This window comes from Taudactylus pleione, unplaced genomic scaffold (assembly GCF_031769625.1).
Source record: "Taudactylus pleione unplaced genomic scaffold, aTauple2 ptg001518l, whole genome shotgun sequence".
Classification (NCBI taxonomy): Eukaryota; Metazoa; Chordata; class Amphibia; order Anura; family Myobatrachidae; genus Taudactylus; species Taudactylus pleione.
Genome location: NW_028285916.1, coordinates 1 through 288,358, shown reverse-complemented (window position 1 = coordinate 288,358; position 288,358 = coordinate 1). Strand labels below are relative to the sequence as shown.

Sequence of the window (288,358 nt, the reverse complement as noted above, 5' to 3'; positions counted from 1 at the left end):
TGACACAAGTAACTATATATAAGTGACAAGTAACTATATAACTGACACAAGTAACTATAAGTAACACAATTAACTATATGTGACACAAGTAACTAAGTGACACAAGTAACTATATATAAGTGACAATTAATTATAAGTGACACAAGTAACTCTATATAAGTGACACAAGTAACTATATATAAGTGACAATTAATTATAAGTGACACAAGTAACTATATATAAGTGACAATTAATTATAAGTGACACAAGTAACTCTATATAAGTGACACAAGTAACTGTATATAAGTGACAATTAATTAAAAGTGACACAATTAACTCTATATAAGTGACACAATTAACTATACGTGACAAGTAACTATATATAAGTGGCACAAGTAACTATAAGTGAAACAAGAAACTATATATAAGTGACAAGTAACTATATAACTGACACAAGTAACTATAAGTGACACAAGTAACTATATATAAGTGACAAGTAACTATATAACTGACACAATTAACTATAAGTGACACAAGTAACTATAAGTGACACAAGTAACTATATATGTGACACAAGTAACTATATATGTGACACAAGTAACAAAGTGACACAAGTAACTATATATAAGTGACAATTAATTATAAGTGACACAAGTAACTCTATATAAGTGACACAAGTAACTATATATAAGTGACAATTAATTATAAGTGACACAAGTAACTATATATAAGTGACACAAGTAACTATATATAAGTGACAATTAATTATAAGTGACACAAGTAACTCTATATAAGTGACACAAGTAACTGTATATAAGTGACAATTAATTATAAGTGACACAAGTAACTATATATAAGTGACACAATTAACTATACGTGACAAGTAACTATATATAAGTGGCACAAGTAACTATAAGTGACACAAGTAACTATATATAAGTGACAAGTAACTATATAACTGACACAAGTAACTATAAGTGACACAATTAACTATAAGTGACACAAGTAACTATATATAAGTGACAATTAATTATAAGTGACACAAGTAACTCTATATAAGTGACAAGTAACTATATATACGTGACAATTAATTATAAGTGACACAAGTAACTATATATAAGTGACACAAGTAACTATATATAAGTGAGAATTAATTATAAGTGACACAAGTAACTCTATATAAGTGACACAAGTAACTCTATATAAGTGACACAAGTAACTGTATATAAGTGACAATTATATATAGTTACTTGTGTCACTTTTAATTAATTGTCACTTATATATAGTTACTTGTGTCACTTTTAATTAAGTGACACAATTAACTATACGTGACAAGTAACTATATATAAGTGGCACAAGTAACTATATATAAGTGACACAATTAACTATAAGTGACAGAAGTAACTATATATAAGGGACACAAGTAACTATATATAAGTGACACAATTAACTATAAGTGACAGAAGTAACTATATATAAGTGACACAATTATATATAAGTGACACAAGTAACTATATATAAGTGACACAAGTAACTATATATAAGTGACACAATTAACTATAAGTGACAGAAGTAACTATATATGAGTGACACAAGTAACTCTATATAAGTGACACAAGTAACTCTATATAAGTGACACAATTAACTATAAGTGACAGAAGTAACTATATATAAGTGACACAAGTAACTCTATATAAGTGACACAAGTAACTCTATATAAGTGACACAATTAACTATAAGTGACAGAAGTAACTCTATATAAGTGACACAATTAACTATAAGTGACACAAGTAACTCTAAATAAGTGACACAAGTAACTATATATAAGTGACACAAGTAACTCTATATAACTGACACAAGTAACTATATATAAGTGACAATTAACTTTAAGTGACACATGTAACTATATATAAGTGACAGAAGTAACTATAAGTGACACAAGTAACTATATATAAGTGACACAAGTAACTAAGTGACAAGTAACTATATGACACAAGTAACTATATATAAGTGGCACAAGTAACTATATATAACTGACACAAGTAACTATATATAAGTGACAATTAACTATAAGTGACACAAGTAACTATATAGAAGTGACACAAGTAACTATATATAAGTGACACAATTAACTATAAGTGACAGAAGTAACTATATATAAGGGACACAAGTAACTATATATAAGTGACACAATTAACTATAAGTGACAGAAGTAACTATATATAAGTGACACAATTATATATAAGTGACACAAGTAACTATATATAAGTGACACAAGTAACTATATATAAGTGACACAATTAACTATAAGTGACAGAAGTAACTATATATGAGTGACACAAGTAACTCTATATAAGTGACACAAGTAACTCTATATAAGTGACACAATTAACTATAAGTGACAGAAGTAACTATATATAAGTGACACAAGTAACTCTATATAAGTGACACAAGTAACTCTATATAAGTGACACAATTAACTATAAGTGACAGAAGTAACTCTATATAAGTGACACAATTAACTATAAGTGACACAAGTAACTCTAAATAAGTGACACAAGTAACTATATATAAGTGACACAAGTAACTCTATATAACTGACACAAGTAACTATATATAAGTGACAATTAACTTTAAGTGACACATGTAACTATATATAAGTGACAGAAGTAACTATAAGTGACACAAGTAACTATATATAAGTGACACAAGTAACTAAGTGACAAGTAACTATATGACACAAGTAACTATATATAAGTGGCACAAGTAACTATATATAACTGACACAAGTAACTATATATAAGTGACAATTAACTATAAGTGACACAAGTAACTATATAGAAGTGACACAAGTAACTATATATAAGTGACAATTAACTATAAGTGACACAAGTAACTCTATATAAGTGACACAAGTAACTATATATAAGTGACAATTAACTATAAGTGACACAAGTAACTATATATAAGTGACACAAGTAACTAACTGACACAAGTAACTAAGTGACACAAGTAACTATATATAAGTGACAGAAGTAAATATATATAAGTGACACAATTAACTATAAGTGACACAAGTAACTATATAAGTGACACAAGTAACTATATATAAGTGACACAAGTAACTATATATAAGTGACAATTAATTATAAGTGACACAAGTAACTATATATAAGTGACAATTAACTATAAGTGACACAAGTAACTCTATATAAGTGACACAAGTAACTATATATAAGTGACACAAGTAACTATATATAAGTGACACAAGTAACTAACTGACACAAGTAACTAAGTGACACAAGTAACTATATATAAGTGACACAAGTAACTATATATAAGTGACACAATTAACTATAAGTGACACAAGTAACTATATAAGTGACACAAGTAACTATATATAAGTGACACAAGAAATTCTATATAAGTGACAATTAACTATAAGTGACACAAGTAACTATATATAAGTGACACAAGTAACTATATATAAGTGACAATTAATTATAAGTGACACAAGTAACTATATATAAGTGACACAAGTAACTATATATAAGTGACACAATTAACAATAAGTGACACAAGTAACTATATATAAGTGACAAGTAACTATATAACTGACACAAGTAACTATAAGTGACACAAGTAACTCTATATAAGTGACACAAGTAACTATACGTGACAAGTAACTATAAGTGACACAAGTAACTATATATAAGTGACAAGTAACTATATAAGTGACACAATTAGCTATAAGTGACACAAGTAACTATAAGTGACACAAGTAACTATATATATGTGACAAAAGTAACTAAGTGACACAAGTAACTATATATAAGTGACAATTAATTATAAGTGACACAAGTAACTCTATATAAGTGACACAAGTAACTATATATAAGTGACACAATTAACTCTATATAAGTGACACAATTAACTATACGTGACAAGTAACTATATAACTGACACAATTAACTATAAGTGACACAAGTAACTATATATAAGTGACAATTAATTATAAGTGACACAAGTAACTCCATATAAGTGACACAAGTAACTATATATAAGTGACACAAGTAACTATATATAAGTGACACAAGTAACTATATATAAGTGACAATTAATTATAAGTGACACAAGTAACTCTATAAGTGAAACAAGTAACTATATATAAGTGACAATTAATTATAAGTGACACAAGTAACTATATATAAGTGACACAAGTAACTATATATAAGTGACACAAGTAACTATATATAAGTGACAAGTAACTATATAACTGACACAAGTAACTATAAGTGACACAAGTAACTAAGTGACACAAGTAACTATATATAAGTGACAATTAATTATAAGTGACACAAGTAACTATATATAAGTGACAATTAATTATAAGTGACACAAGTAACTCTATATAAGTGACACAAGTAACTCTATATAAGTGACAATTAATTATAAGTGACACAAGTAACTATATATAAGTGACAAATAATTATAAGTGACACAAGTAACTTTATATAAGTGACAATTAATTATAAGTGACACAAGTAACTCTATATAAGTGACAATTAATTATAAGTGACACAAGTAACTCTATATAAGTGACACAAGTAACTATATATAAGTTACACAAGTAACTCTATATAAGTGACACAAGTAACTCTATATAAGTGACAATTAATTATAAGTGACACAAGTAACTATATATAAGTGACAATTAATTATAAGTGACACAAGTAACTATATATAAGTGACAAATAACTATATATAACTGACAATTAATAAGTGACACAAGCAACTCTATATAAGTGACACAAGTAACTCTATATAAGTGACAATTAATTATAAGTGACACAAGTAACTCTATATAAGTGACACAAGTAACTGTATATAAGTGACAATTAATTATTAGTGACACAATTAACTATATATAAGTGACACAATTAACTATACGTGACAAGTAACTATATATAAGTGACACAAGTAACTATAAGTGACACAAGTAACTATATATAAGTGACAAGTAACTATATAACTGACACAAGTAACTATAAGTGACACAAGTAACTCTATATAAGTGACACAAGTAACTCTATATAAGTGACAATTAATTATAAGTGACACAAGTAACTCTATATAAGTGACACAAGTAACTGTATATAAGTGACAATTAATTATAAGTGACACAATTAACTCTATATAAGTGACACAATTAACTATACGTGACAAGTAACTATATATAAGTGGCACAAGTAACTATAAGTGAAACAAGAAACTATATATAAGTGACAAGTAACTATATAACTGACACAAGTAACTATAAGTGACACAAGTAACTATATATAAGTGACAAGTAACTATATAACTGACACAATTAACTATAAGTGACACAAGTAACAAAGTGACACAAGTAACTTTATATAAGTGACAATTAATTATAAGTGACACAAGTAACTCTAAATAAGTGACACAAGTAACTCTAAATAAGTGACACAAGTAACTATATATAAGTGACACAAGTAACTCTATATAACTGACACAAGTAACTATATATAAGTGACAATTAACTTTAAGTGACACATGTAACTATATATAAGTGACAGAAGTAACTATAAGTGACACAAGTAACTATATATAAGTGACACAAGTAACTAAGTGACAAGTAACTATATGACACAAGTAACTATATATAAGTGGCACAAGTAACTATATATAACTGACACAAGTAACTATATATAAGTGACAATTAACTATAAGTGACACAAGTAACTATATAGAAGTGACACAAGTAACTATATATAAGTGACAATTAACTATAAGTGACACAAGTAACTCTATATAAGTGACACAAGTAACTCTATATAAGTGACACAAGTAACTCTATATAAGTGACAATTAATTATAAGTGACACAAGTAACTATATATAAGTGACACAATTAACTATACGTGACACAAGTAACTATATATAAGTGACAAGTAACTATATAACTGACACAAGTAACTATAAGTGACACAATTAACTATAAGTGACACAAGTAACTATAAGTGACACAAGTAACTATAAGTAACACAATTAACTATATGTGACACAAGTAACTAAGTGACACAAGTAACTCTATATAAGTGACAATTAATTATAAGTGACACAAGTAACTCTATATAAGTGACACAAGTAACTATATATAAGTGACACAAGTTACTCTATATAAGTGACACAAGTAACTATATATAAGTGACAATTAATTATAAGTGACACAAGTAACTATATATAAGTGACAAGTAACTATATATAAGTGACAATTAATTATAAGTGACACAAGCAACTCTATATAAGTGACACAAGTAACTCTATATAAGTGACAATTAATTATAAGTGACACAAGTAACTCTATATAAGTGACACAAGTAACTGTATATAAGTGACAATTAATTATAAGTGACACAATTAACTATATATAAGTGACACAATTAACTATACGTGACAAGTAACTATATATAAGTGGCACAAGTAACTATAAGTGACACAAGTAACTATATATAAGTGACAATTAATTATAAGTGACACAAGTAACTCTATATAAGTGACACAAGTAACTCTATATAAGTGACAATTAATTATAAGTGACACAAGTAACTCTATATAAGTGACACAAGTAACTGTATATAAGTGACAATTAATTATAAGTGACACAATTAACTATATATAAGTGACACAATTAACTATACGTGACAAGTAACTATATATAAGTGGCACAAGTAACTATAAGTGACACAAGTAACTATATATAAGTGACAATTAATTATAAGTGACACAAGTAACTCTATATAAGTGACACAAGTAACTATATATAAGTGACAATTAATTATAAGTGACACAAGTAACTATATATAAGTGACACAAGTAACTATATATAAGTGACAATTAATTATAAGTGACACAAGTAACTCTATATAAGTGACACAAGTAACTATATATAAGTGACAACTAATTATAAGTGACAAGTAACTATATATAAGTGACAATTAATTATAAGTGACACAAGTAACTATATATAAGTGACAATTAATTATAAGTGACACAAGTAACTCTATATAAGTGACACAAGTAACTGTATATAAGTGACAATTAATTATAAGTGACACAAGTAACTATATATAAGTGACACAATTAACTATACGTGACAAGTAACTATATATAAGTGGCACAAGTAACTATAAGTGACACAAGTAACTATATATAAGTGACAAGTAACTATATAACTGACACAAGTAACTATAAGTGACACAATTAACTATAAGTGACACAAGTAACTATATATAAGTGACAATTAATTATAAGTGACACAAGTAACTCTATATAAGTGACAAGTAACTATATATACACGTGACAATTAATTATAAGTGACACAAGTAACTATATATAAGTGACACAATTAACTATACGTGACAAGTAACTATATATAAGTGGCACAAGTAACTATAAGTGACACAAGTAACTATATATAAGTGACAAGTAACTATATAACTGACACAAGTAACTATAAGTGACACAATTAACTATAAGTGACACAAGTAACTATATATAAGTGACAATTAATTATAAGTGACACAAGTAACTCTATATAAGTGACAAGTAACTATATATACACGTGACAATTAATTATAAGTGACACAAGTAACTATATATAAGTGACACAAGTAACTATATATAAGTGACAATTAATTATAAGTGACACAAGTAACTCTATATAAGTGACACAAGTAACTGTATATAAGTGACACAAGTAACTGTATATAAGTGACAATTAATTATAAGTGACACAATTAACTATATATAAGTGACACAATTAACTATACGTGACAAGTAACTATATATAAGTGGCACAAGTAACTATAAGTGAAACAAGAAACTATATATAAGTGACAATTAATTATAAGTGACACAAGCAACTCTATATAAGTGACACAAGTAACTCTATATAAGTGACAATTAATTATAAGTGACACAAGTAACTCTATATAAGTGACACAAGTAACTGTATATAAGTGACAATTAATTATAAGTGACACAATTAACTCTATATAAGTGACACAATTAACTATACGTGACAAGTAACTATATATAAGTGGCACAAGTAACTATAAGTGAAACAAGAAACTATATATAAGTGACAAGTAACTATATAACTGACACAAGTAACTATAAGTGACACAAGTAACTATAAGTGACACAAGTAACTATATATGTGACACAAGTAACTATAAGTAACAATTAACTATATGTGACACAAGTAACTAAGTGACACAAGTAACTATATATAAGGGACAATTAATTATAAGTGACACAAGTAACTCTATATAAGTGACACAAGTAACTCTATATAAGTGACAATTAATTATAAGTGACACAAGTAACTATATATAAGTGACACAAGTAACTCTATAAGTGACACAAGTAACTATATATAAGTGACACAAGTAACTATAAGTGACACAAGTAACTCTAAATAAGTGACACAAGTAACTCTATATAAGTGACACAAGTAACTGTATATAAGTGACAATTAATTATAAGTAACACAATTAACTATATGTGACACAAGTAACTAAGTGACACAAGTAACTATATATAAGTGACACAAGTAACTCTATATAAGTGACACAAGTAACTGTATATAAGTGACAATTAATTATAAGTGACACAATTAACTCTATATAAGTGACACAATTAACTATACGTGACAAGTAACTATATATAAGTGGCACAAGTAACTATAAGTGAAACAAGAAACTATATATAAGTGACAAGTAACTATATAACTGACACAAGTAACTATAAGTGACACAAGTAACTATATATAAGTGACAAGTAACTATATAACTGACACAATTAACTATAAGTGACACAAGTAACTATAAGTGACACAAGTAACTATATATGTGACACAAGTAACTATATATGTGACACAAGTAACAAAGTGACACAAGTAACTATATATAAGTGACAATTAATTATAAGTGACACAAGTAACTCTATATAAGTGACACAAGTAACTATATATAAGTGACAATTAATTATAAGTGACACAAGTAACTATATATAAGTGACACAAGTAACTATATATAAGTGACAATTAATTATAAGTGACACAAGTAACTCTATATAAGTGACACAAGTAACTGTATATAAGTGACAATTAATTATAAGTGACACAAGTAACTATATATAAGTGACACAATTAACTATACGTGACAAGTAACTATATATAAGTGGCACAAGTAACTATAAGTGACACAAGTAACTATATATAAGTGACAAGTAACTATATAACTGACACAAGTAACTATAAGTGACACAAGTAACTATATATAAGTGACAATTAATTATAAGTGACACAAGTAACTCTATATAAGTGACAAGTAACTATATATACGTGACAATTAATTATAAGTGACACAAGTAACTATATATAAGTGACACAAGTAACTCTATAAGTGACACAAGTAACTATATATAAGTGACACAAGTAACTATAAGTGACACAAGTAACTCTAAATAAGTGACACAAGTAACTATATATAACTGACACAAGTAACTATATATAAGTGACAATTAACTTTAAGTGACACATGTAACTATATATAAGTGACAGAAGTAACTATAAGTGACACAAGTAACTATATATAAGTGACACAAGTAACTAAGTGACAAGTAACTATATGACACAAGTAACTATATATAAGTGACACAAGTAACTATATATAAGTGACACAAGTAACTATATATAAGTGACACAATTAACTATAAGTGACAGAAGTAACTCTATATAAGTGACACAAGTAACTCTATATAAGTGACACAAGTAACTCTATATAAGTGACACAATTAACTATAAGTGAGAGAAGTAACTATATATAAGTGACACAAGTAACTCTATATAAGTGACACAAGTAACTCTATATAAGTGACACAATTAACTATAAGTGACAGAAGTAACTATATATATGTGACACAAGTAACTAAGTGACACAAGTAACTCTATAAGTGACACAAGTAACTATATATAAGTGACACAATTAACTATAAGTGACACAAGTAACTCTAAATAAGTGACACAAGTAACTATATATAAGTGACACAAGTAACTCTATATAACTGACACAAGTAACTATATATAAGTGACAATTAACTATAAGTGACACATGTAACTATATATAAGTGACAGAAGTAACTATAAGTGACACAAGTAACTATATATAAGTGACACAAGTAACTAAGTGACAAGTAACTATATGACACAAGTAACTATATATAAGTGGCACAAGTAACTATATATAACTGACACAAGTAACTATATATAAGTGACAATTAACTATAAGTGACACAAGTAACTATATAGAAGTGACACAAGTAACTATATATAAGTGACAATTAACTATAAGTGACACAAGTAACTCTATATAAGTGACACAAGTAACTATATATAAGTGACACAAGTAACTATATATAAGTGACAATTAACTATAAGTGACACAAGTAACTCTATATAAGTGACACAAGTAACTATAAGTGACAAGTAACTATATATGTGACACAAGTAACTATATATAACTGACACAAGTAACTATATATAAGTGACAATTAACTATAAGTGACACAAGTAACTCTATATAAGTGACAACTATAAGTGACACAAGTAACTCTATATAAGTGACACAAGTAACTAACTGACACAAGTAACTAAGTGACACAAGTAACTATATATAAGTGACACAAGTAACTATATATAAGTGACAAGTAACTATATAACTGACACAAGTAACTATAAGTGACACAAGTAACTAAGTGACACAAGTAACTATATATAAGTGACACATGTAACTATATATAAGTGACACAATTAACTATACGTGACAAGTAACTATAAGTGACACAAGTAACTATATATTTGTGACAAAAGTAACTAAGTGACACAAGTAACTATATATAAGTGACACAATTAACTATACGTGACAAGTAACTATATATAAGTGGCACAAGTAACTAAGTGACACAAGTAACTATATATAAGTGACAAGTTACTATATAACTGACACAAGTAACTATAAGTGACACAAGTAACTATAAGTGACACACTTAACTATAAGTGACACAAGTAACTATAAGTGACACAAGTAACTATATATAAGTGACAATTAATTATAAGTGACACAAGTAACTCTATATAAGTGACAAGTAACTATATATACGTGACAATTAATTATAAGTGACACAAGTAACTATATATAAGTGACACAAGTAACTATATATAAGTGACAATTAATTATAAGTGACACAAGTAACTCTATATAAGTGACACAAGTAACTGTATATAAGTGACAATTAATTAAAAGTGACACAAGTAACTATATATAAGTGACACAATTAACTATACGTGACAAGTAACTATATATAAGTGGCACAAGTAACTATAAGTGACACAAGTAACTATATATAAGTGACAAGTAACTATATAACTGACACAAGTAACTATAAGTGACACAAGTAACTATATATAAGTGACAAGTAACTATATAACTGACACAAGTAACTATAAGTAACACAATTAACTATATGTGACACAAGTAACTAAGTGACACAAGTAACTATATATAAGTGACAATTAATTATAAGTGACACAAGTAACTCTATATAAGTGACACAAGTAACTATATATAAGTGACAATTAATTATAAGTGACACAAGTAACTATATATAAGTGACAATTAATTATAAGTGACACAAGTAACTATATATAAGTGACAAGTAACTATATATAAGTGACAATTAATTATAAGTGACACAAGCAACTCTATATAAGTGACACAAGTAACTGTATATAAGTGACAATTAATTATAAGTGACACAATTAACTATATATAAGTGACACAATTAACTATACGTGACAAGTAACTATATATAAGTGGCACAAGTAACTATAAGTGACACAAGTAACTATATATAAGTGACAAGTAACTATATATAAGTGACACAAGTAACTATAAGTGACACAAGTAACTATATATAAGTGACAAGTAACTATATAACTGACACAAGTAACTATAAGTGACACAAGTAACTCTATATAAGTGACACAAGTAACTCTATATAAGTGACAATTAATTATAAGTGACACAAGTAACTCTATATAAGTGACACAAGTAACTGTATATAAGTGACAATTAATTATAAGTGACACAATTAACTCTATATAAGTGACACAATTAACTATACGTGACAAGTAACTATATATAAGTGGCACAAGTAACTATAAGTGAAACAAGAAACTATATATAAGTGACAAGTAACTATATAACTGACACAAGTAACTATAAGTGACACAAGTAACTATATATAAGTGACAAGTAACTATATAACTGACACAATTAACTATAAGTGACACAAGTAACTATAAGTGACACAAGTAACTATATATGTGACACAAGTAACTATATATGTGACACAAGTAACAAAGTGACACAAGTAACTATATATAAGTGACAATTAATTATAAGTGACACAAGTAACTCTATATAAGTGACACAAGTAACTATATATAAGTGACAATTAATTATAAGTGACACAAGTAACTCTATATAAGTGACACAAGTAACTATATATAAGTGACAATTAATTATAAGTGACACAAGTAACTATATATAAGTGACACAAGTAACTATATATAAGTGACAATTAATTATAAGTGACACAAGTAACTCTATATAAGTGACACAAGTAACTGTATATAAGTGACAATTAATTATAAGTGACACAAGTAACTATATATAAGTGACACAATTAACTATACGTGACAAGTAACTATATATAAGTGACACAATTAACTATAAGTGACACAAGTAACTATATATAAGTGACAATTAATTATAAGTGACACAAGTAACTCTATATAAGTGACAAGTAACTATATATACGTGACAATTAATTATAAGTGACACAAGTAACTATATATAAGTGACACAAGTAACTATATATAAGTGAGAATTAATTATAAGTGACACAAGTAACTCTATATAAGTGACACAAGTAACTCTATATAAGTGACACAAGTAACTGTATATAAGTGACAATTAATTAAAAGTGACACAAGTAACTATATATAAGTGACACAATTAACTATACGTGACAAGTAACTATATATAAGTGGCACAAGTAACTATAAGTGACACAAGTAACTATATATAAGTGACAAGTAACTATATAACTGACACAAGTAACTATAAGTGACACAAGTAACTATATATGTGACACAAGTAACTATAAGTAACACAATTAACTATATGTGACACAAGTAACTAAGTGACACAAGTAACTATATATAAGGGACAATTAATTATAAGTGACACAAGTAACTCTATATAAGTGACACAAGTAACTATATATAAGTGACAATTAATTATAAGTGACACAAGTAACTATATATAAGTGACAATTAATTATAAGTGACACAAGTAACTCTATATAAGTGACAATTAATTATAAGTGACACAAGTAACTCTATATAAGTGACACAAGTAACTCTATATAAGTGACAATTAATTATAAGTGACACAAGTAACTCTATATAAGTGACACAAGTAACTCTATATAAGTGACAATTAATTATAAGTGACACAAGTAACTATATATAAGTGGCAAAATTAATTATAAGTGACACAAGTAACTATATATAAGTGACACAAGTAACTATATATAAGTGACAATTAATTATAAGTGACACAAGTAACGATATATAAGTGACACAAGTAACTCTATAAGTGACACAAGTAACTATATATAAGTGACACAAGTAACTATATATAAGTGACACAATTAACTATAAGTGACAGAAGTAACTATATATAAGGGACACAAGTAACTATATATAAGTGACACAATTAACTATAAGTGACAGAAGTAACTATATATAAGTGACACAATTATATATAAGTGACACAAGTAACTATATATAAGTGACACAAGTAACTATATATAAGTGACACAATTAACTATAAGTGACAGAAGTAACTATATATGAGTGACACAAGTAACTCTATATAAGTGACACAAGTAACTCTATATAAGTGACACAATTAACTATAAGTGACAGAAGTAACTATATATAAGTGACACAAGTAACTCTATATAAGTGACACAAGTAACTCTATATAAGTGACACAATTAACTATAAGTGACAGAAGTAACTCTATATAAGTGACACAATTAACTATAAGTGACACAAGTAACTCTAAATAAGTGACACAAGTAACTATATATAAGTGACAATTAATTATAAGTGACACAAGTAACTATATATAAGTGACACAAGTAACTCTATATAAGTGACACAATTAACTATAAGTGACACAAGTAACTCTAAATAAGTGACACAAGTAACTATATATAAGTGACAATTAATTATAAGTGACACAAGTAACTATATATAAGTGACACAAGTAACTATATATAAGTGACACAATTAACAATAAGTGACACAAGTAACTATATATAAGTGACAAGTAACTATATAACTGACACAAGTAACTATAAGTGACACAAGTAACTATAAGTGACACAAGTAACTATATATAAGTGACACAATTAACTATACGTGACAAGTAACTATAAGTGACACAAGTAACTATATATAAGTGACAAGTAACTATATAAGTGACACAATTAGCTATAAGTGACACAAGTAACTATAAGTGACACAAGTAACTATATATATGTGACAAAAGTAACTAAGTGACACAAGTAACTATATATAAGTGACAATTAATTATAAGTGACACAAGTAACTATATATGTGACACAATTAACTCTATATAAGTGACACAATTAACTATACGTGACAAGTAACTATATAACTGACACAATTAACTATAAGTGACACAAGTAACTATATATAAGTGACAATTAACTATAAGTGACACAAGTAACTATATAAGTGACACAAGTAACTGTATATAAGTGACAATTAATTATAAGTGACACAAGTAACTCTATATAAGTGACACAAGTAACTCTATATAAGTGACACAAGTAACTCTATATAAGTGACACAAGTAACTCTATATAAGTGACAATTAATTATAAGTGACACAAGTAACTCTATATAAGTGACACAAGTAACTATATATGTGACACAATTAACTCTATATAAGTGACACAATTAACTATACGTGACAAGTAACTATATAACTGACACAATTAACTATAAGTGACAAGTAACTATATATAAGTGACAATTAACTATAAGTGACACAAGTAACTATATATAAGTGAAACAAGTAACTATATATAAGTGACAATTAACTATAAGTGACACAAGTAACTATATATAAGTGACACAAGTAACTATATATAAGTGACAATTAATTATAAGTGACACAAGTAACTATATATAACTGACACAAGTAACTATATATAAGTGACACAAGTAACTATATATAAGTGACAACTAATTATAAGTGACACAAGTAACTATATATAAGTGACACAAGTAACTCTATATAAGTGACAATTAATTATAAGTGACACAAGTAACTCCATATAAGTGACACAAGTAACTATATATAAGTGACAATTAATTATAAGTGACACAAGTAACTATATATAAGTGACAATTAATTATAAGTGACACAAGTAACTATATATAAGTGACACAAGTAACTATATATAAGTGACACAAGTAACTATATATAAGTGACAATTAATTATAAGTGACACAAGTAACTCTATAAGTGAAACAAGTAACTATATATAAGTGACAATTAATTATAAGTGACACAAGTAACTATATATAAGTGACACAAGTAACTATATATAAGTGACACAAGTAACTATATATAAGTGACAAGTAACTATATAACTGACACAAGTAACTATAAGTGACACAAGTAACTAAGTGACACAAGTAACTAAGTGACACAAGTAACTATATATAAGTGACACAAGTAACTATATATAATTGACAATTAACTATAAATGTCACAAGTAACTATATATAAGTGACACAAGTAACTCTATATAAGTGACACAAGTAACTCTATATAAGTGACACAAGTAACTCTATATAAGTGACAATTAATTATAAGTGACACAAGTAACTATATATAAGTGACAATTAATTATAAGTGACACAAGTAACTCTATATAAGTGACACAAGTAACTATATATGTGACACAATTAACTCTATATAAGTGACACAATTAACTATACGTGACAAGTAACTATATAACTGACACAATTAACTATAAGTGACAAGTAACTATATATAAGTGACAATTAACTATAAGTGACACAAGTAACTATATATAAGTGACACAAGTAACTATATATAAGTGACAATTAATTATAAGTGACACAAGTAACTATATATAAGTGACACAAGTAACTATATATAAGTGACAACTAATTATAAGTGACACAAGTAACTATATATAAGTGACACAAGTAACTCTATATAAGTGACAATTAATTATAAGTGACACAAGTAACTCCATATAAGTGACACAAGTAACTCCATATAAGTGACACAAGTAACTATATATAAGTGACAATTAATTATAAGTGACACAAGTAACTATATAAGTGACAATTAATTATAAGTGACACAAGTAACTATATAAGTGACAATTAATTATAAGTGACACAAGTAACTATATATAAGTGACAATTAATTATAAGTGACACAAGTAACTATATATAAGTGACACAAGTAACTATATATAAGTGACACAAGTAACTATATATAAGTGACAATTAATTAAGTGACACAAGTAACTATATATAAGTGACACAAGTAACTATATATAAGTGACAATTAATTATAAGTGACACAAGTAACTCTATAAGTGAAACAAGTAACTATATATAAGTGACAATTAATTATAAGTGACACAACTATATATAAGTGACAATTAATTATAAGTGACACAAATAACTCCATATAAGTGACACAAGTAACTCCATATAAGTGACACAAGTAAGTATATATAAGTGACACAAGTAAGTATATATAAGTGACAATTAACTATAAGTGACACAAGTAACTATATATAATTGACAATTAACTATAAATGTCACAAGTAACTATATATAAGTGACACAAGTAACTCTATATAAGTGACACAAGTAACTCTATATAAGTGACACAAGTAATTATATATAAGTGACAATTAACTATAAGTGACACAAGTAACTATATATAAGTGACACAAGAAACTCTATATAAGTGACAATTAACTATAAGTGACACAAGTAACTATATATAAGTGACAAGAAACTCTATATAAGTGACAATTAACTATAAGTGACACAAGTAACTCTATATAAGTGACACAAGTAACTATATATAAGTGACACAAGTAACTATATATAAGTGACAACTAATTATAAGTGACAAGTAACTATATATAAGTGACAATTAATTATAAGTGACACAAGTAACTATATATAAGTGACAATTAATTATAAGTGACACAAGTAACTATATATAAGTGACAACTAATTATAAGTGACACAAGTAACTCTATATAAGTGACACAAGTAACTATATATAAGTGACACAAGTAACTATAAGTGACACAAGTAACTATATATAAGTGAAACAAGTAACTATATATAAGTGACAATTAATTATAAGTGACACAAGTAACTATATATAAGTGACACAAGAAACTATATAAGTGACAATTAACTATAAGTGACACAAGTAACTATATATAAGTGGCACAATTAACTATAAGTGACACAAGTAACTATATATAAGTGAAACAAGTAACTATATATAAGTGACAATTAATTATAAGTGACACAAGTAACTCTATATAAGTGACACAAGTAACTCTATATAAGTGACACAAGTAACTCTATATAAGTGACAATTAATTATAAGTGACACAAGTAACTCTATATAAGTGACACAAGTAACTCTATATAAGTGACAATTAATTATAAGTGACACAAGTAACTATATATAAGTGACAATTAATTATAAGTGACACAAGTAACTATATATAAGTGACACAAGTAACTATATATAAGTGACAATTAATTATAAGTGACACAAGTAACTATATATAAGTGACACAAGTAACTATAAGTGACACAAGTAACTATATATAAGTGACAAGTAACTATCTATAAGTGACACAAGTAACTATAAGTGACACAAGTAACTATATATAAGTGACAAGTAACTATATAAATGACACAAGTAACTATAAGTGACACAAGTAACTATAAGTGACACAATTAACTATAAGTGACACAAGTAACTATATATGTGACACAAGTAACTATAAGTGACACAAGTAACTATATATAAGTGACAATTAATTATAAGTGACACAAGTAACTATATATAAGTGACACAAGTAACTATATATAAGTGACAATTAATTATAAGTGACACAAGTAACTCTATATAAGTGACACAAGTAACTCTATATAAGTGACAATTAATTATAAGTGACACAAGTAACTATATATAAGTGACACAATTAACTATACGTGACACAAGTAACTATATATAAGTGACAAGTAACTATATAACTGACACAAGTAACTATAAGTGACACAATTAACTATAAGTGACACAAGTAACTATAAGTGACACAAGTAACTATAAGTAACACAATTAACTAAGTGACACAAGTAACTATATATAAGTGACAATTAATTATAAGTGACACAAGTAACTCTATATAAGTGACAAGTAACTATATATAAGTGACAATTAATTATAAGTGACACAAGTAACTCTATATAAGTGACAATTAATTATAAGTGACACAAGTAACTCTATATAAGTGACACAAGTAACTATATATAAGTGACACAAGTAACTCTATATAAGTGACAATTAATTATAAGTGACACAAGTAACTATATATAAGTGACACAAGTAACTATATATAAGTGACACAAGTAACTATATATAAGTGACAATTAATTAAGTGACACAAGTAACTATATATAAGTGACACAAGTAACTATATATAAGTGACAATTAATTATAAGTGACACAAGTAACTCTATAAGTGAAACAAGTAACTATATATAAGTGACAATTAATTATAAGTGACACAAGTAACTATATATAAGTGACAATTAATTATAAGTGACACAAATAACTCCATATAAGTGACACAAGTAACTCCATATAAGTGACACAAGTAAGTATATATAAGTGACACAAGTAACTATATAAGTGACAATTAATTATAAGTGACACAAGTAACTCTATATAAGTGACACAAGTAACTATATATAAGTGACACAAGTAACTCTATATAAGTGACAATTAACTATAAGTGACACAAGTAACTCTATATAAGTGACACAAGTAACTATATATAAGTGACAATTAATTATAAGTGACACAAGTAACTATATATAAGTGACAATTAATTATAAGTGACACAAGCAACTCTATATAAGTGACACAAGTAACTCTATATAAGTGACAATTAATTATAAGTGACACAAGTAACTCTATATAAGTGACACAAGTAACTGTATATAAGTGACAATTGATTATAAGTGACACAATTAACTATATATAAGTGACACAATTAACTATACGTGACAAGTAACTATATATAAGTGGCACAAGTAACTATATATAAGTGACAAGTAACTATATATAAGTGACACAAGTAACTATATATAAGTGACAAGTAACTATATAACTGACACAAGTAACTATAAGTGACACAAGTAACTATATATAAGTGACAAGTAACTATATAACTGACACAATTAACTATAAGTGACACAAGTAACTATAAGTGACACAATTAACTATATATGTGACACAAGTAACAAAGTGACACAAGTAACTATATATAAGTGACAATTAATTATAAGTGACACAAGTAACTCTATATAAGTGACACAAGTAACTATATATAAGTGACAATTAATTATAAGTGACACAAGTAACTATATATAAGTGACACAAGTAACTATATATAAGTGACAATTAATTATAAGTGACACAAGTAACTCTATATAAGTGACACAAGTAACTCTATATAAGTGACACAAGTAACTGTATATAAGTGACAATTAATTAAAAGTGACACAAGTAACTATATATATAAGTGACACAATTAACTATACGTGACAAGTAACTATATATAAGTGGCACAAGTAACTATAAGTGACACAAGTAACTATATATAAGTGACAAGTAACTATATAACTGACACAAGTAACTATAAGTGACACAATTAACTATAAGTGACACAAGTAACTATAAGTGACACAAGTAACTATAAGTGACACAAGTAACTATAAGTAACACAATTAACTATATGTGACACAAGTAACTAAGTGACACAAGTAACTATATATAAGTGACAATTAATTATAAGTGACACAAGTAACTCTATATAAGTGACACAAGTAACTCTATATAAGTGACAATTAATTATAAGTGACACAAGTAACTATATATAAGTGACAAATAATTATAAGTGACACAAGTAACTTTATATAAGTAACAATTAATTATAAGTGACACAAGTAACTCTATATAAGTGACAATTAATTATAAGTGACACAAGTAACTCTATATAAGTGACACAAGTAACTATATATAAGTTACACAAGTAACTCTATATAAGTGACACAAGTAACTCTATATAAGTGACAATTAATTATAAGTGACACAAGTAACTCTATATAAGTGACACAAGTAACTATATATAAGTGACACAAGTAACTATAAGTGACACAAGTAACTATATATAAGTGACAAGTAACTATATAACTGACACAAGTAACTATAAGTGACACAAGTAACTCTATATAAGTGACACAAGTAACTCTATATAAGTGACAATTAATTATAAGTGACACAAGTAACTCTATATAAGTGACACAAGTAACTCTATATAAGTGACAATTAATTATAAGTGACACAATTAACTCTATATAAGTGACACAATTAACTATACGTGACAAGTAACTATATATAAGTGGCACAAGTAACTATAAGTGAAACAAGAAACTATATATAAGTGACAAGTAACTATATAACTGACACAAGTAACTATAAGTGACACAAGTAACTCTATATAAGTGACAATTAATTATAAGTGACACAAGTAACTCTATACAAGTGACACAAGTAACTGTATATAAGTGACACAAGTAACTGTATATAAGTGACAATTAATTAAAAGTGACACAAGTAACTATATATAAGTGACACAAGTAACTATATATAAGTGACAATTAATTATAAGTGACACAAGTAACTCTATACAAGTGACACAAGTAACTGTATATAAGTGACACAAGTAACTGTATATAAGTGACAATTAATTAAAAGTGACACAAGTAACTATATATAAGTGACACAATTAACTATACGTGACAAGTAACTATATATAAGTGGCACAAGTAACTATAAGTGACACAAGTAACTATATATAAGTGACAAGTAACTATATAACTGACACAAGTAACTATAAGTGACACAAGTAACTCTATATAAGTGACAAGTAACTATATATACGTGACAATTAATTATAAGTGACACAAGTAACTCTATATAAGTGACACAAGTAACTATATATAAGTGACAATTAATTATAAGTGACACAAGTAACTCTATATAAGTGACACAAGTAACTGTATATAAGTGACACAAGTAACTCTATATAAGTGACAATTAATTATAAGTGACACAAGTAACTCTATATAAGTGACACAAGTAACTCTATATAAGTGACAATTAATTATAAGTGACACAAGTAACTCTATATAAGTGACACAAGTAACTCTATATAAGTGACAACTATAAGTGACACAAGTAACTCTATATAAGTGACACAAGTAACTAAGTGACACAAGTAACTATATATAACTGACACAAGTAACTATATATAAGTGACAATTAACTATAAGTGACACAAGTAACTATATAAGTGACAACTATAAGTGACACAAGTAACTCTATATAAGTGACACAAGTAACTAACTGACACAAGTAACTAAGTGACACAAGTAACTATATATAAGTGACACAAGTAACTATATATAAGTGACACAATTAACTATAAGTGACACAAGTAACTATATAAGTGACACAAGTAACTATAAGTGACAAGTAACTATATATGTGACACAAGTAACTATATATAACTGACACAAGTAACTATATATAAGTGACAATTAACTATAAGTGACACAAGTAACTCTATATAAGTGACAACTATAAGTGACACAAGTAACTCTATATAAGTGACACAAGTAACTAACTGACACAAGTAACTAAGTGACACAAGTAACTATATATAAGTGACACAAGTAACTATATATAAGTGACACAATTAACTATAAGTGACACAAGTAACTATATATAACTGACACAAGTAACTATATAAGTGACAACTATAAGTGACACAAGTAACTCTATATAAGTGACACAAGTAACTAACTGACACAAGTAACTAAGTGACACAAGTAACTATATATAAGTGACACAAGTAACTATATATAAGTGACACAATTAACTATAAGTGACACAAGTAACTATATAAGTGACACAAGTAACTATAAGTGACAAGTAACTATATATGTGACACAAGTAACTATATATAACTGACACAAGTAACTATATATAAGTGACAATTAACTATAAGTGACACAAGTAACTCTATATAAGTGACAACTATAAGTGACACAAGTAACTCTATATAAGTGACACAAGTAACTAACTGACACAAGTAACTAAGTGACACAAGTAACTATATATAAGTGACACAAGTAACTATATATAAGTGACACAATTAACTATAAGTGACACAAGTAACTATATATAACTGACACAAGTAACTATATATAAGTGACAATTAACTATAAGTGACACAAGTAACTATATAGAAGTGACACAAGTAACTATATATAAGTGACAATTAACTATAAGTGACACAAGTAACTCTATATAAGTGACACAAGTAACTATATATAAGTGACACAAGTAACTATATATAAGTGACACAAGTAACTATATATAAGTGACACAAGAAACTCTATATAAGTGACAATTAACTATAAGTGACACAAGTAACTATATATAAGTGACACAAGTAACTATATATAAGTGACAATTAATTATAAGTGACACAAGTAACTATATATAAGTGACACAAGTAACTATATATAAGTGACACAATTAACTATAAGTGACAGAAGTAACTATATATAAGTGACACAAGTAACTCTATATAAGTGACACAAGTAACTCTATATAAGTGACACAATTAACTATAAGTGACAGAAGTAACTATATATATGTGACACAAGTAACGAAGTGACACAAGTAACTCTATAAGTGACACAAGTAACTCTATATAAGTGACACAAGTAACTATATATAAGTGACACAAGTAACTGTATATAAGTGACAATTAATTATAAGTGACACAAGTAACTCTATATAACTGACACAAGTAACTCTATATAAGTGACAATTAATTATAAGTGACACAAGTAACTATATATAACTGACACAAGTAACTATATATAAGTGACACAAGTAACTATATATAAGTGACAACTAATTATAAGTGACACAAGTAACTATATATAAGTGACACAAGTAACTCTATATAAGTGACAATTAATTATAAGTGACACAAGTAACTCCATATAAGTGACACAAGTAACTCCATATAAGTGACACAAGTAACTATATATAAGTGACAATTAATTATAAGTGACACAAGTAACTATATAAGTGACAATTAATTATAAGTGACACAAGTAACTATGTATAAGTGACACAAGTAACTATATATAAGTGACACAAGTAACTATATATAAGTGACAATTAATTAAGTGACACAAGTAACTATATATAAGTGACACAAGTAACTATATATAAGTGACAATTAATTATAAGTGACACAAGTAACTCTATAAGTGAAACAAGTAACTATATATAAGTGACAATTAATTATAAGTGACACAAATAACTCCATATAAGTGACACAAGTAACTCCATATAAGTGACACAAGTAAGTATATATAAGTGACAATTAACTATAAGTGACACAAGTAACTATATATAAGTGACACAAGTAACTATATATAATTGACAATTAACTATAAATGTCACAAGTAACTATATATAAGTGACACAAGTAACTATATATAATTGACACAAGTAACTATATATAAGTGACACAAGAAACTCTATATAAGTGACAATTAACTATAAGTGACACAAGTAACTATATATAAGTGACAAGAAACTCTATATAAGTGACAATTAACTATAAGTGACACAAGTAACTCTATATAAGTGACACAAGTAACTATATATAAGTGACACAAGTAACTATATATAAGTGACAATTAATTATAAGTGACACAAGTAACTATATATAAGTGACAATTAATTATAAGTGACACAAGTAACTATATATAAGTGACAATTAATTATAAGTGACACAAGTAACTCTATATAAGTGACACAAGTAACTATATATAAGTGACACAAGTAACTATAAGTGACAGAAGTAACTCTATATAAGTGACACAAGTAACTCTATATAAGTGACAATTAATTATAAGTGACACAAGTAACTCTATATAAGTGACACAAGTAACTGTATATAAGTGACAATTAATTATAAGTGACACAATTAACTCTATATAAGTGACACAATTAACTATACGTGACAAGTAACTATATATAAGTGGCACAAGTAACTATAAGTGAAACAAGAAACTATATATAAGTGACAAGTAACTATATAACTGACACAAGTAACTATAAGTGACACAAGTAACTATATATAAGTGACAAGTAACTATATAACTGACACAATTAACTATAAGTGACACAAGTAACTATAAGTGACACAAGTAACTATATATGTGACACAAGTAACTATATATGTGACACAAGTAACAAAGTGACACAAGTAACTATATATAAGTGACAATTAATTATAAGTGACACAAGTAACTCTATATAAGTGACACAAGTAACTATATATAAGTGACAATTAATTATAAGTGACACAAGTAACTATATATAAGTGACACAAGTAACTATATATAAGTGACAATTAATTATAAGTGACACAAGTAACTCTATATAAGTGACACAAGTAACTGTATATAAGTGACAATTAATTATAAGTGACACAAGTAACTATATATAAGTGACACAATTAACTATACGTGACAAGTAACTATATATAAGTGGCACAAGTAACTATAAGTGACACAAGTAACTATATATAAGTGACAAGTAACTATATAACTGACACAAGTAACTATAAGTGACACAATTAACTATAAGTGACACAAGTAACTATATATAAGTGACAATTAATTATAAGTGACACAAGTAACTCTATATAAGTGACAAGTAACTATATATACGTGACAATTAATTATAAGTGACACAAGTAACTATATATAAGTGACACAAGTAACTATATGTAAGTGACAATTAATTATAAGTGACACAAGTAACTCTATATAAGTGACACAAGTAACTCTATATAAGTGACACAAGTAACTGTATATAAGTGACAATTAATTAAAAGTGACACACGTAACTATATATAAGTGACACAATTAACTATACGTGACAAGTAACTATATATAAGTGGCACAAGTAACTATAAGTGACACAAGTAACTATATATAAGTGACAAGTAACTATATAACTGACACAAGTAACTATAAGTGACACAAGTAACTATATATGTGACACAAGTAACTATAAGTAACAATTAACTATATGTGACACAAGTAACTAAGTGACACAAGTAACTATATATAAGGGACAATTAATTATAAGTGACACAAGTAACTCTATATAAGTGACACAAGTAACTATATATAAGTGACAATTAATTATAAGTGACACAAGTAACTATATATAAGTGACAATTAATTATAAGTGACACAAGTAACTCTATATAAGTGACAATTAATTATAAGTGACACAAGTAACTCTATATAAGTGACACAAGTAACTCTATATAAGTGACAATTAATTATAAGTGACACAAGTAACTCTATATAAGTGACACAAGTAACTCTATATAAGTGGCAAAATTAATTATAAGTGACACAAGTAACTATATATAAGTGACACAAGTAACTCTATAAGTGACACAAGTAACTATATATAAGTGACACAAGTAACTATATATAAGTGACACAATTAACTATAAGTGACAGAAGTAACTATATATAAGGGACACAAGTAACTATATATAAGTGACACAAGTAACTATATATAAGTGACACAATTAACTATAAGTGACAGAAGTAACTATATATAAGTGACACAATTATATATAAGTGACACAAGTAACTATATATAAGTGACACAAGTAACTATATATAAGTGACACAATTAACTATAAGTGACAGAAGTAACTATATATGAGTGACACAAGTAACTCTATATAAGTGACACAAGTAACTCTATATAAGTGACACAATTAACTATAAGTGACACAAGTAACTATATATGTGACACAAGTAACTATAAGTAACAATTAACTATATGTGACACAAGTAACTAAGTGACACAAGTAACTATATATAAGGGACAATTAATTATAAGTGACACAAGTAACTCTATATAAGTGACACAAGTAACTATATATAAGTGACAATTAATTATAAGTGACACAAGTAACTATATATAAGTGACAATTAATTATAAGTGACACAAGTAACTCTATATAAGTGACAATTAATTATAAGTGACACAAGTAACTCTATATAAGTGACACAAGTAACTCTATATAAGTGACAATTAATTATAAGTGACACAAGTAACTCTATATAAGTGACACAAGTAACTCTATATAAGTGACAATTAATTATAAGTGACACAAGTAACGATATATAAGTGACACAAGTAACTCTATAAGTGACACAAGTAACTATATATAAGTGACACAAGTAACTATATATAAGTGACACAATTAACTATAAGTGACAGAAGTAACTATATATAAGGGACACAAGTAACTATATATAAGTGACACAAGTAACTATATATAAGTGACACAATTAACTATAAGTGACAGAAGTAACTATATATAAGTGACACAATTATATATAAGTGACACAAGTAACTATATATAAGTGACACAAGTAACTATATATAAGTGACACAATTAACTATAAGTGACAGAAGTAACTATATATGAGTGACACAAGTAACTCTATATAAGTGACACAAGTAACTCTATATAAGTGACACAATTAACTATAAGTGACAGAAGTAACTATATATAAGTGACACAAGTAACTCTATATAAGTGACACAAGTAACTCTATATAAGTGACACAATTAACTATAAGTGACAGAAGTAACTCTATATAAGTGACACAATTAACTATAAGTGACACAAGTAACTCTAAATAAGTGACACAAGTAACTATATATAAGTGACACAAGTAACTCTATATAACTGACACAAGTAACTATATATAAGTGACAATTAACTTTAAGTGACACATGTAACTATATATAAGTGACAGAAGTAACTATAAGTGACACAAGTAACTATATATAAGTGACACAAGTAACTAAGTGACAAGTAACTATATGACACAAGTAACTATATATAAGTGGCACAAGTAACTATATATAACTGACACAAGTAACTATATATAAGTGACAATTAACTATAAGTGACACAAGTAACTATATAGAAGTGACACAAGTAACTATATATAAGTGACAATTAACTATAAGTGACACAAGTAACTCTATATAAGTGACACAAGTAACTATATATAAGTGACACAAGTAACTAACTGACACAAGTAACTAAGTGACACAAGTAACTATATATAAGTGACAGAAGTAAATATATATAAGTGACACAATTAACTATAAGTGACACAAGTAACTATATAAGTGACACAAGTAACTATATATAAGTGACACAAGTAACTATATATAAGTGACAATTAATTATAAGTGACACAAGTAACTATATATAAGTGACAATTAACTATAAGTGACACAAGTAACTCTATATAAGTGACACAAGTAACTATATATAAGTGACACAAGTAACTATATATAAGTGACACAAGTAACTATATATAAGTGACACAATTAACTATAAGTGACACAAGTAACTATATAAGTGACACAAGTAACTATATATAAGTGACACAAGAAACTCTATATAAGTGACAATTAACTATAAGTGACACAAGTAACTATATATAAGTGACACAAGTAACTATATATAAGTGACAATTAATTATAAGTGACACAAGTAACTATATATAAGTGACACAAGTAACTATATATAAGTGACACAATTAACAATAAGTGACACAAGTAACTATATATAAGTGACAAGTAACTATATAACTGACACAAGTAACTATAAGTGACACAAGTAACTATAAGTGACACAAGTAACTATATATAAGTGACACAATTAACTATACGTGACAAGTAACTATAAGTGACACAAGTAACTATATATAAGTGACAAGTAACTATATAAGTGACACAATTAGCTATAAGTGACACAAGTAACTATAAGTGACACAAGTAACTATATATATGTGACAAAAGTAACTAAGTGACACAAGTAACTATATATAAGTGACAATTAATTATAAGTGACACAAGTAACTATATATAAGTGACACAAGTAACTATATATAAGTGACAATTAATTATAAGTGACACAAGTAACTATATATGTGACACAATTAACTCTATATAAGTGACACAATTAACTATACGTGACAAGTAACTATATAACTGACACAATTAACTATAAGTGACACAAGTAACTATATATAAGTGACAATTAACTATAAGTGACACAAGTAACTCTATATAAGTGACACAAGTAACTGTATATAAGTGACAATTAATTATAAGTGACACAAGTAACTCTATATAAGTGACACAAGTAACTCTATATAAGTGACACAAGTAACTCTATATAAGTGACAATTAATTATAAGTGACACAAGTAACTATATATAAGTGACACAAGTAACTATATATAAGTGACAATTAATTATAAGTGACACAAGTAACTCTATATAAGTGACACAAGTAACTCTATATAAGTGACACAAGTAACTCTATATAAGTGACAATTAATTATAAGTGACACAAGTAACTATATATAAGTGACACAAGTAACTATATATAAGTGACAATTAATTATAAGTGACACAAGTAACTCTATATAAGTGACACAAGTAACTATATATGTGACACAATTAACTCTATATAAGTGACACAATTAACTATACGTGACAAGTAACTATATAACTGACACAATTAACTATAAGTGACAAGTAACTATATATAAGTGACAATTAACTATAAGTGACACAAGTAACTATATATAAGTGAAACAAGTAACTATATATAAGTGACAATTAACTATAAGTGACACAAGTAACTATATATAAGTGACACAAGTAACTATATATAAGTGACAACTAATTATAAGTGACACAAGTAACTATATATAAGTGACACAAGTAACTCTATATAAGTGACAATTAATTATAAGTGACACAAGTAACTCCATATAAGTGACACAAGTAACTATATATAAGTGACAATTAATTATAAGTGACACAAGTAACTATATATAAGTGACAATTAATTATAAGTGACACAAGTAACTATATATAAGTGACACAAGTAACTATATATAAGTGACACAAGTAACTATATATAAGTGACAATTAATTATAAGTGACACAAGTAACTCTATAAGTGAAACAAGTAACTATATATAAGTGACAATTAATTATAAGTGACACAAGTAACTATATATAAGTGACACAAGTAACTATATATAAGTGACACAAGTAACTATATATAAGTGACAAGTAACTATATAACTGACACAAGTAACTATAAGTGACACAAGTAACTAAGTGACACAAGTAACTAAGTGACACAAGTAACTATATATAAGTGACACAAGTAACTATATATAATTGACAATTAACTATAAATGTCACAAGTAACTATATATAAGTGACACAAGTAACTATATATAAGTGACACAAGTAACTCTATATAAGTGACACAAGTAACTATATATAAGTGACACAAGTAACTGTATATAAGTGACAATTAATTATAAGTGACACAAGTAACTCTATATAAGTGACACAAGTAACTCTATATAAGTGACACAAGTAACTCTATATAAGTGACAATTAATTATAAGTGACACAAGTAACTATATATAAGTGACACAAGTAACTATATATAAGTGACAATTAATTATAAGTGACACAAGTAACTCTATATAAGTGACACAAGTAACTATATATGTGACACAATTAACTCTATATAAGTGACACAATTAACTATACGTGACAAGTAACTATATAACTGACACAATTAACTATAAGTGACAAGTAACTATATATAAGTGACAATTAACTATAAGTGACACAAGTAACTATATATAAGTGAAACAAGTAACTATATATAAGTGACAATTAACTATAAGTGACACAAGTAACTATATATAAGTGACAATTAATTATAAGTGACACAAGTAACTATATATAACTGACACAAGTAACTATATATAAGTGACACAAGTAACTATATATAAGTGACAACTAATTATAAGTGACACAAGTAACTATATATAAGTGACACAAGTAACTCTATATAAGTGACAATTAATTATAAGTGACACAAGTAACTCCATATAAGTGACACAAGTAACTCCATATAAGTGACACAAGTAACTATATATAAGTGACAATTAATTATAAGTGACACAAGTAACTATATAAGTGACAATTAATTATAAGTGACACAAGTAACTATATATAAGTGACAATTAATTATAAGTGACACAAGTAACTATATATAAGTGACACAAGTAACTATATATAAGTGACACAAGTAACTATATATAAGTGACAATTAATTAAGTGACACAAGTAACTATATATAAGTGACACAAGTAACTATATATAAGTGACAATTAATTATAAGTGACACAAGTAACTCTATAAGTGAAACAAGTAACTATATATAAGTGACAATTAATTATAAGTGACACAAGTAACTATATATAAGTGACAATTAACTATAAGTGACACAAGTAACTCTATATAAGTGACAACTATAAGTGACACAAGTAACTCTATATAAGTGACACAAGTAACTAACTGACACAAGTAACTATATATAAGTGACAATTAATTATAAGTGACACAAGTAACTATATATAAGTGACACAAGTAACTATATATAAGTGACAATTAATTATAAGTGACACAAGTAACTATATATAAGTGACAATTAATTATAAGTGACACAAATAACTCCATATAAGTGACACAAGTAACTCCATATAAGTGACACAAGTAAGTATATATAAGTGACACAAGTAAGTATATATAAGTGACAATTAACTATAAGTGACACAAGTAACTATATATAATTGACAATTAACTATAAATGTCACAAGTAACTATATATAAGTGACACAAGTAACTCTATATAAGTGACACAAGTAACTATATATAAGTGACACAAGTAAGTATATATAAGTGACAATTAACTATAAGTGACACAAGTAACTATATATAAGTGACACAAGAAACTCTATATAAGTGACAATTAACTATAAGTGACACAAGTAACTATATATAAGTGACAAGAAACTCTATATAAGTGACAATTAACTATAAGTGACACAAGTAACTCTATATAAGTGACACAAGTAACTATATATAAGTGACACAAGTAACTATATATAAGTGACAACTAATTATAAGTGACAAGTAACTATATATAAGTGACAATTAATTATAAGTGACACAAGTAACTATATATAAGTGACAATTAATTATAAGTGACACAAGTAACTATATATAAGTGACAATTAATTATAAGTGACACAAGTAACTCTATATAAGTGACACAAGTAACTATATATAAGTGACACAAGTAACTATAAGTGACACAAGTAACTATATATAAGTGACAATTAATTATAAGTGACACAAGTAACTATATATAAGTGACACAAGAAACTATATAAGTGACAATTAACTATAAGTGACACAAGTAACTATATATAAGTGGCACAATTAACTATAAGTGACACAAGTAACTATATATAAGTGACACAAGTAACTATAAGTGACACAAGTAACTATATATAAGTGACAATTAATTATAAGTGACACAAGTAACTATATATAAGTGACACAAGTAACTATATTTAAGTGACACAAGTAACTCTATATAAGTGACACAAGTAACTATATATAAGTGACACAAGTAACTATATATAAGTGACACAATTAACTATAAGTGACAGAAGTAACTATATATAAGGGACACAAGTAACTATATATAAGTGACACAAGTAACTATATAAGTGACACAAGTAACTATATATAAGTGACACAATTAACTATAAGTGACACAAGTAACTATATATAAGTGACACAAGAAACTCTATATAAGTGACAATTAACTATAAGTGACACAAGTAACTATATATAAGTGACAAGAAACTCTATATAAGTGACAATTAACTATAAGTGACACAAGTAACTATATATAATTGACACAAGTAACTATATATAAGTGACAATTAACTATAAGTGACACAAGTAACTATATATAAGTGGCAAAATTAATTATAAGTGACACAAGTAACTCTATATAAGTGACACAAGTAACTATATATAAGTGACACAAGTAACTATATATAAGTGACACAATTAACTATAAGTGACAGAAGTAACTATATATAAGGGACACAAGTAACTATATATAAGTGACACAAGTAACTATATAAGTGACACAATTAACTATAAGTGACAGAAGTAACTATATATAAGTGACACAATTATATATAAGTGACACAAGTAACTATATATAAGTGACACAAGTAACTATATAAAAGTGACACAATTAACTATAAGTGACAGAAGTAACTATATATAAGTGACACAAGTAACTCTATATAAGTGACACAAGTAACTCTATATAAGTGACACAATTAACTATAAGTGACAGAAGTAACTATATATATGTGACACAAGTAACTAAGTGACACAAGTAACTCTATAAGTGACACAAGTAACTATATATAAGTGACACAATTAACTATAAGTGACACAAGTAACTATATAAGTGACACAAGTAACTCTAAATAAGTGACACAAGCAACTATATATAAGTGACACAAGTAACTATATAACTGACACAAGTAACTATATATAAGTGACAATTAACTTTAAGTGACACATGTAACTATATATAAGTGACAGAAGTAACTATAAGTGACACAAGTAACTATATATAAGTGACACAAGTAACTAAGTGACAAGTAACTATATGACACAAGTAACTATATATAAGTGGCACAAGTAACTATATATAACTGACACAAGTAACTATATATAAGTGACAATTAACTATAAGTGACACAAGTAACTATATATAAGTGACACAAGTAACTATATATAAGTGACAATTAACTATAAGTGACACAAGTAACTCTATATAAGTGACACAAGTAACTATAAGTGACAAGTAACTATATATGTGACACAAGTAACTATATATAACTGACACAAGTAACTATATAAAAGTGACAATTAACTATAAGTGACACAAGTAACTCTATATAAGTGACAACTATAAGTGACACAAGTAACTCTATATAAGTGACAAGTAACTATAAGTGACACAACTATAAGTGACAAGTAACTATATATGTGACAAGTAACTATATATAAGTGACAATTAACTATAAGTGACACAAGTAACTCTATATAAGTGACACAAGTAACTAACTGACACAAGTAACTAAGTGACACAAGTAACTATATATAAGTGACACAAGTAACTATATATAAGTGACACAAGTAACTATATATAAGTGACACAATTAACTATAAGTGACACAAGTAACTATATAAGTGACACAAGTAACTATATATAAGTGACACAAGTAACTATATATAAGTGACACAAGAAACTCTATATAAGTGACAATTAACTATAAGTGACACAAGTAACTATATATAAGTGACACAAGTAACTATATATAAGTGACAATTAATTATAAGTGACACAAGTAACTATATATAAGTGACACAAGAAACTCTATATAAGTGACACAATTAACTATAAGTGACAGAAGTAACTATATATAAGTGACAGAAGTAACTATATATGTGACACAAGTAACTCTATAAGTGACAAGTAACTATATGACAGAAGTAACTATATATAAGTGACACAATTAACTATAAGTGACACAAGTAACTCTAAATAAGTGACACAAGTAACTATATATAAGTGACACAAGTAACTATATATAAGTGACACAAGTAACAATAAGTGGCACAAGAAACTATAAGTGAAACAATTAACTATAAATGACAGAAGTAACTATAAGTGACAGAAGTAACTATATAAGTGACACAAGTAACTATGTTGCACAAGTAACTAAGTGACACAAGTAATTATATATGTGACACAATTAACTATATAAGTGACACAAGTAACTATATATGTGACAAGTAACTAAGTGACAAGTAACTATATAAGTGACACAAGAAACTATATATAAGTGACACAAGTAACTATAAGTGACACAATTAACTATAAGTGACACAAGTAACTATATATAAGTGACACAAGTAACTAAGTGACAAAAGTAACTATATGACACAAGTAACTATATATAAGTGACAATTAACTATAAGTGACACAAGTAACTATATATAAGTGACAATTAACTATAAGTGACACAAGTAACTATATATAAGTGACAATTAACTATAAGTGACACAAGTAACTATAAGTGGCACAAGTAACTATATATAAGTGACACAATTAACTATAACTGACATAAGTAACTATATCTAAGTGACATATAGTTACTTGTGTCACTTATAGTTAATTGTCACTTAGATATAGTTACTTATGTCAGTTATAGTTAATTGTGTCACTTATATATAGTTACTTGTGCCACTTATAGTTACTTGTGTCACTTATAGTTAATTGTCACTTATATATAGTTACTTGTGTCACTTATAGTTACTTGTCACTTATATAGTTACTTGTGTCACTTATAGTTAATTAAGTGACACAAGTAACTCTATATAAGTGACACAAGTAACTATATATAAGTGACAATTAACTATAAGTGACACAAGTAACTCTATATAAGTGACACAATTAACTATAAGTGACACAAGTAACTCTATAAGTGGCACAAGTAACTATATATAACTGACACAAGTAACTATATATAAGTGACAATTAACTATAAGTGACACAAATAACTCTATATAAGTGACACAATTAACTATAAGTGACACAAGTAACTATATATAACTGACACAAGTAACTATATATAAGTGACAATTAACTATAAGTGACACAAGTAACTCTATATAAGTGACACAATTAACTATACGTGACAGAAGTAACTATATATAAGGGACACAAGTAACTCTATATAAGTGACACAAGTAACTAAGTGACACATGTAACTTTATAAGTGACACAAGTAACTATATATAAGTGACAAGTAACTATATGACACAAGTAACTATATATAAGTGACACAAGTAACTATACGTGACAGAAGTAACTATATATAAGTGGCACAAGTAACTATATATGTGACACATGTAACTAAGTGACACAATTAACTATAAGTGACACAAGTAACTATAAGTGACACAAGTAACTATATATGTGACACATGTAACTAAGTGACACAATTAACTATAAGTGACACAAGTAACTATAAGTGACACAATTAACTATAAGTGACACAAGTAACTATAAGTGACACAATTAACTATAAGTGACACAAGTAACTAAGTGACAAGGAACTATATATGTGACACAAGTAACTATAAGTGACAAGTAACTATGTGTATGTGACACAATTAACTATAAGTGACACAAGTAACTCTATATAAGTGACAACTATAAGTGACACAAGTAACTCTATATAAGTGACAAGTAACTATAAGTGACACAAGTAACTCTATATAAGTGACAAGTAACTCTATATAAGTGACACAAGTAACTAACTGACACAAGTAACTAAGTGACACAAGTAACTATATATAAGTGACTAAAGTAACTATATATAAGTGACACAAGAAACTCTATATAAGTGACAATTAACTATAAGTGACACAAGTAACTATATATAAGTGAAAATTAATTATAAGTGACACAAGTAACTATATATAAGTGACACAAGTAACTATATATAAAGTGACACAATTAACTATAAGTGACAGAATTAACTATATATAAGTGACACAAGTAACTATATATGTGACACAAGTAACTCTATAAGTGACAAGTAACTATATGACACAAGTAACTATATATAAGTGACACAATTAACTATAAGTGACACAAGTAACTCTAAATAAGTGACACAAGTAACTATATATAACTGACACAAGTAACTATATATAACTGACTCAAGTAACTATATAGAAGTGACAATTAACTTTAAGTGACACAAGTAACTATATATAAGTGGCACAAGTAACTATAAGTGACAAGTAACTATATGAATTACACAAGTAACTATATATGTGACACAAGTAACTAAGTGACAAATAACTATATATATGACAAGTAACTAAGTGACACAAGTAACTAAGTGACAAGTAACTCTATGACACAAGTAACTATATATAACTGACACAAGTAACTATATATAAGTGACACAAGTAACTCTATATAAGTGACAATTAACTATAAGTGACACAAGTAACTATATATAAGTGACAATTAACTATAAGTGACACAAGTAACTCTATATAAGTGACACAAGTAACTATAAGTGACACAAGTAACTATATATAAGTGACAAGTAACTATATAAGTGACACAAGTAACTATAAGTGACACAAGTAACATATATAGTTACTTGTGTCAGTTATATATAAAGTGACACAAGTAACTCTATATAACTGACACAAGTAACTATATATAAGTGACACAAGTAACTATATATAAGTGACAATTAACTATAAGTGACACAAGTAACTATAAGTGACACAAGTAACTCTATATAAGTGACACAAGTAACTATAAGTGACACAAGTAACTATATATAACTGACACAAGTAACTATATAGAAGTGACAATTAACTTTAAGTGACACAAGTAACTATATATGTGACACAAGTAACTATATATAACTGACACAAGTAACTATATATAAGTGACAATTAACTATAAGTGACACAATTAACTAATTGACAGAAGTAACTATATATAAGTGACAGAAGTAACTATAAGTGACAGAAGTAACTATATATATGTGACACAAGTAACTCTTTAAGTGACAACTATATATAAGTGACACAAGTAACTATATAAGTGGCACAAGTAACTATATATAAGTGGCACAAGTAACTATATATAAGTGACACAAGTAACTATATATAAGTGACAATTAACTATAATTGACACAAGTAACTATATATAAGTGACACAAGTAACTATATATAAGTGACAATTAACTATAAGGGACACAAGTAACTATATATAAGTGACACAAGTAACTCTATATAAGTGACACAAGTAACTATATATAAGTGACAATTAACTATAAGTGACACAAGTAACTATATATAAGTGACACAAGTAACTATATATAAGTGACAATTAACTATAAGTGACACAAGTACCTATATATAAGTGGCACAAGTAACTATAAGTAACACAATTAACTAAGTGACAGAAGTAACTATAAGTGACAGAAGTAACTATATATAAGTGACACAAGTAACTATATATAAGTGACACAAGTAACTCTATATAAGTGACACAAGTAACTCTATATAAGTGACACAAGTAACTATATATAAGTGACAATTAACTATAAGTGACACAAGTAACTATATATAAGTGGCACAAGTAACTATAAGTAACACAATTAACTATAAGTGACAGAAGTAACTATAAGTGACCGAAGTAACTATATATAAGTGGCACAAGTAACTATAAGTAACACAATTAACTATAAGTGACAGAAGTAACTATAAGTGACAGAAGTAACTATATATATGTGACACAAGTAACTCTATAAGTGGCACAAGTAACTATATATAAGTGGCACAAGTAACTATAAGTGACAGAAGTAACTATATATAAGTGACACAAGTAACTATATATAACTGACACAAGTAACTATAATTGCACAAGTAACGATATATAAGTGACACAAGTAACATATATAGTTACTTGTGTCAGTTATATATAGTTACTTGTGTCAGTTATATATAAAGTGACAATTAACTATAAGTGACAATTAACTATAAGTGACACAAGTAACTCTATATAAGTGACACAAGTAACTATAAGTGACAGAAGTAACTATATATAAGTGACACAAGTAACTATATATAACTGACACAAGTAACTATAATTGCACAAGTAACGATATATAAGTGACACAAGTAACATATATAGTTACTTGTGTCAGTTATATATAGTTACTTGTGTCAGTTATATATAAAGTGACAATTAACTATAAGTGACACAAGTAACTCTATATAAGTGACACAAGTAACTATAAGTGACACAAGTAACTATATATAAGTGACACAATTAACTATAAGTGACAGAAGTAACTATATATAAGTGACAATTAACTATAAGTGACACAAGTAACTATAAGTGACACAAGTAACTCTATATAAGTGACACAAGTAACTCTACATAAGTGACAAGTAACTCTATATAAGTGACACAATTAACTAAGTGACACAAGTAACTATATATAAGTTGCACAAGTAACTATAAGTGACAATTAACTATAAGTGACACAAGTAACTATATATAAGTGACACAATTAACTAAGTGACAGAAGTAACTATATATAAGTGGCACAATTAACTATAAGTGACACAAGTAACTATATAACTGACAGAAGTAACTATATATAAGTGACACAATTAACTAAGTGACAGAAGTAACTCTATATAAGTGACACAAGTAACTATATATAAGTGACACAAGTAACTATAAGTGGCACAAGTAACTATATATAAGTGACAATTAACTGTAAGTGACACAAGTAACTATATATTAGTGGCACAATTAACTATAATTGACACAAGTAACTATATATAAGTGACACAAGTAACTATATATAAGTGACAATTAACTATAAGGGACACAAGTAACTATATATAAGTGACACAAGTAACTCTATATAAGTGACACAAGTAACTATATATAAGTGACACAAGTAACTATAAGTGGCACAAGTAACTATATATAAGTGACAATTAACTGTAAGTGACACAAGTAACTATATATTAGTGGCACAATTAACTATAATTGACACAAGTAACTATATATAAGTGACACAAGTAACTATATATAAGTGACAATTAACTATAAGGGACACAAGTAACTATATATAAGTGACACAAGTAACTCTATATAAGTGACACAAGTAACTATATATAAGTGACAATTAACTATAACTGACACAAGTAACTATACATAAGTGACAATTAACTATAAGTGACACAATTAACTAATTGACAGAAGTAACTATATATAAGTGACAGAAGTAACTATAAGTGACAGAAGTAACTATATATATGTGACACAAGTAACTCTTTAAGTGACAACTATATATAAGTGACACAAGTAACTATATAAGTGGCACAAGTAACTATATATAAGTGGCACAAGTAACTATATATAAGTGACACAAGTAACTATATATAAGTGACAATTAACTATAAGTGACACAAGTAACTATATATAAGTGACACAAGTAACTATAAGTAACACAATTAACTATAAGTGACAGAAGTAACTATAAGTGACACAAGTAACTATATATATGTGACACAAGTAACTCTATAAGTGGCACAAGTAACTATATATAAGTGGCACAAGTAACTATAAGTGACAAAAGTAACTAAGTGACAAGTAACTATATGAATGACACAAGTAACTATATATGTGACACAAGTAACTAAGTGACAAGTAACTATATATATGACACAAGTAACTATAATTGCACAAGTAACTATATATAAGTGACACAAGTAACTATATATAAGTGACAATTAACTATAAGTGACACAAGTAACTATATATAAGTGACACAATTAACTATAAGTGACACAAGTAACTCTATATAAGTGACACAAGTAACTCTATATAAATGGCACAAATAACTCTATATAAGTGATAATTAACTATAAGTGACACAAGTAACTATATATAAGTGATAATTAACTATAAGTGACACAAGTAACTATAAGTGACACAAGTAACTATATATAAGTTGCACAAGTAACTAAGTGACACAAGTAACTATATATAAGTGGCACAAGTAACACAATTAACTATAAGTGACAAGTAACTATATAAGTGACACAAGTAACTATATATAAGTGGCACAAGTAACACAATTAACTATAATTGACACAAGTAACTATATATAAGTGACACAAGTAACTATATATAAGTGGCACAAGTAACACAATTAACTATAAGTGACAAGTAACTATATAAGTGACACAATTAACTATATATAAGTGGCACAAGTAACACAATTAACTATAAGTGACAAGTAACTATAAAAGTGACACAAGTAACTATATATGTGACACTTAACTATAAGTGGTACAAGTAACTATATATAAGTGACACAAGTAACTATAAGTAACACAATTAACTATAAGTGACAGAAGTAACTATATATAAGTGACACAAGTAACTATATATATGACACAAGTAACTAAGTGACAAGTTACTCTATAAGTGACAAGTAACTATAAGTGACACAAGTAACTATATAGAAGTGACACAATTAACTATAAGTGACACAAGTAACTATAAGTGACACAAGTAACTATATATAACTGACACAAGTAACTCTATATAAGTGAAACAAGTAACTATAATTGACAGAAATAACTATATATAAGTGACAATTAACTATAAGTGACACAAGTAACTCTATATAAGTGACAAAATTAACTATAAGTGACAAAAGTAACTAAGTGACACAATTAACTATATATAAGTGACACAAGTAACTATAAGTAACACAATTAACTATAAGTGACAGAAGTAACTATATATGTGACACAAGTAAGTGACAAGTAACTAAGTGACACAATTAACTATATATAAGTGGCACAAGTAACTATAAGTGACAGAAGTAACTATATATGTGACACAAGTAAGTAAGTGACAAGTAACTATATATGTGACACAAGTAAGTAAGTGACAAGTAACAATAAGTGACAGAAGTAATTATATAAATGGCACAAATAACTCTATATAAGTGATAATTAACTATAAGTGACACAATTAACTATAAGTGACACAAGTAACTATATATAAGTGATAATTAACTATAAGTGACACAATTAACTATAAGTGACACAAGTAACTATATATAAGTGATAATTAACTATAAGTGACACAAGTAACTATATATAAGTGACACAAGTAACTATAAGTGGCACAAGTAACTAAGTGACACAAGTAACTATATATAAGTGGCACAATTAACTATAAGTGACACAAGTAACTATATATAAGTGGCACAAGTAACACAATTAACTATAAGTGACAAGTAACTATATAAGTGACACAAGTAACTCTATAAGTGACAAGTAACTATATATAAGTGACACAAGTAACTATATATGTGACACTTAACTATAAGTGGTACAAGTAACTATATATAAGTGACAATTAACTATAAGTGACACAAGTAACTCTATATAAGTGACACAAGTAACTATATATAAGTGACACAAGTAACTATAAGTGACACAAGTAACTATATAAGTGACACAAGTAACTCTATATAAGTGACACAAGTAACTAAGTGACACAAGTAACTATATATAAGTGACACAAGTAACTATATATAAGTGACACAAGTAACTATATATAAGTGACACAAGTAACTCTATATAAGTGACACAAGTAACTCTATATAAGTGACACAAGTAACTCTATATAAGTGACACAAGTAACTCTATATAAGTGACACAAGTAACTCTATATAAGTGACACAAGTAACTATAAGTGACACAAGTAACTATATAAGTGACACAAGTAACTCTATATAAGTGACACAAGTAACTAAATGACACAAGTAACTATATATAAGTGACACAATTAACTATATATAAGTGACACAAGTAACTATATATAAGTGACACAAGTAACTCTATATAAGTGACACAAGTAACTCTATATAAGTGACACAAGTAACTCTATATAAGTGACACAAGTAACTCTATATAAGTGACACAAGTAACTCTATATAAGTGACACAAGTAACTCTATATAAGTGACACAAGTAACTCTATATAAGTGACACAAGTAACTATATATAAGTGACACAAGTAACTCTATATAAGTGACACAAGTAACTCTATATAAGTGACACAAGTAACTCTATATAAGTGACACAAGTAACTCTATATAAGTGAGACAAGTAACTCTATATAAGTGAGACAAGTAACTCTATATAAGTGACACAAGTAACTCTATATAAGTGACACAAGTAACTATATATAAGTGACACAAGTAACTATAAGTGACAATTAACTATAAGTGACACAAGTAACTCTATATAAGTGACAACTAACTCTATATAAGTGACAAGTAACTCTATATAAGTGACACAAGTAACTCTATATAAGTGACACAAGTAACTATATATAAGTGACAATTAACTATAAGTGACACAAGTAACTCTATATAAGTGACAAGTAACTCTATATAAGTGACACAAGTAACTCTATATAAGTGACACAAGTAACTATATATAAGTGACAATTAACTATAAGTGACACAAGTAACTCTATATAAGTGACACAAGTAACTATATATAAGTGACAATTAACTATAAGTGACACAAGTAACTATATATAAGTGACAATTAACTATAAGTGACACAAGTAACTCTATATAAGTGACAAGTAACTATATAAGTGACAAGTAACTCTATATAAGTGACACAAGTAACTATATATAAGTGACAATTAACTATAAGTGACACAAGTAACTCTAAATAAGTGACAAGTAACTATATATAAGTGACAATTAACTATAAGTGACACAACTATAAGTGACAAGTAACTATATATAAGTGACAATTAACTATAAGTGACACAAGTAACTCTATATAAGTGATAATTAACTATAAGTGACACAATTAACTATAACTGACATAAGTAACTATATCTAAGTGACAATTAACTATAAGTGACACAAGTAACTATATAAGTGACACAAGTAACTATAAGTGGCACAAGTAACTAAGTGACACAAGTAACTATATATAAGTGGCACAATTAACTATAAGTGACACAAGTAACTATATATAAGTGGCACAAGTAACTATATATAAGTGACACAAGTAACTATAAGTGACACAAGTAACTATATAAGTGACACAAGTAACTCTATATAAGTGACACAAGTAACTAAGTGACACAAGTAACTATATATAAGTGACACAAGTAACTATATATAAGTGACACAAGTAACTATATATAAGTGACACAAGTAACTCTATATAAGTGACACAAGTAACTCTATATAAGTGACACAAGTAACTCTATATAAGTGACACAAGTAACTCTATATAAGTGACACAAGTAACTCTATATAAGTGACACAAGTAACTATAAGTGACACAAGTAACTATATAAGTGACACAAGTAACTCTATATAAGTGACACAAGTAACTAAATGACACAAGTAACTATATATAAGTGACACAATTAACTATATATAAGTGACACAAGTAACTATATATAAGTGACACAAGTAACTCTATATAAGTGACACAAGTAACTCTATATAAGTGACACAAGTAACTCTATATAAGTGACACAAGTAACTCTATATAAGTGACACAAGTAACTCTATATAAGTGACACAAGTAACTCTATATAAGTGACACAAGTAACTCTATATAAGTGACACAAGTAACTATATATAAGTGACACAAGTAACTCTATATAAGTGACACAAGTAACTCTATATAAGTGACACAAGTAACTCTATATAAGTGACACAAGTAACTCTATATAAGTGAGACAAGTAACTCTATATAAGTGAGACAAGTAACTCTATATAAGTGACACAAGTAACTCTATATAAGTGACACAAGTAACTATATATAAGTGACACAAGTAACTATAAGTGACAATTAACTATAAGTGACACAAGTAACTCTATATAAGTGACAACTAACTCTATATAAGTGACAAGTAACTCTATATAAGTGACACAAGTAACTCTATATAAGTGACACAAGTAACTATATATAAGTGACAATTAACTATAAGTGACACAAGTAACTCTATATAAGTGACAAGTAACTCTATATAAGTGACACAAGTAACTCTATATAAGTGACACAAGTAACTATATATAAGTGACAATTAACTATAAGTGACACAAGTAACTCTATATAAGTGACACAAGTAACTATATATAAGTGACAATTAACTATAAGTGACACAAGTAACTATATATAAGTGACAATTAACTATAAGTGACACAAGTAACTCTATATAAGTGACAAGTAACTATATAAGTGACAAGTAACTCTATATAAGTGACACAAGTAACTATATATAAGTGACAATTAACTATAAGTGACACAAGTAACTCTAAATAAGTGACAAGTAACTATATATAAGTGACAATTAACTATAAGTGACACAACTATAAGTGACAAGTAACTATATATAAGTGACAATTAACTATAAGTGACACAAGTAACTCTATATAAGTGATAATTAACTATAAGTGACACAATTAACTATAACTGACATAAGTAACTATATCTAAGTGACAATTAACTATAAGTGACACAAGTAACTATATAAGTGACACAAGTAACTATAAGTGGCACAAGTAACTAAGTGACACAAGTAACTATATATAAGTGGCACAATTAACTATAAGTGACACAAGTAACTATATATAAGTGGCACAAGTAACTATATATAAGTGACACAAGTAACTATAAGTGACACAAGTAACTATATAAGTGACACAAGTAACTCTATAAGTGACAAGTAACTATATATAAGTGACACAAGTAACTATATATAAGTGACAATTAACTATAAGTGACACAAGTAACTCTATATAAGTGACACAAGTAACTATATATAAGTGACACAAGTAACTATAAGTGACACAAGTAACTATAAGTGACACAAGTAACTATATAAGTGACACAAGTAACTCTATATAAGTGACACAAGTAACTAAGTGACACAAGTAACTATATATAAGTGACACAAGTAACTATATATAAGTGACACAAGTAACTCTATATAAGTGACACAAGTAACTCTATATAAGTGACACAAGTAACTCTATATAAGTGACACAAGTAACTCTATATAAGTGACACAAGTAACTCTATATAAGTGACACAAGTAACTCTATATAAGTGACACAAGTAACTCTATATAAGTGACACAAGTAAGTCTATATAAGTGACACAAGTAAGTCTATATAAGTGACACAAGTAAGTCTATATAAGTGACACAAGTAACTATATATAAGTGACACAAGTAACTATAAGTGACACAAGTAACTATAAGTGACACAAGTAACTATATATAAGTGACAATTAATTATAAGTGACACAAGTAACTCTATATAAGTGACACAAGTAACTATATATAAGTGACAATTAATTATAAGTGACACTAGTAACTATATATAAGTGACAATTAATTATAAGTGACACAAGTAACTCTATATAAGTGACAATTAATTATAAGTGACACAAGTAACTCTATATAAGTGACACAAGTAACTATATATAAGTTACACAAGTAACTCTATATAAGTGACACAAGTAACTCTATATAAGTGACAATTAATTATAAGTGACACAAGTAACTATATATAAGTGACAATTAATTATAAGTGACACAAGTAACTATATATAAGTGACAAGTAACTATATATAAGTGACAATTAATTATAAGTGACACAAGCAACTCTATATAAGTGACACAAGTAACTATATATAAGTGACAATTAATTATAAGTGACACAAGTAACTCTATATAAGTGACACAAGTAACTGTATATAAGTGACAATTAATTAAAAGTGACACAAGTAACTATATATAAGTGACACAATTAACTATACATGACAAGTAACTATATATAAGTGGCACAAGTAACTATAAGTGACACAAGTAACTATATATAAGTGACAAGTAACTATATAACTGACACAAGTAACTATAAGTGACACAAGTAACTATAAGTGACACAAGTAACTATATATGTGACACAAGTAACTATAAGTGACACAAGTAACTATATATAAGTGGCACAAGTAACTATAAGTGACACAAGTAACTATATATAAGTGACAAGTAACTATATATAAGTGACACAAGTAACTATAAGTGACACAAGTAACTATATATAAGTGACAAGTAACTATATAAATGACACAAGTAACTATAAGTGACACAAGTAACTATAAGTGACACAATTAACTATAAGTGACACAAGTAACTATATATAAGTGACAAGTAACTATATAAATGACACAAGTAACTATAAGTGACACAAGTAACTATAAGTGACACAATTAACTATAAGTGACACAAGTAACTATAAGTGACACAAGTAACTATATATGTGACACAAGTAACTATAAGTAACACAATTAACTATATGTGACACAAGTAACTAAGTGACACAAGTAACTATATATAAGTGACAATTAATTATAAGTGACACAAGTAACTCTATATAAGTGACACAAGTAACTATATATAAGTGACAATAAATTATAAGTGACACAAGTAACTATATATAAGTGACAATTAATTATAAGTGACACAAGTAACTATATAAGTGACACAAGTAACTCTATATAAGTGACAATTATAAGTGACACAAGTAACTATATAAGTGACACAAGTAACTATATATAAGTTACACAAGTAACTCTATATAAGTGACACAAGTAACTCTATATAAGTGACACAAGTAACTCTATATAAGTGACAATTAATTATAAGTGACACAAGTAACTATATATAAAGTGACAATTAATTATAAGTGACACAAGTAACTCTATATAAGTGACACAAGTAACTCTATATAAGTGACAATTAATTATAAGTGACACAAGTAACTCTATATAAGTGACACAAGTAACTATACGTGACAAGTAACTATAAGTGACACAAGTAACTATATATAAGTGACACAAGTAACTATAAGTGACACAAGTAACTATATATAAGTGACAAGTAACTATATAACTGACACAAGTAACTATAAGTGACACAAGTAACTATAAGTGACAAAAGTAACTATATATGTGACACAAGTAACTCTATAAGTGACAACTATATATAAGTGACACAAGTAACTATAAGTAACACAATTAACTATATGTGACACAAGTAACTATATATAAGTGACACAAGTAACTATATATAAGTGACAATTAACTATATGTGACACAAGTAACTATATATAAGTGACACAAGTAACTATATATAAGTGACAATTAATTATAAGTGACACAAGTAACTGTATATAAGTGACAATTAATTATAAGTGACACAAGTAACTCTATATAAGTTACACAAGTAACTCTATATAAGTGACACAAGTAACTCTATATAAGTGACAATTAATTATAAGTGACACAAGTAACTATATATAAGTGACACAAGTAACTATATATAAGTGACAATTAATTATAAGTGACACAAGTAACTCTATATAAGTGACACACGTAACTATATATGTGACACAATTAACTCTATATAAGTGACACAATTAAATATACGTGACAAGTAACTATATAACTGACACAATTAACTATAAGTGACAAGTAACTATATATAAGTGACAATTAACTATAAGTGACACAAGTAACTATATATAAGTGAAACAAGTAACTATATATAAGTGACAATTAACTATAAGTGACACAAGTAACTATATATAAGTGACACAAGTAACTATATATAAGTGACAATTAATTATAAGTGACACAAGTAACTATATATAACTGACACAAGTAACTATATATAAGTGACACAAGTAACTATATATAAGTGACAACTAATTATAAGTGACACAAGTAACTATATATAAGTGACACAAGTAACTCTATATAAGTGACAATTAATTATAAGTGACACAAGTAACTCCATATAAGTGACACAAGTAACTCCATATAAGTGACACAAGTAACTCTATATAAGTGACAATTAATTATAAGTGACACAAGTAACTATATATAAGTGACACAAGTAACTATATATAAGTGACAATTAATTATAAGTGACACAAGTAACTATATATAAGTGACACAAGTAACTATATATAAGTGACAATTAATTATAAGTGACACAAGTAACTCTATAAGTGAAACAAGTAACTATATATAAGTGACAATTAATTATAAGTGACACAAGTAACTATATATAAGTGACAATTAATTATAAGTGACACAAGTAACTCCATATAAGTGACACAAGTAACTCCATATAAGTGACACAAGTAAGTATATAAGTGACAATTAACTATAAGTGACACAAGTAACTATATATAAGTGACACAAGAAACTCTATATAAGTGACAATTAACTATAAGTGACACAAGTAACTATATATAAGTGACACAAGAAACTCTATATAAGTGACAATTAACTATAAGTGACACAAGTAACTCTATATAAGTGACACAAGTAACTATATATAAGTGACACAAGTAACTATATATAAGTGACAACTAATTATAAGTGACAAGTAACTATATATAAGTGACAATTAATTATAAGTGACACAAGTAACTATATATAAGTGACAATTAATTATAAGTGACACAAGTAACTCTATATAAGTGACACAAGTAACTATATATAAGTGACACAAGTAACTATAAGTGACAGAAGTAACTCTATATAAGTGACAATTAATTATAAGTGACACAAGTAACTCTGTATAAGTGACACAAGTAACTATATATAAGTGACACAAGTAACTATAAGTGACACAAGTAACTATATATAAGTGACAATTAATTATAAGTGACACAAGTAACTATATATAAGTGACACAAGTAACTATATATAAGTGACAATTAATTATAAGTGACACAAGTAACTCTATAAGTGAAACAAGTAACTATATATAAGTGACAATTAATTATAAGTGACACAAGTAACTCTATATAAGTGACACAAGTAACTCTATATAAGTGACACAAGTAACTGTATATAAGTGACAATTAATTCTAAGTGACACAAGTAACTATATATAAGTGACACAATTAACTATAAGTAACACAAGTAACTATATATAAGTGACAAGTAACTATATATAACTGACACAAGTAACTATAAGTGACACAAGTAACTATAAGTGACACAAGTAACTATATATAACTGACACAAGTAACTATAAGTAACACAATTAATTATAAGTGACACAAGTAACTCTATATAAGTGACAATTAATTATAAGTGACACAAGTAACTCTATATAAGTGACACAAGTAACTCTATATAAGTGACAATTAATTATAAGTGACACAAGTAACTATATATAAGTGACAATTAATTATAAGTGACACAAGTAACTATATATAAGTGACACAAGTAACTATATATAAGTGACAATTAATTATAAGTGACACAAGTAACTATATATAAGTGACACAAGTAACTATAAGTGACACAAGTAACTATATATAAGTGACAAGTAACTATCTATAAGTGACACAAGTAACTATAAGTGACACAAGTAACTATATATAAGTGACAAGTAACTATATAAATGACACAAGTAACTATAAGTGACACAAGTAACTATAAGTGACACAATTAACTATAAGTGACACAAGTAACTATATATGTGACACAAGTAACTATAAGTGACACAAGTAACTATATATAAGTGACAATTAATTATAAGTGACACAAGTAACTATATATAAGTGACACAAGTAACTATATATAAGTGACAATTAATTATAAGTGACACAAGTAACTCTATATAAGTGACACAAGTAACTCTATATAAGTGACACAAGTAACTCTATATAAGTGACAATTAATTATAAGTGACACAAGTAACTATATATAAGTGACACAATTAACTATACGTGACACAAGTAACTATATATAAGTGACAAGTAACTATATAACTGACACAAGTAACTATAAGTGACACAATTAACTATAAGTGACACAAGTAACTATAAGTGACACAAGTAACTATAAGTGACACAAGTAACTATAAGTAACACAATTAACTAAGTGACACAAGTAACTATATATAAGTGACAATTAATTATAAGTGACACAAGTAACTCTATATAAGTGACACAAGTAACTATATATAAGTGACAATTAATTATAAGTGACACAAGTAACTCTATATAAGTGACACAAGTAACTCTATATAAGTGACACAAGTAACTATATATAAGTGACACAAGTAACTCTATATAAGTGACAATTAACTATAAGTGACACAAGTAACTCTATATAAGTGACACAAGTAACTATATATAAGTGACAATTAATTATAAGTGACACAAGTAACTATATATAAGTGACAATTAATTATAAGTGACACAAGCAACTCTATATAAGTGACACAAGTAACTCTATATAAGTGACAATTAATTATAAGTGACACAAGTAACTCTATATAAGTGACACAAGTAACTGTATATAAGTGACAGTTAATTATAAGTGACACAATTAACTATATATAAGTGACACAATTAACTATACGTGACAAGTAACTATATATAAGTGGCACAAGTAACTATATATAAGTGACAAGTAACTATATATAAGTGACACAAGTAACTATATATAAGTGACAAGTAACTATATAACTGACACAAGTAACTATAAGTGACACAAGTAACTCTATATAAGTGACACAAGTAACTCTATATAAGTGACAATTAATTATAAGTGACACAAGTAACTCTATATAAGTGACACAAGTAACTCTATATAAGTGACAACTATAAGTGACACAAGTAACTCTATATAAGTGACACAAGTAACTAACTGACACAAGTAACTAAGTGACACAAGTAACTATATATAACTGACACAAGTAACTATATATAAGTGACAATTAACTATAAGTGACACAAGTAACTATATAAGTGACAACTATAAGTGACACAAGTAACTCTATATAAGTGACACAAGTAACTAACTGACACAAGTAACTAAGTGACACAAGTAACTATATATAAGTGACACAAGTAACTATATATAAGTGACACAATTAACTATAAGTGACAAGTAACTATATATGTGACACAAGTAACTATATATAACTGACACAAGTAACTATATATAAGTGACAATTAACTATAAGTGACACAAGTAACTCTATATAAGTGACAACTATAAGTGACACAAGTAACTCTATATAAGTGACACAAGTAACTAACTGACACAAGTAACTAAGTGACACAAGTAACTATATATAAGTGACACAAGTAACTATATATAAGTGACACAATTAACTATAAGTGACACAAGTAACTATATATAACTGACACAAGTAACTATATATAAGTGACAATTAACTATAAGTGACACAAGTAACTATATAGAAGTGACACAAGTAACTATATATAAGTGACAATTAACTATAAGTGACACAAGTAACTCTATATAAGTGACACAAGTAACTATATATAAGTGACACAAGTAACTATATATAAGTGACACAAGTAACTATATATAAGTGACAATTAACTATAAGTGACACAAGTAACTCTATATAAGTGACACAAGTAACTATAAGTGACAAGTAACTATATATGTGACACAAGTAACTATATATAACTGACACAAGTAACTATATATAAGTGACAATTAACTATAAGTGACACAAGTAACTCTATATAAGTGACAACTATAAGTGACATAAGTAACTCTATATAAGTGACACAAGTAACTAACTGACACAAGTAACTAAGTGACACAAGTAACTATATATAAGTGACACAATTAACTATAAGTGACACAAGTAACTATATAAGTGACACAAGTAACTATATATAAGTGACACAAGTAACTATATATAAGTGACACAAGAAACTCTATATAAGTGACAATTAACTATAAGTGACACAAGTAACTATATATAAGTGACACAAGTAACTATATATAAGTGACAATTAATTATAAGTGACACAAGTAACTATATATAAGTGACACAAGTAACTATATATAAGTGACACAATTAACAATAAGTGACACAAGTAACTATATATAAGTGACACAAGTAACTATATAACTGACACAAGTAACTATAAGTGACACAAGTAACTAAGTGACACAATTAACTATATATAAGTGACACATGTAACTATATATAAGTGACACAATTAACTATACGTGACAAGTAACTATAAGTGACACAAGTAACTATAAGTGACACAAGTAACTATATATATGTGACACAAGTAACTCTATATAAGTGACACAATTAACTATAAGTGACAGAAGTAACTATATATATGTGACACAAGTAACTAAGTGACACAAGTAACTCTATAAGTGACACAAGTAACTATAGATAAGTGACACAATTAACTATAAGTGACACAAGTAACTCTAAATAAGTGACACAAGTAACTATATATAAGTGACACAAGTAACTCTATATAAGTGACACAAGTAACTATATATAAGTGACAATTAACTTTAAGTGACACATGTAACTATATATAAGTGACAGAAGTAACTATAAGTGACACAAGTAACTATATATAAGTGACACAAGTAACTAAGTGACAAGTAACTATATGACACAAGTAACTATATATAAGTGGCACAAGTAACTATATATAACTGACACAAGTAACTATATATAAGTGACAATTAACTATAAGTGACACAAGTAACTATATAGAAGTGACACAAGTAACTATATATAAGTGACAATTAACTATAAGTGACACAAGTAACTATATAAGTGACACAAGTAACTATATATAAGTGACACAAGTAACTATATATAAGTGACACAAGTAACTATATATAAGTGACAATTAACTATAAGTGACACAAGTAACTCTATATAAGTGACACAAGTAACTATAAGTGACAAGTAACTATATATGTGACACAAGTAACTATATATAACTGACACAAGTAACTATATATAAGTGACAATTAACTATAAGTGACACAAGTAACTCTATATAAGTGACAACTATAAGTGACACAAGTAACTCTATATAAGTGACACAAGTAACTAACTGACACAAGTAACTAAGTGACACAAGTAACTATATATAAGTGACACAAGTAACTCTATATAAGTGACAATTAACTATAAGTGACACAAGCAACTCTATATAAGTGACACAAGTAACTATATATAAGTGACAATTAATTATAAGTGACACAAGTAACTATATATAAGTGACACAAGTAACTATATATAAGTGACACAATTAACAATAAGTGACACAAGTAACTATATATAAGTGACAAGTAACTATATAACTGACACAAGTAACTATAAGTGACACAAGTAACTAAGTGACACAAGTAACTATATATAAGTGACACATGTAACTATATATAAGTGACACAATTAACTATACGTGACAAGTAACTATAAGTGACACAAGTAACTATATATAAGTGACAAGTAACTATATAAGTGACACAATTAACTATAAGTGACACAAGTAACTATAAGTGACACAAGTAACTATATATATGTGACAAAAGTAACTAAGTGACACAAGTAACTATATATAAGTGACACAATTAACTATACGTGACAAGTAACTATATATAAGTGGCACAAGTAACTATAAGTGGCACAAGTAACTATATTTAAGTGACAAGTAACTATATAACTGACACAAGTAACTATAAGTGACACAAGTAACTATAAGTGACACACTTAACTATAAGTGACACAAGTAACTATAAGGGACACAAGTAACTATATATAAGTGACAATTAATTATAAGTGACACAAGTAACTCTATATAAGTGACAAGTAACTATATATACGTGACAATTAATTATAAGTGACACAAGTAACTATATATAAGTGACACAAGTAACTATATATAAGTGACAATTAATTATAAGTGACACAAGTAACTCTATATAAGTGACACAAGTAACTGTATATAAGTGACAATTAATTAAAAGTGACACAAGTAACTATATATAAGTGACACAATTAACTATACGTGACAAGTAACTATATATAAGTGGCACAAGTAACTATAAGTGACACAAGTAACTATATATAAGTGACATAGTTACTTGTGTCAGTTATATAGTTACTTGTCACTTATATATAGTTACTTGTGTCACTTATAGTTACTTGTGTCACTTATATATAGTTACTTGTCACTTATATATAGTTACTTGTGTCACTTATAGTTACTTGTGCCACTTATATATATAGTTACTTGTCACGTATAGTTAATTGTGTCACTTATATATAGTTAATTGTGTCACTTATAATTAATTGTCACTTATATACAGTTACTTGTGTCACTTATATAGAGTTACTTGTGTCACTTATAATTAATTGTCACTTATATAGAGTTACTTGTGTCACTTATATAGAGTTGCTTGTGTCACTTATAATTAATTGTCACTTATATATAGTTACTTGTCACTTATATATAGTTACTTGTGTCACTTATAATTAATTGTCACTTATATATAGTTACTTGTGTCACTTATATAGAGTTACTTGTGTCACTTATAATTAATTGTCACTTATATATAGTTACTTGTGTCACTTAGTTACTTGTGTCACTTATAGTTAATTGTGTTACTTATAGTTACTTGTGTCACTTATAGTTAATTGTGTCACTTATAGTTACTTGTGTCAGTTATATAGTTACTTGTCACTTATATATAGTTACTTGTGTCACTTATAGTTACTTGTGTCAGTTATATAGTTACTTAAGTGACACAAGTAACTATATATAAGTGACAAGTAACTATATAACTGACACAAGTAACTATAAGTGACACAATTAACTATAAGTGACACAAGTAACTATAAGTAACACAATTAACTATATGTGACACAAGTAACTAAGTGACACAAGTAACTATATATAAGTGACAATTAATTATAAGTGACACAAGTAACTATATATAAGTGACAAGTAACTATATATAAGTGACAATTAATTATAAGTGACACAAGTAACTCTATATAAGTGACAATTAATTATAAGTGACACAAGTAACTCTATATAAGTGACACAATTAACTATACGTGACAAGTAACTATATATAAGTGACACAAGTAACTATAAGTGACACAAGTAACTATATATAAGTGACAAGTAACTATATAACTGACACAAGTAACTATAAGTGACACAAGTAACTCTATATAAGTGACACAAGTAACTCTATATAAGTGACAATTAATTATAAGTGACACAAGTAACTATATATAAGTGACACAAGTAACTATATATAAGTGACAATTAATTATAAGTGACACAAGTAACTCTATATAAGTGACACAAGTAACTGTATATAAGTGACAATTAATTATAAGTGACACAAGTAACTATATATAAGTGACACAATTAACTATACGTGACAAGTAACTATATATAAGTGGCACAAGTAACTATAAGTGACACAAGTAACTATATATAAGTGACAAGTAACTATATAACTGACACAAGTAACTATAAGTGACACAAGTAACTATAAGTGACACAATTAACTATAAGTGACACAAGTAACTATAAGTGACACAAGTAACTCTATATAAGTGACAAGTAACTATATATACGTGACAATTAATTATAAGTGACACAAGTAACTCTATATAAGTGACACAAGTAACTGTATATAAGTGACAATTAATTAAAAGTGACACAAGTAACTATATATAAGTGACACAATTAACTATACGTGACAAGTAACTATATATAAGTGGCACAAGTAACTATAAGTGACACAAGTAACTATATATAAGTGACAAGTAACTATATAACTGACACAAGTAACTATAAGTGACACAAGTAACTATATATAAGTGACAAGTAACTATATAACTGACACAAGTAACTATAAGTGACACAAGTAACTATAAGTGACACAAGTAACTATAAGTGACACAAGTAACTATAAGTAACACAATTAACTATATGTGACACAAGTAACTAAGTGACACAAGTAACTATATATAAGTGACAATTAATTATAAGTGACACAAGTAACTCTATATAAGTGACAAGTAACTATATATACACGTGACAATTAATTATAAGTGACACAAGTAACTATATATAAGTGACACAAGTAACTATATATAAGTGACAATTAATTATAAGTGACACAAGTAACTCTATATAAGTGACACAAGTAACTGTATATAAGTGACACAAGTAACTGTATATAAGTGACAATTAATTATAAGTGACACAATTAACTATACGTGACAAGTAACTATATATAAGTGGCACAAGTAACTATAAGTGACACAAGTAACTATATATAAGTGACAAGTAACTATATATAAGTGACACAAGTAACTATAAGTGACACAAGTAACTCTATATAAGTGACACAAGTAACTCTATATAAGTGACAATTAATTATAAGTGACACAAGTAACTCTATATAAGTGACACAAGTAACTGTATATAAGTGACAATTAATTATAAGTGACACAATTAACTATATATAAGTGACACAATTAACTATACGTGACAAGTAACTATATATAAGTGGCACAAGTAACTATAAGTGACACAAGTAACTATATATAAGTGACAAGTAACTATATATAAGTGACACAAGTAACTATAAGTGACACAAGTAACTATATATAAGTGACAAGTAACTATATAACTGACACAAGTAACTATAAGTGACACAAGTAACTCTATATAAGTGACACAAGTAACTCTATATAAGTGACAATTAATTATAAGTGACACAAGTAACTCTATATAAGTGACACAAGTAACTGTATATAAGTGACAATTAATTATAAGTGACACAATTAACTCTATATAAGTGACACAATTAACTATACGTGACAAGTAACTATATATAAGTGGCACAAGTAACTATAAGTGAAACAAGAAACTATATATAAGTGACAAGTAACTATATAACTGACACAAGTAACTATAAGTGACACAAGTAACTATATATAAGTGACAAGTAACTATATAACTGACACAATTAACTATAAGTGACACAAGTAACTATAAGTGACACAAGTAACTATATATGTGACACAAGTAACTATATATGTGACACAAGTAACAAAGTGACACAAGTAACTATATATAAGTGACAATTAATTATAAGTGACACAAGTAACTCTATATAAGTGACACAAGTAACTATATATAAGTGACAATTAATTATAAGTGACACAAGTAACTATATATAAGTGACACAAGTAACTATATATAAGTGACAATTAATTATAAGTGACACAAGTAACTCTATATAAGTGACACAAGTAACTGTATATAAGTGACAATTAATTATAAGTGACACAAGTAACTATATATAAGTGACACAATTAACTATACGTGACAAGTAACTATATATAAGTGGCACAAGTAACTATAAGTGACACAAGTAACTATATATAAGTGACAAGTAACTATATAACTGACACAAGTAACTATAAGTGACACAATTAACTATAAGTGACACAAGTAACTATATATAAGTGACAATTAATTATAAGTGACACAAGTAACTCTATATAAGTGACAAGTAACTATATATACGTGACAATTAATTATAAGTGACACAAGTAACTATATATAAGTGACACAAGTAACTATATATAAGTGAGAATTAATTATAAGTGACACAAGTAACTCTATATAAGTGACACAAGTAACTCTATATAAGTGACACAAGTAACTGTATATAAGTGACAATTATATATAGTTACTTGTGTCACTTTTAATTAATTGTCACTTATATATAGTTACTTGTGTCACTTTTAATTAAGTGACACAATTAACTATACGTGACAAGTAACTATATATAAGTGGCACAAGTAACTATAAGTGACACAAGTAACTATATATAAGTGACAAGTAACTATATAACTGACACAAGTAACTATAAGTGACACAAGTAACTATATATGTGACACAAGTAACTATAAGTAACACAATTAACTATATGTGACACAAGTAACTAAGTGACACAAGTAACTATATATAAGGGACAATTAATTATAAGTGACACAAGTAACTCTATATAAGTGACACAAGTAACTATATATAAGTGACAATTAATTATAAGTGACACAAGTAACTATATATAAGTGACAATTAATTATAAGTGACACAAGTAACTCTATATAAGTGACAATTAATTATAAGTGACACAAGTAACTCTATATAAGTGACACAAGTAACTCTATATAAGTGACAATTAATTATAAGTGACACAAGTAACTCTATATAAGTGACACAAGTAACTCTATATAAGTGACAATTAATTATAAGTGACACAAGTAACTATATATAAGTGGCAAAATTAATTATAAGTGACACAAGTAACGATATATAAGTGACACAAGTAACTCTATAAGTGACACAAGTAACTATATATAAGTGACACAAGTAACTATATATAAGTGACACAATTAACTATAAGTGACAGAAGTAACTATATATAAGGGACACAAGTAACTATATATAAGTGACACAATTAACTATAAGTGACAGAAGTAACTATATATAAGTGACACAATTATATATAAGTGACACAAGTAACTATATATAAGTGACACAAGTAACTATATATAAGTGACACAATTAACTATAAGTGACAGAAGTAACTATATATGAGTGACACAAGTAACTCTATATAAGTGACACAAGTAACTCTATATAAGTGACACAATTAACTATAAGTGACAGAAGTAACTATATATAAGTGACACAAGTAACTCTATATAAGTGACACAAGTAACTCTATATAAGTGACACAATTAACTATAAGTGACAGAAGTAACTCTATATAAGTGACACAATTAACTATAAGTGACACAAGTAACTCTAAATAAGTGACACAAGTAACTATATATAAGTGACACAAGTAACTCTATATAACTGACACAAGTAACTATATATAAGTGACAATTAACTTTAAGTGACACATGTAACTATATATAAGTGACAGAAGTAACTATAAGTGACACAAGTAACTATATATAAGTGACACAAGTAACTAAGTGACAAGTAACTATATGACACAAGTAACTATATATAAGTGGCACAAGTAACTATATATAACTGACACAAGTAACTATATATAAGTGACAATTAACTATAAGTGACACAAGTAACTATATAGAAGTGACACAAGTAACTATATATAAGTGACAATTAACTATAAGTGACACAAGTAACTCTATATAAGTGACACAAGTAACTATATATAAGTGACAATTAACTATAAGTGACACAAGTAACTATATATAAGTGACACAAGTAACTAACTGACACAAGTAACTAAGTGACACAAGTAACTATATATAAGTGACAGAAGTAAATATATATAAGTGACACAATTAACTATAAGTGACACAAGTAACTATATAAGTGACACAAGTAACTATATATAAGTGACACAAGTAACTATATATAAGTGACAATTAATTATAAGTGACACAAGTAACTATATATAAGTGACAATTAACTATAAGTGACACAAGTAACTCTATATAAGTGACACAAGTAACTATATATAAGTGACACAAGTAACTATATATAAGTGACACAAGTAACTAACTGACACAAGTAACTAAGTGACACAAGTAACTATATATAAGTGACACAAGTAACTATATATAAGTGACACAATTAACTATAAGTGACACAAGTAACTATATAAGTGACACAAGTAACTATATATAAGTGACACAAGAAATTCTATATAAGTGACAATTAACTATAAGTGACACAAGTAACTATATATAAGTGACACAAGTAACTATATATAAGTGACACAATTAACAATAAGTGACACAAGTAACTATATATAAGTGACAAGTAACTATATAACTGACACAAGTAACTATAAGTGACACAAGTAACTCTATATAAGTGACACAAGTAACTATACGTGACAAGTAACTATAAGTGACACAAGTAACTATATATAAGTGACAAGTAACTATATAAGTGACACAATTAGCTATAAGTGACACAAGTAACTATAAGTGACACAAGTAACTATATATATGTGACAAAAGTAACTAAGTGACACAAGTAACTATATATAAGTGACAATTAATTATAAGTGACACAAGTAACTCTATATAAGTGACACAAGTAACTATATATAAGTGACACAATTAACTCTATATAAGTGACACAATTAACTATACGTGACAAGTAACTATATAACTGACACAATTAACTATAAGTGACACAAGTAACTATATATAAGTGACAATTAATTATAAGTGACACAAGTAACTCCATATAAGTGACACAAGTAACTATATATAAGTGACACAAGTAACTATATATAAGTGACACAAGTAACTATATATAAGTGACAATTAATTATAAGTGACACAAGTAACTCTATAAGTGAAACAAGTAACTATATATAAGTGACAATTAATTATAAGTGACACAAGTAACTATATATAAGTGACACAAGTAACTATATATAAGTGACACAAGTAACTATATATAAGTGACAAGTAACTATATAACTGACACAAGTAACTATAAGTGACACAAGTAACTAAGTGACACAAGTAACTATATATAAGTGACACAAGTAACTATATATAATTGACAATTAACTATAAATGTCACAAGTAACTATATATAAGTGACACAAGTAACTCTATATAAGTGACACAAGTAACTATATATAAGTGACACAAGTAACTGTATATAAGTGACAATTAATTATAAGTGACACAAGTAACTCTATATAAGTGACACAAGTAACTCTATATAAGTGACACAAGTAACTCTATATAAGTGACAATTAATTATAAGTGACACAAGTAACTATATATAAGTGACACAAGTAACTATATATAAGTGACAATTAATTATAAGTGACACAAGTAACTCTATATAAGTGACACAAGTAACTATATATGTGACACAATTAACTCTATATAAGTGACACAATTAACTATACGTGACAAGTAACTATATAACTGACACAATTAACTATAAGTGACAAGTAACTATATATAAGTGACAATTAACTATAAGTGACACAAGTAACTATATATAAGTGAAACAAGTAACTATATATAAGTGACAATTAACTATAAGTGACACAAGTAACTATATATAAGTGACAATTAATTATAAGTGACACAAGTAACTATATATAACTGACACAAGTAACTATATATAAGTGACACAAGTAACTATATATAAGTGACAACTAATTATAAGTGACACAAGTAACTATATATAAGTGACACAAGTAACTCTATATAAGTGACAATTAATTATAAGTGACACAAGTAACTCCATATAAGTGACACAAGTAACTCCATATAAGTGACACAAGTAACTATATATAAGTGACAATTAATTATAAGTGACACAAGTAACTCTATATAAGTGACACAAGTAACTATATATGTGACACAATTAACTCTATATAAGTGACACAATTAACTATACGTGACAAGTAACTATATAACTGACACAATTAACTATAAGTGACAAGTAACTATATATAAGTGACAATTAACTATAAGTGACACAAGTAACTATATATAAGTGACAATTAATTATAAGTGACACAAGTAACTATATATAAGTGACACAAGTAACTATATATAAGTGACACAAGTAACTATATATAAGTGACAATTAATTAAGTGACACAAGTAACTATATATAAGTGACACAAGTAACTATATATAAGTGACAATTAATTATAAGTGACACAAGTAACTCTATAAGTGAAACAAGTAACTATATATAAGTGACAATTAATTATAAGTGACACAAGTAACTATATATAAGTGACAATTAATTATAAGTGACACAAATAACTCCATATAAGTGACACAAGTAACTCCATATAAGTGACACAAGTAAGTATATATAAGTGACACAAGTAAGTATATATAAGTGACAATTAACTATAAGTGACACAAGTAACTATATATAATTGACAATTAACTATAAATGTCACAAGTAACTATATATAAGTGACACAAGTAACTCTATATAAGTGACACAAGTAACTCTATATAAGTGACACAAGTAAGTATATATAAGTGACAATTAACTATAAGTGACACAAGTAACTATATATAAGTGACACAAGAAACTCTATATAAGTGACAATTAACTATAAGTGACACAAGTAACTCTATATAAGTGACACAAGTAACTATATATAAGTGACACAAGTAACTATATATAAGTGACAACTAATTATAAGTGACAAGTAACTATATATAAGTGACAATTAATTATAAGTGACACAAGTAACTATATATAAGTGACAATTAATTATAAGTGACACAAGTAACTATATATAAGTGACAATTAATTATAAGTGACACAAGTAACTCTGTATAAGTGACACAAGTATCTATATATAAGTGACACAAGTAACTATAAGTGACACAAGTAACTATATATAAGTGACAATTAATTATAAGTGACACAAGTAACTATATATAAGTGACACAAGAAACTATATAAGTGACAATTAATTATAAGTGACACAAGTAACTCTATATAAGTGACACAAGTAACTCTATATAAGTGACACAAGTAACTGTATATAAGTGACAATTAATTCTAAGTGACACAAGTAACTATATATAAGTGACAATTAATTATAAGTGACACAAGTAACTATATATAAGTGACACAAGTAACTATATATAAGTGACACAAGTAACTATATATAAGTGACAAGTAACTATATATAACTGACACAAGTAACTATAAGTGACACAAGTAACTATAAGTGACACAAGTAACTATATATAACTGACACAAGTAACTATAAGTAACACAATTAATTATAAGTGACACAAGTAACTCTATATAAGTGACAATTAATTATAAGTGACACAAGTAACTCTATATAAGTGACACAAGTAACTCTATATAAGTGACAATTAATTATAAGTGACACAAGTAACTATATATAAGTGACAATTAATTATAAGTGACACAAGTAACTATATATAAGTGACACAAGTAACTATATATAAGTGACAATTAACTATAAGTGACACAAGTAACTATCTATAAGTGACAAGTAACTATCTATAAGTGACACAAGTAACTATAAGTGACACAAGTAACTATATATAAGTGACAAGTAACTATATAAATGACACAAGTAACTATAAGTGACACAAGTAACTATAAGTGACACAATTAACTATAAGTGACACAAGTAACTATATATGTGACACAAGTAACTATAAGTGACACAAGTAACTATATATAAGTGACAATTAATTATAAGTGACACAAGTAACTATATATAAGTGACACAAGTAACTATATATAAGTGACAATTAATTATAAGTGACACAAGTAACTCTATATAAGTGACACAAGTAACTCTATATAAGTGACACAAGTAACTCTATATAAGTGACAATTAATTATAAGTGACACAAGTAACTATATATAAGTGACACAATTAACTATACGTGACACAAGTAACTATATATAAGTGACAAGTAACTATATAACTGACACAAGTAACTATAAGTGACACAATTAACTATAAGTGACACAAGTAACTATAAGTGACACAAGTAACTATAAGTGACACAAGTAACTATAAGTAACACAATTAACTAAGTGACACAAGTAACTATATATAAGTGACAATTAATTATAAGTGACACAAGTAACTCTATATAAGTGACACAAGTAACTATATATAAGTGACAATTAATTATAAGTGACACAAGTAACTCTATATAAGTGACACAAGTAACTATATATAAGTGACACAAGTAACTCTATATAAGTGACAATTAACTATAAGTGACACAAGTAACTCTATATAAGTGACACAAGTAACTATATATAAGTGACAATTAATTATAAGTGACACAAGTAACTATATATAAGTGACAATTAATTATAAGTGACACAAGCAACTCTATATAAGTGACACAAGTAACTCTATATAAGTGACAATTAATTATAAGTGACACAAGTAACTCTATATAAGTGACACAAGTAACTGTATATAAGTGACAATTAATTATAAGTGACACAATTAACTATATATAAGTGACACAATTAACTATACGTGACAAGTAACTATATATAAGTGGCACAAGTAACTATATATAAGTGACAAGTAACTATATATAAGTGACACAAGTAACTATATATAAGTGACAAGTAACTATATAACTGACACAAGTAACTATAAGTGACACAAGTAACTCTATATAAGTGACACAAGTAACTCTATATAAGTGACAATTAATTATAAGTGACACAAGTAACTCTATATAAGTGACACAAGTAACTGTATATAAGTGACAATTAATTATAAGTGACACAATTAACTCTATATAAGTGACACAATTAACTATACGTGACAAGTAACTATATATAAGTGGCACAAGTAACTATAAGTGAAACAAGAAACTATATATAAGTGACAAGTAACTATATAACTGACACAAGTAACTATAAGTGACACAAGTAACTATATATAAGTGACAAGTAACTATATAACTGACACAATTAACTATAAGTGACACAAGTAACTATAAGTGACACAAGTAACTATAAGTGACACAATTAACTATATATGTGACACAAGTAACAAAGTGACACAAGTAACTATATATAAGTGACAATTAATTATAAGTGACACAAGTAACTCTATATAAGTGACACAAGTAACTATATATAAGTGACAATTAATTATAAGTGACACAAGTAACTATATATAAGTGACACAAGTAACTATATATAAGTGACAATTAATTATAAGTGACACAAGTAACTCTATATAAGTGACACAAGTAACTCTATATAAGTGACACAAGTAACTGTATATAAGTGACAATTAATTAAAAGTGACACAAGTAACTATATATATAAGTGACACAATTAACTATACGTGACAAGTAACTATATATAAGTGGCACAAGTAACTATAAGTGACACAAGTAACTATATATAAGTGACAAGTAACTATATAACTGACACAAGTAACTATAAGTGACACAATTAACTATAAGTGACACAAGTAACTATAAGTGACACAAGTAACTATAAGTGACACAAGTAACTATAAGTAACACAATTAACTATATGTGACACAAGTAACTAAGTGACACAAGTAACTATATATAAGTGACAATTAATTATAAGTGACACAAGTAACTCTATATAAGTGACACAAGTAACTCTATATAAGTGACAATTAATTATAAGTGACACAAGTAACTATATATAAGTGACAAATAATTATAAGTGACACAAGTAACTTTATATAAGTGACAATTAATTATAAGTGACACAAGTAACTCTATATAAGTGACAATTAATTATAAGTGACACAAGTAACTCTATATAAGTGACACAAGTAACTATATATAAGTTACACAAGTAACTCTATATAAGTGACACAAGTAACTCTATATAAGTGACAATTAATTATAAGTGACACAAGTAACTATATATAAGTGACAATTAATTATAAGTGACACAAGTAACTATATATAAGTGACAAATAACTATATATAACTGACAATTAATAAGTGACACAAGCAACTCTATATAAGTGACACAAGTAACTCTATATAAGTGACAATTAATTATAAGTGACACAAGTAACTCTATATAAGTGACACAAGTAACTGTATATAAGTGACAATTAATTATTAGTGACACAATTAACTATATATAAGTGACACAATTAACTATACGTGACAAGTAACTATATATAAGTGACACAAGTAACTATAAGTGACACAAGTAACTATATATAAGTGACAAGTAACTATATAACTGACACAAGTAACTATAAGTGACACAAGTAACTCTATATAAGTGACACAAGTAACTCTATATAAGTGACAATTAATTATAAGTGACACAAGTAACTCTATATAAGTGACACAAGTAACTGTATATAAGTGACAATTAATTATAAGTGACACAATTAACTCTATATAAGTGACACAATTAACTATACGTGACAAGTAACTATATATAAGTGGCACAAGTAACTATAAGTGAAACAAGAAACTATATATAAGTGACAAGTAACTATATAACTGACACAAGTAACTATAAGTGACACAAGTAACTATATATAAGTGACAAGTAACTATATAACTGACACAATTAACTATAAGTGACACAAGTAACAAAGTGACACAAGTAACTTTATATAAGTGACAATTAATTATAAGTGACACAAGTAACTCTAAATAAGTGACACAAGTAACTCTAAATAAGTGACACAAGTAACTATATATAAGTGACACAAGTAACTCTATATAACTGACACAAGTAACTATATATAAGTGACAATTAACTTTAAGTGACACATGTAACTATATATAAGTGACAGAAGTAACTATAAGTGACACAAGTAACTATATATAAGTGACACAAGTAACTAAGTGACAAGTAACTATATGACACAAGTAACTATATATAAGTGGCACAAGTAACTATATATAACTGACACAAGTAACTATATATAAGTGACAATTAACTATAAGTGACACAAGTAACTATATAGAAGTGACACAAGTAACTATATATAAGTGACAATTAACTATAAGTGACACAAGTAACTCTATATAAGTGACACAAGTAACTCTATATAAGTGACACAAGTAACTCTATATAAGTGACAATTAATTATAAGTGACACAAGTAACTATATATAAGTGACACAATTAACTATACGTGACACAAGTAACTATATATAAGTGACAAGTAACTATATAACTGACACAAGTAACTATAAGTGACACAATTAACTATAAGTGACACAAGTAACTATAAGTGACACAAGTAACTATAAGTAACACAATTAACTATATGTGACACAAGTAACTAAGTGACACAAGTAACTCTATATAAGTGACAATTAATTATAAGTGACACAAGTAACTCTATATAAGTGACACAAGTAACTATATATAAGTGACACAAGTAACTCTATATAAGTGACACAAGTAACTATATATAAGTGACAATTAATTATAAGTGACACAAGTAACTATATATAAGTGACAAGTAACTATATATAAGTGACAATTAATTATAAGTGACACAAGCAACTCTATATAAGTGACACAAGTAACTCTATATAAGTGACAATTAATTATAAGTGACACAAGTAACTCTATATAAGTGACACAAGTAACTGTATATAAGTGACAATTAATTATAAGTGACACAATTAACTATATATAAGTGACACAATTAACTATACGTGACAAGTAACTATATATAAGTGGCACAAGTAACTATAAGTGACACAAGTAACTATATATAAGTGACAATTAATTATAAGTGACACAAGTAACTCTATATAAGTGACACAAGTAACTCTATATAAGTGACAATTAATTATAAGTGACACAAGTAACTCTATATAAGTGACACAAGTAACTGTATATAAGTGACAATTAATTATAAGTGACACAATTAACTATATATAAGTGACACAATTAACTATACGTGACAAGTAACTATATATAAGTGGCACAAGTAACTATAAGTGACACAAGTAACTATATATAAGTGACAATTAATTATAAGTGACACAAGTAACTCTATATAAGTGACACAAGTAACTATATATAAGTGACAATTAATTATAAGTGACACAAGTAACTATATATAAGTGACACAAGTAACTATATATAAGTGACAATTAATTATAAGTGACACAAGTAACTCTATATAAGTGACACAAGTAACTATATATAAGTGACAACTAATTATAAGTGACAAGTAACTATATATAAGTGACAATTAATTATAAGTGACACAAGTAACTATATATAAGTGACAATTAATTATAAGTGACACAAGTAACTCTATATAAGTGACACAAGTAACTGTATATAAGTGACAATTAATTATAAGTGACACAAGTAACTATATATAAGTGACACAATTAACTATACGTGACAAGTAACTATATATAAGTGGCACAAGTAACTATAAGTGACACAAGTAACTATATATAAGTGACAAGTAACTATATAACTGACACAAGTAACTATAAGTGACACAATTAACTATAAGTGACACAAGTAACTATATATAAGTGACAATTAATTATAAGTGACACAAGTAACTCTATATAAGTGACAAGTAACTATATATACGTGACAATTAATTATAAGTGACACAAGTAACTATATATAAGTGACACAAGTAACTATATATAAGTGACAATTAATTATAAGTGACACAAGTAACTCTATATAAGTGACACAAGTAACTGTATATAAGTGACAATTAATTAAAAGTGACACAAGTAACTATATATAAGTGACACAATTAACTATACGTGACAAGTAACTATATATAAGTGGCACAAGTAACTATAAGTGACACAAGTAACTATATATAAGTGACAAGTAACTATATAACTGACACAAGTAACTATAAGTGACACAAGTAACTATATATAAGTGACAAGTAACTATATAACTGACACAAGTAACTATAAGTAACACAATTAACTATATGTGACACAAGTAACTAAGTGACACAAGTAACTATATATAAGTGACAATTAATTATAAGTGACACAAGTAACTCTATATAAGTGACACAAGTAACTATATATAAGTGACAATTAATTATAAGTGACACAAGTAACTATATATAAGTGACAATTAATTATAAGTGACACAAGTAACTATATATAAGTGACAAGTAACTATATATAAGTGACACAAGTAACTATAAGTGACACAAGTAACTATATATAAGTGACAAGTAACTATATAACTGACACAAGTAACTATAAGTGACACAAGTAACTCTATATAAGTGACACAAGTAACTCTATATAAGTGACAATTAATTATAAGTGACACAAGTAACTCTATATAAGTGACACAAGTAACTGTATATAAGTGACAATTAATTATAAGTGACACAATTAACTCTATATAAGTGACACAATTAACTATACGTGACAAGTAACTATATATAAGTGGCACAAGTAACTATAAGTGAAACAAGAAACTATATATAAGTGACAAGTAACTATATAACTGACACAAGTAACTATAAGTGACACAAGTAACTATATATAAGTGACAAGTAACTATATAACTGACACAATTAACTATAAGTGACACAAGTAACTATAAGTGACACAAGTAACTATATATGTGACACAAGTAACTATATATGTGACACAAGTAACAAAGTGACACAAGTAACTATATATAAGTGACAATTAATTATAAGTGACACAAGTAACTCTATATAAGTGACACAAGTAACTATATATAAGTGACAATTAATTATAAGTGACACAAGTAACTATATATAAGTGACACAAGTAACTATATATAAGTGACAATTAATTATAAGTGACACAAGTAACTCTATATAAGTGACACAAGTAACTGTATATAAGTGACAATTAATTATAAGTGACACAAGTAACTATATATAAGTGACACAATTAACTATACGTGACAAGTAACTATATATAAGTGGCACAAGTAACTATAAGTGACACAAGTAACTATATATAAGTGACAAGTAACTATATAACTGACACAAGTAACTATAAGTGACACAAGTAACTATATATAAGTGACAATTAATTATAAGTGACACAAGTAACTCTATATAAGTGACAAGTAACTATATATACGTGACAATTAATTATAAGTGACACAAGTAACTATATATAAGTGACACAAGTAACTCTATAAGTGACACAAGTAACTATATATAAGTGACACAAGTAACTATAAGTGACACAAGTAACTCTAAATAAGTGACACAAGTAACTATATATAACTGACACAAGTAACTATATATAAGTGACAATTAACTTTAAGTGACACATGTAACTATATATAAGTGACAGAAGTAACTATAAGTGACACAAGTAACTATATATAAGTGACACAAGTAACTAAGTGACAAGTAACTATATGACACAAGTAACTATATATAAGTGACACAAGTAACTATATATAAGTGACACAAGTAACTATATATAAGTGACACAATTAACTATAAGTGACAGAAGTAACTCTATATAAGTGACACAAGTAACTCTATATAAGTGACACAAGTAACTCTATATAAGTGACACAATTAACTATAAGTGAGAGAAGTAACTATATATAAGTGACACAAGTAACTCTATATAAGTGACACAAGTAACTCTATATAAGTGACACAATTAACTATAAGTGACAGAAGTAACTATATATATGTGACACAAGTAACTAAGTGACACAAGTAACTCTATAAGTGACACAAGTAACTATATATAAGTGACACAATTAACTATAAGTGACACAAGTAACTCTAAATAAGTGACACAAGTAACTATATATAAGTGACACAAGTAACTCTATATAACTGACACAAGTAACTATATATAAGTGACAATTAACTATAAGTGACACATGTAACTCTATATAAGTGACACAAGTAACTATATATAAGTGACAATTAATTATAAGTGACACAAGTAACTCTATATAACTGACACATGTAACTATATATAAGTGACAGAAGTAACTATAAGTGACACAAGTAACTATATATAAGTGACACAAGTAACTAAGTGACAAGTAACTATATGACACAAGTAACTATATATAAGTGGCACAAGTAACTATATATAACTGACACAAGTAACTATATATAAGTGACAATTAACTATAAGTGACACAAGTAACTATATAGAAGTGACACAAGTAACTATATATAAGTGACAATTAACTATAAGTGACACAAGTAACTCTATATAAGTGACACAAGTAACTATATATAAGTGACACAAGTAACTATATATAAGTGACAATTAACTATAAGTGACACAAGTAACTCTATATAAGTGACACAAGTAACTATAAGTGACAAGTAACTATATATGTGACACAAGTAACTATATATAACTGACACAAGTAACTATATATAAGTGACAATTAACTATAAGTGACACAAGTAACTCTATATAAGTGACAACTATAAGTGACACAAGTAACTCTATATAAGTGACACAAGTAACTAACTGACACAAGTAACTAAGTGACACAAGTAACTATATATAAGTGACACAAGTAACTATATATAAGTGACAAGTAACTATATAACTGACACAAGTAACTATAAGTGACACAAGTAACTAAGTGACACAAGTAACTATATATAAGTGACACATGTAACTATATATAAGTGACACAATTAACTATACGTGACAAGTAACTATAAGTGACACAAGTAACTATATATTTGTGACAAAAGTAACTAAGTGACACAAGTAACTATATATAAGTGACACAATTAACTATACGTGACAAGTAACTATATATAAGTGGCACAAGTAACTAAGTGACACAAGTAACTATATATAAGTGACAAGTTACTATATAACTGACACAAGTAACTATAAGTGACACAAGTAACTATAAGTGACACACTTAACTATAAGTGACACAAGTAACTATAAGTGACACAAGTAACTATATATAAGTGACAATTAATTATAAGTGACACAAGTAACTCTATATAAGTGACAAGTAACTATATATACGTGACAATTAATTATAAGTGACACAAGTAACTATATATAAGTGACACAAGTAACTATATATAAGTGACAATTAATTATAAGTGACACAAGTAACTCTATATAAGTGACACAAGTAACTGTATATAAGTGACAATTAATTAAAAGTGACACAAGTAACTATATATAAGTGACACAATTAACTATACGTGACAAGTAACTATATATAAGTGGCACAAGTAACTATAAGTGACACAAGTAACTATATATAAGTGACAAGTAACTATATAACTGACACAAGTAACTATAAGTGACACAAGTAACTATATATAAGTGACAAGTAACTATATAACTGACACAAGTAACTATAAGTAACACAATTAACTATATGTGACACAAGTAACTAAGTGACACAAGTAACTATATATAAGTGACAATTAATTATAAGTGACACAAGTAACTCTATATAAGTGACACAAGTAACTATATATAAGTGACAATTAATTATAAGTGACACAAGTAACTATATATAAGTGACAATTAATTATAAGTGACACAAGTAACTATATATAAGTGACAAGTAACTATATATAAGTGACAATTAATTATAAGTGACACAAGCAACTCTATATAAGTGACACAAGTAACTGTATATAAGTGACAATTAATTATAAGTGACACAATTAACTATATATAAGTGACACAATTAACTATACGTGACAAGTAACTATATATAAGTGGCACAAGTAACTATAAGTGACACAAGTAACTATATATAAGTGACAAGTAACTATATATAAGTGACACAAGTAACTATAAGTGACACAAGTAACTATATATAAGTGACAAGTAACTATATAACTGACACAAGTAACTATAAGTGACACAAGTAACTCTATATAAGTGACACAAGTAACTCTATATAAGTGACAATTAATTATAAGTGACACAAGTAACTCTATATAAGTGACACAAGTAACTGTATATAAGTGACAATTAATTATAAGTGACACAATTAACTCTATATAAGTGACACAATTAACTATACGTGACAAGTAACTATATATAAGTGGCACAAGTAACTATAAGTGAAACAAGAAACTATATATAAGTGACAAGTAACTATATAACTGACACAAGTAACTATAAGTGACACAAGTAACTATATATAAGTGACAAGTAACTATATAACTGACACAATTAACTATAAGTGACACAAGTAACTATAAGTGACACAAGTAACTATATATGTGACACAAGTAACTATATATGTGACACAAGTAACAAAGTGACACAAGTAACTATATATAAGTGACAATTAATTATAAGTGACACAAGTAACTCTATATAAGTGACACAAGTAACTATATATAAGTGACAATTAATTATAAGTGACACAAGTAACTCTATATAAGTGACACAAGTAACTATATATAAGTGACAATTAATTATAAGTGACACAAGTAACTATATATAAGTGACACAAGTAACTATATATAAGTGACAATTAATTATAAGTGACACAAGTAACTCTATATAAGTGACACAAGTAACTGTATATAAGTGACAATTAATTATAAGTGACACAAGTAACTATATATAAGTGACACAATTAACTATACGTGACAAGTAACTATATATAAGTGACACAATTAACTATAAGTGACACAAGTAACTATATATAAGTGACAATTAATTATAAGTGACACAAGTAACTCTATATAAGTGACAAGTAACTATATATACGTGACAATTAATTATAAGTGACACAAGTAACTATATATAAGTGACACAAGTAACTATATATAAGTGAGAATTAATTATAAGTGACACAAGTAACTCTATATAAGTGACACAAGTAACTCTATATAAGTGACACAAGTAACTGTATATAAGTGACAATTAATTAAAAGTGACACAAGTAACTATATATAAGTGACACAATTAACTATACGTGACAAGTAACTATATATAAGTGGCACAAGTAACTATAAGTGACACAAGTAACTATATATAAGTGACAAGTAACTATATAACTGACACAAGTAACTATAAGTGACACAAGTAACTATATATGTGACACAAGTAACTATAAGTAACACAATTAACTATATGTGACACAAGTAACTAAGTGACACAAGTAACTATATATAAGGGACAATTAATTATAAGTGACACAAGTAACTCTATATAAGTGACACAAGTAACTATATATAAGTGACAATTAATTATAAGTGACACAAGTAACTATATATAAGTGACAATTAATTATAAGTGACACAAGTAACTCTATATAAGTGACAATTAATTATAAGTGACACAAGTAACTCTATATAAGTGACACAAGTAACTCTATATAAGTGACAATTAATTATAAGTGACACAAGTAACTCTATATAAGTGACACAAGTAACTCTATATAAGTGACAATTAATTATAAGTGACACAAGTAACTATATATAAGTGGCAAAATTAATTATAAGTGACACAAGTAACTATATATAAGTGACACAAGTAACTATATATAAGTGACAATTAATTATAAGTGACACAAGTAACGATATATAAGTGACACAAGTAACTCTATAAGTGACACAAGTAACTATATATAAGTGACACAAGTAACTATATATAAGTGACACAATTAACTATAAGTGACAGAAGTAACTATATATAAGGGACACAAGTAACTATATATAAGTGACACAATTAACTATAAGTGACAGAAGTAACTATATATAAGTGACACAATTATATATAAGTGACACAAGTAACTATATATAAGTGACACAAGTAACTATATATAAGTGACACAATTAACTATAAGTGACAGAAGTAACTATATATGAGTGACACAAGTAACTCTATATAAGTGACACAAGTAACTCTATATAAGTGACACAATTAACTATAAGTGACAGAAGTAACTATATATAAGTGACACAAGTAACTCTATATAAGTGACACAAGTAACTCTATATAAGTGACACAATTAACTATAAGTGACAGAAGTAACTCTATATAAGTGACACAATTAACTATAAGTGACACAAGTAACTCTAAATAAGTGACACAAGTAACTATATATAAGTGACAATTAATTATAAGTGACACAAGTAACTATATATAAGTGACACAAGTAACTCTATATAAGTGACACAATTAACTATAAGTGACACAAGTAACTCTAAATAAGTGACACAAGTAACTATATATAAGTGACAATTAATTATAAGTGACACAAGTAACTATATATAAGTGACACAAGTAACTATATATAAGTGACACAATTAACAATAAGTGACACAAGTAACTATATATAAGTGACAAGTAACTATATAACTGACACAAGTAACTATAAGTGACACAAGTAACTATAAGTGACACAAGTAACTATATATAAGTGACACAATTAACTATACGTGACAAGTAACTATAAGTGACACAAGTAACTATATATAAGTGACAAGTAACTATATAAGTGACACAATTAGCTATAAGTGACACAAGTAACTATAAGTGACACAAGTAACTATATATATGTGACAAAAGTAACTAAGTGACACAAGTAACTATATATAAGTGACAATTAATTATAAGTGACACAAGTAACTATATATGTGACACAATTAACTCTATATAAGTGACACAATTAACTATACGTGACAAGTAACTATATAACTGACACAATTAACTATAAGTGACACAAGTAACTATATATAAGTGACAATTAACTATAAGTGACACAAGTAACTATATAAGTGACACAAGTAACTGTATATAAGTGACAATTAATTATAAGTGACACAAGTAACTCTATATAAGTGACACAAGTAACTCTATATAAGTGACACAAGTAACTATATATAAGTGACACAAGTAACTATATATAAGTGACAATTAATTATAAGTGACACAAGTAACTCTATATAAGTGACACAAGTAACTATATATGTGACACAATTAACTCTATATAAGTGACACAATTAACTATACGTGACAAGTAACTATATAACTGACACAATTAACTATAAGTGACAAGTAACTATATATAAGTGACAATTAACTATAAGTGACACAAGTAACTATATATAAGTGAAACAAGTAACTATATATAAGTGACAATTAACTATAAGTGACACAAGTAACTATATATAAGTGACACAAGTAACTATATATAAGTGACAATTAATTATAAGTGACACAAGTAACTATATATAACTGACACAAGTAACTATATATAAGTGACACAAGTAACTATATATAAGTGACAACTAATTATAAGTGACACAAGTAACTATATATAAGTGACACAAGTAACTCTATATAAGTGACAATTAATTATAAGTGACACAAGTAACTCCATATAAGTGACACAAGTAACTATATATAAGTGACAATTAATTATAAGTGACACAAGTAACTATATATAAGTGACAATTAATTATAAGTGACACAAGTAACTATATATAAGTGACACAAGTAACTATATATAAGTGACACAAGTAACTATATATAAGTGACAATTAATTATAAGTGACACAAGTAACTCTATAAGTGAAACAAGTAACTATATATAAGTGACAATTAATTATAAGTGACACAAGTAACTATATATAAGTGACACAAGTAACTATATATAAGTGACACAAGTAACTATATATAAGTGACAAGTAACTATATAACTGACACAAGTAACTATAAGTGACACAAGTAACTAAGTGACACAAGTAACTAAGTGACACAAGTAACTATATATAAGTGACACAAGTAACTATATATAATTGACAATTAACTATAAATGTCACAAGTAACTATATATAAGTGACACAAGTAACTATATATAAGTGACACAAGTAACTCTATATAAGTGACACAAGTAACTATATATAAGTGACACAAGTAACTGTATATAAGTGACAATTAATTATAAGTGACACAAGTAACTCTATATAAGTGACACAAGTAACTATATAGAAGTGACACAAGTAACTGTATATAAGTGACAATTAATTATAAGTGACACAAGTAACTCTATATAAGTGACACAAGTAACTCTATATAAGTGACACAAGTAACTCTATATAAGTGACAATTAATTATAAGTGACACAAGTAACTATATATAAGTGACACAAGTAACTATATATAAGTGACAATTAATTATAAGTGACACAAGTAACTCTATATAAGTGACACAAGTAACTATATATGTGACACAATTAACTCTATATAAGTGACACAATTAACTATACGTGACAAGTAACTATATAACTGACACAATTAACTATAAGTGACAAGTAACTATATATAAGTGACAATTAACTATAAGTGACACAAGTAACTATATATAAGTGAAACAAGTAACTATATATAAGTGACAATTAACTATAAGTGACACAAGTAACTATATATAAGTGACAATTAATTATAAGTGACACAAGTAACTATATATAACTGACACAAGTAACTATATATAAGTGACACAAGTAACTCTATATAAGTGACAATTAATTATAAGTGACACAAGTAACTCCATATAAGTGACACAAGTAACTCCATATAAGTGACACAAGTAACTATATATAAGTGACAATTAATTATAAGTGACACAAGTAACTATATAAGTGACAATTAATTATAAGTGACACAAGTAACTATATAAGTGACAATTAATTATAAGTGACACAAGTAACTATATATAAGTGACAATTAATTATAAGTGACACAAGTAACTATATATAAGTGACACAAGTAACTATATATAAGTGACACAAGTAACTATATATAAGTGACAATTAATTAAGTGACACAAGTAACTATATATAAGTGACACAAGTAACTATATATAAGTGACAATTAATTATAAGTGACACAAGTAACTATATATAAGTGACAATTAATTATAAGTGACACAAATAACTCCATATAAGTGACACAAGTAACTCCATATAAGTGACACAAGTAAGTATATATAAGTGACACAAGTAAGTATATATAAGTGACAATTAACTATAAGTGACACAAGTAACTATATATAATTGACAATTAACTATAAATGTCACAAGTAACTATATATAAGTGACACAAGTAACTCTATATAAGTGACACAAGTAACTCTATATAAGTGACACAAGTAAGTATATATAAGTGACAATTAACTATAAGTGACACAAGTAACTATATATAAGTGACACAAGAAACTCTATATAAGTGACAATTAACTATAAGTGACACAAGTAACTATATATAAGTGACAAGAAACTCTATATAAGTGACAATTAACTATAAGTGACACAAGTAACTCTATATAAGTGACACAAGTAACTATATATAAGTGACACAAGTAACTATATATAAGTGACAACTAATTATAAGTGACAAGTAACTATATATAAGTGACAATTAATTATAAGTGACACAAGTAACTATATATAAGTGACAATTAATTATAAGTGACACAAGTAACTATATATAAGTGACAACTAATTATAAGTGACACAAGTAACTCTGTATAAGTGACACAAGTAACTATATATAAGTGACACAAGTAACTATAAGTGACACAAGTAACTATATATAAGTGAAACAAGTAACTATATATAAGTGACAATTAATTATAAGTGACACAAGTAACTATATATAAGTGACACAAGAAACTATATAAGTGACAATTAACTATAAGTGACACAAGTAACTATATATAAGTGGCACAATTAACTATAAGTGACACAAGTAACTATATATAAGTGAAACAAGTAACTATATATAAGTGACAATTAATTATAAGTGACACAAGTAACTCTATATAAGTGACACAAGTAACTCTATATAAGTGACACAAGTAACTCTATATAAGTGACAATTAATTATAAGTGACACAAGTAACTCTATATAAGTGACACAAGTAACTCTATATAAGTGACAATTAATTATAAGTGACACAAGTAACTATATATAAGTGACAATTAATTATAAGTGACACAAGTAACTATATATAAGTGACACAAGTAACTATATATAAGTGACAATTAATTATAAGTGACACAAGTAACTATATATAAGTGACACAAGTAACTATAAGTGACACAAGTAACTATATATAAGTGACAAGTAACTATCTATAAGTGACACAAGTAACTATAAGTGACACAAGTAACTATATATAAGTGACAAGTAACTATATAAATGACACAAGTAACTATAAGTGACACAAGTAACTATAAGTGACACAATTAACTATAAGTGACACAAGTAACTATATATGTGACACAAGTAACTATAAGTGACACAAGTAACTATATATAAGTGACAATTAATTATAAGTGACACAAGTAAGTATATATAAGTGACACAAGTAACTATATATAAGTGACAATTAATTATAAGTGACACAAGTAACTCTATATAAGTGACACAAGTAACTCTATATAAGTGACAATTAATTATAAGTGACACAAGTAACTATATATAAGTGACACAATTAACTATACGTGACACAAGTAACTATATATAAGTGACAAGTAACTATATAACTGACACAAGTAACTATAAGTGACACAATTAACTATAAGTGACACAAGTAACTATAAGTGACACAAGTAACTATAAGTAACACAATTAACTAAGTGACACAAGTAACTATATATAAGTGACAATTAATTATAAGTGACACAAGTAACTCTATATAAGTGACACAAGTAACTATATATAAGTGACAATTAATTATAAGTGACACAAGTAACTCTATATAAGTGACAATTAATTATAAGTGACACAAGTAACTCTATATAAGTGACACAAGTAACTATATATAAGTGACACAAGTAACTCTATATAAGTGACAATTAATTATAAGTGACACAAGTAACTATATATAAGTGACACAAGTAACTATATATAAGTGACACAAGTAACTATATATAAGTGACAATTAATTAAGTGACACAAGTAACTATATATAAGTGACACAAGTAACTATATATAAGTGACAATTAATTATAAGTGACACAAGTAACTCTATAAGTGAAACAAGTAACTATATATAAGTGACAATTAATTATAAGTGACACAAGTAACTATATATAAGTGACAATTAATTATAAGTGACACAAATAACTCCATATAAGTGACACAAGTAACTCCATATAAGTGACACAAGTAAGTATATATAAGTGACACAAGTAACTATATAAGTGACAATTAATTATAAGTGACACAAGTAACTCTATATAAGTGACACAAGTAACTATATATAAGTGACACAAGTAACTCTATATAAGTGACAATTAACTATAAGTGACACAAGTAACTCTATATAAGTGACACAAGTAACTATATATAAGTGACAATTAATTATAAGTGACACAAGTAACTATATATAAGTGACAATTAATTATAAGTGACACAAGCAACTCTATATAAGTGACACAAGTAACTCTATATAAGTGACAATTAATTATAAGTGACACAAGTAACTCTATATAAGTGACACAAGTAACTGTATATAAGTGACAATTAATTATAAGTGACACAATTAACTATATATAAGTGACACAATTAACTATACGTGACAAGTAACTATATATAAGTGGCACAAGTAACTATATATAAGTGACAAGTAACTATATATAAGTGACACAAGTAACTATATATAAGTGACAAGTAACTATATAACTGACACAAGTAACTATAAGTGACACAAGTAACTCTATATAAGTGACACAAGTAACTCTATATAAGTGACAATTAATTATAAGTGACACAAGTAACTCTATATAAGTGACACAAGTAACTGTATATAAGTGACAATTAATTATAAGTGACACAATTAACTCTATATAAGTGACACAATTAACTATACGTGACAAGTAACTATATATAAGTGGCACAAGTAACTATAAGTGAAACAAGAAACTATATATAAGTGACAAGTAACTATATAACTGACACAAGTAACTATAAGTGACACAAGTAACTATATATAAGTGACAAGTAACTATATAACTGACACAATTAACTATAAGTGACACAAGTAACTATAAGTGACACAATTAACTATATATGTGACACAAGTAACAAAGTGACACAAGTAACTATATATAAGTGACAATTAATTATAAGTGACACAAGTAACTCTATATAAGTGACACAAGTAACTATATATAAGTGACAATTAATTATAAGTGACACAAGTAACTATATATAAGTGACACAAGTAACTATATATAAGTGACAATTAATTATAAGTGACACAAGTAACTCTATATAAGTGACACAAGTAACTCTATATAAGTGACACAAGTAACTGTATATAAGTGACAATTAATTAAAAGTGACACAAGTAACTATATATATAAGTGACACAATTAACTATACGTGACAAGTAACTATATATAAGTGGCACAAGTAACTATAAGTGACACAAGTAACTATATATAAGTGACAAGTAACTATATAACTGACACAAGTAACTATAAGTGACACAATTAACTATAAGTGACACAAGTAACTATAAGTGACACAAGTAACTATAAGTGACACAAGTAACTATAAGTGACACAAGTAACTATAAGTAACACAATTAACTATATGTGACACAAGTAACTAAGTGACACAAGTAACTATATATAAGTGACAATTAATTATAAGTGACACAAGTAACTCTATATAAGTGACACAAGTAACTCTATATAAGTGACAATTAATTATAAGTGACACAAGTAACTATATATAAGTGACAAATAATTATAAGTGACACAAGTAACTTTATATAAGTAACAATTAATTATAAGTGACACAAGTAACTCTATATAAGTGACAATTAATTATAAGTGACACAAGTAACTATATATAAGTGACAAATAATTATAAGTGACACAAGTAACTTTATATAAGTAACAATTAATTATAAGTGACACAAGTAACTCTATATAAGTGACAATTAATTATAAGTGACACAAGTAACTCTATATAAGTGACACAAGTAACTATATATAAGTTACACAAGTAACTCTATATAAGTGACACAAGTAACTCTATATAAGTGACAATTAATTATAAGTGACACAAGTAACTATATATAAGTGACAATTAATTATAAGTGACACAAGTAACTATATATAAGTGACAAGTAACTATATATAACTGACAATTAATTATAAGTGACACAAGCAACTCTATATAAGTGACACAAGTAACTGTATATAAGTGACAATTAATTATTAGTGACACAATTAACTATATATAAGTGACACAATTAACTATACGTGACAAGTAACTATATATAAGTGACACAAGTAACTATAAGTGACACAAGTAACTATATATAAGTGACAAGTAACTATATAACTGACACAAGTAACTATAAGTGACACAAGTAACTCTATATAAGTGACACAAGTAACTCTATATAAGTGACAATTAATTATAAGTGACACAAGTAACTCTATATAAGTGACACAAGTAACTCTATATAAGTGACAATTAATTATAAGTGACACAATTAACTCTATATAAGTGACACAATTAACTATACGTGACAAGTAACTATATATAAGTGGCACAAGTAACTATAAGTGAAACAAGAAACTATATATAAGTGACAAGTAACTATATAACTGACACAAGTAACTATAAGTGACACAAGTAACTCTATATAAGTGACAATTAATTATAAGTGACACAAGTAACTCTATACAAGTGACACAAGTAACTGTATATAAGTGACACAAGTAACTGTATATAAGTGACAATTAATTAAAAGTGACACAAGTAACTATATATAAGTGACACAAGTAACTATATATAAGTGACAATTAATTATAAGTGACACAAGTAACTCTATACAAGTGACACAAGTAACTGTATATAAGTGACACAAGTAACTGTATATAAGTGACAATTAATTAAAAGTGACACAAGTAACTATATATAAGTGACACAATTAACTATACGTGACAAGTAACTATATATAAGTGGCACAAGTAACTATAAGTGACACAAGTAACTATATATAAGTGACAAGTAACTATATAACTGACACAAGTAACTATAAGTGACACAAGTAACTCTATATAAGTGACAAGTAACTATATATACGTGACAATTAATTATAAGTGACACAAGTAACTCTATATAAGTGACACAAGTAACTATATATAAGTGACAATTAATTATAAGTGACACAAGTAACTCTATATAAGTGACACAAGTAACTGTATATAAGTGACACAAGTAACTCTATATAAGTGACAATTAATTATAAGTGACACAAGTAACTCTATATAAGTGACACAAGTAACTCTATATAAGTGACAATTAATTATAAGTGACACAAGTAACTCTATATAAGTGACACAAGTAACTCTATATAAGTGACAACTATAAGTGACACAAGTAACTCTATATAAGTGACACAAGTAACTAAGTGACACAAGTAACTATATATAACTGACACAAGTAACTATATATAAGTGACAATTAACTATAAGTGACACAAGTAACTATATAAGTGACAACTATAAGTGACACAAGTAACTCTATATAAGTGACACAAGTAACTAACTGACACAAGTAACTAAGTGACACAAGTAACTATATATAAGTGACACAAGTAACTATATATAAGTGACACAATTAACTATAAGTGACACAAGTAACTATATAAGTGACACAAGTAACTATAAGTGACAAGTAACTATATATGTGACACAAGTAACTATATATAACTGACACAAGTAACTATATATAAGTGACAATTAACTATAAGTGACACAAGTAACTCTATATAAGTGACAACTATAAGTGACACAAGTAACTCTATATAAGTGACACAAGTAACTAACTGACACAAGTAACTAAGTGACACAAGTAACTATATATAAGTGACACAAGTAACTATATATAAGTGACACAATTAACTATAAGTGACACAAGTAACTATATATAACTGACACAAGTAACTATATAAGTGACAACTATAAGTGACACAAGTAACTCTATATAAGTGACACAAGTAACTAACTGACACAAGTAACTAAGTGACACAAGTAACTATATATAAGTGACACAAGTAACTATATATAAGTGACACAATTAACTATAAGTGACACAAGTAACTATATAAGTGACACAAGTAACTATAAGTGACAAGTAACTATATATGTGACACAAGTAACTATATATAACTGACACAAGTAACTATATATAAGTGACAATTAACTATAAGTGACACAAGTAACTCTATATAAGTGACAACTATAAGTGACACAAGTAACTCTATATAAGTGACACAAGTAACTATATATAAGTGACAATTAACTATAAGTGACACAAGTAACTCTATAGAAGTGACACAAGTAACTATATATAACTGACACAAGTAACTATATATAAGTGACAATTAACTATAAGTGACACAAGTAACTCTATATAAGTGACAACTATAAGTGACACAAGTAACTATATATAAGTGACACAATTAACTATACGTGACAAGTAACTATAAGTGACACAAGTAACTATATATAAGTGACAAGTAACTATATAAGTGACACAATTAACTATAAGTGACACAAGTAACTATAAGTGACACAAGTAACTATATATTTGTGACAAAAGTAACTAAGTGACACAAGTAACTATATATAAGTGACAAGTTACTATATAAGTGACACAATTAACTATAAGTGACACAAGTAACTATAAGTGACACAAGTAACTATATATTTGTGACAAAAGTAACTAAGTGACACAAGTAACTATATATAAGTGACAAGTTACTATATAACTGACACAAGTAACTATAAGTGACACAAGTAACTATAAGTGACACACTTAACTATAAGTGACACAAGTAACTATAAGTGACACAAGTAACTATATATAAGTGACAATTAATTATAAGTGACACAAGTAACTCTATATAAGTGACAAGTAACTATATATACGTGACAATTAATTATAAGTGACACAAGTAACTATATATAAGTGACACAATTAACTGTATATAAGTGACAATTAATTAAAAGTGACACAAGTAACTATATATAAGTGACACAATTAACTATACGTGACAAGTAACTATATATAAGTGGCACAAGTAACTATAAGTGACACAAGTAACTATACGTGACAAGTAACTATATATAAGTGGCACAAGTAACTATAAGTGACACAAGTAACTATATATAAGTGACAAGTAACTATATAACTGACACAAGTAACTATAAGTAACACAATTAACTATATGTGACACAAGTAACTAAGTGACACAAGTAACTATATATAAGTGACAATTAATTATAAGTGACACAAGTAACTCTATATAAGTGACACAAGTAACTATATATAAGTGACAATTAATTATAAGTGACACAAGTAACTATATATAAGTGACAATTAATTATAAGTGACACAAGTAACTATATATAAGTGACAAGTAACTATATATAAGTGACAATTAATTATAAGTGACACAAGCAACTCTATATAAGTGACACAAGTAACTGTATATAAGTGACAATTAATTATAAGTGACACAATTAACTATATATAAGTGACACAATTAACTATACGTGACAAGTAACTATATATAAGTGGCACAAGTAACTATAAGTGACACAAGTAACTATATATAAGTGACAAGTAACTATATATAAGTGACACAAGTAACTATAAGTGACACAAGTAACTATATATAAGTGACAAGTAACTATATAACTGACACAAGTAACTAAGTGACACAAGTAACTCTATATAAGTGACACAAGTAACTCTATATAAGTGACAATTAATTATAAGTGACACAAGTAACTCTATATAAGTGACACAAGTAACTGTATATAAGTGACAATTAATTATAAGTGACACAATTAACTCTATATAAGTGACACAATTAACTATACGTGACAAGTAACTATATATAAGTGACAAGTAACTATATAACTGACACAATTAACTATAAGTGACACAAGTAACTATAAGTGACACAAGTAACTATATATGTGACACAAGTAACTATATATGTGACACAAGTAACAAAGTGACACAAGTAACTATATATAAGTGACAATTAATTATAAGTGACACAAGTAACTCTATATAAGTGACACAAGTAACTATATATAAGTGACAATTAATTATAAGTGACACAAGTAACTATATATAAGTGACATAATTAATTGTCACTTATATATAGTTACTTGTGTCACTTATATATAGTTACTTGTGTCACTTATAATTAATTGTCACTTATATATAGTTACTTGTGTCACTTATATAGAGTTACTTGTGTCACTTATAATTAATTGTCACTTATATATAGTTACTTGTGTCACTTTGTTACTTGTGTCACATATATAGTTACTTGTGTCACTTATAGTTACTTGTGTCACTTATAGTTAATTGTGTCAGTTATATAGTTACTTGTCACTTATATATAGTTACTTGTCACGTATAGTTAATTGTGTCACTTATATAGAGTTAATTGTGTCACTTATAATTAATTGTCACTTATATACAGTTACTTGTGTCACTTATATAGAGTTACTTGTGTCACTTATAATTAATTGTCACTTATATAGAGTTACTTGTGTCACTTATATAGAGTTACTTGTGTCACTTATAGTTACTTGTGTCAGTTATATAGTTACTTGTCACTTATATATAGTTACTTGTGTCACTTATAGTTACTTGTGTCACTTATATATAGTTACTTGTCACTTATATATAGTTACTTGTGTCACTTATAGTTACTTGTGCCACTTATATATAGTTACTTGTCACGTATAGTTAATTGTGTCACTTATATATAGTTAATTGTGTCACTTATAATTAATTGTCACTTATATACAGTTACTTGTGTCACTTATATAGAGTTGCTTGTGTCACTTATAATTAATTGTCACTTATATATAGTTACTTGTCACTTATATATAGTTACTTGTGTCACTTATAATTAATTGTCACTTATATATAGTTACTTGTGTCACTTATAATTAATTGTCACTTATATATAGTTACTTGTGTCACTTATATAGAGTTACTTGTGTCACTTATAATTAATTGTCACTTATATATAGTTACTTGTGTCACTTAGTTACTTGTGTCACATATAGTTAATTGTGTTACTTATAGTTACTTGTGTCAGTTATATAGTTACTTGTCACTTATATATAGTTACTTGTGTCACTTATAGTTACTTGTGCCACTTATATATAGTTACTTGTCACGTATAGTTACTTGTGTCACTTATAGTTACTTGTGCCACTTATATATAGTTACTTGTCACGTATAGTTAATTGTGTCACTTATATATAGTTACTTGTGTCACTTTTAATTAATTGTCACTTATATACAGTTAATTGTGTCACTTATATATAGTTACTTGTGTCACTTATAATTAATTGTCACGTATATATAGTTACTTGTCACTTATATAGAGTTACTTGTGTCACTTATAATTAATTGTCACTTATATATAGTTACTTGTAAGTGACACAAGTAACTCTATATAAGTGACACAAGTAACTGTATATAAGTGACAATTAATTATAAGTGACACAAGTAACTATATATAAGTGACACAATTAACTATACGTGACAAGTAACTATATATAAGTGGCACAAGTAACTATAAGTGACACAAGTAACTATATATAAGTGACAAGTAACTAAATAACTGACACAAGTAACTATAAGTGACACAATTAACTATAAGTGACACAAGTAACTATATATAAGTGACAATTAATTATAAGTGACACAAGTAACTCTATATAAGTGACAAGTAACTATATATACGTGACAATTAATTATAAGTGACACAAGTAACTATATATAAGTGACACAAGTAACTATATATAAGTGAGAATTAATTATAAGTGACACAAGTAACTCTATATAAGTGACACAAGTAACTCTATATAAGTGACACAAGTAACTGTATATAAGTGACAATTAATTAAAAGTGACACAAGTAACTATATATAAGTGACACAATTAACTATACGTGACAAGTAACTATATATAAGTGGCACAAGTAACTATAAGTGACACAAGTAACTATATATAAGTGACAAGTAACTATATAACTGACACAAGTAACTATAAGTGACACAAGTAACTATATATGTGACACAAGTAACTATAAGTAACACAATTAACTATATGTGACACAAGTAACTAAGTGACACAAGTAACTATATATAAGGGACAATTAATTATAAGTGACACAAGTAACTCTATATAAGTGACACAAGTAACTATATATAAGTGACAATTAATTATAAGTGACACAAGTAACTATATATAAGTGACAATTAATTATAAGTGACACAAGTAACTCTATATAAGTGACAATTAATTATAAGTGACACAAGTAACTCTATATAAGTGACACAAGTAACTCTATATAAGTGACAATTAATTATAAGTGACACAAGTAACTCTATATAAGTGACACAAGTAACTCTATATAAGTGACAATTAATTATAAGTGACACAAGTAACTATATATAAGTGGCAAAATTAATTATAAGTGACACAAGTAACTATATATAAGTGACACAAGTAACTATATATAAGTGACAATTAATTATAAGTGACACAAGTAACGATATATAAGTGACACAAGTAACTCTATAAGTGACACAAGTAACTATATATAAGTGACACAAGTAACTATATATAAGTGACACAATTAACTATAAGTGACAGAAGTAACTATATATAAGGGACACAAGTAACTATATATAAGTGACACAATTAACTATAAGTGACAGAAGTAACTATATATAAGTGACACAATTAACTATACGTGACAAGTAACTATATATAAGTGGCACAAGTAACTATATATAAGTGACAATTAATTATAAGTGACACAAGTAACTATATATAAGTGACACAAGTAACTATATATAAGTGACAATTAATTATAAGTGACACAAGTAACTATATATAAGTGACACAAGTAACTATATATAAGTGACAATTAATTATAAGTGACACAAGTAACTATATATGTGACACAATTAACTCTATATAAGTGACACAATTAACTATACGTGACAAGTAACTATATAACTGACACAATTAACTATAAGTGACACAAGTAACTATATATAAGTGACAATTAACTATAAGTGACACAAGTAACTCTATATAAGTGACACAAGTAACTGTATATAAGTGACAATTAATTATAAGTGACACAAGTAACTCTATATAAGTGACACAAGTAACTCTATATAAGTGACACAAGTAACTCTATATAAGTGACACAAGTAACTCTATATAAGTGACAATTAATTATAAGTGACACAAGTAACTATATATAAGTGACACAAGTAACTATATATAAGTGACAATTAATTATAAGTGACACAAGTAACTCTATATAAGTGACACAAGTAACTATATATGTGACACAATTAACTCTATATAAGTGACACAATTAACTATACGTGACAAGTAACTATATAACTGACACAATTAACTATAAGTGACAAGTAACTATATATAAGTGACAATTAACTATAAGTGACACAAGTAACTATATATAAGTGAAACAAGTAACTATATATAAGTGACAATTAACTATAAGTGACACAAGTAACTATATATAAGTGACACAAGTAACTATATATAAGTGACAATTAATTATAAGTGACACAAGTAACTATATATAACTGACACAAGTAACTATATATAAGTGACACAAGTAACTATATATAAGTGACAACTAATTATAAGTGACACAAGTAACTATATATAAGTGACACAAGTAACTCTATATAAGTGACAATTAATTATAAGTGACACAAGTAACTCCATATAAGTGACACAAGTAACTATATATAAGTGACAATTAATTATAAGTGACACAAGTAACTATATATAAGTGACAATTAATTATAAGTGACACAAGTAACTATATATAAGTGACACAAGTAACTATATATAAGTGACACAAGTAACTATATATAAGTGACACAATTAACTATAAGTGACAGAAGTAACTATATATGAGTGACACAAGTAACTCTATATAAGTGACACAAGTAACTCTATATAAGTGACACAATTAACTATAAGTGACAGAAGTAACTCTATATAAGTGACACAATTAACTATAAGTGACACAAGTAACTCTAAATAAGTGACACAAGTAACTATATATAAGTGACACAAGTAACTCTATATAACTGACACAAGTAACTATATATAAGTGACAATTAACTTTAAGTGACACATGTAACTATATATAAGTGACAGAAGTAACTATAAGTGACACAAGTAACTATATATAAGTGACACAAGTAACTAAGTGACAAGTAACTATATGACACAAGTAACTATATATAAGTGGCACAAGTAACTATATATAACTGACACAAGTAACTATATATAAGTGACAATTAACTATAAGTGACACAAGTAACTATATAGAAGTGACACAAGTAACTATATAGAAGTGACAATTAACTATAAGTGACACAAGTAACTCTATATAAGTGACACAAGTAACTATATATAAGTGACACAAGTAACTAACTGACACAAGTAACTAAGTGACACAAGTAACTATATATAAGTGACAGAAGTAAATATATATAAGTGACACAATTAACTATAAGTGACACAAGTAACTATATAAGTGACACAAGTAACTATATATAAGTGACACAAGTAACTATATATAAGTGACAATTAATTATAAGTGACACAAGTAACTATATATAAGTGACAATTAACTATAAGTGACACAAGTAACTATATATAAGTGACAATTAATTATAAGTGACACAAGTAACTATATATAAGTGACACAAGAAACTATATATAAGTGACAAGTAACTATATAACTGACACAAGTAACTATAAGTGACACAAGTAACTATAAGTGACACAAGTAACTATATATAAGTGACACAATTAACTATACGTGACAAGTAACTATAAGTGACACAAGTAACTATATATAAGTGACAAGTAACTATATAAGTGACACAATTAGCTATAAGTGACACAAGTAACTATAAGTGACACAAGTAACTATATATATGTGACAAAAGTAACTAAGTGACACAAGTAACTATATATAAGTGACAATTAATTATAAGTGACACAAGTAACTATATATAAGTGACACAAGTAACTATATATAAGTGACAATTAATTATAAGTGACACAAGTAACTATATATGTGACACAATTAACTCTATATAAGTGACACAATTAACTATACGTGACAAGTAACTATATAACTGACACAATTAACTATAAGTGACACAAGTAACTATATATAAGTGACAATTAACTATAAGTGACACAAGTAACTCTATATAAGTGACACAAGTAACTGTATATAAGTGACAATTAATTATAAGTGACACAAGTAACTCTATATAAGTGACACAAGTAACTCTATATAAGTGACACAAGTAACTCTATATAAGTGACACAAGTAACTCTATATAAGTGACAATTAATTATAAGTGACACAAGTAACTATATATAAGTGACACAAGTAACTATATATAAGTGACAATTAATTATAAGTGACAAAAGTAACTCTATATAAGTGACACAAGTAACTATATATGTGACACAATTAACTCTATATAAGTGACACAATTAACTATACGTGACAAGTAACTATATAACTGACACAATTAACTACAAGTGACAAGTAACTATATATAAGTGACAATTAACTATAAGTGACACAAGTAACTATATATAAGTGAAACAAGTAACTATATATAAGTGACAATTAACTATAAGTGACACAAGTAACTATATATAAGTGACACAAGTAACTATATATAAGTGACAATTAATTATAAGTGACACAAGTAACTATATATAACTGACACAAGTAACTATATATAAGTGACACAAGTAACTATATATAAGTGACAACTAATTATAAGTGACACAAGTAACTATATATAAGTGACACAAGTAACTCTATATAAGTGACAATTAATTATAAGTGACACAAGTAACTCCATATAAGTGACACAAGTAACTATATATAAGTGACAATTAATTATAAGTGACACAAGTAACTATATATAAGTGACAATTAATTATAAGTGACACAAGTAACTATATATAAGTGACACAAGTAACTATATATAAGTGACACAAGTAACTATATATAAGTGACAATTAATTATAAGTGACACAAGTAACTCTATAAGTGAAACAAGTAACTGTATATAAGTGACAATTAATTATAAGTGACACAAGTAACTCTATATAAGTGACACAAGTAACTCTATATAAGTGACACAAGTAACTCTATATAAGTGACACAAGTAACTCTATATAAGTGACAATTAATTATAAGTGACACAAGTAACTATATATAAGTGACACAAGTAACTATATATAAGTGACAATTAATTATAAGTGACACAAGTAACTCTATATAAGTGACACAAGTAACTATATATGTGACACAATTAACTCTATATAAGTGACACAATTAACTATACGTGACAAGTAACTATATAACTGACACAATTAACTATAAGTGACAAGTAACTATATATAAGTGACAATTAACTATAAGTGACACAAGTAACTATATATAAGTGAAACAAGTAACTATATATAAGTGACAATTAACTATAAGTGACACAAGTAACTATATATAAGTGACACAAGTAACTATATATAAGTGACAATTAATTATAAGTGACACAAGTAACTATATATAACTGACACAAGTAACTATATATAAGTGACACAAGTAACTATATATAAGTGACAACTAATTATAAGTGACACAAGTAACTATATATAAGTGACACAAGTAACTCTATATAAGTGACAATTAATTATAAGTGACACAAGTAACTCCATATAAGTGACACAAGTAACTATATATAAGTGACAATTAATTATAAGTGACACAAGTAACTATATATAAGTGACAATTAATTATAAGTGACACAAGTAACTATATATAAGTGACACAAGTAACTATATATAAGTGACACAAGTAACTATATATAAGTGACAATTAATTATAAGTGACACAAGTAACTCTATAAGTGAAACAAGTAACTATATATAAGTGACAATTAATTATAAGTGACACAAGTAACTATATATAAGTGACACAAGTAACTATATATAAGTGACACAAGTAACTATATATAAGTGACAAGTAACTATATAACTGACACAAGTAACTATAAGTGACACAAGTAACTAAGTGACACAAGTAACTAAGTGACACAAGTAACTATATATAAGTGACACAAGTAACTATATATAATTGACAATTAACTATAAATGTCACAAGTAACTATATATAAGTGACACAAGTAACTATATATAAGTGACACAAGTAACTCTATATAAGTGACACAAGTAACTATATATAAGTGACACAAGTAACTGTATATAAGTGACAATTAATTATAAGTGACACAAGTAACTCTATATAAGTGACACAAGTAACTATATATAAGTGACACAAGTAACTGTATATAAGTGACAATTAATTATAAGTGACACAAGTAACTCTATATAAGTGACACAAGTAACTCTATATAAGTGACACAAGTAACTCTATATAAGTGACAATTAATTATAAGTGACACAAGTAACTATATATAAGTGACACAAGTAACTATATATAAGTGACAATTAATTATAAGTGACACAAGTAACTCTATATAAGTGACACAAGTAACTATATATGTGACACAATTAACTCTATATAAGTGACACAATTAACTATACGTGACAAGTAACTATATAACTGACACAATTAACTATAAGTGACAAGTAACTATATATAAGTGACAATTAACTATAAGTGACACAAGTAACTATATATAAGTGAAACAAGTAACTATATATAAGTGACAATTAACTATAAGTGACACAAGTAACTATATATAAGTGACAATTAATTATAAGTGACACAAGTAACTATATATAACTGACACAAGTAACTATATATAAGTGACACAAGTAACTCTATATAAGTGACAATTAATTATAAGTGACACAAGTAACTCCATATAAGTGACACAAGTAACTCCATATAAGTGACACAAGTAACTATATATAAGTGACAATTAATTATAAGTGACACAAGTAACTATATAAGTGACAATTAATTATAAGTGACACAAGTAACTATATAAGTGACAATTAATTATAAGTGACACAAGTAACTATATATAAGTGACAATTAATTATAAGTGACACAAGTAACTATATATAAGTGACACAAGTAACTATATATAAGTGACACAAGTAACTATATATAAGTGACAATTAATTAAGTGACACAAGTAACTATATATAAGTGACACAAGTAACTATATATAAGTGACAATTAATTATAAGTGACACAAGTAACTATATATAAGTGACAATTAATTATAAGTGACACAAATAACTCCATATAAGTGACACAAGTAACTCCATATAAGTGACACAAGTAAGTATATATAAGTGACACAAGTAAGTATATATAAGTGACAATTAACTATAAGTGACACAAGTAACTATATATAATTGACAATTAACTATAAATGTCACAAGTAACTATATATAAGTGACACAAGTAACTCTATATAAGTGACACAAGTAACTCTATATAAGTGACACAAGTAAGTATATATAAGTGACAATTAACTATAAGTGACACAAGTAACTATATATAAGTGACACAAGAAACTCTATATAAGTGACAATTAACTATAAGTGACACAAGTAACTATATATAAGTGACAAGAAACTCTATATAAGTGACAATTAACTATAAGTGACACAAGTAACTCTATATAAGTGACACAAGTAACTATATATAAGTGACACAAGTAACTATATATAAGTGACAACTAATTATAAGTGACAAGTAACTATATATAAGTGACAATTAATTATAAGTGACACAAGTAACTATATATAAGTGACAACTAATTATAAGTGACACAAGTAACTCTGTATAAGTGACACAAGTAACTATATATAAGTGACACAAGTAACTATAAGTGACACAAGTAACTATATATAAGTGAAACAAGTAACTATATATAAGTGACAATTAATTATAAGTGACACAAGTAACTATATATAAGTGACACAAGAAACTATATAAGTGACAATTAACTATAAGTGACACAAGTAACTATATATAAGTGGCACAATTAACTATAAGTGACACAAGTAACTATATATAAGTGAAACAAGTAACTATATATAAGTGACAATTAATTATAAGTGACACAAGTAACTCTATATAAGTGACACAAGTAACTCTATATAAGTGACACAAGTAACTCTATATAAGTGACAATTAATTATAAGTGACACAAGTAACTCTATATAAGTGACACAAGTAACTCTATATAAGTGACAATTAATTATAAGTGACACAAGTAACTATATATAAGTGACAATTAATTATAAGTGACACAAGTAACTATATATAAGTGACACAAGTAACTATATATAAGTGACAATTAATTATAAGTGACACAAGTAACTATATATAAGTGACACAAGTAACTATAAGTGACACAAGTAACTATATATAAGTGACAAGTAACTATCTATAAGTGACACAAGTAACTATAAGTGACACAAGTAACTATATATAAGTGACAAGTAACTATATAAATGACACAAGTAACTATAAGTGACACAAGTAACTATAAGTGACACAATTAACTATAAGTGACACAAGTAACTATATATGTGACACAAGTAACTATAAGTGACACAAGTAACTATATATAAGTGACAATTAATTATAAGTGACACAAGTAACTATATATAAGTGACACAAGTAACTATATATAAGTGACAATTAATTATAAGTGACACAAGTAACTCTATATAAGTGACACAAGTAACTCTATATAAGTGACAATTAATTATAAGTGACACAAGTAACTATATATAAGTGACACAATTAACTATACGTGACACAAGTAACTATATATAAGTGACAAGTAACTATATAACTGACACAAGTAACTATAAGTGACACAATTAACTATAAGTGACACAAGTAACTATAAGTGACACAAGTAACTATAAGTAACACAATTAACTAAGTGACACAAGTAACTATATATAAGTGACAATTAATTATAAGTGACACAAGTAACTCTATATAAGTGACACAAGTAACTATATATAAGTGACAATTAATTATAAGTGACACAAGTAACTCTATATAAGTGACAATTAATTATAAGTGACACAAGTAACTCTATATAAGTGACACAAGTAACTATATATAAGTGACACAAGTAACTCTATATAAGTGACAATTAATTATAAGTGACACAAGTAACTATATATAAGTGACACAAGTAACTATATATAAGTGACACAAGTAACTATATATAAGTGACAATTAATTAAGTGACACAAGTAACTATATATAAGTGACACAAGTAACTATATATAAGTGACAATTAATTATAAGTGACACAAGTAACTCTATAAGTGAAACAAGTAACTATATATAAGTGACAATTAATTATAAGTGACACAAGTAACTATATATAAGTGACAATTAATTATAAGTGACACAAATAACTCCATATAAGTGACACAAGTAACTCCATATAAGTGACACAAGTAAGTATATATAAGTGACACAAGTAACTATATAAGTGACAATTAATTATAAGTGACACAAGTAACTCTATATAAGTGACACAAGTAACTATATATAAGTGACACAAGTAACTCTATATAAGTGACAATTAACTATAAGTGACACAAGTAACTCTATATAAGTGACACAAGTAACTATATATAAGTGACAATTAATTATAAGTGACACAAGTAACTATATATAAGTGACAATTAATTATAAGTGACACAAGCAACTCTATATAAGTGACACAAGTAACTCTATATAAGTGACAATTAATTATAAGTGACACAAGTAACTCTATATAAGTGACACAAGTAACTGTATATAAGTGACAATTAATTATAAGTGACACAATTAACTATATATAAGTGACACAATTAACTATACGTGACAAGTAACTATATATAAGTGGCACAAGTAACTATATATAAGTGACAAGTAACTATATATAAGTGACACAAGTAACTATATATAAGTGACAAGTAACTATATAACTGACACAAGTAACTATAAGTGACACAAGTAACTCTATATAAGTGACACAAGTAACTCTATATAAGTGACAATTAATTATAAGTGACACAAGTAACTCTATATAAGTGACACAAGTAACTCTATATAAGTGACAATTAATTATAAGTGACACAATTAACTCTATATAAGTGACACAATTAACTATACGTGACAAGTAACTATATATAAGTGGCACAAGTAACTATAAGTGAAACAAGAAACTATATATAAGTGACAAGTAACTATATAACTGACACAAGTAACTATAAGTGACACAAGTAACTATATATAAGTGACAAGTAACTATATAACTGACACAATTAACTATAAGTGACACAAGTAACTATAAGTGACACAATTAACTATATATGTGACACAAGTAACAAAGTGACACAAGTAACTATATATAAGTGACAATTAATTATAAGTGACACAAGTAACTCTATATAAGTGACACAAGTAACTATATATAAGTGACAATTAATTATAAGTGACACAAGTAACTATATATAAGTGACACAAGTAACTATATATAAGTGACAATTAATTATAAGTGACACAAGTAACTCTATATAAGTGACACAAGTAACTCTATATAAGTGACACAAGTAACTGTATATAAGTGACAATTAATTAAAAGTGACACAAGTAACTATATATATAAGTGACACAATTAACTATACGTGACAAGTAACTATATATAAGTGGCACAAGTAACTATAAGTGACACAAGTAACTATATATAAGTGACAAGTAACTATATAACTGACACAAGTAACTATAAGTGACACAATTAACTATAAGTGACACAAGTAACTATAAGTGACACAAGTAACTATAAGTGACACAAGTAACTATAAGTGACACAAGTAACTATAAGTAACACAATTAACTATATGTGACACAAGTAACTAAGTGACACAAGTAACTATATATAAGTGACAATTAATTATAAGTGACACAAGTAACTCTATATAAGTGACACAAGTAACTCTATATAAGTGACAATTAATTATAAGTGACACAAGTAACTATATATAAGTGACAAATAATTATAAGTGACACAAGTAACTTTATATAAGTAACAATTAATTATAAGTGACACAAGTAACTCTATATAAGTGACAATTAATTATAAGTGACACAAGTAACTCTATATAAGTGACACAAGTAACTATATATAAGTTACACAAGTAACTCTATATAAGTGACACAAGTAACTCTATATAAGTGACAATTAATTATAAGTGACACAAGTAACTATATATAAGTGACAATTAATTATAAGTGACACAAGTAACTATATATAAGTGACAAGTAACTATATATAACTGACAATTAATTATAAGTGACACAAGCAACTCTATATAAGTGACACAAGTAACTGTATATAAGTGACAATTAATTATTAGTGACACAATTAACTATATATAAGTGACACAATTAACTATACGTGACAAGTAACTATATATAAGTGACACAAGTAACTATAAGTGACACAAGTAACTATATATAAGTGACAAGTAACTATATAACTGACACAAGTAACTATAAGTGACACAAGTAACTCTATATAAGTGACACAAGTAACTCTATATAAGTGACAATTAATTATAAGTGACACAAGTAACTCTATATAAGTGACACAAGTAACTCTATATAAGTGACAATTAATTATAAGTGACACAATTAACTCTATATAAGTGACACAATTAACTATACGTGACAAGTAACTATATATAAGTGGCACAAGTAACTATAAGTGAAACAAGAAACTATATATAAGTGACAAGTAACTATATAACCGACACAAGTAACTATAAGTGACACAAGTAACTCTATATAAGTGACAATTAATTATAAGTGACACAAGTAACTCTATACAAGTGACACAAGTAACTGTATATAAGTGACACAAGTAACTGTATATAAGTGACAATTAATTAAAAGTGACACAAGTAACTATATATAAGTGACACAAGTAACTATATATAAGTGACAATTAATTATAAGTGACACAAGTAACTCTATACAAGTGACACAAGTAACTGTATATAAGTGACACAAGTAACTGTATATAAGTGACAATTAATTAAAAGTGACACAAGTAACTATATATAAGTGACACAATTAACTATACGTGACAAGTAACTATATATAAGTGGCACAAGTAACTATAAGTGACACAAGTAACTATATATAAGTGACAAGTAACTATATAACTGACACAAGTAACTATAAGTGACACAAGTAACTCTATATAAGTGACAAGTAACTATATATACGTGACAATTAATTATAAGTGACACAAGTAACTCTATATAAGTGACACAAGTAACTATATATAAGTGACAATTAATTATAAGTGACACAAGTAACTCTATATAAGTGACACAAGTAACTGTATATAAGTGACACAAGTAACTCTATATAAGTGACAATTAATTATAAGTGACACAAGTAACTCTATATAAGTGACACAAGTAACTCTATATAAGTGACAATTAATTATAAGTGACACAAGTAACTCTATATAAGTGACACAAGTAACTCTATATAAGTGACAACTATAAGTGACACAAGTAACTCTATATAAGTGACACAAGTAACTAAGTGACACAAGTAACTATATATAACTGACACAAGTAACTATATATAAGTGACAATTAACTATAAGTGACACAAGTAACTATATAAGTGACAACTATAAGTGACACAAGTAACTCTATATAAGTGACACAAGTAACTAACTGACACAAGTAACTAAGTGACACAAGTAACTATATATAAGTGACACAAGTAACTATATATAAGTGACACAATTAACTATAAGTGACACAAGTAACTATATAAGTGACACAAGTAACTATAAGTGACAAGTAACTATATATGTGACACAAGTAACTATATATAACTGACACAAGTAACTATATATAAGTGACAATTAACTATAAGTGACACAAGTAACTCTATATAAGTGACAACTATAAGTGACACAAGTAACTCTATATAAGTGACACAAGTAACTAACTGACACAAGTAACTAAGTGACACAAGTAACTATATATAAGTGACACAAGTAACTATATATAAGTGACACAATTAACTATAAGTGACACAAGTAACTATATATAACTGACACAAGTAACTATATAAGTGACAACTATAAGTGACACAAGTAACTCTATATAAGTGACACAAGTAACTAACTGACACAAGTAACTAAGTGACACAAGTAACTATATATAAGTGACACAAGTAACTATATATAAGTGACACAATTAACTATAAGTGACACAAGTAACTATATAAGTGACACAAGTAACTATAAGTGACAAGTAACTATATATGTGACACAAGTAACTATATATAACTGACACAAGTAACTATATATAAGTGACAATTAACTATAAGTGACACAAGTAACTCTATATAAGTGACAACTATAAGTGACACAAGTAACTCTATATAAGTGACACAAGTAACTAACTGACACAAGTAACTAAGTGACACAAGTAACTATATATAAGTGACACAAGTAACTATATATAAGTGACACAATTAACTATAAGTGACACAAGTAACTATATATAACTGACACAAGTAACTATATATAAGTGACAATTAACTATAAGTGACACAAGTAACTATATAGAAGTGACACAAGTAACTATATATAAGTGACAATTAACTATAAGTGACACAAGTAACTCTATATAAGTGACACAAGTAACTATATATAAGTGACACAAGTAACTATATATATGTGACACAAGTAACTCTATATAAGTGACAACTATAAGTGACATAAGTAACTCTATATAAGTGACACAAGTAACTAACTGACACAAGTAACTAAGTGACACAAGTAACTATATATAAGTGACACAATTAACTATAAGTGACACAAGTAACTATATAAGTGACACAAGTAACTATATATAAGTGACACAAGTAACTATATATAAGTGACACAAGTAACTATATATAAGTGACACAAGAAACTCTATATAAGTGACAATTAACTATAAGTGACACAAGTAACTATATATAAGTGACACAAGTAACTATATATAAGTGACAATTAATTATAAGTGACACAAGTAACTATATATAAGTGACACAAGTAACTATATATAAGTGACACAATTAACTATAAGTGACAGAAGTAACTATATATAAGTGACACAAGTAACTCTATATAAGTGACACAAGTAACTATATATAAGTGACAATTAATTATAAGTGACACAAGTAACTATATAAGTGACAATTAATTATAAGTGACACAAGTAACTATGTATAAGTGACACAAGTAACTATATATAAGTGACACAAGTAACTATATATAAGTGACAATTAATTAAGTGACACAAGTAACTATATATAAGTGACACAAGTAACTATATATAAGTGACAATTAATTATAAGTGACACAAATAACTCCATATAAGTGACACAAGTAACTCCATATAAGTGACACAAGTAACTATATATAAGTGACAATTAATTATAAGTGACACAAGTAACTATATATAAGTGACAATTAATTATAAGTGACACAAGTAACTCTATATAAGTGACACAAGTAACTATATATAACTGACACAAGTAACTATATATAAGTGACAATTAATTAAGTGACACAAGTAACTATATAAGTGACAATTAATTATAAGTGACACAAGTAACTATATATAAGTGACACAAGTAACTATATATAAGTGACAGAAGTAACTATATATATGTGACACAAGTAACGAAGTGACACAAGTAACTCTATAAGTGACACAAGTAACTCTATATAAGTGACACAAGTAACTATATATAAGTGACACAAGTAACTGTATATAAGTGACAATTAATTATAAGTGACACAAGTAACTCTATATAACTGACACAAGTAACTCTATATAAGTGACAATTAATTATAAGTGACACAAGTAACTATATATAACTGACACAAGTAACTATATATAAGTGACACAAGTAACTATATATAAGTGACAACTAATTATAAGTGACACAAGTAACTATATATAAGTGACACAAGTAACTCTATATAAGTGACAATTAATTATAAGTGACACAAGTAACTCCATATAAGTGACACAAGTAACTCCATATAAGTGACACAAGTAACTATATATAAGTGACAATTAATTATAAGTGACACAAGTAACTATATAAGTGACAATTAATTATAAGTGACACAAGTAACTATGTATAAGTGACACAAGTAACTATATATAAGTGACACAAGTAACTATATATAAGTGACAATTAATTAAGTGACACAAGTAACTATATATAAGTGACACAAGTAACTATATATAAGTGACAATTAATTATAAGTGACACAAGTAACTCTATAAGTGAAACAAGTAACTATATATAAGTGACAATTAATTATAAGTGACACAAATAACTCCATATAAGTGACACAAGTAACTCCATATAAGTGACACAAGTAAGTATATATAAGTGACAATTAACTATAAGTGACACAAGTAACTATATATAAGTGACACAAGTAACTATATATAATTGACAATTAACTATAAATGTCACAAGTAACTATATATAAGTGACACAAGTAACTATATATAAGTGACACAAGTAACTATATATAAGTGACACAAGAAACTCTATATAAGTGACAATTAACTATAAGTGACACAAGTAACTATATATAAGTGACAAGAAACTCTATATAAGTGACAATTAACTATAAGTGACACAAGTAACTCTATATAAGTGACACAAGTAACTATATATAAGTGACACAAGTAACTATATATAAGTGACAATTAATTATAAGTGACACAAGTAACTATATATAAGTGACAATTAATTATAAGTGACACAAGTAACTATATATAAGTGACAATTAATTATAAGTGACACAAGTAACTCTATATAAGTGACACAAGTAACTATATATAACTGACACAAGTAACTATATATAAGTGACAATTAATTAAGTGACACAAGTAACTATATAAGTGACAATTAATTATAAGTGACACAAGTAACTATATATAAGTGACACAAGTAACTATATATAAGTGACACAAGTAACTATAAGTGACACAATTAACTATAAGTGACACAAGTAACTATATATAAGTGACAATTAACTATAAGTGACACAAGTAACTCTATATAAGTGACACAAGTAACTATAAGTGACACAAGTAACTATATATAACTGACACAAGTAACTATATATAAGTGACAATTAACTATAAGTGACACAAGTAACTCTATATAAGTGACACAAGTAACTAAGTGACACATGTAACTTTATAAGTGACACAAGTAACTATATATAAGTGACAAGTAACTATATGACACAAGTAACTATATATAAGTGACAATTAACTATAAGTGACACAAGTAACTATATATAACTGACACAAGTAACTATACGTGACAGAAGTAACTATATATAAGTGGCACAAGTAACTATATATGTGACACATGTAACTAAGTGACACAATTAACTATAAGTGACACAAGTAACTATAAGTGACACAAGTAACTATATATGTGACACATGTAACTAAGTGACACAATTAACTATAAGTGACACAAGTAACTATAAGTGACACAATTAACTATAAGTGACACAAGTAACTCTATATAAGTGACACAAGTAACTATATATAAGTGACAATTAACTATAAGTGACACAAGTAACTCTATATAAGTGACACAAGTAACTATAAGTGACAAGTAACTATATATGTGACACAAGTAACTCTATATAAGTGACAACTATAAGTGACATAAGTAACTCTATATAAGTGACACAAGTAACTAACTGACACAAGTAACTAAGTGACACAAGTAACTATATATAAGTGACACAATTAACTATAAGTGACACAAGTAACTATATAAGTGACACAAGTAACTATATATAAGTGACACAAGTAACTATATATAAGTGACACAAGAAACTCTATATAAGTGACAATTAACTATAAGTGACACAAGTAACTATATATAAGTGACACAAGTAACTATATATAAGTGACAATTAATTATAAGTGACACAAGTAACTATATATAAGTGACACAAGTAACTATATATAAGTGACACAATTAACAATAAGTGACACAAGTAACTATATATAAGTGACACAAGTAACTATATAACTGACACAAGTAACTATAAGTGACACAAGTAACTAAGTGACACAATTAACTATATATAAGTGACACATGTAACTATATATAAGTGACACAATTAACTATACGTGACAAGTAACTATAAGTGACACAAGTAACTATATATAAGTGACAAGTAACTATATATAAGTGACAAGTAACTATATAAGTGACACAATTAACTATAAGTGACACAAGTAACTATAAGTGACACAAGTAACTATATATATGTGACAAGTAACTATATATAAGTGACAATTAATTATAAGTGGCACAAGTAACTATAAGTGACACAAGTAACTATATATAAGTGACAATTAACTATAAATGTCACAAGTAACTATATATAAGTGACACAAGTAACTATATATAAGTGACACAAGTAACTCTATATAAGTGACACAAGTAACTATATATAAGTGACACAAGTAACTGTATATAAGTGACAATTAATTATAAGTGACACAAGTAACTCTATATAAGTGACACAAGTAACTCTATATAAGTGACACAAGTAACTCTATATAAGTGACACAAGTAACTCTATATAAGTGACAATTAATTATAAGTGACACAAGTAACTATATATAAGTGACACAAGTAACTATATATAAGTGACAATTAATTATAAGTGACACAAGTAACTCTATATAAGTGACACAAGTAACTATATATGTGACACAATTAACTCTATATAAGTGACACAATTAACTATACGTGACAAGTAACTATATAACTGACACAATTAACTATAAGTGACAAGTAACTATATATAAGTGACAATTAACTATAAGTGACACAAGTAACTATATATAAGTGACACAAGTAACTATAAGTGACACAAGTAACTATATATAAGTGACAATTAATTATAAGTGACACAAGTAACTCTATATAAGTGACACAAGAAACTCTATATAAGTGACAATTAACTATAAGTGACACAAGTAACTATATATAAGTGACACAAGTAACTATATATAAGTGACACAATTAACTATAAGTGACAGAAGTAACTATATATAAGTGACACAAGTAACTCTATATAAGTGACACAAGTAACTCTATATAAGTGACACAATTAACTATAAGTGACAGAAGTAACTATATATATGTGACACAAGTAACGAAGTGACACAAGTAACTCTATAAGTGACACAAGTAACTCTATATAAGTGACACAAGTAACTATATATAAGTGACACAAGTAACTGTATATAAGTGACAATTAATTATAAGTGACACAAGTAACTCTATATAACTGACACAAGTAACTCTATATAAGTGACAATTAATTATAAGTGACACAAGTAACTATATATAACTGACACAAGTAACTATATATAAGTGACACAAGTAACTATATATAAGTGACAACTAATTATAAGTGACACAAGTAACTATATAAGTGACAATTAATTATAAGTGACACAAGTAACTATGTATAAGTGACACAAGTAACTATATATAAGTGACACAAGTAACTATATATAAGTGACAATTAATTAAGTGACACAAGTAACTATATATAAGTGACACAAGTAACTATATATAAGTGACAATTAATTATAAGTGACACAAGTAACTCTATAAGTGAAACAAGTAACTATATATAAGTGACAATTAATTATAAGTGACACAAGTAACTATATATAAGTGACAATTAATTATAAGTGACACAAATAACTCCATATAAGTGACACAAGTAACTCCATATAAGTGACACAAGTAAGTATATATAAGTGACAATTAACTATAAGTGACACAAGTAACTATATATAAGTGACACAAGTAACTATATAAGTGACACAAGTAACTATATATAAGTGACACAAGTAACTATATATAAGTGACACAAGTAACTCTATATAAGTGACACAAGTAAGTATATATAAGTGACAATTAACTATAAGTGACACAAGTAACTATATATAAGTGACACAAGAAACTCTATATAAGTGACAATTAACTATAAGTGACACAAGTAACTATATATAAGTGACAAGAAACTCTATATAAGTGACAATTAACTATAAGTGACACAAGTAACTCTATATAAGTGACACAAGTAACTATATATAAGTGACACAAGTAACTATATATAAGTGACAACTAATTATAAGTGACAAGTAACTATATATAAGTGACAATTAATTATAAGTGACACAAGTAACTATATATAAGTGACAATTAATTATAAGTGACACAAGTAACTATATATAAGTGACAATTAATTATAAGTGACACAAGTAACTCTATATAAGTGACACAAGTAACTATATATAAGTGACACAAGTAACTATAAGTGACAGAAGTAACTCTATATAAGTGACAATTAATTATAAGTGACAAGTAACTATATATAAGTGACAACTAATTATAAGTGACACAAGTAACTCTATATAAGTGACACAAGTAACTATATATAAGTGACACAAGTAACTATATATAAGTGACAATTAATTATAAGTGACACAAGTAACTATATATAACTGACACAAGTAACTATATATAAGTGACAATTAATTATAAGTGACACAAGTAACTATATATAAGTGACACAAGAAACTATATAAGTGACAATTAACTATAAGTGACACAAGTAACTATATATAAGTGGCACAATTAACTATAAGTGACACAAGTAACTATATATAAGTGACACAAGTAACTATAAGTGACACAAGTAACTATATTTAAGTGACAATTAATTATAAGTGACACAAGTAACTATATATAAGTGACACAAGTAACTATATATAAGTGACACAAGTAACTCTATATAAGTGACACAAGTAACTATATATAAGTGACACAAGTATATATAAGTGACAATTAATTATAAGTGACACAAGTAACTATATATAAGTGACACAAGAAACTATATAAGTGACAATTAACTATAAGTGACACAAGTAACTATATATAAGTGGCACAATTAACTATAAGTGACACAAGTAACTATATATAAGTGACACAAGTAACTATAAGTGACACAAGTAACTATATTTAAGTGACAATTAATTATAAGTGACACAAGTAACTATATATAAGTGACACAAGTAACTATATATAAGTGACACAAGTAACTCTATATAAGTGACACAAGTAACTATATATAAGTGACACAAGTATATATAAGTGACAATTAACTATAAGTGACACAAGTAACTATATATAAGTGACACAAGAAACTCTATATAAGTGACAATTAACTATAAGTGACACAAGTAACTATATATAAGTGACAAGAAACTCTATATAAGTGACAATTAACTATAAGTGACACAAGTAACTATATATAACTGACACAAGTAACTATATATAAGTGACAATTAACTATAAGTGACACAAGTAACTATATAGAAGTGACACAAGTAACTATATATAAGTGACAATTAACTATAAGTGACACAAGTAACTCTATATAAGTGACACAAGTAACTATATATAAGTGACACAATTAACTATAAGTGACACAAGTAACTATATAAGTGACACAAGTAACTATATATAAGTGACACAAGTAACTATATATAAGTGACAATTAATTATAAGTGACACAAGTAACTATATATAAGTGACACAAGTAACTATATATAAGTGACAATTAATTATAAGTGACACAAGTAACTCTATATAAGTGACACAAGTAACTATATATAAGTGACACAAGTAACTATATATAAGTGACAATTAATTAAGTGACACAAGTAACTATATAAGTGACAATTAATTATAAGTGACACAAGTAACTATATATAAGTGACACAAGTAACTATATATAAGTGACAATTAACTATAAGTGACACAAGTAACTATATATAAGTGATAATTAACTATAAGTGACACAATTAACTATAACTGACATAAGTAACTATATCTAAGTGACAATTAACTATAAGTGACACAAGTAACTATATAAGTGACACAAGTAACTATAAGTGGCACAAGTAACTAAGTGACACAAGTAACTATATATAAGTGACAATTAATTATAAGTGACACAAGTAACTCTATATAAGTGACACAAGTAACTATATATAAGTGACACAAGTAACTATATATAAGTGACAATTAATTAAGTGACACAAGTAACTATATAAGTGACAATTAACTATAAGTGACACAATTAACTATAACTGACATAAGTAACTATATCTAAGTGACAATTAACTATAAGTGACACAAGTAACTATATAAGTGACACAAGTAACTATAAGTGGCACAAGTAACTAAGTGACACAAGTAACTATATATAAGTGGCACAATTAACTATAAGTGACAAGTAACTATATAAGTGGTACAAGTAACTATATATAAGTGACAATTAACTATAAGTGACACAAGTAACTCTATATAAGTGACACAAGTAACTATATATAAGTGACACAAGTAACTATAAGTGACACAAGTAACTATATAAGTGACACAAGTAACTCTATATAAGTGACACAATTAACTATAAGTGACACAAGTAACTATATATAAGTGACACAAGTAACTCTATATAAGTGACACAAGTAACTCTATATAAGTGACACAAGTAACTCTATATAAGTGACACAAGTAACTCTATATAAGTGACACAAGTAACTATATATAAGTGACAATTAACTATAAGTGACACAAGTAACTCTATATAAGTGACAAGTAACTCTATATAAGTGACACAAGTAACTCTATATAAGTGACACAAGTAACTCTATATAAGTGACACAAGTAACTATATATAAGTGACAATTAACTATAAGTGACACAAGTAACTATAAGTGACACAAGTAACTCTATATAAGTGACACAAGTAACTATATATAAGTGACAATTAACTATAAGTGACACAAGTAACTATATATAAGTGACAAGTAACTCTATATAAGTCACACAAGTAACTATATATAAGTGACAATTAACTATAAGTGACACAAGTAACTCTATATAAGTGACAAGTAACTCTATATAAGTGACACAAGTAACTCTATATATGTGACACAAGTAACTATATATAAGTGACACAATTAACTATAAGTGACACAAGTAACTCTATAATTGAAAAAAGTAACTACAGTGCCTTGCAAAAGTTTTCACCCCCCTTGTTGGCTTTTTACCTTTTTTGTTACAGTAGAACCTGTCCTTTTTTTATCTGAATGTTATGTGATGAATCTGCACAAAATAGTCTAATTTGGTGAAGTGAAATGAGAAAAATATATATAAAAAAGAATCTTTATAAATAAAATTCTGAAAATTGGCATGTGCATATGTAATCACCCCCTTTGCTATGAAGCCCCTCAAAAGTTCTGGTGCAACCAACTACCTTCAGAAGTCACATAATTAGTGAGATGAAGCCCCCCTGTGTGACATCTAAGTGTCACATGATCTGTCAGTATAAACTCACCTTTTCTGATAGGCCCAGAGGCTGCAACACCACTAAGCAAGAGGCATCACACCATGAGGACCAAGGAGCTCTCCAAACACGTCAGGGACAAAGTTGTTGAGAAGTACAATTCTGGGGTTATAAAAAAAAATCCAAATCTTGGATGATCCCCCGGAGCACCATCAAATCCATCATCCTCAAATGGAAAGAACATGGTACCACAACAAACCTGCCTATAGAGGGCCACCCACCAAAACTCACAGACCGGGCAAGGAGGGCATTAATCAGAGAGGCAGCACAGAGACCAAAGGTAACCCCGAAGGAGCTGCATAGTTCCACAGCAGAGACTGGTGTATCTGTGCCTGTGACCACAATAAGCCGTACACTCCATAGAGCTGGGCTTAATGGAAGAGTGGCCAGAAAAAAGCCATTACTTAGTGATAAGTAATAAGAAGACATGATTTGAGTTTGCCAAAAGGCATGTGTGTGACTCCCCAAATGTATGGAGGAAGGTGCTCTGGTCAGGTGAGACTAAAAGTGAACTTTTCGGCCACCAAGGAAAATGCTATGTCTGGTGCAAACCCAACACATTCAATCACCCCAAGAACACCGTCCCCACAGTGACACATGGTGGTGGCAGCATAATGCTGGGGGGATGTATTCAGCAGCAGGGACTGGGAAACTGATTCGAGTCGAGGGAAAGATGGATGGTGCTAAATACAGAGATATTCTTCAGCAAAACCTGTGTCAGTCTGCCTGTGATTTGAGACTGGGACGGAGATTCACCTTCCAGCAGGACAGTGACCCGAAGCATACTGCTAAAGCAACACTCCAGTGGTGTAAGGGGAAACATTTAATGTGTTGAAATGGCCGAGTCACAGCCCAGATCTCAGTGCAATTGAGAATCTGTGGTCAGACTTGAAGATTGAAGTTCACAAGTGGAAACCATCCAACATGAGGGAGCTGGAGCAGTTTTGCCTTCAGGAATGGGCAAAAATCCCAGGGGCAAGATGTGGCAAGCTCATAGAGACTTATCCAAAGCGACTTGCAGCTGTAATTGCCGCAAAAGATGGCTCCACAAAGTACTGACTTTAGGGGGGTGAATAGTTACACACGCTGAAGTTTTCTGTTATGTTGTCCTAAATGTTGTTTGATTCACAATATAAAAAAAACCAGAACGTCACAGTTGTCGGCATGTTCTGTGAATGAAATGATGCACACCTTCACACAATCCATTGTAATTCCACGTTGTGAGGCGACAAAACATGAAAAGTGCAAAAGGGGGGCAAATACTTTTGCAAGGCACTGTATATGTGACACAAGTAACTCTATAAGTGGACAGTTGCATCTCGGATGTGCCAACCAACCAGGGGTTTCTCCATCACAGGAAAAGAACCTGAGCAACCTCATTAATATCACTGTTATCAGCCCCTTATTTATGCTTCTTGTGTGCTCCTAACATCCCGGCTTGTGGGATCCCCAGTGTGTATAAAGCAGGAGAGTGAAGGGACTTTGGGCCGGATGCAGGTGTGGGCGCGGTACAAACGCAGCAGATGGTGTCAGTAGGACACAGAGGCCTCCTGCTGCCATCTGTGATCCAAGAGCAGCGTCCGTAGACCGATGGCCGCACAGGAGAAATACCAGGAACGTTCCTGATCCTGCCATCGGTTCCACCATCTTGACGTGCTCCCAACAATGTGCTTACCGTCAAAATGGCTGCAAACATGGCGGCATAACGAAATCCTCCTCCTGGTCATTCCAGCAGAGGTTGTTAATCTCCTGGTGCCTGCAGCTTGGAGAACGTCAGGAAGGAGGATCTTGGTGATTATGTTTTTGCTATTCGATGGCGGTAATCTCTACCCATCACCATCTATGGCCGGGTATTAGCACATACACCCCCTCCCCAACGCTCATTACATGGATTTACCACCACAATGAATGGGATGAACCGGCTTATACTGTAAGGAGCATCTCTTAGTTCTCCATTACTAACCATTGGCTGACTGCCCTCATACATCACTGGGACCAGTAGAGCATCCACTGCCTACATTGGGTTTATTATATTGAGTCCTGATTTATACAGATCTGCGAGTTCTGGTCTTGTATTTATCACTTTGACGATTACTAGTAAATGGGGGCGGCGTATGGTCACCTGACTCCAGCACCACTTTGCCCCCTCCCCACTATACTTACACCCTGCTGTTGGCGCTCTGTCCCATCACTGCAGTGGGAGTGTGGGGGTTGGTGCGCCCCTGCGGCGCGCACCCCAGCTTCCACTCTGCATGTCGGAGTCGGGACACAGCACCTTCTGTTATTATATGGATTATTATTAATGTATATAGTTAGGTTCCTCCAGAAAAGTCAGTATATTCCTTTCATCCACACGTGCCCAGGAGAAGCCGACTTTAGCGAGAGACTTCTGTGATCCATCTTCAGAATCTAGTGCTGGGGAGCAGACAATTTTCTTTCATACACTGCGATTATGGTGTCAGCACGCCCTCTAGTGGTCAGTATACCGTGTTCACCTCTCAAGAATACACATGGTGTCAGCACGGCCTCTAGTGGTCAGTATACCGTGTTCACCTCTCAAGAATATACATGGTGTCAGGGCACTCTCTAGTGGTCAGTATACCATGTTCACACCTCAGGAACATACATGGAATCCGTACGCCCTCTTCTGGTTAGTATACCATGTTCACATCTCAGGAATATACACTGAACTGCCAAAAGTCATGGGATAGCAGTATCTAAAGGTAATGGTACTGTGACGTCTTGGAAATGCCCAGACCTGCATCAGTTGCAATCTGACATCTCATGAGCCAGTTTGAACGCCGGCTAGGCTGCTCGTGGCAAGGTGACGTAAATTATCGGAGTTCGAATGGGACATTCCATTTATGAAGTTGTGCAGACATTCAACATTCCTTGATTTACTGTGTCACATGTGTACCGGGAATACCTCATGGAAGGCATTACCACCCACTGTGGACAGGGCAGTGGTTGACCATGGGTGCTTAATGATCGTGACCAGCAGCATCTGGCCAGAATTGTCTGTGGTAACAGACAAGCGACACTTGCTTTATACACATCTGGTACCTCTGAGCCAGTCAGTGCAGCATTCTTTATCTTCCATGGGATATGGGAGCACAAGACCCACCAGAGTACCAGTTAACACGACACTAGACACAGTGCCTCATGGCGTTGCTAATTGAACCATGGAGGACTGGGGTAGTCCGATGAGTCACAGACCCAGTTTCAGGTTGATGGCAATGTTTGGTGCAGACCCCATGGACCTCAGTTGTCAACTATGTACCATACAGGCTGCTGGTAGTTTCAGAATGGTGAGTGTGTTCACGGGTTGGGTCTGCTGGTCCACCTGAACACGTCATTGAGCGGTAACCGCTATGTTGCATTGTTTGATGACTATCTGCAGCCCTTCATGGACTTCATGTAACCCCACGATGGACTATTCCGGCAGTATAATGCACCATGTCATCGGTCCCTAGTTGTTCAGAATTAGTTTGAGGAGCATTCTGGAGAGTTCTGACGAATGGTGTGGCCACATTTGCACAATATGAGCCCAATTGAGAATTTATGGGACACGGTGGAGTGGTCATTCCCATCCAAAATCCTGCACTTACAACTATCAGGAAGCTGTGGGAAGCTATCCAGACGGCATGGGTCAACATCTCTCCTGAGGACTTCCATCCACTTGTGGAATCAATGCCACTCTGAGCACTTCGCTGGGCTAGAGGGGGTCCTACACAATACTAGGCATCTATCCCATGACTTTTGGCACTTCAGTGTACACTGCTCACTACAGCTCAATGTGTAAAGTGGAAATGGAGGATGATGCAAGGGCTTTTTAATTTTCATTATAATTGTGCTGTGCAACACAGCACCGCCATATTGCACAGCTCTGTTTAAAGACTATTTAATCATCAATGTTCCTGACCAATGGGAGCTCACAGTCTACATTCACTATCACAAACAGAAAGAGAGTAGGGGGAAATTGACTAAGAATCTGTCAGAGTTCAGCCGGGGATCGGCCGTCCCTTACCGTCCCGCCGGCTTCCTCTGACTTCCCGGGCAGTCGGGCGGCTGGCGCGGTAACGTGGGAGGAGCTGAGCATTCCCCCTGTAGCTCTGGTGTCAGGCTACCCGGTGAGTGGGGATCCCAGTTTCCGTCATGGGCGCCGCCATGACACTTTCCCTATGTCAGTACTTCATTCCCTGAGTGGCCCGGCTGGTCAGCTGACGCTGTGGGCCTATCAGCAGGCTTCCAGGGGTATATATCCGGCTCCTGTGCTCCAGGTAGTTGCCTGAACAATCATTGTCGCCGCTAGTGTAACTAGAGGAGTCTCGTTCCAGGTTCCCGTGCTTCCAGTGTGTTTCTTCCAGAGCTTCTGAGCTATCTCATCACAGTGCCTCTACTATCAGCAGCCTGTGTGAAAGCTAACCTCCATCTCTCCACAGTGCCTTTACTAAGCAACAGCCTGTGTGCAAGTTAACCTCCATCTCTCCACAGTTCCTTTACTAATCACCAGCCTGTGTGCACGTTTAACCTCCATGTCTCCACAGTGCCTTTACTAATCAACAGCCTGTGTGCAAGTTAACCCTTCATCTCACCACAGTGCTTTCACCATCACAGCCTGTGTGCAAGTTAACCCTTCATCTCATCACAGTGCTTTTACCATCACAGCCTGTGTGCAAGTTAACCCTCCATCTTACCACAGTGCCTTTACTATCAACAGCCTGTGTGCAAGTTTAACCTCCATCTCTCCACAGTGCCTTTACTAATCAACAGCCTGTGTGCAAGTTTAACCTCCATCTCACCACAGTGCCTTTACTAATCAACAGCCTGTGTGCAAGTTTAACCTCCATCTCTCCACAGTGCTTTTACCATCACAGCCTGTGTGCAAGTTAACCCCTCATCTCACCACAGTGCTTTTACCATCACAGCCTGTGTGCAAGTTAACCCTTCATCTCACCGCAGTGCTTTTACCATCACAGCCTGTGTGCAAGTTAACCCCTCATCTCACCACAGTGCTTTTACCATCACAGCCTGTGTGCAAGTTAACCCTTCATCTCATCGCAGAGCTTTTACCATCACAGCCTGTTTGCAAGTTAACCCTTCGTCTCATTGCACCCTAGTGCATGATCTCCGGCCGGCAATCCGGTATATACTCCGTGGGATATCCAGCTGTTACCTCAGCCTACCAATAAATCTCTACACCTCTCTAGCCAGCACCTCAAGTGCCTTTCTCCAGCCAGGAGTTCTATCCCACTCCCCACGTGCCTATTCCAGGCATTACCCTTGGGACACGGGTGTTTTGACTCTCTTTTCCCTGCAGGCCTTGGTCACCAAGTCAAAGGACCGCGACCTGCTTACAGGGAGCCGCACAAGCCCATATCCCGCTTGGAGGGGTCACTGGCGAACACCTCCTTGTGAGTTAGACTCCGCACCATTGACTAGGTCTAGCCAACGACCAAGACTTGTGGATGCGGAGATCATATGTCCAGGCCCCTCGCCTTCATCTCCTCCCACAGCCTCAGACCTCGGCTTTCAAAAACCCGCCTCCCAGCGTGACAGTTTGTTCAGGCCAAATGGAAGCCGCAGGTGCCCAAGGTACTGGGACTCTTCAAGTGTTAACAAGCCGTATGGATAACCAAGAGGTGGCACAGCGACATGTGGCTCAGTACCTGCAAGAATTGTCCGGACAGTTAATGACCATACAAAATACACTGGCATCTATGTCCACGGCCTCGCCACCTGTCATTCCTGCTGGTTCTCCAGGGTTACCTCAAGGGGCTACGCCACAGAAGTCTCGTCTCCACTTGGCCACCCCTGAAAGGTTTGACGGTACTCCACAACATTGTCGTGGTTTCATAAACCAATGTGAAATCCAGTTTGAGTGCCTCCCCCAGAATTTCCCCACCTCCCGGTCTAAGGTCGCCTATGTAATTTCATTACTGACTGGGGCTGCATTGGACTGGGTTTCCCCTCTTTGGGAACGGGCTGATCCGTTAGTTTCTAGATACGAAGACTTTGTGACAGCCTTTAAACGGATTTTTGATGAGCCCGGCAGATCGGTTTCTGCTTCCTCCGACTTACTCCGTGTCCACCAAGGTACTCGCTCGGTGGGACAGTATGTGGTGCAGTTTCAGGCCCTTGCATCGGAACTTAGATGGAACGTAGAAGCACTCAAAGCAGCCTTCCTCCATGGGTTGTCCGAAAGGATGAAAGACGAATTAGCATCCAGGGATTTACCTACGTCTTTTTCTGAGACTATTTCCCTCTGCATAAGGATTGATTTACGCCATAGGGAACGGTGGGGTAATAGAGGTCATGGGGATCGCCCTCCAGATCGTCCGGCCTCAGGAAGTCAATCCTATTCCCCCACCTCCAGGGGTGAGGAATCTATGCAGATCAACAGAACCAGGCTAACCACGGCCGAACGCAATCGGCGCTTTCAAAATAAATTGTGTCTTTATTGCGCTGCCCCTGAGCACATCTTAAAGAATTGTCCCCTGCTGGCGGGAAATGCGAGACCCTAGTTGATGTCGGGAGCATTCAATTAGGGGTCATTTCTAAGCACTCCCAATTAACTGACAGTTTATTGCCTGTATCTCTTTCCCACCAGTTCAGGGCAAGGGATGTTAAAGCCCTTATAGATTCCGGTGCTGCGGGAAATGTTATTTCCAAATCTTTAATCCAGTCCCTTGGTATTTCGGTGGTACCTTTACCTGACAAATTACTGCTCTCCGGTGTAGATGGTAAAACCGTGCTAGGTGAATTCATATCCTTGAAATCCCAGCCCGTGACCCTCAGGGTTGGTTGCCTGCACCAAGAAACCATTGAATTCCTCATACTTCCTAACTCTGCTTACGAGCTGGTTCTGGGTTTACCGTGGTTAAGGAAGCATAGTCCTACTTTTGATTGGTCCAATATGCAAATTGTATCATGGGGACCAAATTGTTTCCATTGGTGCCTAACCCAAGTACTTCCTCTACGTACCCACTCTGTGCACCCCAGTACAGGTGCAAAGTTCCCCCCGACCGACAAGCCAAAAGATCCCTCTGTCTCCAATCTACCACAAGCATATCAAGATTTTGCCGATGTCTTCTGCGAGCAGGCTGCTGATCAACTCCCTCCTCATCAGTCATGGGATTGTGGAACAGAACGTCTCCCGGGGAAGATTCCCCCTCGGGGCCGGACCTATCCTTTGTCAGTTCCAGAAACAGCCGCCATGGCAACTTACATTAAGGAAAATCTAGCCAAAGGGTTCATACGGCCTTCCACCTCCCCTGCAGGGGCAGGGTTCTTTTTTGTGAGCAAAAAGGATGGAGGCCTCCGGCCCTGTATAGACTACCGTGGCCTCAACCAAATTACTGCAAAAAATTGGTATCCATTACCTTTCATTCCTGAGCTTTTCGACAAGGTTCGTGGAGCTAAATTGTTCTCTAAACTAGATCGTCGTGGGGCATACAATTTTATACGAATCAAAGCTGGGGATGAGTGGAAGACCGCCTTCAATACCAGAGATGGTCATTTCGAATATCTGGTAATGCCTTTTGGACTCTGCAATGCACCGGCTATATTCCAAGGCTATGTAAATGAAATCTTTCAGGACATTCTCTACAGCTTTGTCATCGTCTATTTAGATGATATTCTAATCTTTTCTAAGGATCTCCAAACTCATCGCCAACATGTTCAAGAAGTTCTAGCTCGCCTTGGATAACTTTCCATAAAGGTGGTGTTTTCGAAGTGTCTCTTTGAACAAACCACAGTTCCTTTCCTAGGACATATAATTTCTGGGGAAACCATTCAGATGGATCCAGAGAAACTGAAAGCGATCTCTGAATGGCCATTACCAAAATCTTTAAAAGCTACCCAACGTTTTTTGGGATTTTCAAACTATTATAGGCAGTTCATTCCGAATTTTTCCACGCTGGTGTCTCCCATTACTAGTCTCACACGGAAGGGCGCTAACCCAGCCCAGTGGCCGGACTCAGCCATACAGGCCTTCCAGAGATTGAAAGAGGCATTCTCTACTGCCCCTATCCTTTGCCAACCCCAACTGGATAAACCATTTTTTGTGGAAGTGGATGCCTCTTCGGTGGGTGTAGGGGCGATATTATCCCAAATTTCCAGTGACAGGAAGAATCATCCATGTGGATACTTCTCTCATAAATTTTCCTCTGCAGAGAAAAACTATGCGATTGGAGATCAAGAACTCCTAGCTATGCGTCTGGCGTTAATGGAGTGGCGTCATCTTTTGGAGGGGGCCAAGTTTCCAGTTACCATTATTACGGACCATAAAAACTTAATTTACCTTCAGACGGCTCATCGCTTAAACGCCAGGCAGGCCCGTTGGTCCTTGTTTTTCTCAAGGTTTAACATTAAGCTTCAATTTCGCCCCGGTAATTTGAACAAAAAAGCGGATGCTCTCTCCCGGTCTTTTCTGCTCGACACACAGGAAGAAGATCATCTGAGATCTCGCCCAATCCTGGATCCTATGGTCTTCGCTTCAACTCAAATATTGACTTTGCCTCCGGGGAAAATTTTTGTGACTCCCGAATTCCGGAAAAAGTTGTTAACCTGGGCTCATAGTTCTCTATTTGCTGGGCATTCTGGTATTTTCAAAACATACAAGTTTCTTCAGCGTTCTTATTGGTGGCCCTCGATGAGAAAAGATGTTCAAGAATTTATTTTGTCATGTGTAAAATGCTCACAGCATAAAGTTTCTCACAAAAAAAGTGCAGGTCTTCTACGCCCGTTACCCGTTGCTACTATTCCTTGGACCCATATATCCATGGATTTTATCTCTGAGCTTCCACGCTCCAAAGGACATAACACCATATGGATAGTGGTGGATCGTTTTTCAAAAATGGCGCATTTTATACCATTAGTAGGTCTGCCATCTGCTCCCCATTTGGAAAAAATTTTTGTTAAAGAGATTTTTAGATCACATGGTCTTCCAAGAGAGATTGTTTCCGACCGTGGAGTCCAATTCATAGCCAAGTTTTGGAGAGCCTTATGCAGCGCTTGTGGAACCAAATTAATATTTTCATCAGCTTACCACCCACAAACTAACAGGCAAACCGAGAGGGTTAATCAGGAACTGGAGACCTTTATAAGACTTTTTGTGTCCACTTCACAGGATGATTGGGTGGACTTACTACCTTGGGCTGAGTTTTCACATAACTTCAAGTACCACACTTCCTCCAATTCCACACCTTTTTATACTGTTTTTGGTAAACATCCCCGGATTCCAGATTTCCAACATTTACCTTCGGTGGAGGTTCCTGCAGTTACTGACGTTGTAGAATCTTTTTCAACCATTTGGAAGAAGATCCATGCCTCATTGAAACAATCATCCAAGAATTATAAAAGATTCGCTGACAGACGACGGGTCGCGTTTCCTCTGCTGAGAGTTGGAGATAAAGTCTGGGTATCTACTAGGAACATCCGACTGAAAGTTCCCAGTATGAAGCTGGCCCCACACTTCATTGGTCCGTACTGCATTCACAAAGTGATCAACCCTGTTGCGTTTAAATTGGAACTCCCACTTCAATTGAAGATATCTAATACCTTTCATATTTCTCTATTGCGACCTTTGGTGTTAAATCGGTTCCAAACCACCTCTCCTAAATTACCTCAAGTACAAACTTCTCAAGGTACAGAATTCGAAGTTAGGAAGATTCTGGATTCTCGGTTTAGATCCAACATTCTCCAATACCTCATTGATTGGAAGGGTTATGGTCCTGAGGAGAGGGCCTGGATCAGAGCCACAGATACAGATGTTCATGCACCTCAATTAATTCGAGACTTCCACATCAAATTTCCTGGCAAGCCTGGTGGGTGTCCGGTGTCCACCCTGAAAGGGGGGGGTACTGTCAGAGTTCAGCCGGGGATCAGCCATCCCTTACCGTCCTGCCGGCTTCCTCTGACTTGCTGGGCAGTAGGGCAGCTGGCGGGGTGACGTGGGAGGAGCTGAGCATTCACCCTGTAGCTGTGGTGTCAGGCGAACCGGTGAGTGGGGATTGCAGTTTCCGTCATGGGCGCCGCCATGACACTTTCCCTATGTCAGTACTTCCTTCCCTGAGTGGCCCAGCTGGTCAGCTGACGCTGTGGGCCTATCAGCAGGCTTCCAGTGGTATATATCCGGCTCCTGTGCTGCAGGTAGTTGCCTGAACAATCATTGTCGCCGCTAGTGTAACTAGAAGAGTCTCGTTCCAGGTTCCCGTGCTTCCAGGGTGTTTATCCAGAGCTTCTGAGCTATCTCACCACAGTGCTATACCATCACAGCCTGTGTGCAAGTTAACCCTTCATCTCATTGCAGCTTTTACCATCACAGCCTGTTTGCAAGTTAACCCTTCATCTCATCTCTCCTCAGTGCTTTTACCATCACAGCCTGTGTGCAAGTTAACCCTTCATCTCATCGCAGAGCTTTTACCATCACAGCCTATTTGCAAGTTAACCCTTCATCTCATCGCAGTGCTTTCACCATCACAGCCTGTGTGCAGGTTAACCCTTCATCTCCTTGCACCCTAGTGCATGATCTCCGGCCGGCAATCCGGTATATACTTCGTGGGATATCCAGCTGTTACCTCAGCCTACCAATAAATCTCCACACCTCTCTAGCCAGCACCTCAAGTGCCTTTCTCCAGCCAGGAGTTCTATCCCACTCCCCATGTGCCTATTCCAGGCATTACCCTTGGGACACGGGTGTTTTGACTCTCTTTCCCCTGCAGGCCTTGGTCACCAAGTCAAAGGACCGTGACCTGCTTACAGGGAGCCGCACAAGCCCATATCCCGCTTGGAGGGGTCACTGGCGAACACCTCCTTGTGAGTTAGACTCCGCACCATTGACTAGGTCTAGCCAACGACCAAGACTTGTGGATGCGGAGATCATATGTCCAGGCCCCTCGCCTTCATCTCCTCCCACAGCCTCAGACCTCGGCTTTCAAAAACTCGCCTCCCAGCGTGACAGAATCGTGTTGGTGTAATTTGATTTTTCAGTGATAAAGCCATGAGTTTGCAAATGGTGATTTTATAACACGTATGGTTATCCCACGTGAGACATGACTTTGCACTCCAAATCACAGAACACCACCATCGGACCAATCATAGTATGATTAACATTGTCATAAATGAAAATCAAAAACTTACTAAGAATCGGGTTGGACCACACGGCCGATCTCGCACCAAAATTATGCAATGCACAAAATGAATAGACTATCAGTGGCATGTTTACATATGCAAACCATTTCAATTAAGAGAGTCTTAAACATGATACTTATAAAAGGCGCCCAACTCACCTGTAGAACTGTCTGTGATCCAAACATGACTCAGGAAGGCTTTCTATCATGTGGGCACAAGCACTATCTTCATGTGGATTGCACAACCTGACTCAAAGGGCACAGGAGCAAGAAGCAACAACAGAGGAACCAACACGTAGAGATGCCTACTTAGGCCTAGGTTCTTCAGTGGGCAGTTAAATCTCAATGCAGTGTCTGATGACAATGTCATATGCACCTGTATGACCTTGTTAAAATTCACCTTGAGCCGGACACTGCACGGTCACGAGCCAAATCAGGTCTACACAAATTGCTGGCTGTTCTGCACCTTTTTTTTTTTTTTTTTTTGCTATTGGGGGTCAGTGACAGAGAGGGTGGTTGGAATTTCACAAACTACCTTCTCCTGCTACCTAGGCAAGTACTAGTTCTACTCAAGAACCTACCTAGCAAGAAATCAAACAACATGTTGTTAGCTTTTTATGCCAAATGTCCTCGGTGCTATGGACTGCACACACATAGGGATGAGACCACATATGGCCCATATTTATCTCAACAGACACCATGGGCATTCTATCAATGTGCAGGTGAATTTTAAAACGAATTGAGTGTTGTGGTGGGCTATCCTGGCTCGCCATAATGCATTTATCCTCAGTCATCTCTCTATGCAAAGTTTGAGGTGGGACAGATACCGGAAGGTTGGTTGGTGGGTAAGAACATGGCTATGGTTACATTGTTACTATATACCTATAAATTCTGTCATATTAGCCTTCATCTGTAGTTTTATATTTCCTTACAGGGGATTCAGACTATGGCTGTTTCTCCTGGCTACTGACTCCGTTGTTGCTTCCTAATAGTCGTGCTGAGTGAGAGTATAATGAAGACCATTAGATCTGTGATAGGACGTACATTTGGGCTATTAAAATCTCGGTTCCACTGTCTTGAAAAATCTGGTAAGACTTTGTTGTATTCCTTTGATAACATATCTGACATTTTGTTCATCTGCTGTATATTGCATAATCTGTGGTTGCAACAACCTCTCCCACCAGATTACACAATAGACAGTGAGCAGTCAGGGCTATTGGTTACATCTGGTGAATCTGTGACCACAAAGTGAGAGGCAGGTTAGGGATTCAGTGATTGCTATCTATTTCACCTATAGGTTTATTACATAAACCATAGTACTTCAACCTTGACTAAAAATGTGGTTTGTAATAGTTTAAGTGTTACACAGCAAAACAAACATGACTCATTCCAGTATGGACTAAATGATCAGTTTCCTAACTTAACTGTTAACTAATGTATCACCTCACCTGGTGTGAACTACTCAACCAAGGTGTTTCACCACATGTCATGTCCTGGGAAGATAGAGCATTTGCCCCTCCTGGAATGTCTCCTGTTGGGAGGTGTGAAAAAGTTTTTCAAAATAGATTCATTTATACTCCTGAACACCAGACATTTCTCAAGTAACATCAATTTCCCTTTCTCTCAGTTAAACCCATCAGCCTCGAATGTTTGGATCTAAAACTCCCTGACATTCAGGTCGCCTCTCTTTGTGCTGCATATTATGTATTGCATGTAAACAGGTTGATAAATTTTAAGCATGAGTTAAAAAATTTTCACAACACCATAAGCCGGGTACACACTAGATGATATGTTGTCTGATCCCACGGATGAGCCGACATATCGGCCACAAAGTCTAGTGTGTACCCACTATGCACGCGCTTGCTGCCCAACATCGGGGTTGTTCCATCATCCTTGCATGCATGGGCGAAAGAGCGTCCGGGCTGCCGACGCAACAAGTTCAATGGTGCCGGTGAAAGACATAATCGGACGGGCTGATATGTCGTTTTCCTGCATCTTTTGGCGTCGCATCGGGGGGGTCACCTAATGTGTACCCATCTTAAGAATGTTTGGGGAGGAACAATTGTGCTCATCCAATCATCAAGAAATGCCTTCAATAGGCCATGAACAATAATACAAGTAGTAATGTGTGAACAGAATATGGATATATGCTCCACTGTAGCAGTTAGTGCTAGAATCCACTGCGAGATCCCAGGCAGTAGGCCTAGATCACTTAAGGTGTAGTAAGTAAAGAGGCTGGTGCCCTACGTAGTCTGGGTGCTAGGCCCAGGTTATGTAAAGCGTGTTCTCAGATAGGCGGCCTCTGCCCATATACGGAGGTATGACATAGCCATGTGTCACCCACCCTCCATGTACTTCCCTTGTGTGGAGCAGAGGTCCAGTTTTCCACACTTATATATAACCATTACTTACATGGAGGGCTGTCGGGCTCCCACTTAAATAGCTGTTTTCCGCAAGTCGTTGCCATAACATCTAGGATTAGACATGGGATGGCCAGATCAATGTAGGTAGGAAGGGATTCACCGAACAGCTCTATATAGGCTGGTGAATATCATTTAAATAGACTGTTTTACTCTTGTATTGTATAATTACCGATTGTCATTGTGGTTGTTGTTCCGTTCAGGGTAAATTTGTTAGAACTGTTTGTATATTAAACGTTGTGCCGTACTACATACATCGTTAGATTGAGGACAATGCTGTGGTAGGAAGCGTAATGGTGTGACAACACTTAAGTTAGGTTTAGGCCCTTCACGGCTGTGGTGGTCTCCTCCTTACAATGATCTTTAGGTGAGTGAGCGGACAAAGACACAGATGGTTCTCACCGTGAATACTCTTATTCTGGCTCTTCCTTTATTATCCTTCTGAGCAGACAGTGGACCTTGCACTCAGGTGAAAGGTCGAGTCTTTACTTGGTGTGCAAGTACCCATAGGTGAAACTCGGGATCTGAGGCCGAATGTGCCAGTGATGATCTTCACTTAAACCCAAATTCCTTTTTGTTGGGAGCAGTTTTTGGTTCTGTAGGGCATGACTGTTGGCTTGAGGAAGCTTAGCTCTCACCTCCGTTCCTCCTACACATCCTGTCGTGTCCAAGTCCATGCCACATTCCAGGACTTCTACCCAACGTTCTAAAGGTGAGAGGCTGCAACACAAGGTAAGCCACAGGACAACAGCTACACAGCAGCAGGCAACAGCATGCACACCACGTCCCTTTTACATTTGGCGTAGACAGCAAGATTGCGGACAAGATGTGAAACATCTCCAAAAGGACCCCCCTATAGACTGCTTCGGAGCAGATCCATCCTTGGGTATGTGAGAACAAGAGCGTCTGTATCACAGCATCTGGAGAAGACATCACGAAGGTGATGCAGTGGACGGTACAGCATAGCAAAGGGCCGGAAGGAGGGGCACAAGAAAACCACTGTGTCCCCCTGCAGGACGTGTCAGCAACTGGGACATTATGCCAGCGAATGGATGAGGCTGGGGTGATGGAAGACTGAGAACCAAAGACATGTTCAGAGGAACCAGGCAAAGAGATGACCCTAGTGTATGCTCTTTGGAACCTATGGCAATGAGTATAATAGCTATCCACATGATGATAGGGGAGCCAGGGTGAGAGAGCGCTCTGGTGTAGAGGCTGTGGAGACCTTGAGCGCAAGTTCCCGAATTGTCCCTGGCTTGAGACCAGGAGAAAGTACAGGTTTGCTGCAACAGGTGGAGCATCGCCGGAAACTCTGGAACAATATGGCCAAAAAGCCTGTGTGTGATCTCCGTCAAGTGAGGGGGCATGTACTTCAGGTTTGTCTGTGGGACTAAGGGCCTGATTCAGATTTGGGAATAGAGTAAGGCTGGGTACACACGTAAAGATTTTCTGTCCAACCATCCGACTAGTTGGAATGAAAATCTGGTAACGTATGGGAGTAACTGATGATCAGCAATTTGTTCCTAAATGCCAGAAAACAGATGGAAATGGTCGGTCAGACAAGTTTGTTAAATGTTTGAGCTAAACAATTTGTTCAAACAACAGTTTTTGTCCATTTTCCGGCATTTGGGAGCAAATTGCTGATTGTCATTTGCTTTCATCCCTTACCAGATTTTCATTCCAACCAATAAACTAGTTGGATGGTTGAACAGAAAATCTTTACGTGTGTATGCAGCTTTAGATATAGCAAGTAACTGTGCATCTTGGTAAACCCATGCCGTACTACAGATGAGGCAGATGTAAAATGAGCAGCGATTTGGGAGGGAGGTGTCCAAACCAACATCTAAATTGCAGTGTAAGAATAAAACTGTCCAGCATTTGTGGGCTACAGTATTTACCCCAAATGCCAAAAAAAAAATGTATGTATTTGCACCCTTTGCATTGCGACATGGTTTGTCCAGGTTCAGTTACTGTACTTGCTATATCTTACTCTATTCCCAAAGCTGAATGATTGCAGATGGTCAAGCCCAGAGCTGGAAGGAAGAAACCCGGAAAATGGAGCGGAATGGTCTGCTGGAAGTTAGGAGCACAGGTGTCCATGTTGTCTAGGCAGGTGGCTTATCCTCTGAAAAAAAATTACCTGCTGGTAAAGAAACGCGTTAGTGAACCTGCCCTCAGTCATATGGACTGTTATTACAAGCAGTGACGCAGAAGCTATTCAAGACCGCTAAACCAGCATGAAGTCAATCTGCCGCTATTCTGGATATAATGCTCTCCTGTCTAATATAAGCCTATTCAACACCTGCAGCCCACTGCATGGGAGAGACGGCGGTCTCACCGGACTAACAGTGTGAGTCCGGCGTTACATCCGGAATTTATCCGGGTAAGCAGTCCATACAGCTCTAGCAGCCAGGCACGTCTGGAGACCGCGCCGGAATGATTGTGCAGCTTTGTGGGTAAGAAATAATATGTCCCATTGCTTGTTATTGCGGTCACCAGCGATATACACTTTGTATTATTGCTTCAGACTGTGCTGGATCAGAACAGTACCCTTTTGCTCCCTTAATCCTATGGAGACTTGGACATATAATATTTCTCATTGAGTTCTTATTGTTTATTGTGTTCAAGATGTGACACTTTTACTTGCTGGTTTGCAAGTTTGTATCTAATAGATGTTTTCATAAATTACATTGTTTTCCTATTACACCTGGAGTTTATATTGAATACACTTGGGACACTGGTTGACCGATATAGCGTAGTTCTTACGTTGTTTTCCTCACAGAAGAGACCCGTGTGCAGAAGGCAGCAGGGACTCCTGGCCTACAAGTATCCCTGGGAAGATGCTGCAGAGCTGTTATGCCATAAAGGAGAGGTTCTTGTGACGAAGGACCCTTACCCGCCCGCAGAAGATGGACATGGACTTTGCTCCCCACTCGCATCAATGAGTCTTGGGCACTCATGACACAGGTTGTCCTTCCGTGGACCACTTTTGGTAGGTACTAACCACCGTATACTAGGAACACCCGTCAAGACCTGACATTTTGGAGATGCTCTGACCGGGTCATCTTGCCATCACAATATGGCCCTTGCCCAGTCGCTGAGATCCTTACACTGCCCATTGTTCCTGCATCCAACACATCAACTACAGGAACTGAGTGTTCACTTGCTGCCTAAAATTCCCCACCCCTTGGCAGGTGCTACTGTAATGAGATAACCTATGATAATGGCTTCACCTGTCAGTGCTTTTAATGTTCTGTCTGTCTGGCGTTATGCCTGTTATCTGAGCCTTTTATTTCTATGTGACTTTTCTTTTTGTACTTCCCCCTATACTGTTATTGGTTGGAACTTACATTGACATCCATCACAACCCGTTCTTTGCTCACCGGTGTATTGTCAGCTTGATTCTTTCAAAAAAACACATTACAAAAAAACAGCACAACCTTAAAAACCTTGTACAGAGTAAATAGGAGATGAATAAGAACTTTTCTTGGCCAACTCAACTAACATAGCTCAATACAATGCAGGAGATCGGCGTCAGACATTGTCACACTGCCCAGCCAGCCGGTGGTAGTCTACGTAACCATAATAAAGTAGAGGATGCTAATGGACTATGAGATGCTTGAATACCGGCTCCAGGATGACCAGTACATATCCTCCTTGGTCTCTGATGAGACCAGACAATCGTTTCCTAATTGATCTTCCCCACCAGGATACCACGCGACATAAATTTACCATACTGGGGATGTACCAATTCCACAACCTACAGCACACAGAACCTAAAATGTCCAGAGCTGCTCACTGTAATGATCAACCAACTACTGTCGGGGTCCTGAGGGAACAATGAGCACTGGTGGCCAAGCCACTTACACTGGGCCTGATTCGGAGTTGGGGGGCAGCATGGCTGCTGGTCAGCTTTATTTTACCCTTCAATTCAGACCTGAGCTTGGACACTCCCCTCCCAAATCTAAATCTCTCTGCATTTTGACCCTCTAACCCAACCTACAGTGCAGCATGATGTTACCAGGGTGCAGATACTTGCTCTTTTTTTGCTTTACTCTCAGAATCAGGCCCACGATCTCTATCTGCTTCCATCAGTCATGATCATTGCCCAGGACATTTGTTGGAACACCATCTATAACGGTTATGCCTGAGACCTCCTTGGCCAGCTTCCCATTAAACCATAAATCGCTCGTCACTTTTCCATCTGGCCCTGTGGCTTTTGCAATGTAACCCTGCAATGCAGCAGCACAATAAACAAGGAAGGGGGAGGGTCACCCGAGTGATTAAGGCCACAGTGTTTCAGGGTCTCTCTGCAGCTGTCCAACAGGGACATCCTGCAGATCCTTCCAAATAGTGGTGGCCTCTTCTTGCCGTAAAAGAGACTCTCAAGTCAATTACATTCACATCATAGTCAACTGTGCTGACTGGACTGGGAACAGCCTGGTCACAACTCACGGGTGAATAGTGGATGCTAGCCTGTACTGCGGGACTGGTGCAGAGTCAGGGACCCCAGCAAGGAGGTTTGGACAGCTGCATCCAACACACAGGGCAGGGTCCTCAGCCTTGGTTCCGTAGTACAGGTGCTGGTGTACTCTGGCTTGGCGTATGATGAAGGTGTATAACATATTCGACAAGCCGGGTCCGAACCAGACGGACGAGAAGGTACCAGGGGCAGATGTAAACAGGCCACGGAGGATAGTCAAAACCGGAATACAAAGCACAGTGCCAGGGAGGAGACGGAATTAGGTCACAATCAAAGCCAAGGTCAGGAACGAGCAGTAGGGATCACTGGGAACGCAGGAGTATGGTTGGGAGCCTATTGCTCTGGCTCCTGCTTATTGCCCAGAGACTCCTTTATAGGGCGTTCAATTCACCCTTTAAATCTTCCTAAATCTGTCAGCACACCAGCAGCAGGCACCAGGGACTCCCCCGTACGCTGCCCTACGCGGCCTGTTACCCCAGTACTGCCAGAGCCGGTAAATGGGCGCCATGCTCGGCCACGCTGCAACAGTCTGTGCAGTTCAGGCAACGAGCCATGCTCCAACACTCGGGATTGGGGTCTGGCCTGATTGACCTGTGAGACAGTTCAAGTTTACGTGACCACTTTTTATACACCCATAACACACACTGACGTCAGTGCTCCAGTGGCCTTCCAGGGATCGGGTGAAACTGTATGTGGGGTAGTGATCCGAAGGGGGGGGGGGGGGGGTGTTCACTATTTTGGATATGGTGGTGGATCCATCCACACACTTCACCAATTAGTGCTCCCGCGGTGGTAAATTACTCGTGGTTATTGAAGCTGCCCTCATCAAAATAAAAACATTTCTGTCCGTAGGCAATAGTGTAACATTTTAGGTGGCATTTTATACTACATCATAGTCCACATTGTCCCCTGGTGCCAGTCCACGCCAGGCTTCCACACTTCCAGTCCATGCAGCCACTCTATCATGGGCAATTTAGTTTACAATTATAGGTTACCGGCCAGCTTGAAGTTTGTAAAGTTCTTGGATCCTAGTCTTGATGCAGCAGCTAGTCATTGGCGATGCAGAGTATCGCGCCCCACATGTGAGTAACAGGCATCCTCTACTCGGGCAATGCCTGGTCCTCTAAGGCCCTTAGCAAAGCAGCCACCCCATTGTTAGGGATTTGGAGACAGTTCAGAAGGACTAGCGCTTCCATGGAGAGACCGTCTTCTTCCTCAGAAAGCTGTCAGTCCGTGAGAGCGCTTGCTAGAGAGGAAAGCGAATTTACTATTAACGTGTCCGTTTTTGTCAAGAATATTTAAATTATATATTTGCCTTTTCTATATATTTTTGTGATATCAGTAATATTTTTAACAAATTGCTTGCATAGGTCTAAAAGCCTCTTTATATGTGCTCGCCTGCTGGTGATGAACTTTATATCTCAGAAGTAGCTGCTCTGCAATACACAGCAATACTGAATTTATGCTTCTATTTACAAATAGAATAAAGATGCTTTATTGGAAAATGTCCGGTTTAGCTGGTATGCACCAACCATCCAGCGACATGTAGCCTATGACGGGCGGGTATTGGGCATTTCAAATATTCAACGCTTCAAAATCTCCACTGAAGGGTGAGTGGAACTATATCAGCATTAATCCCTATTCTATCCGTCCTTCTTCCCAGCTGGCCATGGCCAGAGGACCAGGAAAGCGGAGGACAACCATCAGATACTCAGCAACCCAGAGGGGACACCGGTGAAATACCCTCCAATGCGCCTTTTTTTTCCTGAAAACATGTCCTATTTGCTGGGTCAGTAGTTACCCCTCCTGCTTCCACAGACAGAAATCCACAAGACATGACCTGTTAGTGGCACGTTAGGATAGTGGGCGAGAACCCCTGGTCTTTACTATGATGTTTCTTTTTGTTTTCATCCACCCTGTGACACGTACCGAATAATATAACTCCGATGGAAAGGATTCCTTACACAACACACTAGAAGCGAGCGCCAAAGACCACGCCCTTATGTCTCGCAGACATTTTCCTTGAACACAGGCTCACGAGAGCGACCTCGGCCATTCCGCTTTATAGGAGACACCCTGTGCCGTACGAGCCATGTAGGCATAGAATATGACCTGTTGTAAATTTCTAGTATTGTTACAAAGTAACTTTAAAAAAAAAAAAAGAGAGATATGGTAAGAACTTACCTTTGTTATCTCTGTTTCTACGAAGTCCACAGGGTTGACCTTGGGGTATAGGTTGGGAACCAAATCCGGGCACTACGCAGTTAAAGCTTTCAGCTCCCAGGATGCACTGGGACCACTCTCCATATAACCCCACCCCCAAGCCAGAGGCACCTCAGTTTGTAAGTAGCCAAAGGCCGCAGGAGGAAAGAGAGAGAAGACTGGAACACTCAAGAACCATACTCACAGAGGAGACGGGTAACCGGTGACCAGTAACACAGCCCATATGAAGCCAGGTGCATCAGGGCGGGCGCCCTGTGGACCCTATGGACTTCGTAGAAACAGAGATAACAAAGGTAAGTTCTTACCATCTCTCTTGTTTTCTACTTTAGGGTCCATAGAGGGTTCCCAGGGTTGACCTTGGGGATGTCCCAAAGCAGTCCTTATAAGGGTGGGGACGCTCCTGTGCTGAGAGGAGAATCCGTCGCCCAAAGGAAGCATCCTGAGAGGCAAAGGAAACCAATGCATAGAACCTTAAAAAGGTGTGGACAGAAGACCACATGGCCACCTTGCAAGGCAGAACAGCCAAGGCGCCACAGCGAGCCACCCACAGTTCGAGTAGAATAAGCATCAACAGAAAGGCCTATCCTATGTGTAGGCCTCTGAGATAGTCATACGAAGTCATCTAGCCAATGACAGTCTATTGGCCAGCCAACCTTTCCTGTGAAATCCAAAGACCACAAATAAAGGAGTCTGATTTCCTGAAGGAACTTGAACGGATGACATAAATCCAGAGAAGCCGGACTTCCAGAGAGAATTCCAGAATAATATGGAACTTAAAAACCACTTTAGGAAAAGACACAGGGCGAGTGCAACTCACAACCCTGACATGGTGGACTAACCAGAAGAGGGAGCCACATGAGAACACTCCCAATTCAGACACTCTCCTGGCAGATGCAAACGCCATAAAAGAGAGAGAGAGACTAAGCTATAGACCATGTAAAAGCAATCAAAGCTAGTGGTTCAAATGAAGGTCCCCGGAGGGCACGAAGAACCACTACCAAATCCCAAGGAGCCCCTAGGGGAGGCAAAGGGAGGCATAATCCAGAAAACACCCTGAAGGATGGATTGGATACCAGAGAGTGAAGCAATTCCACAGCCAAACCCCACTGACAGTGCAGAGAGCCGCACTCTCAGAAAGGCCAGGCAGTAGGCGAGACCCAAGTCAGCTGGAAGGAATGCCAGAATTTCTTGAAATCCTAAACACCAGAGGATCATAGCAACAGGTACGATACCATAAGAATTATGTATGCCACAGTCTGTGGTAGAACCAGCATAAGCTGGCCTATGTGCTCTAAACATTTCAATGATGACAGAGCCAGGGAAGTCTTAGGACCACAGTAGGGATGGAGTCAAAGACAAACGATCCACGTCCAGGGAAAAACAAGGACCCTGAGACAACAGGTCCGGATAGTGAAGCAGCAGGAACAGAGCATCAATGGGAAAATCTAAGTACCAGTGACGTCCGGGACTATCTGGAGCCACCAGAAGGGAAGCCTCTCCGTCTCCAATGAAAACTTCCGAAGACCTCGTGGAAGAAGGGAGACCGGAGGACACAGGTACACAAAGTGGAAGGACCACTTCACTGACAAAGTACCCTTAGTGCTGGACTGTAACACCGGTAGTGTGTGATAGAGTCAGAAGGCTATGAGGATCACCTCAGGGAGGCCCCCTCTGCTCACCAGGAGTTGAAACCTCTCTTGTAGAAGAGACTAGTCCCCGGGATAAACGTTGTGACGGCTGAGGAAGCCTGCTTCCCAATGGAGAGCTCCTGGAATGAACACTGCAGAGATAGCCGGGAGGAGACCCTCGGACTATGTCAGAATGTGTGAATTCCTGTCATTGCCACCCAACGACCAGTGTTGCCTAGATGGAAGCCACTGTTGTGACACTGTCGGACTGAACCTTTTCAGGTTTACCGTGAAATATGTGTTAGGCCAAAGTGAAGGCCCAAGACAGGCTAAAGTTCCAACAAGTTAATTGGCAGGGCGGAATCGACAGACTTCCAACTGCCCCCAAACGAATGCGGACCAGACACTGTCCATAGCAAAGAATACCCTGGACGAGATGACCATAGCCACCCAGAGAACGACTCACCTCCGAAGAGAGCATCATCGATTGAACAGTGACCCGTTCCATCTGGAGAGAAGCCAATTATGGAAAGGCCTGGAATGGAACCAAGCATATTCCACCCTTCCAAAGGTAGACACTCTGGATTTTTGACCGCACATCACAGAGTGTAATGAGATATGTCGACTGCGTAGACATCCGCACACTCCTAGTTGAAGAGTAGAGATCTCGCTTACGCCAGAAAATTTTTCAGATTCTAAAAATCCAGCAGGGCTCCCAGATGAAGAATACCATGTGAGGGATGCAGGGAGGACTTTTTCCCCGTTGATTAAACATCTGTGCCGAGAAGAAGCCATGTTATCCTGACCTGACTGTAAAGTACCTTGGTGATCCTGCTAAGAGCCGGAGGCCGTCCCGATACTGGTGCAGTCGGATACACTGAACAGGCGAACTGTAAGAAAATCCATAAAGCTGGTAAACCCCGGTGGGGCTGAGGACAGTCCCAAAAGGCAGAGCCCGTAAAATGGCACAGCAAACCTGAGCCCATGCTGATGAGAGGGCTCTATATGTACCCGTGGGTATGTCCTGAATATTCCGAGATACTATAAAGTCCCCAGGTTCCAAATATCGGATGATGGAGCATGGTGGACTCCTCCTGAGTCCAGGTACCCTTAGAATCTGATTCAGGGATTTGAGACAGAGGATAGGCAAATGAGGACCAGTCAGCCACTGCCCCAGAAAGAAAGTAGAACAACCAGTCCCTCGCTGAGATAGTGAGGCTGGCCTAAATAGCTCTGCTTACCGCAAAGACTGTATAGCTTTCTGGATTTGTAAGGCCCTGATCGGGTCTGAAGAAGGGCCCGTGTAACAACAACTGTGAGGAGGCCACCTGAGCAATGAGAGGCTGTACCCATGAGATTACAACTCCTACCCCCAAGCATCCGTGGTGACTTGACACCAGCACTGGGTGAACTGAGAAAGTCGGTATCTCACTCTGGAATCCCCCAGATGTAGACCTGTCCCGTCCGGCTGAAGGTTTATCCTTAGCCTTAGAAGCAGGGTCGTCTGGAAGTCCAGGTCTGCTCGTACTGGATATGGTGGTCCTCGTGGAGGCCGACAGCCTAGGAAAAGACAGGCCTTAAGGCTGACCATGAGGACCAAAAGACTTAACAGATTTAGTCCGATTGTAGTGGGAGTAGCTAAAGACGGTATCTTCCCATTAGTGATACTGCCAATTATGCAACAATCTTGTCAAGGTCAGGACCAAACAAGATCTTCCCCATAGATGGTGTCTGCACCTCTGCTTTCCCAGAGCGCAGCCATAGTGTATCATGACAGATATAGTCGCAGCCGAAACCCAGAAGGTTAGAAGACCGCATCCAATGTAGGTAATCCCACATATGACAACTGCATATTTTATGTGAGCGGCAAAAGACCTTTGAACTCCAGACGTGTTGGAGGGGAAAAACGTTACAAATGCATCAGCCCAGTATGCAATAGCATTAACCAACCATGCGATGGCCATGGTAGGACGGGCAACAGCCCCTGAAAGCGAGTATATTCATTTCAGGCAAAGTTACCACCTACAGATCCGTAAAATCCGTCCAGGCCGGAATGGGAGGCGTATTAATGCCTGTAACCCGACGATTAACATACAAATCCACCCCAGGAGGTGATTTCTATTACTTGTGATGAACCTCGGGGAATGGGAAACAGGAGGCCTTTGTGACTCCTCGTATCTGGTGACAGCCAGACTCCCGCTATGAGATCCACCCGCTGGACACAAATGGGGACTGTATGATACAGGTGCAGGATCGACATTCTCTATAACCAGAATGGACCTGGCTACCAGCCCCAAAGCAGGGATAATAATATTTGAAATCGGCTCCCCCCATGTGAGAGGGAAAGAGCCCAATACATCATCCAGTTCACGGCAGAGCCAACTGGGAAGTAACCACAGGGCGTATACCACGCCATTTTGTATTTCGTAGAAAATTACATCCACCAGGGGGGCTGTTGTGGTAATCCCTGCAAGGGGAATGACAGACTGTTGTGGTACCGGAGGTAATTCATGTACTGTGAAAAACCCTGGCAGGGAGCGACAGTCTGTGACACAGGGGTAAAGTGCAAGAAACTGCGAGATACCCTGAGATGAAAAGGGCAGTATGGTGAAGTAACCCCCAGATGAGGTACAACAATAGGGCCCGCCCGGCGATCCGCAATGGAGAGGATCCCGAGAAACAAACCGCCCAAGGGGCCGTGTAAGGGGCCCTGCACCAGATGGCGCCGCATACATAACCTTTTCTGAGTCAAATCCTCCGCACTAATACCTGCAGTCCATGACTTGCAGGATAGCAAAAATGGGTGCAGTATCGCGCTCTCTCTCTTGGTCAGACATATCTAACTAACCATCTTGGCGGAAATATTAAGCAGCGCTATACCGGTCCTGACTGACGCTAAGATTAGCTGCAGGGACCCATTATCAGCATATGCACCACACAGTTCCACCTAAAATATGGCAACATGCAGCACGCAACAGTATGTGACAAACCCCACAAATATTGACAAGTATATATATGTGAGGTCTCAGAACCACCCTAGGTACAGCTGTATTAGGGCAGATTGTAAAGAAAAGGGATAGATATATACTGACAGGTGAGAGAATAAAGTACAGACAGTCAGCGCTAGCATAAGTCACATACAATGCAGACATATATATATATACACACACACATATGAACATGACATATAATATACTGCGAATGTCGCTACATTCAGCTGCCCAGAGTCAGTGTCTGGGAAGGCTATAGCGCTGTGTACACTGACCTGATGGTGAGGTACGCAGGGGGACTGGGCTAACTGCCATCTCCGGAAATTTCTGCAGCTGCACCACAGAGAAAATGGCCGCCTGGAGACCCCAGAAGAAGCGTGGCCCGCGGAGGAAGCAGCTCAGCGACGCCAGACTATAGACACTGAAAGGCGCGCTGAGCTGAGGGGGATGAGCCGCTACAAAAGGGAAGGCTTCCTCCCCTGGCCGGCTATTAACTCCCGGGACGCCGGCTCCCAGCACCGATCGTTAAGTCCCTGGTGGTCTAGTGGACACGCGGGGTATGGGGGGGCCTGCCGGCGCCTCCGGTCTGTCCCCAGAGACCGGAGGCATCACTGCATTTGGAAATGCTGACGATCCGGCAGCAGTCCTGGGCGCCCGCAGAGTCCTGCTGAGATCCCCAGATTTGTACTGGCGTCTCAGCGCCGGCGGGGTGACGGAGCGGCATCTTGGACGTCCTATGGACAGTCCGACGCTGTGCTTAGAAGAGTCCAAAAGTAAAATAAAAAACCTAAGAACTCATACAATAAAAGAAGCTATGGGGCTGCTAATCAGCCCCCCTGCTCCGGCCGGGCACCAACTTAAACTGAAGTGCCTCTGGCTTGGGGGTGGGGTTATAGGGAGAGTGGACCCAGTGCATCCTGGGAGCTAAAAGCTTTAACTGCGTGGTGCCCGGATTTGGTTCCCAACCTATACCCCAAGGTCAACCCTGTGGACCCCCTATGGACCCTGAAGTAGAAAAACCTGTTACCAATCACTTAGGGGCTGTGATGTCACACGCAGAAATATCTCTATAGAATATACTTTATATGGGGCCTTGCTGCCCTTATTATACACTTTATTTACAGTGGTGTCAGGGTAGTGGAGAGAGGGGCGTCAGCATAAATGTGTTGGAGGAGGGGGCTCAATGTCACCAATTTAACACAGAGGCCATATGCATCCAATCGGACTTAACTATAGCTATAATTTATATGATTGATTTAATTTTGGTTTATAACATGATTTCCTTATTTTATTCTATATTACTTGTTGCTCAGGAATACTGAATATGGAATGTTTTTTTTTTTTTGTTAAATATGTGTATGTTTTATGTTCAAAATTGGAAAATTTTTAATAAAGAATACTTTATAAAAAAAAAATATATATAAATAAATTTAACAGAGGCCAATCTCGCTAAAGCCAGTAAGATCCTGGATAGACACAGAAGCTCCACTCATACGCAACATTACTGCTGGTATTGTAGCAGGGTTACACACAACAAAACAGCACACAACACGCACACACGCTACCAACAAGAAACAAAGCACCCAACAAGCGATTCACTCCTCCGTTTTAGGTTTTTATATTTTTGATTTTTTTCTTTTTTTAAATTTCATTTCCAGACTAAACCTACAATATTTTTTTTTTTTTTATTTAATGCAAAGTACAGATACCAGTTAACTGTTTTTTCCGGAAATTGTGTCACACAGAACAAAATGTATTTACAAAGAGGAAAGGGGGATGTAGGGAAGAGAGGCGGCTTTAGGACACTAGGCAATATACTTTCAGACATAATAAAATAATAAAAAAAAATGTGACCTCTTGGCTGTCGGGGGTTTTCAGAGACGGCGCAGGTCTAAATAAAATACAAATTTTCAGTCACAAAGGCATTCAAGTAGTAATCATGTTATACACATTGTTTCTTGTACGTGAATGCAGTATTTCGTAGGTAACCAGTTCAAGGAGTGTATTTTTTTGCTCTGGTTTTTTTTTTTTTATACACATATTCTGATGGAGAGCTCCTGTTCATTCGCAAAGTCGTCCATCAGTAACACACGTTGAAGCGATATTACAGGCAAAGCAAAAAAAAAATAAAAATTAAAAATAAAATAAAACATAAAATAAAAATATATATATATATATATATATGTATATATAATTCTATAAAGAAGAAAATCACAGCTGTAGGCTACATTCTGAAGCACATTGCCGTTCACGTCCCTTTTCCAACCCACGTCATGTAAGACTTTAAAAAAAAAAAAAAAATGTAAATCAACTAAAAACCATTATTGCAGTTTTTTTTTGCACAAAAAAATAAAATAAAAAATGACAGCGGACAAAACTGTGAACCTGCCCCTTCTGGCCCTAATTCATCACTACAAATTCTCCCCCCGCGCTCCGCCTGATGGTAACTTAGATCCAGGCATCCAGGAGAATTGTGCAGGTTCCGTAATCTGCAAATTCATGTAGCGCATGCAACTGTGCTTTATCGGGGGCAGCAGGTCAGCAGCTGGGATGTGTGATATGTCTATACTCTCTGTACAACCAGCTTATTCTATAGCGGGAAACATGGCAGGTGACCGAACAAAAAAAAATTAGCATTTTACAACAATTTGGGAAAACCTGTGAAATTTCATTCCCGCGTTACTCACCCGTGGCCTCTTAACCCTTTCACAACAGACACAGAAAAAAAACAAAAAACTACTGAACGATGTATTTGTAGGGAGCGATGATCATACACAGGTACAGGCTCCTCTTCCTGCGGATTCCAATTATCATTTTAGTGTACTCTCTGCCAGAACCCACAGAAACCTGGGTGGCACCGTCAGGCTGGGAATACGCAGGTGCAGCGGACATCGTGTGACGTTACAACACAGCGAAACAACTTACTGCTTGATGACAGAACACGGGAGATGACGGATAGATTGTGGCCATATGAACAGACGCTGCCGCAGAGTACTCTGGAATACCGTCCTTATATTGTCCTGGGGAACACACACAGGACAAGTACGGTACTAATGCACTTTCATTATCAGAAAGGAAGGGCATAGGCAAAGAAGCCAGTGAGGGAGGGGGGTGTGACATTAATACTTCATCCCCCACGTGCCAGCCAGCGAACACCCAGAACTCCACAAAAAAATACTAGACTGTGCTCTGAAAAATACCTGCATTACCTTTACTTGGGGTGATACATTGTTTCAAGTTGAGCTGTAAACACAAGTTGGTGTGTGGCTGGATCCTTCGGCCTGACCCACGTATGTGTACCGTAAACATACAGAGCATTCCCTATAGCAGGGACTGTAGCAATCTGTCTGTACCGTAGAGATAACACCCAGTACAAGTGCACAAACGGCAACTGCCTATTCCACGCAGTCTAATCTACTGCCGGCAATGAAGGCGGCCGACTTAGGGGAGGAATCAAAATCCATGAAAATGCAGCAAATTAATACAATAGAGCCACTACATGCCTCATGCCTCACTGACTAGCTCTAAGAGAATGGACAGGCTGCTTGGTCATAAAAATCTGCTAAAAACCACTTAATGTCTGCCGCCGCACTGTGAGGCGCCAGGTACTATAGTCATATAGTAAGTGTATGGTGGGTACCAGTTACTGCATTGCTGCAGCATTCTACAGACTGTGGAACTCGTTCTATACACAGCAAGTATGTATGACCGCTCTGAGGACACAACAGACAAGCAGGTCACGCATTCTACCAAACAGTACAACTCAGCTGCAAAAGTCCTACAGCCATGAAGAGCCAGGCGATTTGCTGACCAGCATCACCCCAGGCATGAGCCCGCAGAGCCACCTTCACGCCGTAGTCCTACAGTGCGGTGCCAGCAATGGAAGACGAGGCTTAGACAGCATAGGACGTGAGATCTGAGCGTAGTGCAAAAGTTTGGCACAAATAGCTGCAGGTATATACGGATCACACGGCTCTATACATTGTCCCATAGGTGCGTGCAAGTATATCCTATGCAGGGGGCGACCTTGGCTGCAGTGAAAGGGTTAATGGCCGGGCGGCGGGTGCACGGGATCATTTTGCTATATATATGGCTGTAACATGCTGGCACAGATGCAATATACAACACATAGCTTTTGGGGGGGAGGGGGGCTAAGCTAGACCAGCAAACAGACCTCAAATACATGTATACCCCAGCCGAGGGCGAGATAATGGTCTGTTCCACGGCAAAACGTCTTTACTTACATAATGTAACCACCCCCCCTCCGTCACTCTGAACCGTCCAGTGTGCTCCTCCCATACTGTCATCATCATCATGTAACTCCTCCCCCAAAGGAAAGCAACATTACAGATATACATAAAATCTGAGGGCATTACATGAGGTGGTGTAGTACAGAACTGCCTGCCTGCACGGGTCACATACAATAAGGCACTCCGAGATTCAATCCGGCGTGATGATGGGAAACCAGCCCCCGACTCTCACTGGCCCCGGTGACTACGGCGCCATCCCTAGCAAACGGCAGGCTGGGGTCTGAGAGGGCAACGTGTGACAGCGGCTCCCCCTGCTGGCAAGATGGAGGTAACCAGCGCGCCCCCCCCCCCACCCCCCGGGAAACAGGAAAGACGCGGCTCTCTCCCCTCTCACCCAGGAAACTCTTGTGGAGTGAGATTTAGAAATAAAATAAAAAATAAAACAAAACCTGTATTTATAGATATTTTACAAGGTTAAATAATAATAATAATAATTATAATAATAATAAAAAACTGAACCACTAAAATCAACAGAGGATGACGTTTCCTTTACTATATATATATATATATATATATATATATATATATATATATATATATATATATATATATATAATTTCATTCCTTGATAAATGCGGCCAGTGTTTTGTGGAAGAGTCCAGGGTCAGGATGTGTGCTACCCCCTCTCTCATTCCCCACCCTCTTGCTACTTTGCCCGTTTCCGTGTCGCTCGTGCGAGGAACATGCGTCTAGGTTGGTTCAGGAGGAGTTGGAGGCCGATGCTGAGGCTGCGTTGTTGGTCGGCCCGCGGTCCCCCGAGTTGGAATCTGTAAAAATGAAAACGACATGTTAGGAGGACAGGAAATTCACACACACAAGACGGCTACATGCTGGCTATATATGGTGCAGATGAGCGCAGGCCCGGTAGGCTGTACCTCGCTGCTGAAGGTAGAGTGGGTATTAAGGATGGGGTAACGAATTGTGGTATTCTGCGGCAGCCGGTGCCAACATGGGGAGCGAGCACTCCATGCGGACTATTGCAAATACTCAATACAGTTCCAGGCTCTCAGCCCACTAATGCACTGCTGTCCCTGCTAAACGTCCTCTGAGGTCCTACACACACTGCTGTCCCTGCCAAACGTCCTCTGAGGTCCTGCACACATTGCTGTCCCTGCCAAACGTCCTCTGAGGTCCTGCACACACTGCTGTCCCTGCCAAACGTCCTCTGAGGTCCTGCACACATTGCTGTCCCTGCCAAACATCCTCTGTGGTCCTACACTCACTGCTGTCCCTGCCAAACGTCCTCTGAGGTCCTGCACACATTGCTGTCCCTGCCTCTGAGGTCCTGCACACACTGCGGTCCCTGCCAAACGTCCTCTGAGGTCCTGCACACACTGCTGTCCTTGCACACACTGCTGTCCCTGCCAAACGTCCTCTGAGGTCCTGCACACACTGCTGTCCCTGCCTCTGAGGTCCTGCACACACTGCTGTCCTTGCACACACTGCTGCCCCTGCCAAACGTCCTCTGAGGTCCTGCACACACTGCTGTCCCTGCCTCTGAGGTCCTGCACACACTGCTGTCCCTGCCTCTGAGGTCCTGCACACACTGCTGTCCCTGCCAAACGTCCTCTGAGGTCCTGCACACACTGCTGTTCCTGCCAAACGTCCTCTGAGGTCCTGCACACACTGCTGTCCCTGCCAAACGTCCTCTGAGGTCCTGCGCATCCCGGAAAGGAAGCAACTACTATATACTCTTCTTTCATTTATACTAACAGGGAAAAATTACTTCCCCAGTTCCATTAAGCGTGACGTGCAGAATTGGGGACTACTGAACATGTAGAGGACCGGGCAGTATAAAGAACATTGCCATATTAGAAGTATTGGTACACAGTGACACAGCCCATGTCAGGGGGAAATACACAGTCCCCAGCTCGCAGCAAAGCACAACATGTGCGTTACACCCATGGCAGGACACATACAGCTGGCACGCTAGGTTCCTCACCTGATGTGGCTGGGGCGTTCGTGGGCGTAGACACAGAGGCTTGGTTCCGAGCGTGGGCTGGGATAAGAATAGACGATAAGGAGGGGTTGCTTGACAGTTCTGTGGATAAAGAACAGCAATGGCGGGTCAGAGAGTTACAATAAGACACTAGACACTGATCCACCAGTACATGCATGATTGCAACAACCCACATGCGGCAGTAGATTATAGACTTCCATCTAGGCGCACAGGAAATTGCAGACTCGTCACAGAGATCAGCGATTTGATCTGATAAATCCAAGGGGAATGCTGTACTTTGTGACGGCCTCTCCCCTCCAATATAAAGTGCTATATACGATGGGATATCAGGGCAGAGCAGGATACACTTCCAAGGATGCAGACGCCACATTGGAATCCATAACCTCGTGAAACTCACCACTATAAGTACATACGGCGATTCAATTATTTAGTGTTGTGCGATTCCCATGCAATAGAAAGAAGTTAAAGGTCCTCACCATACAAATACAGACCATCACTAATACATATAAAATGATTACCCCTGCAAAACACGTTCCATGGTGTACTCCACAAAACACAGTCGCACAACGCTAACTAGCGTCTTTTCCCAATTCCCCAATACTTACACACTGTACACTTACACAAAAGGTTCCCTAGCATTAGAGTAATATTTAAGGTTTATGCAGTAATTATTAATGTTGTGTAATAAAGGTTATTTAATATCTAAGGTTTAGTACATGGTAAGCAGACAGTGTCTGGTGTTGTACTGATCCACTGTGTTTCCACAGATTTCCGGTACCATCGGTGAGAAGATCGCAACATGCGTCTGCAAACTATGGACTATAGAGAGTCCAAACATTAAAATGTACTCTGTAATGTTAGCAGCTTAGATTAGCATGCAGCAGGAAAAAGGATACAAAGGGTTGTTAAGAGGTGGTTTTTGTCCATTCAAATTGACCTATGAACTATCCTGTAACAGAAGCACCTTTAAGAAGAACCAATGGAATCATGTCAAACTTGTCTATTGTATTGCCTATCCCTGTAAGAGTATATATGTGCGCTCTCTGACCCCAGTCTTGAGTTTTCTTGCTGATGCTGTTGACGGAGGTTTCTAATGCTGATGCCGGTATCTGGGCCCAGAGCGCGTGCGTATGTAGCAACTGTACCTTGGGTCTGTATGATTTATTTGCGCTAATTGTCTTTAAATTACAGCGTGTAACCATCTGTTTTTATATTGAATAATAACTTTTTGTGCTTTGTAACCACATTCAAAGTCTGAAAGCATTTATTTACTGTGCGACCCATTACGCTAAATAGCGACAATTTTAGAAGGTACAGGCAGGATTTTAGAAGGTATAGACAGGATTGCATAGAGGTTTTGATAAGGTATCCATAGTTGGGGGCTCGCAGTGTGAAATCACGCTAACGGTCACTAGGTAACACTCGGTAGCGATCTCTCAGCAAAAGGGTGGAGGCGCTAGCAGGAGAACGCCTTGTGCCTTCGAAATCCGCTATCATTTTGTTGCTGAGAGTCCGCTACCTGTTATTGTGGCTTTAGGCGCGCGGATGTGAATCCAGGGACGAGGGAGGAAAAAGTAGGAAGTCGCATTATTGTGTATGCGGCCAGTCGCACTATAGCATAAAAATCAGAACCGACAGCAAATTCATACCTTCTTGGGAATGTGTGGATACTGCAGAATGTGGATCCCAGGTTTTTCTATTTTGGCCTTGCCAATACAGGACTTAGGAGCTTAGACCCGGTCATTAGCTCTACGAGCTCGCAACTGGGTCGATGTTGCTCCAGTGCGCATGTGCACGATGGAGCCGGCTCCATCGTGCGCAAGCGTGAGACCCGGCTAACGACGGGTGATCCATCGTTAGGGGTCTCGTAGCAGACAGGCCAAGCTGTAGATGTTGAGTGACAGCTTGCTCCGTTTGCTGGGTGGGCTGGGGGCGCGCCCGGCCAAACTGAGGCGTTCCTGTCGGAACGCTTGCCGTTTGGGGGCGGACCCATTGACATCATCAGTGAAGTCAGTGGGGAGCTTCCTGCTCAAACAGAGCAGGAAGCTCCCTGGGGCTTAAGGTTGACGAGACCCTACCTTAGGGTCTTGTCGTAAGCCAAGATGGTCTTGACCATCGCGACCATCACCCTTAGCGGTCGTTAGAGCTGTGGGTGTTAACCCACAGCCTAATGACCAACGTGGAGGCGGACGTTCAGGATGCAAGCGGCCGCCCTGTTTCAGAACGACCGCTTGCATCCTACGACCGCCTCTGAATGAGGCCCTTAGTCTCTTCCTCAAAGCCCGATCGTGTCAGACACATAGAGGAATCAGAGCAGGATTTCCTTAATCTTAAGGGTAGTCTGACAACAGCACCTGCATTGAGAATATCTGATTATGAAAAAACCTTTTGATTTGTATTGTACGGAGCAGATGGTTGTGCAGCAGGTGTCCTCACACAAAAACATGGTGATGCCAGTAGCATACTACAGTGCACAATTGGACACTGTGGCAAGATCACTCCCAACGTGTTTAAGAAGTGTAGCAGCAACTGCTCTATTGGTCAGTAAGAGTGAGGATGTGGTACTAGGCCATGATATGATTGTCTCTACTCCCCATGCTGTATCTGCTTTGCTAAACTCTGCCCAAACCAGATATGTCTCCTCAGCTAAGTTCACAAAATGGGAACTGGCCTTAATAGCACCTGCAAACATCACCATAGAAAGGTGCAGTACGTTAAATCCAGCTACGTATTTACCATATGTGCAACATGATGCACAAAGGGTGGAGAGAGGTGAGCCGCTGGCAACAGGTGAGTTCTGCAGTTATATTGATGCACATGATTATATGGAATATCTGAATCAAATCTTTACTGCAAGACCTGAGATAAGGGGTACACGTTTAGAAAATGTAGATGTGACATTTTACACGGATGGGAGTTGTCATAGACAAACTGACACTGGAGAGTTATGTACAGGTTATGCTGTGGTAAATGACGAGGACATTATAGAAGCCGAACCTTTAGGCCCACCACATTCGGCCCAAGTGGTGGAACTGGTGGCACTAAAGAGGGCGTGTGAATTAGCGGAAGGTAAATCTGCTAATATCTACACTGAATCTAGGTACACGGTAGTACGCGAATTTGGTGCCTTATGGCGTCTGAGAAAATTTATGACAGCAGCAGGCACACCAATTGCACATTCCAAACATATAAAAGGACTACTAACAGCAATCCAATTGCCAAAGGCAGTGGCAGTAATTAAGTGTAAAGCCCATACATGTGAAGATGATCCGGTGTCACTGGGCAACAATAGGGCAGACGAAGCTGCAAAATGGGCAGCAGGGTTAAAAATGAATGTACTAACTGAACAAATCATGACTTTTCAAACAATTGATATGCTGAAATTAATTGAGATGCAAAATTTGTGTTCTATCCAGGAAAAGTCATTCTGAAGGTCCAAGGGATGTTGACAAGAGTCCTTTGGACTCTGGATAGATGGACAAGGTAAGCCAGTGGCTCCCAAGGCATGCTACCCAAGCCTGGCTGAGGCAGCGCACGGTCTGACTAATCTGGGAAAGCAAGGTATGTGTAAATTGGTGAGAGCATACTGGTGCGCACCAGGTTATTCTTCTCAAGCGGAAAAGAGAGCAATGTCCTGTCTGACCTGCTTGAGGAAACACATTGGGAAAACGATCCCTACCAAACCATCCCACGTTCCTCCAACTGACGGACTTTTCCAGGTAATACAAATTGATTTCATCCAATTACCACCCTGCAGGAATCTCAAGTATATATTAGTGTGCACTGATGTGTTTTCCAATTGGGTGGAGGCATACCCAGCTGCCACTAAAACTGCTGCGTTCACTGCCAAGAAAATTGTTCAGGAGTTTGTGTGCAGATACGGTATCCCTAAAATTATCGAGAGTGATAGGGGTACTCATTTCACAGGTGATGTTTTTCAAAATATGTGTAAACTGATGGGTATTAATAGTCGACTTCATACCCCCTACCGACACCAAGCCAGTGCCAAGGTGGAGAGGATGAACGGTACCATTAACAATAAATTAAGTAAGATCATGGCAGAAACTGGACTAGGATGGCCAGAAGCATTACCGTTGGTCCTACATAGCATAAGGACCACTCCTAGACCCCCTCTAAATCTGTCCACCTTCAAAATACTGTTTGGTAGACAACCTCATTTGATTAGAAGTCCGCATGAAGATTTGAAAGGTAACAATGAGGTAACTGTAAGGTATCTTATAACAATGAGTAAACAGTTAAAACAGCAACAGCAGAAACTGAAATTGTTGTCCCATGATATGCCTGAAACAAACTGTCATGATGTTGAACTTGGAGAATATGTTATGATCAGAAATTTCTTGCGTTCAGGTTGTTTGACTGATCGATGGGAAGGTCCGTATCCGGTGTTGCTGACGAGTACCACATCTTTGAAGGTGGCCGAGAGAGATACCTGGGTCCATTCCACTCACTGCAAGAAGGTCAACCAACCGATGGAGAAACAAGGCGGAGACGAGGCAGATAACTTGGACCTGTCGATCGCGAGCTTGTTCCGGGAGAGTTAAAAGGTTGCAGTGAGATATCTGAACTAAAGAAATCTGAAGCTCCTTGCTACTGCAATGGACTGGTCTGCTGTGCTCATTTTTGTATTCTCTTCCAGAGTTTCCATCATCCTGGTTTGTTTGGGGATTTCTGGTTTCTGTGACGGGGGGACCGATAGAGGAGATGGGAGCTGACGGTAGTATTGATGGGGTGGAATCGAAAGGAGGAGTACTATGCCAATGAGGGGAGTGTCTGACCAATCTTAGTACAGTAATTGTTAAGAAATCTACTATTTTGGATACTCGGAGACAGTGTGAAGATCTATCGTCTGAGGATTATTGTATGTGTGAGTTCTGTGGGTCCGTACTTGATGAGAATTGTATCCAAAAGGTGTCAACCTAAGTATAATCAGTATTGGGGTGGGTATACTTTAGAGGAATATCACACCATGGTATGCAAAATTTTAAACCAAACCGATTGTTGGGTGTGTTCTCACGTACCCCAAGGACAGCATAATATAGGATTAGTGCCATTCCCATTAAATGTCTCTGAAATTTTATAATCACAGAGAGGGCATACACTAGATGGAAAATTTCTTAATATCAAACCACCCAATTTTAAACTCCACCAGTACCAAGTAGATAAATCACTTTTATGTTTAAACATCACCAACTCCAATGAACCAGGAAGTTGGGAGGTGACTTCTAAAAACCAGACGATGACCTTCTCACTAAGAACTGACTGTGAGCCTATGAATTATGAACTGTTAAGCACAATTAGGTCGAGTGGAAGACACTTCCGGTATAAATATACACTGAGTTCCACCAAAGAAATGATTGGTAGGGTACCAGAAGGGTATTGTGCCAAGCTATTACAACGAGAAACTTGTATGAGACAAATGGGAGAATCTGAAGTAGGATCACTTGCCAGGGAGATGTGTACGACGATAATGATGTTTACTATTCCTTATTTTCTCCCCGATGATGTATATTTTATATGTGGAAGGAAAGCGTATATGTGGCTCTCTCCGAGTTCCGAAGGTTTGTGTTATTTGGGAAGAATAATTCCAGAAGTTATGACCCTTACACATGGTGAAATGCTTGGTATTCATAAAGACACAACATCACTATAACTTCACACAGAGGCAAAAGAAATATGATACCTGGTGATGTGCATAAAGCCACACAGTTAATTAATGAGACAACTGGCTTTCAAGTTTTGGTAGCACTGGATCCCACCAGGATTGCTCGGGGTACACTAAATTTTAGATATATCCAAGATCTCGCTAAATTGATAGATAATATCACGAGATGTATGATGACACCTTCAGGTACACAGGTAAGGAGTTACAAGCATACAAGAAATAAATATTGCAACACAGATTAGTATTAAATTACTGTAAAAGCTGTCACTGGAGGGTATTGCGTAACTTTGGCCACCCAATTTGGAGTAAAGTGTGGCACTTACATTACAAACGATACAAGCAATCACAAGGAGGTAATAGACCGGAAGATGGATGAAATTCTACAGTTAAAATGGGAATTTCGGAAGAACCATAATGCTTCAGTGGTTGAAGTAGAGGATAAGGTAGAGGAATGGGTTTCATGGTTGAACCCAGTGAAATGGTTCTCTGGTCTAGGAGAGTGGGTCCAGGAAATGATAGGTAAACTCCTGATCCTCATACTGGTTGTCATCATAGTAATTGGCTCATGTGTCAGGTGTGTTCCTACTGTGTTGAAATGTGGAAAATGTAAAGAAAAAGTAAATCAAAGGAATGAAATCATGATGGCGGTCAGTAGTAACAATATGAATTCTGAGGTAAATGTAGAACTGCATACAACCCTGAACTAGAAGGTACCATCATATAATGTATAATATTTAGGCATGCATAAAAAGTGTTATTAAAATGTTATTTTGAATAATGTAAAAGTCCCTATCCCCTTCAAGACTTCCTTTATAGGATTGGTGCATCCCCACGTTTTTCCCAAGATCCGAGGTGTGCGTATAGGGGTAGTTTTATGTCCCCTCCTAGTGACACATTATTGATGGATATAGAACCACCTTGTGCCATCCCATAATATCACATAAAATAATATTTCATAATGTAAGACTAAATTAATTTTAAAAATCAGAGTTTGATAGCATGTTGTTTGCTATCAAAGGGTGGATTGTCGAAGCCAGATAATTGGTTGAGACAGGATCGGTGTAAAATAAGATCGGGGTGACACCATTTTGCGAATGGCAATGAGACGCCATTTTGCGACTGGCCGCCCAGCGCCATTTTTAGTGAAACTCGCCTTTATAAGTACATACGGCGATACTATTATTTAGTGTTGTGCGATTCCCACGCAATAGAAAGAAGTTAAAGGTCCTCACCATACAAATACAGACAGTCTTTAAAACATATAAAATGATTATCCCTGCAAAACACGTACCATGGTGTACTCCACAAAACACAGTCACACAACGCTAACTAGCGTCTTTTCCCAATTCCCCAATACTTACACACTGTACACTTACATAAAAGGTTCCCTAGCATTAAAGTGTAATATCCAAGGTTTATGCAGTAATTATTAATGTTGTGTAATAAAGGTTATTTGATATCTAAGGTTTAGTACATGGTAAGCAGACCGTGTTTGGTGTTGTACTGATCTACTGTGTCTCCACAGATTTCTGGTATCATCGGTGAGAAGATCGCAACATGCATCTGCAAACTATGGACTATAGAGTTAAAACATTAAAATGTACTCTGTAATGTTAGCAGCTTAGTTTAGCATGCAGCAGGAAAAAGGACACAAAGGGTTGTTAGAGGCTGTTTGTGTCCATTCGAATTGACCTATGAACTATCCTGTAACAGAAGCACCTTTAAGAAGAACCAATGGAATCATGTCAAACTTGTCTATTGTATTGCCTATCCCTGTAAGATTATATATGTGCGCTCTCTGACCCCAGTCTTGAGTCTTCTTGCTGTGCTGTTGACGGAGGTTTCTAATGCTGATGCCGGTATCTGGGCCCAGAGCGCGTGCCTTGAGTCTGGATGATTTATTTGCGCTAATTGTCTTTAGATTACAGCGTGTAACCATCTGTTTTTATATTGAATAATAACGTTTTGTGCTTTGGAACCACATTCAAAGTCTAAAAGCATTTATTTACTGTGCGACTCATTACGCTAAATAGCGAAAATTTTAGAAGGTACAGGCAGGATAGCATAGAGGTTTTGATAAGGTATCCATAGTAACCAAAAAAGAGGACTGGTTTCGAAGTTCAACATAAATAGTATATCCTAAAAACAAATTAAATTCCATATACCTGTGAAGCAGAACCTTCCCCTGCTGGCACTGCAGATCCAATCATGGCATGGCGTCCCCTGCCGTAAGGGTGGCTGTCAGAGGCTCGGCCGTAAGGGTGGCTGTCAGAGGCTCGGCCGTAAGGGTGGCTGTCAGAGGCTCGGCCGTAAGGGTGGCTGTCAGAGGCTCGGCCGTAAGGGTGGCTGTCAGAGGCTCGGCCGTAAGGGTGGCTGTCAGAGGCTCGGCCGTAAGGGTGGCTGTCAGAGGCTCGGCCGTAAGGGTGGCTGTCAGAGGCTCGGCCGTAAGGGTGGCTGTCAAGAGGCTCGGCCGTAAGGGTGGCTGTCAAGAGGCTCGGCCGTAAGGGTGGCTGTCAAGAGGCTCGGCCGTAAAGGTGGCTGTCAAGAGGCTCGGCCGTAAAGGTGGCTGTCAAGAGGCTCGGCCGTAAGGGTGGCTGTCAGAGGCTCGGCCGTAAGGGTGGCTGTCAGAGGCTCGGCCGTAAGGGTGGCTGTCAGAGGCTCGGCCGTAAAGGTGGCTGTCAGAGGCTCGGCCGTAAAGGTGGCTGTCAGAGGCTCGGCCGTAAAGGTGGCTGTCAGAGGCTCGGCCGTAAAGGTGGCTGTCAGAGGCTCGGCCGTAAAGGTGGCTGTCAGAGGCTCGGCCGTAAAGGTGGCTGTCAGAGGCTCGGCCGTAAAGGTGGCTGTCAGAGGCTCGGCCGTAAAGGTGGCTGTCAGAGGCTCGGCCGTAAAGGTGGCTGTCAGAGGCTCGGCCGTAAAGGTGGCTGTCAGAGGCTCGGCCGTAAAGGTGGCTGTCAGAGGCTCGGCCGTAAAGGTGGCTGTCAGAGGCTCGGCCGTAAAGGTGGCTGTCAGAGGCTCGGCCGTAAAGGTGGCTGTCAGAGGCTCGGCCGTAAAGGTGGCTGTCAGAGGCTCGGCCGTAAAGGTGGCTGTCAGAGGCTCGGCCGTAAAGGTGGCTGTCAGAGGCTCGGCCGTAAAGGTGGCTGTCAGAGGCTCGGCCGTAAAGGTGGCTGTCAGAGGCTCGGCCGTAAAGGTGGCTGTCAGAGGCTCGGCCGTAAAGGTGGCTGTCAGAGGCTCGGCCGTAAAGGTGGCTGTCAGAGGCTCGGCCGTAAAGGTGGCTGTCAGAGGCTCGGCCGTAAAGGTGGCTGTCAGAGGCTCGGCCGTAAAGGTGGCTGTCAGAGGCTCGGCCGTAAAGGTGGCTGTCAGAGGCTCGGCCGTAAAGGTGGCTGTCAGAGGCTCGGCCGTAAAGGTGGCTGTCAGAGGCTCGGCCGTAAAGGTGGCTGTCAGAGGCTCGGCCGTAAAGGTGGCTGTCAGAGGCTCGGCCGTAAAGGTGGCTGTCAGAGGCTCGGCCGTAAAGGTGGCTGTCAGAGGCTCGGCCGTAAAGGTGGCTGTCAGAGGCTCGGCCGTAAAGGTGGCTGTCAGAGGCTCGGCCGTAAAGGTGGCTGTCAGAGGCTCGGCCGTAAAGGTGGCTGTCAGAGGCTCGGCTGTAAAGGTGGCTGTCAGAGACTCGGCCGTAAGGGTGGCTGTCAGAGACTCGGCCGTAAAGGTGGCTGTCAGAGACTCGGCTGTAAAGGTGGCTGTCAGAGACTCGGCCGTAAGGGTGGCTGTCAGAGACTCGGCTGTAAGGGTGGCTGTCAGAGGCTCGGCCGTAGAGGTATGAACAGCAGACTCTGGGAATGTGTCATGTGTGTGAATGGAAAGTGCCCGGGGAGGTACAGACACAACACGGATGGAGTGATTGAATACAGGGCAGATACGTTACATAGAGAGCTGCTGCATACACTAGTGTCTCACATGATGTGGGGAGTTGTCCCTACATTGCAGACAATCCTGTACAACCTGGAGGAAGTAACCTTTATACATGACAATCTGTAGGATTACAGCAGACGGGTACAGGATACTATCTGGTATCTGGCAGTGAGACGGAGTAACAAGACACCTCACAAAGAGCCACAATCTTCCCGACAAGGTAGCAGACATACTAATTGCATCACCCAACATGCATTACCGATCCCCACCCCAGGAGTACGGGGCCACGCCAGCCCACAGGTAAGTACCTTGAGTGGTAAAGTTAAACAGTGCAGGAAATTCACGGCCATTGGGAAGCTTGGGATTGGGGTCTCGCAGTTCATCGAAGAAGGAGTGGGCACACGCATCCAGGGGGGTGAGGCGGGCAGTGGGCGTGTACTCCAGTAGCCGGCTGCACAGTGCAATGGCCTCTGGGGGTGTCCGAGCTCTGAAAACCTGCAAAAAGACATAACCCTTTAAAGAAAAAAAAAAATAGATCTGGCTGAGTGTGCGGCTCATTACGCCTCGGCAAGGAGTGGGTGAGATGGATGAGCCGGTGATCAATGCATGCCACCCTCCCTAATTATCCTGCCCCATGCTGGGGTACTGCTCTTACACTGAGGCACTGTGCTGTATTATATATATATTACAGGGACTAATGGATATAAACACAATACAGGATGATGTCTGGAGGGGATGGGAGACAGGTACATGGCATTATGGCACATTACCACATCTCCTACAGCTGCACACACCCCATATACACATACAGGGGAAGGGGAGTCACACCCCATATACACGGGAAGGGGAGTCACACCCCATATACACATACAGGGGAAGGGGAGTCACACCCCATATACATATACAGGGGAAGGGGAGTCACACCCCATATACACACATACAGGGGAAGGGGAGTCACACCCCATATACACATACAGGGGAAGGGGAGTCACACACATACAGGGGAGTCACACCCCATATACACACATACAGGGGAAGGGGAGTCACACCCCATATACAGGGGAAGGGGAGTCACACCCCATATACACACCCCATATACAGGGGAAGGGGAGTCACACCCCATATACAGGGGAAGGGGAGTCACACCCCATACACACACACACACACACACACAGGGAAAGGGGAGTCACACCCCATATACACATACAGGGGAAGGGGAGTCACACCCCATATACAGGGGAAGGGGAGTCACACCCCATATACACATACATATACAGGGGAAGGGGAGTCACACCCCATATACACATACATATACAGGGGAAGGGGAGTCACACCCCATATACACATACATATACAGGGAAGGGGAGTCACACCCCATATACACATACATATACAGGGAAGGGGAGTCACACCCCATATACACACATGTAAAGGGGAAGGGGAGTCACACCCCATATACATATACAGGGGAGGGGAGTCACACCCCATATACACACATGTACAGGGGAAGCGGAGTCACACCCCATATACATATACAGGGGAGGGGAGTCACACCCCATATACACATACAGGGGAAGGGGAGTCACACCCCATATACACATACAGGGGAAGGGGAGTCACACCCCATATACACATACAGGGGAAGGGGAGTCACACCCCATATACACATACAGGGGAGGGGAGTCACACCCCATATACACACATGTACAGGGGAAGCGGAGTCACACCCCATATACATATACAGGGGAAGGGGAGTCACACCCAATATACACATACAGGGGAAGGGGAGTCACACCCCATATACACATACAGGGGAAGGGGAGTCACACCCCATATACACATACAGGGGAAGGGGAGTCACACCCCATATACACATACAGGAGAGGGGAGTCACACCCCATATACACACATGTACAGGGGAAGCGGAGTCACACCCCATATACATATACAGGGGAGGGGAGTCACACCCCATATACACATACAGGGGAAGGGGAGTCACAACCCATATACACATACAGGGGAATGGGAGTCACACCCCATATACACATACAGGGGAAGGGGAGTCACACCCCATATACACAAACAGGGGAAGGGGAGTCACACCCCATATACACATACAGGAGAAGGGGAGTCACACCCCATATACACATACAGGGGAAGGGGGGTCACACCCCATATACACACACACACACACATATACAGGGGAAGGGTAGTCACACCCCATATACACATACAGGGGAAGGGGAGTCACACCCCATATACACATACAGGGGAAGGGGGGTCACACCCCATATACACACACACACACATATATATATATACACAGGGGAAGGGGAGTCACATCCCATATACATATACAGGGGAAGGGAAGTCACACCCCATATACACATACAGGGGAGGGGAGTCACACCCCATATACACATACAGGGGAAGGGGAGTCACACCCCATATAAACATACAGGGGAAGGGGAGTCACACCCCATATACACACATACAGGGGAAGGGTAGTCACACCCCATATACACATACAGGGGAAGGGTAGTCACACCCCATATACACATACAGGGGAAGGGGGGGGTCACACCCCATATACACACATACAGGGGAAGAGGAGTCACACCCCATATACATATACAGGGGAAGGGGAGTCACACCCCACACACACACACATACACACATATACAGGGGAAGGGGAGTCACACCCCATATACACACACACACACATATACAGGGGAAGGGGAGTCACACCCAATATAATAAGAGATATGGTAAGAACTTACCCTTGTTATCTCTATTTCTACGAAGTCCATAGGGTTCCACAGGATACCTTTGTATAGGTGATGACGTCAGTCTTCAGGCACCACAGAGTTAAAGTTTTCAGCCTCCCAGGATGCATCCGGTTCCCTCTCCTAAACCCCGCCCCCGGGCCAAGGCATCTCAGTTACGTCACAAGCCATAGGCCGGAGGAGGAGAAGAAAGAGAGAAGAAAAATCTGGACACTCACAAGAATCACATTCTCACCATAGGGAGACGGAAAAACCGGTGACCAGAATAAAGCCCATCTGCAGTACAGGTGCGACAGGGCGGGAGTCCTGTGGAACCCTATGGACTTCGTAGAACTAGAGATAACAAGGGTAAGTTCTTACCATATCTCTTATTTTCTACTGCAGGGTCCATAGGGTATCCACAGGATACCTTGGGGATGTCCCAAAGCAGTATCCTTTAAGGGTGGGGACGTTCCTGTGCTGAGAGAAGAATCCTCCGCCCGAAGGAAGCATCCTGAGAGGCAAAGGTGTCAAAAGCGTAATACCTCACGAAGGTATGGACAGAAGACCACGTAGCAGCCTTGCAGATCTGAACTGCAGAGGCACCACGTCTAGCTGCTCACGAAGGACCCACAGACCTAGTGGAATGAGCCCTCACCGAGGAGGGAACTGGGAGACCTTCATGAAGATAAGCTTCTGAAATTGCCATACGAATCCAGCCTGCCAAAGTCTGCTTTGAAGCAGGCCAACCCTTTTTACGGAAGCCATAGAGGACAAACAAGGCGTCCGACTTCCTAAAAGAAGAAGTGCGGTCAACATAAATTCTCAATGCCCGCACAACATCCAAAGTGGCTTCACCCACTGAAAGTCCAGGTGAATTGAAAGCCGGCACAACAATTTCTTCATTGATGTGAAAACTGGATACCACTTTGGGAAGGAATGCCGGACGAGTGCGAAGCACCGCCCTATTCCTATGAAAAATCCGAAAAGGGGGTCTACAAGAGAGAGCCCCTAAATCAGAGACATGTCTGACCGAGGCAATGGCCAGAAGGAATATGGTTTTAGCTGTAAGCCATTTAAGGTCCACTGAGCCCAGTGGTTCAAATGGCGGTCCCTGGAGAACTCTCAGGACCACAGCCAAATCCCAGGCACCACCGGTGGAACAAAAGGTGGCTGAATGCGAAGAACACCTAGCATAAAGGTGCACACATCAGAGAGCGCAGCAATCCTACGATGAAACCAGACTGACAGGGCAGACACCTGCACTTTCAGAGAAGCCAGGTGAAGCCCATGATCCAGGCCAGCCTGTAGAAATGCCACCACCCTAGACAGGCGGAAATCCCTAGGAGAATACCCTCTAGGTCGACACCACCGGAAGAAAGTATGCCACACACGATGGTAGATTCTTGCAGAGGATGGTTTCCGAGTTCTTAGCATGTTTTGCACCACAGAGCCGGAAAACCCTCTGGACCTTAACATGGCTGTCTCAACAGCCACGCCGTCAAAGACAGCCGAGTCAGGTCCGGGTGAAGACAAGGACCCTGTGACAGCAGATCCGGTCGTAGTGGTAACCTCAGAGGAACGTCTGCTGACAGATCTGAAGGTCGGAGAACCAGTGCCGTCTGGGCCACTCGCGAGCTATCAACAGTAGCGTACCTCCTTCTTGTTTGAATTTCCGGATTACCCGCGGAAGAAGGGAAAAACGGAGGGAAGAGGTAGGCGAAATGGAACGTCCACTGGACGGACAGAGCATCTACCAGAGACGCCTTTTCGTCTCTTGTTAGATACCAGTACACCGGCAACTTGTTGTTGTGTCGGGACGCCATGAGGTCTATCTCTGGGAGACCCCACCTGTCCACCAGAAGCTGAAAGACCTCCTGGTGCAAAGACCACTCTCCCGGATGCACGTCCTGCCTGCTGAGAAAATCCGCTTCCCAGTTGAGGACTCCCGGGATGAACACTGCTGATATTGCTGGGAGATTGCGCTCCGCCCAGACCAGAATGCGGGACACTTCTGCGAGTGCTGCCCAACTTCGGGTTCCTCCTTGCCAGTTTAAATAGGCCACTGTGGTGGCGTTGTCCGATTGGAACTGCACAGGTTGACCCTGAAGAACCGGCTGTGCCAGCTGGAGAGCTCTGAACACCGCACGGCGTTCCAAGATGTTTATTGGAAGCTCCGCTTCTGCCCGAGTCCACCTGCCCTGAAACAAGTGTGGACCCGTGACCGCTCCCCAGCCCCGGAGACTGGCGTCCCAGTTCGCCACCCAGAACGGGCGACCCTTGTTGAGGTGGGTCGTCTGCAACCACCAGGTTAGAGACAGGCGAACCTCCGGAGTAAGCACCAACGTCTGGGACCTGAGACACTGAGGCAGTCCATTCCATCTGGACAGAATCAATAGCTGCAGAAGTCTGGAGTGAAATTAGGCGTACTCCACCATGTCGAATACCGACACCATTGAGCCCAACAACTTCATTGCCGAGTGTATCGAGACTCGACGACACTGCAGACAACTGCGTACCCTCAACTGTAGAGCAAGGATTTTTTCCCTCCGTCACAAAGATCCTCTGCTGTCTGGAGTCCAATAAGGCACCGAGGTGCAGGATCCTCTGAGACGGGATGAGAGTGGACGTCTGCCAGTTTATCAACCAGCCGTGACGTTGCAGTACCGCAATCGTCAGATCCAGATGGTGTAAAAGTAGTTCTGGAGACCTCGCTATTAACAGGAGGTCGTCCAGATAAGGCAACAATCGGACTCCCTGCGTCCGCAGGTGAGCCGCCATGACCTTGGTGAATACACATGGAAGTGTCGCCAGGCCAAAAGGCAGCACCCGAAACTGGAAATGTTCGTTGTAGATTGCAAATCTGAGGAACTGTTGATGGCGCAAAAGAATAGGGACATGCAGGTAAACCTCCTGGATGTCCCATGACACCATGTAGTCCCCAGGTTCCAGTGCCAGAATAATGGACCGTAGGGGCTCCATCCAAAACTGAGGCACCCTCAAGGATTTGTTGAGGGCCTTGAGGTTGAGTATTGGACGGTAAGACCCATTGGGTTTCTGCACCAAAAATAGATTGGAACAGAAACCCTGGCCCCTCTGGGAGAATGGAACATGCACTGTAACTCCACCCTGGAGCATAGTGTGCAAAACCTTCCGCAGTTCCGAGGCTTTGTTCTGGTCTAATGGAAGACCTGTGGTAAAGAACCGGGATGGAGGCCGGATGGAGAGGGCATACCCGTGAGAGATCACCTCCTGAACCCAAGTGTCCGTCGTAGTTCTTGACCAGCACTGGGCGAACTGAAGCAGGCGGCCCCCCCACTATGGGATCCCCCAAAGGGAGGCCCGGACCGTCAGGCCGCAGGTTTGTCATCTGACCTAGGGGCCGGACGTCTGGTACTCCAGGCCTGTTTCCTGGGCTTGGACGATTTCTTGGTCCCAGCCTGTCGTGGAAAGGACTGCTTTAGGCCTACCTTGGACCCTGTGAAAACGAAAGGACGACATACCAGCACTTGAATGCATCGTAGCAGACGGGAGACATGCAGATTTTCCTGCTGCCAACGTAGCTACTATTTTGTCCAGATCTGGACCAAATAGGACCTCTCCATTGAAAGGCAGACCTTCTAATCCCTTTTTGGAATCAGCACTCGCCTTCCAAGAACGCAACCATAAGGTGCGACAAGCAGCCACAGCTGCAGAGGAGATCCTAGAGGTGAGCATACAAATATCTAAGGTCGCTTCATTAATGTGAGTGGCCGAGTCTCGGAGAATGCCCACCAACTCGGCCTGTTCAGCCGAACAGTCAGAGTCCAAAGACGCCTCCAAACTATCCGCCCAGCGCTCCATAGCTCTGGCTACCTAACACACGGCCATAGCCGGTCTGGATGCTCCCCCTGCCAGGGAATAAACAGATTTGAGGCAGATCTCCACCCTGCGGTCTGTGACATCCTTCAAGGAGGACATGGAAGGCATAGGCAACGAAGGACTTCTGACTAGGCATGTGACATGTGAATCCACCTGCGGAGGGGATTCCCACTTAGAAAAATAATTGTCCGCAAACTGATAAGCCACGGCTAAGCGCCTCTGGGGCTGATACCGTTTTCCTGGATTTTTCCACGCCTCCTCTAAATGATCCACTAATTGATCAGAAAGAGGGAACACCGTAGCCTTACCCTTAATATCCTTAAAAAAGGCATATTTGGATTTGACCACCGGAGGATCCTCATCCTCAATAACTAAAGCCGTGCGGACTGCCCGAATACGACCAGGGATATACACCTTGGACTTAGCGTCCGGCTCTTTGGTACGGAGAGGTTCTTGGTCAGATAGATCCAGAATCTCCCCATCATCTGACGTCTCATCGTCATCCTCATAAGGAACAGATAGAGACGCCACAGGCCGCTTATGAGACCGCAACACAGACTCCCTCTGTAAAACATCGGACAAATGCTGAACCGATGTAGTCAGAGAATTAACCCACGCAGGCTCCTGAGGAACCTGGTGAGGGGAATTGGGGAGACTGTGGGGTACCATCAGTTTTCTCGGGAAACCCTGCATGGGTGATGACACCACTGACTGCTGGGACAGACCCGTCTGGGTAAACACAGATGGCGGAGCTAGCTGGCCCACAAGGGTTGTAAGCGCCTTAGCGAAACAAGCCCATGGAGGTTCCTGTACCGGAGCCGGAAACAAAATTGGCCGTGACAGTGCCAGGCACTGGCGACATAGCCCCTCCGCGTTACCCTCCCCCTCCGCTATCGGTACATAACATTTAGTACACATGAGCCGGAGAGGAAAGTCAGTCTCAGACATGATGGTAAGTATGTGACACTCACACCTATACGTATTGGTATAGTGTGAAAAACGCCCTGCACTCCGCGCACCGCAAGGGCTTTGAGCATAGCAAGATCAGGGACAGTAATATGGCTGACAGTAGAAAGTGAAAGTACAGACAGCAGGGCTAGCAGTTCAGTCACATACAATGCAGAAGAAACAAATCCCTGCACTATCAGCGCTGATCTTCACCTACTCAGACCCTTAGGCTGGTAGGACTCAGCGCTGCATACACTGACCTGTAACAAACAGAGGAGAGGTATGCTGGGGGACCCAGACCGCAATGCCACCGCTCACAGGCTTCCAGCAGTGTTCACCATGCTGTAAAGATGGCAACCGAGGAGTAGAGAGGAAGGAGGCCGGCCTGGGGGAGGAGCGCTGACACACTATGGCAAATCAGACAGAGCAGAAAGGCTGTGTGCAGCAGGGGAGGCGCCGGCTGTGAGACAGGGAAAGCGCGCTCCCCTGGCATGCATTTAACCCCTGGGACGCCGCAGCGCATGCCGCTCAGCAGCTGCCCGCTGTCCCAGGGGGTAGTGGAAGCGCAGGTTGGTCGCCTGGCTCCACACTGCAGCCAGTCCCCAGGGAGCCCCTTGCCTGGGGACTCAGGACCATGTGACCAGCGGGGAACCACTGCGGGACCCCGCTGCTTACCTGCATCCCCTTGGATCCGGCCATGGTCCAAAACATCTGGGGGCACCGCTAGCCGTGACCCCAGATGTTTACCAGCATCCCCGGATCAGTACCGGCGTTCTGGTACCGGCGGGGTGTAGGGGAGACGGCATGGACGTCAGTACTGACTGTCCATGCTGTACTCCCAGATGTGCAGCCAGCGCTGCCTTTAAAAGAAACTTCAGGGGCTCTTCACAGCCCCCCTCTGCACAGTGCCTCCGACTCCGGCCAGGCACCGACGAAACTGGGATGCCTTGGCCGGGGGCGGGGTATAGGAGAGGGACCCAGATGCATCCTGGGAGGCTGAAAACTTTAACTCTGTGGTGCCTGAAGACTGACGTCATCACCTATACCAAGGTTTCCTGTGGATACCCTATGGACCCTGCAGTAGAAATACACACACATATACAGGGGAAGGGAAGTCACACCCCATATACACACATACATAAAAAGGGGAGTCACACCCCATATACACACACATACATATACAGGGGAAGGGGAGTCACACCCCAAATACACATATATATACAGGGGAAGGGGAGTCACACCCCATATACACACATACATACAGGGGAAGGGGAGTCACACCCCATATACACACACACATATACAGGGGAAGGGGAGTCACACCTCATATACACACACATACATATACAGGGGAAGGGGAGTCACCCCATATACACACATACATATACAGGGGAAGGGGAGTCACACCCCATATACACATACATATACAGGGGAAGGGGAGTCACACCCCATATACAGGGGAAGGGGATTCACACCCCATATACACACATACATATACAGGGGAAGGGGAGTCACACCCCATATACAGGGGAAGGGGATTCACACCCCATATACACACATACATATACAAGGGAAGGGGAGTCACACCCCATATACAGGCGATGGGGAGTCACACCCCATATACACACACATACAGGGGAAGGGGATTCACACCCCATATACACACACATACAGGGGAAGGGGATTCACACCCCATATACACACAAACATATACAGTGGAAGGGGAGTCAACACCCATATACACATATACAGTGGAAGGGGAGTCACACCCCATATACACATACATATACAGGGGAAGGGGAGTCACACACCATATACAGGGGAAGGGGATTCACACCCCATATACACACATACATATACAGTGGAAGGGGATTCACACCCCATATACACACATATACAGGGGAAGGGGAGTCACACCCCATATACACACATACATATACAGTGGAAGGGGAGTCACACCCCATATACACATACATATACAGGGGAAGGGGAGTCACACACCATATACAGGGGAAGGGGATTCACACCCCATATAATATACAGTGGAAGGGGAGTCACACCCCATATACACATACATATACAGGGGAAGGGGAGTCACACCCCATATACAGGGGAAGGGGATTCACACCCCATATACACACTACATATACAGGGGAAGGGGAGTCACACCCCATATACAGGGGAAGGGGATTCACACCCCATATACACACACATACAGGGGAAGGGGATTCACACCCCATATACACACAAACATATACAGTGGAAGGGGAGTCACAACCCATATACACATATCTATACAGTGGAAGGGGAGTCTCACCCCATATACACATACATATACAGGGGAAGGGGAGTCACACCCCATATACAGGGGAAGGGGATTCACACCCCATATACACACATACATATACAGTGGAAGGGGATTCACACCCCATATACACACATATACAGGGGAAGGGGAGTCACACCCCATATACACACATACATATACAGTGGAAGGGGAGTCACACCCCATATACACATACATATACAGGGGAAGGGGAGTCACACACCATATACAGGGGAAGGGGATTCACACCCCATATACACACATACATATACAGGGGAAGGGGAGTCACACCACATATACACACATACATATACAGGGGAAGGGGAGTCACACCCCATATACACACATACATAGAGGGGAAAGGGAGTCACACCCCATATACACAAACATATATAGGGGAATGGGAGTCACACCCCATATCCACATATACATACAGGGGAAGGGGAGTCACACCCCATATACACACACATACATATACAGGGGAAGGGGAGTCACACCCCATACACACACACATATACAGGGGAAGGGGAGTAACACCCCATATACACACATACATAAAAAGGGGAAGGGGAGTCACACCCCATATACACATATATATACAGGGGAAGGGGAGTCACACCCCATATACACACATACATACAGGGGAAGGGGAGTCACACCCCATATACACACACATACACAGGGGAAGGGGAGTCACATCCCATATACACACACATATACAGGGGAAGGGGAGTCACACCCCATATACACACACACATACATATACAGGGGAAGGGGAGTCACACCCCATATACACACACATATTTACAGGGGAAGGGGAGTCACACCCCATATACACATATACAGGGGAAGGGGAGTCACACCCCATATACACACACATATTTACAGGGGAAGGGGAGTCACACCCCATATACACATACAGGGGAAGGGGAGTCACACCCCATATACACATACATATACAGGGGAAGGGGAGTCACATCCCATATACAAGGGAAGGGGAGTCACACTCCATATACACACACACATATACAGGGGAAGGCGAGAAACACCCCATATACAGATACATATACAGGGGAAGGGGAGTCACACCCCATATACAGGGGAAGGGGAGTCACACCCTATATACAGGGGAAGGGGAGTCAAACCCCATATACACATACATATACAGGGGAAGGGGAGTCACACCCTATATACAGGGGAAGGCGAGTCACACCCTATATAAACACACACACATATACAGGGGAAGGGGAGTCACACCCCATATACACATACATATACAGGGGAAGGGGAGTCACACCCCATATACACACACAATAATACCGGGGAAGGCGAGTCACACCCCATATACACATACATATACAGGGGAAGGGGAGTCACACCCCATATACACACACACACATATAGGGGAAGGGGAGTCACACCCCATATACACACACATACATATAGGGGAAGGGGAGTCACACCCCATATACACACACACATATACAAGGGAAGGGGAGTCACACCACTTATACGCATATACAGGGGAAGGGAAGTCACACCCCATATACACATACAGGGGAAGGCGAGTCACACCCCATATACACACACACATATACAGGGGAAGGGGAGTCACACCCCATATACACACACACATATACAGGGGAAGGGGAGTCACACCCCATATACACACATACATATACAGGGGAAGGGGAGTCACATCCCATATACACACACACACATGGGAAAGGGAGTCACACCCCATATACACAAACATATATAGGGGAATGGGAGTCACACCCCATATCCACATATACATACAGGGGAAGGGGAGTCACACCCCATATACACACACATACATATACAGGGGAAGGGGAGTCACACCCCATATACACACACATACACAGGGGAAGGGGAGTCACAACCCATATACACACATACATAAACAGGGGAAGGGGAGTCACACCCCATATACAGGGGAAGGGGATTCACACTACATATACACACATACACACACATACATATACAGGGGAAGTGGAGTCACACCCCATATACGCATATACAGGGGAAGAGGAGTCACACCCCATATACACATACAGGGGAAGGGGAGTCACACCCCATATACACACACACATATACAGGGGAGTCACACCCCATGTACACACACATATACAGGGGAAGTGGAGTCACACCCCATATACACACATACATATACAGGGGAAGGGGAGTCACACCCCATATACACATATATATACAGGGGAAGGGGAGTCACACCCCATATACAGGGGAAGGGGAGTCACACCCCATATACACACACACAATTATACCGGGGAAGGCGAGTCACACCCCATATACAGGGGAAGGGGATTCACACCCCATATACACACATACATATACAGTGGAAGGGGAGTCACACCCCATATACACATACATATACAGGGGAAGGGGAGTCACACCCAATATACAGGGGAAGGGGATTCACACCCCATATACAGGGGAAGGGGATTCACACCCCATATACAGGGGAAGGGGATTCACACCCCATATACACACATACATATACAGGGGAAGGGGAGTCACACCCCATATACAGGCGATGGGGAGTCACACCCCATATACACACACATACAGGGGAAGGGGATTCACACCCCATATACACACATACATATACAGTGGAAGGGGATTCACACCCCATATACACACATATACAGGGGAAGGGGAGTCACACCCCACATACACACACATACATATACAGTGGAAGGGGAGTCACACCCCATATACACACACATATACAGGGGAAGGGGAGTCACACCCCATATACAGGGGAAGGGGATTCACACCCCATATGCACACATACATATACAGTGGAAGGGGATTCACACCCCATATACACACATATACAGGGGAAGGGGAGTCACACCCCATATACACACATACATATACAGTGGAAGGGGAGTCACACCCCATATACACATACATATACAGGGGAAGGGGAGTCACACACCATATATAGGGGAAGGGGATTCACACCCCATATACACACATACATATACAGTGGAAGGGGATTCACACCCCATACACACACACATATACAGGGGAAGGGGAGTCACACCACATATACACACACACATATACAGGGGAAGGGGAGTCACACCCCATATACACATACACATACAGGGGAAGGGGAGTCACACCCCATATACACATACATATACAGGGGAAGGGGAGTCACACCCCATATACACAAACATATATAGGGGAATGGGAGTCACACCCCATATCCACATATACATACAGGGGAAGGGGAGTCACACCCCATATACACACACACATACATATACAGGGGAAGGGGAGTCACACCCCATAAACACACACATATACAGGGGAAGGGGAGTAACACCCCATATACACACATACATAAAAAGGGGAAGGGGAGTCACACCCCATATACACATATATATACAGGGGAAGGGGAGTCACACCCCATATACACACATACATACAGGGGAAGGGGAGTCACACCCCATATACACACACATATACAGGGGAAGGGGAGTCACACCTCATATACACACACATACACAGGGGAAGGGGAGTCACATCCCATATACACACACATATACAGGGGAAGGGGAGTCACACCCCATATACACACACATACATATACAGGGGAAGGGGAGTCACACCTCATATACACACACATACACAGGGGAAGGGGAGTCACATCCCATATACACACACATATACAGGGGAAGGGGAGTCACATCCCATATACACACACATATACAGGGGAAGGGGAGTCACACCCCATATACACACACATATATTCAGGGGAAGTGGAGTCGCACACCATATACACATACATATACAGGGGAAGGGGAGTCACACCCCATATACACACACACATATTTACAGGGGAAGGGGAGTCACACCCCATATACACATATACAGGGGAGTCACACCTCATATACACACACATACAGGGGAAGGGGTCACACCCCATATACACATACATATACAGGGGCAGGGGAGTCACACCTCATATACACATACAGGGGAAGGGGAGTCACACTCCTTTACACATACATATACAGGGGAAGGGGAGTCACACCCCATATACACACATACATATACAGGGGAAGGGGAGTCACACCCTATATACACACACACATATATATAGGGGAAGGGGAGTCACACCCCATATACACATACAGGGGAAGGGGAGTCACACCCCATATACACATACATATACAGGGGAAGGGGAGTCACACCCCATATACACAGGTGAAGGGGAGTCACACCCCATATACACACATACACATATACAGGGGAAGGGGAGTCACATCCCATATACAGGGGAAGGGGAGTCACACCCCATATACACACACACATATACAGGGGAAGGCGAGAAACACCCCATATACACATACATATACAGGGGAAGGGGAGTCACACCCCATATACAGGGGAAGGGGAGTCAAACCCCATATACACATACATATACAGGGGAAGGGGAGTCACACCCTATATACAGGGGAAGGCGAGTCACACCCTATATAAACACACACATATACAGGGGAAGGGGAGTCACACCCCATATACACATACATATACAGGGGAAGGGGAGTCACACCCCATATACAGGGGAAGGGGAGTCACACCCCATATACACACACAATTATACCGGGGAAGGCGAGTCACACCCCATATACACATACATATACAGGGGAAGGGGAGTCACACCCCATATACACACACACACATATAGGGGAAGGGGAGTCACACCCCATATACACACACATACATATAGGGGAAGGGGAGTCACACCCCATATACACACACACATATACAGGGGAAGGGGAGTCACACCACATATACACACATACATATACAGGGGAAGGGGAGTCACATCCCATATACACACACACACATATACAGGGGAAGGGGAGTCACACCCCATATACACAAACATATATAGGGGAATGGGAGTCACACCCCATATCCACATATACATACAGGGGAAGGGGAGTCACACCCCATATACACATACATATACAGGGGAAGGGGAGTCACACCCCATATACACACACATATACAGGGGAAGGGGAGTCACACCCCATATACACACACATACACAGGGGAAGGGGAGTCACAACCCATATACACATACATAAACAGGGGAAGGGGAGTCACACCCCATATACAGGGGAAGGGGATTCACACTACATATACACACATACACACACATACATATACAGGGGAAGGGGAGTCACACCCCATATACAGGGGAAGGGGATTCACACTACATATACACACATACACACACATACATATACAGGGGAAGGGGAGTCACACCCCATATACGCATATACAGGGGAAGGGGAGTCACACCCCATATACACATACAGGGGAAGGGGAGTCACACCCCATATACACACACACATATACAGGGGAGTCACACCCCATGTACACACACACATACAGGGGAAGGGGAGTCACACCCCATATACACACATACATATACAGGGGAAGGGGAGTCACACCCCATATACACATACATATACAGGGGAAGGGGAGTCACACCCCATATACAGGGGAAGGGGATTCACACCCCATATACACACATACATATACAGGGGAAGGGGAGTCACACCCCATATACAGGCGATGGGGAGTCACACCCCATATACACACATACATATACAGGGGAAGGGGATTCACACCCCATATACACACAAACATATACAGTGGAAGGGGAGTCACAACCCATATACACACATACATATACAGTGGAAGGGGAGTCACAACCCATATACACACATACATATACAGTGGAAGGGGAGTCACACCCCATATACACATACATATACAGGGGAAGGGGAGTCACACCCCATATACAGGGGAAGGGGATCCACACCCCATATACACACATACATATACAGTGGAAGGGGATTCACACCCCATATACACACATATACAGGGGAAGGGGAGTCACACCCCATATACACACATACATATACAGTGGAAGGGGAGTCACACCCCATATACACATACATATACAGGGGAAGGGGAGTCACACACCATATACAGGGGAAGGGGATTCACACCCCATATACACACATACATATACAGTGGAAGGGGATTCACACCCCATACACACACACATATATACAGAGGAAGGGGAGTCACACCACATATACACACATACATATACAGGGGAAGGGGAGTCACACCCAATATATACACACACATACATATACAGGGGAAGGGGAGTCACACCCAATATATACACACACATATACAGGGGAAGGGGAGTCACACCCCATATACACATACATATACAGGGGAAGGGGAGTCACACCCCATATACACACATACATATACAGGGGAAGGGGAGTCACACCCCATATACAGGGGAAGGGGATTCACACCCCATATACACACACATATACAGGGGAAGGGGAGTCACACCCCATATACACACATACAGGGGAAGGAGAGTCACACCCCATATACACACATACATATACAGGGGAAGGGGAGTCACACCCCATATACACACATACATACACAGGGGAAGGGGAGTCACACCCAATATATACACACACATACATATACAGGGGAAGGGGAGTCACAACCCATTTACACATACATATACAGGGGAAGGGGAGTCACACCCCATATACACACACATGCCGGGGAAGGGGAGTTACACCCCATATACACACACACATATGCAGGGGAGTCACACCCCATACACACACACACATATACAGGGGAAAGGGAGTCACACCCAATATATACACACACATACATATACAGGGGAAGGGGAGTCACACCCCATATACACATACATATACAGGGGAAGGGGAGTCACACCCCATATACACACACATTTACAGGGGAAGGGGAGTCACACCCAATATATACACACACATACATATACAGTGGAAGGGGAGTCACACCCCAAATACACATACATATACAGGGGAGTCACACCCCATATACACACATACAGGGGAAGGGGAGTCACACCCCATATACACACATACATAGACAGGGGAAGGGGAGTCACACCCATATACACACACACACACACATATATATATATATATATATATATATATATATATTTATATAGGAAGGGGAGTCGCACCCCATATACACACATACAGGGGAAGGAGAGTCACACCCCATATACACACATACATATACAGGGGAAGGGGAGTCACACCCATATACACACACACACATATATATATATATATATTTATATAGGAAGGGGAGTCGCACCCCATATACACACATACAGGGGAAGGGGAGTCGCACCCCATATACACACATACAGGGGAAGGGGAGTCACACCCCATATACACACACATACAGGGGAAGGGGAGACATACCCCATATACACACACAGGGAAGGGGAGTCACACCCATACATACAGGGAAGGGGAGTCACACCCATACACACAGGGAAGGGGAGTCACACCTATATACACACACAGGGAAGGGGAGTCACACCCATAGATACAGGGAAGGGGAGTCACACCCATATACACACACAGGGAAGGGGAGTCACACCTATACATACAGGGAAGGGGAGTCACACCCATACATACAGGGAAGGGGAGTCACACCCATACATACAGGGAAGGGGAGTCACACCCATACATACAGGGAAGGGGAGTCACACCCATACATACAGGGAAGGGGAGTCACACCCATACATACAGGGAAGGGGAGTCACACCCATACTTACAGGGAAGGGGAGTCACACCCATACATACAGGGAAGGGGAGTCACACCCATACACACAGGGAAGGGGAGTCACACCCATATACACACACAGGGAAGGGGAGTCACACCTATATACACACACACAGGGAAGGGGAGTCACACCCATTCATACAGGGAAGGGGACTCACACCCATATACACACACAGGGAAGGGGAGTCACACCCATACATACAGGAAAGGGGAGTCACACCCATATACACACAGGGAAGGGGAGTCACACCCATACATACAGGGAAGGGGAGTCACACCTATACATACAGGGAAGGGGAGTCACACTGATACATACAGGGAAGGGGAGTCAGACCCATATACACACACAGGGAAGGGGAGTCACACCCATACATACAGGGAAGGGGAGTCAGACCCATTTACACACACAGGGAAGGGGAGTCAGACCCATATACACACACAGGGAAGGGGAGTCAGACCCATATACACACACAGGGAAGGGGAGTCACACCCATACATACAGGGAAGGGGAGTCACACCTATACATACAGGGAAGGGGAGTCACACCGATACATACAGGGAAGGGGAGTCAGACCCATATACACACACAGGGAAGGGGAGTCAGACCCATATACACACACAGGGAAGGGGAGTCACACCCATACATACAGGGAAGGGGAGTCAGACCCATATACACACACAGGGAAGGGGATTCAGACCCATATACACACACAGGGAAGGGGAGTCACACCCATACATACAGGGAAGGGGAGTCACACCCATACATACAGGGAAGGGGTCACACCTATACATACAGGGAAGGGGAATCAGATCCATATACACACATAGGGGAAGGGTAATCAGGTGGGACATGTGCAGGGGAGGCAGAACACATGTGAGCTTACCTTAGTCCAGGGGTGCGCCTTTATCTGGGGGAACTTGAACTCTGTGTAGTTGGGGTTCATTTCTCTAATCTGCTCCCGTGTGGGTGTGCCCAGGACCTGTAACAGGCAGAACCAGGTTACTTTCCCGGCCGGGTACCAATCTGCGGCCATCTGCGTACAATTAATGTAATCATCCAATAACAGCTGGAGAACACGTCACTGTAACGCCAGACAGGAGGATCAACAGGTGTCTGCAACATGATCTCTACATTATCCAGCTTCAGCATAGAGGCAGCCTACAGGAACACATCCCACCTATAGGACTCAGCGGAACCAGCTGGACAATGCATATTCCGAGTCATGGTTACCTGTACTGGAACGCCGCTCTGATGACACGTACAGGTAGGAGGTCACATCGTCACACCTGGGTATGTCTAGCAGAAATATGGGACATGCCCTCTCCCAGCCCTATATCTGCCCCAATGCAACAGGATTCAGAGTAGGCGCGAAACTGCCCCTCTTAGCTGCCATCACTATCGGCAAAGCAGGCCCAGACCGTCAGTGATTAGAGAAGTCAGGCCAATCAGTCCGTCATAGTCTTCATTCTGGTAACCTGCACCCATCACTGCCCGTGCAGGTCCGCTTTCCTGCCTGGGGTGTCGCTCTCTGTTCAGGGGCTTCTAGCACTCAGCTGATGTAGCAAACTGCTGAGATACGATGAAAAGTGTGCTAGAAGCACCAGAGCAGAGAGTGACAAGCTATTCCGCTGACAACTCTGTAGAGGCGCTATAACCCGCACCAATAAGCATGTGCTTTCATTAACCAAACTGTACTAAAAAGCGAACTCCACTGGTTGCTATGGGAAACACCCCATATTCGGCATGATTACCTGTTACACTGTGCAGATAGCACTAAGGTAGTAACTGTGTATACTGAATGTATAGATATCAGTGTATAACATATATAACATGTCCTCTGAGGCGTCTCAGGACTCCGGCTGATGCAGATACTGGGAGAAGGAGGATTTCTACCATCCCGAATTTGTTGCACCATTGACAGGCGGGTTCCAGCATCCAGGAGATGAGAACCAGGCTGGCGAGAACTAATAGAGACCAGGGACTCACTATTCCCATTTATATGAAATTAGAAGGTGCCAGAATAAGTGCAGTGATTCCGGCCTTGTTCCCTTTTCCTTGGTGGAGCAAGCGGTGTAAGATTTGTTCTAAATTTATTTATTGTATGACGATGTAGCCCAGTCCCAGAACCAGCCAGAGACAGGCTCACATCCAGGGTAAGCACTGATCTGTTAGAGACACGGAGAGCCTCTACCTCCGTCTGCTATATTCACCATATAATAATCTCACTATTACCCAACAACATAAGCAAAGGTCACACATCCAGGGTAAAAGCCTCTACCTCCGTCTGCTATATTCACCATATAATAATCTAACTATACACCTAATAACATAAGCAAAGGCCACACATCCAGGGTAAGAGCCTCCATCTCCGTCTACTATATTCACCATATAATAATCTCACTATTCACCTAATAACATAAGCAAAGGCCACACATCCAGGATAAGAGCCTCTACCTCCATCTGCTATATTCACCATATAATAATCTCACTATTCCCCAAATAACATAAGCAAAGGTCACACATCCAGGGTAAGAGCCTCTACCTCCTCTGCTATATTCACCTTATAATAATCTCTCTATTCACCGAATAACATAAGCAAAGGCCACACATCCAGGGTAAGAGCCTCCATCTCCGTCTGCTATATTCACCATATAATAATCTCACTATTCACCTAACAGCATAAGCAAAGGCCACACATCCGGGGTAAGAGCCTCCATCTCCGTCTACTATATTCACCATATAATAATCTCACTATTCACCTAATAACATAAGCATAGGCCACACATCCTGGGTAAGAGCCTCTACCTCCGTCTGCTATATTCACCTTATAATAATCTCACTATTCACTCAATAACATAAGCAAAGGCCACACATCCAGGGTAAGAGCCTCTACCGCCATCTGCTATATTCACCATATAATAATCTCACTATTCACCTAATAACATAAGCATAGGCCACACATCCTGGGTAAGAGCCTCTACCTCCGTCTGCTATATTCACCATATAATAATCTCACTATTCACCTAACAGCATAAGCAAAGGCCACACATCCGGGGTAAGAGCCTCTACCTCCGTCTGCTATATTCACCATATAATAATCTCACTATTCACCTAATAACATAAGCAAAGGCCACATATCCAGGGTAAGAGCCTCTACCTCCGTCTGCTATATTCACCATATAATAATCTCACTATTCACCTAATAACATAAACATAGGCCACACATCCAGGGTAAGAGCCTCTACCTCCGTCTGCTATATTCGCCATATAATAATTTCACTATTCACCTAATAACATAAGCAAAGGCCACACATCCAGGGTAAGAGCCTCCATCTCCGTCTGCTATATTCACCATATAATAATCTCACTATTCACCTAATAACATAAGCAAAGGTCACACATCCAGGGTAAGAGCCTCCATCTCCGTCTGCTATATTCACCATATAATAATCTCACTATTCACCTAATAACATAAGCATAGGCCACACATCCAGGGTAAGAGCCTCTACCTCCATCTGCTATATTCACCATATAATAATCTCACTATTCCCCAAATAACATAAGCAAAGGCCACACATCCAGGGTAAGAGCCACCATCTCCGTCTGCTATATTCACCTTATAATAATCTCACTATTCACCTAATAACATAAGCATAGGCCACACATCCTGGGTAAGAGCCTCTACCTCCGTCTGCTATATTCACCATATAATAATCTCACTATTCACCTAACAGCATAAGCAAAGGCCACACATCCGGGGTAAGAGCCTCTACCTCCGTCTGCTATATTCACCATATAATAATCTCACTATTCACCTAATAACATAAGCAAAGGCCACATATCCAGGGTAAGAGCCTCTACCTCCGTCTGCTATATTCACCATATAATAATCTCACTATTCACCTAACAGCATAAACATAGGCCACACATCCGGGGTAAGAGCCTCTACCTCCGTCTGCTATATTCGCCATATAATAATTTCACTATTCACCTAATAACATAAGCAAAGGCCACACATCCAGGGTAAGAGCCTCCATCTCCGTCTGCTATATTCACCATATAATAATCTCACTATTCACCTAATAACATAAGCAAAGGTCACACATCCAGGGTAAGAGCCTCCATCTCCGTCTGCTATATTCACCATATAATAATCTCACTATTCACCTAATAACATAAGCATAGGCCACACATCCAGGGTAAGAGCCTCTACCTCCATCTGCTATATTCACCATATAATAATCTCACTATTCCCCAAATAACATAAGCAAAGGCCACACATCCAGGGTAAGAGCCACCATCTCCGTCTGCTATATTCACCTTATAATAATCTCACTATTCACCTAATAACATAAGCATAGGCCACACATCCTGGGTAAGAGCCTCTACCTCCGTCTGCTATATTCACCATATAATAATCTCACTATTCACCTAACAGCATAAGCAAAGGCCACACATCCGGGGTAAGAGCCTCTACCTCCGTCTGCTATATTCACCATATAATAATCTCACTATTCACCTAATAACATAAGCAAAGGTCACACATCCAGGGTAAGAGCCTCTACCTCCGTCTGCTATATTCACCATATAATAATCTCACTATTCACCTAACAGCATAAACATAGGCCACACATCCGGGGTAAGAGCCTCTACCTCCGTCTGCTATATTCACCATATAATAATCTCACTATTCACCTAACAGCATAAGCAAAGGCCACACATCCGGGGTAAGAGCCTCTACCTCCGTCTGCTATATTCACCATATAATAATCTCACTATTCACCTAATAACATAAGCAAAGGCCACATATCCAGGGTAAGAGCCTCTACCTCCGTCTGCTATATTCACCATATAATAATCTCACTATTCACCTAATAACATAAACATAGGCCACACATCCAGGGTAAGAGCCTCTACCTCCGTCTGCTATATTCGCCATATAATAATTTCACTATTCACCTAATAACATAAGCAAAGGCCACACATCCAGGGTAAGAGCCTCCATCTCCGTCTGCTATATTCACCATATAATAATCTCACTATTCACCTAATAACATAAGCAAAGGTCACACATCCAGGGTAAGAGCCTCCATCTCCGTCTGCTATATTCACCATATAATAATCTCACTATTCACCTAATAACATAAGCATAGGCCACACATCCAGGGTAAGAGCCTCTACCTCCATCTGCTATATTCACCATATAATAATCTCACTATTCCCCAAATAACATAAGCAAAGGCCACACATCCAGGGTAAGAGCCACCATCTCCGTCTGCTATATTCACCTTATAATAATCTCACTATTCACCTAATAACATAAGCATAGGCCACACATCCTGGGTAAGAGCCTCTACCTCCGTCTGCTATATTCACCATATAATAATCTCACTATTCACCTAATAACAAACATAGGCCACACATCCAGGAGCAGCACCCGCCAATAATGCCATCTCCTTATAAACCCCAAAACAGCAAAGTCATCAGCGACTGTGTGCGATCTTCTATGAGGACACTAGAGGGCAGCAAAAAGATAGTAAATTTAGCCCCTCGTCTTATAATAGGAGAACTATGTGGTGCTATTCAAAGAGGAAATGCTGGATTTATAGGGCATTCAGAAAGTGCTGTATAGTAAATTTAGCCCAATGTCTGTTACTCATAATAGCTTAAAAGGGACATTAACAGTAAACTATAAAACATACTCCTAGAAACGAGTTTCATTAAAATTCACTGAAATGATATAAATAAACTGTTCTGTAAAGAGGTCAGTATGGTCTTTTACAAAAACCTTGTGATTGTGGGGGAAAGATTTTCAGCATGGCAAGCAGACTACCTGTTTCAATCAGATACAGTTTTTACAAGTCAATTCCTTTGGGACTATTGCATGAAACAAGGTTCCCATTGGATCAATACAGCTGTAAAAACGCCGGATGGGGAGATATTTGCAGGTTATATATATTTTATATGGAAAATCCACCTTCTTCCATTCATTAGAAACACTGTACAGACACCACGTTCTCCTGTTTATATGATACTTTCTTATATTACATTGCGTAGTACAAGAAGGGTAATATGACTTCGCTATAGCCGCCCCGTGGAGATGTGGCTTATGTACAGGAGTATAATACCCAGATGTGCCCGTTAGGAGGCGTGTCCTTTCTATCTACCCGGGGTGAAAACGCAGAATGAAGATGAGGCTCCTCCTAACTATGATACTCCCAAAAAGGAGTAAAGCTCGCCAGAACTGGTGCCTGTGCTATTACTGGAGGATTCCCCTTACCCCCGGGCTATGCCAGGCTGGGCACCCGCAGTGTACCATCCCCTGGTCATACTGCTGGCTAATCCTCATGCTTACAGCTGTCGCACCTGAAACGCTTTAAGTAGCATTGTCAACTCAATTGGGCTGGGGTCCAAATACCACATCGCCCCTTCCCACTCACTGTAAGTTCACGTTCATGATTAAGGTTTTTTTTTTACTCTCCTAAAAGGTTACGTCAGTATGGAAGACAAGAAGATTTATATCAATTTCAGGTATTAATAAAGTGGAGAGCGTTTGGTGTTTTTTTTTTTTTTTTTGTTATTATTAGGTAGATTTGAGGAACTACATGTTCCAGCAGGACTTAGCCGCCAGGGCACACTGGTGCAGTTCCACAGGCTGCAGCTTGTTCAGGCACCAGTACGCTGTAAGCCTATGGATAGAGAAAACCGAATGCACTTTGCTATAGTCCCAGAAAAGTCTCCATGTTCAGGACTGTCAGCTCTTGTGGGTCACTAATAACCCAAATATGCAACTTCTTCATATTTCCTAAACTAACATGGGGCCTGTGCATCTGGGAGTCACAGTACAGGGAGTGGGGTCACTACACAGACTGTACCTTATTGGTAATATGGGGAGGACAGGCTTACATCCTCATCACCCCCAGCTACTAACATGGGGCCTGTGCATCAGGGGAGTCACAATACAGGGAGTGGGGTCACTACACAGACTGTACCTTATTGGTAATATGGGGAGCACAGGCTTACATCCTCATCACCCCCAGCTACTAACATGGGGCCTGTGCATCGGGGGAGTCACAGTACAGGGAGTGGGGTCACTACACAGACTGTACCTTATTGGTAATATGGGGAGCACAGGCTTACATCCTCATCACCCCCAGCTACTAACATGGGGCCTGTGCATCGGGGAGTCACAATACAGGGAGTGGGGTCACTACACAGACTGTACCTTATTGGTAATATGGGGAGGACAGGCTTACATCCTCATCACCCCCAGCTACTAACATAGGGCCTGTGCATCGGGGAGTCACAATACAGGGAGTGGGGTCACTATACAGATGCGCGGGTTACTGGGCGAGGACGCTGCCTGCGGACTGATTTCCTGTATATAAAACATAGGCTGCACAATCCTATAATTATAACCCGACAAAATCTCACTATGTAATCAATATATTATTTTATTGCAGCAATAATATGATAAACAAAATATAAATTGGAATCTATAACAGCATATACTGTGAAACACATTCATAAAATAGACAAAGTTCATGTAAAAGACATTTAGCATGACTGATGCACAAGAACTATATCAGAATGGAAGAGATGTATACAGGCTGCGGTGCTGTGTGTGTACGACGCAGCTGCACTCACCTTTATGATCTCTACCAGCTGATCCACTCCGCTGTCCCCGGGAAATATGGGCTGGCCCAGGAGGAGCTCCGCCAGCACGCAGCCCGCTGACCACACATCTAAAGAAACAAAGGGGGAAAGTCCGTAATCAGTAACACAGGCCAAGCGCCGGCACAGCCGGTTAACTATATAGGTGGCATGTTATTATTCCATTACTTCCCATGTGCCCCAATACAGGGCCTCCTATCTGCATGCAATGGCGCAGGCAGCAGGCTAGGGGCTCGAGTTATACAGCGCTGATAACACAGCTGGTAAAGGAAGTGCAGGTTCAGGTTATGCAGCAGAAACAGAATCCAGTTCTCTCCCTCTATCACCCGCCCTGTAATGTGTTGGTGGTGATGTTCCTATGACTCCTCTTACAGGTCCTCCCTGTTTGCAGTACCAGGTAAGGGTGGAGAAACGGACAGGGCGCAGATGGACCCCCCTCCTCTCCCATAAATGCTGACGGAAGTGATTGACTATTAGCAATTCAGCAGATGTCTGAGTGAAATACAGCGTCCGGAGTCAGCAGTACTCCCAGCCTGCGCTCATCACATGGAGGGTAATGGATAGTCATTTGGGTTATAAGGGCCAGATGTTCTGTCACAATTAAAGTGCAGCACTATAGATATAAAGGTAAGGCCATTAGCACATATACACAGCCACGCGCTCACACACTACTGCTGACTGCTGCATTTATCTCCAAGTGTGTCATCACTCTCTGACAAGATGGGGGCTGGGCGGCGCTCGGCATGGCCGCTGCTCCCTGGGCCCCACAGATAACGGTCCCATTACTACATACCGTTCCTTCTCCTATTACAGGGCACAGTTTTATGCCGGGTACACAATAAGCGATATGTCACCTGATCCGGCACATCGGCCAGCGCGTACCCACTATGTCGCCGACGATGTGCGCTCCTGGGCGTCGTCAGCAACAATCGCCCATCGGACCTCACCGCTGAAGGCCGGCCATCACTGGGCCTAGTGCCCCCTACACACGCAGAGATTCTTCTTGGTGCTAAAAACAGATTTCTGTCCAAAAATTAATGTACACTAATGTGACCTCTCCAAACACTCAGTGCACAGGGATTATACACTCACACAGCGCTAGCTGGCTCCCCCGGCACAGACTGATAATCTGATCACACAGCACAGTGATTATACACTCACACAGCACTAGCTGGCTCCCCCGCCACAGATTGATAATCTGATGATCACACAGCACAGTGATTATACACTCACACAGCGCTAGCTGGCTCCCCCGGCACAGACTGATAATCTGATTATCACACAGCACAGGGATTGTACACTCACACAGTGCTAGCTAGCTCCCCCGGCACAGACTGATAATCTGATCACACAGCACAGGGATTATACACTCATACAGCGCTAGCTGGCTCCCCCGGCACAGACTGATAATCTGATTATCACACAGCACAGTGAGAACACACACTTACCTATGCTGGAAGTGTAATCAGTGGCCCCAAAGATCAACTCTGGAGCCCTATAGTACCGAGAGCAGATGTAGGAGACATTGGGTTCCCCGCGTACAAGCTGTTTCGCACTGTAAGACAAGCAGGAGATGGGCGATAAGTAACGGTGATTGTATAGAGCATGGCGACCATTAACATATATAGAAGCTATATCGGAGGACACAGAGTGCCCATACTTAACCCTCGGCTTTATATAGAAGCAATGTAATATAGTAAAGGACAGAAGTGGATCTATTGTAGCTAAACAAAGATGGCGGACAAGGCGTCAAATGTAAGTGCTCCAATCGCACACCCAGCTACAGAGCACTTTACCGGACGTGAATGTGGGCCCGGTCCCCAGATATTGTTCTGTTCTCGCCGCTCATTACCGCATACTATTTCCCCAGCATTCCGGTCATGTCACATACAGGTGCCTCAGCCAGGGTGTTAGTATGATAACATGTGGCATCTGTCATGTTTATAGCCATGTAATAACTATAAACTGCGGGGGTCTTTGAGAAGCTGGTGTGTTATAAGGGAGAATACTATAACCCCCTACTCTAAATGACTGCTCGCTCCTGTCCTATGCTGTTATATGGTCTCCGGAGTACCCGATAACTTCTAATATCCATATAATGTACAGTACCGTTATCCTACAACTACATTCTGCTGTACACTGGAGGATGGACAGGCCAACGTCAGCTCTTACAGGCACAAGATTTCTAGAGTCACCCTAATCATGGCCTAGCGCGGATTAGCGGATACGGGCACACCGTAATACAGAGCCGGGCATAATGAGCCGCCATGGAGGAGGGGGACACTTACCTGCCGAAGTCGCAGAGCTTTAGCACGGCTGTGTCGGGGTCCAGCAGCAGGTTCTGTGGTTTGATATCCCGGTGGCAGATCCCAAAGGAATGGATATAGGCTAAACTGCGGAATAGCTGGTACATGTACAACTGTAACAAACAGAGAGAGAACGTCAGTGACGCTGGAATGCTGCGCTGACCCCCGGTATAACCTGCAGCGCCTAGCCCTGAGACATACAGACTCACAATTATGTAACCATATCAGTGCAGTACTTCCATATGCTCCGGTCTCATCTAGTTCCCACATATCTATCTCCTATGCACAGGAACACTGACAATCTGCTGCCCCTACAGTAACATACACGTCGCCTTTTAGTGACGTACGGTTTTCCTGTCCTATCCCATCACACTGAACCAGAATGTGATTATGTATTAGAGATCACAGACTTATTATTATTGATTATTGTAGTCAACAGCATTGATAAGGCTGGTCCATCAGCCTCTATATATTGACAGAACGTAGACCATGCATGAAAGAGGAGGAGGCCCTCAAGTAGCCTTCGGGCCCTTTGCTGTAAGACGTCACCTGTTACACGACTAACGAAAGACAGGAAACTGCGTCAGAAAATGTGAAATGCGTGGTGGAGAGAAGGAAGACCTGGGAGCAGACCAGACTGTGAGAGGGGAGACAGCTCTGTCTAGTAGGTAACCTTCGGGCCCTTTGCTGTAAGAAGTCACCTGTTACACGAATAAGGAAAGCCAGGAAACTGCAGCAGGAAATGTGAAATGCGTGGTGGAGAGAAGGAAGATCTGAGAGCGGACCAAACTGTGAGAGGGGAGACAGGCAGCTCTGTCCAGTACAGTAACCTTCTGGCCCTTTGCTGTAAGACGTCACCTGTTACACGAATAAGGAAAGCCAGGAAACTGCAGCAGGAAATGTGAAATGCGTGGTGGTGAGGAGGAAGACCTGGGAGCAGACCAGACTGTGAGAGGGGAGACAGGCAGCTCTGTCCAGTAAGTAACCTTTGGGCCCTTTGCTGTAAGACGTCCCTGTTACACGAATAACGAAAGCCAGGAAACTGCAGCAGGAAATGTGAAATGCATGGTGGAGAGGAGGAAGACCTGGGAGCAGACCAGACTGTGAGAGGGGAGACAGGCAGCTCTGTCCAGTACAGTAACCTTCGGGCCCTTTACTGTAAGACGTCACCTGTTACACGAATAACGAAAGCCAGGAAACTGCAGCAGGAAATGTGAAATGCGTGGTGGTGAGGAGGAAGACCTGGGAGCGGACCAGACTGAGAGGGGAGACAGGCAGCTCTGTCCAGAGCAGTGAGGGAAGACATTGGATGAGGGCTAAAAGAAGTTAGACAATCAGAGAGGAGACCAAGACTTCTAGATAGTAAAACTGCAATTTACCTGCACAACACAATAGGGAGGTGAAAACCATGAACCAGTGAGGGAACCTCAGTCCCAGACAGGGAACCAGGCCAACTATGGTGAGGTAACATGGCTGTGTGCTGGTGGGCATAGGGCTCTTCTAAAGTACAAAAGCCCTAATCTATTAATGAGGGGAAAGTAATAACATGACACGGTCTGTGCTAAAATATTCCTACAAGCAGGAAGTCTATTGTGCATTGGAGAACTAACCACTCCCCAACCTCCAGATTACAGATATAACCTGAATTAGTAAATATTTCATATAAATCAAATTTTATGTTAATTTTTTTTTCGTTTTTAAAAGCATACATGACATTGCTAACACACAGTGGTGCAGAAAGTAATGCAGTACTCAGCGACATCTAGGGGCCAGGACACAGTGCCTCCTGACAGCCAGGCTCTTACAGTAATGTCTTATGTTCAGTGGATACCAGGCTTCTGGAGAGCGAGTTCTGTATCCCCAGCAGTGGGGGTACCCTCCTTACAGGGAGCATGTGCCCTGCGCGGTGTGGGGACGGTACACTTCATTATAGAATGTAAGGAAACAAATCCGCTTGTACCTGGGACGGAGCGTCCTCTACCGCAGATCAAACCACATCACTGTAATAGCCAAGCTTCGTTTGCTGTCAGACCATAACCTCAGCTACATAAGTAAATGAGCCCCCCCCCCAATGAAACACAGGGACCACAAACGAGTTATTGTCAGGAGATCCTACAATCGCAACTACCTTAACGTAGATCATGGGTAGAGCTTGCTTTGCCCGGCTGTAATGTCTCGCAACTCTGTACACGGTTTCCGGAACGTAGTCCAGCACCAGGTTTAGGTAGACCTCGTCTTTCTGTAAGTTAAAAGACACTGCTCAGTGACTAAGACATACGGTCAGTAAGATAAATACATGGCTCAGTGAATAAGACATACGGTCAGTAAGATAAATACATGGCTCAGTGAGTAAGATACGATCAGTAAGAAACACATGGCTCAGTGAGTAAGAAACGATCAGTAAGAAATACATGGCTTAATGACTAAGACATACGATCAGTAATTGGAATACATGGCTCAGTGAGCAAGACATAAGGTCAGTAAGAGAAATACATGGCTCAGTGAGTAAGATGCGATCAGTAAGAAATACATGGCATAATGACTAATGGTGCGTACACACTGGGCGATTAAAGTGGACGACTGAACGATAACGATATCGTTATCGTTCAGTCGTCCACTTTATCGTCCATTTTTAACACAAAAAAGATGAACGATGACGACGACGCGCGTTCCCGCGGGTCGTTCGTCATCCTCGTTCATCGGGCTGACATGCAGGCCAACCTGACGACCTCGTCAGGTTGCTGCATGTCAGGGAATGGGTGAGAGAGCCCGGCGCTGAACGATATCGCTAATGATATCGTTCAGCGGCTGTGCTCAATGTCATGAACGACATTGAGCACAGCCTGCCGGGGACACACTAGACGATATCGCTCAGGGAGCATATCGTCTAGTGTGTATGCACCTTAAGACATATGGTCAGTAAGAGAAATACATGGCTTAGTGAGTAAGAGTTACAGTCAGAGAAATACATGGCTCAGTGCTTAAGAGATGGTCAGTAAGATACAGGCGTGGTTCAGTGAGTAAGAGATACAGACCGGCAAATGCATTATGCAGAGCGAGACAGACACCTGTAACATTATCGGATATAATACTACACATTTCTCAGTGTTAAGACTTTGTTAGTATGTGATAAGCCCCTGTGATGTATTTCACATGTTACTGAACGATCGCACGGACTCTTACACAGGGCAGCGCAGACTTCTATAATGTCAAATACAAAGAATCCTCCTTTTCCTTTATCTCCTAAGCGTCCAATAAATGGATTACACGCGTTTTCACCCCTGTAAAATAACAGCTCTGAGTGCAATCTGGGCCTCTGCCAGCCTCGTACCCTGGGGCGCTGCCACTTTCTCCCGGGCTCCTCTGTAATATTTCTGACAATTCCACAGGTTTCCGATGAGAATGAGGCCAGTGTTGCACTCGGCATCTACAGATCAGTGGCCTTGTACATAAACCTCTATACTGTACACTGCGTGTGACTGTCCTGCCGGGATAGGAACTCTACACTGGTCCTATAACGTGCGCCATCAGACGTCCCTCCCCCTCTGTGCGACACCTTCTCCAGTCACGAAGCAGAGGAGGTTCCCCTATATCAATGTATCTATAGTGCGCACCCAGCACTGAGGCCAGGAAGTACCCATCAGACCATAGAGCCTCCTCCGCTTGCCAATAGAATCCCCCCCGTGTTCTATGGAAAACTCCAGGTGAGCTTTCCAGTGACGCGCCCGGGATACAGCGTGGGCCGTTTCTCCCATCCCTGCTATGAAAGACCAGGGGGCTGCGGGGATTGATGCCAGTCTTCCCGTATTCTGAAAGCGGCAATCATTTTAAAAGACAAAATCAGCTTTAAAAGATACGGGAAGACTGGCAGGAATCCCGGCAGCGGCTGTAGCTCGCCACCTGTTACATAAGCCCCCCGAGCCTGTCAGAGCTGTCACAGGACTCGGGTGGGCTCCCTAATAATTGCCCGGAAGGCCGCATAATAAGATTTCCTGACACATTTCTTCAAGGATGGATTTGACAGTTCTCTGGGTTTTCTCTTTAGCAATTTCCCCAACTCCCTCAGCGAGCGATTACACAGCCTCATAAATGGCGGCACTGAGGGATACACGACGCTAATCGATAGGGATATGCCACCGCCAAGCTGAACGATGAAGAGCGCCAGAGACTATCTTTCATCAGGCATACGTCCATGCAGGGTCCTCATAGTGAGCTGATGTGGGATTGCAGTGAGGCCGGGAATAGTATCCTCTCTATTAGGGCAGAGTGCAATGCGCCCCCAGGGACCATTCACAATCATCCGCCTCTAACACGCTTATATACAGTAATGGACAAAGTGCAGGATAACATAAAAAGGACAAGAGTCAGTGGTTTATCCAGCACTGGATCCTAAGAGGTTAATATTGCGCGTAACCTCCGGCAACACAGAACATACTGTAAGTGCAAAATGTGTTACAAACAGATGAGACGCATGTAAAGGGCCAGTTACTCCCCCCCCCCCCCCCCTCCCCACAGCACCTGTGTGTAGGAGGCCGTGGCGGGTGGATCATTCCTAGAAGTTCACACATCTCCCTGCAGTAAAATCCGCTCCGACTACTCGCAGGATATTATTAGCTGCTCAGTGACTTGGAAAATAATAAACTGACAGAGAAATAATAGAACTGTCGGCACGAGGAAGACTCCAGCTAAGTCTCGGTCTGCTTTCTAGGTCCTCTTAGTAACATGAAAGGACCCAAAGGGCTGATAATCCAGGTTCCCGGAGAAGAGGGGGTTAAGGTCTGAGGATGGATCAAATTGGAGTCATGTGAGATGGCTTCAAAGGGGCCCAGAACCAGCCCACTCGGCAGGCGGAGCTCAGACAACCTCGTGCTCTGCAAATCTGCTACAGAATCAGGTAGGCGATACTATGTATCACATGTTGTCTATCCAACTATAATCCGCCTTTATTTATATGACACCACGTCTTCTGTAGCCCTTACAAAGTACATCAGTAAGTGAACAAGAAACCAGTGACTTACAGTACAAGGTTTATAATTGCTGCATTAGCAATCATAACAATCAAGTGAGTAGATGAATGTATACGTAAGGAGAAGCACACGAGGGCTCTTCTCATTACAGCTTACATTCTAATGGGGAGAGGCAGACAGGGGTGACGCAGGTGGGGTAGACAGGGAGGAAATAGCATGAAGTGGGTTAGGATTAGAGCTGGAAGGCTGTGATGAAGTAGCGGGTCTTGAGAGCCCGTTTGAAGGTTTGTATAGGAGGTGGAGAGACTGATGGGGAGAGGGAGAGAGTTCCAGAGGTCAGGAGCAGCACGGGCAAAATTTTGGAGGCGGGAGTCGGAGGAAGTAATCAGTTGGCAGGAGAGTCGGCATTTGTTGAGCAAAGAGGGCGGACGGGAGAGTGAAGGGAGATAAGGTCAGAGATGTAAACGGGAGAGGAATGGGTGAGAGCTTTGTAAGCGACTAAGAACCTTGAATTGGGCTCTGAAGGGGAAGGGGAGCCAGAGTAGGGTTTGTAGGAGAGGGGAAGCAGATGTAGAACATTTGGAGAGAAAGATGAGCCGAGCAGCATTGAGGACAGATTGGAGTGGAGGGAGAGAGATGGGAGTCAGGGAGGCCAAATAGGAGGTTACAGTAGCCCAATCTGGAGATGACCAGTGAGTGGATGAGGGTCAGTAGCATCCTGGGTGATAAAAGGTTTGATCCAGGAAATATTTTTGAGACGGAAACGGCAGGACTGCGAGAGGTGCTGAATGGGTGGTTTATGGAGAATACGTGGCCTATGGAGAATACGTTGCCTATGGAGAAAAGCAGTCACTCTGCTCTTTGGTACCATCGTGTGCACCGCACTGAACATGGACCAGAGAATCCAAAAGGAGAACGTGGTCTGAGGAGATCAGAAAGAAGATATTAGACAATCATGTTAAAGGTAAAGGCTAGAACATCATCTTCAAGCAGTTTGATGCTCCTGTAACTACAGTTACAAATATTCTTAAGAATTTAAATGTCCAATGGACTGTATCGAACCCCCCAGGATGTGGCCACAAGAGGAAAACTGCAACCATATTAAACAGAAGGATAGCGAGAATGGTAGAGAGAGAGTCAAGGAAAACTTTCAAAGTGATACAAACAGAACTCCAATGTACGTCAGTGTCTGATTGCACCATCCGACCATCAAGTCTATGTCCACAGACAAAATACATGAAGTTTTCAAAGAGAAGAGAACCATACGTGACACATTGGGTAGGCTCGGTTATGGTTTGCGGCTGCTTTGCTGCATCTGGTGCGGGGTTCCCTGAATCTGTGCAGGGCACAAGGATATCTGAAGACCATCTAAGCATTCTGGAGTGAAACACATTGACCAGCAACAGAAAGCTCTGTCTCAGTCACAGGTCATTCATCCTCCTACAGGATAGATGACACAAAACACACAGCTAAAAGCACCCAAGAAAGGACGAGACCATAACATTGGACTATCTGAGTCCTGATCAGAATCCTATGGAACATCTATGAAAAAAGCTGAAAAATACAGCCAGGAGAAGGCACCATCACACCTGAGACAGCTGGAACACACAGCCAGGAGAAGGCACCATCACACCTGAGACAGCTGGAGCACACAGCCAGGAGAAGGCACCATCACACCCGAGACAGCTGGAGCACACAGCCAGGAGAAGGCACCATCACACCCGAGACAGCTGGAAAACACAGCCAGGAGAAGGCACCATCACACCTGAGACAGCTGGAAAACACAGCCAGGAGAAGGCACCATCACACCTGAGACAGCTGGAGCACACAGCCAGGAGAAGGCACCATCACACCTGAGACAGCTGGAGCACACAGCCAGGAGAAGGCACCATCACACCTGAGACAGCTGGAAAACACAGCCAGGAGAAGGCACCATCACACCTGAGACAGCTGGAAAACACAGCCAGGAGAAGGCACCATCACACCTGAGACAGCTGGAGCACACAGCCAGGAGAAGGCACCATCACACCTGAGACAGCTGGAAAACACAGCCAGGAGAAGGCACCATCACACCTGAGACAGCTGGAAAACACAGCCAGGAGAAGGCACCATCACACCTGAGACAGCTGGAGCACACAGCCAGGAGAAGGCACCATCACACCTGAGACAGCTGGAGCACACAGCCAGGAGAAGGCACCATCACACCTGAGACAGCTGGAAAACACAGCCAGGAGAAGGCACCATCACACCTGAGACAGCTGGAGCACACAGCCAGGAGAAGGCACCATCACACCTGAGACAGCTGGAGCACACAGCCAGGAGAAGGCACCATCACACCTGAGACAGCTGGAGCACACAGCCAGGAGAAGGCACCATCACACCTGAGACAGCTGGAGCACACAGCCAGGAGAAGGCACCATCACACCTGAGACAGCTGGAGCACACAGCCAGGAGAAGGCACCATCACACCTGAGACAGCTGGAGCACACAGCCAGGAGAAGGCACCATCACACCTGAGACAGCTGGAGCACACAGCCAGGAGAAGGCACCATCACACCTGAGACAGCTGGAGCACACAGCCAGGAGAAGGCACCATCACACCTGAGACAGCTGGAGCACACAGCCAGGAGAAGGCACCATCACACCTGAGACAGCTGGAGCACACAGCCAGGAGAAGGCACCATCACACCTGAGACAGCTGGAGCACACAGCCAGGAGAAGGCACCATCACACCTGAGACAGCTGGAGCACACAGCCAGGAGAAGGCACCATCACACCTGAGACAGCTGGAGCACACAGCCAGGAGAAGGCACCATCACACCTGAGACAGCTGGAGCACACAGCCAGGAGAAGGCACCATCACACCTGAGACAGCTGGAGCACACAGCCAGGAGAAGGCACCATCACATCTGAGACAGCTGGAGCACACAGCCAGGAGAAGGCACCATCACACCTGAGACAGCTGGAGCACACAGCCAGGAGAAGGCACCACCACACCTGAGACAGCTGGAGCACACAGCCAGGAGAAGGCACCATCACACCTGAGACAGCTGGAGCACACAGCCAGGAGAAGGCACCATCACACCTGAGACAGCTGGAGCACACAGCCAGGAGAAGGCACCATCACACCTGAGACAGCTGGAGCACACAGCCAGGAGAAGGCACCATCACACCTGAGACAGCTGGAGCATACAGCCAGGAGAAGGCACCATCACACCTGAGACAGCTGGAGCATACAGCCAGGAGAAGGCACCATCACACCTGAGACAGCTGGAGCAGTTTGCTCAATGGGGGCGAACCACCTGCTGACAGCTGCAGAAGTCTCACAAGTGTTCACTCTAGCACCCTGCACCTGTCACAACCCGTGTACCTCCTCTTTCCTTCATGGGGTATCGCTCTCTGCTCTGGTGTTTCTAGCAGACACTCGTCTGTATATCAGAAGTTTGTTAGATCAGAAGAGTGTGCTAGAAACACCAGAGCAGAGAGCGACACCACAGGCAGGAAAGAGGAACTGCACGGGCTGTGACAGGTGCAGGGTGCTAGAATGAAGACTGACTCACTGAGAGCTACAGAAATCACCTCTAAAAGGGGTGCAGCACAGTACCAGGTTAGGGGGTACCATCAATTTTGGCCATGCCATTTTCATTTGTTTTATTATTTGAAAATGTTCTGTTGAATCACGAGTCAAATACAGAGTCTGATTTCTATTAAATCTGGAATAAACAGATGCTGGGACCTGATGACCTCGCTCCGCCAGGGGAGCACATAGATATCAGTCCATTGTTAGAACAGAGGGTGGTCAATCGTTCTTCATACTTCACCACTCCTAGGGATTCCCCTTCACGGTTAGTAACTGCCTATTGCTGACTCCTCCCACTGGCACCGCTTACTTCTGGGTATGTGTGGGCACTACTGCAACACTTCCTGAGTAGTGTTGACCAATTCCCACTGGTCCCTCACCATAGACCAGTCTCTGCAGGGTAGCTGGCTAAGGACACTGGGCTAAATCCAGAACAGCCGGAGAACGGAACAGTGTTTCTCGCTATGCTGGAGGTCACAGGATACGGCTAGATGCAGCGCCTTCAGGCAAGATGTGTATTGCTCAATGTCACAGAAGATGGCAATTCCTTATCTGTACACTTAGACATGCAATTCTACTATCACACATAGTGCATTCAATATAACATGTTAAAACACATAAATTTAAAGTACATGGCGCTTAGCCTGATAATTCATATGAAGACTGCGCAGCATAACAGTTGTTTAACCCCCTTAGTGCCATGACCGCCATCTTGACCACGTGGGCCATTCTCCGACCATAGATGCCATTAACTTTTGTCAGTCTCAAGTGACAGATATGGGTTCTTCTTTTTACGTGGAAAGGTAACAATTTGTCCACGTCTGTTTGTATGTGGTAGGTAGACCGTGAACACCTGAACTATCGCCACTTAGAGATATAGTTATAGTCGTGGCTATAGAGTTGTGCCCCATCATACCAGACCATGAAGTTGGGAACTATTATAGGTCACGGTGGAGCAGATGGGTACAGATGGGCATATTTTGATACAGGGCTGAAAGGGACATTGCCTGGCTAGATGAGGTTTACAAGGGGTATACAAAAATACAATACAATAGAATACTTGTTCTTATGATAATATTCTGTTCCCTCCACAGAACAGAGAATAATACAATGTAACGCTAGAACCCAAATCCTAATGATACAGGGAGGTGCAACATGTTTCTTCTGCAGCATAAGTTGTACCAGTAGATAAACAGATCGTACGAATTGTGTCTATATACAACATTCTTCTATTTTAAAGAAACATTTGTGTTATACAAAAAAAGTGTACAGACTAATCATAGGTTACAGTATACAGAGCAGGCAGTACAGCAGACAAGGTTACAGTATACAGAGCAGGCAGTACAGCAGACAAGGTTACAGTATACAGAGCAGGCAGTACAGCAGATAAGGTTACAGTATACAGAGCAAGCAGTACAGCAGACAAGGTTACAGTATACAGAGCAGGCAGTACAGCAGATAAGGTTACAGTATACAGAGCAGGCAGTACAGCAGATAAGGTTACAGTATACAGAGCAGGCAGTACAGCAGATAAGGTTACAGTATACAGAGCAGGCAGTACAGCAGACAGGGTTACAGTATACAGAGCAGGCAGTACAGCAGACAGGGTTACAGTATACAGAGCAGGCAGTACAGCAGACAGGGTTACAGTATACAGAGCAGGCAGTACAGCAGACAAGGTTACAGTACACAGTGCAGCAGACAAGGTTACAGTATACAGAGCAGGCAGTACAGCAGATAATGTTACAGTACACAGAGCAGGCAGTACAGCAGACAAGGTTACAGTATACAGAGCAGGCAGTACAGCAGACAAGGTTACACAATATACAGAGCAGGCAGTACAGCAGACAAGGTTACAGTATACAGAGCAGGCAGTACAGCAGACAAGGTTACAGTATACAGAGCAGCAGACAAGGTTACAGTATACAGAGCAGGCAGTACAGCAGACAAGGTTACAGTATACAAAGCAGCAGACAAGGTTACAGTATACAGAGCAGGCAGTACAGCAGACAAGGTTACAGTATACAGAGTAGGCAGTACAGCAGACAAGGTTACACAATATACAGAGCAGGCAGTGCTGCAGACAAGGTTACAGTACACAGAGCAGGCAGTACAGCAGACAGGGTTACAGTATACAGAGCAGGCAGTACAGCTGATAATGTTACAGTATACAGAGCAGGCAGTACAGCAGACAAGGTTACAGTATACAGAGCAGGCAGTACAGCAGACAAGGTTACAGTATACAAAGCAGCAGACAAGGTTACAGTATACAGAGCAGGCAGTACAGCAGACAAGGTTACAGTATACAGAGCAGGCAGTACAGCAGACAAGGTTACACAATATACAGAGCAGGCAGTGCAGCAGACAAGGTTACAGTATACAGAGCAGGCAGTACAGCAGACAAGGTTACAGTATACAAAGCAGCAGACAAGGTTACAGTATACAGAGCAGGCAGTACAGCAGATAATGTTACAGTACACAGAGCAGGCAGTACAGCAGACAAGGTTACAGTATACAGAGCAGGCAGTACAGCAGACAAGGTTACACAATATACAGAGCAGGCAGTGCTGCAGACAAGGTTACAGTACATAGAGCAGGCAGTACAGCAGACAGGGTTATAGTATACAGAGCAGGCAGTACAGCTGATAAGGTTACAGTATACAGAGCAGACAGTACAGCAGACAAGGTTACAGTACACAGAGCAGACAGTACAGCAGATAAGGTTACAGTACACAGAGCAGGCAGTACAGCAGACAAGGTTACAGTATACAGAGCAGGCAGTACAGCAGACAAGGTTACAGTATACAGAGCAGGCAGTACAGCAGACAAGGTTACAGTATACAGAGCAGGCAGTACAGCAGACAAGGTTACACAATATACAGAGCAGGCAGTACAGCAGACAAGGTTACACAATATACAGAGCAGGCAGTGCAGCAGACAAGGTTACAGTATACAGAGCAGGCAGTACAGCAGACAGGGTTACAGTACACAGAGCAGACAGTACAGCTGATAATGTTACAGTATACAGAGCAGGCAGTACAGCTGATAATGTTACAGTATACAGAGCAGGCAGTACAGCAGACAAGGTTACAGTATACAGAGCAGGCAGTACAGCAGACAAGGTTACAGTATACAGAGCAGGCAGTACAGCTGATGTTACAGTACACAGAGCAGGCAGTACAGGAGACAAGGTTACAGTATACAGAGCAGGCAGTACAGCTGATGTTACAGTATACAGAGCAGGCAGTACATCAGATAATATTGCAGTGTACTGTACAGACCACTCACCTTCTCTCCGCTGGAATAGAAGAAATAGCGCAGTCGTACAATATTGCAGTGATCCAGCTTTCTCATTATTTGCAGCTCTCGGTTCTGAAAAGAAAATACACACTGTAAGGAACCAGCATTATTTCTCTTTGTATTAGTACACATGTAAACCCTCCGTGTTACATGGCAAAGTGGGATCACGGTACACATATGACACGTACATATTACACAGTAAGGAGGGATCTCTGCATCATGTGACTCCTCTATATAACACAGTAAGGAGGGATCTCTGAATCATGTGACACCTCTATATAACACAGTAAGGAGGGATCTCTGCATTATGTGACTCCTCTATATAACACAGTAAGGAGAGATCTCTGCATGTGACTCCTCTGTATAACACAGTAGGGAGGGATCTCTGCATCATGTGACTCCTCTATATAACACAGTAAGGAGGGATCTCTGCATCATGTGACACCTCTATATAACACAGTAAGGAGGGATCTCTGCATCATGCGACACCTCTATATAACACAGCAAGGAGTGATCTCTGCACCATGTGACTCCTCTATACAACAGTGTGGTCGGAGGCCGACCACACGTGATTTAATGGCTGCCAAGGCATTGAGGGGATTAACCCTCATGCCATTGCGCCATTTTTAAAAGGACAGTGTAAAAGCACACCGCACATGGTTTATAATAAACTGTATTAAAGTATATATGTATTGCTGTAATGCACTGCAGCCGATCTGCAATGCATTAGTGCATGAAGCAACGTATATTTAATAGGCTATGCACTATATGGTTTAAATGTATATTTTGTAGAGAAAATGCACTTCTTGAATATATGCCTGTATAACACATGACCAGCCTCTGTGTCTGCAGAAACTAGCAGGAGGTCTGATGAATAGGAAGACCTGTTGTGGTCAGTGAACTCTGGCTGGAAGGTTACTGTGTGAAGGTGTGAATGGTGTCATATAGCCAAACACTTCAGATACAGAACTTACTTTTGAAAGGACAATTTGTTTTTAAGAACCTTTTGGATGCCACTTCTAAAAGCTGAATGTGTTAAGGTTGGAAAATATGAGATATGGTAAGAACTTACCCTTGTTATCTCTATTTCTACGAAGTCCATAGGGTTCCACAGGATACCTTGGGGTATAGGTGTGACGTCAGTCGCAGGGCACCAAAGAGTTAAGCTTTCAGCCTCCCAGGATGCACTAGGTCCCCCTCCTATACCCCGCCCCCGGGCCAAGGCACCTCAGTTAGTTACCAAGCCATAGGCCGGAGGAGGAGAAGGAAGAGAGAGAACAAAGATCTGGACACATACAAGAATCACATTCTCACCAGAGGGAGACGGAAAACCGGTGACCAGAGCAAAGCCCATCTGCAGCACAGGTGCGACAGGGCGGGAGTCCTGTGGAACCCTATGGACTTCGTAGAAATAGAGATAACAAGGGTAAGTTCTTACCATATCTCATATTTTCTACTTCAGGGTCCATAGGGTATCCACAGGATACCTTGGGGATGTCCCAAAGCAGTATCCTTTAAGGGTGGGGACGCTCCTGTGCAGAAAGGAGAATCCGCCGCCCGAAGGAAGCATCCTGAGAGGCGAAGGTGTCAAACCTGTAATACCTCACGAAGGTATGGACAGAAGACCACGTAGCAGCCTTGCAGATCTGAACTGCCGAGGCACCACGTCGAGCTGCCCACGAAGGACCCACAGACCTAGTGGAATGAGCCTTCAGAGAAGGAGGGACCGGTAGGCCTTCATGAAGATAAGCTTCAGAAATAGCCATACGGATCCAGGCTGCCAAAGTTTGCTTTGAAGCAGGCCAACCCTTTTTACGGAAGCCATAGAGGACAAACAAAGCGTCCGACTTCCTAAACGAAGAAGTGCGGTCAACATAAGTCCTTAAGGCCCGCACAACATCCAAAGAGGCCTCACCCACGGAAAGACCCGGTGAGTTAAAGGCCGGAACAACTATTTCCTCGTTAATATGAAACTGGGAAACAACTTTGGGAAGAAACTCGGGCCGAGTGCGGAGCACTGCCCTGTTCCCATAAAAAACCAAGAAAGGGGGACTACAAGAAAGAGCCCCTAACTCAGAAACACGTCTGGCCGAAGCAATGGCCAGAAGGAAAACAGTCTTAGCTGTTAGCCATTTAAGATCCACTGAGCCCAGTGGTTCAAACGGCGGTCCTTGGAGAGCCCTCAGGACCACAGCCAAATCCCAAGGCGCCACAGGTGGAACAAAGGGCGGCTGAATGCGGAGAACACCCTGCATAAAGGTGCGCACATCCGGGATTGTAGCAATCCTACGGTGAAACCAGACAGATAGGGCCGAAACCTGTACCTTCAAAGAAGCAAGGCGAAGCCCATGATCTAGTCCCGCTTGCAGGAAGGCGAGAATCCGAGACAGACGAAACTCCCGCGGTGCATAACCTCTCGGTCGACACCACTGGAAGAACGTATGCCACACGCGATGGTATATCCTCGCGGAAGACGGTTTCCGAGCTCGTAACATGGTATGCACCACAGAGCTGGAAAACCCCCGGGACCTCAGCATGGCCGTCTCAACAGCCACGCCGTCAAAGACAGCCGAGTCAGGTCCGGGTGAAGGCAAGGACCCTGAGACAGAAGGTCCGGTCGTAGCGGCAACCGCAGAGGAATGTCCACGGACAGACCCTGAAGGTATGAGAACCAGTGCCGTCTGGGCCACGCGGGAGCTATCAACAGGAGCGTCCCTCCTTCCTGTTTGAATTTCCGGATTACCCGTGGAAGAAGGGAGACCGGAGGGAACAGGTATGCGAACCGGAACGTCCACCGGACGGACAGAGCATCCACCAGAGACGCCCCTTCGTCTCTTGTGCGAGACCCGTACACCGGCAACTTGTTGTTGTGCCGGGACGCCATGAGGTCGATTTCTGGAAGACCCCACCTGTCCACCAGTAGTTGAAAAACGTCCGGGTGCAGGGACCATTCCCCCGGATGAACGTCCTGGCGACTTAGAAAGTCCGCCTCCCAATTGAGCACTCCCGGGATGAAGACCGCTGATATGGCCGGAAGATTGCGCTCCGCCCAAACCAGGATCCGAGAGACCTCTACGAGAGCCGCCCGACTGCGAGTTCCTCCTTGCCTGTTTATGTAGGCCACGGTGGTAGCGTTGTCCGACTGGACCTGCACCGGGCGACCCTGGAGAAACCGCTGTGCCTGCTGGAGAGCATTGAAGACCGCACGGAGTTCCAAGATATTTATTGGAAGCTCCGCTTCTGTCGGCGTCCACCTGCCCTGGAACAAGTGTGGACCCGAAACTGCTCCCCAGCCCCGAAGACTGGCGTCCGTTGTCAACAGGACCCAATTTGGAACCCAGAACGGACGTCCCTTGTTGAGGTGGGTCGTCTGTAACCACCACGTAAGGGACAGGCGAACCTCCTGGGTGAGCACAATCGTCTGGGACTTCAGAGACTGAGTCAGCCCGTTCCACTTGGACAGGATCAGGTGCTGCAGAGGTCTGGAGTGAAACTGGGCGTATTCCACCATGTCGAACACCGACACCATGGAGCCCAGTAACCTCATCGCCGAGTGTAAGGACACCCGGCGGCTGTGCAGACAACTGCGCACCCTTGACTGTAAAGCAGAGATCTTGTCCTCCGTCACGAAGATCCTTTGCTGTCCCGAGTCCAATAAGGCTCCAAGATGCAGAATCCTCCGAGACGGGATTAGAGTGGACTTCTGCCAGTTGATTAGCCAGCCGTGCCGTTGCAGCAGTGCAATGGTCAGGTCCAAGTGGCGTAACAGGAGCTCTGGAGATCCTGCCACCAATAACAGGTCGTCCAAATACGGCAACATGCGGACTCCCTGCAGCCGCAGAGAAGCCGCCATGACCGCCATCACCTTGGTGAAAACACGTGGTGCTGTTGCCAGGCCAAAAGGTAACGCCCGAAACTGGAAGTGGTCGCTGCGGATTGCAAACCTGAGGAACTGTTGATGGCGCCAAAGAATAGGGACATGCAGGTAAGCGTCCTGTATGTCCAATGACACCAAGTAGTCCCCAGGTTCCAGCGCCAGAATGATGGACCGTAGGGTCTCCATCCGAAACTTCGGGACCCGCAAAGACTTGTTGAGTGCTTTGAGGTTGAGAATCGGACGATATGACCCATTGGGTTTCTGTACCAAAAATAGATTTGAATAGAAACCCTGGCCCCTCTGGGAGAATGGAACCGCCACTATAACCCCAGCCTGGAGCATAGTGTGCAATACCTTCCGCAGCTCCGTAGCCTTGTTCCGGTCTGATGGGAGACCCGTGGTGAAGAAGCGAGCCGGGGGTCTGTGCCGGAAGGAGAGGGCGTATCCGTGGGAAACCACCTCCAGAACCCAAGTGTCTGTCGTAGTGGTCGACCAACACTGGGCGAATTGTAGCAGGCGGCCTCCCACCCTGGGATCCCCCAAAGGGAGGCCCGGACCGTCAGGCCGCAGGCTTGTCATCTGGCTTGGGGGCCGGACGTCTGGTACTCCATGCCTGCTTCCGGGGCTTGACCGATTTCTTAGGGCCAGCCTGTCGAGGAAACGACTGTGGTTTGGGCCTGCCCTGGGCCCTAGATGACCGAAAGGACGATGGTCCCGAACCAGAAGGAGCAGCGGCCGACGGGAGACAAGCAGATTTGGCTGCCGCCAGCGTGGCCACAATCTTATCCAGATCCGGACCGAAGAGAACTTCTCCGGTAAACGGCAACGCTTCCAGACCTTTCTTGGAATCTGCGTCCGCCTTCCAGGATCGCAGCCACAAGGTGCGACGAGCAGCTACCGCTGCTGAAGAAATTCTAGACACCAGAGTACTAATGTCTAGAGCCGCCTCATTGATGTAGGTGGCCGAATCACGGAGATTGCCAATCAACTCCGCCTGTTCGGCCGGACAGTCGGATTCAAAAGAAGCCTCTAATGAATCCGCCCAGCGCTCCATCGCTCTGGCAACCCAGCAAATGGCCATAGCCGGCCGTGCTGCCCCCCCTGCAAGGGAATAAGCGGACTTCAGGCAGATTTCTACCTTGCGGTCCGTAGCATCCTTAAGGGAGGACATGGATGGCATCGGCAATGTGGCACTACGGACAAGACGGGTCACGTGAGAATCCACCTGTGGAGGGGATTCCCACTTAGCAAAATAATTATCCGCGAACGGATAAGCCACCGCCAGGCGTCTCTGCGGCTGGTATCTTTTGCCAGGTTGTTTCCACGCCTCCTCTAAATGGTCCACCAACTGACCCGAAAGAGGAAAGACTGTGGCATCGCCCTTCACATCTTTGAAAAAGGCATACTTAGATTTAGCCGCTGGGGGAACTTCGTCCTCAATCACCAAGGCTGTGCGGACCGCCCGAATAAGTCCAGGAATATATACTTTGGACTTAGCATCAGCGTCCTTAGTATGGAGAGGTTCCTGATCGTAAGGATCAAGAATCTCCCCATCATCAGACGTCCCTTCGTCATCCTCATAAGGAGCGGACAGAGACGCCACCGGCCTTTTATGAGGCCGCATCACAGACTCCCCTTGCAACACATCCGACAAGTGCTGTACAGAACTCGTCAGGGAGTTAACCCACGCTGGCTCCTGAGAACCCGGGAGCGGGGAAATAGGGAGACTGTGGGGTACCACCAATTGTCGTGGGAACCCCTGCATGGGTGACGACACCACAGACTGCTGGGACAAACCCCTCGGAGTAAACGCGGGCTGCGGAGCTAACTGGCCCACTAAAGCTGTTAACGCCTGAGCGAAACAAGCCCAGGGCGGCTCCTGTACCGGTGCTGTAACCATAATAGGCCGCGCCATGGACAAACACTGCCGGCAAAGGCCCTCCGCGCTACCCTCCCCGTCCGCTAACGGTACTTTGCACGTGGTACACTGTAGCCGGAGGGGAAAATCACTTTCAGACATGATGGCACCACGTATGTGACCTCTCTCACCAATTAAGTATTTAAATAGGCGAGAGACCACCCTGCAGCACCGCACCGCAAGGGCTTTAGCAGAAGAACAGGGACAGTAATAAAGCTGACAGTTTAGAGAAGAAAAGTTACAGGCAGCAGCGCTGGCACAGTCACATACAATGCAGAGAAATAACAATTCCTGCACTAACAGCGCTGATCACTCAACTACACAGACACAGGGCCTGGTAGGACACAGCGCTGCATACACAGACCTGACCACAGCGGAGGAGAGGTATGCGGGGGGACCCAGACCACGATGCTTCCGTCCAGCGCTTCCAGCAGCGTTCACCATGCGTTCTGGAGAAGATGGCCGCCGAGGAGCAGAGAGGAGGCTGGCCTGGGGGAGGAGCGCTGCCACAGGACCAGTCGGCAGCATGCAGAGAGGGCTGTGTGCAGCGGGGGAGGCGCCGGCTGTGAGACAGGGAAGGCGCGCTCCCCTGGCATGCATTTAACCCCTGGGACGCCGCAGCGCTAACGCTCTGCTGCGGTCCGCTGTCCCAGGGGGTAGTGGAAGCGCAGGTTGGACGCCTGGCTCCACGCTGCAGCCAGTCCCCAGGGAGCCCCCTGCCTGGGGACTAAGGACCATGTGATCAGCGGGGACCCACCGCGGGACCCCGCTGCTTACCTCTGTCCCCCTTGAATCCGGCCATGGTCCGGAGCATCTGGGGTCACCGCTAGCTGTGACCCCAGACGCCCACCAGCATCCCCGGATCAGTACCGGCGTTCTGGTACCGGCGGGGTGTAGGGAAGACAGCATGGACGTCAGGACTGACTGTCCATGCTGTTCATCCAGATGTGCAGCCACAGCTGCATGAAGAATAAGCTTCAGGGGCTCTTCTAGCCCCCACTCCAACAGGTGCACCCGACTCCGGCCGGGCACCAAACTAAACTGGGGTGCCTTGGCCCGGGGGCGGGGTATAGGAGGGGGACCTAGTGCATCCTGGGAGGCTGAAAGCTTAACTCTTTGGTGCCCTGCGACTGACGTCACACCTATACCCCAAGGTATCCTGTGGATACCCTATGGACCCTGAAGTAGAAAATGCCAAACTGATTGATAAGGATGAATGTAATTTACCATTTCCTGTGACATGTTATATCAACATTTTAGGAGACAGTATAATGTATGATAACTCAGTCTGTGCTGAGGAAACCAAATGTTTTTGGGTGGTATCAAGGAAATTGATTTAATTTCTGTGAAATGTAAGACGTATTTATTTATGTTTTCTGAGCTAGAATGATTGGCTAGAAGGAACACAGGGTGGATTTGCCCCCCTGTGATGTTGTGTGTAAGAATGACATAAAAAGAGGGACTGTGAGCCCTGTATGTGTACAACCCTGTAACTTCTATGAGGAGAAGAGCTGCTGATAAGATTCCTGTATGTGGTACATCTTTGAAAATCCTGTGTGGAGAATTGCTGTTTGATTTCTGTGTGATATTCCCCTTCAGGCGGAAGGGAAGGTCTTCTTTAAGACTTTGAGCAATAAACATCTTGCCTGAATTCAATTGTATCTCAATCCTGCGACCAACAGAATTGCGCAAAACGCTATTCCGTTCTCCTGCTGTTCTGGGTAAGAGCTCCGGGTCTCCAAGTTCAAGCCCTCTGCCAAGCTACCGTGCAGACCTGGTCCATTGCGAGGGATCAGGTGGGAACAGCCGACACCAAACAGGAGGTGTGTCCGCAGTTAGTCAAACGCATACGCAGCAGAAGCGGTTCCAGGTGCCTAGGCAGGAGCCTGATTGTACGTAAAAAGCGGTTCCAAATGCCGATGGTAGAGTTTGGTGGTGGCAGCATCGTTACATGCCCACGGCGCAGTGGGCGGAGTCAGTGACAGGAGGTCACTGACGGTGAGTGGGAGTCCAAAAGCGCTAACCCGTGACCAGGGCCGGCCTAGACGAAAGGCGTCCGGTCACACACAGTAGGGAGGGATCTCTGCATCATGTGACTCCTCTATATAACACAGTAAGGAGGGATCTCTGCATCATGTGACACCTCTATATAACACAGTAAGGAGGGATCTCTGCATCATGTGACACCTCTATATAACACAGTAAGGAGAGATATCTGTACACGTGAGACCTCTGTATAACACAGTAAGGAGAGATATCTGTACACGTGACACCTCTGTATAACACAGTAAGGAGGGATCTCTGCATCATGTGACACCTCTATATAAACACAGTAAGGAGGGATCTCTGCATCATGTGACACCTCTATATAACACAGTAGGGAGGGATCTCTGCATCATGTGACTCCTCTATATAACACAGTAAGGAGGGATCTCTGCATCATGTGACTCCTCTATATAACACAGTAAGGAGGGATCTCTGCATCATGTGACACCTCTATATAACACAGTAAGGAGGGATCTCTGCATCATGTGACACCTCTATATAAACACAGTAAGGAGGGATCTCTGCATCATGTGACACCTCTATATAACACAGTAAGGAGGGATCTCTGCATCATGTGACACCTCTATATAACACAGTAAGGAGGGATCTCTGCATCATGTGACTCCTCTATGTAACACAGTAAGGAGGCATCTCTGCATCATGTAAAACCTCTATATAACACAGTAAGGAGAGATCCCTGTACACATGACTCCTCCGTATTACACAGTGAGGAGGGAATCTCTGTACACGTAACCACTCCGTATTACAGTGAGTAGGGATCTCTGCATCATGTGACTCCTGTGTATAACACAGTAAGGAGAGATATATAGAGGAGTCACATGATGCAGATATCCCTCCTTACTGTGTTATATAGAGTCACATGATGCAGAGATCCCTCTTTACTGTGTTATATAGAGGAGTCACATGATGCAGATAACACAGTAAAGAGGGATCTCTGCATCATGTGACTCCTCTATATAACACAGTAAGGAGGGATCTCTGTACACACGACTCCCGTATTACACTGTAAGGAGGGATCTCTGTACACACGACTCCCGTATTACACTGTAAGGAGGGATCTCTGTACACACGACTCCCGTATTACACTGTAAGGAGGGATCTCTGCATCATGTGAAACCTCTATATAAACACAGTAAGGAGAGATCTCTGCACGTGACATCTCTATATAACAGTGAGGAGAGATCCCTGTACACGTGACCCCTTCGTATTACACAGTGAGGAGAGATCCCTGTAGGGGTCAGGGGTAAGATATGAGGCGTGTGAGATCCCTGTAGGGGGCAGGGGTAAGATATGAGGCGTGTGAGATCCCTGTAGGGGGTAGGGGTAAGATATGAGATGTGTGAGATCCCTGTAGGGGGCAGGGGTAAGATATGAGGTGTGTGAGATCCCTGTAGGGGGCAGGGGTAAGATATTAGGTGTGTGAGATCCCTGTAGGGGTAAGATATGAGATGTGTGAGATCCCTGTAGGGGGCAGGGGTAAGATATGAGGTGTGTGAGATCCCTGTAGGGGGCAGGGGTAAGATATGAGGCGTGTGAGATCCCTGTAGGGGGTAGGGGTAAGATATGAGGTGTGTGAGATCTGTGTAGGGGGCAGGGGTAAGATATGAGATGTGTGAGATCCCTGTAGGGGGCAGGGGTAAGATATGAGATGTGTGAGATCCCTGTAGGGGGCAGGGGTAAGATATGAGGTGTGTGAGATCCCTGTAGGGGGCAGGGGTAAGATATGAGGCGTGTGAGATCCCTGTAGGGGTAAGATATGAGATGTGTGAGATCCCTGTAGGGGGCAGGGGTAAGATATGAGGTGTGTGAGATCCCTGTAGGGGGCAGGGGTAAGATATGAGGCGTGTGAGATCCCTGTAGGGGGTAGGGGTAAGATATGAGGTGTGTGAGATCTGTGTAGGGGGCAGTGGTAAGATATGAGATGTGTGAGATCCCTGTAGGGGGCAGGGGTAAGATATGAGGTGTGTGAGATCCCTGTAGGGGGCAGGGGTAAGATATGAGATGTGTGAGATCCCTGTAGGGGGTAGGGGTAAGATATGAGATGTGTGAGATCCCTGTAGGGGGTAGGGGTAAGATATGAGGTGTGTGAGATCTGTGTTGGGGTAAGATATGAGATGTGTGAGATCCCTGTAGGGGGCAGGGGTAAGATATGAGGTGTGTGAGATCCCTGTAGGGGGTAGGGGTAAGATATTAGGTGTGTGAGATCCCTGTAGGGGTAAGATATGAGGTGTGTGAGATCCCTGTAGGGGGCAGGGGTAAGATATTAGGTGTGCTCAGGCAGCTGGGCAGTGTCCTCAGATGACCTCCTCTCTCAGTCAGTGTAATCCATCACATGCACAGGAGCCAGGTAACCTGAGTGTAGGCCGCGGGGCTGGGCACCAGCGTTGCGCTGTATGCAGGCTGCTACATCACGCACTGGCTGCTCTGTGCACTGATGGATAAAATAGGCAATGTAACCAGCCAGGACATTACCCGGCACAAATCCCAGCCTAATAAAACCATCTTACGTTAAAGATGCATTATGGGCGATTGGGAGCAGAGCCCAATACAAGGTATAGATAATGTTATTTACCGGAGGCACAGCAGATCATCTCACGCATAGAGCTCCCTACGGGGAGAGGTCAGGACCAAGGGGTCGCTCTCAGGCCACACATCGTACACAAAGTGATGGGGAAGCCCCAGCAAGGATTGTACACCCACCCCCAGCAGGAGAGGGATGGGCTCTGGAGCACTTACTGGGTAACAAGGTATAGTATTATATATTTATGTAGCGGGCATATTTTCCAGGATGCGGTCATAATTCCGACCGCGGGGGTTCCAGTGTCCAGAAAGCAGACACCGGGATCCAAAAGTAAGTAGGGGAGTTAGGGGAAGGGTTAGGCAGTAGGGGGAGGGTTAGGGTGTGGGGAGGGAAAGATTTGGTTTAGGCACCAGGGAGGGAGGGTTAGGGGCAGGGAGAGGTAGGATTATCCACCAATAGGTGTCGATATCCTAACCCTGCTGGGATGTCGGCGTCGGGATTCTGTCTGACAGGAACTTGAGTGCTGGCATTCACATCAGTCCCTGCCCGGAGGAGCTTACACTCTACATTGAGGTGCCAAAAAAGTCATGGGATAGATGCCCAGTATCGTGCAGGTCCCATTATCCTGCTGGAAGTACATCAAAGGCCAGTAAGCAATGCAAAGTACAGGTTACTGGTCAGTGATGTGTTCAGGCGGAGCAGCGGACACTCAACCCATGCCACGCAAACACACCCAACCCATGCCACGCAAACACACCCAACCCATGCCACGCAAACACACCCAACCCATGCCACACAAACGCACCCAATCCATGCCACGCAAACGCACCCAATCCATGCCACGCAAACGCACCCAATCCATGCCACGCAAACACACCCAATCCATGCCACGCGAGCACCCCACACCATTATGGAGCCACCTCCAGCCTGCACAGTGCCTTGCTGACAACTGGGGTACATGGCATCATGGGGTCTGGAGCACACCTGAACCCTATCAGCCCCATGGAAGCTAAAGAACGCTGCACAGACTGGCTGGATACGCGTCTGGTGCCTCCTGCAGTGAATGTGGATGTGTCGCCTATCTGTTACCACGGACAATTTTGGGCAGACACCGCTGGTCACCATCATTAAGCACCCGTGGTGGCCACTGTGCTGTCTACGGTGGGTGGTAATGCCTCCCATGAGGTATACCCGGTACACACGCGACACCGTAGATGGAGGAATGTTGAACATCCGCACAACTTCGGAAATGGAATGTCCCATTGTCGGGCACCCACTATCATGCCCCATTCAAACTCTGATAATTCAAGTTACCTTGCCATGAGGAGCCTAGACGGTATTCAACAAGTGATACAGGTCTGGGCATTTCCAAGACATCAAAGTACGGTGACACCACCTACCATTAACTGTACATACTAGTAAACTATGACTATTGCACTTCAGTATATAGTCCTCATAACATGGACAGACACACACACACACACACACACATACACACACACACACACACACACACACACACACACACACACAAATAGGGTTCAGCAACCAACTAACCTACCAGTATAAATTTGAAGTGTGTGAGAAAACCAGAGCACCCGGAATAAATCCACACAGAGACGGGGAGAACATACAAACTCCACACCCATGCTCCATGAATGTGACTTGAACTCACAAGCTCAGGGCTGTATGGCAGTAAGGATAACCACTACGCCATCCAGAGCACAACTTTATCGAATGGATGTAAAACCAGGGCGGAGACTACTAATGGAGATGCGGAGGTCTGACCAGCGCCCCAGGTTTAGCCATGTGCCTCATTCCATGAAACACAGGTCAGTGCCCCTATAGCGGTGTGTACTGTGCAGCCTAGAAGCCTTCGCAGGTCAATGCCCCCTCCCTCAGCTGCACTATTACATCTGTACACCACAAGTTCTGCATGGGGAAAAGCCGGGAGCTGGGAAATACCACTGACGGCAGCTTGGTGAGCAGGAGGATTCTGGAGGTGGCCTGCCCCTTCTTCATAAAGGTCTCTGTTCCTGGACTATATAACATGGGCATCCTTCTAAACTAGAGGAAAGGACAGTTTCAATGACTGGGCAGAAACTGATGTGAGAGGATGAGGCGGTTTAAGGTGCCCCCCATCATGAGAAACTTCTGTGCGCAGGCCGCAAATAGTCCCCAGTGTAACAATGTGGGAGAGGACTGTACTGGGGGCGGTCATCCATAGACAACACAAGGGTGAAAGAAGATCCGGCAGCCAAGCTGACCTATCAGCCGCTCACAGACGGGGGTGCTGCATTATGGTCGGAATCAATATCCACTGCTATGGCCCAGAAGAGAGTTACCGCGGGAACAGTCACATTAGTGAAGCACAAGGCAGACATATCTCCCTGCATGGACACCACAATACAGATATACTCCTGTACCAACCAGGAGCCATCCCAAAAAGGAAATCACATTCATCGGTGCAATTCTACCAGTAAACAAGCAAGACACGTGACTCACGAAACGCGTCGCTCTCATTCAGAACATACAGGGGAATCTGAAATGAAGCGCACAACCAGCAAGGTGAAAAGGTGGAATTTAATACATGGTTGATCCTAAAGAGATAAACAGGACCTGTCACTCATACCACACATCAGGGCCAGAAGCAGAAAGAGGGGTTCACCTACGTAGAGGGTCAAATGGGGAAATTAATGCGGTGCCCAAATATCGCCTGTCCATCAGAATAGATCACAGGCCCTCAGGACCTCCAACCAGTGCATGTTTTCCAGGTCTCCCCACAGAATCACAAGTGAAGTAATTATCTCCACCTGTAGATCTTTTAAAATGTGTCAGTGAGTAATGAATGCACCTGTGCTCCTACTGGGTGACCTGGAAAACGTGACCATACCGCTCGCAAGCGGGTCAATGGTGGGGTACTGCGCGCCGCGTGCATGTGCAAGCCCCGAAGCGAGAGAGAATTTCTCTCGCTCCGGGACTCACTACAAAATGGACGGCTGTCGATGTTGACTGACAGCTCGCCCCGTTTTGTAGGAGGGGAGGGGGGGGGGGGTGGCTACACAAACGGAGGCGTTCCCGAAGGAACGCCTGCCGTTTGTGGGAGGCACCACTGACATCACCAGTGATCATGAGTGATGTCAGTGGAGAGCTTCCTGCTCTGTTAGAGCAGGAAGCTCTCTGGGGCTTGCGATGGATGAGACCCTACCACAAGGGTTTCGTCGCAAGCCCCGATGGTCGCGACCATCACCTGGCCGTTCGCAAAAGCTGTGGGTGGTCACCCACAGCTTAGCGAGCGGCCAGGGGGCCGCAAAAAAAAAAAAAACGCCCTGATTCAGAGCGAGCACTCTTAAAGATGGTCCGGCTCTGACTCAGGCCCAGAGTTTGAGAACCACTGAAATAGATTAAAGATGCCCCAAATAGACATCAGCCAAAATAATGTATCAAAATATCAATGATTTCATATCTTTAGTTCTCAGACATGCGCGGGTTTCCTGCACGTCACGGTCACAGCGCTGCTCCTGTACTGCGTTAGTACTGGGAAACTGAATACCATGCAGGACACGAGTCCCCGCTACCTAACTGGCTGATCACAATTACAGCTCGTGCCCCAGCGTATTACATTAATAAAATATCAGACACTGTCTAACCTGTCAGACATTTCGCCGTTGGCTGTAGCCGTAGATTCTGTAGTCACATTACACAAACCAAAAAAGGATAATTATATGACGGGCTCTGATAAAGCAGGAATGCCATTTCCGGGGGTACATTAAATGTTGTAATCAGTCTAAAAGACAAAACAGCTAGAACCATAAAAGGAATAAAAAGTCTGAATAATACCCACCCCGAGCCAGAGGGCCCACCCCGAGCAAGGTGCGGGGGCTATAAGTCTTTAAAACGACTAAGGGCCTTTGTGCAAGGTGCTTGGGACAAATCACAGCGTACAGGTATTACAGAAGGACAATCCTTGATGAACAGAGGATACACTATCAGGACTCGTAGGCCCTCTCTTTATACAGTTCTAACACACAACACTACAGGGGGAAGCCCGCCCTGGGTCTCTCAACCAATCAAGCTAAGCGCATGCGCTGTGCATACACCCATTTAACATTGTCCCTAGTGGAAAGTGGGGAGAGGTCACTCCTCTGTGCCTGAGACCACCTGTGCGGGCAGAGAAGTGGAGGGATATTTTACCCCAATACTACACTTTTTAGGATTCTGCTGGGGGCTCCAGACACAGGGAGACAAGATCCCCAGGCAGCAGTTTCTTGGTCACAGAGTGTGATCAAAAAATTTTTCGATAAAGGTGTGAGTGCAGGACTTTGGATTAGTGTGTATATATATATATGTATATATATATTTATAGCGTTCCCGCTAGGCTGTTTTAGCGGGGCACAGCGCCATGCCCTCACAGCCCGCGGGTGCCGTTCTCACCCGCAGGACGCAGTGTCCCGCGGGACACTGAAACATGCGGTGTCGCGGTGACGTCCCGGTCACCACCGGAGAATAGACGCCGGGCGCATGCACCCGGCATCTATTCTCCCTTTCTGCAGCGCTTGGGGGCTGCCCGACATGTCCGTAAGCGCCGGGCACGCCCCCAAGTATGACGAATAGGGGACGCGTCTTATAGACACGCCCCCTTTTCATGACCACGCCCCCTTTTCGGGCGCACGCGCGCATAAGGTTCCCTATATATATATATATACACACACACACACACACACACACACACTGTGCAGGCTTTACACACCGCAGCACGGTAGCTCAGGATCTGCACATACATATCATACGCATTTATACATCACTATACTGGACCCAGCACTGGGGCATTAACCCTTCCAGTGCTGGTGGTACCAGGAGCTACTCTTGGCAGCCCTCGGTGCACTGTGGTACCGACCGTTGCCACTTTCCTTCCTGCAGCCTGTGAGGTGCTGGTCTTTTCCCCAGATGCAGAGCATTAAGGGTTGCTGGAGGGTGGTCCGGGCTGTGGTGTAACGCAGACTCAGTACATAGTTCTTGGCGCAGGCATTTTATTTGAAATTGGTGCCTAGCGCCAATTCATACTTTTAAAAATGGCGCCTAAAACCGACAGTCTGTTTGAAAATTGCACCTATCCTTATAACAATGGTGCCGCAGCACGAGGGTTAAACCATTCAGTTTATGTACACACACACTATAATAAATATATATATATATATATATATATATATATATTTGGCACATGGCAGTGAGGGTATATCTGCTCAAACCAAAGGAACAGGCGTCAGTGCTATGAAGCTAATCAGAGGCGGAGATGCAAAATGGATTCAGAGATCTGTAATCCACAAAGTTACAGATGCATGGCTGATAGTATATAAGGCTTGGGGCCATGGTCTACGCCAGTGGTCTCCAACCTGTAGCTCGCAGGCTTCATTTTGGTAGCTCACCTAGCTGCAGTACTGCAGAGTCAACTAGGAGGAAGTGACCTCTGATGTGTGCTTCCCCGTGGAATCGACGTCATGGGTGGAGCCACAGGAAAGTCAGGTGACTTCCGCAGCCGTAACAGCAATCACCTGACGTGCATCCCCGTGGTTCCACCCACAACATCTACGCTATGGCGGAGAAGGTGACTCTGCCTATATCTTTCGCTCCTCTACTGCACGCACCTCCCTGGAGCCGGTAATAACAGTGCAATGTGCCTGTGCTTACATTGTTATTTACACACTACAACAATATCACTGTAATCATTACATGCATTGTTATTTACACACTACAACAATATCACCGTAATCATTACATGCATTGTTATTTACACACTACAGCAATATCACTGTAATCATTACATGCATTGTTATTTACACACTACAACAATATCACTGTAATCATTACATGCATTGTTATTTACACACTACAACAATATCACTGTAATCATTACATGCATTGTTATTTACACAATACAACAATATCACTGTAATCATTACATGCATTGTTATTTACACACTACAACAATATCACTGTAATCATTACATGCATTGTTATTTACACACTACAGCAATATCACTGCAATCATTACATGCATTGTTATTTACACACTATAACATCACTGTAATCATTACATGCATTGTTATTTACACACTACAACATCACTGTAATCATTACATGCATTGTTATTTACACACTACAGCAATGTCACTGTAATCATTACATGCATTGTTATTTACACACTACAGCAATATCACTGTAATCATTACATGCATTGTTATTTACACACTACAACAATATCACTGTAATCATTACATGCATTGTTATTTACACACTATAACATCACTGTAATCATTACATGCATTGTTATTTACACACTACAGCAATATCACTGTAATCATTACATGCATTGTTATTTACACACTACAACAATATCACTGTAATCATTACATGCATTGTTATTTACACACTACAGCAATATCACTGTAATCATTACATGCATTGTTATTTACACACTACAACAATATCACTGTAATCATTACATGCATTGTTATTTACACACTACAGCAATATCACTGTAATCATTACATGCATTGTTATTTACACACTACAACAATATCACTGTAATCATTACATGCATTGTGATTTACACACTACAACAATATCACTGTAATCATTACATGCATTGTTATTTACACACTACAACAATATCACTGTAATCATTACATGCATTGTTATTTACACACTACAACAATATCACTGTAATCATTACATGCATTGTTATTTACACACTACAACAACATCACTGTAATCATTACATGCATTGTTATTTACACACTACAACAACATCACTGTAATCATTACATGCATTGTTATTTACACACTACAACATCACTGTAATCATTACATGCATTGTTATTTACACACTACAACAATATCACTGTAATCATTACATGCATTGTTATTTACACACTACAACAATATCACTGTAATCATTACATGCATTGTTATTTACACACTACAGCAATATCACTGTAATCATTACATGCATTGTTATTTACACACTACAACAATATCACTGTAATCATTACATGCATTGTTATTTACACACTACAACAATATCACTGTAATCATTACATGCATTGTTATTTACACACTACAACATCACTGTAATCATTACATGCATTGTTATTTACACACTACAACAATATCACTGTAATCATTACATGCATTGTTATTTACACACTACAACAATATCACTGTAATCATTACATGCATTGTTATTTACACACTACAGCAATATCACTGTAATCATTACATGCATTGTTATTTACACACTACAGCAATATCACTGTAATCATTACATGCATTGTTATTTACACACTACAACAATATCACTGTAATCATTACATGCATTGTTATTTACACACTACAACAATATCACTGTAATCATTACATGCATTGTTATTTACACACTACAACAATATCACTGTAATCATTACATGCATTGTTATTTACACACTACAACAATATCACTGTAATCATTACATGCATTGTTATTTACACACTACAGCAATATCACTGTAATCATTACATGCATTGTTATTTACACACTACAACAACATCACTGTAATCATTACATGCATTGTTATTTACACACTACAACAACATCACTGTAATCATTACATGCATTGTTATTTACACACTACAACAACATCACTGTAATCATTACATGCATTGTTATTTACACACTACAACAATATCACTGTAATCATTACATGCATTGTTATTTACACACTACAGCAATATCACTGTAATCATTACATGCATTGTTATTTACACACTACAGCAATATCACTGTAATCATTACATGCATTGTTATTTACACACTACAACAACATCACTGTAATCATTACATGCATTGTTATTTACACACTACAGCAATATCACTGTAATCATTACATGCATTGTTATTTACACACTACAACAATATCACTGTAATCATTACATGCATTGTTATTTACACACTACAACAATATCACTGTAATCATTACATGCATTGTTATTTACACACTACAGCAATATCACTGTAATCATTACATGCATTGTTATTTACACACTACAGCAATATCACTGTAATCATTACATGCATTGTTATTTACACACTACAGCAATATCACTGTAATCATTACATGCATTGTTATTTTCTATGAAACATTTTTTTCAATTTCATTAAATGACCTGCACTTGTTCTGTTATTAGCCAGATTTTTTATTCTACAATTTTAGCAGCTCTTCAGGTGGTTTCATTTCCCTAAAGTATCTCACACCCCAATTAATGTTGGCGACTACTGATCCACTCAATATCACCTCGCATGCAACCAACAAATGACAGGAAATGCTCAGCCACATCAGTAAGCTGGTCCCGAGTACCAAACACTCTGTATACCGCTGTAATATGGCTACATCTGGTATTACCGCCTGTTATGTGAAAGCCTGTACGGCTTCAATATAACAGCCACTGATGTCAGCGGATTACAGAAGTGCGGAAAGTGTGGCGGCAAAAGGCGTGCAATGGCGCAGAGCGATCAGAGGGCACTATGGGGTAACCATATGGCAGAAACATCACTGGTAGTATTATTATCATCATCCTTTATTTATATGGCGCCACAAGTGTCCCGCAGCGCCTTACGCAGTACATTGACAAATAATTTTACAAGTGACTTACAGTACAATATAGGACCAGGACATGGATAATATATATATATTGCTACATTAGTGACCATAACACCCAGATAAGCAGCAGAGGGTAAGCAGCCAAGTGTTAGGTGCCCTAGTGAAGCGTAAGAAGCAGATGAAAGTAAAGTAAGGAGAAGCACAAGAGGGTAGAGGGCCCTGCTCGTAAGAGCTTACATTCTAAAGGATGAGAGTGTAACACCTGCTCCTATATAGGATGATGCATGAACCAGCACAGATCTCCCTCCTGTTGTAGTCGGTTACACAACGCACACTTCCACCGCTGCTATTTTTGGGCCAAGAAATCTCTGCCAAGCTTCCAGCAGGTAATTATAGCTAGTAATGTGTGACATAATGGCGGAACAGCACAGACCGGAAAAGTGGCATGAAGCAAGCAGGAAGTGCGCGGCGAAGGTTACGGCGGAGGTCAGCTGATAGCAGGGCATAATAGGGGAAATGCTGGGACAGCAGCAATGAAGGCAGCCTCCAGCAGAGATGGGCTATGCAGGAATTACAGGAGAATAGAAGGATGAATGTGCGGACAGTTCTCAGAAAGAAGCTGCGCTGTAAGCTCAAACACATGGCGGCTTCCACAGGCCCCAAGCGTGTGATTTATGGCTGCTCTTTAGAAGCTGGCTGCAGACCAGGCTGTTTCCTGTCTGCTTTGATGTTCAGTCTATTCAGAAAGAAAGGAAGCACTCTAACCCTGAGCGGATCTCACCTGCCTAACAAAACACAGCAACACCACCTTGGCCCATTACAGATGTGGCTCTCTCCTGGGGGTCTGGTCTACAGAATATTAGGCATTCATTCAAAACTATCCTCGCTTACAACATTATACAGAACATTCACACCATAATCCTGCAATGAGGGTACACACAGAGAACACACTCATAGGATAATCCTGCAATGAGGGTACATACAGAGAACAAACTCATAGGATAATCCTGCAATGAGAACACACTCATAGGATAATCCTGCAATGAGGGTACATACAGAGAGAACACACTCATAGGATAATCCTGCAATGAGGATACATACAGAGAGAACACACTCATAGGATAATCCTGCAATGAGGATACATACAGAGAACACACTCATAGGATAATCCTGCAATGAGAACACACTCATAGGATAATCCTGCAATGAGGGTACATACAGAGAGAACACACTCATAGGATAATCCTGCAATGAGGATACATACAGAGAACACACTCATAGGATAATCCTGCAGTGAGGGTACATAGAGAGAACACACTCATAGGATAATCCTGCAATGAGGGTACATACAGAGAGAACACACTCATAGGATAATCCTGCAATGAGGGTACATACAGAGAGAACACACTCATAGGATAATCCTGCAATGAGGGTACATACAGAGAGAACACACTCATAGGATAATCCTGCAATGATGATACATACAGAGAACACACTCATAGGATAATCCTGCAATGAGGATACATACAGAGAACACACTCATAGGATAATCCTGCAATTAGGGTACATACAGAGAGAACACACTCACACCATAATCCTGCAATGAGGGTACACAGAGAACACACTCATAGGATAATCCTGCAATGAGGGTACATACAGAGAGAACACACTCATAGGATAATCCTGAAATGAGGATACATACAGAGAACACACTCATAGGATAATCCTGCAATGAGAACACACTCATAGGATAATCCTGCAATGAGGGTACATACAGAGAGAACACACTCATAGGATAATCCTGCAGTGAGGATACAGACAGAGAGAACACACTCATAGGATAATCCTGCAATGAGGATACATACAGAAAGAACACACTCATAGGATAATCCTGCAATGAGGATACATACAGAGAGAACACACTCATAGGATAATCCTGCAGTGAGGATACACACAGAGAACACACTCATAGGATAATCCAGCAATGAGAACACACTCCTAGGATAATCCAGCAATGAGAACACACTCATAGGATAATCCTGCAGTGAGGATACACACAGAGAACACACTCATAGGATAATCCTGCAATAAGGATAGATATAGACATATATATATATATATATATATATATCTCAGAGGTAGGAGATAGTGACGGCTCCTCATAAACCTTACTTCCCCATTTGCCATCTACGTGTTTTCTGCTGCCCTAGATATACAGACCCCACGGTGTGGAACGCCTGCGCCATAGCGGTCATTAGAGGACGAATAACGGTATTACTATACATGAGTCATCAATCATGTGACCGGATGACCTTGCGCTATCTAGGTGGTAGAGAATTGTGCAGCGGTTACTCCCCCTTATGCAGGCACAGTAAGTACTCAGTCACTCCTGGGGTATAGGGATTCCCTTCCTGCAGTAGCTTGTGCCCCCAGGCTCCTACACTGGCACATGGAACCACTTCACCCAGCCTTCTACCACCAGCACCTGGAAGCCCTTACTTGTGGGTATATGTGGTTGGCCACTCCCTATGGACCAGCGCTGTGCTTGGTAACGGCCATAAGATTGGAGACACTGGTCAGGACTGCAGGACAGCTGAGAACGGTGCAGCTACAGGACACAAGCCGATGCAGGCGATTAGCTCCCATAAAGATTGAAGGTATTGGGAGTACACACCGATGTTACACCTCTCTAGATGGTCAGAGGCCCTACACACATCATCGATGCTCACAATGTTATATATATGATCTTACAAAGCCCTTACTTCATGCCGATTCCACACGCATGTCGGCAGAGGGGTAAACCAGCCCCCCCTCACTTCACCCGGCCGCCTATTCAAACCGACTACTACATCTCTCATTTATCTGATCCTGGAATGATCCCTTCCACAACTAAATATACATTGAAGAATGGGGCTCATTCCCAATATCTACTACAGCGAATCAAATGATCTATTTGGGTTTACACATTAATATGACCTGAATGCAGTAACTGCATCAGTATTTCCAGCAAAGGACCCCGACCTCCTTCTCCCCCTTCCCCCAAGGGGTTTGCATTCATATATGAGGGCAGGATAATCAGCATATAACGTCCTATGGCAGTAACTAATCATCAATCTGCCAATACCCTACAAATCAAATGCCTTACAAATCCACATCTACACCTGGCGCACAGGGCGGGTAACATCCCCTTCGTGCGGCATCATTACCCCGGGGCAGTCATTACATCCAACATCCAAAAATACATTTCCCAACAATTTAATTATTTTCCCAGCAATGTTTCTGCGGTCACAATGTCCAGCACTAAAGCTGTATACTGGGAGCACATGGAGGAGTACCTATATACTAGTATATCTATATACACGCACTCGGGAGGAGATGGGGGAACCGGTTACTGAGGTCACAATAACCAGCACTAAAGCTGTATACCGGTAGCACATGGAGGAGCACCTATATACCAGTATATTTATATACACACACTCGGGAGGAGATGGGGGAACCGGTTACTGTGGTCACAATGTCCAGCACTAAAGCTGTATACTGGGAGCACATGAAGGAGCACCTATATACCAGTATATCAATATAAACACACTCGGGAGGAGATGGGGGAACCGGTTACTGAGGTCACAATGTCCAGCACTAAAGCTGTATACTGGAAGCACATGGAGGAGCACCCATATACCAGTATATCTATATACACACACTCGGGAGGAGATGGGGGAACCGGTTACTGAGGTCACAATGTCCAGCACTAAAGCTGTATACCCCAGTATATCTATATACACACACTCGGGAGGAGATGGGGGAACCGGTTACTGAGGTCACAATGTCCAGCACTAAAGCTGTATACTGGAAGCACATGGAGGAGCACCTATATACCAGTATATTTATATACACACTCTCGGGAGGAGATGGGGGAACCGGTTACTGAGGTCACAATGTCCAGCACTAAAGTTGTATACCGGAAGCACATGGAGGAGCACCCATATACCAGTATATCTATATACACGCACTCGGGAGGAGATGGGGGAACCGGTTACTGAAGTCACAATGTCCAGCACTAAAGCTGTATACCCCAGTATATCTATATACACACACTCGGGAGGAGATGGGGGAACCGGTTACTGAGGTCACAATGTGCAGCACTAAAGCTGTATACGGGTAGCACATGGAGGAGCACCTATATACCAGTATATCTATATACACACACTCGGGAGGAGATGGGGGAACCGGTTACTGAGGTCACAATGTCCAGCACTAAAGCTGTATACCCCAGTATATCTATACACACACTCGGGAGGAGATGGGGGAACCGGTTACTGAGGTCACAATGTGCAGCACTAAAGCTGTATACGGGTAGCACATGGAGGAGTACCTATATACCAGTATATCTATATACACACACTTGGGTGGAGAAGGGGGAACCGGTTACTGAGGTCACAATGTCCAGCACTAAAGCTGTATACCGGAAGCACATGGAGGAGCACCTATATACCAGTATATTTATATACACACACTCGGGAGGAGATGGGGGAACCGGTTACTGTGGTCACAATGTCCAGCACTAAAGCTGTATACTGGGAGCACATGAAGGAGCACCTATATACCAGTATATCAATATAAACACACTCGGGAGGAGATGGGGGAACCGGTTACTGAGGTCACAATGTCCAGCACTAAAGCTGTATACTGGAAGCACATGGAGGAGCACCCATATACCAGTATATCTATATACACACACTCGGGAGGAGATGGGGGAACCGGTTACTGAGGTCACAATGTCCAGCACTAAAGCTGTATACCCCAGTATATCTATACACACACTCGGGAGGAGATGGGGGAACCGGTTACTGAGGTCACAATGTCCAGCACTAAAGCTGTATACCCCAGTATATCTATATACACACACTCGGGAGGAGATGGGGGAACCGGTTACTGAGGTCACAATGCGCAGCACTAAAGCTGTATACGGGTAGCACATGGAGGAGCACCTATATACCAGTATATCTATATACACACACTCGGGAGGAGATGGGGGAACCGGTTACTGAGGTCACAATGTCCAGCACTAAAGTTGTATACCGGAAGCACATGGAGGAGCACCCATATACCAGTATATCTATATACACGCACTCGGGAGGAGATGGGGGAACCGGTTACTGAAGTCACAATGTCCAGCACTAAAGCTGTATACCCCAGTATATCTATATACACACACTCGGGAGGAGATGGGGGAACCGGTTACTGAGGTCACAATGTGCAGCACTAAAGCTGTATACGGGTAGCACATGGAGGAGCACCTATATACCAGTATATCTATATACACACACTCGGGAGGAGATGGGGGAACCGGTTACTGAGGTCACAATGTCCAGCACTAAAGCTGTATACCCCAGTATATCTATATACACACACTCGGGAGGAGATGGGGGAACCGGTTACTGAGGTCACAATGTGCAGCACTAAAGCTGTATACGGGTAGCACATGGAGGAGTACCTATATACCAGTATATCTATATACACACACTTGGGTGGAGATGGGGGAACCGGTTACTGAGGTCACAATGTCCAGCACTAAAGCTGTATACTGGAAGCACATGGAGGAGCACCTATATACCAGTATATTTATATACACACTCTCGGGAGGAGATGGGGGAACCGGTTACTGAGGTCACAATGTCCAGCACTAAAGTTGTATACCGGAAGCACATGGAGGAGCACCCATATACCAGTATATCTATATACACGCACTCGGGAGGAGATGGGGGAACCGGTTACTGAAGTCACAATGTCCAGCACTAAAGCTGTATACGGGTAGCACATGGAGGAGCACCTATATACCAGTATATCTATATACACACACTTGGGTGGAGATGGGGGAACCGGTTACTGAGGTCACAATGTCCAGCACTAAAGCTGTATACTGGAAGCACATGGAGGAGCACCTATAAACCAGTATATCTATATACACACACTCGGGAGGAGATGGGGGAACCGGTTACTGAGGTCACAATGTCCAGCACTAAAGCTGTATACAGGAAGCACATGGAGGAGCACCTATATACCAGTATATTTATATACACACTCTCGGGAGGAGATGGGGGAACCGGTTACTGAGGTCACAATGTCCAGCACTAAAGCTGTATACAGGAAGCACATGGAGGAGCACCTATATACCAGTATATCTATATACACACACTTGGGTGGAGATGGGGGAACCGGTTACTGAGGTCACAATGTCCAGCACTAAAGCTGTATACCGGAAGCACATGGAGGAGTACCCATATACCAGTATATCTATAGTGTTCACTCTAGCTCCGGCGGCAGGCAGGGTGCCGGAGCTAGAGAGGGCATATTTGTGTGCGCGGCGAAAAGGGGGCGTGGCCATATAAGGGGCGTGTCTATAAGACGCGTCCCCTTTCTCATCATACTTGGGGGCGTGCCCGGCACTTACGGACATGCCGGGCAGCCCCCAAGCGCTGCAAACAGGGAGAATAGATGCCGGGCGCATGCACCCGGCGTCTATTCTCCAGCGGTGACCGGGTCACCGCGTCCCGCGGGTGAAGACTGCACCCGCAGCCTGTGAGGGCAGGGTGCTTTTTGCCCTACAGAAGGAGGGCAGGGTGCCGCACCCTGCTAAAACAGCCTAGCGGGAACGCTATATCTATATACACACACACACTCGGGAGGAGATGGGGGAACCGGTTACTGAGGTCACAATGTCCAGCACTAAAGCTGTATACTGGAAGCACATGGAGGAGCACCCATATACCAGTATATCTATATACACGCACTCGGGAGGAGATGGGGGAACCGGTTACTGAGGTCACAATGTCCAGCACTAAAGCTGTATACTGGGAGCACATGGAGGAGTACCTATATACCAGTATATCTATATACACACACTCGGGAGGAGATGGGGGAACCGGTTACTGAGGTCACAATGTTCAGCACTAAAGCTGTAAACCGGAAGCACATGGAGGAGTACCTATATACCAGTATATCTATATACACACACTCGGGAGGAGATGGGGGAACCGGTTAGTAGTGGTTACAGCCGTTGAGCTGCCAGGTGGCCAATTACACTTTACTAGAGTCAGCAAAGAATATTTAAAAAAACTAAATGCTGAAAGATTAGCGTAGAGACAGCCCCATCCCCCGTCCACATACAGATTAACCCTTCTCAGCGTTATCCCATCAGTCCAGGGTCTGTGATATCCCCCTCCCCAAACACACACATCCAAATGCACTGCAATAAATCCTGAGAGAAGGGGTCTCGAGGGAACCCTGCAGCCTCTCGCTCTCTCTGATCACCACGTGACAGCAGCTCAGTGTGACGCTGCACAGGACGGGAAGGGTTAATGTGACCTCTTAATTCCTTTGTCCCTGCTCCAGATCTGTGTGGAAGTTATATGGGGGGGGAGTGGGGGAGGGTCAGGCTGGGGATTTTTTTTGTCTGCTCTTACAGCTGTTCCACTACCACAATGTGAAGAGGGGAGATCACAGCTGCTACAGACAGGCATTCAGGTACAGCTTCTGCCCAGTCATCAATCAGAGGCCGATAGGGCAAAGGATGGGCTCTAATGTGCTGCTGCTACCGGCACCGGTCACACAGTCACCTACTGAGTATACACTGTACATCTCATACTGTACTACTGGCACAGGTCACACAGCCACCTACTGAGAGTATACACTGTACATCTCATACTGTACTACCGGCACAGGTCACACAGTCACCTACTGAGAGTATACACTGTACATCTCATACTGTACTACTGACACAAGTCACAGTCACCTACTGAGAGTATACACTGTACATCTCATACTGTACTACTGGCACCGGTCACACAGTCACCTACTGAGTATACACTGTACATCTCATACTGTACTACTGGCACAGGTCACACAGTCACCTACTGAGAGTATACACTGTACATCTCATACTGTACTACCGGCACAGGTCACACAGTCACCTACTGAGAGTATACACTGTACATCTCATACTGTACTACCGGCACCGGTCACACAGTCACCTACTGAGAGTATACACTGTACATCTCATACTGTACTACTAGCACAGGTCACACAGTCACCTACTGAGAGTATACACTGTACATCTCATACTGTACTACTGGCACAGGTCACACAGCCACCTACTGAGAATATACACTGTACATCTCATACTGTACTACTAGCACAGGTCACACAGTCACCTACTGAGAGTATACACTGTACATCTCATACTGTACTACTGGCACAGGTCACACAGTCACCTACTGAGAGTATACACTGTACATCTCATACTGTACTACTGGCACAGGTCACACAGCCACCTACTGAGAGTATACACTGTACATCTCATACTGTACTACTGGCACAGGTCACACAGTCACCTACTGATAGTATACACTGTACATCTCATACTGTACTACTGGCACAGGTCACACAGTCACCTACTGATAGTATACATTGTACATTTCATACTGTACTACTGGCACGGGTCACACAGTCACCTACTGAGAGTATACACTGTACATCTCATACTGTACTACTGACACAAGTCACAGTCACCTACTGAGAGTATACACTGTACATCTCATACTGTACTACTGGCACAGGTCACAGTCACCTACTGAGAGTATACACTGTACATCTCATACTGTACTACTAGCACAAGTCACACAGCCACCTACTGAGTATACACTGTACATCTCATACTGTACTACTGACACAAGTCACAGTCACCTACTGAGAGTATACACTGTACATCTCATACTGTACTACTGGCACAGGTCACACAGCCACCTACTGAGTATACACTGTACATCTCATACTGTACTACTGGCACAGGTCACACAGTCACCTACTGAGAGTATACATTGTACATTTCATACTGTACTACTGGCACAGGTCACACAGTCACCTACTGAGAGTATACACTGTACATCTCATACTGTACTACTGGCACAGGTCACACAGCCACCTACTGAGAGTATACACTGTACATCTCATACTGTACTACTGACACAAGTCACAGTCACCTACTGAGAGTATACACTGTACATCTCATACTGTACTACTGACACAAGTCAGTGTCACCTACTGAGAGTATACACTGTACATCTCATACTGTACTACTGGCACAGGTCACAGTCACCTACTGAGAGTATACACTGTACATCTCATACTGTACTACTAGCACAGGTCACACAGCCACCTACTGAGTATACACTGTACATCTCATACTGTACTACTGACACAAGTCACAGTCACCTACTGAGAGTATACACTGTACATCTCATACTGTACTACTGGCACAGGTCACAGTCACCTACTGAGAGTATACACTGTACATCTCATACTGTACTACTAGCACAGGTCACACAGCCACCTACTGAGTATACACTGTACATCTCATACTGTACTACTGACACAAGTCACAGCCACCTACTGAGTATACACTGTACATCTCATACTGTACTACTGGCACAGGTCACACAGTCACCTACTGAGAGTATACACTTTACATCTCATACTGTACTACTGGCACAGGTCACACAGCCACCTACTGAGTATACACTGTACATCTCATACTGTACTACTGACACAAGTCACAGCCACCTACTGAGTATACACTGTACATCTCATACTGTACTACTGACACAAGTCACAGTCACCTACTGAGAGTATACACTGTACATCTCATACTGTACTACTGGCACAGGTCACACAGCCACCTACTGAGTATACACTGTACATCTCATACTGTACTACTGACACAAGTCACAGCCACCTACTGAGTATACACTGTACATCTCATACTGTACTACTGGCACAGGTCACACAGTCACCTACTGAGAGTATACATTGTACATTTCATACTGTACTACTGGCACAGGTCACAGTCACCTACTGAGAGTATACACTGTACATCTCATACTGTACTACTAGCACAGGTCACACAGCCACCTACTGAGTATACACTGTACATCTCATACTGTACTACTGACACAAGTCACACAGTCACCTACTGAGAGTATACACTGTACATCTCATACTGTACTACTGACACAAGTCACAGTCACCTACTGAGAGTATACACTGTACATCTAATACTGTACTACTAGCACAGGTCACACAGCCACCTACTGAGTATACACTGTACATCTCATACTGTACTACTGGCACAGGTCACACAGTCACCTACTGAGAGTATACATTGTACATTTCATACTGTACTACTGGCACAGGTCACACAGCCACCTACTGAGAGTATACACTGTACATCTCATACTGTACTACTGACACAAGTCACAGTCACCTACTGAGAGTATACACTGTACATCTCATACTGTACTACTAGCACAGGTCACACAGCCACCTACTGAGTATACACTGTACATCTCATACTGTACTACTGGCACAGGTCACACAGCCACCTACTGAGTATACACTGTACATCTCATACTGTACTACTGGCACAGGTCACACAGTCACCTACTGAGAGTATACATTGTACATTTTATACTGTACTACTGGCACAGGTCACAGTCACCTACTGAGAGTATACACTGTACATCTCATACTGTACTACTAGCACAGGTCACACAGCCACCTACTGAGTATACACTGTACATCTCATACTGTACTACTGACACAAGTCACAGCCACCTACTGAGTATACACTGTACATCTCATACTGTACTACTGACACAAGTCACAGTCACCTACTGAGAGTATACACTGTACATCTCATACTGTACTACTGGCACAGGTCACACAGTCACCTACTGAGTATACACTGTACATCTCATACTGTACTACTGGCACAGGTCACACAGTCACCTACTGAGAGTATACATTGTACATTTCATACTGTACTACTGGCACAGGTCACACAGCCACCTACTGAGAGTATACACTGTACATCTCATACTGTACTACTGACACAAGTCACAGTCACCTACTGAGAGTATACACTGTACATCTCATACTGTACTACTAGCACAGGTCACACAGCCACCTACTGAGTATACACTGTACATCTCATACTGTACTACTGGCACAGGTCACACAGCCACCTACTGAGTATACACTGTACATCTCATACTGTACTACTGGCACAGGTCACACAGTCACCTACTGAGAGTATACATTGTACATTTCATACTGTACTACTGGCACAGGTCACAGTCACCTACTGAGAGTATACACTGTACATCTCATACTGTACTACTGGCACAGGTCACACAGCCACCTACTGAGAGTATACACTGTACATCTCATACTGTACTACTAGCACAGGTCACACAGTCACCTACTGATAGTATACACTGTACATCTCATACTGTACTACTGACACAAGTCACAGTCACCTACTGAGAGTATACACTGTACATCTCATACTGTACTACTAGCACAGGTCACACAGCCACCTACTGAGTATACACTGTACATCTCATACTGTACTACTGGCACAGGTCACACAGCCACCTACTGAGTATACACTGTACATCTCATACTGTACTACTGGCACAGGTCACACAGTCACCTACTGAGAGTATACATTGTACATTTCATACTGTACTACTGGCACAGGTCACAGTCACCTACTGAGAGTATACACTGTACATCTCATACTGTACTACTGGCACAGGTCACACAGCCACCTACTGAGAGTATACACTGTACATCTCATACTGTACTACTAGCACAGGTCACACAGTCACCTACTGATAGTATACACTGTACATCTCATACTGTACTACTGACACAGGTCACAGTCACCTACTGAGAGTATACACTGTACATCTCATACTGTACTACTAGCACAGGTCACACAGCCACCTACTGAGAGTATACACTGTACATCTCATACTGTACTACTGGCACAGGTCACACAGCCACCTACTGAGAGTATACACTGTACATCTCATACTGTACTACTGACACAAGTCACACAGTCACCTACTGAGTATACACTGTACATCTCATACTGTACTACTGACACAAGTCACAGTCACCTACTGAGAGTATACACTGTACATCTCATACTGTACTACTGGCACAGGTCACACAGTCACCTACTGAGAGTATACACTGTACATCTCATACTGTACTACTGGCACAGGTCACACAGCCACCTACTGAGAGTATACACTGTACATCTCATACTGTACTACTGACACAAGTCACACAGTCACCTACTGAGTATACACTGTACATCTCATACTGTACTACTGACACAAGTCACAGTCACCTACTGAGAGTATACACTGTACATCTCATACTGTACTACCGGCACAGGTCACACAGCCACCTACTGAGAGTATACACTGTACATCTCATACTGTACTACTGACACAAGTCACACAGCCACCTACTGAGAGTATACACTGTACATCTCATACTGTACTACTAGCACAGGTCACACAGTCACCTACTGAGAGGATACACTGTACATCTCATACTGTACTAGTGGCACAGGTCACAGTCACCTACTGAGTATACACTGTACATCTCATACTGTACTACTGACACAGGTCACACAGTTACCTACTGAGAGTATACACAGTACATCTCATACTGTACTACAGTACTACTGGCACAGGTCACACAGTCACCTACTGAGAGTATACACTGTACATCTCATACTGTACTACTGGCACAGGTCACACAGTCACCTACTGAGAGTATACACTGTACATCTCATACGGTGCTACTGGCAGAGGGCGTATCAGATATTAATCTGAAAAGAAATAATACTACACTTGATATTAGCCAAAAGGCATAGAAAACGATCAGCTGCAGCAGTATATAAAACCTGAGAATATACTTCAACTCCGGCCCAACGTCTTCAAAGGACATGATTTCAGGAATTGGTAACGTCGACAATCACGAAACCGAAGGACTTACTATCGTGGAATAAGTTTTATGAAAAAGAGAAAAGATAATAACCGTGTGGACATCTGAAACTTGTTTATTCGGATTTTCCCAAACTAACATTAGACCAAAATCCAATTTTACTTAAACTGGAATGTAATAGCTTGTATTTTCTTTTAAAAAGAAATACGGTGGAGCAGGACTAGTCTCCTTAACCTGAAACTGCAATACCTGGCGTACTGCAGAAAATAAAGCCTCCATCCTTCTAGGAGTACCTGACCTGGAAGCCCCTTTATTTATTTATTTTTTGCTCAGCATAGAGAAGTCAGGGCCTGATTCAGAGCCACTCATTCGCTCCGAGCTATGTTCGCACATCGGCGCATGAGTCGTAAGGCGCATGCGCCAACCAGTCATTGCGGTCAGAAATCGTGTGTTCGCAAAATAGCGAGGGGCTGCTAATTTGAGTGACAGGCTGAGGCATTTGTGGGTGGTAACAGGGGAAGGTGCTTGAAAACAGGGAGTGGAGATCCGAACGCAGGCGTGCCAAACGGTCAAAACGGGCGTTTTAAGGGTGTGCATAATTAGTAAAGGAGCGGCATCGACCATTTCACTTGGTTGTTTCTTAGCCTGAACTGCTCGCATGATTGCAGTAGGAAAATCCAACCACAAGCACTGCGAGCAGTTCAGACGCCTTTCGATGTACTCGATTAATCTAATAGCGGAGATGACGTATGATGTGAACGGCAAAGGGACGCCTTTACAAAATAGCGAGGGCATGTTTCGTTCGCTCGCTCAGACATAGAGGCGTCAACAGATCGCAAAGAGCGCTCAATTTAAATAGCCGGCCCCTTTTTCTGAACGAGCAAGCGCAAATAGCGTCCGGCTCTGAATCAGACCCTCAGTGCGTAAGCTACAGCGCTCTACGCGCAGAAATCACTTCCTGGAGGCGTATAAGCCACTTAAGGACAGTCAGCCATAGTCCAAAGCTCAGTTGCTTTGTTACTCCAAGATGGTGAATCTTCCATCTCTGAATAATATTGTTCAGGATGCATAAGACTACAAACACCTGGATATTGCCCGGGTGCATACAGGGTGGTGTGGCTGTAGTTATATTAAAGGGAGAACACGCAAACTCCACACAGCCAAAACTGCAGTGGCAACCGAACCCCCAGCGCTGCGAGACAGCAATGCCAACAACCACATGATCCGTGTACACAACAGGTAGTAAGAGGCAGCCCCTGTAAACTATCCTGCACAGTATTTGCAGGTAAATAGTAGAGACGTCATGAGACATATAGACCCCACACACACACACACAACAGTAAAGTGTAGTGAAACAGGTCAAAATAGGAAACTGGTAAACAAAAAGGAGCAGGAGAGAGCCACACTTGCCTAATAGCGCTCCTATCAGTGCCAGAAAAACGCTAGGCATAGAAAGAAGTATTCACTGATCCTTACATGCTATCCTGCCTGGCCTAAACGCCGCTGTGTATCACAGTCCAGGATAAGGCCACCAGTTGTAAGCAGCAGCGATATATTCATGTCTCCAGCCAACAGGGGGGGGGGGGGGGGGGGGATGTACTAAGCTCTGAAGAGTGTTAAAGTGAAGAGTGATAAACGAGCAAACACGCAGGTCCCAGCTGTCATGTTACAGGCTGTGTTTCAAAAATGCCATTTAGGAGCTGATTGGCTGGTGGTTTATCATTCCCACTTTATCACTTTTCAGAGCTTAGTACATCTGGCCCAGGGTCTCTGTAATAGCCGCCAGCACTTCCACAGAAGCGCTGGGGCTGCTGTTAGGGAGCAGCAGTGCTCCGGAGCTAAGCTCCGCCCCCGCGCCGCTATGGCGCTCAATTGTAGCTGTGAGCGCGTTATTACACCTGTTGACATTGGCTTTCACACAACGAAGTATGTGACAGAGCAGAGTTTGTGAGAGACCCGGGGCTCTGCAGCAGCCAGGGGAGCGCTGGGGCCGTTGTGAGAGAGAAGCTAAGCTCCGCACCCCCCCGCTATGGCGCTCAAATTGTTTGGTTATGAGCGCGCTGTCTTCTGTAATCACTGGCTTCTTACAGCATCGGTTACCATGCAGACACAGTGTATCCAAAAAACAAAGCAGGGTAATTACCACTGCACCATCACAGCGCTGCCTTACTGCTCCACAAATCTGATACTGTTATATAATAACCTGGCTATCCCGCTACTCAGGGAGCCAGGGTCTACTTATAAGCTGCCTTACTGCTCCACTAATCTGATACTGTTATATAATAACCTGGCTATCCCGCTACTCAGGGAGCCAGGGTCTACTCACAGCGCTGCCTTATAAGCTGTCTTACTGCTCCACTAATCTGATACTGTTATATAATAACCTGGCTATCCCGCTACTCAGGGAGCCAGGGTCTACTCACAGCGCTGCCTTATAAACTGTCTTACTGCGCCACTAATCTGATACTGTTATATAATAACCTGGCTATCCCGCTACTCAGGGAGCCAGGGTCTACTCACAGCGCTGCCTTATAAGCTGTCTTACTGCTCCACTAATCTGATACTGTTATATAATAACCTGGCTATCCCGCTACTCAGGGAGCCAGGGTCTACTCACAGAGCTGCCTTATAAGCTGTCTTACTGCTCCACTAATCTGATACTGTTATATAATAACCTGGCTATCCCGCTACTCAGGGAGCCAGGGTCTACTCACAGCGCTGCCTTATAAGCTGTCTTACTCCTCCACTAATCTGATACTGTTATATAATAACCTGGCTATCCCGCTACTCAGGGAGCCAGGGTCTACTCACAGCGCTGCCTTATAATATGTCTTACTGCTCCACTAATCTGATACTGTTATATAATAACCTGGCTATCCCGCTACTCAGAGAGCCAGGGTCTACTCACAGCATTGCCTTATAAGCTGTCTTACTGCTCCACTAATCGGATACTGTTATATAATAACCTGGCTATCCCGCTACTCAGAGAGCCAGGGTCTACTCACAGCGTTGCCTTATAAGCTGTCTTACTGCTCCACTAATCTGATACTGTTATATAATAACCTGGCTATCCCGCTACTCAGGGAGCCAGGGTCTACTCACAGCGCTGCCTTATAAGCTGTCTTACTGCTCCACTAATCTGATACTGTTATATAATAACCTGGCTATCCCGCTACTCAGGGAGCCAGGGTCTACTCACAGCGCTGCCTTACTGCTCCACTAATCTGATACTGTTATATAATAACCTGGCTATCCCGCTACTCAGGGAGCCAGGGTCTACTCACAGAGCTGCCTTATAAGCTGTCTTACTGCTCCACTAATCTGATACTGTTATATAATAACCTGGCTATCCCGCTACTCAGGGAGCCAGGGTCTACTCACAGCGCTGCCTTATAAGCTGTCTTACTGCTCCACTAATCTGATACTGTTATATAATAACCTGGCTATCCCGCTACTCAGAGAGCCAGGGTCTACTCACAGAGCTACCTTACTGCTCCACTAATCTGATACTGTTATATAATAACCTGGCTATCCCGCTACTCAGGGAGCCAGGGTCTACTCACAGCGCTGCCTTATAAGCTGTTTTACTGCTCCACTAATCTGATACTGTTATATAATAACCTGGCTATCCCGCTACTCAGGGAGCCAGGGTCTACTCACAGCGCTGCCTTATAAGCTGTCTTACTGCTCCACTAATCTGATACTGTTATATAATAACCTGGCTATCCCGCTACTCAGGGAGCCAGGGTCTACTCACAGAGCTGCCTTATAAGTTATCTTACTGCTCCACTAATCTGATACTGTTATATAATAACCTGGCTATCCCGCTACTCAGGGAGCCAGGGTCTACTCACAGCGCTGCCTTATAAGCTGTCTTACTGCGCCACTAATCGGATACGGTTATATAGTAAGCTGGCTATCCCGCTACTCAGAGAGCCAGGGTCTACTCACAGAGCAGCCTTACCGCTCCACTAATCGGATACTGTTATATAATAACCTGGCTATCCCGCTACTCAGGGAGCCAGGGACTACTCACAGCGCTGCCTTATAAACTGTCTTACTGCTCCACTAATCTGATACTGTTATATAATAACCTGGCTATCCCGCTACTCAGGGAGCCAGGGTCTACTCACAGAGCTGCCTTATAAGCTGTCTTACTGCTCCACTAATCTGATACTGTTATATAATAACCTGGCTATCCCGCTACTCAGGGAGCCAGGGTCTACTCACAGAGCTGCCTTATAAGCTGTCTTACTGCTCCACTAATCGGATACTGTTATATAATAACCTGGCTATCCCGCTACTCAGGGAGCCAGGGTCTACTCACAGCGCTGCCTTATAAGCTGTCTTACTGTTCCACTAATCGGATACTGTTATATAATAACCTGGCTATCCCGCTACTCAGGGAGCCAGGGTCTACTCACAGAGCTGCCTTATAAGCTGTCTTACTGCTCCACTAATCTGATACTGTTATATAATAACCTGGCTATCCCGCTACTCAGGGAGCCAGGGTCTACTCACAGAGCTGCCTTATAAGCTGTCTTACTGCTCCACTAATCTGATACTGTTATATAATAACCTGGCTATCCCGCTACTCAGAGAGCCAGGGTCTACTCACAGAGCTGCCTTATAAGCTGTCTTACTGCTCCACTAATCTGATACTGTTATATAATAACCTGGCTATACCGCTACTCAGGGAGCCAGGGTCTACTCACAGAGCTGCCTTATAAGCTGTCTTACTGCTCCACTAATCTGATACTGTTATATAATAACCTGGCTATCCCGCTACTCAGAGAGCCAGGGTCTACTCACAGAGCTGCCTTATAAGCTGTCTTACTGTTCCACTAATCGGATACTGTTATATAATAACCTGGCTATCCCGCTACTCAGGGAGCCAGGGTCTACTCACAGAGCTGCCTTATAAGCTGTCTTACTGCTCCACTAATCTGATACTGTTATATAATAACCTGGCTATCCCGTTACTCAGGGAGCCAGGGTCTACTCACAACGCTGCCTTATAAGTTGTCTTACTGCTCCACTAATCTGATACTGTTATATAATAACCTGGCTATCCCGCTACTCAGGGAGCCAGGGTCTACTCACAGCGCTGCCTTGTAAGCTGTCTTACTGCTCCACTAATCTGATACTGTTATATAATAACCTGGCTATCCCGCTACTCAGGCAGCCAGGGTCTACTCACAGCGCTGCCTTATAAGCTGTCTTACTGCTCCACTAATCAGATACTGTTATATAGTAACCTGGCTATCCCGCTACTCAGGGAGCCAGGGTCTACTCACAGAGCTGCCTTATAAGCTGTCTTACTGCTCCACTAATCGGATACTGTTATATAATAACCTGGCTATCCCGTTACTCAGGGAGCCAGGGTCGACTCACAGAGCTGCCTTATAAGCTGTCTTACTGCTCCACTAATCGGATACTGTTATATAATAACCTGGCTATCCCGCTACTCAGAGAGCCAGGGTCTACTCACAGCGCTGCCTTATAAGCTGTCTTACTGCTCCACTAATCTGATACTGTTATATAATAACCTGGCTATCCCGCTACTCAGAGAGCCAGGGTCTACTCACAGAGCTGCCTTATAAGCTGTCTTACTGCTCCACTAATCTGATACTGTTATATAATAACCTGGCTATCACGCTACTCAGAGAGCCAGGGTCTACTCACAGCGCTGCCTTATAAGCTGTCTTACTGCTCCACTAATCTGATACTGTTATATAATAACCTGGCTATCCCGCTACTCAGGGAGCCAGGGTCTACTCACAGAGCTGCCTTATAAGCTGTCTTACTGCTCCACTAATCTGATACTGTTATATAATAACCTGGCTATCCCGCTACTCAGGGAGCCAGGGTCTACTCACAGAGCTGCCTTATAAGCTGTCTTACTGCTCCACTAATCTGATACTGTTATATAATAACCTGGCTATCCCGCTACTCAGAGAGCCAGGGTCTACTCACAGCGCTGCCTTATAAGCTGTCTTACTGCTCCACTAATCTGATACTTATATAATAACCTGGCTATCCCGCTACTCAGAGAGCCAGGGTCTACTCACAGCGCTGCCTTATAAGCTGTCTTACTGCTCCACTAATCTGATACTGTTATATAATAACCTGGCTATCCCGCTACTCAGAGAGCCAGGGTCTACTCACAGCGCTGCCTTATAAGCTGTCTTACTGCTCCACTAATCTGATACTGTTATATAATAACCTGGCTATCCCGCTACTCAGAGAGCCAGGGTCTACTCACAGCGCTGCCTTATAAGCTGTCTTACTGCTCCACTAATCTGATACTGTTATATAATAACCTGGCTATCCCGCTACTCAGAGAGCCAGGGTCTACTCACAGAGCTGCCTTATAAGCTGTCTTACTGCTCCACTAATCGGATACTGTTATATAATAACCTGGCTATCCCGCTACTCAGAGAGCCAGGGTCTACTCACAGCGCTGCCTTATAAGCTGTCTTACTGCTCCACTAATCTGATACTGTTATATGATAACCTGGCTATCCCGCTACTCAGAGAGCCAGGGTCTACTCACAGCGCTGCCTTATAAGCTGTCTTACTGCTCCACTAATCTGATACTGTTATATAATAACCTGGCTATCCCGCTACTCAGGGAGCCAGGGTCTACTCACAGCGCTGCCTTAGAAGCTGTCTTACTGCTCCACTAATCTGATACTGTTATATAATAACCTGGCTATCCCGCTACTCAGAGAGCCAGGGTCTACTCACAGAGCTGCCTTATAAGCTGTCTTACTGCTCCACTAATCTGATACTGTTATATAATAACCTGGCTATCCCGCTACTCAGGGAGCCAGGGTCTACTCACAGCGCTGCCTTATAAGCTGTCTTTCTGCTCCACTAATCGGATACTGTTATAGAATAACCTGGCTATCCCGCTACTCAGGGAGCCAGGGTCTACTCACAGCGCTGCCTTATAAGCTGTCTTACTGCTCCACTAATCAGATACTGTTATATAGTAACCTGGCTATCCCGCTACTCAGGGATCCAGGGTCTACTCACAGCGCTGCCTTATAAGCTGTCTTACTGCTCCACTAATCTGATACGGTTATATAATAACCTGGCTATCCCGCTACTCAGGGAGCCAGGGTCTACTCACAGAGCTGCCTTACTGCTCCACTAATCTGATACTGTTATATAATAACCTGGCTATCCCGCTACTCAGGGATCCAGGGTCTACTCACAGCGCTGCCTTATAAGCTGTTTTACTGCTCCACTAATCTGATACTGTTATATAGTAACCTGGCTATCCCGCTACTCAGAGAGCCAGGGTCTACTCACAGCGCTGCCTTATAATATGTCTTACTGCTCCACTAATCTGATACGGTTATATAATAACCTGGCTATCCCGCTACTCAGAGAGCCAGGGTCTACTCACAGAGCTGCCTTATAAGCTGTCTTACTGCTCCACTAATCTGATACTGTTATATAATAACCTGGCTATCCCGCTACTCAGAGAGCCAGGGTCTACTCACAGAGCTGCCTTATAAGCTGTCTTACTGCTCCACTAATCTGATACTGTTATATAATAACCTGGCTATCCCGCTACTCAGGGAGCCAGGGTCTACTCACAGCGTTGCCTTATAAGCTGTCTTACTGCTCCACTAATCTGATACTGTTCTATAATAACCTGGCTATCCCGCTACTCAGAGAGCCAGGGTCTACTCACAGAGCTGCCTTATAAGCTGTCTTACTGCTCCACTAATCGGATACTGTTATATAATAACCTGGCTATCCCGCTACTCAGAGAGCCAGGGTCTACTCACAGCGCTGCCTTATAAGCTGTCTTACTGCTCCACTAATCTGATACTGTTATATAATAACCTGGCTATCCCGCTACTCAGGGAGCCAGGGTCTACTCACAGCGTTGCCTTATAAGCTGTCTTACTGCTCCACTAATCGGATACTGTTATATAATAACCTGGCTATCCCGCTACTCAGAGAGCCAGGGTCTACTCACAGCGTTGCCTTATAAGCTGTTTTACTGCTCCACTAATCTGATACTGTTATATAATAACCTGGCTATCCCGCTACTCAGGGAGCCAGGGTCTACTCACAGAGCTGCCTTATAAGCTGTCTTACTGCTCCACTAATCTGATACTGTTATATAATAACCTGGCTATCCCGCTACTCAGGGAGCCAGGGTCTACTCACAGCGCTGCCTTATAAGCTGTCTTACTGCTCCACTAATCTGATACTGTTATATAATAACCTGGCTATCCCGCTACTCAGGGAGCCAGGGTCTACTCACAGCGCTGCCTTATAAGCTGTCTTACTGCTCCACTAATCTGATACTGTTATATAATAACCTGGCTATCCCGCTACTCAGGCAGCCAGGGTCTACTCACAGCGCTGCCTTATAAGCCGTCTTACTGCTCCACTAATCTGATACTGTTATATAATAACCTGGCTATCCCGCTACTCAGGGAGCCAGGGTCTACTCACAGCGCTGCCTTATAAGCTGTCTTTCTGCTCCACTAATCTGATACGGTTATATAATAACCTGGCTATCCCGCTACTCAGGGAGCCAGGGTCTACTCACAGAGCTGCCTTACTGCTCCACTAATCTGATACTGTTATATAATAACCTGGCTATCCCGCTACTCAGGGATCCAGGGTCTACTCACAGCGCTGCCTTATAAGCTGTCTTACTGCTCCACTAATCTGATACTGATACTGTTATATAGTAACCTGGCTATCCCGCTACTCAGGGAGCCAGGGTCTACTCACAGCGCTGCCTTATAAGCTGTCTTACTGCTCCACTAATCGGATACTGTTATATAATAACCTGGCTATCCCGCTACTCAGAGAGCCAGGGTCTACTCACAGAGCTGCCTTATAAGCTGTCTTACTGCTCCACTAATCTGATACTGTTATATAATAACCTGGCTATCCCGCTACTCAGGGAGCCAGGGTCTACTCACAGCGCTGCCTTATAAGCTGTCTTACTGCTCCACTAATCTGATACTGTTATATAATAACCTGGCTATCCCGCTACTCAGAGAGCCAGGGTCTACTCACAGAGCTGCCTTATAAGCTGTCTTACTGCTCCACTAATCTGATACTGTTATATAATAACCTGGCTATCCCGCTACTCAGGGAGCCAGGGTCTACTCACAGCGTTGCCTTATAAGCTGTCTTACTGCTCCACTAATCTGATACTGTTATATAATAACCTGGCTATCCCGCTACTCAGGGAGCCAGGGTCTACTCACAGAGCTGCCTTATAAGCTGTCTTACTGCTCCACTAATCTGATACTGTTATATAATAACCTGGCTATCCCGCTACTCAGGGAGCCAGGGTCTACTCACAGCGTTGCCTTATAAGCTGTCTTACTGCTCCACTAATCTGATACTGTTATATAATAACCTGGCTATCCCGCTACTCAGGGAGCCAGGGTCTACTCACAGCGTTGCCTTATAAGCTGTCTTACTGCTCCACTAATCTGATACTGTTCTATAATAACCTGGCTATCCCGCTACTCAGAGAGCCAGGGTCTACTCACAGAGCTGCCTTATAAGCTGTCTTACTGCTCCACTAATCGGATACTGTTATATAATAACCTGGCTATCCCGCTACTCAGGGAGCCAGGGTCTACTCACAGCGCTGCCTTATAAGCTGTCTTACTGCTCCACTAATCTGATACTGTTATATAATAACCTGGCTATCCCGCTACTCAGAGAGCCAGGGTCTACTCACAGCGCTGCCTTATAAGCTGTCTTACTGCTCCACTAATCTGATACTGTTATATAATAACCTGGCTATCCCGCTACTCAGGGAGCCAGGGTCTACTCACAGCGCTGCCTTATAAGCTGTCTTACTGCTCCACTAATCAGATACTGTTATATAGTAACCTGGCTATCCCGCTACTCAGAGAGCCAGGGTCTACTCACAGAGCTGCCTTACTGCTCCACTAATCTGATACTGTTATATAATAACCTGGCTATCCCGCTACTCAGAGAGCCAGGGTCTACTCACAGCGCTGCCTTATAAGCTGTCTTACTGCTCCACTAATCTGATACGGTTATATAATAACCTGGCTATCCCGCTACTCAGGGAGCCAGGGTCGACTCACAGAGCTGCCTTATAAGCTGTCTTACTGCTCCACTAATCGGATACTGTTATATAATAACCTGGCTATCCCGCTACTCAGGGAGCCAGGGTCTACTCACAGAGCTGCCTTATAAGCTGTCTTACTGCTCCACTAATCTGATACTGTTATATAATAACCTGGCTATCCCGCTACTCAGGGAGCCAGGGTCTACTCACAGAGCTGCCTTATAAGCTGTCTTACTGCTCCACTAATCTGATACTGTTATATAATAACCTGGCTATCCCGCTACTCAGGGAGCCAGGGTCTACTCACAGAGCTGCCTTATAAGCTGTCTTACTGCTCCACTAATCTGATACTGTTATATAATAACCTGGCTATCCCGCTACTCAGAGAGCCAGGGTCTACTCACAGAGCTGCCTTATAAGCTGTCTTACTGCTCCACTAATCTGATACTGTTATATAATAACCTGGCTATACCGCTACTCAGGGAGCCAGGGTCTACTCACAGAGCTGCCTTATAAGCTGTCTTACTGCTCCACTAATCTGATACTGTTATATAATAACCTGGCTATCCCGTTACTCAGGGAGCCAGGGTCTACTCACAACGCTGCCTTATAAGTTGTCTTACTGCTCCACTAATCTGATACTGTTATATAATAACCTGGCTATCCCGCTACTCAGGGAGCCAGGGTCTACTCACAGCGCTGCCTTATAAGCTGTCTTACTGCTCCACTAATCTGATACTGTTATATAATAACCTGGCTATCCCGCTACTCAGGCAGCCAGGGTCTACTCACAGCGCTGCTTTATAAGCTGTCTTACTGCTCCACTAATCTGATACTGTTATATAATAACCTGGCTATCCCGCTACTCAGGGAGCCAGGGTCTACTCACAGCGCTGCCTTATAAGCTGTCTTACTGCTCCACTAATCAGATACTGTTATATAGTAACCTGGCTATCCCGCTACTCAGGGAGCCAGGGTCTACTCACAGAGCTGCCTTATAAGCTGTCTTACTGCTCCACTAATCGGATACTGTTATATAATAACCTGGCTATCCCGTTACTCAGGGAGCCAGGGTCTACTCACAGAGCTGCCTTATAAGCTGTCTTACTGCTCCACTAATCTGATACTGTTATATAATAACCTGGCTATCCCGCTACTCAGGGAGCCAGGGTCTACTCACAGAGCTGCCTTATAAGCTGTCTTACTGCTCCACTAATCTGATACTGTTATATAATAACCTGGCTATCCCGCTACTCAGGGAGCCAGGGTCTACTCACAGAGCTGCCTTATAAGCTGTCTTACTGCTCCACTAATCTGATACTTATATAATAACCTGGCTATCCCGCTACTCAGAGAGCCAGGGTCTACTCACAGCGCTGCCTTATAAGCTGTCTTACTGCTCCACTAATCTGATACTGTTATATAATAACCTGGCTATCCCGCTACTCAGAGAGCCAGGGTCTACTCACAGCGCTGCCTTATAAGCTGTCTTACTGCTCCACTAATCTGATACTGTTATATAATAACCTGGCTATCCCGCTACTCAGAGAGCCAGGGTCTACTCACAGCGCTGCCTTATAAGCTGTCTTACTGCTCCACTAATCTGATACTGTTATATAATAACCTGGCTATCCCGCTACTCAGAGAGCCAGGGTCTACTCACAGAGCTGCCTTATAAGCTGTCTTACTGCTCCACTAATCGGATACTGTTATATAATAACCTGGCTATCCCGCTACTCAGGGAGCCAGGGTCTACTCACAGCGCTGCCTTATAAGCTGTCTTACTGCTCCACTAATCTGATACTGTTATATAATAACCTGGCTATCCCGCTACTCAGGGAGCCAGGGTCTACTCACAGAGCTGCCTTATAAGCTGTCTTACTGCTCCACTAATCTGATACGGTTATATAATAACCTGGCTATCCCGCTACTCAGGGAGCCAGGGTCTACTCACAGAGCTGCCTTACTGCTCCACTAATCTGATACTGTTATATAATAACCTGGCTATCCCGCTACTCAGGGATCCAGGGTCTACTCACAGCGCTGCCTTATAAGCTGTCTTACTGCTCCACTAATCTGATACTGTTATATAGTAACCTGGCTATCCCGCTACTCAGAGAGCCAGGGTCTACTCACAGAGCTGCCTTATAAGCTGTCTTACTGCTCCACTAATCTGATACGGTTATATAATAACCTGGCTATCCCGCTACTCAGGGAGCCAGGGTCTACTCACAGAGCTGCCTTATAAGCTGTCTTACTGCTCCACTAATCTGATACTGTTATATAATAACCTGGCTATCCCGCTACTCAGAGAGCCAGGGTCTACTCACAGAGCTGCCTTATAAGCTGTCTTACTGCTCCACTAATCTGATACTGTTATATAATAACCTGGCTATCCCGCTACTCAGGGAGCCAGGGTCTACTCACAGCGTTGCCTTATAAGCTGTTTTACTGCTCCACTAATCTGATACTGTTCTATAATAACCTGGCTATCCCGCTACTCAGAGAGCCAGGGTCTACTCACAGCGCTGCCTTATAAGCTGTCTTACTGCTCCACTAATCTGATACTGTTATATAATAACCTGGCTATCCCGCTACTCAGAGAGCCAGGGTCTACTCACAGCGCTGCCTTATAAGCTGTCTTACTGCTCCACTAATCTGATACTGTTATATAATAACCTGGCTATCCCGCTACTCAGGGAGCCAGGGTCGACTCACAGAGCTGCCTTATAAGCTGTCTTACTGCTCCACTAATCTGATACTGTTATATAATAACCTGGCTATCCCGCTACTCAGGGAGCCAGGGTCTACTCACAGCGCTGCTTTATAAGCTGTCTTACTGCTCCACTAATCTGATACTGTTATATAATAACCTGGCTATCCCGCTACTCAGGGAGCCAGGGTCTACTCACAGAGCTGCCTTATAAGCTGTCTTACTGCTCCACTAATCTGATACTGTTATATAATAACCTGGCTATCCCGCTCCTCAGGGAGCCAGGGTCTACTCACAGAGCTGCCTTATAAGCTGTCTTACTGCTCCACTAATCTGATACTGTTATATAATAACCTGGCTATCCCGCTACTCAGGGAGCCAGGGTCTACTCACAGAGCTGCCTTATAAGCTGTCTTACTGCTCCACTAATCTGATACTGTTATATAATAACCTGGCTATCCCGCTACTCAGAGAGCCAGGGTCTACTCACAGCGCTGCCTTATAAGCTGTCTTACTGCTCCACTAATCTGATACTGTTATATAATAACCTGGCTATCCCGCTACTCAGGGAGCCAGGGTCTACTCACAGCGCTGCCTTATAAGCTGTCTTACTGCTCCACTAATCTGATACTGTTATATAATAACCTGGCTATCCCGCTACTCAGGCAGCCAGGGTCTACTCACAGCGCTGCCTTATAAGCCGTCTTACTGCTCCACTAATCTGATACTGTTATATAATAACCTGGCTATCCCGCTACTCAGGGAGCCAGGGTCTACTCACAGCGCTGCCTTATAAGCTGTCTTTCTGCTCCACTAATCTGATACGGTTATATAATAACCTGGCTATCCCGCTACTCAGGGAGCCAGGGTCTACTCACAGAGCTGCCTTACTGCTCCACTAATCTGATACTGTTATATAATAACCTGGCTATCCCGCTACTCAGGGATCCAGGGTCTACTCACAGCGCTGCCTTATAAGCTGTCTTACTGCTCCACTAATCTGATACTGTTATATAATAACCTGGCTATCCCGCTACTCAGGGAGCCAGGGTCTACTCACAGCGCTGCCTTATAAGCTGTCTTACTGCTCCACTAATCGGATACTGTTATATAATAACCTGGCTATCCCGCTACTCAGAGAGCCAGGGTCTACTCACAGAGCTGCCTTATAAGCTGTCTTACTGCTCCACTAATCTGATACGGTTATATAATAACCTGGCTATCCCGCTACTCAGGGAGCCAGGGTCTACTCACAGCGCTGCCTTATAAGCTGTCTTACTGCTCCACTAATCTGATACTGTTATATAATAACCTGGCTATCCCGCTACTCAGAGAGCCAGGGTCTACTCACAGAGCTGCCTTATAAGCTGTCTTACTGCTCCACTAATCGGATACTGTTATATAATAACCTGGCTATCCCGCTACTCAGAGAGCCAGGGTCTACTCACAGCGCTGCCTTATAAGCTGTCTTACTGCTCCACTAATCTGATACTGTTATATAATAACCTGGCTATCCCGCTACTCAGGGAGCCAGGGTCTACTCACAGCGCTGCCTTATAAGCTGTCTTACTGCTCCACTAATCAGATACTGTTATATAGTAACCTGGCTATCCCGCTACTCAGAGAGCCAGGGTCTACTCACAGAGCTGCCTTACTGCTCCACTAATCTGATACTGTTATATAATAACCTGGCTATCCCGCTACTCAGAGAGCCAGGGTCTACTCACAGCGCTGCCTTATAAGCTGTCTTACTGCTCCACTAATCTGATACTGTTATATAATAACCTGGCTATCCCGCTACTCAGGGAGCCAGGGTCTACTCACAGCGCTGCTTTATAAGCTGTCTTACTGCTCCACTAATCTGATACTGTTATATAATAACCTGGCTATCCCGCTACTCAGGGAGCCAGGGTCTACTCACAGAGCTGTCTTATAAGCTGTCTTACTGCTCCACTAATCTGATACTGTTATATAATAACCTGGCTACCCCGCTACTCAGGGAGCCAGGGTCTACTCACAGCGCTGCTTTATAAGCTGTCTTACTGCTCCACTAATCTGATACTGTTATATAATAACCTGGCTATCCCGCTACTCAGGGAGCCAGGGTCTACTCACAGAGCTGCCTTATAAGCTGTCTTACTGCTCCACTAATCTGATACTGTTATATAATAACCTGGCTATCCCGCTACTCAGAGAGCCAGGGTCTACTCACAGCGCTGCCTTATAAGCTGTCTTACTGCTCCACTAATCTGATACTGTTATATAATAACCTGGCTATCCCGCTACTCAGGGAGCCAGGGTCTACTCACAGCGCTGCCTTATAAGCTGTCTTACTGCTCCACTAATCTGATACTGTTATATAATAACCTGGCTATCCCGCTACTCAGGGAGCCAGGGTCTACTCACAGCGCTGCCTTATAAGCTGTCTTACTGCTCCACTAATCTGATACTGTTATATAATAACCTGGCTATCCCGCTACTCAGGCAGCCAGGGTCTACTCACAGCGCTGCTTTATAAGCTGTCTTACTGCTCCACTAATCTGATACTGTTATATAATAACCTGGCTATCCCGCTACTCAGGGAGCCAGGGTCTACTCACAGCGCTGCCTTATAAGCTGTCTTTCTGCTCCACTAATCGGATACTGTTATAGAATAACCTGGCTATCCCGCTACTCAGAGAGCCAGGGTCTACTCACAGCGCTGCCTTACTGCTCCACTAATCTGATACTGTTATATAATAACCTGGCTATCCCGCTACTCAGAGAGCCAGGGTCTACTCACAGCGCTGCCTTATAAGCTGTCTTACTGCTCCACTAATCTGATACTGTTATATAATAACCTGGCTATCCCGCTACTCAGGGAGCCAGGGTCTACTCACAGAGCTGCCCTACTGCTCCACTAATCTGATACTGTTATATAGTAACCTGGCTATCCCGCTACTCAGGGAGCAAGGGTCTACTCAGAGCGCTGCCTTATAAGCTGTCTTACTGCTCCACTAATCTGATACTGTTATATAATAACCTGGCTATCCCGCTACTCAGGGAGCCAGGGTCTACTCACAGCGCTGCCTTATAAGCTGTCTTACTGCTCCACTAATCTGATACTGTTATATAATAACCTGGCTATCCCGCTACTCAGGGAGCCAGGGTCTACTCACAGCGCTGCCTTATAAGCTGTCTTACTGCTCCACTAATCTGATACGGTTATATAATAACCTGGCTATCCCGCTACTCAGGGAGCCAGGGTCTACTCACAGAGCTGCCTTACTGCTCCACTAATCTGATACTGTTATATAATAACCTGGCTATCCCGCTACTCAGGGAGCCAGGGTCTACTCACAGCGCTGCCTTATAAGCTGTCTTACTGCTCCACTAATCGGATACTGTTATATAATAACCTGGCTATCCCGCTACTCAGGGAGCCAGGGTCTACTCACAGCGCTGCCTTATAAGCTGTCTTACTGCTCCACTAATCTGATACTGTTATATAATAACCTGGCTATCCCGCTACTCAGGGAGCCAGGGTCTACTCACAGCGCTGCCTTATAAGCTGTCTTACTGCTCCACTAATCTGATACTGTTATATAATAACCTGGCTATCCCGCTACTCAGGGAGCCAGGGTCTACTCACAGCGCTGCCTTATAAACTGTCTTACTGCGCCACTAATCTGATACTGTTATATAATAACCTGGCTATCCCGCTACTCAGGGAGCCAGGGTCTACTCACAGAGCTGCTTTATAAGCTGTCTTACTGCTCCACTAATCTGATACTGTTATATAATAACCTGGCTATCCCACTACTCAGGGAGCCAGGGTCTACTCACAGCGCTGCCTTATAAGCTGTCTTACTCCTCCACTAATCTGATACTGTTATATAATAACCTGGCTATCCCGCTACTCAGGGAGCCAGGGTCTACTCACAGCGCTGCCTTATAATATGTCTTACTGCTCCACTAATCTGATACTGTTATATAATAACCTGGCTATCCCGCTACTCAGAGAGCCAGGGTCTACTCACAGAGCTGCCTTATAAGCTGTCTTACTGCTCCACTAATCGGATACTGTTATATAATAACCTGGCTATCCCGCTACTCAGAGAGCCAGGGTCTACTCACAGAGCTGCCTTATAAGCTGTCTTACTGCTCCACTAATCTGATACTGTTATATAATAACCTGGCTATCCCGCTACTCAGGGAGCCAGGGTCTACTCACAGCGTTGCCTTATAAGCTGTCTTACTGCTCCACTAATCTGATACTGTTATATAATAACCTGGCTATCCCGCTACTCAGGGAGCCAGGGTCTACTCACAGCGCTGCCTTACTGCTCCACTAATCTGATACTGTTATATAATAACCTGGCTATCCCGCTACTCAGGGAGCCAGAGTCTACTCACAGAGCTGCCTTATAAGCTGTCTTACTGCTCCACTAATCTGATACTGTTATATAATAACCTGGCTATCCCGCTACTCAGAGAGCCAGGGTCTACTCACAGCGCTGCCTTATAAGCTGTCTTACTGCTCCACTAATCTGATACTGTTATATAATAACCTGGCTATCCCGCTACTCAGGGAGCCAGGGTCTACTCACAGAGCTGCCTTATAAGCTGTCTTACTGCTCCACTAATCTGATACTGTTATATAATAACCTGGCTATCCCGCTACTCAGGGAGCTAGGGTCTACTCACAGAGCTGCCTTATAAGCTGTCTTACTGCTCCACTAATCTGATACTGTTATATAATAACCTGGCTATCCCGCTACTCAGGGAGCCAGGGTCTACTCACAGAGCTGCCTTATAAGCTGTCTTACTGCTCCACTAATCTGATACTGTTATATAATAACCTGGCTATCCCGCTACTCAGGGAGCCAGGGTCTACTCACAGAGCTGCCTTATAAGCTGTCTTACTGCTCCACTAATCTGATACTGTTATATAATAACCTGGCTACCCCGCTACTCAGGGAGCCAGGGTCTACTCACAGAGCTGCCTTATAAGCTGTCTTACTGCTCCACTAATCGGATACTGTTATATAATAACCTGGCTACCCCGCTACTCAGGGAGCCAGGGTCTACTCACAGCGCTGCCTTATAAGCTGTCTTACTGCTCCACTAATCTGATACTGTTATATGATAACCTGGCTATCCCGCTACTCAGAGAGCCAGGGTCTACTCACAGAGCTGCCTTATAAGCTGTCTTACTGCTCCACTAATCTGATACTGTTATATAATAACCTGGCTATCCCGCTACTCAGGGAGCCAGGGTCTACTCACAGAGCTGCCTTATAAGCTGTCTTACTGCTCCACTAATCGGATACTGTTATATAATAACCTGGCTATCCCGCTACTCAGGGAGCCAGGGTCTACTCACAGAGCTGCCTTATAAGCTGTCTTACTGCTCCACTAATCTGATACTGTTATATAATAACCTGGCTATCCCGTTACTCAGGGAGCCAGGGTCTACTCACAGAGCTGCCTTATAAGCTGTCTTACTGTTCCACTAATCGGATACTGTTATATAATAACCTGGCTATCCCGTTACTCAGAGAGCCAGGGTCTACTCACAGCGCTGCCTTATAAGCTGTCTTACTGTTCCACTAATCGGATACTGTTATATAATAACCTGGCTATCCCGCTACTCAGGGAGCCAGGGTCTACTCACAGAGCTGCCTTATAAGCTGTCTTACTGCTCCACTAATCTGATACTGTTATATAATAACCTGGCTATCCCGCTCCTCAGGGAGCCAGGGTCTACTCACAGAGCTGCCTTACTGCTCCACTAATCGGATACTGTTATATAATAACCTGGCTATCCCGCTACTCAGGGATCCAGGGTCTACTCACAGCGCTGCCTTATAAGCTGTCTTACTGCTCCACTAATCGGATACTGTTATATAATAACCTGGCTATCCCGTTACTCAGGGAGCCAGGGTCTACTCACAGCGCTGCCTTATAAGCTGTCTTACTGCTCCACTAATCTGATACTGTTATATAATAACCTGGCTATCCCGCTACTCAGGGAGCCAGGGTCTACTCACAGAGCTGCCTTATAAGCTGTCTTACTGCTCCACTAATCTGATACTGTTATATAATAACCTGGCTATCCCGCTACTCAGAGAGCCAGGGTCTACTCACAGAGCTGCCTTATAAGCTGTCTTACTGCTCCACTAATCTGATACTGTTATATAATAACCTGGCTATCCCGCTACTCAGGGAGCCAGGGTCTACTCACAGAGCTGCCTTATAAGCTGTCTTACTGCTCCACTAATCTGATACTGTTATATAATAACCTGGCTATCCCGCTACTCAGGGAGCCAGGGTCTACTCACAGCGCTGCCTTATAAGCTGTCTTACTGCTCCACTAATCGGATACTGTTATATAATAACCTGGCTACCCCGCTACTCAGGGAGCCAGGGTCTACTCACAGAGCTGCCTTATAAGCTGTCTTACTGCTCCACTAATCTGATACTGTTATATAATAACCTGGCTATCCCGCTACTCAGGGAGCTAGGGTCTACTCACAGCGCTGCCTTATAAGCTGTCTTACTGCTCCACTAATCGGATACTGTTATATAATAACCTGGCTATCCCGCTACTCAGAGAGCCAGGGTCTACTCACAGAGCTGCCTTATAAGCTGTCTTACTGCTCCACTAATCTGATACTGTTATATAATAACCTGGCTATCCCGCTACTCAGGGAGCCAGGGTCTACTCACAGAGCTGCCTTATAAGCTGTCTTACTGCTCCACTAATCGGATACTGTTATATAATAACCTGGCTATCCCGCTACTCAGGGAGCCAGGGTCTACTCACAGCGCTGCCTTATAAGCTGTCTTACTGCTCCACTAATCGGATACTGTTATATAATAACCTGGCTACCCCGCTACTCAGAGTGCCAGGGTCTACTCACAGAGCTGCCTATGAAGCCGGTGGCAGTGTGACTGACGGGGGCCGCTATGCGCGCTGCACGCAGTGACATGTGGAACCCCCTTTGTAGACAGAGGTCTAGGCAGTCGCGAGTGGGTGCCCCCGGCACTTGCATGCACTTGCGAGTGGGTGCCCCCGGCAGCTCCATCGTTGCTGACAGGCAGCGCAGCTACTGCCTGTCTGTCCTCAATGCAATCTTCTAACTTCAGCGCAGAAGCTCTTTCAATGAAAAAACCCTGAGGAGGTGTACCTACACACCCAGCTTCACTCGGGCACAAACTTAGACTGAGGCTTGTAGGGGGGTATAGAGGGGGAGGAGCTAGGCACACTTATTAAAATTTAAAGTGCCAGCTCCTCTTAGCACCGTCTATACCACACGGTCTTTAGCCTCCAGTGTCCCCTAGTGGACGAAGGAGAAACAAAGTTAACCCCAAAGTATTTCCCAATATGTAACAACGTCTGACTGCTCAGCATCCTCAGCTGGTGTACAAAGAATTGTTTCTTCTTTCGGTTTAGTTCATTCGAAGCTTCGAAACAGACTGGGAGCCGACATGGCAGACTGGGAGCCGACATGGCAGACTGGGAGCCGACGAGGCCTCTATACTAGTGTTATTATTCAGCATGTGTAATGCCAGTGACGTTCCCAGTCCTAATGCTTCATCTCCTTTTATTGAGTGTTTCTCTAAAAAGTGCTTTTACAGGTTTTACTTATGTTTAGTCTAAAATTGGTTTAATTGAAAGATGTGAAATAAATCATATCAAACCCTAATAACTTTGGTTTGTTAATGTTAGACAGCATTAAAACGTGATTGATCAAGGTTAATACATAGCAAGATACATTGTTTTATTCATGAAACATGAAAAAAAAATGGTTTAAATAATAAAAAAAAAAAAAAAAGTTTTAAAACCTGTTTTTTTTTCCCAACTCTGGGAGAAATCAAAGGTTTCCACTGGTATGTGCGCCAGGGAAGCGGAGGGTGTATGTGGGCGTTAGTCTCTTACTAAACATATATCATTGTGTGTATTACTGGAATACATACTAATAAATAACAGAATGGTTATCTGCCCCGTCCCTTACCGATAGCTGAAATCTATCAAGAATAAAATAAAAAAAAAACATCTGCATGGGAGAGCAATACTTCTCTATCTGGCATAACTCTGAGCCAGTGCAGAAACCAGCGGCTTGCAGTCTCCTAGGTAATAAATGATCTCTGAAGTCAGGCAGACAGTAGCATTGTGCATCAGGTCACTGTCTCCTGACTCAGGGTAGTGACAATACTACTTCTCAGAGGCAAAGGTTAGGGAAACGCACTGTATTCACTGCACTCGGGAGCAGCTAAGATATAGGTCTACACGGGTGCAGGGTCCTCTACTGTTATAGGTCTACACGGGTGCAGGGTCCTCTACTGTTATAGGTCTACACGGGTGCAGGGTCCTCTACTGTTATAGGTCTACACGGGTGCAGGGTCCTCTACTGTTATAGGTCTACACGGGTGCAGGGTCCTCTACTGTTATAGGTCTACACGGGTGCAGGGTCCTCTACTGTTATAGGTCTACACGGGTGCAGGGTCCTCTACTGTCCAGCTCCTGATGCTGCCAGGCGTGCAACCCCACACTATGCGCAATGCATTATGAGGCACCCACCAACCAGGCTCCGCCTTCAGGTCACACTTGGAAAACCAGGACTGGTCTACGGGCAATAAAAAGGGAATTGGGGTATGTTGCTGCAGCACAGGCAACAGTGAGTATACATGATATTCAGGCTTTATCTGCACACAGGTAGCAGTCAGTGACCAGGGAGCTGTGGCCAGAACGCAGGACAGAATTTGTCTGCCAATGACTCCTTATAATGCACAGTGTTTCCAAGCACATATACTGGTTCTGTGCCATCTTCCAGGACATAGTTACCACCAATGTACATAAGGGGCGTACAACCCCCCTGCACGGACCAATGACACCCTTCCTTCAGACCGAAACTTCACCTGGTGAAAATCTCATCCCATGCTGGTTACTGGTAAAACTCACCCAGCACTGGTTACTGGTATATCTCACCCAGCACTGGTTACTTACTGGTATATCTCACCCAGCACTGGTTACTTACTGGTATATCTCACCCAGCACTGGTTACTGGTATATCTCACCCAGCACTGGTTACTGGCATATCTCACCCAGCACTTGTGACTGGCATATCTCACCCAGCACTGGTTACTGGTATATCTCACCCAGCACTGGTTACTTACTGGTATATCTCACCCAGCACTGGTTACATACTGGTATATCTCACCCAGCACTGGTTACTTACTGGTATATCTCACCCAGCACTGGTTACTGGCATATCTCACCCAGCACTTGTTACTGGTATATCTCACCCAGCACTGGTTACTGGTATATCTCACCCAGCACTTGTTACTGGTATATCTCACCCAGCACTGGTTACTGGTATATCTCACCCAGCACTTGTTACTGGTATATCTCACCCAGCACTGGTTACTGGTATATCTCACCCAGCACTTGTTACTGGTATATCTCACCCAGCACTGGTTACTGGTATATCTCACCCAGCACTGGTTACTGGTATATCTCACCCAGCACTGGTTACTGGTATATCTCACCCAGCACTGGTTACTGGTATATCTCACCCAGCACTGGTTACTGGTATATCTCACCCAGCACTGGTTACTGGTATATCTCACCCAGCACTGGTTACTGGTATATCTCACCCAGCACTGGTTACTGGTATATCTCACCCAGCACTGGTTACTTACTGGTAAAACTCACCCAGCACTGGTTACTTACTGGTAAAACTCACCCAGCACTGGTTACTTACTGGTAAAACTCACCCAGCACTGGTTACTTACTGGTAAAACTCACCCAGCACTGGTTACTGGTAAAACTCATCCAGCACTGGTTACTGGTACATCTCACCCCGTACTGGTTACCGGTACATCTCACCCCGTACTGGTTACCGGTACATCTCACCCCGTACTGGCTACCGGTACATCTCACCCCGTACTGGCTACCGGTACATCTCACTCGGCACTGGTTACCGGTACATCTCACTCGGCACTGGTTACCGGTACATCTAACCCCGCACTGGTTACCGGTACATCTCACCCCGCAGTGGTTACTGGTAGATCTATCCCCGCACTAGTTACTGGTAAGCTTACACATTCAGAGCTCTCCAGGGAGATCACAATTCAAGCATCCTTATAGTTAAAGTAAAATAAATAAATATTTTATGACGTGAGGAGTTCATTCCGAAGGAGATATTAATTCCTGTCATACAGCTACGGAAGCGCTCGGCCTCTCCTGATGACAAGCAGCGGAGGAGCCAGGAAGGCTTAGGAGGAGGACGGGTCTGGAACAATTTGAGGCATGTCAAAATCAAAAGCATCGATTGCACAACACGCATATTAATAGCAGGATCTCACTGCTGTCACGTGTCTCCAGATCCAGGAATTGGGACAGACATGCAGCAGGCGAACCCCATTCTACTGCAAAGGTGTCACTACTGTATTCAGGCCTGACCTCCTGATGGTTCCAAATATACCCAGGTAATCAGCCAATCAAAACATGCAATTGCCCACAGCAGCACAATGTATTTCAGAAGATAAATGAGCTTTTGGGGCCAGTGACTCATTAACTTGTGTGACTCTAAATGAATATAGGGCTGCATGTGACAGGGGCAGTGACAGGATGTGAGGAGAGGAATGGAGGCAGCAGGAAGCCACAGACTGAGAGTTATATAGTGGGAGGAGCAGGGTCCCCCCAGCAGCACAGAGTATATCAGGGGATGAGTGATGTGTTAGTGAGGACAGGGCTGCATGTGACAGGGGCAGTGACAGGATGTGAGAAGGGGAATGGAGGCAGCAGGAAGCCACAGACTGAGAGTTATATAGTGCGAGGAGCAGGGTCCCCAGCAGCACAATAGAACAACACAGAGAAGGCTATCAGGGTCCTGTCATGCTGATGCCAGAATATTGTGGGGTCAAAATACGAGACAGTTCATACAGATTCCCCTTTTTTGTTCATGTTTGAAGCTTCTATAAATAGCTGAGCGTCTCATAATTAGTGTACTAAACATAAAGCAGCCGGCGAATGTTATCACCTGCGCACAGCGGAGGCGGCAGCCTATCACTCCCCTGAAAGCTACACAGTGAAAGCACCGCAGCGATGTTACCGGTTCATAGCGAGTTCTAGGCTATATCTCAGGAATATTGGATCTAATGACAGAATGGCAGCCGCGGCGGTGTGTGCGGAGGCGCCTGGGGAGGTCTTATTGATTAGGAATGATTTCTAGGCTTTCAATTATCCTGCAGCCTAAACTAAAGAGCCCGCTATCAGCAACTTCATTATCAATCAGCCGCCGCCTGTGATAAAGGGCCAGGGCTGCCCCCACTAATCCATAACGGGTTACCCAAACACATAGATGGGAACTATCCCCTTATCACCGTCTTTATACTGCTATAAACATAAAGATAAATGATTCCTCTGCATCTGTACAGGAGCTATTATTGGTATGATGGGAAGAGAGTACAACGTAATGTCGGCAGCCAGCTGATCCCCCAATGCCGCGGGTACCACCTGTGTACTATAAGGGACGGAGGGCGACCCTCGGCCGCACGCTCACCTTAAACCTCTTGTCCTGTAGAACCTTTTTAATGGCCACCAGCTCCCCCGAGTCGCAGAGTTTCGCCTGATAAACCACGCCAAAGGATCCATTGCCGATGACCTTCGTGTCCGTGTAGCTGACCTCTTGCTGGCGGTCGGGACCCTGGCCCGGTGTGGCCACCACAGTGGTAACTTTGCTGCCATCTTTGTCTCCTGTTAAAAAATAAAAAAGGGCAGAAGATGAAGAACAAACGCAGGTGACACATGAAGGCAAATATTCACACAGTGTAATGTCCGGTCGGAGGGGTGGGCCCGGTTCTGCCCTGTGTACCCTTCCCTTTTTGGGCACATCAGTGGCTGGCACAAATGTTATAATTACATTATTAATATTAGATTATGGTCTAATCATCTTCCAGCAACTGAGGCTGAAGCCTTTCATAAGCGTCCAGACAAAACTACTTCCTCCCAGTAATCCTGACAGTGTGGTTCTAATGTATGTAGCCCCAGGGTCCCATCTCTCTGCCAGATCAGGGGAACATTACCGGGTAAGACAGGGAATCTTAGGGCACCTGTAAGTGTTGTGGTAATAGCCTCTATGACCTGTATCAGCCTATGTGACCTATATTATACAGCAGAGCTCTGTGGTTGGGGGATGAATCACAGGCCGCCCTCCTAGTCAGGACTTGTCACTCCACGTCAGCACTATGCAGCCATATGACGGGTGATGCCGGGACTGGTGCCAGTGTGCGGCCAGACACATTCACTTGGCTCAGAGCAGAAATCCACCAGTGACGGAGGATGTGACTGCTGGAAAAAAAACGAATCGCTGGCTCTAGACATGATGTCAGACGCCCAGAGGTGCGGACGCTGTCTCCAGTCACCCTGAACATGCAGAAAGCAGCTTAAAGAAAAGACAGCAGAGCCGGTTTTATGTACGACTTGTAATAAAAGGAGGTGACCCGGAAATGTGCAGCACCCATGAAGCGGTCGCCCAGCACCCTGGCATGGCAGGATAAATAAGGCTGACAAATTCCGTGCCCCTCACAGGCATTGTTAATCTTCATTCATGGAGCGAATGACTAAACACGGTTATCCAGCTTGGCACTAATTAGCTGCACAAATGCTCATCGTCCGGCCAGAAATAGCCATTCGGCTCTGCACAGCTGGCAAACGCCACATTACCGCGCTGGCCGGGAACACGGATAACGGTAACTGGTTTGTGCCACGGCGGCGTGTCAGCCATGCGAATGAAATCTAATTTCAGGAAGTCTATTCTCTAACACAATATAGGTGGGAAGAGGTTCCAGAGGCCGGAGCACAGAGCTGTCCCTATTCCCTATCACAGCACAATACATCTAGGTTTATCTTCCTGACCCTTCCTACAGGGCTGCAGGATTTTCAGCAAACACACAATAATAGGCATAAACCAAGCAAACATTCCTCTGTGTCTTGCAGTACACACTAATCAGTAACAGGTGTTACCCCACACACATACAACAGCCTGTACTTGTTATGGTGAACATAGATTGTGGAATCATTATACTACTCAATTCACTATGAAAAAAATACTTCACCAAACTCACATTATAAGTTGCTAAATCATCTTGTGATGTGTGTGGATTATTATTGACACACACACACACACGTTCACAGTGGTAGCAGTTACTTCAATCACACACACCCCAAGAGAGAGGACCCTGCTGCCCCCTGCGATATACAGAGAGGACCCTGCTGCCCCCTGCGATATACAGAGAGGACCCGCTGCCCCCTGCGATATACAGAGAGGCACCGCTGCCCCCTGCGATATACAGAGAGGCACCGCTGCCCCCTGCGATATACAGAGAGGCACCGCTGCCCCCTGCGATATACAGAGAGGCACCGCTGCCCCCTGCGATATACAGAGAGGACCCTGCTGCCCCCTGCGATATACAGAGGGGACCCTGCTGCCCCCTGCGATATACAGAGGGGACACTGCTGCCCCCTGCGATATACAGAGGGGACACTGCTGCCCCCTGCGATATACAGAGGGGACACTGCTGCCCCCTGCGATATACAGAGGGGACACTGCTGCCCCCTGCGATATACAGAGGGGACACTGCTGCCCCCTGCGATATACAGAGGGGACACTGCTGCCCCCTGCGATATACAGAGGGGACACTGCTGCCCCCTGCGATATACAGAGGGGACACTGCTGCCCCCTGCGATATACAGAGGGGACACTGCTGCCCCCTGCGATATACAGAGGGGACACTGCTGCCCCCTGCGATATACAGAGGGGACACTGCTGCCCCCTGCGATATACAGAGGGGACACTGCTGCCCCCTGCGATATACAGAGGGGACACTGCTGCCCCCTGCGATATACAGAGGGGACACTGCTGCCCCCTGCGATATACAGAGGGGACACTGCTGCCCCCTGCGATATACAGAGGGGACACTGCTGCCCCCTGCGATATACAGAGGGGACACTGCTGCCCCCTGCGATATACAGAGGGGACACTGCTGCCCCCTGCGATATACAGAGGGGACACTGCTGCCCCCTGCGATATACAGAGGGGACACTGCTACCCCCTGCGATATACAGAGGGGACACTGCAACCCCCTGCGATATACAGAGAGGACACTGCTACCCCCTGCGATATACAGAGAGGACCCTGCTACCCCCTGCGATATACAGAGAGGACACTGCTACCCCCTAAAATAAGTATCATATTGCACAACTCAGTCAGCTGAGACCAGGACACGGTGCACAGAGGAGTCTCGGACGCTGCACGCGGGACAGACTGTGCTGATCTCCTCACCAACAAAACAAGTCACAGAGGTGACAGCTGTCTCTTAGCAGCGGAGGACGGTGCCCGTGAGCCGTCGGCTGCATTACTCATTCCCCGCCATCGGCTGTATAATACTTTCCTTACACCCATGTGGATTTAGATCTGGGCACAAAGTTTCCCATGCACAAGTTATCTGTACATTAACGCACAGCAATAAGCAAAGTCTGTAACCAGCTGTAACACATATTCATGGTACTGCATTACTAAGCCTGGGCGATACAGAAAACCGCCCATAGCGATGCCAGGAGGACATTTTCCATGAGTAGAACGTGTGCCTACTTACATTTATATGCTTACCTAAATAACCAGTAAGATACAGGGGATATTTACGTAGGACCGGAGCCGGGCAGCTATGTATGTGTACTATGGCGAACGCTACACTGCAAGCTATGGAGAGATCATGGGAAAGGGGCGCATGTACTAAAATAGGTGCAAGAGCGCAGTCACCCATAGCAACTAACCTGCAATTACATCTCACAGACTGAGATCATCAGCCACATGGCAGGATGCAGAGGATTTGCCTTTCTGTACACATCTGTATATAAAAGGTCTCCATTAATAAGTCTATTAACAATAATGGGGGAAATGTATCAAACCTTGGAAAGAGAAATGACCAATCAGCTTCTGAGATGTTACAGGCTGTGTTTGAAAAATGACCACTGATTGGTTGGCACTTTACCGCTCTCTGAGATTTGATACATCTCCCCCAATGAGAATGGTGTAAAGAATAGAGAGTCTGGGGCGGGCTGTACCTCCTTCCTCAGCGGAGAGCGCCCGGGGCTTGCAGAACATATCACTTTAAAACATTTTATTCCCATACGGCACCAGTACTTTGTTTGAAAATGGTGCCTAGCGCCGATTGGTCCCTTTAAAAATGGCGCTTTGGCACAAGGTTTAACCCCTTCAATGCGGGGGCCGACATCTTAGCCTCTTGGGCAAAGTCTCCGCTATAATCAAATGCAAATGTCTTCAAACCGGTAAAATCTGAATGGCTGGACGTGCATAGTGTGGTAAGTAGATAGTAGCGCAAGAAGAGTCTGGTATGTAGACACAAAAGCCCATTACCCAGGTGCTCCAGGGGGCACAAGATAAGAGATATTTGGAATAAAAGCGGCTCGCAGCGCGGCGCGGCGAGCGAGTAGAGATCCTCCGACACTCTCCAAACGTCTCAGGACCTGACCAGACATCTACTAACCAGCGGCCAGTTGGGAGATTTTCCGCTGGGCTGTTTATTGAAAACAACTTGTTCGCTGTCATGGCAAATTCCTGACCCCAAGTTCTGAGGAGCTTTAAAGAGCGACAGCAAATTCCGTACAGTTCTGTTTACTGAAAAACAGGAAAGGAGCCGGCGAGGCCGCAATTCATCTCCTGCGCTGCGCGGCTCCGGATTAGGCTGCTCGTACATTCTCCACTGAGGAAACTGAGCTACCGGATCAGACGGCGGTATCTCATACGTTACTGAGTCCGGGTCCCTCAGCCCCGGGAAGATCCTGTGCATGGACCAGTGCAGGTCATTTCATACAAGTTACACAACGCAGCGTATTCCCAGACATCCTGCCAACCCGCAGAAATACCTGAGGGGGTGAGGAAAGGGCATTGTACGGGTCATATCCCTGACCTGCCCCAGCAAACACAGAACCAAAGAGCCACCTCCCACTGTTCCTGGAAAGAATTATTGCGTCACTATATTTACAGACGAGCTGCTAGCACCGTATCTATTAATCCTGCAGTGCTACGTACCTCCTCCTGTATAGCTCATACTCAGGTGCCCACTCAGGGCAATAGTGATAGACTAGGTGACGTTATAAATACATGGCAGGAAAAAAAAAAAGTCAAAAATAAGCAGCACGTTAAATGCAAAGTGATAAATGAAAGTCCTCTGACGGTGGAGAAGCAGAAGAAAATCATCTCATCTAGCAATCTAGAGAATGCACAGGTCAGCCCAGCCCCACTGCCGGTACTCCCAGGGGTCTGGGCACCTGATAGCTCATGCACTAAGGAACTGTCTTTAACGTGTTCTCCTGATCTGACACTGGCTTAGCACCGCCTGTCCACCCTGCTCAGACCCTGCCTTGAACCACCGAGTACAATTGTAGATTACAGGATAGTGGGTAATATTTAACAGCATTAATGGAATTACCACCAGAGGGTGAGAGGTGAAATACAGGTGGGCGGGCAGGGGGCACGTCACTCGCTTGGGTTAGAAAAGGGAATGGACACAAAACTCAGGTGAGTCATTTATACTGTGGGAAATACAGATATAAGTGTAGTAATACAGCAATAGCTCTGAACACAGGGCCTGATTCAGAGCTGAACGCCCTGACCAGAGCGCTCGCTCTGAATCAGGGCCCTCCTCCCTGAAAATGGAGCGTCCTCTTGGACGCTCGCATAGCTGTGGGTGACCACCCACAACATATGCGAGCGTCCATGATGATGGTCGCGATGGTCTTGACCATCGCAACCATCGGGCTTGCGACAGAGACCCTGCGGTAGGGTCTCGCTGCCGCAAGCCCCGGAGTGATTTTGGCTCTATCAGAGCCAAAATCACTCCCACTGACATCACTAGTGATGTCAGTGGGGCCGGCTCCAGACGGTAGGCGTTCCCATGGGAACGCCTCCGTCTGGCAGGCACACCCCCGGCACGCCCACCAAAGGGGGCGTGCTGTCAATTAACATCGACAGCACGCCCCCTTTGGTGCGAGACCCGGAGCGACAGCTTGGCTGTCGCAGTCCGGGTCTCGCGCATGCGCACGACGGAGCACCCTCTTTCGTACACATGCGCAGTGGGGGAACATCGACCCGTTTGCGAGCGTCCTTTACTCGCGAACGGGTCTGTATGACCCCCACAGAGCGCACACAGAAACCATGAAGCCATAGAGATGTCTAAGCAGGACTATAATACACACATTACTATAGGCTGCCCCCATTACTGCACTAACTATAATACACACACATTACTATAGGCTGCCCCCATTACTGCACTAACTATAATACACACATTACTATAGGCTGCCCCCATTACTGCATTGACTATAATACACACACACATTACTATAGGCTGCCCCCATTACTACACTAACTATAATACACACACATTACTATAGGCTGCCCCCATTACTACACTGACTATAATCCACACATTACTATAGGCTGCCCTATTACTACACTAACTATAATACACACACATTACTATAGGCTGCCCCCATTACTACACTGACTATAATACACACATTACTATAGGCTGCCCCATTACTACACTGACTATAATACACACATTACTATAGGCTGCCCCCATTACTACACTGACTATAATACACACATTACTATAGGCTGCCCCCATTACTACACTGACTATAATCCACACATTACTATAGGCTGCCCCCATTACTACACTAACTATAATACACACACATTACTATAGGCTGCCTCCATTACTACACTGACTATAATCCACACATTACTATAGGCTGCCCCCATTAGTGCACTGACTATAATACACACATTACTATAGGCTGCCCCCATTACTGCACTGACTATAATACACACACATTACTATAGGCTGCCCCCATTACTACACTGACTATAATACACACATTACTATAGGCTGCCCCCATTAGTACACTGACTATAATACACACATTACTATAGGCTGCCCCCATTACTACACTGACTATAATACACACATTACTATAGGCTGCCCCCATTAGTGCACTGACTATAATACACACATTACTATAGGCTGCCCCCATTACTGCACTGACTATAATCCACACACATTACTATAAGCTGCCCCCATTACTACACTAACTATAATACACACACATTACTATAGGCTGCCCCCATTACTACACTAACTATAATACACACACAGTACTATAGGCTGCCCCCATTACTACACTAACTATAATACACACATTACTATAGGCTGCCCCCATTACTACACTGACTATAATACACACATTACTATAGGCTGCCCCATTACTACACTAACTATAATACACACATTACTATAGGCTGCCCCCATTACTACACTGACTATAATACACACATTACTATAGGCTGCCCCCATTACTACACTGACTATAATCCACACATTACTATAGGCTGCCCCCATTACTACACTGACTATAATACACACATTACTATAGGCTGCCCCTGAGGAGGACGAATATATAGAACCTGTACAGGAATGTCCCAGAAGAGGATGGATATATAGAACCTGTTAAGGGATGTCCCTGATGAGGACTAATATATAGAACCTGTACGGGGATGTCCCTGAGGAGGACAAATATATAGAACCTGTACAGGGATGTCCCTGATGAGGACTAATATATAGAACTTGTGCGGGGATGTCCCTGATGAGGACTAATATACAGAACCTGTACGGGGATGTCCCTGAGGAGGACAAATATATAGAACCTGTACAGGGATGTCCCTGATGAGGACTAATATATAGAACTTGTGCGGGGATGTCCCTGATGAGGACTAATATACAGAACCTGTACGGGGATGTCCCTGAGGAGGACAAATATATAGAACCTGTACGGGGATGTCCCTGAGGACGGATATATAGAACCTGTACAGGGATGTTCCTGATGAGGACTAATATATAGAACCTGTGCGGGGATGTCCCTGAGGAGGACGGATATATAGAACCTGTACAGGGATGTCCCTGATGAGGACTAATATATAGAACCTGTGCGGGGATGTCCCTGAGGAGGACGGATATATAGAACCTGTACAGGGATGTCCCTGAGGAAACCGCTGTGTCATAGGGCGGAGAAACGCGTCAGGTGACTTGTGGAACGCAGGTGGAACGCAAACCGGAAGCTACAAGCCCGATACCGGAAGTAGCGGAGCGTGAGGGAGCCAGCGTGTTGCAGCGTATCTCAGTGATTTACACACAGCCAGCGGTAAGAAGTGCCGTGAATCAGTAATAGAGGTCCCTCTGTCTGAGGCTACATATACCTCTGGACCGCTTGATCAACAGCGCTGTTACTATTGACACACTGTGTCCAACACTGACTTTTATAGGTGGCCAACATTGTCCAATTTCCTCCCCCTGCATTGGGGTAGAGGTCAGCTCCATTTGGCTATACCTTTCCCATATTAAACGGTAACGTATGAAATATACAGCAGCAGAAATATCCTGCAAATTGCTTATTATAAGCTGCTTTCTATCATCTATTTAATTGTGACTGTGCGTGACTCTCTATTCACATACTGTCAGCGTATGGATATCTATACTACCAACTACTAATATATACCCGCTGACCATTATCAATCTCTAACTCCATACTCCGCTACCAAAATCGGATTGAATCGATGCCTAATGATTTATGATAAAAAAGTGTTTGATATCGTCAGATTGATTTTAATATACCTCGATGTTTCATATGGCGTATGCTATATATTGTTTTAAATAGATAAAGCCGGATCCGTGCCTTAAATTGTGGCAATTTAGCCTTATTAATGATTCCACTTGCGTTGGAAAGATTGGATTGATGCAAAGTATAATTATTTGTTTTTTACTGAATAAATCTCTTTTATAAACCAGTAGCCAGTTACCAGCGCTCCCATTATTATTTTTTCTAGTAATGTAATATTTTGTGGTCAATTTCCAGATTTACCTGTGTGGGGGCAGCTCCAACGGCAAATTTTATTCAGCAGAACCACATAATTGGTGATTAGACCTTGACTAGCGCCCACTTTATTGTTTTATATGTCCCTGAGGAGGATGGATATATAGAACCTGTACGGGGATGGCCCTGATGAGGACTAAGATATAGAACCTGTACGGGGATGTCCCTGATGAGGACTAAGATATAGAACCTGTATGGGGACCTCCCTGAGGAGGACGGATATATAGAACCTGTACAGGGATGTCCCTGAGGAGGACGGATTATATAGAACCTGTACGGGAATGTCCCTGAGGAGGACGGATATATAGAACCTGTACGGGGATGTCCCTGAGGAGGACGGATATATAGAACCTGTACGGGAATGTCCCTGAGGAGGACGGATATATAGAACCTGTACGGGGATGTCCCTGAGGAGGACGGATATATAGAACCTGTACGGGAATATCCCTGAGGAGGACTAAGATATAGAACCTGTATGGGGACCTCCCTGAGGAGGACGGATATATAGAACCTGTACAGGGATGTCCCTGAGGAGGACGGATATATAGAACCTGTACGGGAATGTCCCTGAGGAGGACGGATATAAAGAAACCTGTACGGGGATGTCCCTGAGGAGGACGGATATATAGAACCTGTACAGGGATGTCCCTGAGGAGGACGGATATATAGAACCTGTACGGGAATGTCCCTGAGGAGGACGAATATATAGAACCTGTACGGGGATGTCCCTAAGGAGGAAGGATATATAGAACCTGTACGGGGATGTCCCTAAGGAGGACGGATATATAGAACCTGTACAGGGATGTCCCTGAGGAGGACGGATATATAGAACCTGTACAGGGATGTCCCTGAGGTGGACGGATATATAGAACCTGTACGGGGATGTCCCTGAGGAGGACGGATATATAGAACCTGTACGGGGATGTCCCTGAGGAGGACGGATATATAGAACCTGTACGGGAATGTCCCTGAGGAGGACGGATATATAGAACCTGTACGGGGATGTCCCTGAGGAGGACGGATATATAGAACCTGTACGGAGATGTCCCTGAGGAGGACGGATATATAGAACCTGTACGGGGATGTCCCTGAGGAGGACGGATATATAGAACCTGTACGGGGATGTCCCCGAGGAGGACGGATATATAGAACCTGTACGGGGATGTCCCTGAGGAGGACGGATATATAGATACCCAGGCATCAGAGAAGTGACGATATATAGTGGCTGTATGAGCAGATCCCAGGGGCAGAACCGTGTCCTTTACAGTGTAATAACAATGTGACTCCCCAGTACCTGGGTTTTCCCAGACTATGATTAGTTTATGTAACGGACAGAGAGTCATACTACTTTAGAACTGGGAATGTTGATGCACTTGGAGTAACAGAGTAAGACGAGGAAAGATCACGGTGACAATGTACATTCCGGTCGGACCAGACTTACAGACAACATCCGTGCGTATGAACCTTTAGTGAACAGAGGATAGAACATTCCTGCAGGGTCAGGTGTTAGACAGGTCTCCGCCTGTCGGGGAAGCTGCTGGTGAGGTGTCTGTAACACAGGAACCCATCTAGTTGTGCAATAAGCAACTTTACCTAAGAGCGTTTTATTGGGCTCTCAATTGCGTTTCATGCTCTGGCAGCCAAATATTATTATGTTATACAATGCCGGAGATGCCAGGAGGGGGACAAGGAAAGACGCTGTCATTATACGGTGCTTTTCCTGTGGAATGAGTAGTATGGACACATAATAGATGAAGAACCCCAAAGTTCCCATATAAAGTGGAGGGAGAGTCCGCGCTGCTCTCATGCATTTGTGCTCGGATGTAGATTATGTAATGCGACCTGTCCTGCAGGAGCTGCGAGACGCCATTATAAACCATTAACGCACTAGCTGAGATTAAAGCAGCAGATTGCAAGATCTGACCCAGGGTTTTATAGAAAGACTCATGGCGCCATCGTTTTATAATTCAGGCGCAAAATCGACAAGTTGTGATAGAGTCAATAAAGGAGCAGGAGTCAATGAGCCAACAACACCACAGTAAGTTCCATTGTGGCACATCATAGGGACGCAACTTATCCAGGTATAACCCGCGGGTAGCACTAAGGAACCAGCATTATACAGGTAGAACCCGCAGGTAGCACTAAGGAACCAGCATTATCCAGGTAGAAACCGCGGGTAGCACTAAGGAACCAGCATTATCCAGGTAGAACCCGCGGGTAGCACTAAGGAACCAGCATTATCCAGGTAGAACCCGCGGGTAGCACTAAGGAACCAGCATTATCCAGGTAGAACCCGCAGGTAGCACTAAGGAACCAGCATTATCCAGGTAGAACCCGCGGGTAGCACTAAGGAACCAGCATTATACAGGTAGAACCCGCAGGTAGCACTAAGGAACCAGCATTATCCAGGTAGAACCCGCGGGTAGCACTAAGGAACCAGCATTATACAGGTAGAACCCGCAGGTAGCACTAAGGAACCAGCATTATACAGGTAGAACCCGCGGGTAGCACTAAGGAACCAGCATTACCCAGGTAGAACCTGCAGGTAGCACTAAGGAACCAGCATTATACAGGTAAAACCCGCAGGTATCACTAAGGAACCAGCATTATCCAGGTAGAACCCGCGGGTAGCACTAAGGAACCAGCATTATCCAGGTAGAACCCGCAGGTAGCACTAAGGAACCAGCATTAACCAGGTAGAACCCGCGGGTAGCACTAAGGAACCAGCATTATCCAGGTAGAACCCGCAGGTAGCACTAAGGAGCCAGCATTATACAGGTAAAACCCGCGGGTAGCACTAAGGAACCAGCATTATACAGGTAGAACCTGCGTTTAGCACTAAGGAACCAGCATTATACAGGTAGAACCTGCGTTTAGCACTAAGGAACCAGCATTACCCAGGTAGAACCCGCAGGTAGCACTAAGGAACCAGCATTACCCAGGTAGAACCCGCGGGTAGAACTAAGGAACCAGCATTATCCAGGTAGAACTCGCGGGTAGCACTAAGGAACCAGCATTATACAGGTAGAACCCGCGGGTAGCACTAAGGAACCAGCAATATACAGGTAGAACCCGCGGGTAGCAGTAAGGAAACAGCATTACCCAGGTAGAACCTGCGTTTAGCACTAAGGAACCAGCATTATACAGGTAGAACCCGCGGGTAGCACTAAGGAACCAGCATTACCCAGGTAGAACCCGCAGGTAGCACTAAGGAACCAGCATTATACAGGTAGAACCCGCAGGTAGCACTAAGGAACCAGCATTATACAGGTAGAACCCGCAGGTAGCACTAAGGAACCAGCATTACCCAGGTAGAACTCGCGGGTAGCACTAAGGAACCAGCATTATCCAGGTAGAACCCGCGGGTAGCACTAAGGAACCAGCATTATCCAGGTAGAACCCGCAGGAAGCACTAAGGAACCAGCATTATCCAGGTAGAACCCGCGGGTAGCACTAAGGAACCAGCATTACCCAGGTAGATCCCGCAGGTAGCACTAAGGAACCAGCATTATACAGGTAGAACCTGCGTTTAGCACTAAGGAACCAGCATTATCCAGGTAGAACCTGCGTTTAGCACTAAGGAACCAGCATTATCCAGGTATAACCCGCGGGTAGCACTAAGGAACCAGCATTATCCAGGTAGAACCCGCGGGTAGCACTAAGGAACCAGCATTACCCAGGTAGAACCCGCGGGTAGCACTAAGGAACCAGCATTACCCAGGTAGAACCCGCGGGTAGCACTAAGGAACCAGCATTACCCAGGTAGAACCCGCGGGTAGCACTAAGGAACCAGCATTATACAGGTAGAACCCGCGGGTAGCACTAAGGAACCAGCATTATACAGGTAGAACCCACGGGTAGCACTAAGGAACCAGCATTATACAGGTAGAACCCGCAGGTAGCACTAAGGAACCAGCATTACCCAGGTAGAACCCGCACGTAGCACTAAGGAACCAGCATTATCCAGGTAGAACCCGCAGGTAGCACTAAGGAACCAGCATTACCCAGGTAGAACCCGCAGGTAGCACTAAGGAACCAGCATTACCCAGGTAGAACCCGCGGGTAGAACTAAGGAACCAGCATTATCCAGGTAGAACTCGCGGGTAGCACTAAGGAACCAGCAATATACAGGTAGAACCCGCCGGTAGCAGTAAGGAACCAGCAATATACAGGTAGAACCCGCGGGTAGCAGTAAGGAACCAGCATTACCCAGGTAGAACTTGCGTTTAGCACTAAGGAACCAGCATTATACAGGTAGAACCCGCGGGTAGCACTAAGGAACCAGCATTACCCAGGTAGAACCTGCAGGTAGCACTAAGGAACCAGCATTATACAGGTAGAACCCGCAGGTAGCACTAAGGAACCAGCATTATACAGGTAGAACCCGCAGGTAGCACTAAGGAACCAGCATTACCCAGGTAGAACTCGCGGGTAGCACTAAGGAACCAGCATTATCCAGGTAGAACCTGCGGGTAGCACTAAGGAACCAGCATTATCCAGGTAGAACCCGCAGGAAGCACTAAGGAACCAGCATTATCCAGGTAGAACCCGCGGGTAGCACTAAGGAACCAGCATTACCCAGGTAGATCCCGCAGGTAGCACTAAGGAACCAGCATTATACAGGTAGAACCCGCGTTTAGCACTAAGGAACCAGCATTATCCAGGTAGAACCCGCGTTTAGCACTAAGGAACCAGCATTATCCAGGTAGAACCCGCGGGTAGCACTAAGGAACCAGCATTATCCAGGTATAACCCGCGGGTAGCACTAAGGAACCAGCATTATCCAGGTAGAACCCGCGGGTAGCACTAAGGAACCAGCATTACCCAGGTAGAACCCGCGGGTAGCACTAAGGAACCAGCATTATCCAGGTAGAACCCGCGGGTAGCACTAAGGAACCAGCATTATCCAGGTAGAACCCGCGGGTAGCACTAAGGAACCAGCATAATCCAGGTAGAACCCGCAGGTAGCACTAAGGAACCAGCATTATACAGGTAGAACCCGCAGGTAGCACTAAGGAACCAGCATTATCCAGGTAGAACCCGCAGGTAGCACTAAGGAACCAGCATTACCCAGGTAGAACCCGCGGGTAGCACTAAGGAACCAGCATTATCCAGGTAGAACCACGCAGGTAGCACTAAGGAACCAGCATTACCCAGGTAGAACCCGCGGGTAGCACTAAGGAACCAGCATTATCCAGGTAGAACCCGCAGGTAGCACTAAGGAACCAGCATTACCCAGGTAGAACCCGCGGGTAGCACTAAGGAACCAGCATTACCCAGGTAGAACCCGCAGGTAGCACTAAGGAACCAGCATTATCCAGGTAGAACCCGCAGGTAGCACTAAGGAACCAGCATTATCCAGGTAGAACTCGCGGGTAGCACTAAGGAACCAGCATTATCCAGGTAGAATTCGCGGGTAGCACTAAGGAACCAGCATTATCCAGGTAGAACCCGCAGGTAGCACTAAGGAACCAGCATTACCCAGGTAGAACCCGCGGGTAGCACTAAGGAACCAGCATTACCCAGGTAGAACCCGCAGGTAGCACTAAGGAACCAGCATTATCCAGGTAGAACCCGCGGGTAGCACTAAGGAACCAGCATTACCCAGGTAGAACTCGCGGGTAGCAGTAAAGAACCAGTGTGGCCGGAGACCGACCGCACGTGATTAAAATGGCTGCCAAGGCATTGAGGGGATTAACCCTCATGCCGTTGCGCCATTTTTAAAAGGACAAAAGGCGCCAGGCGCCCATTATAAATGTGTACTCTGTGCTAGGTGCCGAGTGTTTAAACATAAAAATGTATTCAAAATGGTCTGTGTGAGCCAGGACATGTATTTAAAATGTATGATTTTAAATGTAAAATGGTTTTAAGTGCACTTTTTGTACATGACATTAGCAGCCTCTGGTGCAGGAAACTAGATGCTAATTGTCATTCCCTTAGCAGGAGGTCTGAGGATTACACCTGGCTGGAGTTTCTGTATGAAGGTGTGAAGACAGTCAGATGGCCATATCTTTCTGTGACATGGCCGGAGACTATCTCTCCTGTGTGTGTGCACTTCTGAGGAAGAAATGTTTGTTTTTTCATGATTATTGCAGGAAGACCAAAGCGAATACTATTGCTGGTTATTCTACATACTGTGTGATAAATGTATCAATGGATGAGAGTAAATTACCAGTTCCTGTGGAATGTGAGTTGTAATTACTTTTGGGATAGATGGTCTGATTGGGTTACAAGACCAACTGTGGGTGGATGTCACCATGCTGTATTATCTGCTCGGACTATATATACAGGGCCTGTGAGCCTCTGTTTTTGTGGTACATCTTTGACAATCCTTTGTGGAGAACTGCTGTTTGATTTCTGTGTGATATTCCCCTTCAGGCGGAAGGGAGGGTCTTCTTTAAGACATTGAGCAATAAAACACAGTTTGCCTTTACTTCAACCTCCGCATACCTGTCCCCCATCATTTACACCCCCACATACCTGTCCCCCATCATTTACACCCCCACATACCTGTCCCCCCATCATTTACACCTCCACATACCTGTCCCTCATCATTTACACCTCCACATACCTGTCCCTCATCATTTACACCTCCACATACCTGTCCCTCATCATTTACACCTCCACATACCTATCCCCCCATCATTTACACCTCCACGTACCTGTCCCCACATCATTTACACCTCCACATACCTGTCCCCCATCATTTACACCCCCACATACCTGTCCCCCATCATTTACACCTCCACATACCTGTCCCTCATCATTTACACCTCCACATACCTGTACTGCATCATTTACACCTCCATATACCTGTCCCCCCATCATTTACACCTCCACATACCTGTCCCCACATCATTTACACCTCCACATACCTGTCCCCCATCATTTACACCCCCACATACCTGTCCCCCATCATTTACACCTCCACATACCTGTCCCCCATCATTTACACCTCCACATACCTGTCCCCCATCATTTACACCTCCACATACCTGTACTGCATCATTTACACCTCCATATACCTGTCCCCCCATCATTTACACCTCCACATACCTGTCCCCACATCATTTACACCTCCACATACCTGTCCCCCATCATTTACACCCCCACATACCTGTCCCCCATCATTTACACCTCCACATACCTGTCCCCCATCATTTACACCTCCACATACCTGTACTGCATCATTTACACCTCCACATACCTGTCCCTCATCATTTACACCTCCACATACCTGTTCTACATCATTTACACCCCCACATACCTGTCCCTCATCATTTACACCTCCACATACCTGTCCCCCATCATTTACACCCCCACATACCTGTCCCTCATCATTTACACTATTTTTAAGATTTATAGATAAAGTCACCTGAAACGGTCATCTCAGTGTTGCCCATATTATGCTATTTAAATGCCTCAAAGTGCTGATTATTCATTAGCAGAGAAGCACCAGACTGTGTCTCTACATTTTAACTGAAAAAAATAAATAAAATAAATAAATAAAAAGATTGCCCCCACCTTTTCCCATGCTCGGGGGGCTGCGGGGGAAATACATTTTGTATTTAATGTGACATTTTTCCGGAAGTTTGGAAATGAATTGCGCAGAGATTACTTTTACCTGGTAAATCACATCACCAACCTAAATTCATGGCACATTGCGCTGAACTGAATCTGCCCCATGATGCTCGGCCATGTGTGAGGGGGATGATTTGGGGAGTAACACACCCTATGGCTGCTGGTTGTCCTATAGTATATGCGGAATAGCGCTACACCGAGTCACAGCACTTCCTTTCCTAGGACCTTACACTATCCAAACAGCAGGGATTGGAGCATTTGCAGGTAGGGTGCTGGGTGACCGGGGGTCAGACCGATCCTGTGCTGGAATGTGGAGATGGTAAGAATGACGTTCCTAATTACATGTTATTAACGTCTGATTAATATCTATCAGATAAGCTACAAACAGCAATAGTGAATTCTGACGTATACAATAGTTGTCATGCAACAATGTGACTCAGACCTACATTCCGGCTAAGTGCTAGGATGTGACCTTGTGAGATGAGCTGGTGACATCACAGAACCATCTGCTACCGAATCACCACACACCTACCTACTACCAGTCACTGACCTGCCCAGGTCACCCTACAACCTGCAGAGAATACATCATACACAGGGCAGGGCCTACACAGGTCACCCTACAACCTGCAGAGAATACATCATACACAGGGCAGGGCCTACACAGGTCACCCTACAACCTGCAGAGAATACATCATACACAGGGCAGGGCCTGCACAGGTCACCCTACAACCTGCAGAGAATACATCATACATAGGGCAGGGCCTACACAGGTCACCCTACAACCTGCAGAGAATACATCATACACAGGGCAGGGCCTGCACAGGTCACTCTACAACCTGCAGAGAATACATCATACACAGGGCAGGGCCTGCACAGGTCACTCTACAACCTGCAGAGAATACATCATACACAGGGCAGGGCCTGCACAGGTCACTCTACAACCTGCAGAGAATACATCATACACAGGGCAGGGCCTGCACAGATCACTCTACAACCTGCAGAGAATACATCATACACAGGGCAGAGCCTACACAGGTCACTCTACAACCTGCACAGAATACATCATACATAGGGCAGGGCCTGCACAGGTCACTCTACAACCTGCAGATATACATCATACACAGGGCAGGGCCTGCACAGGTCACTACAACCTGCAGAGAATACATCATACACAGGTCACCCTACAACCTGCAGAGAATACATCATACACAGGGCAGGGCCTACACAGGTCACCCTACAACCTGCAGAGAATACATCATACACAGGGCAGGGCCTACACAGGTCACTACAACCTGCAGAGAATACATCATACACAGGGCAGGGCCTGCACAGGTCACTCTACAACCTGCAGATATACATCATGCACAGGGCAGGGCCTGCACAGATCACTCTACAACCTGCAGAGAATACATCATGCACAGGGCAGGGCCTGCACAGGTCACTCTACAACCTGCAGAGAATACATCATACATAGGGCAGGGCCTACACAGGTCACCCTACAACCTGCAGAGAATACATCATACACAGGGCAGGGCTCCAGATTATTCAGATCAGCAAAGTAACACAGTAGATGCAAGCATTCCAAGGATAATTCATTGGGAAATAGGACCATTACAGAGGCACAACGTGCCTCCTGCCTCAGTGATGCCTCCAGTCATTCATGAGCAGATACAATGAATATTCCTTCAGCGACATAAAGAACTGTATGCACTGTTTGCAGGTGACGCTGTAAAGCCAAAGCCCCTTATGCATATTTATATCCAAGCAAACGACTTGCAGACACAGGAGACCAAATTTACATGTTATGGATAAACAGGTATTATAATTCAGGATAGTAATGTTTTTCTACCCTGCTATGCAGTTTCCTCCAGCAACGGCAGATGTAAAAGCATCTGTGTCCTGAGGCCTCAGCGTTCTGCCTTCCTTTCATCTACACCAGATGTGTAACCAAACACTGCACAGTCCCTGCCACAATGCACACTACAGCTGTGTGACAGCCAGGCCCAGCTAAGTGCCTATTACCAGCCATACACACACAGTCCCTGCCACAATGCACACTACAGCTGTGTGACAGCCAGGCCCAGCTAAGTGCCTATTACCAGCCGTACACAGTCCCTGCCACAATGCACACTATAGCTGTGTGACAGCCAGGCCCAGCTAAGTGCCTATTACCAGCCGTACACACACAGTCCCTGCCACAATGCACACTACAGCTGTGTGACAGCCAGGCCCAGCTAAGTGCCTATTACCAGCCGTACACACACAGTCCCTGCCACAATGCACAATATAGCTGTGTGACAGCCAGGCCCAGCTAAGTGCCTATTACCAGCCGTACACAGTCCCTGCCACAATGCACAATATAGCTGTGTGACAGCCAGGCCCAACTAAGCGTCTATTACCAGCCGTACACACACAGTCCCTGCCACAATGCACACTACAGCTGTGTGACAGCCAGGCCCAGCTAAGTGCCTATTACCAGCCGTACACAGTCCCTGCCACAGTGCACACTACAGCTGTGTGACAGCCAGGCCCAGCTAAGCACCTATTACCAGCTGTACACACACAGTCCCTGCCACAATGCACACTACAGCTGTGTGACAGCCAGGCCCAGCTAAGCGTCTATTACCAGCCTTACACACACAGTCCCTGCCACAATGCACACTATAGCTGTGTGACAGCCAGGCCCAGCTAAGCGTCTATTACCAGCCTTACACACACAGTCCCTGCCACAATGCACACTACAGCTGTGTGACAGCCAGGCCCAGCTAAGTGCCTATTACCAGCCGTACACACACACTCCCTGCCACAATGCACACTATAGCTGTGTGACAGCCAGGCCCAGCTAAGCGTCTATTACCAGCCTTACACACACACAGTCCCTGCCACAATGCACACTACAGCTGTGTGACAGCCAGGCCCAGCTAAGCGTCTATTACCAGCCTTACACACACACAGTCCCTGCCACAATGCACACTACAGCTGTGTGACAGCCAGGCCCAGCTAAGTGCCTATTACCAGCCGTACACACACAGTCCCTGCCACAATGCACAATATAGCTGTGCGACAGCCAGGCCCAGCTAAGCGCCTATTACAAGCCTTACACACACAGTCCCTGCCACAATGCACACTACAGCTGTGTGACAGCCAGGCCCAGCTAAGTGCCTATTACCAGCCGTACACACACAGTCCCTGCCACAATGCACACTACAGCTGTGTGACAGCCAGGCCCAGCTAAGTGCCTATTACCAGCCGTACACAGTCCCTACCACAGTGCACACTACAGCTGTGTGACAGCCAGGCCCAGCTAAGTGCCTATTACCAGCCGTACACACAGTCCCTGCCACAGTGCACACTACAGCTGTGTGACAGCCAGGCCCAGCTAAGTGCCTATTACCAGCCGTACACACACAGTCCCTGCCACAATGCACACTACAGCTGTGTGACAGCCAGGCCCAGCTAAGTGCCTATTACCAGCCGTACACAGTCCCTGCCACAATGCACACTACAGCTGTGTGACAGCCAGGCCCAGCTAAGCACCTATTACCAGCTGTACACACACAGTCCCTGCCACAATGCACACTACAGCTGTGTGACAGCCAGGCCCAGCTAAGCGTCTATTACCAGCCTTACACACACAGTCCCTGCCACAATGCACACTATAGCTGTGTGACAGCCAGGCCCAGCTAAGCGTCTATTACCAGCCTTACACACACAGTCCCTGCCACAATGCACACTACAGCTGTGTGACAGCCAGGCCCAGCTAAGTGCCTATTACCAGCCGTACACACACACTCCCTGCCACAATGCACACTATAGCTGTGTGACAGCCAGGCCCAGCTAAGCGTCTATTACCAGCCTTACACACACACAGTCCCTGCCACAATGCACACTACAGCTGTGTGACAGCCAGGCCCAGCTAAGTGCCTATTACCAGCCGTACACACACAGTCCCTGCCACAATGCACAATATAGCTGTGCGACAGCCAGGCCCAGCTAAGCGCCTATTACAAGCCTTACACACACAGTCCCTGCCACAATGCACACTACAGCTGTGTGACAGCCAGGCCCAGCTAAGTGCCTATTACCAGCCGTACACACACAGTCCCTGCCACAATGCACACTACAGCTGTGTGACAGCCAGGCCCAGCTAAGTGCCTATTACCAGCCGTACACAGTCCCTACCACAGTGCACACTACAGCTGTGTGACAGCCAGGCCCAGCTAAGTGCCTATTACCAGCCGTACACACAGTCCCTGCCACAGTGCACACTACAGCTGTGTGACAGCCAGGCCCAGCTAAGTGCCTATTACCAGCCGTACACACACAGTCCCTGCCACAATGCACACTACAGCTGTGTGACAGCCAGGCCCAGCTAAGTGCCTATTACCAGCCGTACACAGTCCCTGCCACAATGCACACTACAGCTGTGTGACAGCCAGGCCAAGCTAAGCGTCTATTACCAGCCGTACACACACAGTCCCTGCCACAATGCACACTACAGCTGTGTGACAGCCAGGCCCAGCTAAGCGTCTATTACCAGCCGTACACACACAGTCCCTGCCACAATGCACACTACAGCTGTGTGACAGCCAGGCCCAGCTAAGCGCCTATTACCAGCCTTACACACAGTCCCTGCCACAATGCACACTACAGCTGTGTGACAGCCAGGCCCAGCTAAGCGTCTATTACCAGCCGTACACACACAGTCCCTGCCACAATGCACACTACAGCTGTGTGACAGCCAGGCCAAGCTAAGCGCCTATTACCAGCCTTACACACAGTCCCTGCCACAATGCACACTACAGCTGTGTGACAGCCAGGCCCAGCTAAGCGCCTATTACCAGCCGTACACACAGTCCCTGCCACAATGCACACTACAGCTGTGTGACAGCCAGGCCCAGCTAAGCGCCTATTACCAGCCTTACACACAGTCCCTGCCACAATGCACACTACAGCTGTGTGACAGCCAGGCCCAGCTAAGTGCCTATTACCAGCCGTACACACACAGTCCCTGCCACAATGCACACTACAGCTGTGTGACAGCCAGGCCCAGCTAAGCGCCTATTACCAGCCGTACACACAGTCCCTGCCACAATGCACACTACAGCTGTGTGACAGCCAGGCCCAGCTAAGCGCCTATTACCAGCCTTACACACAGTCCCTGCCACAATGCACACTACAGCTGTGTGACAGCCAGGCCCAGCTAAGCGCCTATTACCAGCCTTACACACACAGTCCCTGCCACAATGCACACTACAGCTGTGTGACAGCCAGGCCCAGCTAAGTGCCTATTACCAGCCGTACACACACAGTCCCTGCCACAATGCACACTACAGCTGTGTGACAGCCAGGCCCAGCTAAGCGCCTATTACCAGCCGTACACAGTCCCTGCCACAGTGCACACTACAGCTGTGTGACAGCCAGGCCCAGCTAAGCGCCTATTACCAGCCGTACACACACACAGTCCCTGCCACAATGCACACTACAGCTGTGTGACAGCCAGGCCCAGCTAAGCGTCTATTACCAGCCGTACACACAAGGTCACGACAGATCGCTGTACAAAATTCTGCAAAAGCCCCAAATAAATGGGTAAAAAGTATATTTAGAATAAAATATAATTTTAAGCTAATTTGTTTAAGCCACTACTTGAAATGAATAAAAAAAAAACAAGAAGGTTGGTATTAATAAAAGCTGGTTGGTGTACTACGGAGCATGAATGAAAGGTGCGTATCCACTACGTGATTAAACAGGGCGATTGAACGATAACGACATCGTTTTCGTTCAATCGCTTGTTAATCGTTTGCAAAATCGGGCAGTTTAAGGTCCTGAACTACCAGCGATGTGCGTGCAGGTAATTTTTGACATCTATCTTCGCCCGAACATGTTGGTCAACCACGTTAGGGGATGATTGATGTGTCTACACTGAACGATTGATCGCTCAGTGTAGGCACATCACAGATTGTGAAACAACTGCGCGATTACAATGTCGTCATCGTGCGCTCGTTTCACAGTCGTCAAATGAATACGCACCTTTACACTAAGTAGTTCCTCCATCCTTTATTTCACTCTTCTGAGAAGGTCGCCATGTTAGGAGCTGACACAACGAGTAGACAGGGAGTGACTGACAGCCTGACAGACCAGCTATGCAGAATGTACTGTGAGGATTAGTAGAGTTATACAGAGGCGCACTGGGTGTAATGTCCCTGTAATTGAAGTAACAGTGCTGGGAGAGTTTTACATGGTTAAAATAGGGTGCTACAAGCGCAATAATTAATAGGTGCCCAAAAACATTTGATTTAAACACTTGGGTGCCCATTAATTAGCGCACCGTAAAAAACAATTGAATCGCCCCCTAAGAGAGATGCAGTGTCTGAAATATACGTTTTTGGGCCTTTGTGATCCTCACTCACACACGTGGACAATAGGGCGGTCTGACGGGTATGAATGATGGGTACGGCGCCAATGCGATTATTCCGTAACCACTGCAAACAAGTTCTCATCGACATCCATTACACCGTACAGGAAGAGGTGCCACCAGCGAGTCAGCGACTTGAACCTAGTCACCCGCTACCAACGAGATATTTAGCACGAAACGTTATTAGAAACCGCAGCTCCACAGAGATGACTGACGGACGCCACCGATTTACTGCTGTAACGCAAAAAAGGCGTCGCACACGAGGAGACCCTGTAACATCATCCACATTTCACAAAGCGACGCCAGAACAGCGCTGAATGAATTGTGAGGGATTACAGAGTAACAGAAGGGAAATGATTCATTAATTACTATGTTTTATTCATGATTTACGGCATGACAATGTGACTTTTCCTGTACGCTACAATGTTACCCGTCACTGACTTGTTGCTACAGACTATAAAACATTACAGCGGGCACAACAAGTTCTACCTGTAGAGATGTTTCCGGATTTCGATCTGGGCAGATTCCCAGCCATTATAGCAGATAATTACACCTCATTCAGGTATTATAATGCGGTTATCGCTAAATGAGATTCAATAATACACCCAGCAAAGGAGGACAGGTGCCACTACAGGAGGGGGCAGTCCGGACATTCAGCCCCGCTGGCAAAGGGGGGCATGCTCAGCCCCAGGTACGAGCTTTATAGTCACCCAATTACCGAACGCCAGCCCTGCACCCTCCTACTGGGGTCTGGTGATGCTGAGGAGTTACAGGAGGACTGTGCGGGGAGGGAGAGGTGACAGATTTGGTGCTGGGAAGCAGAGGGCTAAGATGCAGTCACCATGTAATTACTGTAATGTTATATGGGGAACGGCTCATCAGGCTGTGCAGGGTATACAGAAGGTGATCAGTAATATACAGTGTGCGTCACAAAGTGAGAATCGATCCATAGTTACATACAATACCGGGAATTTCACTGACAAGACGCCTCTTTAGGAGGACGGGCGAATGGCAGAGAGCGCAATAGGCTGAAATATACCGGCGTCCCTTGTCCGTTACCGAGAGGGCGATAACTGCGCACGTACACAGACTGCAGGCGCGGGGGCAGTAATACATCTGAACTTACAGCGATACATTAGCAGGAGAGTAGTCATCCAGAAAGGCACAGATAGGAATGACAGCGCCATCAGCATGGCACATTTCTCCTGCAGGTACTGTGAGGAGCACTGCTACACCCATTCAGCAGACAGGGGGGATCCCAAGCTACATTTATTTTGCCAATTTGCAGCCTGAAACATTAACTGACCCTTAAACTCCGGCTGACATAATCAATATAAGATATATGATAGAACAGCGTAAGCTCAGATAAACCATTTGTAGGCGATCCCTGTAAATGTAAAACGTCTGGAGTGTCTAAGTGACTATAGACAGAACTCTATATACTGTATGTGGCGAGCCTCCGAGACCGGAAATGTGATTCATGGATGACATAGAAGACTGAGGCCACAGTAATCACCAGACTACTCCACGGAGCTCCCGAGTGATCTGTGACCTCAGGGCGTCCATCACCCAGCCGGAACCCTACTGATGTCCTAAAGACAGCTGAGTCCCTGTCTGGCATTCCGGCGTGATTTCCAGACACATTCCAGTCAGCGCAGAGGAAGAGTCACGTTAGTAATACCCAGCTCACATTGCCAAGTTACAGGTGAGGCCCTGCCAGCATCAACCCCCGACCAAAGTGCGCAATTCACGCAAGTACGATCCAGGCCACGGGCGCAACCCTGATAACAGAGCAGCTTCCCACATCTCCGCTCCGAGAAAGAACACGCAGTCATAGCGGACCTAGGTTTTCACAAGTCAGGACACAAACAACAATCATCCAGTCCTCCCCAAGCCCTAAAAGTCATACTGGCCTACCAGCTGGACCCCCAAGGGGCAAGCGGTGGGATTGAGAGGATGCAATTCTCATCATCAGGTCCCGAACCGCCACTACACAATAGCGCAAAAATCACATCCTCACACAACAATCCGCCCACAAGACAGACGCAGGACACCATGCTGACAATAACAGGTTTTACCCAGTCACTGTCTATTCCGCCAGAACCTAAGCCAACATGAGGCCACGTGTTACAGAGGGTAAGTACGCCCTCGCTGCTTCCATAGCGATAAAGACGTGATCTGAGCCAGGGGCTGCTAAGTATGTGCACCCACCTCTATATAACAATGCGGCACGGAAGAATGGCATCTGTCATGGTCTCAGAGACGCAAACGGACAATGGCTCTAATACAGCGGCAAATGTGCAACAGATGGACTGAGGCCGGAGAAGGGATAAGCCCCAGCCCAGAGCTGTACTATGGAGGATGTGCTGTGGTACATACACTAATGACAGAGGGAGAGGGGGGACATATGATGTAAGGATGTGCTGCGGTACATACACTAATGCCAGAGGGAGAGGGGGGACATATGATGTAAGGATGTGCTGCGGTACATACACTAATGCCCTCACACATCAGTGACAGAGGGAGAGGGGGGACATATGATGTAAGGATGAGCTGCGGTACATACACTAATGCCCTCACACATCAGTGACAGAGGGAGAGGGGGGAAATATGATGTAAGGATGAGCTGCGGTACATACACTAATGCCCTCACACATCAGTGACAGAGGGAGAGGGGGGAAATATGATGTAAGGATGAGCTGCGGTACATACACTAATGCCCTCACACATCAGTGACAGAGGGAGAGGGGGGACATATGATGTAAGGATGAGCTGCGGTACATACACTAATGCCCTCACACATCAGTGACAGAGGGAGAGGGGGGACATATGATGTAAGGATGAGCTGCGGTACATACACTAATGCCCTCACACATCAGTGACAGAGGGAGAGGGGGGACATATGATGTAAGGATGTGCTGCGGTACATACACTAATGCCCTCACACATCAGTGACAGAGGGAGAGGGGGGACATATGATGTAAGGATGAGCTGCGGTACATACACTAATGCCCTCACACATCAGTGACAGAGGGAGAGGGGGGACATATGATGTAAGGATGTGCTGCGGTACATACACTAATGCCCTCACACATCAGTGACAGAGGGAGAGGGGGGACATATGATGTAAGGATGAGCTGCGGTACATACACTAATGCCCTCACACATCAGTGACAGAGGGAGAGGGGGGACATATGATGTAAGGATGAGCTGCGGTACATACACTAATGCCCTCACACATCAGTGACAGAGGGAGAGGGGGGACATATGATGTAAGGATGAGCTGCGGTACATACACTAATGCCCTCACACATCAGTGACAGAGGGAGAGGGGGGACATATGATGTAAGGATGAGCTGCGGTACATACACTAATGCCCTCACACATCAGTGACAGAGGGAGAGGGGGGACATATGATGTAAGGATGAGCTGCGGTACATACACTAATGCCCTCACACATCAGTGACAGAGGGAGAGGGGGGACATATGATGTAAGGATGAGCTGCGGTACATACACTAATGCCCTCACACATCAGTGACAGAGGGAGAGGGGGGACATATGATGTAAGGATGAGCTGCGGTACATACACTAATGCCCTCACACATCAGTGACAGAGGGAGAGGGGGGACATATGATGTAAGGATGAGCTGCGGTACATACACTAATGCCCTCACACATCAGTGACAGAGGGAGAGGGGGGAAATATGATGTAAGGATGAGCTGCGGTACATACACTAATGCCCTCACACATCAGTGACAGAGGGAGAGGGGGGAAATATGATGTAAGGATGAGCTGCGGTACATACACTAATGCCCTCACACATCAGTGACAGAGGGAGAGGGGTGACATATGATGTAAGGATGAGCTGCGGTACATACACTAATGCCCTCACACATCAGTGACAGAGGGAGAGGGGGGAAATATGATGTAAGGATGAGCTGCGGTACATACACTAATGCCCTCACACATCAGTGACAGAGGGAGAGGGGGGACATATGATGTAAGGATGAGCTGCGGTACATACACTAATGCCCTCACACATCAGTGACAGAGGGAGAGGGGGGACATATGATGTAAGGATGAGCTGCGGTACATACACTAATGCCCTCACACATCAGTGACAGAGGGAGAGGGGGGACATATGATGTAAGGATGTGCTGCGGTACATACACTAATGCCCTCACACATCAGTGACAGAGGGAGAGGGGGGACATATGATGTAAGGATGAGCTGCGGTACATACACTAATGCCCTCACACATCAGTGACAGAGGGAGAGGGGGGAAATATGATGTAAGGATGAGCTGCGGTACATACACTAATGCCCTCACACATCAGTGACAGAGGGAGAGGGGGGAAATATGATGTAAGGATGAGCTGCGGTACATACACTAATGCCCTCACACATCAGTGACAGAGGGAGAGGGGTGACATATGATGTAAGGATGAGCTGCGGTACATACACTAATGCCCTCACACATCAGTGACAGAGGGAGAGGGGGGAAATATGATGTAAGGATGAGCTGCGGTACATACACTAATGCCCTCACACATCAGTGACAGAGGGAGAGGGGGGACATATGATGTAAGGATGAGCTGCGGTACATACACTAATGCCCTCACACATCAGTGACAGAGGGAGAGGGGGGACATATGATGTAAGGATGAGCTGCGGTACATACACTAATGCCCTCACACATCAGTGACAGAGTGAGAGGGGGGACATATGATGTAAGGATGTGCTGCGGTACATACACTAATGCCCTCACACATCAGTGACAGAGGGAGAGGGGGGACATATGATGTAAGGATGAGCTGCGGTACATACACTAATGCCCTCACACATCAGTGACAGAGGGAGAGGGGGGACATATGATGTAAGGATGTGCTGCGGTACATACACTAATGCCCTCACACATCAGTGACAGAGGGAGAGGGGGGACATATGATGTAAGGATGAGCTGCGGTACATACACTAATGCCCTCACACATCAGTGACAGAGGGAGAGGGGGGACATATGATGTAAGGATGAGCTGCGGTACATACACTAATGCCCTCACACATCAGTGACAGAGGGAGAGGGGGGACATATGATGTAAGGATGAGCTGCGGTACATACACTAATGCCCTCACACATCAGTGACAGAGGGAGAGGGGGGACATATGATGTAAGGATGAGCTGCGGTACATACACTAATGCCCTCACACATCAGTGACAGAGGGAGAGGGGGGACATATGATGTAAGGATGAGCTGCGGTACATACACTAATGCCCTCACACATCAGTGACAGAGGGAGAGGGGGGACATATGATGTAAGGATGAGCTGCGGTACATACACTAATGCCCTCACACATCAGTGACAGAGGGAGAGGGGGGACATATGATGTAAGGATGAGCTGCGGTACATACACTAATGCCCTCACACATCAGTGACAGAGGGAGAGGGGGGAAATATGATGTAAGGATGAGCTGCGGTACATACACTAATGCCCTCACACATCAGTGACAGAGGGAGAGGGGGGAAATATGATGTAAGGATGAGCTGCGGTACATACACTAATGCCCTCACACATCAGTGACAGAGGGAGAGGGGTGACATATGATGTAAGGATGAGCTGCGGTACATACACTAATGCCCTCACACATCAGTGACAGAGGGAGAGGGGGGAAATATGATGTAAGGATGAGCTGCGGTACATACACTAATGCCCTCACACATCAGTGACAGAGGGAGAGGGGGGACATATGATGTAAGAAAGAGTCATACAGAAATCACTGACACTGAAGTTACTGGCCCAGCTGCTGCAATAAGGGAGAGCTGTTATCCACATTAGGGCAACATTGTTTCACTTTCAACAAAGTAAAATGCAGCTATACTTGTGCAGGAACTGTGCTTGTATGGCGCTATTCCTAGTAATCGCTCAGCTCCCAGGATACCAACCACCGCAGAGCCGAGACATTTTCTGCACCTGGGGACTGACCCCGACACTAGGTATACATACAGCAAATACACAAGTCAGTTTGTATGTGGCATGTTCAATCAGTGGGGGCAGGAGGGAGTGGATGGTTGTTTTATTGGGAGGGGGAAGGTGGAGTAGATGGCCGATTATAGGGAGGGAGGGGGGTATAGATGGCCGATTCTAAATAGACGGGCGATTATAGGGAGGGAGGGGGGGGGTAATGGGCGATTATATATTGTACATGGCCGATTATAGGGAGGGAGGGGGATAGATGGCGATTATAGGGAGGGAGGGGGATAGATGGCCGATTATAGGGAGGGAGGGGGATAGATGGCCGATTATAGGGAGGGAGGGGGATAGATGGCCGATTATAGGGAGGGAGGGGGATAGATGGCCGATTATAGGGAGGGAGGGGGATAGATGGCCGATTATAGGGAGGGGGATAGAGGGCCTATTATAGGGAGGGGGATATAGATGGCCTATTATAGGGAGGGGGGGATAGATGGCCTATTATAGGGAGGGAGGGGGATAGATGGCCTATTATGGGATTATGTGAGGAGGGAGGGGGATAGATGGCCGATTATGTGAGGAGGGAGGGGGATAGATGGCCGATTATGGGGGAGGGAGGGGGATAGATGGCCGATTATGGGAGAGGGAGGGGGATAGATGGCCAATTATAGGGAGAGAGGGGGATAGATGGCCGATTATAGGGATTATAGGGAGGGGGATAGATGGCCGATTATAGGGATTATAGGGAGGGGGATAGATGGCCGATTATAGGGAGGGGGGGATAGATGGCTTATAGGGAGGGGGGGGATAGAGGGCCGATTATAGGGAGGGAGGGGGGGGATAATGGGCGATGATATATTGTAGATGGCCGATTATAGGGAGGGAGGGGGATAGATGGCGGATTATGGGAGGATGGAGGGGGGATAGATGGCGGATTATGGGGGAGGGAGGGGGATAGATGGCTGATTATGGGGAGGGAGGGGGATAGATGGCAGATTATAGGGAACGAGGGGGATAGATGGCTGATTATGGGAGGAGGGAGGGGGATAGATGGCCGATTATGGGAGGAGGGAGGGGGATAGATGGCCGATTATAGGGAGGGAGGGGGATAGATGGCCGATTATAGGGAACGAGGGGGATAGATGGCTGATTATGGGAGGAGGGAGGGGGATAGATGGCCGATTATGGGAGGAGGGAGGGGGATAGATGGCCGATTATAGGGAGGGAGGGGGATAGATGGCCGATTATAGGGAGGGAGGGGGATAGATGGCCGATTATAGGGAGGGAGGGGGATAGATGGCCGATTATAGGGAGGGAGGGGGATAGATGGCCGATTATAGGGGAGGGAGGGGAATAGATGGACGATTATGGGAGGAGGGGGATAGATGGACGATTATAGGGAGGGAGGGGGATAGATGGCCGATTATAGGGAGGGAGGGGGGGGATAATGGGCGATTATATATTGTAGATGGACGATTATAGGGAGGGAGGGGGGTAGATGGCGATTATAGGGAGGGAGGGGGATAGATGGCGACTATAGGGAGGGAGGGGGATAGATGGCCGATTATAGAGAGGGAGGGGGATAGATGGCCGCTTATAGGGAGGGAGGGGGATAGATGGCCGCTTATAGGGAGGGAGGGGGATAGATGGCCGCTTATAGGGAGGGAGGGGGATAGATGGCCGATTATAGGGAGGGAGGGGGATAGATGGCCGATTATAGGGAGGGAGGGGGATAGATGGTCAATTATGTGAGGAGGGAGGGGGATAGATGGCCAATTATGTGAGGAGAGAGGGGGATAGATGGCGGATTATAGGGAGAGAGGGGGATAGATGGACGATTATGTGAGGAGGGAGGGGGATAGATGGCGGATTATGTGAGGAGGGAGGGGGATAGATGGCGGATTATGTGAGGAGGGAGGGGGATAGATGGTCAATTATGTGAGGAGGGAGGGGGATAGATGGCCGATTATGTGAGGAGGGAGGGGGATAGATGGCCGATTATGTGAGGAGGGAGGGGGATAGATGGCGGATTATGTGAGGAGGGAGGGGGATAGATGGCGGATTATGTGAGGAGGGAGGGGGATAGATGGCGGATTATGGGGGAGGGAGGGGGATAGATGGCGGATTATGGGGGAGGGAGGGGGATAGATGGCGGATTATGGGAGGAGGGAGGGGGGATAGATGGCAGATTATGGGGAAAGGAGGGGGATAAATGGCTGATTATGGGAGGAGGGAGGGGGATAGATGGCCGATTATAGGGAGGGAGGGGGATAGATGGCCGATTATGGGGGAGGGAGGGGGATAGATGGCTGATTATAGGGAGAGAGGGGGATAGATGGACGATTATGGGAGGAGGGAGGGGGATAGATGGCGGATTATGGGGAGGGGGATAGATGGCGGATTATGGGGAGGGGGATAGATGGCGGATTATGGGAGGAGGGAGGGGGATAGATGGCCGATTATGGGAGGAGGGAGGGGGATAGATGGCCGATTATGGGAGGAGGGAGGGGGATAGATGGCCGATTATGGGGGAGGGAGGGGGATAGATGGCCGATTATGGGAGGAGGGAGGGGGATAGATGGCCGATTATGGGAGGAGGGAGGGGGATAGATGGCCGATTATGGGGGAGAGGAGGGGGATAGATGGCGGATTATGGGAGGAGGGAGGGGGATAGATGGCCGATTATGGGGGAGGGAGGGGGATAGATGGCGGATTATGGGAGGAGGGAGGGGGATAGATGGCCGATTATGGGGGAGGGAGGGGGATAGATGGCTGATTATGGGAGGAGGGAGGGGGATAGATGGCTGATTATGGGGGAGGGGGATAGATGGACGATTATAGGGAGGAAGGGGGATAGATGGCTGATTATGGGAGGAGGGGGGGATAGATGGTGGATTATGGGGAAGGAGGGGGATAGATGGCTGATTATGGGAGGAGGGTAGAAGGCGGATTATGGGGGAGAGGAGGGAAAGGTTGATATATATATCTACCTATCAATGATCGCAAAATAAGCGCTACAGCCATTCAGGGACTCACTTTTTAAACATGAGCGTGTCCTGTAGGACGCGCTGTGTTGAAGCTGGGCATTAACATCTTCAGCGTCTCCCTGCATCCCCAGCCAATCACTGCAGCTGATAGCATACCTCCGTCCAATAGTCGCCTGAGACCTCCGCTCCCGGTCACATGATGCCCGGATCCCGGAGTCACTCCCGTATCTCGCACCCAGGAGGAGCGGTTGTACCACTTTGGAGAGAGAGCTCGGGGCAGCCAGACAGTCTCAAGGCTCGGGATAATTGAGAGCCTATAATACGATTATTATTATAGATATATTATCTGGGGAGGTGTCTCCATACCATTATACAGAACAAGGTCATTGTAATAATATATACAGCTTGCAGCATTGTATGTTATATAGTGAGGGTATAAAGGAATACAGGCCCCTGTGCCGTCTGTCTTTTATTGCTCTTATGCTGGAAACTAATTGACAATTTCATGAGAAATACAAAAGAAAATAATAGTTTTCAACGACCCTGATCACACATTTCCCTGGCTGTAACGTTAATCATTGCTGCATTTTTCATCCTTCAATTCGCATTTTCAATCATTCATATGAGTTTTTCCCTGGGTCCGACAAAGGTCTTGGCCCAAGACAAGGAGTATGGTCGACCCACACAGCCTTGAGGGAGCGAGAAAACCCGGGTGTGAGCGTGACCGAGAGGGAGAGGGAGGTTTGTGTGTGTCTGCAGGGGGTGGGGGGCATTGTCCAGCTCCTGGGTATAGGGGGGCTCTGCCCAGCTCCTGGGTATAGGGGCACTATGTAGGTCTGTTACAGGGACCCTGTCAGGGGAAGTGGAAAGTGCCCAAGTAGGCCTAAGGACCACTGCACACATACATACTGCACAGATGCCCACTGCACACATACATACTGCACAGATGCCCACTGCACACATACATACTGACCACATACATACTTCATAGATGCCCACTGCACACATACATACTGCACAGATGCCCACTGCCCACATACATACTGCACAGATGCCCACTGCCCACATACATACTGCACAGATGCCCACTGCACACATACATACTGACCACATACATACTTCATAGATGCCCACTGCACACATACATACTGCACAGATGCCCACTGCACACATACATACTGCACAGATGTCCACTGCACACATACATACTGCACAGATGCCCACTGCCCACATACATACTGCACAGATGCCCACTGCCCACATACATACTGCACAGATGCCCACTGCCCACATACATACTGCACAGATGCCCACTGCACACATACATACTGACCACATACATACTGCACAGATGCCCACTGCACACATACATACTGCACAGATGCCCACTGCACACATACATACTGCATAGATGCCCACTGCACACATACATACTGACCACATACATACTGCCCACATACATACTTCATAGATGCCCACTGCACACATACATACTGCACAGATGCCCACTGCACAGATGCCCACTGCACAGATGCCCACTGCACACATACATACTTCATAGATGCCCACTGCCCACATACATACTGCACACATACATACTGCATAGATGCCCACTGCCCACATACATACTGCATACATGCCCACTGCACACATACATACTGACCACATACATACTGCACAGATGCCCACATACATACTGCACAGATGCCCACTGCACACATACATACTGCACAGATGCCCACTGCCCACATACATACTGCACAGATGCCCACTGCCCACATACATACTGCACAGATGCCCACTGCCCACATACATACTGCATAGATGCCCACTGCACACATACATACTGACCACATACATACTGCATAGATGCCCACTGCCCACATACATACTGCATAGATGCCCACTGCACACATACATACTGCACAGATGCCCACATACATACTGCACAGATGCCCACATACATACTGCACAGATGCCCACTGCCCACATACATACTGCACAGATGCCCACTGCCCACATACATACTGACCACATACATACTGTACAGATGCCCACTGCACACATACTTGCATCTACCCTTGCCCTCACTACCCCCAGCACTGTCTCAACTACCGTCTGCATTTACCCCATCCCTACCCCCAGCACTGCCTGCCCTTACTCCCATCTAACAAGCTCTACTCCAAATTATTCCTGTTTTTACCCCCAGCTCTACCCCAACTGCTGCTGGACCATAACCCTCTGCCCCACTACTGCCACCTGCCCCCAGCACTGTCCCAACTGCGCTCTGCCCTCACCCCCATAATATGTAATGGGACCCAGAAACAGTGGACTAGGACCCCAATTTTTGTTCACTCAGCGCAATCACCGTAAGGTAGAAAGAGATAGAGATATACAGTGTGTTTGTGTGTGTGTATTAATGTATGTGACATATATATATACACACACATACACACACAGACATACACAGTTCACTCTAGCTCTGGCGGCAGGCAGGGCGCCGGAGCTAGAGAGGGCACATCCGCGCGAGCTCCCGGGAAGGGGGCGTGGCCATTCAAAAGGGAGGGGGGCGTCTATAAGACGTGTCCCCTTTTCGTCATTCTTGGGGGCGTGCCTGGCACTTACGGACGAACCGGGCAGCCCCCAAGCGCTGCTGAAAAGAAGTATAGATGCCGGGCGCATGCGCCCGGCGTCTACTCACTGGCGGTGACCGGATCACTGTGCATTTCCCCACCCGCGGGACACTGCTATCCACGGGTGGAGACGGCTGTTCTAGCGGTGTGCTGCGCAGTAAGGGCAGGGCGCTTCAGAAAGAGGGCAGGGTGCCACGCCGCGCTAAAACAGCCTAGCGGGAACGCTATATACACACACACACACACACACACACACAAAGTATGGCTGATTAAGCATCAAAGAGGGTACTCACCACTGTTTTAGAAAAAGTCACCAAGATTTATTAATCCAACTTCACCAAAAGTGCAAAGTTAGTTGACGTTTCGGCCCCGAAGGGTCTTTATCAAGACCAGACACAGGAGGACAACCACTCAGCATGCAAGCTAAGAGCATACCATGTGTAAATATATATACATACACAGTGTTCGCAAAATGTGCGCTATAGCGCGTTTTTGCGCGCTACAAGCTGTGAGGGACTCGCTTTTTTAAAATGCGCGGGCTGTGGACGAGAGCACAGACATAAATGACAAAATCCGTTTCACAGCCGTTGATCTGTTGTAGAAGTTTGTACAGTTGCTTCAATGTACGTGGTAGATGTTCTCTAGGTCACCATGGAAATTGGTGAAAAGTAGGACTTCAAAAAATAAATTGTTTTCCGTACGTACCAATGGGGCAATGGCAACGACAGGTAAAAATGCTGATTTTGTCGAACGTCAAAACCAAAATTAGTAAGTTAGGAAAAGCCGATTCTGACATTTCACGGTCATGTATCAAGAAAGTCTGCGCTAAAAAATTTCCTCAAATGCATTAAAAGATGTTCAGGTTATTTTAGCCAACGGGGGGAATTCAACTGGTTTTTTGCGCCCTATCGCCCCATCTAAACTGACGTTACGATATTCAATTGTTTTTCGCGCATGTTGTGCCTAAATAGAAGAGGTTTTGACGTGTAAGCGGCTAAACCCATCTAAAGTCCTGCTTAGCCGCCCTAATGGCAGTTTGGGCGCCCAATAGAGGGACTTGGACGATTTGTGCTCGCCGGCTGCTAGAAGTTATGCATTTGCGCCCATCAGCAGAAACAATTGAAAATCTCCTAACAGGAGCGCAAAAAAACAGCAGCAGCAGCGCGCAAAAACAACTGAATTCCCCCCAAAACTGTTAATAGATCATCACTTACTCGTGGGTTGGGTATGAGATCCCGGATGTTGGGATTCCGCTGGTCAGAATAAAGACAGCGGCATACAGACACCCATAAGGAAACAAGGTAAGACTAACTCTTACCCCTACCCGGTGCCTAAGCCTAAACCCCCCCCCCCCACATGCACACGAAACCTCCCTCCCCGGTCCCCAACCTTCCCCTGGTGCCTAAACCTAACCCTCGCCCTTAGTGCCTAACCATCCCCCTAATGCCTAACCCTAACCCTCCCCTTAACGCCCGATACTTACCTTCCGGCGGTCGGGATTCTGGTGCTAGGATCCTGATGCTGTCAAGATTTCGGTGCCGGTATTTTGCCTGTCAGCATCCCACACGCCGGGACGCTGACTACATCCCCTTACTCGCAGGCGAATTAGAAGAAATGTAATCTGAACATGGCGATCCTGCATTGCGCTGCCATGTACGTCAGCAGAGCAGAGAGAACGTACTCTCCCACATGGTCAGCGGTCTGCATGGAAATGAAATATTTCTTTGTGACATCGCTGAACGTCATGCGTCACGTCTGACAGATCTCGCGGCAAATGCAACTTCAGGATCAAATACAAACTGCTACATTTCTGTGAAATTTGAGATTATTTTACAAAGAAACTTCAGATTTTCATCGATGATGTCTTGACAAGTATACGAGATACTTCCCAACAGGTCACATTTTGCGGGATTTGTGCGCAGAATGAAACGTACAACAGTCGGAGGGATGCATTTCGCAAGGCGATTTTTCAAAACTGTTTCAAGATCTCCAAATTCACGGCCCAAAGTTAAATACATCTTGGACCGTAAGAAAGCGGCAGAAACTACTTTGGAACAAGTTTTCCCAAATCAAAATCTCTGCAAATGGAATGAATTGATTTTCAGAGCCATCGTGTCTGGGTGGAGAAGTTTGCAGATGAGAAATAGCACAGAATTAAAATAGATTCCTAGATATTACAGCAACTACATGGGGTGAGCGCCCATTGACATTTTCAGGAATGACTAAAAACCAACCAGACATGAACAACTCAATTAATGTGTATATAACACGATGAAATGTGGTGGTACCCCGAAATTGTTTTTGACTTGGAAGGTCGATAGTCTGGCACCCGAGGTGAAACCGTTGCCTAGCCCTGACCTAGATGGTAGCCCTAACCTTGTAGCAGATTTATCTGCCGGATAGACTACACTGTTCCCAGAAATATACTATCCTGTGGCGGCGATGGGAAGCCTGGTACAGAATAAAATTTCCTGCGCCTCTGGTAGACACTAGGTTAACGTGCGCTAACTCACTGATTCCACGTAAAAGGCAGAATAAATGGGTATCCCGCAGAATCTGCCCCTGGTAATCAGCACGCGGGGTTCTCGCAGCCAGATCAATAAGTCGCAAATAACTGAATGCCCAGCTTTTCGTGACTATGGTCCTCTCACTCAGATCAACAGATGGGGTGCTCGCCCCTGAGATACATACAATTGTTATGTATCTCAGGTACAATGGTCACCTAACTGCCTGATGACATAAATATATTCCTGGACTTTTCTGCAAAGTAACACAATTCATTTATCAAAATTAGTGGAGGGAACGTCCCAAAAACCAGGATCATCCGAGGGCTAGAAAATGTCTCTGTGCAAATTATTGTAACATTCTGTAACAAGATTGTCATTCAGAGCGGACAGTCTGCTGAATAAACCAATGAAAAGTGGCAAATGTGGAAATCAGACAGGAAAATCGTCCACTTGTCCCCTGAACTCTGACCCCAGTAACGCATAACCCCAACGGCTTCCGCCCAGTCTCCTCCATACAATCTTCTGAACTTGTAGCCATAGAAACATACAGTGTAAAAGACCTATAATAGGTCGTGTTCTACAGCCAACAAAATCGCCCCATCAAAGGACCCAGAGGTTTTTGTTTTCTCACGACCACTATGGTCAACCTCCTAGAGGGATTGGTTCAGAGGAGGACACAGTATCAACGTGAAACGCAAGCGGCCGATGCTTTCAGTCTGCGCGTGTGTCCCGGTGGCTACCGCTGAAAGCGTATAATGATTTCGGATGCAGAAAAGCGCAATTTTAGTGGGCGTTTCTGGTTGGTAACGGGGGGGGTGGCTAGCCGGTCGCAGGTGTGTTGCTGGCAGCTACAAGGGCTTTTGCCGTATTTGCACTGATTTCATCGGCCATGTTTGGGCACACATTCTGCACCTCCATAGGGCTGGCGCAATGTCCAATGGTTTGACCGATGTGCGGTTGATAGTGGGTCTTAATACGCAAAGCGGTTTCAGCGCCGCAGCCGGTGGAAGCCTCAGTACAAATTCTATCAGCTGTAGCAATAGCATAGGAACGCAGTCTCGCTGCGGAAAATGATGCGGTCGCGCCTGCATTAGTTCCCACCTCTGCATTAGGCCCAAAGCATCTGTCTCTTCCACTGTACGGCGATGTCAGCTATTACGGCACAATGGATACTAAATATCGTCCATCAGCCGCAACACAGCTCGCACCATCCCTGGCGGGAACCAAGCAGCTCCGCTGACCACTGTCCCATCATCTGTCATGATGCTAGCCACTTATTACCTCCCTGGTTGTATGACGAGAGGGTCATTATTATTATTACTAATAATGTTTAATTATATAGCACAAAAAGACAAAACGCATAGTATATACAGTAACTAATCCATATCACCAAGGGGTCAGCCATCTTGGGCGCACTGCAATGGTTACAGCGGGTAAATATAAAAAAATACAAAAAGTACAAAGTACCCGCAGAATCAGCAGTTCCGCAGACTGTTCATCCTGCCAACAAAAGTACCGGCTGTCTTGGACATACTGCATGGTTTATAAAGGTTATATAATGGTTTATAATAAACAATACATGGGAACTACAAAATACAGAGAGATACTAAAACAGCGATACCCACACAATCACCAATTGGAGAATAAACAGATTTTGGTGCGCCCAACTCCAGCAAAAGCCTCTTACTATGCGCCAGGGCACTGGGCAAACACCTATTTGAAAGGATTGCGTCCTAGATGCCAGCAGCACTAATCACGGCAGAGGTTCCCCCTGGACTTTCCGAAGACCTTCGCTGACCAGAAGCTTTGTGCATCCCTTTAATGGGTTCCAATACCGCTGCCGATCAGACCCTTCTAATTAATCATTAATTATTGACAAACAGCACGCAGCATTAGTATCCCATTTACAGAGTCAGCAATAATGGACGAGCCGCATCACAGCGCCCATACTGGAGTGCGGACAATCCATCCAGCAAGCCAGGGAAACAGGATTGCCAACTGAAAGATGGATGACAGCTTCTAGCTGGAAAATAGTAGTGGGACCCAGGCCTAGCAGAGGACCATATGAGGGAAGGTAACTTAATGCAACAATTATTTCCTCTATACAGTAAGTAATATTAGGCACGGCTCTTAGCCGTCCTCCTAAATCATTAACTCCTTTTCAAAATATCTCTGGAGGGACAAGTATGGCTGTAAGGTTACTACATTGTTGTTAAAGCCTTCCAAAACTTAAACAATATCTTGTGTAGAAGACTTAGGGGTCTAGTTACTAAGCAGTGTTAGGAGAAGTGAAAAGTGATAAGGTACCAGCCAATCAGCTCCCAACTGTCATTTTTCAAACACTGCCTGTGAGATGGCAGTTAGGAGCTGATTGGCTGGCACCTTATCACTTTTCACTTCTCCTAACACTGCTTAGTACATAGATCCCTGTCTATATAGTGTTTGGGTGGGGGTAGGAGGGTCCATTCATGTGCTGTCATTTCAGGATGGGGATGGGTTTGTGAGGGGCAATTAAGGACTTTGGAAGAGTCAGCAGGAGGGACTTGGTTACTTAATACAAGACAGATAAGCTGGGCCTTCATATAATATCAGATTGGTGTAAGAGACAATTCTTATGGTACATTCTGACAGCATTTGGTAACAACGAAATAGAAAAACCCAGCAAATGAGCAGCTGCAGGATATATGAGGACAAACCACCCCCGGATTCTGCAGCAATGGGACTTTACGCTCCTATCGTATAGAAGTTTAACTAAGCAGAGAAACACTGTGCGGAATAAATATACACCACGTAGCAACCTGCGTTTGTGCATCACTGACTGACGATAACCACAATTCCTCAAGCTGCAGTGGGGGAATGAATGGGAGACAATACAATCGCTATGCAAGGATGACACCTGCATTACGGCACATTCCAGACCAATACGGAGTGATACATAACTAGCATTGTGCCCAGTACAACAGACTGTTTTTATATTATTTTACAGCATTAATCACAGACAATGTGACCCTGCGTTCTAATAGGGGGAAGACATGTTGCCACATCCAGGGCAGTGCCAGTCGCTGCAGGGGAGGGCACGTGAATTCCCGTGGAGGGCACAGCAGATCCGCACTGTGGGCCAGTATTCCTCCTGCCTTCTAAAGGTGGAAAAGGGTGGGGCTGGGGGAAGCCAGGCTGCTGGAAATTGGGGGAGGGGGGGGGGGGGGGGACGAGACGAGGACAGTGCTGGTGGCTCATCTACCATGACACCAGCCCTTTCAGTGACAGAGATTGCCGTCTGCACGGCGGATGCGAGGGAGGGATCATACATTACACCGATCGGTGTGAGAGGCCCTGCTGGTGGTGGGGGGAGACGTAGCCTGCATTTAAGGTGGGGCTGTCTGCAAGCCTACCATAGACAGCTGCAGATCCCTACACAATGCAAGGAAACATCACTGAGCTACTAAATGAGAAGTCGCTGAAAGACAGCAAGATGGGCTCAGACGCGGCTCCCAGACAGCAGGACCATTATGCACCATAGAGATGAAGAAGACATTGCTCCTCATTATGTCAGCAGCCTCTATAGTATTTAACCATGCCGCTGCCAGAAGGACCTGCCTTCATCTTCTGCAGCAATGGCGGATTCTGCTCCCCCACTGGGGATGGAGCCTGAATCTGTCACACCGCAGCCAGGTCCTGAGACTGTCTAATAACTGTGTCATACAACGGCAGCAATGCAGAAAACAGCCTGGAAGGACAGGCAGAGAGGTCACACCAATTACTACCACATCTAGGGGTTATTCACATTGCTCTGTCCCGTTTCATTATGAGGAGATTGGTGGGGAGGAATGAGCGGCACTTGTGTGATTGAGCCCCTTCAGGTAGAATAAGATCTGATACATTGTAGCACAAAACGTAGCACCTAGACTAGGGGTGGGCAATAAGCAGTCTTCCAGCTGTTGTAGAACTACACTTCCCAGCGTGCCCTGCCACAGTTTTGCTATTTGGCCATGCTAAAACTGTTGCAAGGCATGCTGGGATTTGTAGTTCAACAGCTGGAGGGCCACTTATTGCCCACCCGAGACACTAGATCAGGTGATCCCTATTTGATCAGGAGACTCACCGTAGGGACCATCAGAATCGCCACATACGTGTCAGAGACATATCCTTACTACATGAAGTTATACTGCGCTATTGCAATATATAGAAGTGCTCCCATTGTATTCTATACACTGGTATATAACACAGCATTAACCTCAGCTCAATGGATCAGACCCTGGTATCCCCCACATAGGGGAGGCGGGATAGAACCTACCCTTCATCAGCCATACAGACACTTCTACAGCAAGTGCCCGTGTATAGGAAGCTGAATGGGCAGGGCTGGCCCCCTCTGACATGCCACAGAGCACAATAGCCTGGCACTGGATATGTGACGCTCAGGATGGAGTGGATACTCACGGCTGACTTTCATGCTGCCAAAAGACGACGGCTGTTGCACAGGTTTGCAGCTCTCTGCAAAGGAAGTGGTTCGCGGCCTCCCCGACATGGTGCTCCTCCTTCACTCTTCTTTATAAAAGCCAGACAGAGGACAGCACATCAAGGCCCGGGACCCCAGCCGAGCAACCTTGCACCCCTTTATTTAAGATTGGAAGGGGGGGTATAAGGTAGTGGTGGTCCCTCCACCCCTTGTGTAATGTCACTGTATCCCTCCTCCCCTATGTCTGTGCAGGTCACTCCTTATCCAGCATCCCCAGAGTCAGCGCTCCAGTGCACAGCGGCGGCTGGGGGGGGGGGTCACAGGCCCATGTGGGAGATGGACAGGATAAAATGCGGGGAGGGGGGGCCTCAGCTTGTAGCAGCTAAATGAGGCTGGGGCAGATAATGCTTTGGGGAGGTTAGGGTGCAGATGATTGCAGTATCCTCACACTGGGGGGGGGGGTAGTCAGATTTTGGGGGGGGGCAAAAATGTTGGTCCCCCTAGATTATAGGGGTTAATGATGTTATGGGGGGCTCTCACACTGGGTGGGGGGTGATAAAGGGGGTCCCTCCACCAGGGGTGGATGTTGATGATGCTGGGGGCCCTCACACTGGGGGGGAAGGGGGGATGATACTGGGGACCCTCACACCGGGGGGGGGGGGGGGCGTGGATGATGATTTGGGGAGGGGGGTGTCTCAGTTTGGGGGGAGGTAGATGATATTTGAGGGGAGATCAGTCAGATTGGGGGGGGGGTTAGATGATATTTGGGGGAGGGGAGAGGTCAGTCAGTCCTGCCCCAGGGGCTCTCTCACACAGGGGGGGCAGACACTGCGGACATGGCGGTCCCTTTCCCCCCAGAAGCAGGCCCAGCAGCAGACAATGAGCCCCAGCCTCTGTCACACACGGTGATCCGGGTCCCCGCCCGGCGGATAACGGCTGCTCGGTGTCAGGCGGCGGATTTGCCGTGATCTCTGGCGGAGAGTCCGGCGCTTCCCCCCGTTGCCCGGCCAGGTGTCGGCTCCCAGCTCGCTCGCTCTCCCTTTGTCACTCTCCGTCCGCGGACTGACCGCATTTGCCTGTCTTCTTCTCCTGCAATGCTCTCCTCCCTCTCTCCCCAGTGACGTAGCCCCGGGCCGCAGAGCTGCAGCTACGCTACGGAGACGGCGTAGGTGGACTTGGAGAATGAGAGTAGGGGAGGGGAACGCAGCGCCTGTTCCTTCACGATGTCCCGATGTCGCCTTACTCCGCCCACGGCGCTCGCC

General features: G+C 40.1%; 1 protein-coding gene, 3 non-coding genes and 1 pseudogene across 5 annotated transcripts; all 5 read right to left on the bottom strand.

Moving 5' to 3' along the window:
• Positions 1 to 139,159: 139,159 nt before the first annotated feature.
• Positions 139,160 to 288,352, bottom strand: GSK3B (glycogen synthase kinase 3 beta). 2 transcript variants are annotated; one of them, XM_088463954.1, is made up of 11 exons: positions 287,078 to 288,352; positions 246,092 to 246,285; positions 189,836 to 189,919; positions 180,129 to 180,239; positions 177,983 to 178,113; positions 177,143 to 177,249; positions 175,668 to 175,765; positions 168,904 to 168,999; positions 150,679 to 150,883; positions 140,770 to 140,868; positions 139,160 to 139,594 (listed from the first exon to the last, which is right to left on the bottom strand). In XM_088463954.1, the coding sequence occupies exons 1-11, from the start codon at positions 287,163 to 287,165 to the stop codon at positions 139,527 to 139,529; spliced, it is 1,281 nt and encodes a 426-aa protein (XP_088320080.1). In that variant the 5' UTR covers positions 287,166 to 288,352; the 3' UTR covers positions 139,160 to 139,526. The 2 variants fall into 2 exon arrangements, with proteins under 2 accessions (XP_088320080.1, XP_088320081.1); XM_088463955.1 differs by having other exon boundaries at positions 139,162 to 139,594; positions 150,679 to 150,865.
• On the bottom strand, positions 221,551 to 221,664 carry LOC148442434 (U2 spliceosomal RNA; annotated as a pseudogene).
• Positions 248,260 to 248,382, bottom strand: LOC148442433 (small nucleolar RNA SNORA17). The gene has a single exon (XR_015875809.1). It is a non-coding gene; the product is annotated as a small nucleolar RNA SNORA17 (small nucleolar RNA).
• On the bottom strand, positions 248,384 to 248,506 carry LOC148442432 (small nucleolar RNA SNORA17). Its single transcript, XR_015875808.1, has one exon. It is a non-coding gene; the product is annotated as a small nucleolar RNA SNORA17 (small nucleolar RNA).
• Positions 248,508 to 248,630, bottom strand: LOC148442431 (small nucleolar RNA SNORA17). Its single transcript, XR_015875807.1, has one exon. It is a non-coding gene; the product is annotated as a small nucleolar RNA SNORA17 (small nucleolar RNA).
• Positions 288,353 to 288,358: the final 6 nt, after the last annotated feature.

What these genes read in the sequence shown, in the direction of transcription:
- GSK3B (XM_088463954.1), bottom strand. Translation starts at nt 287,165, where the DNA reads ATGTCGGGGAGGCCGCGAACCACTTCCTTTGCAGAGAGCTGCAAACCT. An exon ending in TACAGGACAAGAGGTTTAAG is followed by an intron (nt 189,920 to 246,091) that starts GTGAGCGTGCGG and finishes TTTTCTTTTCAG; the next exon opens with AACCGAGAGCTGCAAATAAT. An exon ending in AGGCGCACCCCTGGACTAAG is followed by an intron (nt 150,884 to 168,903) that starts GTAAGCTCACAT and finishes TTTTCTTTAAAG; the next exon opens with GGTTATGTCTTTTTGCAGGT.